The 239,595-nt window shown below is 39.5% G+C and overlaps 5 protein-coding genes and 1 pseudogene across 10 annotated transcripts; 5 read left to right on the forward strand and 1 right to left on the reverse strand.

Moving 5' to 3' along the window:
- The first annotated feature begins 21,583 nt into the window (after window positions 1-21,583).
- Window positions 21,584-191,518, forward strand: DLG1 (discs large MAGUK scaffold protein 1). Of its 5 annotated transcripts, none has more exons than XM_080622304.1 (25): window positions 21,584-21,947; window positions 22,229-22,360; window positions 36,224-36,390; window positions 85,595-85,759; window positions 125,188-125,286; window positions 129,097-129,150; window positions 131,543-131,593; window positions 132,593-132,717; window positions 133,920-134,089; window positions 134,752-134,888; window positions 137,575-137,719; window positions 143,593-143,719; window positions 145,887-146,043; window positions 147,170-147,272; window positions 162,060-162,174; window positions 168,676-168,852; window positions 169,653-169,722; window positions 174,917-175,016; window positions 178,389-178,430; window positions 181,463-181,513; window positions 184,108-184,209; window positions 184,468-184,640; window positions 188,192-188,301; window positions 188,683-188,774; window positions 191,187-191,518. In XM_080622304.1, exons 1-25 carry the CDS (start codon window positions 21,929-21,931, stop codon window positions 191,291-191,293), a joined length of 2,790 nt encoding a protein of 929 aa, XP_080478430.1. In that variant the 5' UTR covers window positions 21,584-21,928; the 3' UTR covers window positions 191,294-191,518. The 5 variants fall into 5 exon arrangements, with proteins under 5 accessions (XP_080478430.1, XP_080478431.1, XP_080478434.1 ...); XM_080622305.1 differs by having other exon boundaries at window positions 174,920-175,016; XM_080622308.1 differs by lacking the exon at window positions 174,917-175,016 and adding an exon at window positions 175,719-175,752.
- Window positions 69,475-69,972, forward strand: LOC308223411 (histone H2A.Z pseudogene; annotated as a pseudogene). Its single transcript has one exon. The product of its transcript is annotated as a histone H2A.Z pseudogene (transcript).
- A 5,607-nt stretch (window positions 191,519-197,125) lies between the features above and the next one.
- MELTF (melanotransferrin) lies at window positions 197,126-213,311 on the forward strand (the record flags this gene model as incomplete). Its single annotated transcript, XM_080624021.1, has 16 exons — window positions 197,126-197,264; window positions 198,119-198,273; window positions 198,708-198,809; window positions 201,946-202,045; window positions 202,953-203,135; window positions 203,440-203,596; window positions 204,456-204,523; window positions 205,342-205,529; window positions 205,730-205,910; window positions 206,822-206,973; window positions 207,380-207,476; window positions 208,324-208,518; window positions 209,621-209,777; window positions 210,898-210,965; window positions 211,070-211,257; window positions 212,012-213,311. 16 exons carry the CDS (start codon window positions 197,126-197,128, stop codon window positions 212,288-212,290), a joined length of 2,409 nt encoding a protein of 802 aa, XP_080480147.1. The 3' UTR covers window positions 212,291-213,311.
- Window positions 213,312-213,750: 439 nt separating this feature from the next.
- Window positions 213,751-215,977, forward strand: PIGZ (phosphatidylinositol glycan anchor biosynthesis class Z; the record flags this gene model as incomplete). Its single annotated transcript, XM_080623650.1, has 2 exons — window positions 213,751-213,868; window positions 214,416-215,977. The coding sequence occupies 2 exons, from the start codon at window positions 213,751-213,753 to the stop codon at window positions 215,975-215,977; spliced, it is 1,680 nt and encodes a 559-aa protein (XP_080479776.1).
- A 2,489-nt stretch (window positions 215,978-218,466) lies between these two features.
- Window positions 218,467-219,375, reverse strand: NCBP2AS2 (NCBP2 antisense 2 (head to head)). The gene has a single exon (XM_080624295.1). It carries the CDS (start codon window positions 219,235-219,237, stop codon window positions 218,962-218,964), a length of 276 nt encoding a protein of 91 aa, XP_080480421.1. The 5' UTR covers window positions 219,238-219,375; the 3' UTR covers window positions 218,467-218,961.
- NCBP2 (nuclear cap binding protein subunit 2) lies at window positions 219,286-223,274 on the forward strand. Its single transcript, XM_080624294.1, has 4 exons — window positions 219,286-219,473; window positions 219,587-219,768; window positions 220,613-220,751; window positions 221,316-223,274. The coding sequence occupies exons 1-4, from the start codon at window positions 219,393-219,395 to the stop codon at window positions 221,385-221,387; spliced, it is 474 nt and encodes a 157-aa protein (XP_080480420.1). The 5' UTR covers window positions 219,286-219,392; the 3' UTR covers window positions 221,388-223,274.
- The last annotated feature ends 16,321 nt before the right edge of the window (window positions 223,275-239,595 follow it).

The raw sequence follows: 239,595 nt of genomic DNA on the forward strand, positions 1-239,595 counted from the left end.
TTCACTGCCCTTGGCTGGTGACTGCTTAACTTCTTCACTCGACTGCCTTCATCAGCCCTGCCCTTTGGGGCTCAGCAGTTCATGGTCCATCAGCTGAGTGTGAAACTTAAATAGGAAAAGGTTTATTCCCATGGATCAGCTGATGGGGCACTCCTGCAAAGCCTGGCCTGGGGAACACAGCATTTTTGGGGCTTGACAAGTTGCCTCTAAGCATGCAAAACCCACCTCCTGTGCAATTCCTTCTCTTAAGGGAAGGGATTCAAACCTCCCCACATAGCCATGGGATGCATACGATTGTGTAGGCACAGTGCAATGTTCATGGCTGCCATGCCCTTGGAGGAACTGGCAGAGGGGATCACGACTAGTTTTAGCTTCCTCCTTATCAGCTTTAGCTAAAAATTAATAGCATACAAGCTCTCCCCATGCTGTCAAATTTGGGCAGCCAAAGCCTTCCCTTGTCATGGTTTGCACGTATTCACGTTCTGGTTAATTATATAATTGAGATGTTTTCCAGTGATTTAAAAGACTTCTGACTAAGCTGTTCGCATAAAGGGGGAAAACCGGAAGCCAGAGTCAGGGGGAATCAAGAATTCAACAGAAGCCTTTGAACCAGCTTTTGATTTACATATGAATAAAGTTGATCTGCAAAGGGAATTGCATCCAGCCATTGCCAACAGAGGCACCAGGCAGGAATTAGCTCCTTGCTGGGAGTGCTCCCTCTGTTCCTACCAGGATTATTTTCTCTACAATGCTTTCATGACCATCTATTTCTGCCTAGTTACATAGGATATCATCCAGATACAATTTCCCTTGATCTCAGAGACATTGAACCACAGAGTGCACATTTGACTGTCGTAGATAGGACAGACGTGTAGTCCTGGAGATCTGGGAGGTATCGCGTGCTGATGTAGAAACAGAAGCAAGGAAGATGTTGAAGTGCCCCAGTGCCTGTGGTGGTGGTGGGACCCTCCTGCAAGGACATTTGCTCTGCTGCACAGGGATGAGGTGATAACTCTGTGCTGGGTGCTGACTGTGTTATGTGTGTCAGCTTCTTGTGCAGCTGGTTGTCAGTTCTGTTGTTCCTGAGAGTGTTGGAGATGAAGGATTTTGTGGGTTTTGACTTAGAGGAGGCACTCAAGCATGATGTATAGCCTATAAACTACTTAGGAGACTCTAAGCTTTACTTACTGTTCCTTCTGGGGTAACCAGCATCATGTGGGTAGTCTGACTAATGCTTTTTAAAATGCAGTAGATTAAAGGTGAATGTGTTGTTTTGGATTCAGCAGTGAACTGACAGCATTTCTCATTGCTGTTCACATACAGTTCATCTGGGAAGATGAACACTTCCTCTTCCTGAAACCTGCCAGTCATTCCTGAACATGACAACAGCAGTTCAGTGATTGCTTTCCTGCCTTCTTCACACATATCCATAAAACACCAGTATGTTGTTGCCTTAGCTTCACCTACATGAGGATATATTAACAAGTCAAAGCTAGAACTTTCATATACAAGCATAAAGATTTTTCTATGATTTTTCTGAATGACAGTAGGTTGGTAGTTTGCATTGTTGCCTGGCTACATGGAAGAGGGAACTGGCCAGAAGTGTTTTGAGCAGTGTACAAGAAAAGAAGACTTGCAAATACTGTCTGTCTCTCTTGGCACAGGCTGGCGATCCATCCCTGCCCAAACCTTTGCTCTCAGTTGCAAAAATGGTAGTATGACTGTAACTGAGATTGAAATTGTACTTTAAATCCTGCATAGTCTGTGCAAGCCTTGTTTGGATCTCAGTGTCACTCCAGATTCCTTAGACAGCATAGGAGATAACAACCGGTGATCACTGCGGCCCCCTGTACTCACTTGGTTTCTTTCCTTTCTGATCGCTGTACCCTGCATTTTGCTGCTTCAAAACTTCTTTTCCATTGCCCCAAACTATTTTTGGTACTGACAGCTTTTAACTGACCTGGGGTTTGATTTGGGTTTTTTTGCTTTGCTTGCAGGGAGAAGTGGGGAGATATTCACAGGCCTTATTTTTACTTACGAGCACTTTGTTCTCTATGCCTGCAGTACACCACAGGACATGTCATTCCTGTCTTGCTGGAGCTGGTTTAGACCAATCCCACATTCACAGCAATTTATATTTAATCTGCTGTCCAGATCTAGTGTTTCTGAGCCACTTCAGTCCACGCGCCTCCTTCTCCTTCCTATTTTGGGCTCCCGGGTGTGCTTTGACGCTTCTGTGTAGCTCAGCTTTGCAAGCTTCAGCTTACGTGAAATCCCCAAGACAGCCAGCTTATGTCACCATCATCCATCAGGGACAGCCACAAAGAAATCTGCAGCTCAGGAGAGCTGCTCTTGCTCCCATTCCTTTGGGAAGGGGCAATATAAGCTTGGTCAGAAGGCAGGCACACTAGAGTTGTGTATGCAACATCATGCCACTTAAATGAAAGAAAATGTAAAACTCAGATTTGTTACAAACCCCATTTTTGAGTATGTGTTACATAAAGCAGTCATGTGCTCCACTTTATTGTGTTAGAATTAAAAAAAAAAGTCAAGCATTGTGTACAGATATGGTGGTTCTTCTCTTAGAATCAGAATAGTTAGGGTTGGAAAGGACCTTAAGATCATCGAGTTCCAACCCCCCTGCCATGGACAGGGACACCTCACACTAAACCATGCCACCCAAGGTTCTGTCCAACCTGGCCTGGAACACTGTCAGGGATGGAGCATTCACAACCTCCCTGGGCAACCCATTCCAGTGCCTCACCACCCTCTCAGTAAAGAATTTCTTCCTTATATCCAATCTAAACTTCCCCTGTTTAAGTTTGAACCTGTTACCCCTTGTCCTGTCACTACAGTCCCTGATGAAGAGTCTCTCCCCAGCATCCTTATAAGCCCCCTTCAGATACTGGAAGGCTGCTATGAGGTCTCCACGCAGCCTTCTCTTCTCCAGGTTGGACAGCCCCAACTTTCTCAGCCTCTCTTCATACGGGAGGTGCTCCAGTCCCTGATCATCCTCGTGGCCCTCCTCTGGACTTGTTCCAACAGTTCCATGTCCTTTTTATGTTGAGGACACCAGAACTGCGCACAATACTCCAAGTGAGGTCTCACGAGAGCAGAGTAGATGGGCAATAGGGAATTACTTTATTCATGAGATGATGTGGAGGTGTCCCATAGAGCTTGTCTGAGCATATGTCTAGGGTACAAGACACAGACAGTGTACGTCTCCTGCTTCTCTTTGGTGGAGCTTGGCCTTATTGCATCTTCTGCCTCCTCCTTGCAGGGCTGATGGAGGCTCTAAGTGAGGAGCGCTCTCTCATTCTGCCACCGTTTCCAAGGCTGTCAGCTGTTTTGCAGGAAGGCTAGCAACTTCTGCATCCAGTGGCAAATGAGCTGTTCCTGCCCTACCGCAAGCTCAGGGCACCATGCCCAGGTCGTGGTCACTCATTTCAATGGAGCCACAAATGCAGCTCTGCTGCTGGTCTGCTGGTGACCTTGGTCAAGTCACTTTGCCTCTCAGGTTGCCTCTTTGCTGCTCCTTGCCCTGCCAGTGACCAGAGGCCAGACTGCTCCTGCAGTACTGATGTGAGAGAGCCCAGAGGTTCAGCTGGCCCCATGGGCTCCTTGGCAGGCATCAACAAAAGCAGAAAGAGAGCACAAGATAAGAGTGTTGTACAGCCACTCTTCTGCATGCACTGCCTAGCACAGCAGGGACCCAATCTTCATAAAAGAGAGCAGCCACTACAAAAGAGGTAATGGAGTGTAACACCTCTTGTTACTAAGCAAGTAGCTATTATCTGCTTCTCAGTCCCTTCTGGCCCTTACCAGATCTACTTGCTATTTGTTTCCTAAACAGCTTTGTACCCATGCTGTTAAGTAGCACAAGAATTTTGTGCTTGACGAGTTGGAGGCAGGGCTGTTCTCTTAAATGGCTGTAGTTCTGTGCTGCAAATTGAGAAGATTGCACTGGGTTTGTAATTAACAACAATTAACTTGCTACAGAGGTTGCAAGAGAAATCTTCAGCCCATATCACAGGGTCTTCTGATCCTTTCCACAGTGCACATAGCTGCCAATGTATTGCATAGCTTATCTTCTGTACAGAAGCAGGGCTTGAGGTGCCTGGAGGGCTCTGTCCCCCAAGCCAAAGTCACCACTTGGAAGTGCAGAAGTGAATAACCTGAAGTTAATGGAGTCCCACAGAAATGTGTTCTGTGCCATGTCACCTTTGCATGCAGACTTGGCTCCCACCACTCCATGCCAGGCTGGCCTTCACAGGATGAGTGGATAACTGGGACCGCTCTCTGTAGCGGTGAGGTACAGGAAAGCCTGAGCTCCCTGCAGATCCCACAGGGATCTATGCTAACCTGGCGTTTCTCTCACTTTTCCTCAGGATGGACAGAGTACCTACAAATATGCCCTGGGCCAGAGCCTCCATCCAGAGACCTACTAAACTTGTGTTGAATTTCCTTTTAAAGAGGTTTAACATCTTTCCCACCCATCCAACCCTGCCTTTCCTGGGCTGTGATGCTCTAGTGAGACCCTCTCCATTGGACTGAGGGGGGGTCTGTACCCCCTGGGAGAGAGGAGCTTATCTGGCTTGTTGCTTAGGGAATGTGCCATCCCTGGAGCAGGGCTCAGTGCTCTGCCCCTCCAATAAAGGCAGGGACCCAGATGACCAGCCAGCTGCTTGTGCAGATAATTGCAGTATCTGAGACATAATTAGATTATGTTTATTTCACGATCAGTTATGTTCAAGCTCTTACAGAGACATCTTTATTATGTTAAATTAAAGTTAATTAATTGAATCACTGATTCTGGGGAGAGATTAGCATATAAAATCTAAGCGAGACTTACAGGGCTTGTCTTTTTAGTAGTGCTTGACTTGTTTGTAAAGGCTTGCTCTTGTGAAGTCAAGACTGGAACATGAAGTGCATCAGCCACAGTCAATTGGATGTAGGACCTGCACAGGAGTTTGCACTCAGTTCACACATTACTGGTAATTGCCTGCTTCAGTTTTGTTGTACCTGTATATAAACTGGCTCAGCTGGTGGATGACTGAGGGCATCTTCAGTGTGCCCGAGAATGGCAGCCAGGAGGCAGTCCATTTTGGGGCAAAGAATTTGTTTTGGTACCTGTGGCAAGGGATGCTTGCACACATGGATGTGGAGGTAGCTCTGGCATCTCTCCCCCACATCAGAAATACTCCTACAGATGAGTACTGCCCTTGTCCCTCCCTGCCCACCACTGGGAGACTGCTTCTCTTCAAGCAGAGCTGGCAGATTTCTGGAAGGTGAGAAAATATTGCCATTTTTAGCTTAATTGTCCTGAAATTTCAAGGTATTCGGGCATCACAGTTGTGTAGGAAGATGAGACTCTCTAATCCATATTGTCTACATCCACTAACTCAAAGATGGAGCAGCACTCTACCCAAAGACTCCAGCTAAAATTGTACTAGCAATACGATTGAAAGCATATAACGTTGCTCCTGCAGTGGCCAACAGGAGATAGTAGGCAAGCACTCTAATCAGTTTCTGAAAATGGAACTCGCTATTCAGTGTCCATGCTTTCCATGCTTTCCAAATGGCTTTGGAAGTTAACTTCAGAGGGTGAACAGTTCTCGTAACCTGCTCCACCTCTGCTGTCTTCCTGCCTGTTCCCATACCAGCATAGATGTTCTGACAGCTCAGAGATGAGTGTTTTATTTCTGTCATTCCAGTTTTTCTCATGTATTGTTAGATCAAGCTGGTTGTCTCTGTCTCTTTTCCTTCATCACATCTGCTATAATCTAAAAGCAGCACTGACAGTAGTGTATTACCCCATCTACAAGTATTTATCAGCAAAATTCTCACCCCAAATGCAGGGTAGCTCCATAGACACTATCTGTGGACGTCTCTGCTGTGGTGAGAAGAGGGGTTTCCATCACTGTGAAAGCCACAGACTACAGGACGTGCCCTAGGTCAAATGTTCCAGATTAATTCTTTAAGTGCAGATCTCAAAAGGAGATTTGCATCCCACTACACAGACTTTTTCCAGGACTTTGATGCTTTCAGGCAAAACAGTGCCCATTTTTGGTGGAAATTTTCTTTGAAAAGGGACTCCAGGTAAAACCCGCACTGTGCTGAGGAAGTGTTACCTAGCTGTGTAGCAGGTCAGGTCTGCTGTGAGCATAGGCAAGATCAGATCAGTCTCATCTCCACACGCCCAGCATCCATGAGATCCAAACCCAAAGCAGAATGCAAGCCTTTGTATACCTTTGGCTGCCAAAATAAACTTGAGTCCATTCTGCTTTCCTTACCTGTTTCCTGCTTCTGTCAGTTTTGAGACTGAAGGGGCAGGAGTAAATGCACCATGTACACCAGAAAGAAGTATATTGCACTGATACTGACTTTTAACTGAAAAAAGAAAAATACTTTTCCTTTGAGTCCCATAACCTGTAACTGCTATTTACCCCCTTCCTTTTCAGTTTCTTTATGGGCTTTGGAAGGAAAGAATGACTTGCTGTAGGAAGAGTTATAGGGGGAAAACCACTCACCTTTCTTTAATGGACTTCCACCTTTCAGGAAATAAATGACAGGCTGCAGATGTGAAATAAGACGGGGCAGTATATATTTATCATGTGTAGTTCCCCTTTGATAAGTGTCTGCCCTAGCTAGTGCTACTCATGTAAAGTCACAAAATCCATGTCTCTGTTTTACCTCCTTGTTTCTTCCCCCTGAGGGAAAACAGCCTTGTAAATTCCTGAGGCTCGGGCAGGGGTTTTGAATTCCCTGATGATATAGCAGCTTTTCAGACTTCCCTCATCCTCAGTGGACAGTGGGTGTGTGCACTGTGCAGTGCCAGGAACTGAAAACTGCAGCATTCCTATTCTTTGACTGGAGAAATTCACCTGAATATTTAATTGCATATTTTGTAGCACACTTAGATGGGGCTGAGCAGGTACAACTCCTTTGGCTCCATGGGGCAGGTGTCTTGCTCTGGGTCCAAACTTGGCTGGTGATTTTTAAACATGATTAGAGTTCAGATGAAATTGCTTCTAGCTGCCTTCCTACAGCCCAAATATTGCCTGGGGTCCCACATGGTGTCCCTCTTCTGCCAGACTGTGGCCTCCTATAGGGAGTTCTTCAAAGGCCAGTTTCAACAAAAGCAAATTATTTTGGAATATAATTGCCTCTCACCCCCTTAAATTTCATTGTGCTCCGAAAAGTTTCCTGTAAATAGATCCCATTCTTTAGAGAAGCCATGCTATTCTGCAGTGCTGATGGAAGCCAGCCCTCGCCAGGCTCTGCTTCATGAGCAATTCTTGGACATGCAGTGCTTAAGTAGCTTGTTATGTGACAAAACGTCACATTTCTTCTCCCCACCACCACTTATGCTGATATTCAGCTCCTGCAGGAAACCATATGGCTTCCAGAAGCCTACCCACATACCTGTATGTGCCTACACAGTCCGTGAGTCACATTTACTGTTTGGATGCCCCCTGAGTCATGCTGAAAATCTGTGAATTTTCCACGTTTATTTTCCATGCAATCTCTTACGAACTTTAGACAGTTATGCATAACCACTTGCATATGTACAGTTTTTCCTTTTCTGCTTTTAGTTTCATGGGTGGTAATACAATGGCAGTTCTTTTGAAGAAAGTAGAGTCTGGATGATTGCAGAGCACTGACTGCAGCTCTCTCAGGCTATGGGATTGCACAGGTAAAGTGAGAGCCTTTTAAAAGTAGGGCTTCAGAAGGAAGTCCAACATAGAAACCCATGGACCTGGCCATTTGCTGTAGCCCTTTCTCACTGCTCTGGCAGAGCCATACCTGCTCACTGTTGGCCCTTGCTGTATTTCTGTGTCCAAAGGTAGCTGCTGCACTGCCTTCAGTGGGATGTGGACACCCCAGATGGAGCCTTTGCTGCTGCTTCACTGCACTAAAGCCTAGTACTGACAGAGCACACAAGCATGTCCTGGGGGACAATGTGAGATAGGCAGAGGAGCAGGTGTCTATCTGCATGCCATTAGCTCCTCAGCTATATGGACTCAAGCCTCAGACAAGTCTATCTGCCCTTTATTGGTCTCATGACATGGTAATTTGGCTTCCTCAGCCCAGCACAGGCAAATTTGTCTGTTGTGGGCTTTTATTTTTGCTGAGGAAAGTGGAGAAAAGGTAGCTCTTCCATCTTCCTCTACAAAAGGCCAGCACTGAAGATGTATTATAGCCCAGATTAAGAACAGCAGCCTAAGGTTTGCTGCAGCAGCTCTGAATGATGCAGCCAGCCTGCCAGAAACAGCTATTTTTGCAGCTGTACCCCAAATACTAACAGTGTTAAGTGTTATGCAGAAAAATCTCACAACCAGTCTAAGGGGAAGGAATATATAGACACGCTGTTCTGCTGTGGAGCACGTGAGTTGGCTGTTTGCATTAAAAACAGCTATGTCCCCTTACAAGCGTTCTCCACCCTAATAATAATTCTGTGGCCTTACAGAGCTAGAAGAAGGGTCGGAGGTTACACGTGTTTTGTGTAGCTGGAAGAAGCAATGTGAGATTATAGAGAATTTCTTGCTGTAATTTAACGTAGTAAAATTGCCAGAAATATTCATTAGGGCAAAAAATCTAGCCACCTCCCTCACTGTGAGAGAATGTTACTTTACTCATCTGCCCAGAAATGTTGCTCAGTGGAGGCAGGGACTTTTCCTAGAGTTACTGTACTGCTGTGAAGTGTCTGACCTGGAAAGCTGAAAATCGGCACACAAAACCATCGTTAATTTAGCCTCCTCTCACCCTCCTTTCACATTGGTAAAATTTCGAAATTTTCACTCTGTAGGATTAAAAAAAAAACAAACCCAGCCAAAACCAAACCAAAAAACAACCCCTCAGACATTTTGAAAGAATGTGCTAGTAAACCTGGACAACTTGCTATATAGTATTCAATCAAACAATATTGAAAACTGGTAGTGACTGAAAGGATTTAGAGTCTGACGGCTGCTCTGGAATAAGTTTGTTTCAGCCCATTTCCAAGAGGGCAGGTGTAACAAGCATAGGCAGTTTTGGTATTTCTCATTAGCAGTCTTATTTGAGACACCATAGCGGATATGTTTGCATTCTTCCATGCAACGAAGAGCACCTGAATGCTGAAGCGTGTTGGAGAGAGCTTGAAGAAAGCTTTCCTTTGGCTGCCTGCACAGCATCTGTCCTGGAAAATTACTGAGTTCAAGAATGGGAATACAGAGCCCTTCGAAAACATTAAAAGCATTTTTAATTTATAATAAAAAGTCAGTTTTAATATTATTTCAGTGAACTTCAAGGTATACTATATACAAATAGGACATGAAAGAAGAGAGCAGAATTGAAGGATCATGGGTACATGGAGAGATTTAAGAGAGAACTTCACTGAAAGCTCCTTTGATGCAGAGGGCGCAGAGGTGCTGGTGTGCCAAACCACTGATAGAGCACTGCCAGAGGAACTGTTCTGCCTACAAAGGCTACATCACCACTGAATAGATAGCTGCTTGAAATACCGACAATAACATGTTAGCTAACCAGAAGAGGAGTAAGAAGAAGAAGCGTAAGTAGAGATGAAATATCCTATCTGAATGTATGATTTTGCATAAGCATCAGAAATTAGCTGGGTGGCTGCTTTTAGGAAGACTTGTTCCACAAGTGCTGCTGGAGGGTTTGGTGTAACAGATCTGAGCCCACATAATGTAGCTCTTTAGGAAGAAGAAAGTTTACAGGTTGTTTCTGGAAGACTCTATGATCGCTTAGAGCAGAATAAATGCTGCAGTGGAGTGTCTGTGTCTCAGGAAGCTTTCTGGTGATCCCTGAGAGCCCTTGCTGCCTTGTCAGCCCCGGAGGCCAGCTCTGTAAAAGAGCACATCACACCAGGCAGCCCTCTCCCCTGCACCAGGGTTGTTCTTATTCCTGAGGGGCATTTTTGAAGCTGTCTCTGCTTCAAGCAGAGAGATCTTAGGTGATCTCAGCTGTTCAGAGGAGCTCAGTCCCCAGCTGAGCCTCCCAAAAACTCCTAGGGAAAGGTGGTGTTCCTCTGTAGCTTTCCAGGATGAAGAGAGCCCCAGGAGTAGGAGCAGCAAGCCTGATACATGCATGATAAGGCTGGGCCCCCCTGACCCCTGCTAGCTTGTGCTACTCCATCAACACAAACTATCAGGGACTCTTGTTTTGCACTTCCCACACATTACTTCATCTCTCCTTCTAGCTGAGTGGTTTTCCTCAAATGGTCTGTGGACCTCTGTAGGATGGGCTGCTTTTAAGGGTATTCTAAAAGTGAACCGAGAAATTTAAGCCTATTGTTTTATGAGTCTACAAGTGATTCCCCAGGTCTGCACAGACATTGAAAAGTTTTTAAGGGTCTGTAAAATGAAAACCTGTGTTCTGCTTTCAATATATATCATTGCTGTGACTGTTGTGGTATGAGGCCAATGATTTCATTGTGACTGTGGGGTGATTTCCCCAGCTTTAACAGTGATACTGTTGTGAGGATTGGACTCAAGCTGCCTGAGCCTGCAGGCTGCTTTCCACTGCAAGCAGCAGCAATGAAATGGAGTTGGTCCATGTGTGGGCTGTTAAAATCTGCAGGGTATTTGGAGGAGTTTTATATGTTTTCCACATTTTCAAAAGTACTTTCCATCCATCCGAAGAGTTTACAGAAATAACTTGCTGCAAAAATATAAAAAGCAGCAACTGTTTGTATTATGTGGAAATGTTAATTTAAACTTACTGGGGCTAGACCACATAGTTTACTTCCTAGCAGTTAGTGCATAGCAGTAAGCATACTGTGTGCTTTCTGAAGCACCATGAATCAATAAGGACTGATAGTCAGCCAAGGTTCCTTATGACTGCAGCCAGCAAGATGACATGGCCTGACATGGAGAGCATGGTGCTATGTACGCTGAGGAAGTGTGGAGAAGGGTAGCAGCAGAATGGAATGCATCTTGACTAAGTGCAGAAAATTGTATGAAGTCCACATAAGGAACTCAGCAAGTGACATTTGAGGGGGCTGCTTTATTCGGATGCACTATCAATTTGATGCTTGCAGTTCTGTGGGCCTATATAAAAAGACAGACATGATGGTTATCTAGCAGCTAATTCCAGCCACAGATAGAAATTAGCACACTTCGGTTGCTAATTCCTTGAAGATACGAGCTGCTTCTGATATAAATATTAGCATGTGGCTCACTGTGCAGTGACTACCCACAAGATTATCAGTTTTAGTTGCATTAAGCCAAAGCAGAGAAAAATGAAATCTACAAAGGCAAAGATGCATCAGAAATTCACTGGAACTACACCAAAGATGTACCCTGCATAAATAGCCCTAACAAACAATAATTAACACAGCCAGCATGCTTCATCATACTGTTAAGGAGAATAGAAACAAAGTTAGTTAATCCCATCTGAATTGTAATGTAACACCATACATAATGATACAGTCTTCTTTCTTTGGACTTGGTTTTGTTTTAAGTGATGGAATGTCTTCAGAGAGTCTAAATTTATTCTTCACAATGAAACTGGATGCTTCCTCCAGCATGTCACAGAATCATAACTGAGATTTTAATTAATAATTGAGTAAATCCTTAGTGAGTTTCTGAAATGTTAGGCATGCTCTACATCTGCATGATGCCAGGAGATCTATGAGGACTATGAGCTGTTTCTGATTAGGAAAGTAAGTAGGAGTCCTTGAATCTGGACCAGTGATGACTGACTGAGCTCTCATCTCAAGTCTACCGTTAGTGCACAGATCTGGAATTTCAAAGCAATCCTAGAGCAGAAATGTAAATTCAATACAGCTTTGAGAGGAATACCGCTTTTCCTCATTAGCTGATTTTTGTTCCTTCCTTGATATGTTTAAATATAAAGCAGTAAAAAAAGCAAACCCAAAACTAGCAGAGCTTTTACTCTGTCCCTTTGTCACCTCCCATTCACCACAGGAGCATATCTATTGTTTTATTACACTAGAGATGTCCTCAGCGCTCAGAATAGTCCTCAGGACTCCTGGCTTTCAGTAATCTTGAAGCTGCTGCACCCTACCAACACTGTCCAGATCACCTACCAGAGGGCCTGAGAAAAGTCAAGTATGAAGGCACAAGAGAAACTGTGTGTGAGAGAGAATTTACTGGAATAAAGTAAAACCAAAATCTGCATCTTTGTTTCCCCTCAATATAGAGCAATTTCAATGCAGGTACAGCTCAAATATGCTTTTCTATTTAAATACACAGCACAGTCTGTGAGTATCTGAGGACCCAAGGCATCCAAGCCTCTAGGACATGAAATAGAAAAGCCACTGTGTGCACTATAGAGAGCAACACTTTTACTATGTTCAGTCTACTGTGATATGTAGCTTCATCAAGTCTCACCTTGAGAACAGCTAAGTGACTTGTCTGTACTCTTCTATTTAAGAAGCAGCTTCAAAGCTCACTGCTCTTATCCCAGGAAGCTTTCTGGGGGAACCTTGGTCTTTTTCCTCAATAGTCTCACAGACCTGAGAGTATCCTCTGTGGCTGTGCATTCCAATCGTTGTCCCAGAAGCCCTACTCTGCCTTCTTCTAGTGCAAATTCACTTTTGTTGAACACAGATGGTCATGGTTATGTATTCTAAGTGAGACTGTATTCTAAGTGAGATTCTAAGTGAAGTCTCACTAGTGTTTTGTACAGGACTATTAGGATAACTACCTGCTGAAAATTTCTGTCCTGAAGCCCACATCAATCACGTTCTCTTTTCATGGCCATGTCTCCATAAGAGCTCCCAGTCATTCTGTGTTGAATACCCACATTTCTTGCCTCTCCCTCCTGCCTGGTATGACTTTGATCTCTATGCTACTCAAATTCACAGCATTTCTTTTGCTGTAGCTTTTCACATCACCCCACGCTTCAACTATAAGTCTGCCTCTGCAGAGTGTAAAATATTTACTGATGAAAGAAAAAGAAAAATATTTTACCTTTAAGTCCTAGTCCATATGGTCTCTTCAACCAAAAATAAATAAAGGAACTTTGCTGCTTTCAGCATTAAGCAAATCCATAAATGTAAACTATCCCAGAAGAGGGGCCTGCATGTCAACAAATTAAAGTTTTCTTCTGACACTCTTTGGTAAGACAAGGGGTAATGGGTACAAACTGGAACACAAGAGGTTCCACTTAAACTTGAGAAGAAACTTCTTCTCAGTGAGGGTGACGGAACACTGGAACAGGCTGCCCAGGGGGGTTGTGGAGTCTCCTTCTCTGGAGACATTCAAAACCTGCCTGGACGCCTTCCTGTGTAACCTCATCTAGGTGTTCCTGCTCCAGCAGGGGGATTGGACTAGATGATCTTTTGAGGTCCCTTCCAATTCCTAATGTTCTGTGATTCTGTGTGACACGTTTCTAAATTCTCAGGGAAATGGGACAAGAACCGTAAGCATACACCTGTCTTCCAAATTTTCTTGTCCTTATGAGTCAGTCTTGGTATCGGACCAACCAGTTACTCAATGTGCTCTGCTGTTGCGATAGTGTAAATCTGAGAAGGAATGTGGTACAGCCTCTGGTGATATCACATTCTACCTTGCCAAAACCACAGTTGTGGTTAGTGGAAGATTCTGCTCCCACCCACCCCCAGCAACCCCTCCATAATAAAAATCTGAAAATAAGTTTGATAGTGTATCTGGAAATAATCTTTTTTTTGAGAATAAAAAGCAAATGGAAGGAATTAGGATCATTGGAATATCAGTAGTAAATAGCCTTACAGTACTTGTCTCTGAGTGTGCATGTTTGATTACTGTGGCCAGCTACCCTGTAGCTTTCTGGAGCATATAGCTAGGTCCTTGGACACAGCTGGAGAAGTTAGCTCTCCATGCAAGCCTTTGCCAACAGCAGTAAAATGCTTAGGTCAGTGTGTTCAGAAGTAGCTCTGATTCTGAGAGTCTAATTTAAACTCCTTGGGAACTTACCATCAGAAACTGTTAAGATGCCCACTGCCCTCAACTTGCAAAAGTATTTGATCAGGGAACTGGAGCAAGATAAGTGATATGCAAGCTGCAAAACTTAAATGAGCTTTCACAGAGGATTTACTGAAAGGACAAACTGGAATCTGCATGTGAATCAGTAGCACGTTCTTTGGACCCTGATAAACTCTTTCATATTCAGTAAGAGTAGACACAATACCCCTAGGATTTAAAGGGTGGTTTTCACAAAATCCACCATGGCTCTCTGAAAAGTCCTGTCTTGAGAACACAGCAGGTTTACAAGGACTTTCTGCACCTGAACACATTATCAAAATACAATAGAAAAGCTATGTGGCACTGCAGGATGCTCACTGTTAATGGGGGCTCAGCACTACTGAATGCTCACTGCATCTGGAATCAAGGGCATGATGTGGGCAATTTCTGCAGCCCTTAGGTTCTCTTCAACAGTAGATCCCTGCATAGCTGGACACAGTTTTCCAGGTTTCCTCAGTGCTCATCCAGAGTTGATCCAGCTCTGCAGTTGTTTCATGGGACACTTGGGGACTCACCCCTCAGCTTCAATCACTGGCAGTCTCCCCCCTCCTATAATGTAAATTATTCATAAAATTCCAAACAAGACAAAACTTTTGTTGAATTCTGTATCTGTGCTCCTTTTTAACGCTGCTCCTTTCCTTCACATAGCTGCAGAACATACCTTTATTCTCTCAAAGCTTCTACACGAACAAGGAGGAAAAAACCCATTAAAGGAAAGGTGTGCCTGATAATTCAATTGCCTGCTCATCACCAGTAGCCCTGAGGAGCAGCTGATGGTGCTAGCTCCAGTAACTCCTCATCTCAATTGATCTCTTTGCAGAAATTTTTTACAACCTTGAACAGCAGGGCGTGAGGAGGGGATACTAGAGGGGAAGCATGGGACTTGGGTACCTATAGCACAGCCTGTAGCTAGTAGCAGGCAGAATGCTACAGATGGAGCTGAGGTTTGTGAAGGGCAAGTGAGCAGTCTGCTGTCTGTGCTCTTGTTAATAGCTCTCAAATACGTATTTCTTAAATTATCCGGTGCTCTCAAAAGATAGGTGTTGGCATAGGAAGAGGGGATTTTAAACAAGCTGTCTGTCATCTCAGGTAAGAGAGAGGGGTTACTATAGGAGCTCCACATGATCAGTGTTTTCCTGCAGTGTCTGGAAATACTCAGTGTTTGGTGTGAATTAATACCTTGCAAGAAAACTGTTTGCTTGGAGAGTGATTCTTAGCTTTTAAAAGAAGGTACTTTCTGACAAGTATGATTTTGATTCCTATAAAAATCACTGCACACTTCCTTTTTAGTTTTCCCACTCACCTAATGTAGCTACATGTGTCTGTAATCCCAAAATACAGGGACTGTTTCTTCAGGTGCATGTGGCAGGCAATGTGGTGGCAGCAGATGTATGTAGATCTCAGCCTTGTGTAAGAGGCACAAAGCTGGGCACAATCCTATGCTCTCTGCTACAAATACTACATTGTTCGGGTTGGGAAAACAAAGGTATCTTGATGTGATATGCTGTGATGTCATTTTGCTGTGTGCTACTGGATCGCGTGGTTCAGGCACATCACCTTCTATACTGTGGGGTTGGGGTCAGGCTTGTACTCAGACACTGTAGTGTCTGAGCTGACACTAGGACAGTGCAAGGACTCTGGCTGAGGTGGATTCTCCAGAGAGCAGCTGTCTGGAAATTATCAGAGAATAAACAGAGTGATGGGTAGTGGTTCCACTTCAAGGCATGCTGTGGAGTGTGCTGCAGAAGTAAGGAAAAAGCATTAGAGTATAAGTGGCTTCTGCACTTCCTGGGAGAAGCTGCTACTTTGCATAGTCTGTATCTGAATCCCATGGTGAGGTTTAATAGCACTTTCTTGTATTTTGCCTGAATTGGATAACCTTGCTATTTTGGGGGGATTTGTTACATGCTCATATGATGTGAAAAGTTATATTTATTTTGAATAGATTTTAATTGGGTAACACTTAAAAAAAATCCCAAATTAACTGTTTAAACACAGCTGTTCAGCATTTGATCCAGCAAAACTCAAAGCAACTGCTGCACTCCTCCCAGGAAAACACTGCTGAAGAGCACCTAGCCTGCTCTTTGAGGGTTTATTTCTTGGGCCAGGTTTTCACACAGACACACTCATTCCACACAATACACCAACCTCTCTGCTTAATTTGACTGAGAAAGTTAAAATAGTCAGGTTATGTAATGATGTTTATCTTTACATCAGGAAGTCAACTAAGAAGCTGTTAAGCTGATATTATATAACACAGCCCTGGTTATAGAAAGTGTGGAGGAAGATGATCTAGGTTGATGCATGTCATATTGGTGGTAACTGTTAATGGTTATAATTAATATTGTTTTGTATGCTTCTGTTTTGGATGTTTGGCAGCCTTCCAGAAGATGTTTGAGCATTAGCAGTCAGGCACTGAACTCTAATAGTTCATGGGCATTCCAGTTATACTATTCTATACATTAGTTAAATACACTTAAATATTCAAATGAAATAGAAGTTGCGTATCATTTCCAATAAAGCTCTAGTTTCTGAGGTCACTGGAATAATAAAATTCACTCTCTTGTAGGATTGTGAGCTGTCTCAAACTGAACAGATTTAATTATTATAGCAGCAAAAGAAAGATGAGATGACTTTATACACATGGCATACAACACCTAATTAAATGAGCTCAAACAACTTTAGAGCACACAAACTGCACAATGACAGGGAAAAAAAGAATTAATTTTTTTTTTTTTAATTAAAAGAACAAAGACCAGTTCTCTCTTACTCTCCCTGTAAAGAGGAACATGTTCATTTACTAATCATACTCAGCTGGGCTCTCTAACCCTAAGAATAAAGGCATCCTTTATTCTGATTAAGGTCGAATTAACCTAAGGCAAGTTTCAGTTATGAGGACAAACACTAGATATATGGTTCACAAATTAAAAATAAAAAGCTTGCATTACTGGGGAAACAGTCTTCTCTGTGTGAAAAAGATTAAAATCAAACAGATGCGTAAGATGATTCCATAAAAATTCTACTGAGTAGGCTTCATTAAGCTAAACCATAATTTTTAATACAACTTTGAATTTAACAACTGGAATAAAATTGGATTCTTCTGTGTGTGATAGGCAGCAACTTATTTTACCCACAAGAATGACGATGATAGGAAAGAGTGAGCTTGTATTTTGGCTGTTAACAGTATATATAGCAGGCACGTGACTCATTGGTTGTGTGACAGCAGCTGCACAATACAATGAGAAGAGTAACTTTAATCTTTAGTAGCCTCATGAAAATTAGCTGTATGTAGTAGCTCTTGCAGAAAAAGACATGCTACCATGCCAAGCTCTCATTCAAGCAGAATGCTTCTTATAAGAAGTTGTTTGCGTCTCTTAACCCACAACATTACAGATAATATAGAAAAGGCATTCCCCTGAAAAGACAGCTCCTGGAAAGTAAGGCTGTGGCACATGATCCAACCTTATCTGACATTAGAGAATCCAGATGAGCGGAGGCATAATGAACAAGCTAACTTCACTCAGACTTCATTCTTTATTAGCCAGGGGAAATTAGGCTTGATTAGTTTCATTGCTTCCACAGTTAGCTGTGAAGCATTGCACTCAGTTTGCAGGGGAAGTGAAGTGAAAGCTTTTCTGCAGCTGTCAGAGATCCTTTCATGAGTAACAATTCCCAATTTTGTATGAAAAATGGAAATAATCTGCTCTGTATACTATGTAGTGACTGCTATACTATATGGTAACTTTGGGCATTAAACAGATGACAAATACAAGATAAAAAGATCCAATTTTCTTGTTCTTGTGTTTTCTTATATTAATAAGCCCAATATAAAAAAAACCTCTTCAGTTTTACTCTTTACTGTTCAACTGGCAGCAATTATTTTGACTAAAGTTAATATTATCAATGCAAGCAATATGCCCATATACACCAGTGTCCAACTTGAAATGAACATGAATACATGTACCAGTATTTATTGAGTTAGTCTACCCCACCTTCTGAGTTTGTCTGAACTTATCAGTATGGCCCAAAAAATACAATAGTAATAACTGTAAGCTCTTGCAATGTAGCCATGTCTGCTGTGCTTTTTGACTTGGTTTTCAAATGGTTATTGTTGTGTTGATAGGTGTGTTATGTGTGGATCTTGTGAATGTTTCTTGAAGACTCTTTTTGAAGTTCTGAGTTCATCAGACCTCTCCAGTTACTATGTGAGGTGCCAGCTGCAACATTCAGAAAGAACACAGTTTTCAAAGTGGCATCTGGCAGCTGGCCTGCCTTGAGAAGAAAGGAGCTGGTGTACGATCAGGTACAAATTCCTAGCAGAGATCACTATTGTGATTTTTCAGAGCAGGCAACTACTAACAAGCTCTGGCATAGTTTCTCAAAATGGGAAAGCACTGTCTCTGTTTCACTGTGTGTTTGTAAACTGGTTTTACTAGCCTCTGTCACAGGGTCTGCTTTTCTCATGTGCACAAATGGCATGGACTAGGAGCAGGCAGCTGTTATGGAAAGTGTCTTCACATCTGGGTAACATGTTTGTGTTGTGCTTGCCTCCTTGCTGCCAAAAGCCTCCTGCTCCCATATCACACACCTCCTTAAACACCATGTCTTCAAATTGGTAGAGCAATACACTCATTGAAGTAAGCTGCTTGCTTGTCCCAGACAGAGCATCCCACGCAGGCTTACTGACAGTGGTTGCCAAAGAAGGGATTTTATCTGTGAAATATGAAGGCAGGGAGAGAGGGCTTTGGGTCAGACCCTCAGCCACTTCTGGGGCCAAAAGGGCTGCAGGGGTGACAGGCTGCTGCTTTGTGTAATTGTTCTGGAGTTCCTACACCATGGGTCATGCTGGAGCACAGCCAGGATGTGTTTAGCACAGCATAGCATAATGCTGACTTGTATGCTGACCACACCAGTCACAATTTAAGTACAAGCCTTAATCTATGCTGCCTATAAGAGTATGATTAAGTGATATTGCTTAAGCCATAGCACAAACGATGCTCTGGTTCATACTCAGTTTTCCCCTCCTCCAAGGGAACTACACAATTTCCTGAAAACTGAAGCCTGAAAAAAGCAATGTGTAATACAGGGCAGTTTTGCAACACTGGCTCTTACTGTAGTGTGCTAGTAAAAATGCCATTTTCCATTCATAAGGTTTTCTATATGCACTGGAATTTCAAGACCACTTTATATATTGAAGTTTAGTACTGTGCTTTCTGGTTCAACCACTTTCAATCGACAAATACACTCCTTGAACTGAAACAGAAGTGCTGGGAACCAACACAGCTCTCTGAGGTACAATAAGGCTCACCTAATTGCTTCCTGGCTTGCTGATCTGTCATCCTGACCCCTTCTTTGATGTCTTTTTTTTTTTCTTTTCTTTTTTTTTTTTTTTTTTTTTTCCTGGAGCATTAGTAACAAGTGAGAAATGCTGTCTCAGGGTGCTATATATGGGATTACTTCTCTGCCCCCAGCACAATGACTGTATGTAATGGGATTACCTCTTATTTTAAATAAAAAAGCCTTGGAAACATCAAATACTGTTTATGAAAAAGTAGTTTCTTTATTGAAAAAAAATATTCTTTGTAATAATACATTTTTGTCAGTCAGCAAAAGCAGCCTAACTGCTGCAGATGTCTTCTTTCTGATAGCTAAATTTAGGCTGTTCTTCCTCCCCTTCTGTATACATATTCCTCTGACATCAAGAGGACTGTGGCCCCTTTAGAGTGTATTTATTGCTGTTGTAAACAGGGAAAACTGATGAGGCCAGATGATGGAGTCTTCTGCTAATGTCCCTTCTTAGCACGCTTTAATTTCAAAACACATAAACTGGTACCGTTAGTGCCGAAATTCCTAAAGTATGAAAATACAACTGGAAATGAGGAAAATGGGAAATGTGTGTCAGCACTAAATGCATATTCTCTTTTCTTCAATGAGAAATGAACAATTTTACAGGACATAGCTGTGGGAGGAGAAGAAACTCCTGGTGCAAACCTACAAAACATGGGACTATTGAGGAGAAGGGGAGAAGAGAGAAAGAGGTCTTTTCTCGATCTGCGTTAGGCCTTTTGCATTGTAAGTTGTCTGTAAAATTAGGACTTTGCTACAGCCAAATCTAGTCTTGATTTTTAGACTTCAAATTTGCAAGAGTTGCCCAGGAGATTTGTTTTTTTAGGTACCTGGAATAAGGTCTTGTACATTTTTAGTTGTGCCTAAATCAAAAATGTGTAAATGAAAATGCAAACTTCAAAAAAATCACATCAGCAGCATTTGCTTTGAACTTTCAGTTCTCTCTGCCTCTCATATGCACATCCACACAGGGTCTGAAGTGTTTCAGATCTGAGGTTCTGTTTGATTGTCCACCTGATTGAGAAATAAGTAACATTCCCCCTCAGTACAAGCATTTGACTACCCCTAAATTCACCAATTTTAATATATATTTTCCCTTTAATAGGCTTCTAGAACGTGCCACAAAGATCATCATGTTTCTATCCAAGTCACCCATTTCTATGCCCTGTTTCCTCCTTGCTGTCATGCATAAAAGCAAGCTGTTTGTATTGCTTTTGAAGGCACTCCATTACTATTTCTGTGCCAGTTTTTAGAAAGCAGCTTTCATGATTCTGATCGGTCCATGCTGTCAGCCTACACAACCCACTTCTTAAACTTCCAGATAAGCACGGCTTTTCATGCTTTCTCCCATGATGTCCTTACATTAACCTTATGTCCCCTGTTACTCTCAGCAAAGTTATTTCTTTATCCTCCTTCAAATAAGCCCTTTTTCTCTTTGCCAGGATGACTGAAGGAAAAAACCCAGCAACAGGTGGATGCAGCTGCTCTATGTATTGCTCCATAAGGTCTGTAAGGTTTCTGTATTCGCCCATGACTTCCTGTCGTGTAATTGGGCTGTCAACTTCTTGGAGCAAGGAACATCTAAGCTATTTGTACGGCAGGTAGCACAACAGGAGCTGACCCGTACCTGGGAATTTTACAGTATCACTGTCAGCACAGTTATTTAGTCCATTTTTGCCCATTAACCGCTGCCAGCCACGTACACGTTCGGTAACGCGGTCTAAGGGGGATAACCGATACTGTCAAGTAACCAGGTGGCACAGTTGTATCTGTCCCGCCCCCCTACAGCACACACCGCCCATCACCGCCGGTGCGCCCGGGAGAGCGGCCCCATCGCCGGGCACGCTCGAGGGCGGGGTTCGCCGAGCGGATCAGCCCGAGCCCGGCCGCGCCGGCGGGAGGAAGGGACAGAAGCAGGGAGTACGCCGCCGGCCGCAGAGGGCTGGGCGCAGTGGGAAGCCGGACCCGCGGGAGCCCTGCGCGTGTACCGGATCCAGCCTCCCTTTCTGGCGGCGGGCGGGCCCGCCAGCTCTTGGCGGCAGCTGCCAGACGCCCTGGGGGCCCGGGGGGCGGGACGGCCCCCGTGCACCACCACCCCCTCGCGCGGGCCTGGGCGGGGCTGTGCCGCCGGGCGCCGGCCCCTTTAAGGCGGGCGGCGAGCGCTCACCTTGCCTCCTCTCCCCCCGCTCCTCCTACTAGGTATCGGCCCCGAGCCGAGCCCTGATTGGGCGGCCTCTGGGCCCGGTCACGTGGGGGGGGGGCGCGTTCCCCACAGCCTCTAGGCCGCCATTTTGGCTGGAAAGTTTGGAATTTCTGAGCAGTGCGAGCGGGAGGCGGCGGGACCGCCTCAGGCGTACCCTGCCGGTCCTGGCCCGCCGCGACCCGGCTCCCGCGGAGGTGCCACGGCGGAAGGAGCCCCGAGCGGAGCTGCTCGGTTTCTTTGCCAGCCGGCCGGCGGGCGTGCGGTTGGGTCGGTCGGCGGGTCGGTCAGGCGGCGCGGCCGCTGTGCCCCTCCCGCGCCCGGCCGGCAGGGGGAGCCGCGCCGCCGCCCCCGCCGCCTCGGGTCGGGCTCAAAGTTTGTGAGGTGGAGTCCTGGTCAGCGGCGGAGCACCATGCCTGTTAGGAAGCAAGGTGAGCGCTAGGTGCTGAGCCGCTGCCGGAGCTAATGCCTGACAACAGCTGCGCCGGGCAGCTGCGGGACGGGCGAGGAGGGGCGGCCGCTGGTCCGCGGGCGGTACGAGTCCGCCGAGGGGCATGGTCCCGCCCGCGCTTTCTTAGCTGCGAACAAAGAAGCGGCTGGGCTGGGGCGGTCACGGCCGCGGAGGCTTGTTGCGTTCTCTGCGAGCGCATGCATCCCCGGTCCTCTTACCTGGTGTGTCGGGGTCAGCCGCGTCTCTGGTCTCTGCTTGCAGATACCCAGCGAGCCCTGCGCCTCCTGGAGGAGTACCGTTCCAAGCTGAGCCAAGCGGAGGATCGGCAGCTGCGAAACTCCATAGAGCGTGTCATCAGTATCTTTCAAAGTAACCTTTTCCAGGCTTTGATAGGTAAAGGCTGACTTCTTTCCGTTTGTTTTTAAGCCGATCGTTTCTTGTTTATGCTATCACTTGCAGAGCTAAGGAAAAAGAAAAGGTATTTTGCCCTTATGTTAGAAGCCACGTGCTTTTTGTCGTGTTTTTGTTTAGCATAGTAACACACGTGCTGTTACAGAGCACTTGTTATATACCGACTTTATTCGAGTTTTTTTGACTAGCCCAAACTGCTTGAAACTGGTGCAGTTTTTTCTTCTGTGACTTTTTATTGTCGATTACTTTAAAGCGGTTTTCCACGTACCTGTTTGCCTGAAAATTTTCTAAGGAGTATTTTTTTTTCTTTTTTTTTTTTTTCCAGCCCGTATGTAACAGATTAATTAATGAGTTGAAATGGTTTTAATGTAAAGTTGGATTCAGGCAAATGTTCCTGATGGAAAAACTCTAGAAACGCCATAAAGCATGTATCTGAAGTGCAAAGTTAACTTTAAGAAGAAACTTCTAATGCCTCAGGGTATACTACAATGATTTTTTTCCATCTTCATATTAAAGTGTAGTGAAAACACTATTAATTGTAGAGAATTCGTAGTGCTTCACTTAAAATTTTCCCACAAGTCTTGCTGTACTACTTATATGTAGCTTTTAATTTCATGCATGAATGTCTGGGGGGGAAGCATAAATACAACTTTATTTGGAAACTTCTGCAGGAAAGCACTGAGCTGTATTTTCTCCTTGATTTTGATTGTTACTATCTTTATGACAGCTGATGGATGAAAGGGCTTTGTTAGTTTACCTTGGAGTAAAATCTGTAAATTTCTGCATCCTTGTTTTCTAACAAAGTAACCTGTGTCTGAATTGTACCATTAACAAACATTGTAGCTACATTTGTTACTTGGCTTACTGTGTGGTTAGTGTCATACAAGTGTGTATCTTGTTTCATAGAACCACAGCCTAGAATCATAGAATAGTTAAGGTTGGAAAGGACCCTAAGATCATCTAGGTCCATGGACAGGGGTGCCTTGCACTAGACCATGTCACCTATGGCTCTGTCCAGCCTGGACTTGAAATATCTTTTTGTGTTGTGATAGAAACACAGAACAGGCAAGACATAAACATGCCTCCCTGCATGAGAGTGTTTTCTTCTGGAACATTTATTTATCTTAAGTAGGTTTTCAGAAGATGGTAATCTTGCTGTGTCTTTCTTATCGTGTATGTTTATGAAAGGTAGCTGTGAAACTAGGTCAGTTACAGGAATCTTTTACTTAGAGGAGCTTTGTGAATTTCTCTTCAGTACTCAGTTGTCGTTAACCAACTCCGTGATGAAACGCTAGACAATCTTTGTGCGATACATATGAAGAGGATTCACCTATTGGTGATCACAATGTTGAAGTCTTGTACCAGAAGCTTAATGTACTGCAGTTGTGCTTTTTATTTTCACCTGGCAAACTTCAGTGTTGACTACCATTTTTCTTGTTCTGGGTGTGTACATGTGTGGTGTGGAGTTTTTTTTTAATTTTTGTTATTATTTAAAAAACCTCTCTTGAAGATACATGCAGTAATCTGTTTTTTACCTTCATTGAATAAGATACCCATCTATTAGCTTTTGATATTCTAACCTGCAAGACAGTTTCTTCTCATCCACATACAGATCATTGTTTTACTAGTAGCACTAAACTTAAAATGGCAGGCAGCCTCATGTCTGTTGACTTCATTCTGCAAGAGCGTAAAACAAGCATGTGTTGTTCCCTGAGTGGGCTACATGGCCTATTTTCTGGCCTTGTTAGATGTTGCACATTGCAATCATAAGACCCTAGTTTTTGTGCATGTGCAATGGGTGTCATGCTTTTTGGAAATATTGCATTAACTTTGCATTTACTGGTTCAGTGTATAATTGTTACACAGTGTATGCATATGTTCCCAAACTGCTTTTCTGAAAGGTGGTAACACAGAAGGTTACTACTTTCCAAGCAATTTGTGCTGACAGCTTGAGTCTTTCTCCTTTCCATGGAAATATGTCAGGGAAATTCTTGTTTATGGAAGGGTGCTCCTGGCTATGGTTTTCCTATAAACATCTTTTTATGTTGTGACTATTGCATGATGGGGGTAAAGAATTGGGGGACTCCATGGAACAGATGCAGTCTGGAGGATGGATGCAGTTACTGGAAAGACCTTGAGCCTGTTCCTGCCTGTTGTCTTTCTGTGAGATCTGGGTGCAGCCTGAATGAAATATTTTGTTTTGCTTCAGGATAGCCTTACCTTGAATACTGCATTTCATGTTACTTTGTGGCTGATTAAGTGTGCCTTATAGAGAAGTTGTGATCTGTTCCCAACTTAAATACCTGATGCTGTTCTGACAGAAAGTTTCAGGTTCAACTACCAAGTTATTTCTCCTATAGATACTTTTTCCAGAAAGTGTGCTACTTATAGTTGTGGGTTGGTGTGTGTGTGTTTTCTTTTTTGTTTGTTTTTGTTTGTGTTTTTTTGTTTTGTTTTATTTTAAATAAAATGATACTGACAGAGAATCCATTTATTTTCTTGTTTTTTTTTTTTTTTTTGTTTTTAGTTTTTTTGTTTTGTTTTGGTTTTTTGGTGTTTGTGGTTGTTTTTTTTTTTTTTTTTTTTTTTTTTTTTTCCCAAGTTACTGCACTATCTCCAAGACCTGCCTGTCATTGATAGGTGAGAATGTTTGTGAAGGCTGCGGTCAGGATCTGCTGTCAACTTCATGTTATCTTTATCTTTTGAGTATAGTTTTTAACTTGGAAATCAAATGCTGTTCTTTCAAGCAATAAATAGACATTACTTTATGCACAGAAATATATCTTTTGTTTTATAATGGGGGAAATGAAATATTTCTGAAAACTACAGATTTTTTCAATATTTCATGTATCTAGGTACACATAAAGTAATTAAAGGTTACTTCTCCCTGAATTTGCATTTGGATGCTGAAAAATAAATTGTAACCTTTTTTTATTTGAGCCCTTTCTTTTATATTGTCCTCTCTTTTTAATTCTATCAATTAAATTTTAGCTCAACAATCTACAAATTTGACCTGGTTCTTAAATATGTAATTATGGCTTTAAATGGTTTGAATTGGACCATTAGCCAGTCAGTGTGAACAACCACTGTTCTGAAATTGACATCACTGCTGTGATGTCAATCTTAAGTGAAATAACTGTAAGAACTTTATATTAATAACAAAATTGATAACCAAATGTGGCTTCTTAAAACAGTTTGTGAAAAAGCCCATGGTATTTACCATTGCCATTGCTTCAACCAAACAAGTGTAATGATGTCTAAGACTTTAATTAAGTGAATACCAAGGGCCTGTAATTAAAATTAGCTTGAAAATAGTGTCAGTTTTAAGTAAATTTCCCATTGCACAGGCTGAGAATTGTATGGTATCTTTTCTAGCTTATAATTTCTTGGTTGTAGTTCAAATAGCTTGTTACTGATATTCTGATGATAAGAGAGGTGAGTCAGTTGTTAAGACACCAAAGTAAGATATCCACATATGGAAGCATGAGATACTTAATTTCACTTTGATGAAGAATTTCAAATTTGTCTTCAAATAGTGAGGTAGTAATTCTGCAGGGAAGTTCTGCTTCTAATTTAGGCGCTTTTACCTTCTTGAGAAGGTACAGGTTGTTGTGAAGGTATAGATATGATGTATTTACCTTTTTGAAAATATAAGAGGAGCATGTGCGTGCTCTAGTCTAGCCTTTCTGAGGGAAAGAACAGGCTTCTGTTTACACACAATCTTTTTTGTGTACTTCAAGTCTGTTTTTATTGGGTTGAGTGCTCCAGTTGACCATATTAAAATAGCCTTCTAAAATTATCACTAGTTACAGCTGGAAACATAAGGTAGTTTACTACTTCAAAAATATTCCTTTTCCTGACAATAAACCTCCATTTACACAGGTATCAGAACAAAGGAATTCTGAAAGAGTCTCTACATTCACTGGCAGTGAAGTTGGCTGTGTTAATCTTTCTTGCCTTGTCTTAAGTGGTGGGACTATTTGCAGTATTGGAGTGCTGCAATGGATGGCTACAGGCTCTTCAGAAAGGATAGGCAAGCAAGGAAAGAGAGGCAGTGGGGTTGCATTGTATGTCAGAGTGCATTGACTGCCTGGAACTTAATATTGTGAGAAGGTTGAATGTTTGTGGGTGAAGGGGGAAGGCCAACCAAGCAGATATCCTGGCTTCCCAGGGAGGTGAGGGAATTGCTGTCCCTGTGCTCAAAAACCATGCAGATGAGGCCCACAGTGACATGGTTTAATGGTGTACTTGGCAGTTCTGGGGTAAAGGTTGGACTTGATGGTCTTAGAGGTCTTTGCCAACCTAGTTGAATCTATGATTCTATTTTTTTTTTCCTATTTATAATTTTACAGCTATGCATATAGAGGCTTTTTGGTGTAAATTGACAGATTTGACTAGGGGAGCTTGAATGTGTTGAATTTCATATATGTAAGCAATCTGATTTATTTCACTTGGGAGTCCTTTTGCATAAAGATCTGCCTTGAAAATTGTGCTTACACACTGGCTATTCCTAATGCTAAATATCCAGTGTGGGAATTTTGAAGAAAAAAATGGAGTGGTTTCAGTAATCCTGACTGAACCAAAGAACAGCTCCCCCCTGGTAACCATTAAGGTTTTTTAACCGTAGTTTGGATTCATGAGCTTTATGAATCGGACAGAATATTTAAAAAATGCTGTTAAGATGTTTTTACACACCAGAAAAAGAGGTTTGGTCTCTGAAATTTATGTAAAGTTGATGGTTGCATTAAAGTAAATTCTTTGTTCAGATTTATCAACAGTTTGACTGGGCTGAAACATCTAAGAATGTGAAACATACTCTTCAGCTTCCTCAGTGCTGTTAACACTGACTTTCTGAACTGAATTCAGAAAACAACCATAGATTTCAGGCTGTGTCAGCACTTCTTAAAGGTGGTACCCCTCAAAATGGACTGACCACATTCCTGCTATAGGTGACAAGGGGCCCCATTTGTCTGAGCAGTGTGTGGCACCTCTGTAGATGTTCTTGTTCTTTTAGCTCTCTGTCAATTAGCTGGCACGGGACTACTTTCTGTGCTTGCTGGCTAAATTGAAATCAAACATGGTTAAAGCAAAAGCTTTTCATAACTGAAACCAAAAGTACTTGCTCTTGGTGAAACTTCAGTATCAGCTTTTCTTGCAGTGACACAGTTAGTTAATAGAGCATATGGCATGATGACACAGTTAACTTGTCAAATCAGCCTAGGCCTTGTAGAGAATTTTAGTTGTGGGTATGTGTCATTGTGTAAGGCTGCTCTTCAGTTAACGCAAGGAAGACTACTGTGTGAACTGCTTCCCATTTCTAAGTGTCACTGAGGCCCCACTACAAGTTCCTTCATACTCAGTTGAAAAATATTTACATTAAGAATCTAAAAATTCTTGGTATTGTTGGGTGGGGTTTTTTTATTACTACTTTTTTTGTTTTATTATTAAAGGTTAGAGAGAGTTGCGTCTTCTGTTACATTGGATATTACTGGAACTATTGCAGATGCTAGACAGGGTATTTTCACTTTGAAATCCTACCCTTACTGCATTTTTGTGTATTCTTCTCCAGACTGCATCTTCTGTAATACAACATCTTTGCTCGTTTGAGACTAACACATCCATAGAATATAATTCTTGCAACTTCGAGGTGTTTGCTTTTCAGACAAGTTTTCTAATGATAGACTGTGGTTATGCTTACTGTGGTCTCTTGAAACTTGTGCAAAGGTGGGTCAGTTTCAGAAAGACTTGACCTAGGGTTGTATTGTCAAAGTTAGTTGAGTACTTCATGTATTTTCCTTTATCCGGATGGAGGAAGGATAAAATTTTTTGTTTAGTGTCCAGATGACTGGAGTGTTAACTCAGTCTTTGTTAGCATGCTTCTGTTGTGCAGTTTGTCACTGCTTCAAAATGTCCCAGTTTTTGCAAGAACTTTACGTCTTCCCCTTCTCATTGCTCCTCCTGTTTAAAGAACTACCTGTTGTTTTGTATGCAAGTAGTGCAATTCCGTAGTGTGGGGAGTTTTGGGGTTGTTGTGTACTTGCTCTTTAAGGTGTTTTTCATGCTGTATTACATCTGTGTGTGACAGTGCTATGTACTGAATTTTTGGGATTAGGTGCTGCTTCTGGTAGCCTAAAATAGCAAGTAAGTCCAGTGTAAGTTGAGTAGCTACTGGTATGCAGATAAATAGTATTGTGGCAAAAGATTATCCTTGTGGTCATTATCCTGACTGTGTATCCAGTGTTGAATAGCTGCATTGTAGAATTTATCAGTTGCAGTATTCTCTTCACAGAGTCACCATTAAAAAGGACTACTGACAAGAAAACTTTGTCAATAAATCTGCTGTTCACCAGGGGCTGAAAAGAAAGTTGAAATTGGAATAATTGGTATAGTTTCCAGGTTCTGCGGAAAGTTTATCTTCTATCCTGTTCTTGCTTCACTTTATTTCCTATGTTCTTTTACCTGTGTTTTTCCCTAGTTCTGATGTCTCTCTCCTCCCATGCTGGGTATCTGGCTTTTCTCCTCATTTCCTTCAACGTTTACTTCAGTACCTGGGTACAGTATAAAGGAAAGGGGGAAAGCATGAGACGGGATATTTGGCCTTAATCTTAGGCCTGCTTCCATGGTGACCCCAGCAGCAAGGGCAGAACATCTTGTTTAGCTCTGCAGCTGAAATGCCATGTGCCTCCTGTGCATCTGGTTGCCTGTATTTTGCAGGATGGTGCTTGTCTTAGTGCAGGTGGTGTGACTCTTAAGAGAAACTGAACTCTAGCAGCTGACTAGTCTCCTTGCACAGATGGCTTCCTGAGTTATAACTAGGCCAAATTTGCAAGAGTGTTAAGAGACCACAAGAGGTGTAGAACTGACACTAGAATAACCTCCTTAGCTTCATGTTCGTTCTTCAAATTAGGGGCAGCTCTAGAGCTCTTTGGTAAAGCTTTCATAGAAATCTTGTGTGTGAATTATCTTCCCAGCCAAGTCCTCATAAAAGCTGAGTTATTTTGGCTTGAAATTAAAAGGTTGGCCTAAGACAGAGGTGCAGTAAGGAAAACATGTAGAGAAACTGTGACAGCATTGCAAATTTAAGTCCTGTTTTCAGAAACATGTTTAGAATTGAGATGCAGGAAATGTGCAAGTGTTGCTACTAGTGGAGATGTGGTGCTACCCATCCTTGTATTGCTAACAATGTCAGATAATTACCTTGGAGCCTTGGAGCTTATTGTTGGTAGAGGACACAGCACAAGCATTAGTTTCTTCTAAGCAGAGCTTAGAAGCAGCACACAGTACCTGTGTGAAAGCTCTCCTTGGAATTTTGAGTGAACTCATCCCAAAAATAGTTTCTTTGTTATTATTAGGTCCTGTATGGACACTATTTAGGGCACATCCTACAAATAAGACTTAACAGTAAAATTTCACTTGTTCCTGACAGGTTTTTTTTGATCCAACTAAATGCAATAGTAAATACACCCTTTGAAGAAAAATAGTATGTTATGCTAGTGGCTAATATGCAACTGGGGTTGAGGTATTTGTAGGGAGTGAGATAACTGAGAATTCATTTGTAGTTTCAGTGAGGTTTTTTGTTTGTTTTTAGGCTTAGGTTGATGACTAAGAGAGCATGAGGTGGTATTAAACTGAAAAGAGTCTGGACAAGCGGAAGATTACTATGTCAGTTTTTGGCTGTGTGATGACAACTTTGATTGATTGATTGATTGATTTATTTTGTTCCCTACCTTAGTTCTGAATGTAAACAAGACCCTGTAGGTTTCTGGAGGAAAACTGGAAAGAGGCAATGTGAAGATAAGGCAAGATGATTAGTAAGCAATCAGGAAAATATGAATGAACAGTTTGGAAAGCATAAGTGGACAAACTGGCAAGGAGTTGAACGTCTGACTGCAGAAAGCAGCTATAGGAATAAAACCAAGCAACTAGATCTGAGGTTAGATGAGGGCAGTTTCAGTTGAGTGCAAACTAAGGAGTGTTTGTGTTAGAAGTGGAAAATAGTATCTCCTGGAATTTGAGTTTAACGAAGCGTATGCTGAAGGGAGGTTCAAAGTGTGGGACACAGGTTGCTGAAGAAAGTGGAAGGGCTGAAGATGAGTAATTGGATGCTGTAGCTTGTAGCTAAGGGTCTCATAGAATAGAACTTACATGGTGAGAAAGCTGCGCTGCAACTTGTAACTTTCATTTATAAGAAGTCTTTATTGTACACAGCAGTAGTCTGTTTTTAAAGAAGAAAAAAAGCCTTAAACAACAAAACCCCAAACCAAAATAAGACAACAAACCTTGAAAGGGGCTTTACATGGGTTGTGATGAGGTTGGTTTTCACTTTTCATAGTATGAACACAAACATCTATTTTTGTCCAGATGCACAAACCATGACACAAGGCAACCGATGAATACACAGAGAGAATACTTTGTTGACTCTGGTCGTTGTTTGGTAAATAGATATGAAGCTTTTCTTTGTGTATTTTTTGTTGATCATATTATGATTGATCATATACTTTAAATTTTGGTTTACTAGTGTTAAATGGATATGGAGAAGAAATTTTTCTTAATGTCCAATCTAAACCTCCCTTGGCACAACTTGAGGCAATTTCCTTGTCCTGTCACTTGTTACTTGGGAGACTGACACCCCTTTGCTACAACCTCCTTCCACGAGATAAGTAGTAAATTCCCATGAAATTTTAGTGATTTCTTCTATACCATAATATTAAAAGTCCAGCATCAGCTACCTAAATAACAATATCACATAAAAAAATGCAGTGAGTTGCTTAATAACTGTTAGAAAGCCAGAGCATACTAAAATATGGGCAGAGAAGAACAGGGAATGGAAGACTGAGTAATACAGGGGATGCTTCCCATGGAGTTGTATGGTATTGATCGTTTCTTCTCACTGTTGTGTTTTCTTGAGGTTATTTTTGACTGCTAATATGCTCTGTGCTTTGTTCTTTCTTCAGTACTGTCGTGGTTTAAGCCCAGGCTGTAAATCAGAACCACGAAGTCCACTTCCCCCCCCCACCTTTCTTCTCTCCGCTTCTGGAGGGACGGGGAGGAGAATCAAAAGAATGCAACTCCCACGGGTTGAGATAAGAACAGTTTAATAACTAAGGTATAACACAAATCACTACTGCTACCACTAATAGTAATAATGATAAAGGAAATAACAAGGAAGAGAATACAACCGCTCACCAACCGGTACCTCACCCCCACCCCGCAGCATTCTAGCCCTTCCGGGAACTCTCAGTTCTACCTCCTGGGCATGATGTGCTGTGGTATGGAATACCTCTTTGGTTAGTTTGGGTCAGGTGTCCTGTCCCTGCTTCCTCCCGGCTTCTTCTCCTCCTCAGTCGGTAGAGCATGAGACTCACAAAGTCCTTGGTCAGTCTAAACATCTGTGTTATCAGCTCTGTTCCCAGGCTGCAAGTCAAAAACACAGTGCTGCAACAGCTACTAAGAAGGAGGAAAAATGACTGCTGCTGCTGAACCCAGGACAAGTACTTTGCAGTTCCATATTACATTTGAATTTCTTACATATACAATCTGTTTTACATATGCTGGATGCTTGTTCTTTATTCTGTTATCCCTTAAACTGTTCTTGCCAAGTTCACAAGGTTGATCTCTTTTGACCAGTAATTAGCAGTTGGGGAGTTGCTTTTAGCCTTGAGGTCTCCGATATCAACCTGTGCCTTTATTTTCAAGGCCTCTGCTGTCATTTTATGCTTGGGCTCCTCTGTGCAGCTTTTTGTTCTGGGGTCAGAGGTAACTCTTTCTCTACAGATTAACTACTTGTTATGATGCCTATTAGCTACAGAAATACACGCATACTCTTATTTTTATGTATAATCTGTGTGTGTGCGTATACCTAAGTATAGCTTTTCACTTGGCTTTGGACAATTGAGTGACATAAACCCTATTGGTTTTACATACAAGTATATGTGGAATATAGAGAACATTTATATGCAAATTTATGTACTTAAATATTTAAGTATTATTTACTAATGTGTAAGTTGTGTGTATTTTATATATATTTATTAAAATACGTGTTATATCACACAATCATCTGAAGCTAAGTGAAAGCTATTCAGATTAGATAAGTCACCTGGTCTTTAGATAATTGTTGTTAAAGTTGGACAAGCTAAAACAAAGCTCCAGGTAGGCCAGAACAAGTCCATATGCCTGGTTATTATCTTAGCGTGGGGCTTGTGGTCTGTTATAAGCAATGGCAACACCTTGTTCACAGGTTTACACAATTCCCTTAAGAAAATGCAAATATAGGTATGTGATCTTTGACTTGCAAAGTTACTATCATCAAAAGGTTCCTGCGTAAGTGAATACAGAGAAGAATTCTGCTCAGCTTTATATTACTGGCTGATTATACTAAAATTTCATATTCCTGTCTATAAGAAAGGTGCATGTAGAGAGCTTGCCTTGACAGTGAGATTTTTTTTAGAACATGCTGATGTTAAGTTACCCTTGATTACAAGTGCACTTTACGAATACATAGCAAAAAGTATCAGGCACTCCACATACAAGTAGAAATGGCAAGCAGAGGCCTTGTGTCTGATTATTAAGGAGCAGGCAAGAAATCTATCTGAAGGAATGGTGTCATGTTGCAGTTGGAATCCTTGTCCTCAGAGACAGATCCTCTAGACAGAATTGTTGTGGGCTCTTGAAGTGCCATCAAATACTTTTAATTTACGAGATGTTGTAAGAATTTGTTTGCTTCTGCAGTTCTGCTGATCTTTCAATTACTGTGTTTTACTTCCCTGGTGAAGTCGATTTGGGTTTGAAATTATATTTCGTAGGTAACTTTATTGTTTGCTTTAATAGTGAGCAGTTCTAGCTTCTAGTGTATATCACATTACTGGTGAATGAACCTATTCAAAAAACAAAACTAAGATGAGTGGAGAATATGAGGCGGGAAGGAGCAGGGAGTACACCAGCAAACTGCTTTCAGTTGGTCAACTTCTACTGTAAGGAATACTGGAAAAAAAAGTACCGTGTTTGTCACCACTGCTTAGCTTTTCACATTACTAATAAGTTAAGAAGAAAATTTTCCTGTTTCATAAGAGTTCTCCTTTTCAGAACTGGTGGCCTGTCACTTGCTTCGTATAGACTTTTATTCTTGTTGCCATCACACATATTGCTGATTTGGTCGCTTAATGTAGTTTTACTTGTAAGCTGATATAATTCCAGGATGATTTTCTGTGTTGCCTGTCATAAATCACTTTTTGTCAATTTGGTTTTCCTGAAACTTTTCCCCTATTTTTTACAGTGTCAGTCAGCTGTTCTAGTGTTTCCCCTCTAGTCAGAAATGTTCCCCATCTGTGTTTTCTTTTACTCTTGTGTGATGTCTGATTTGAATTATTTTTCTGTAACTTAGTTTGAGATGTAATATGTCTTGGAATTAATGTGGGAGGAAGGGGCTGGAACGTTTAAAAAAACAACAAGAACAAAAAAAGCACATCTAGCTTTAAGAGGGAATCTAACCACAAGTATAACTAAAAAAACCCAACAAAAAACCCTAGTATTTTACTACCTGCTACTTGTAAGAATTAGGAAAATATTAGAACTTTTCATATGCTAATAATGCATCCACTGATTAATATGACTTAAGTAGATATTTAAGTTTGCTCATGTGATTAAATATTTTTGTGAGCTGATACATAGCAGTAGACTAGAAGAAGAAATATTTTAGGTTGAATGAGGTATGGCCTGAATTCCTGTCTTTAAAAAAATCCGAAGTGTCTAGCACTCATTCTCTGTGGGCCTAATGCACAGGGTGCATAGAGTGCTTGCCTACACTCCTAAGTACTTAATGTTTGCATTCTGAATAGCAAAAATATAGATAAAGGTTAAAACAAAAAAAGTACGTATTATTATATTGACACTAAGTTCCTGGAAACTTAAGGGATTTTGGAGCAAGTTCAGGATAAACAGAAACTAATCCCCATAATAAGTAGCGTATATATTTCTGACATCTTTCAGTAATAAGCCTATTGTGGTGTTTTTCATAGAGAAGTGGAGAAGATGTTTGGGAAATAATGTGCTTTTTGAAACAAGTCATTCTGCAGTATGAATAAATGGCTACCTCCGCTGGCAGGGACTTAAAAGAACAGTAGCAGAATTGAGAATTCGTGCCCTAGATTTCTGTTGCAAAACAGTTGCACAAATAGCCCCTTCCCATAAATAATGTAGTGATCTTCCTGGCGTGGTTGCTGGGGATTGCAGCTATAGAATCAACTTAAACCACTGCATATTTTAATATACAAAGTACTCTTATTGGGGGGGGAGGAAGGACCTTAGTGTGCTTGATTGATGTATTACTGTTAATGCAGCTACAAGACAAATTTGCAACTGAGGGAGCTTATGTGAAAGATGGGTTTAAACACAATTTGTATCTCTTAGGCTGCTTTGCTCCTGTATATCTAGGTCACTTAACATCTTCAGCAACCCACACTGCTACTTCTTCCAATCAGCAGTGCTAAGAGCAAGCATAACTTTAAAAATTAATGTAAGCAGTTGATAGGAATTTGACTCTTGCTCAGATAAAAGATACAAATGGAATTTGAGAATTGCAGTTTTCTGGACTAGTAGAGAACAGGAGTGCAATGTGTGTGTGTGTGTGTGTGTATATATATATATATATATATATAAAAAATCTAAGACTGGACTACCAGCAACAGTAAGGCTTCTTTTATGTGCATTGTCTATCTTTTGTGGTGCAGGTCTATAAGGTTAATTGCTGTGTCTCTGCTAGCGACCCCGAACAGCTGTTGAAAACTACAAGATTCTGCAGATCAGCATCCTTCTTATTTGTGCCTGGATCCTATTTACTTCTTGGAGCAACTGTATCTGTATATTTGTCTTCTGTGAAGTTGGTGTAATTTACAACTCTTCTTTAGCAGATTTATACCTCATGGAAGAGATTAAAATCTTTACCAGACAGCTTCTTCTTTGTCTGCTCTTTCCTTAGCCTGTAACTTTTCAGATGTCTTAATTTTATCTTTTTTAATTTGAGCATTGATGGATGTGTTTATAGTTGTAGTAGCAAATTTCATATTTTATACTTCATAGAAATACTTTGATGCTGCTTTAGATTGTGTTATTTTTATTGGTGCTTCATGTAGTGGATAGGATGTCAGTAAAAAACCCTAATGCAGCCAGATATTTATTCTATTAAAGTTTCCAGTTGAGTCTTCAGGGTTTTAAAAAAAAGAAAATAAAAGTGTTTATTGATTCATAAGTGTGACTTATAATTCATACTGTTGAAAGTTTCATCCAAGTTATGTTACTTAGACTGAAAAAGCAGATGATGATACGTCCTGATCACTCTCCCTTTTCCTAATTTCTTGCAACTTCTGTCTTGCTGATGTCATCAGTATATGCATATAAAATGATCACTTTTATTTCTGTGGTCATTTAATTAAAACATATACTGAAAAAAAGACCTTCTTATACTGCCCTTGAACAGTAGATTTCAGATAACCAAAAGCTACATTAAATGAAATTACACATACCATAACTTGAAGTATAGACAACCCATCCTTTCCAGTGTTCTACTGCAGTTACTCCATATGCTTCTGCTGTTCCTGCTGCAGATCATGCTATTTGGGTCGGTAGCAGAAGCCCAAAGTAAGTGGGGACATACTGGCTCTGAGATACAGGGCATAAAGAATGAGTTGTGTATCCTGTAAGGAAGTTCAAATGATCTTGGTGATACAGCTTCATCTGTAATAGGTAGATAAAGTGTTAGGTATCTAATTTGTTTTGTAGGGGGAAGATATCGTTAAAATCAGAATGTTACAGTAACTATGAAGCCTAACTTCTTTTTTTGGACATCCTTAGATATTCAAGAATTTTATGAAGTGACCTTATTGGACAATCCAAAATGTATTGATCACTCTCAGCCGTCTGAACCAATACAGCCTGTGAATACCTGGGACTTCTCCAGCCTTCCAAGCACAACAGTGACATCAGAAACATTGCAGAGCAGCCTTAGCCCAAGTGTAGAGGTATGATAAAGAAATCTTTGGTTTATTTTTCCTTTTGTGACTATTAGCTCGACATTGTTCTCTACACTTCCTTCATTTTATAAAATATTTATTTCCATAGAAAACTTGAATTATTAAGATCGATAGTAATAGGGGATTTAATTATTGGAATGTTTAATAACAGATGTGTGCATTTTGCTTAGTCAAAAATTTATAAACTTGGTTGTCAAATGTACCCTTAAGTGACCATTAAATTGGATTTATGTTCTGAATTTGGAACTTTGATGACAGGTTTAGTATGCTTATACTCATCCATACTGACAACTCTTCAGTCATTACTTCATTAGCAGTTTGGGAAATCTGAAGTTAAATCTTTCTGATAGTAAACTTCTCAGTCTCTTCATAAGAAATTCTCTGCTACTTAAGCAGCTGTGTTCTGGAAGGAAAATATAAAAATACATTTATGTATATTTTTTTAACATGAATCCAGTTGTTACTAGAGAGTGGTGAAAAAATTGAGCAGGGAAATGCATGTTAATGTGTACTAAGTTGTAATCTCCCTGCTCAAGTTAGTTACACCATTGCTTGAATTTTTTTGCATTAGACCTGTGATTTGTCCCCAAGGGGGTGAACTTTCTTTCAAGTGTGCCCTCAGTCCTGAGCATTGGAAGAAGTGTGTGTTTCTCAGTCATAAATGAAAGTAGTGTGCTGTGATGACCCATTTTTAAGAAATGGCAGTAGAGCTCAGGAAGACCACTGTGGAAGACCAGCCAAAGAATTAGTGCTGCAGCCTGTAGGGAAGTGTGGGAGCTCGTACTACCCAGCAATGTGAGGTTGTTAGGATGCTTTATTGAGTAACCTCTGTTAGATGCTGTTTGGACTGTGTAAGAAAGTTAGCTTAGCTGCAGGACATAAGCAAGTGTGTGATATGCTAGTGAGTTTGTGCAGGTAAAACAAAAAAGTGCTTGTGCTTATTCTAGTTTTTTTGACATTTGTCATACTGAAGCTAATATAAAATGCATCAGAAATGCTTTAAAGGAAACTGTAGAGGAAATCCAAGAGTCATGTTGTGTTCTCTCAAAGTAGAAAATGAGCAGATAAGAGATTAACCTAGCTAGGGACAAGTTGCGTATTGCCAAGAACAGTCACTAAAATCTCTTTACATGAAGAAAATGAGCAGGTAGGTATACTGTATTTTTCAGGTTTGTAAGTAATTGAACACTGAGACATTAAAAGTCTAGTTGAACTTACGGTGTAGGAATGGATTATTTTCCTTTTTTTTTTTGTGAATCTTGATTATACACTGGATAACTTAAATGATATTTCTTTTTGGAAACTTAATTACCTGAAATTGCATAGAAAAGGCCACTGTCATCATAGTCACCTTAATGAAAATTCTCTCTAAGAACTGTCATCTTTGAAGAAAGTGGAATAATGCTAGGTTATATGAGAAATAGTAGGGAAAACACCATTGTGCTATTTCTATGATTCTGTTTATTGTATGACATCAACTAAATCTTAGGCTTAGAGCCGTAGAACAACTATGGTGGATATGGTGGAAATGGAGTCTCTTAGAAGCCAGGAGCAAAATGAACTGCAGGCAAGGATAGGCAAAGATCATGTTGTCTTCTGAGGTGTCTTGAAATAAGCTGATTCTAATGCATTTTATGTTTTCATGTGCAAAGACCTTAGTTAAGGCAATTGAAGAGTCATTACAGTTGCCCTTTTGAAGTTTCAGATAATTGCAGATGGGTAAACACTATCTTTTAAAAGTGGCATATGTATGAGCAAGGCAGGAAAGGAGGATCCAGGTTTAACAATTACAGGGAAGGATTGTACGATCTTTTTGTAGCTCCTTGAAAGTGATAAAGAAACCAAATAATAGCCGTCATAGTTGTTAACAGTTTTGTCAAAAAGCTTCTTTCTAAAGTGCTGATGGTTCTTGTGGTAGGAAAAAGTAGTAAACGTGATAAATTCTGACATCAGTAAAACTTCTGGCATGGTTTAACTGGCTATCTTTTGAGATAATATATCATTTTCTAAAAAGATGCATCCTACTTCGAGTTATTAGTGAAAATATTCTGATTAAATTATAAATTAAATCATGGGAGAAGAATGGTGTGTTGCTGCTTCAGAAGCTAAGACTAAAATGAAACCTTGAGCACCTGAAGTAATTAATGGGAAGGCTGTAGTTCAGCAGGACCAAGTACAGTGTTGGTTTGCGTTGCACTTTGGCTGTATTAAAGTAGCACCTGTAGAAGTTGAAGAGTTAGTAAGTTCTTTCTTGGGAAAGATCTGGGTCACTTGAATCTCAAGGTGAGTCAACCATGTCATGTTAATACATGAAAAGAAATGCCTCATTGACATCAGTGTGGTTCAAAACTGTTCTATTTGGTCTGCATAAGAATTTGCTGGAAATGCTGTCAAATTTAAGGTACTGTGGTGCAAAAAATCTTAGAAGAATCTGAATGCTTCAAAGAGATTTACAAGGAAGATCTAAAGCTTAAAAAGAAATGAAGGGTGATGAAAAGATTTGCTGCTGCTTAAAATAATAGAACCGCTTATTTGGGAAACTGAATTTTTCTGTGTTTGTGGGGAAATGTGAAAAAGGAAGATAACATTTTGTGCCTATACACGATGTAAGCGGCTTTGCAAAAATGTTTTAAATGTTTTCCTAAGCACCAGAACAGCTGTACATGGGCAGTTTCCCTTACTGAAGGTCTTGAAAAGCAGTATAACCGTGTTAAGTGTTGCTTATTTCCTTTTTGTCCTCTAATACACATAGGAACAGTGTAATGGACTTATATTCCTATCAAACCATTTTGTTACTGTTAAACATGCTTCTAATTCCAGCAGCTAGGATTGTGAAGCAGGTATCTCCTACTATGAGTTTTGTGTTATGCTGTTCCAACTGTAGCACATTTTGTGCTTCCCCCACAGGGGAGACCTGTTGAAATCTGAAGTGCGGAATAGTGCATACTGTTAAATCCAGGCTTTGTGATTATTTTTCTCCTGACCCTCCTCCAGAAACTAGAAAACTAGTCCTATAAAAGTTTGCTTATTTTGTGACTGAGATGCCCACAACAAGAAAGACTAACTTATCAGATACAGAGTAGTGGTGTCCCTTTATCTTTCTAAATTTTACATAAAGATGAGTATGAAGGTGTAACTTAATCATGAAGGTGCATCTTTAGTTTTTATTCTCATGTGCTAATAGACTGCCAGGAATACAAATGCTTGTCCATGACACTGCAGCAATGACAACAGGCACAATATCATGCCAAGATGACTTGAGTTGAAAGGAAGAATGGCCTTACTTGGGAAGTCTCACCATAGACAAAAGTGTATGTTCCCAGCTGAACTGTTTGCTAAATAATACAGCTATTTCTCCAGTATGGTCTGGTAGCCATGGTATATAGTGTTACTGAACAGAACCTGATACAGTGTGAATTGCTTTTTTATTTCTAAGTGGCACGGATTTGAGCATTGTGACAAAGCCACCTGTCTTCCTTCAGACTTCTTCTCCCAAGTATCATGTGAAAGTCAAACAGTTGCTTGACCTTCTGTATATGAAGGTCAGAGTTTACATTTACTGGAGTATTTAAAAGCATAGTTGCCTATATTGGTGTTGATCCTAGTTTATGTGCAACTGAAACCAAACTCTTCTCACAGTCTGTCACCTATAGTAAATGTCACCTTGTGCATTTCATTAGGTAGAATACTGCTTCCACTTCGTAGTGGTAAATGTGGACATTTTTTGAAGAGTAGTAATTCAGTATTGGTTTCTTTTGCTTTCTCTAGTATATGTGGATGTCATAGTTTAGCTTAGCTTTCATATATATATATATATATCTGAAAATTCCTACAGGAAGCATATAATCTTTTACATTTTATTTGCCTTAATTCTTTTCCTTAATTCTTTTTTCTTCAGTGACTGGTTTTTATTTTTTGTGTTTTTTTTTTTTTTTTTTCCTTTGTACACCTTTAAGGCAATACCTTTCTCTCAATACTTTGAAATTTCATAAAATTATGAGGAGAAATTCCAATATATTGACAGCTTATATTCCATATACTTGCTGTGTGTAGTACCTGAAAATTAATCCTTTTATCCTGTAAAACTTAATGCATTTTGGTTTCAATAATATGCTTCTTTTTTAGGTCCCTAGTTGAGATTTGTTTTATATATTAGGTTTTAATCAGCCTAAGCCTATAACAATTCTGGTATAGTATGTGTTCAATGATCTGTTTTGCTTGCTGAAATTTACTAGAGATTGGAGGGAACCTGAGTGTAGTAGGTCAGATTTTGTTCATAGCTATTTTTTTGTTTGTTTGTTTGTTTGTTTGTTTGCTTAACAAAACCTGTTAGTTTTAGACTTGCAAGGCTGCTGCCCCAATTCAATGTTAGTTCATTAATCAGATACAACCAGAGCCACTTCTTAAGCTCTATTCTATTGCTTGCCAGGCTGGTAGGACTGTAGGTGGTAAGAATTGGACAAGTTTTAATTGTTTGCAAATTACTGGCCTTGGAAGTAATACCTTTCAATGCTGTTTCTTTTACCTTAATGATATATATGTTGTTGTAGTTACTGTGAGGCAAATAAGTGTTCTTCCAGTTGATACATTGATTGTATATCTGAGAGTTGCTTGAGTGGGAATATAATGCTCCCCTAAAGTGATTAAGGATTGTATTACAAGAACTTTCTACACAGCTGACTTTGGGAATGACTTTTTAGCAATGTGTGCTTGTGTATATACATAGCATAGTGGTATACAAGCTTAGGTTGCCTGAGGACTTTTAATGGGACGTAGCCTAGTTCTGCTTTTGCCTTCCTACTCCTGGATCAAAAGACTGGAGTTTGTAATCCCCATAGGTACTGCATTAGAGAAAGAGCTACATATTGCAGTTTTCCTGTTCACTACAATCTGTTTTCCATGTTTTATGTTTCCTGGAGCCTTATTTGATAGTTTTATTTGTTTTGATCTGCAGTAGAGAAAGATGATGAGGCAAAAAAACCCAAACCAAACCAAAACAACCCACCCAGAAAAAAAAAAAAAGGTTCAAGACAGTGATAAGCAGGAAAGGAATGTTAATCCTTTCAGTACTAGGAATTAGCAAAAGAAAAAAGAGTATAGATTCAATTTGGAAAGGATGAAACGTGCATACAGTTTTCTCATTAAAAATTAAATAATGAGTTTTAGGTATACATTGGCAAAGCAGCTAACAAATCTAAAGCAAGATCGCTTAACGCTGGTAATCGTGTGAGAGAAGTGTGTGTATGGGAGAGAGCAGTCTGTTAAGCTGTTTGCTGTGATCTGTAGTGCCATCTGTAGGTGGGATAATTTGGCTTTGAGAAATATGTGGTATAACTTGAATCACTGGTAGAAATCTCTTTGGACTTAGTTGCGTGTGTTGCTAGGGAAATAGTAGTTTTGTGACATTCTTTTTTTCTTCTGTAATCTTAGCGTATGTCTTAATATTGTGATAATTTTAAATCTGAGAAGTTAAAAAGTGTTTGCTGTTCAGCTTAAATTAAAAGTAGCCACAGTAATTTCATTTTAGATGGATGTTGGAAAAAAATGCAAAACACTGAACACTGACTCAAAAGAAATGTTTTGTCTCAGGAGGTGGAACTGGATCTGGAGTGGCTTGGGCTAACAGATCTCTGTAGCAAGTAATGGTGGCTGAAGTACTTTGGTCTGATCTGTGGTTTCCCCATTTATCTGCACATGCCCTTGTGTTTAGTGTCTGGCACGTAGAGAGACCATCTGGCTCACTGTCTTCTAAGGCCTTTTGCCAATTTCTGTTAATAAAAAGAAAGCAAAAGAGGAAGTAAGGAAAATAGCTGAAACTGTAGACGTGTCAGCTGATTTTGATGCCAAAGCAGTGTGGAAATGAAACTCTAAACATCTTGGAATCATAAAATAATTCAGCCTTACCTGTGAGGTTGATCAGAGTGCATAGGGTTTCAACCAGCTGAGCATTGACAACCTCCAAGTATGGCAACTGCAAAACTTTTCTATCTGATCTGTTCCAATGCTTGACTATCCTCATGCTGAAAACGCTTTTCCTTATTTGTGGTAGAAAGCTGTTTCCATTTAATCGTGGTTTCTCATGTCTTTCCATAGTGCAGTAGGCACTTGGCTTTTGTCCCCTGAGCAGTCCCACTGTAGGTACTGGAAGGCTGCTTGTAGGTTCCCCTGAATTTTTTTCTTGAGACTAAAAGAAGTACTGTGTCCTGATCCTTTCTTTAAGGGGCAAATCTTCCAGGCCTTTCACCATCTAAGTGGCCCTCTGCAGAACTTGCTTCAGGTTATCAATGTCCATGTTGTATTGAGGGGCCCAAAACTGAATGCAACATTCCATATGCCATATTAAAAGTGCCAGGTGAAGAGGAATAATAGTTTTGCTTGATACTACTGACTGTGTTTCTGCTAATGCAGCTCCTTTAGCCCTCTTCAGTATTAAGGCATACTGCAGGCTCATGCTCAGTTTGCTCAGTATTTGTAAAATACAGTAGTAAATGTCGAGTATTTTAAAAAGGAATAAAGTTAAACTGTCCTAATATTCACCTACAATATGGGAGTTGGGTGGTGATGTCTTATTAACAGCTGTAAAGTTTTGATAGTTTTGTGTGAATTCTTAATAAGATGAGCTGAGATAGTCTAGAGGAAAGAACTTCGGGTGTATGGCTTCTAGTGGAGTGAAAAAATCTGTATTTAATCAGTAGCAGTTTGTATTCAAAATGGAATGTTGCATCAAGCAGTTAATTGGGATCTTGGAGGAAATCTCAGAAAGCGGTATCTGTATGTGAAGAGCACATTATTAATGCTTGAGGATACTCTAGTTCTGTTTTTCTGTTTCTGAATTTTTAACTGCAATATTCTCACCTGGTGTTTCCAAATGCAGTCAAATTGTACCTGTTGTAATAACAAGCTGTTCCTGGGAAAGCCCCAGATGCATTGTGCTGTCTTCAAAACCTTGTTTGCCTTAATATGTGTGAAGACTCAGTGTCCCTGCCTATGGCAGGGGGGTTGGAACTAGATAATCTTAAGGTCCTTTCCAACCCTAACTATTCTATGATTCTATGATGATACATTATATCTGATTGTCATGCTGTTAGCATCTTGGTCCTTTATGCTTGTATCTGCATGTGGGTTTTTGCCCATTATTTCTATCAATTTTCTGCAGAAATAGTGTGTCTGTTTTATTAGAGCATATTGTACATAGTCTTTGGTCACTCAGGATCTTCATTGCTTTCTCTGTGTTAACTTTCCAGTGGGGAAATGATATTTGGCTTGCTATGTACTTTGCCTTCAGTTCTTGAAACCCAGGCTGTTTGTGCAAATGAAAGAATGTGAATTTTGAACCAAACTTAAAAAAGCTTTCTAGGGGCAGGCTTCTTGTCAAACTGAATGCAAAAGCTAACAAAACAATGCCAAGTCCCATTTTCAGTTCAGAATACATATACAAGCAATAAAATCTGCTATAAAAATCTGCTATTTGTAAAAAACCTTACCTTTCTCAATTCAAAAGTCGAGAATTTACAAGAATAGATGGTTGAATTCAGTATCTAATTACGTTAGGGTTTTTTATGTGTGGGGTGGTGGTTTTTTTTTTTTTTTTTTTTTTTTTTTTAAAACCTTATCATACTGCATCTTGCAGCCGGGTTCAAAGGTAGCTGAATAAATTTGGTTACAGTGTCTTAAAATTTTAATATTTTCTTTAGTAAAGGAGCTGAGAAAATGCTTGCAGTGGTGATAGTGCTTGATCTTTACTGAGTCTTTGAAACGTCTCCTCAAATATGCTGAGGTTGGGCAGTTGACATACCTGAGTGGAGCAGGCTTCTCTGGTTACACCTGTGATAGCTGTGTGTTATGCAGATTTTCTTATAGAATCTGAGGGTGAATTAGTATGTAAGTAACCACAAGTACTCTTAAATTTGTGGATAGATGAAGAAATTCTTTATCTGCAAAATCAGTATCTTCCAAAGCATTGTTTTCACTTGTGTGATTTATTTCTATGCATGGTTTATCTGTGCATGAATTTTCCTTTATTTAGTTACCTGGTGACTTTGTAGGTAGAATCTCTCACACTAGGAAAAGAATAAGCCTGTGAAGACACAAAAAGCGACTGTCAAACATAACCCAAAAGAATCTGTAGGTTCTGCAAGGCAAGAAAAAAAACCTTCCGTTTGTTTCTCACATGAGAATTGCCCTTTGTCGATGTTAATGCCACAACTCGTGGTGAATGGAAATGCTGTTCTTCCTTCTGGCCAAATTGCCTAAAATAGTTGTTGCTGATTGTCACTGAGATCACTTGGAGCTGACAGGACAGAAAGATTTATTTTCAGTAAATACAAATGACATGAGCAGATGGCAATGCTTCTTACAAATTCAGGAGAATAATAGTGATTTGAATGGCTGACAATACTATGTGTCAATGCCTTACTCTTCAGTGCATTAAAAATGGGGAATTTCAAGATTTTGATTCAAGTTTTGGTGTGCACTTTGACATCTTCCTGTTGCTCCTCACAGTACAATTTAAAGAAGGTTCTAACTTATTTCATTAAACTGCTTAATACCAGTAGTTTTAGTTCTGGTTTCCTTACCTAGTTCTTATTTTCAAAAAAACCCTCTTTATTCCAAGGTTCAAATTGTAACATGTGCTTGACCAGCCAAGGAGTTTTAAAGCTTGCCTTCAAGAAACTGTGTTACAATGCTTGTTTGTATCTTGGTCAATCTATTTTGAATATTTATTTATTCTATGCATAGTATTTCTAATGAAAAGTCTGCAAAAACTGCTTTTGAGCTAGAAAATACTTTTTTACATACAGTGCCCTCTGAGTGTTTATCCGTCTGTGTACTACACTCATGAAAATTTGTACCGGTGTTTGCTACAGAATTTTTTGTTCTACCACTATGGTGTGTGTGATTGTCTTTTTTTTTTTTTTTTTTCCCCTCCCTCCATGTGGACATTCTATTGTTTGTGCTTAGCTAAAGATGGGGCTTCAGAGAACTGTGCAGACATACCAGAATGGCTTTTAATCCATCGCAGTGGTGCAGTGGTAGGTAAAGGGCTGTAATGTCAGTTGGCTGGACGTGTTACTCTGGTGCAATGGATGTGCTATTGTCAGGCATGCTTGTTATGAGATGACTTTCCCTGTATCCTCTGCTCTGAAGTGCTTAGCAGTCATGATGAGCAGTCAGATCCACAAATCCTCAGCAAAGAAATGCCTTTTCCCCACCTCTCTGGATAGTTCTGTTTCCCCATCATATTGTTTTCATCAGCAACCTGAGAGAAGTTTTGTGCTTTTTCTGACAAGACTAACAGGCCTCAGGGTCTTGTCAAAAGAAAGGTGGGAGGGGAAGAAAATGGCCTGATGACGATCCTTAGTTCTCAAAGACTGCCAAAGAAGGCAAGAGAATAAAAAATTGAGGGGAAAAAAAGAGAGTGACCCTGAATGTAAGCTGGTTGTAGCCAAGATTAGTCTGCAAAAGCTTAATCTTGAACCAAGGTGGCTGAGAGAGATTTGGGTGATGAGAGAGTATCATTGATCTTTGCCTTTCATGGGCAGAGCATGATGGATGAGTAGAGTTTTTGTGTGCTATTGGGGTTCTTAAAGCAAAGACTGTGCAAGAAACAGATGTGGACTGACTGCATGCCTTGGACTAGTCACTGGAGGTGTTTCTGAGCAAGACACTGGACATGTGCTAAGTTACCTTAAAATGCATTTCCTCAGTTTTTTGTACCTTTTTGAATGCTTACTTTCTGTTAATTTTTCTGATCTTTGCAGTCTTCCTAACAGAAGACTTGAGAAATGCAAGGACAATTTGTATGTGGGGTGCTGCATGTGCTGTGAGAGTAATTTACCCCTTGTCCCCCACCTTTTCTGACAAAGAGGAAAGCTCCATCAGCTTAACTGGTGCTTTTCTGCTTTCTGAAGTCAGTATTGAGAGTTCTGTCAGAGTTGAGCCTTATCAATCTGAAAGATGTGTATTTTTTCCAGTGATGCTCTGTAGCAGCGAAAATTTCACCTAGATGTTCATAGTAGAAATTCTTCACAGACTTTATAGACAATGTAAAAAAATAAAAACTATCTCTGGATTGACTTGGACACACAAGGTAAAAATCCTGGTCTTGGTGACCGAATGGTATAAGATTTCCCTTGAAATTCCATTCAAGCTGAATGGGCTTCTCTTTCTAGCATGCAGTCAAGCTTTTCTTCTTTAATGGTTTGGGTTTTTTTGATGTGTGGTTTGTTTTGAGAGTTACTTTGTTTGTTTTTAAGTCTGAGACATTACATCTGTAATGTCCTCCTCTTCTTCTTTGTCCTATAAAAGTATTACCTGCCTGCAAAATAAAATGTTTAATTTTAGGAAGAATAGTTTCCTTGTTTGATAAAGTTTCTGGTCTCCACCTTCCCACCCCTGCACTGTATATACGGCTGAGTCAAGAAATCAAGTGCGAATGCTCTAGATATATACATAGTTTATTCTGATTTTGCTGATTAGAAATATAATCAGTTTGGGTAGTTGTACATCTTGGGCTAAAAGCAAAATGATGCAGATGAGATCTAATATTTTGAAATTATTTACTAAATTTTTTCAATATACTTCATTGTGTTTGCAGCAAAGGTATTAGTGGGAGACCTAACAGGGCGAGGTAGCAGAAACTGAGTTAACTAGTTGCTTTCAATGCCACTTGTAGGAAATTAATGTAATAAGGTTCTTACTAATGTGTGAAACTGTTAATTTAGTGTTTCATAGTATGTAGCAGGTTTTATTGCGCCCAAGTGTTTGAGTTTTCCCAGCTGTGCTTATTAGACTGAGAAGACAATGTATGCCTGTGCATACAAACTTTGCCTTGTCACTGCATTACAGTCTTACAAAAGAAAATGAAATTCTAGGTTAATTCAGGGCTCAAAATAGCATTTCTCTTGCAATATGCATTACTGTTTCCTTGCCACTTTCTTCTCTCCCTCTTCTACATGGAATATTCCATTCATTACTGGCTAAGAAATCAGTTATTTTGCAGTCTTCAAATGCTGAAATGACGTTAGGGGAGAAATACTTGCTTGCAACCAAAACTATTTTTGAACAAATGCTTCATTTTAGAAATTGTAACCAGCTAAGAAAAGCTGAATTGAGATTTTTTTTCTTTTTTTTGCTGTAAAATAATTTTGTATTGCATTGCATCAAATGATTCCCTGTGATGCTCATGTGTTAGGTAATCCCGAAAGAGGAGTATTTGAAATAGAATACGAGGTGGTACTTAACTGGTATGGAATAGGATTTGACATCTGTTGTAGGATATTTTCAAGGGTAAATTTAAGTTTTTCAGCTGTAGATAATCAAAATAGGCTAAGAATCTTCATGAAACTTAAAGCACTTGTATTTTAGCCTGCTGCTTTTTCTCCACGGTGTTTCTACCTCTGAATGAATTCAAAGGGAAACCTGGCACACATTCTACTGTTTTGACTATTAAATAAGTGTGCTCTTTCTCATTCTGTTGAGATGGTGTTTAGCTGTGATTGAACATAAACCTTTTAAATGTTTGGGAAGAGACCTGCTATGCTGAAAGGATGGATTGCTTATGCATTGTAACAACAAAGGTAAGATGATACAGCTTTTGATTAAAGCCTGCAATCTTGAAAGTTCTTGTTGAATCGTTTGTCCAGTTTTTGTCCACCTGTAATGAAAATGTCTTGAAGGTTTTTTAGTGTAGGGTTGGGTTTTTTTTTGTTTCTTTTTTTTTTTTTTTTTTTTTTTACTTAAGCTGCATGGACTGCCAAAATTGATTCTTTAGTTGTTGCTAAGAAAAATCATAGATGTTAATTCTTGTAAGAGGTAATTATGCACATGTTAAAAAACTAAAGTGTAGTAGAATGATTTTGTGGTTTTTTTTTTTTGTGTGTGTGTGGTTTTTTTTTTTTTTTTTTTTTGTTTGTGGTGTTGTCATTCTGCAGTACGGCTCTCTTCTATAAAAATTCACTCTCTATATGGGCTAGAATAGTGGCTTGCTTCTTATTACAGAGTAAGGAATTCCAAACGCTGTTCTACATCATCTTTATCAAGAAATGTTTAAAAATAATTATCAAAGAAAAGACGATTAATCTGGGTAGTCCTGTTATAGATGGATATATTTCAAGATGCTTTGTTATTTTGACATCTTGTGATTGAAATAAAGACACCCAGACATCTTAGTGTCATTACTTTGTGCTAGGATGAAGTTTTAGCATGTTACATGTGCTAGGATGATTGTTTTTAACACAGTCCACTTATAACTGTTAAAGGTAATCTGATGCAGAAATAGTATCAATAGTGTGTTGTCTGGCTTTTTGGAAGTTTTTATTTTACTGCAGGTGGTAAACTGTTGTTCTGTATAACTTTTTTTTTCTGGATGTTTAAATAGCTACAGGTTTAATGTTTTTTTTTTTTAACAAGCTACTTTGACTTCTAGCATTCTTCAGATAATATGAAATCATAAAACTTGCTCATACAAATGTCCTTCTCAAGAAGTATAATAAAATCGAACATCTTTAGAATATTATGTGGGTTCAGTGGTAGCTTGTAGAAGAGAAAAGGTCAAGATGTTTGACATAAGGAAGCGCAGGCTGATCGGAATGAAGTTACCTTGTCTCTAACCAGCAAAAGAGACTTTCTGGTGTCTGAACGGTTGGGGTTTTATTTGGAAGTGAAACATACCCTTTGAAAATCGTGCTTGATTAATAACATTCATTTGGGTCATTTCTGCTTTATTTCTTTTAGAATAGTCTCTTTGTACAGTGAGATTAGAGTTGGATATTAGTTTGGTTATATCAGCATGTACCTTAGTTTTGTCGTGCTCATTTTAAAAAAGGGACAGGCAGTGCTGTCATTTTTGTAATTGAACTGCTCAACTTTAGTTTTATGTTGTGCATTTGTTTACCTTCCTGTATCTATTTGTTTAAGATAATAAAGGTAACTTATATGGAAAGTTAAGCCAGCAGAAAATGTGTTCTGGGAAAAAAAAATACTGGTTTTTGGTATGATTAGCCTAGCTCTATGTTTGCTAACCAAGTAAGACTACTCATGGAAATGCTGCATGGGACAGGAAGAGATCATTCTCTCTGCACAGCATAGTCTTACATGGGCTTAGACTGATCATGCATCTCCACCTGGAGTTATCAGCACTTAATACTTCCTGACTCTTTCCTGTGAAATTTTGGCCTCATTTAACTGAATATTGCTGTAGTAGCTTGATGCTTCAACTGAAGTTTTTTATTTAAAGTGGAGTTTACAAAAAAACTGTTTACTTCCCTGTGAACATGTGTGCATCTGATGACTTGAAAGTTGTAGTCTAATGCAAAATACATTCCTTGGTTATTTGTCCTCAAAAAAAGGAAAATGAATGCATATAAGGCAGGCAGTTTTGAAATCAGCATTAAAGAAATGTATTATAGGATTAGTAATAGTGTTAAATGCTTCCCCTTTATCTAGCTTGAGTGGAGGAGTATTTGAAATAACTTATTGTTAATCTTTATTTCTGACTAGGGAAGAGAAGAATTTGGTCAGTGAGATGAATTTTCTAATTAACTGGAGAAGTCTTTTATAATTTTATTTTTGATAATTCTGTTTTGCTTAATTCAGTATTAAGATCTAGTCATGATGGGTGAGCAGTTTCTTAGACCGCTTTTTGTTCTGTCTTGTAAGGTCTAATTGGTTTACTTTGTCCTAATCTAGTACAAAGAATACTGATTAATATAATGTTTTTTTTCTCCTTATGTGGGCACATTTGGTTTGATGTAGGTAGGCAAATTTGCATCACTGCAACCATGGATACTATTAAGAGCAGGCACGTGGGCTGAGCTTACAGTAATGATTTTTATTTAAGTAACAGTTTTAAATGAGTTCATGGTACTTAAAAGTACAAAATACAAAATTTTTTCTACAGAAAACCCCCCAATTTTAGAGCTTTCTTAGCTTGTTTGTTCACTACTGTACTTCAGTACAACACCTGAATTTAAAGCAATGGAAACTGTCTTTGATTAGTATTCCTAGTAAGACTAATGCAGGAGAATTATTTGTTTGTACAATTTTAATTTTGAAATACTAAGAAGCATGCTGCTTGGACTACACCACAGCAGCATCAGTCTAGTCCAGTACCTTGTTTCTGAGAGTAGCCAAAAGATGGTATCTTGGGAGTGGGGAAGCATGTATGATGCATCAGCCTGTTACCAAGGGAGAAAGATGAAGGGTCACCAAGATGTTAAAACTTAGTCATGAGTTCTGGGTGAGCACAGTGATGTGGCTGTGCAGGGTGGGAGGCTGCATGGTGCCTGAACAGAGGCACAGCTACAGCCAGGGTGGCTAAGTTGGAAAGATGACAGTGTGTGTGATTCCTGCAGGTTTCCTCACTTGGTTGTGCAGTGTACTGTAATTCAGAGTCCCATTGTTATTACTGTTAGTTTCAGGAATTTCCCTCAAGTGAAATCTGCTGCCCTACCTACTAGTTGCAAGTGAAAAGGGATTGACAGGATCTCTTGCACAGGGAAGTGATCTAGTTCAACTACCTGCTTAAAACAGGGTCAGCATCACCTTCAGACCAGGTTACATAGGGCTTTGATTAGGTTTTGTAGCCCTCCTCTCAGTTTAAGGTTGTCTTTCCTCCTCCTGTGCATAGCAAGGGCCAGACTTTTTCTTGGTAACCTTCTCTTGTGTATTAGAAGGGTGCTGCTAAGCTCCTGCGAAGCCTTCATTTCTCCAGGTTGAACAAACCCAGTTCCCAGTTCTTAGTTGTGCTTCAGCCACTTGATGGTCTTAGTGGCTCTCCACTGTACTTATTACTGTATTCTAGCTATGATCTACCAAGTGTTTGAAAAAGTGTAAAGAGAGGCTACAATGCAAGTTTTAACATTCTGAGCTACTGTGTACATAAAAACTAAAAACTGATGTTGGTAGGAAATAAAATATGATAGAGGCAATTGTGTGAAAACGGAAGCTATTAAAATCTAAGCTTTTACATATAAACTTGATGCAGGAATTACTTGGTGGGCCAAAGGAGGATGCTTTCTCAAAGTGGAGGAACAAAATATAGAATTTTGTGAATTTAAAATTGTAAATGGATGGAAATGCAGTTATATGGGAAATTCTTACACTAAAAGCTTAAGAAGTACCTTGAGTGCTAAATAGTCCTCAACAGCCCTTCCAAGTTGGCACATGTAGATGATGTGTCGTGATGGGTTTTGGCAAGGAACTTCATTTTGCCAACATCCCATGTCCTCATGAAAAAGCAATTTGCTTTCCAAACATACTTGATTGGATTGTGTATAAATAATAGTTATCTGGTGAGCCAATTGAGTGGTGCTAATAATACACCACTTGGCTTTGATATGCCATCTGGTTGTAACACTGAGGAAATGTGTGCAGAATTAGCTGTCATAAGAACTTTGGGAAGTGAAAAAAATCGTGCATCGCTAATGCTGGCAGTGTCAGCAGATAGTATGAAATTACTCTTGCATGTAATCTTGAAGTATGCAATGCCAAGAAAACAGCTGCCTACTAGATAGTTGGTAAGTATGAAAATCAAGGATAGCAGTCTGCAGACTAAAGGATTGGCTAACTTTGATTTGGAATAGGAGACGTAGTGTGTGAGTAATGTATGCCATAGGTAGGTTTAAAGGGTATTTGACAAAAAAAAGGAAGAATACAAGCAGAGACTACTGATCTTGTGGTCATGCCAGGAGGAATGATATTCAAACTGCATGTGTTTATGGTCATGAATAAGCCTTTAAAAAGTTTGAAGCTTTAATACACAAAATGGACTTTGGCAGGGGGTCACGATTCTAACCCCTACATGTCAAATAAAAAAGCCCAATGCAGCACATAATGGCAGGAGATTAGTTAAATCCAGAGGTTGAAGCTAAAGAACTTAAGAAATACTTCACTTCTGATTCCATGGATGGAACTGAAGGTGGCTTGTCTGAGTTTTGAAGATGAGTAGGTTTGAAGGTGGTGAGTGAGGAAACCAAGAGTGATGAAGTTGAAGGTGGCAGAGACTAAAAGTAGTGGAAATGATAAAAGGAACCTGATATGCAAAATCTGAAAAGCTGTACTAAGAAGGCATGAGAAAACAGACTTAAAGCAAATAATTAATAAAAGTTTGTTCTTACTGTGTAACAATTAAAAGGATATAATAAGCTTCCTGCATTTAAGTTCTTTTTAAGGGCATTCTCTTAAATTCAGAGTTCTCTTTCACGTTGCACCAGAAACAACTGGCAGTTGCGCCAGTAAAGAAGATCACTACTGGTGCTGCCAGGAAAAAGAGACAGGTCATAGTGGTAGGGGACTCTACTTTGAAAGGGACAGAGGCACTCATCTGTCGGCCTGACCAGGTCTCGAGGGAGGTGTGTTGCCTACCTGGGGCATGGATCAGGGATGTTGCAGAGAGGCTGCCTGCTCTAGTGAGACCAACGGACTATTACCCACTTCTGGTGATCCATGTGGGTGCTAGCGATGTTGATAGCAGTAGGCTGGAGAACATGAAGAAGGAGTACAGAGCCCTGGGAGAGGTGGTTAGGGGCTCTGGAGCTCAGATTGTCTTTTCATCAATTCTCCAGGATACAGGGGGAGACCTTAAAAAAGCTCGGAGGATTGGCCAAGTTAATAAATGGTTAAAAGGATGGTGCCATAGTCAGGGGTTTGGGTGTTTTGAATACGGAACCCAAGTTAGTAGGCCAGGTCTATTGGGGGCTGGTAGAGCTGATCTGACAAAGAAGAGGAAGAGTGGTTTTGGTAGGAGGCTTGCCAGGCTGGTCAAGGTTTCTTTAAACTAGATGTGTTGGGGGACGGGGGTATCGTTCCATCCCAACACACCCAGTCAGTTGCCAGCACCTACAATAAATGCTTGGAGCGATGCAGAGATATTCCAGCCACTCCAGCCAATGAGCCGGCTTCATTTGGAGCTCGGCTCAGATGCCTCTATACAAACGCTCGTAGCATGGGAAACAAACAAGAGGAATTAGAGATGTGTGCACGACTACGGGAGTATGATATAGTAGGCATCACAGAAACATGGTAGGATGGCTCCTACGACTGGAGTGTTGGAATGGAAGGTTACAGGCTCTTTAGAAAAGACAGGCCTGGCAAGTGGGGAGGAGGAGTTGCTATTTATGTTAGGGATAGGCTGGAGGGTATGGAACTCTGTCTGGGGACAGGTGAGCAGTTGACAGAGAGTTTGTGGATCAAGGTTAAAGGAGGAGCAGCGATGGGGGACATTACTGTGGGGATCTGTTACAGACCACCTGATCAAGAGGAATCTGTGGATGAAGTGCTCTGTAGGCAGATAGGAACAGCCTCACGCTCACAGGCCCTTGTTCTCATGGGAGACTTCAACCACCCTGACATCTGTTGGAGTGAAGGTACAGCCCGGCACAAGCAATCCAGGAGGTTCCTCGATTGTGTGGAAGACAACTTCCTTCTGCAAGTAATAGAGGAGCCGACAAGGAGAGGTGCCATGCTTGACCTCGTGCTCACCAACAGGGAAGGGCTGGTTGGAAATGTGATGCTCCAGGGCAGCCTTGGTTGCAATGACCACGAGATGGTCGAATTCGAGATCCTTGGGACAGTGAGAAGAGCGTGCATCAAGCTCACTGCCCTGGACTTCAAGAGAGCAGACTTTGGCCTCTTCAGGAGCCTGCTTAGTAAGGTTCCATGGGATAGAGCCCTAGAGGGCAGGGGGGCCCAAGACTGTTGGTTGTTATTCAAGGATCACCTGCTCCAAGCTCAGGAGTGTTGCATCCCAACTAGAAGGAAGTGCAGCAAGAGGGCCAGGAGACCTCCTTGGATGGATAAGGAGCTGCTCAGGAAAATTCAAAGGAAAAAAGAGGCTTATAGAAGGTGGAAGCAGGGACAGGTGGCCTGGGAAGAATACAGGGATGCTGTCCGGGAAGCTAGGGACCAGGTGAGGAAGGCTAAGGCCCAGTTAGAATTAAACTTGGCTAGGGATGTTAAGGACAATAGGAAGGGATTCTATAGGTACGTAGCGAGTAAAAGACAGACTAGGGACAACGTAGGCCCCCTCTGGAAGATATCGGGAGAACTGGCTACCCTGGATTTGGAGAAGGCTGAGGTTCTTAATGACTTCTTTGCCTCGGTCTTCACTGGCAAAAGCTCTGACTGCACCACCCAAGTCTTGGAAGGCAGGCGCAGGGACTGTGAGAATGAAGACCCTAGGCCCACTGTAGGAGAGGATCTGGTTCGAGACCATCTTAAAAACCTAAACGTACACAAGTCCATGAGACCTGACAAAATCCATCTGTGGGTCCTGAAGGAGCTGGCGAATGAAGTTGCTAAGCCACTGTCCATCATATTTGAAAAGTCATGGCAGTCAGATGAAGTTCCCTATGACTGGAAAAAGGGAAATATAACCCCCATTTTCAAGAAGGGGAAAATGGATGACCCGGGGAATTACAGACCAGTCAGTCTCACCTCTGTGCCTGGCAAAATCTTGGAGCAGATTCTCCTGGAAGGCATGCTAAGGCACATGAAAAACAAGGAGGTGGTTGGTGACAGCCAGCATGGCTTCACTAAGGAGAAATCCTGCCTGACCAATTTGGTGGCCTTCTATGATGGGGCTACGAAACTGATGGACAGGGGCAGAGCAGTTGACGTCATCTACCTGGATTTGTGCAAAGCGTTTGACACTGTCCCACACGACATCCTTGTCTCTAAATTGGAGAGACATCAATTTGATGGGTGGACCACTCGGTGGATAAAGAACTGGCTGGATGGCCGCACGCAAAGAGTTGTGGTCAATGGCTCGATGTCCGGCTGGAGACCAGTAATGAGTGGTGTCCCTCAGGGATCGGTGTTGGGACCGGTCTTGTTCAACACCTTTGTCGGTGACATGGACAGTGGGATTGAGTGCGCCCTCAGCAAGTTTGCCGATGACACCAAGCTGTGTGGTTCGGTTGATACGCCGGAGGGAAGGGATGCCATCCAGAGGGACCTCAACACACTTGTGGGGTGGGCTGATGCCAACCTTATGAAGTTTAACCATGCCAAGTGCAAGGTCCTACACCTGGGTGGGAGCAATCCCAGGCACGGCTACAGGTTGGGCAGAGAAGAGATTCAGAGCAGCCCTGCAGAGAAGGACTTGGGGGTGTTGGTCAATCAGAAAATGAACATGAGGCGACAGTGTGAGCTCACAGCCCAGAAAAAGCCAACTGTATGCTGGGCTGCATCAAAAGGAGCGTGACCAGCAGGTTGAAGGAGGTGATCCTGCCCCTCTACTCTGCTCTTGTGAGACCTCACTTGGAGTATTGTGTGCAGTTCTGGTGTCCTCAACATAAAAAGGACATGGAACTGTTGGAACAAGTCCAGAGGAGGGCCACGAGGATGATCCGGGGGCTGGAGCACCTCCTGTATGAAGGCAAGCTGAGAAAGTTGGGGCTGTTCAGCCTGGAGAAGAGAAGGCTGCAGCCTTCCAGTATCTGAAGGGGGCTTATAAGGATGCTGGGGAGGGACTCTTCATTAGGGACTGTAGTGACAGGACAAGGGGTAACAGGTTCAAACTTAAAGAGGGGAAGTTTAGATTGGATATAAGGAAGAAATTCTTTACTGTGACGGTGGTGAGGCACTGGAATGGGTTGCCCAGGGAGGTTGTGAGTGCTCCATCCTTGGTGGTGTTCAAGGCCAGGTTGGATGAGGCCTTGAGTGGCATGGTTTAGTGTGAGTTGTTTCTGCCCATGGCAGGGGGGTTGGAACTAGATGATCTTAAGGTCCTTTCCAACCCTAACTATTCTATGATTCTATATGTTATTTGGTATTCTCCCAACCACAAACAGTTCAGGATTCAAGGGCCTTCTGGGCAAGAGGCAGTTGCTGTATAGCAATCTTGTCTCTTACTTGGTTGTCTAGTCTCGCCAAAATGCACATAAAATACAAAAGTATAAATCTGTGGCATGTGCTTTGTATACAGAGCATCTCCAGAGGTAATCTTTGTTTATATGTGCTTGCTTCTAGGTGACTGCAAGTATGCAGGGTCATTTCATTGATAAACCAAAAATTATTAGAATTGTGTATTTTTTCAGGCAGGCACATCAGTGGAGTTTGTACTTTTTTGAGTTTGTGTGCTCAAAGAAACTGGATGCCACATACCTGAGGTGTTTGCATGAGGCTGATCAATCTTACATGAAGCTCTTGAGTTGTGTTTAAGTTATTGCATATTTCCCCTCCTGTATTAAAAGAAAAGCTGCTAATTAATACTACAGATAAGTGACAACTGGGTTATTTTTTTTGTATAAATAAGACCCCTTCAAAGCATATTCACAACTCCATTTGCTTGCCTGAAACAGTGTGGGTTTGTTTCGGAGGGGCTGATGATCATAACCTGAGTCATCTTCCAGGTTGTTTTAATTCTAGGTAGGATTCATTAATGGTAGTTTTTGCTTTGCTATCCCTGTTTCCTATGGGAGCAGAATTCCATCCATGGCTTCCTGTCTGTTAGACAGAATCTTGGGCAACATGGTCTAGTGTGAGGCGCCCCGCCATGGGCAGAGGCGTTGGAACTAGATGATTTTAAGGTCCTTTCCAACCCTAACCATTCTATGATTCATAAGTGACAGTGAACTGATCTATTGGGTTGCTAACTGAGAGTGCTTCTGCCTTCTTCACTGGTCATCTGTTAGGAACCTAGTAGAACTTGGTATGCTTTTCTCCTGGCTAGTGAGTGAAAGCAGCTCATGGGAAAGTATAATGAACACTAGAGTAATTCAAAGATAGCTGCTGGAATGGTGAGTTAAGAAGTATTGAGGAGTTAAAATGACTCAGCTGCTTGCGAAAAGACAGGTAAAATCAGCCTTAACAGCTTAACACTTTTGAAAGGAGATGGGGAAGACAGCAGTGATTCTCTTGGCAGCAGGATCAAAATGTCTGTCCTGTTTGACTGCTGGTCATGAAACTGGACCCTCAGAGTGAACAGCTTTGGCATAGTTTCCTGTTGTAATGAAAACAGTGCGAGAGAACAGTGGGTGAGTAAGTGTAGGGTTGTTCGTAGTTGGACATATGGTCTCCAACACGATTCCTCCAGTAGGCAGAGGTATTTAGATTTCTTGATGGCAGAAAACCAGAAGGCTTTCTCTCTTACTTGAAGAGAGATTTCAGGATGGCTGAACTCACTGGCTGATCATCTGGTATGTTACTAGTCAGTTTTATTTTATTGCTGACACTATGCTTGATCACTTTTCTTTTGTGAATGCAGAAATTTGCACCAGGGGTTTGTTAGCATGAGGTGTGTTTTTATGCTTTACTTGAGGCTTAATCATAGCCTGATTTATTGTCAGTGAGTATTACTCATACTTGCATAAGTGGTAATAACATTTCTTGAATCTTATTCCTAGGACTGGTATTTACGAGACAAAAAAAAAAAGGAAAACATTGAAGACTTAGGTGAAGACTGCCACTGTTTAAGTGATTCAGCCTTGTGAGGTTTTGATTTTTGTTGGGTTTTTGTGTTCGGTGTTTGACGTTTTGTGTTGGTGTGGTCTTTTTTTCTTTTTCTTCTTTTTTTTTTTTTTTTTCTTTCCCTGGAAGAGATGGTTCTTTGAAGACCACACACTGCTACATCTTGGATCTGGAGGAGGGAAGGACACAGTTTAATGAAATTCTAATACACACTGAAAGTGTAACTACGGGCTGCTGTCTTAAAGGCCAACATGGGTGGAAAACATTAGCATTTCATGAACTCATCTAAATGCCTAAGAGAGAATGAACAGTCCTTCATGTGTTTCAGTGACAAACCCATATTGCCTGGAGGAATGATTCCTTCCCCTCCATTGTGTGAAAACATGAGAACAATAATTACTTCCTTCTTTCGGTCTTTGTGTATACTTTAACGTGGGTTTACTTGCACCCACATATAATATATGTTGAGGACATTCTTTTTCCTTCCTTATCGTGACGGGGCTGAGTGTGCCAGCCACCATCCAAGTTTCTCTCAAATGTGCCATTGAGGTGGAGCACCCCATTGCAGTGACTTTTCGCTCCTCTCTGGCCTCTTCTTTCTTTCCTTTTGAAAAAATTGTGTGATAGTTGCATTTTAGCCAGCTGCCTTTGGGGTGGCTTTATTACCTGGTGAAGACATCGCCACTGAGTGCTTTGTTTGCTCACTGTGTGTGTGACAGATGATCTGCAAGTGGTGTGGCTCAAGCACCAGAGCTCTTTTCTCAAGCAGACCATAATGGCTCTTCTGACTTGGGCCTTTGCAACTGCTGGGGTGGTGCATTGGCCAAAAGTAGAAGCAGTAAATCCAGAACTGAGCAATCACACTTCTTGCATTCTTGCACTTAGTGTTTATTTATCTTTGTAATAACTCTCTTGAAGTTCTTGGTATGTTACAATGATGAACTTGGTCCATTTCTCTTCTGTAACTGAACTATGGCCTTTCACTCTTGTACACACATTATTTCTTTGAAAATGCATAGTAGTTCAAAACCGTGCATGTTTGACTCCTAGTTTATTCCTGTATCTTTTTGTAACTGTTTTACTTAGAAGGAGACTCCTTATTCTTCTGTTTGCTATGTTGCTATTTGGGGAAAAGAACCCAAATAAAATTAATTCACATATGGAAAAACATAACGATTTATTGCATAACTGAGCCTGAAAAATCTACTTTGATTCTTCAGCTTTAGCTCAGAAAAGTGCAACAGTTGTGCAATCGGGTAGCTTTCCTCAAAACCCCTCACCCCTCAAATCAAAATGAAGAAATGTTATAATCCTACAGTCCAGAGTGATAATACTGTTGCAGTTTATTTTGAAAAGTAAAACCAAACCCAACAAACCCACCCCCCCAACCAAACCACCTTTCTGCTGCTACTTGTAATTAAGTTTGATAGTAACTCTGACTCAAAAAGGTAAAAGTTGGCTGTTTTATTACACAAAACTTTTTTTACATGCTGCTTTAATTTTCCTTCAGTCTAAGAAAATGGCAAGGGAATACTTCAGCTGGCCACTGCTTTTTATTTATTTTCATTGAGATTTAACTCTTTATATGCTATAAAAATTCCAGTTAAGGTGAGGAGTGGTTAACTTAGTGACCATTGTTAATAAGTGCATCTTACAAGCTCTTTGTAGAAAATTTTCTGGAGATAAGCATCACCTCTTGTATGGTGAGAAATGCATCCATTTTCCAATTTCCTCACTTCCTAATAAGTTGTATGCAGGATCTGATGTACACAGCTGGTTTTATGCAAGTCACTGGAATTCATGTGACTAGAGAAGTCTGACATTGGGCTTGAAGCAGCATGGTCTTTAGAGCTGTCTTCCTGATCTTATTTTGATTGATTGTGAAATACTTTTTGGAGGCCGTCATGGTATTTTGAGGAGATAGAAAGGTACTGTTTCATACAGTGTTATATAAGCACCCCTCCAAATTGTACATACAGAGCTGGAAGTACTGCTGGAGGCGGTGAGGGAAGTGCTGTCTTGGAAGGAGGGAATAAAAAAATTGCTGGAGGAGCTTGTCTTGATGACATAGGGAATATGTTTCCAAATCAAGATGGCAATGGCTTTTCAAATGAAAAGATGTTGAAATGGGAGCAGTAAGTTAAGCCCAAATAAATTAAATCTGGAAATCAAAATGTTCTTTGTTGCTAAAGTTACTAATTTAATAAAAACCTTTTATAACAATAATGTAGATAACACAAGCTCATTATGATCTAGCTAAATGATTTTAAAGATCACATTATGCTGTTTATTAACAATTTAGGTTGGTTGAGAGACCTAGCAGAAAAGGTCTGTCTCACTTTGCATAATTTTGAAGGAAAAGCATCAGATTGGGCTGGATCCAGAAATGAGGATTGTTAGTCATCTAAAATCACATAAGCACAGTTTGTAGCTTACTCTAATGTAACTCTCCCATCCAAAGGATTGCAAAAGTAGCTATCTGATAATGTTAAACAGGAAAGTTAATTACAAAACAGTAGTCACTGGGAGTCTAAAAACTTTTACTTTTTCTTCAGTTAATTAAAATGTTTCTTCATATATTCATTCAGAGAATAAAATCGAAACAAGTTTTTGTGCATCACTTCACCAGTGCACTGCAATTTATGACCAGCATGTTTGAAAAACTTTGGTAGCAGATTAGGACTATCATGAAGGAAATGAAAAGCTTTCTGGCAGAATCAGCTTGTATTTTCTCTGGATTGTTTTTTTTTTTTTGTTTGACTTGGTAGGCTGTGAAGTGTATTTCTGTAATATGAAGACTTTGGAAAAAGAAATATAATTTACTATGGACTCCTGTGGTTTACATCCTTTTCTTTAAATGCTGTCCGTAGCAAGCAGAGAAACGCTTTCGAGTGGAAATGGAGAAATGCTGCCCTCTACTGTTTATAGGGAGCTTTTATCACATTAATAAAAGGAGGACTGTGCGGGTATCTGCACTTTGGAGAATTCGTAAGGCCTTTTCAGCCTTTTCAGATTTAAAATATGTGAGGACATCCGTCTGCAAGGTAGAGGATCACAGAACTGTAGTATTATCTTCCATGTTACATAGCTAGACTTGTTGGTTTGGTGATCATGAAGCTGTAAAATTTTGGTTGAAATTACTGTATATTTTTTAATTTCTATATTACTTTGGGAATTCCTTTGTACAGTTAATGTTCTTCTACATCCACTAGAAACAAATAGGCATGTGGTAATTTGTTAGAATTGGATTATTCCAGCCTCATTGGCCTAGGTAATGATTTCCTGGCATATGAGAACTGGCAACATGAAACCGTTTTTGTTTTGGTGATTTCTGTTTTTTCTATGAAATGTTTTTGAGAACTTTGACAAGTATTGTTTGTATACTTTTCCTTTCTGAGTTTAAACTCATGTTCTCAGCAACCCAAATACTGTGAAAGTGTCCTCAACTCTGAATGATGACTTCCCTTATAGCATCAAATAAAAATACTAGAAATGTGAAAACTTTGACTTGCATTTTGTATTCTATGGCTTGTGTAGGCTCTACAGTGCACAAGTGTGTTAAACTTTTTGTAATTTTCTTTCCTTTTTTGTTGTTGCTGTTTGTCATTGTATGAGCATCTCTTTAACCAATAGTCAAGATGCCCAGTGGAAGCCTTGATTTGATTTAATTCTCTGATGTTCTGCCAGTAGTAGGTGATAGAAATCGAATCCTTGAGAGCACAAATACTCTTTGAAAATGAAGCCCTGTTAAATTCTGTAAAGGAAAGAACAAAGTGAGAGTTCAGTTGGCAAGGGGCTCTCCCATCTTGAGCTTTCTATTTTCCAGCTCATCTGGTGTTGCTGAAGGGGCTGACTGTGCTGTTGCCCATGTGTGTAGCAGTAATTATTCCTTGGTTAACCCTTTCTGCTTTCTTTCTGCTGAACTGTTCTCTAGAAACCATTGATACATCCCATCTCTTTTGTGTGCAGCAACACTTTTTCTCTTCTTTACTGCTTCCTGTTGGTTGCAGTTTGTGTTAGTTTCAGACAATGTGTAACAGAATTTGCAGAAGTGATGTCTTAATTCATCTCACAACAGATAACTTGTACAGGTTTAAAATATGCTTCAAACAAGCTACTTTTTTTTTTTTTTTTTTTTTTTTTTTTTGTTTTGTTACCAAGAGTACTACTCTTTTAGGACTGCTTTAGGTGACAGAACTAATTCTCATGTCTTGGCTTTAATGCTTTCACTCAAGTGCCAAACATTAATAAGACAACTTTTGACTGGAGTTGGAAATATAGCTTGAAAATAAAATGACAAGACTCTCCTGGGCATGAATTTTCCAAATTCAAAGCTGTGTTTCTTTTTTGTTTTGTTTTTGTTTGTTAAACCTCTTACTGGAAAAGAGGGTAGTATTCCTTGATTGCCTCACACAGCCTGTTTTCAATGGAGGAAGTGGCATAGCAACTGAAGTTTGCTTTGTCGCATCCTGACTGCTTTCTTTTATGAATCAGGCTATGATGCATTGGAGGGAGAGCAAGATAAGTGCTCTTCTGCTGCCTGAGTAGTTTAGAGTACCTATACTAATATCAAAACTATGTTCACTGTTAGGTTACTGTGAGATATGATTCTTACGTGCTACCTGAAGTTACCTTCAGATACATACAACCTCTGGTTAATGACTAAAAAGAAATTCTTCTAACAAAATAACACTAATGCAACATTCTTCATTTCTTCAAAAGAGTTGGCTCACAGAAACCGAGGAGAGTATAATGTACGGAAAGACATGTATAGGATGATATTGGGTCAGTTGCTGAGGTGAGTAGCTCCAGAGAGGACGCCTTCAGCACCCGAACGGGGGGAAGCTCAGCGTCCAGGAGCCTCAATTCAGAGCGGCTCAAGCCACTGAGGGAGCCTCAAGTCCTTAGCAGGACTTGCCCAGGACCCGGCAGCTCAGCTGACGCGAGCAGCTGACTCACAGGGGGCGGAGCCAGGAGGAGCGGCACCAGCCCTGGGTGGGTAAAAACCTGCCACAGGGCGCGGAAGCGCGACCAGGGCATGGCGCTTCAGTGTGCGCGGCAGTTTGGCTGCCCCGGCAGTGGCAGCGTCGGCACCAGACAGAGCCGATGAGAGGGGAGGCTGCAGTGCAGAGCTCGGAGTGTAGAGAATGCCTGCACTGGTCTCTTGAGGCGAGGGTGCACAATGGGCAGGGCTGCACTCGTTGCTCCCTGGTGGAGGTCCTCCTGCAGCAGAGGCTGAGCTACCGGACTCTGTCAATAGGCTGAAACATGTCAGGGGAGCTGAGGAGAAGCAGGACTGCTTGCTCCAGGCCCAAACTCTGCAGAGGCCTCAAGCATCCACTGTAGCTCATGGAGGAAAGGAGGGCATTCACCCAGGAAGCTGGGAACTAGTAAAAAAAAATACCAACTGAAAAAGGAGGACGAGGACAATTAAAAGCAAGGGGCTTCCTCCTAAATCTGGTGTCCCCACCCAGAAAAGCTTTGCAGTTCTGCAGGGGACTAACAAGGAAACACACACCTTACCACATGAACAACAGGCTGACACACTGGTAAAGAAGATCACTACTGGTGCCACCAGGAAAGGGAGGTGAGTCATACTAGTAGGGGACTCTACTTTAAAAGGCACAGAGCCTGACCCTCAAGGGAGGTGTGTTGCTTACCAGGGACTCTGGTCAGGGATGTTGCAGAGGGGCTTCCTGCTCTAGTAAGTCCCACTGACTATTACCCACTTCTAGTTTTCCATGTTGGTGCTACTGATGTAGATAGCATTAGCCTGGAGAACATAAAGGAGTACAGAGCCCTGGGAGAGGTGGTTAGGGGCTCTGGAGCTCAGATAGTCTTTTCATCAATTCTCCAGGATACAGGGGAGGACCCTAAAAAGTCTAGGAGGATTGGCCAGGTTAATAAATGGTTAGAACAGTGGTGCCATAGTCAGGGGGTTGGGTATTTAGAACATGGGACTCGATTTGAGAGGCCAGGCCTACTAGAAGCTGGTGGAGCCAGTCTAACAACGAAGAGGAAGAGCTGTTTTGGTAGGAGGCTTGCCATACTGGTCAAGAAAGCTTTAATCTAGGTATGCTGGGGGAAGGGGGCATCATTCCATTCCAACACACCCAGTCAGTTGCCAGCACCTATAATAAATACTTGGAGCAATGTAGAGATATTTCAGCTGCTCCAGCCAATGAGCAGGCTTCATTTGAAGCTTGGCTTAGATGTCTGTACAAATGCCTGTAGTACAGGGAAGAAACAGGAGGAATTAGAGAGGTGTGCATGTCTACAGGGAAGAGAAAGTTGGGGCTGTCCAACCTGGAGAAGGGAAGGCTGCGTGGAGACCTCATAGCAGCCTTCCAGTATCTGAAGGGGGCTTATAAGGATGCTGGGGAGGGACTCTTCATTAGGGACTGTAGTGACAGGACAAGGGGTAATGGGTTAAAACTTAAAGAGGGGAAGTTTAGATTGGATATAAGGAGGAAGTTTTTTACTGTGAAGGTGGTGATGCATTGGAATGGGTTGCCCAGGGAGGTTGTGAGTGCTCCATCCTTGGTGGTGTTCAAGGCCAGGTTGGACAGGGTCTTGAGCAACCTGGTCAAGTGTGAGTTGTCCCTGCCCATGGCAGGGGGGTTGGAACTAGATGATCTTAAGGTCCTTTCCAACCCTTACTATTCTATGATTCTAGGATAAGACCAAAAATTTCATGTAGCCTAGGACTGTTTCTGAGTGTAACTGGTAATTCATCTTAAGAAAAACTTAAAGGACAAGTGCCTACTTCAATTGCTGTCCCAATCCAGCAGGCAGCGTTGTAAAAGATTTTCTGACATAGTGATTACACTTGCACGTTCTTATTAGGCCTTGGTCTACATTTGATTTACTATTTTGTAGTTCCTTTGTGAACGTTTGATTTCCTGGACAGTGAGTTCTACAGTAGGTTTTTTTGTTTGCTTTAAAACATCTGCTGGGTAACTTAATTGTTTGCTAATTCCTGTGTTAAATAGTAATTGCTTTTAATATACCTTTTCTATGCCATTCACTTTTTAAATAATCTCGTATCATGTTCCCCTGCTCAGCTTTTTGCTTTATAAGGTGAAGAGCTTTGTTACTTTAATATTTTCTAATGGAAGCCACTGGATGTCTTAATCCTTGTTGTTATTCTCTGTACTTTCTCAGTTTTTGTTGCTACTTTTCTTAGATGAGATGGTCAGAAATTTGTTTAGTAGGCAAGATTTATGAACATCTCAAAATTGTTCAAAGAATGATGTTTTCTGCAAGTTTCTTTTTTTCCAAATTTCTTTTTTGAAAATTGGAACTATAATCTTCTGAGCTAGATTGGTGGTTTAAAACCGCTATCTTTTACTTAAGGTACTATTTTCTAGGTGTTTTAGAGGCAACAGAGGGGAGAAGAAAGGGGAGAGTGACCTACATTTGTTATAACATGCTGTCACACTCAGGTATTTGGGTACTAATTCTTGGAATAATTTCAAAGCTGAAGTAGGGCACTATTTTCTGTAGCAAGGTATTGTATCTTTTAAAACACACTAAAAAGAAATACTCAGTTTTGAAGAGTTGTGCAATTAGTTTTCTGGTAGCTGCTGGTGTTTCTTAAGGACTGATGTGTGTGTGTGTGTGTATGTGTGTGTGTTGTCCTACATTCCTGCTGAAGTACTGTGGTTTAGAAACATGCCTTAATATGCAGAGGCTCCAGGGCTGGTAAGTAGGTTTGAAAATCTGGTTCAAAAACTGTGGATTCAAACCTAAACCAGAGTTAAGTTTGATTTAAGCTGCTAATATGGCAAATGTTTTACTAAGCTTAAACACTATGATTTAGTATTTGTATGCTTTAACAGTTGTGAGTTAATAGTAGGCAAACATTTGTCACCTGTTTCTGAAGATTGCTTTCAACAGGTTCAGATCTTGCTGCCAGTCAAAGTGCTTAATATTATGCTTTTGTTATAATAAGGTGTGTTCCTTGTGCCTTCTCTTGTGATGAAGTTTGGAGGAGGGGAGAAGCAGGACTTGAAAGTATCAGTAAGTGAAGTATAACCAAGCTAAACTGGAGTAAGCTTTTGGTCAGGGTAATGGCACTTAGTAATAATAAAATATGTAATGCATCACTGTTTGAATTCTTGGCAAAGTTTGGCTTTAATTTGGCAGTGATTTTTACTGTTGAGCTTAAGTGTTTTAATTTGTGTTAGTTAGGGTTAACATAGTTCAACCTGCTGTAAGAAAATGTAACTTCCAATTCCTTTGTGGTGCTCAAATTCAGTCCAAGTTAGCAGAGCATATACTTGTCACTTAAACTGTTCTGTCATGATGGTTAAGTTGTAACTTGTCTTTTCAGTTTTTGGAAGGCATAACACCACCACTCCCCCCAGCTCTTCTTTTTTTTTTTTTCTTTCTAATTTTTTTCTTTCTATTTTTTTTTTCCTCAGCTTGTTACTTACTGATTTCCTCCTTACTTGCAAGCTCTGAGAGTGTTGCTGCATTGGCTACCATAGTGAAGAGCACTGCATAGAAGAATAAATCTGCTAACAGCAGCACAAATACTTGGAAAAACACTTTTTTAAACCTGGAGAAAATTGATACTCACTTTTCAGTAGGATTGGCTCTACCCTAAACTTGCTTATAGTTTGCTCTGTCTCTTACTCAGCCAGAACTATTAGATGCTTCTTGGTACAGCTGTTAGTCCTAGTACCAGTGCGTGTATTTGTCTTACCCTTGCTGCAGAACTTGGCACACCTCTCTGTAGAGCTACATGTACTGCCTTCTGACCCGGTCTTCCGGGTCAAAGATCTGTCCGAAGGTCCTGCAATTTCTTGTGTTAGCCACTTTAGGTAGCAGAGTGTCACCTGTCATTTTCCTTGGGTGTCATCATGCCAGCAACTAGTGAAAATGTTTAGCAATATGGGTCCCAGTACCTATCCTTGAGGTGTGTTGCTTGTTACAGCTATGAGCCAAGTGTCATGCTATCAGTCACCTTCTGAGACTGGTAGACCAGAATATTTTCAATCCTTTTAACAGTCTATGTGGCCTGCCTGTCAGTCCTTGATTTCTAGATGAGAAAGCTTCAAGAGGCTCTGTTAGAAGCCTTTCAAAGCCTTGCTTTCTGCCTGTCCTGTGCCTTCTTGCAACTCTTCCTTTTATGTTTTAGTGCCCCAGAAAATGGCAGGAGGGTTGTAACGGGCTGTAACAGATTTCCTTAGTCTATTCTGTGTTAATAACAAAGTGTAAACCACCAGTATCTTTCCCATCTGGATTGAGATGGCAGACTAAATCCTTCCCTGTAAGGATTTGCATCTTAAAAGATGGGGAAAGCGATGGAGTTGGAATAAACTGAAACTGTAGGCTAGCAAATTCTTTGACCTACTGAAATTCAATAGTAGTATTACAGATCTTTTCCCTTTTAGAAGAAGGAGTCATCTTTGTTTTTTAAATGTTCAAATCTGTTAGAATGACATACGAAATATACTATGGGAATTTCCCCTTTAAGCATTTGTATGAAAAAAGCCTTTTTGGAAACAGTTGTTCCTTACAGAACCTAGTGACAGTCATCTCCTCAGAAATGTATGGCAGATACTTGAGCGTCAACAGAACAGTATTGATGCCTCAATTCTGTCCGGCTCTCAGTAAATGATTTTGTAATTCACATGTGATTTGTTTCTAAAGCAGCAGGACTGGAGGGCTGATACGTGTTTGTCTCTGGGAACAACCTTCTCGCTGTCTGCAGTGGAGAAAAGAAGCACAGTTATTAGTATTGTGCAAGCACTTCCTCTTCACTGGCTATGAGAGGTTCTTAGCCTCTACTCTGTTGGTACTATCTCAAAGCAGTAGAGCAGAAACATGACAAATTGCAGTCTTCTCTTGATGTTAAGGAAGTATGAATGGCTATTGAAATGAATCTAGAGTAGTATGATGCTTCACCAGATAAAAGGCGTTTATTATTTGTGTATATCATCTTCCTTATTTTCACTTTTTTCACCTGTGTGCCCTTATTTTTCCAGGGGAGGCACAAATGCTTCATTAATACTTTGAGAGTTATTTAGCAGCAGAGCTATTTTCTTGGCTACATTGCACGGACCATTTAAAAGGTATTCCACTATTGTACTGAAAAGTGCTGCTACAAAAGGAACTCTTTCAAAAAGATAGAATGGGATGACTCAGATTCTGAGCAACCCTTCAGTAACTGAAGGATCTTCATACATTATCTATTCTGAAATAAACTTCAGAGATGTCTTCTGTTCTTCCTTCCATTACCAAGAATTCCTGCATGACAGTCTGACTCTAACTTTATGCCTTGGTGCTTAATGAAAATGTTTTGGAGGATATGCTTAGCCTAGTCAGCTTGAGTCCTACAGGGAAAAATCCAGAGTAATAAATTAGATCCTTGCTCCAGCCTGAGCTTTGTACTGGGAAGAGCAGTCCCAGCTAATCCACACCCTGCTAGATTCAGTCTTTCTCAGTGGGTATAGCCTTGAAAGTGTAACCTTGCTTCGCGAGCAGTCTTTATCACTTGAGTTTAGAGTCTGTCCATTTCAAATACAAACTGGGTAGAAGCTTCACTGAGGGTATGGGGAAGGGATGAGATAAGGGTGTAAAGCTTTCTCTCAGAAGGTCTGTTACTTATTAGGCTTTTACAGTTTATCAGTTTTTATTTTGGGATTCAGTGTCTGTTTTTCACTAGAAATCTTTCTGAGAGTTGGATGGAACTATCTAGGGCTAAATGTGTATAATTTTTCTCCTGCATGGACAGATGGGAGCAACACTTGAAAGACAACTTTAGAATAATCACATACTTTTATTCTAAGTGATTCTAGCAATGTTTTTTGAATGCAAAGATCTCACAGTTCGTAATTTTAAAGGACTTTTCATGTCAGATTGGTGCTGGGTTTGTCTGGGACAGTTAATTTTCTTCACAGCAGCCCATATGGGGCTGTGTTTTAGGTTCTGACAAACTATTGATAAACACACCAATGTTTTGGCTTTGCTGAACACTGCTCAAACAGTGTCAAGGCCTTTTCTGTTTCTCACTCTAGTGCCCTAGAAATAGGCTGGGGGTGTGCAAAAGGTTGTGAGGGGACACAGCTGGAGCATCTGACCCAACTGACCAAAAAGACACACTGTATTTTTTAACATTGTGTTCAGAAATAAAACTGGGGGGAAATATTTCCGAAGTAGCTCTTGCTCAGATTGGCCATTGGTCTGCTGGCGGGAAGTGGTTGGTAATTTGTCCTTGCCTCACTTGCGTGCATGCCTGGGGTTTTTTTTCCACTGATTTGTCCCAGCCTATGAGTTTTCTCCTCTCACTTTTGCCTTTCTGATTCTCTTACTCATTCTACAGTGTATATGTGTGTCTGTGAGTGAGTGACTGGTGGGAACTTCCCTGCCATCCAGGGTCAACCTATGACAGACTGTTTCCAGACATGTTAAATATGTTTGAAACACTTTTTGGTTTTTAGGGATGTCCTAGTTGAGTTGTATTCTAGTCACAGTATAGTCTATTCAGAATACAGTCACCCTTTTCTCTTTTTTCCTTACAGGCATATTACCAATATAATAAAATTAATCTTATGCAGTGAATTTAACAGAGGAGGTCAGGTAGGACTCAGTTTATCTGCCACATTTAGTTTGTCAGATCAAACTTTGTGTTGCAAAAGGAAACATGGCGCAGTTTGAATCACGGCGGGTTGGGGTAGGTCACTGTTGTCGCTCGGGCTCCGTCAGTGCGGGACGCTCTCGTCTTCCGTCAGCCCCTGTGTGGCACTGCCCTCTGGTTCGCGATGGCTGGTGGTAAAGCTGGGAAGGACTCTGGAAAGACCAAGACCAAAGCAGTGTCCCGTTCTCAGCGGGCTGGACTGCAGTTCCCTGTTGGCCGCATCCATAGGCATCTGAAGTCTAGGACTACCAGCCATGGACGTGTAGGAGCCACAGCTGCTGTGTGTAGTGCTGCAGTCCTGGAGTACTTGACAGCTGAGGTTCTGGAGCTGGCAGGAAATGCATCCAAAGACTTGAAGGTAAAACGTATCACTCCCCGCCACTTGCAGCTTGCAATTAGAGGAGATGAGGAATTGGATTCTGTCATTAGAGGCAAGAATTGCTGCTGGTGGTGTAATACCGCATATCCATAAGTCTCTCATTGGAAAGAAAGGACAACAGAAAACTGTGTAAAGCATACCAGGATTCCTTGTTATCTCAGGACTCTTAAGTACTTAATTGTCCAGTGTTGGTGATTCCAGTGGACTGTATCTGTGAGACACAATTTTGCCTTTTTGTAACTTTCAAAACTGAAGCTCCCTTGAGCTCTCTAACAAACCAAATTTCTGCCTTGAAGTCTTAACCGTATTTAAGTGTTACCATGGCTTCAAAGAAGCTATTGTATTTGTAGTGAGTTCTGATTGAGCTGACTGGTTATAGATTGGTTTAAGTAAAGGAAATGTTGTTTGGTTTTGTACAGACTTTTCATCCACTAGAGTGGAAATATTTTTTTTTTTGAGACTGCATCTGGAATATTGTGTCCAGTTCTGGGCCCCTCAGTTCAAGAAGGACAGGGACCTGCTGGAGAGAGTCCAGCGCAGGGCAACTAAGATGATTAAGGGAGTGGAGCATCTCCCTTATGAGGAAAGGCTGAGGGAGCTGGGTCTCTTTAGTTTGGAAAAGAGGAGACTGAGGGGTGATCTTATTAGTGTATATAAATATATAAAGGGGGAGTGTCACGAGGATGGAGCCAGGCTCTTCTCAGTAGCAAACAATGATAGGACAAGGGGTAGTGGGTACAAACTGGAACACAAGAGGTTCCACTTAAACTTGAGAAGAAACTTCTTCTCAGTGGGGGTGACGGAACACTGGAACAGGCTGCCCAGGGGGGTTGTGGAGTCTCCTTCTCTGGAGACATTCAAAACCCACCTGGACACATTCCTGTGTAACCTTATCTAGGTATTCCTGCTCCAGCAGGGGGATTGAACTAGATGATCTTTTGAGGTCCCTTCCAATCTCTAACATACTGTGATACTGTGATTTATTTTCAGTCCTTTCCTAGTCTGTTTTGAAATTCTTATTTTGGTGGTTTCTGGCTAGGAAAAAGTAACTTTGGATTTTGGATTTCATGGTAGTCACACCAGCCAATTCTTTAACTTCTCTAATTCTCAGGAGCTTCCTGTGTGGAAGCTAAAGATTTAAAGGCATGTTCCAGTAGTGCTAAAATACTTTCAAAATATTGGAAGAAGTGGAAGAGATTCCACTCTGGGCCTTTTTAATTACAGAACATGACATGGCCTCATACCTGCCTTACAAAGCATGACTTCCTATAACTTCTCTGTCAAGGTGTGTTACCATTTTAATATATGCTGCTGTATAGCATTTTACTGTACTTTTCCCCCCTTTGATAGTATCTTTCTCATTACACACATTCTGCCTGTTGTTGCCTAGGCAACTTTACCCCCTCCCTGCTCCCCCTTCCTTTGATGGGGATTTCTTAATATTTATCCCCTTGCCTTCTACCTACTTCTGAGAAACTTGCAAATATCATCAAAGACTTCTATCCTTCCAGTCAATTTGGCTGAAATTAATCTATAGTGTTAGAACAACTAAGAGGCAGGGGCTGACAGATGAATGCTGATATCTTTGAAATATCTTTGAAATCACAGAACACAGAGGACCTCTATCCAGTGGTAATTGTCAGGAAGCTCTGTTTTTTTTTTGTTGAAGTTTTGCTTCTGAAAGCTCTTCAGTCTGTCATTATTTTGCAGCTGGTATTCTGAAGCATGATTATTTTTGCATATAGTGGGCATCATAACACAGACACCTCTGGGTTTGTTCTCTTGATTCTTTCTCTGTTTTGGACTGAAGGGAACTCCAAAAGCAAGTTTATAAAAATGCCCATAATGATGGTCACTCTGGGGAGGAGAGTATTCTTACCTGTTTTTTGGCTTGACGTAGCAAGGCGCATGAAGGACCTTGTCGGAGTCGTGTCCCAGATCTGTCTTATACTTACCAATGTAAGACTTGGTATAAACTGGGAGAAAAATCACAAACACCCACTGAAAAGTTTCTATTCGTAGGACTTGTTCTGGGATTAAATGCCATTGTGGGGCAATTTTTAGAAAACACAACTATTAATCAAATTCCTCTTCACTTCTTCTTAACACTTTGCCTTCCAACGTTAATGGGGTCGTGGTGTTCTTCAGGACTTTGGAAACTAAATACGTGGACAGCTGTATTTTTTGAGAGGTCGGTGATGATTATTTTCAGCACAGATGGATCAGGTTGGGCAGTGTAAATTTTGTTTGAGACCATTAGCTCCTTAAGAAGGGCAGATGCACATGAGCATTCTGAACTGGAAGTGCAACAGTGGCTGCTGGTTTAACTTCTGCAAACATACTCACTTGCCAGGCTGACAAAAAGGTGCTTCTAAGGAATGGATACATGGTAAAGATAGCCTTTAGAAGGGGAATTTTCAGCTCATGGTGTTTTCGGTAAATAAACCTGTTTGCCTGAAAGTACTGTGCAAACGATTTATCTGGCAATTTAGAAACATGCAGGAACAAGCAGTACATTTTTTGGCTGCTTTCTCAAAATTGGCTTTGGATGGTCATCTGATACTTCAGGGAGCAAGAACTGCGAAGCCAAAGAGAGCTAGCTACATGGGTGCTGATGGATGTAGTTTGCACCAGACATTGGTTGTTATGAAATGAGGGTTCAAATTTAATTTACTTTATAGAAAATGCTTATAAAATTACTAGTCCTTGAGTAAGGAATTCTTAACAGTCATTACATTACTGTTCTCTGCTAGAATGAGGTAATCCTAAACCAGTATCTAAGCTGATTTTCAGAGTTGAATTTTGGAATTCTCTGGTGTGCTCTTTCAGGACCATTCAGGCTAAGTTTCTGTGGAGCAGAGGTTAAAGTAAGTTTATTAGATTATGCTTTTCAGCATCCAAATTTTTTTATTTTTATTTTTTTATTGGGTTGTATTATGTATCCTGGAAGGATACCAGTTGGCTTCTGGGATAGGGGGACCTACGTTAGAGTCCCACCAGCTTGATGGGTGCCTGAGGTGACACTTAAGGGGATGTTGTTCTGTCTAAATAAATTTGAAGGTATAGCCTTTTCCCCTTCAGTTTGGCAGTCTGAACAGCTGGTACATTTGTCAAGTTAGACCTTCAGTTACTTATTTCATTAAAAGCTCTATGTCTTATTGCTTATGCGATTGCTGTTTCCTAACCTGTGTTGTATTAAGGATATGGATGGAACACATGTCAATGAAACTGGTACTATGTGTGTTTAGTAAAAAATAGCTGGCAAATGCCTAACAGAAGCATTAAGTTTCTGAAAGTGTTGTAGTGTGGTTTTCTGATGCCATATAGCTCTTGATTCTATCTTGATGCTTTGTACTGCGCGGGGAGACTTCAAGTCAGGAGCTTTCTTATTTTATGATAATAACAAAATTAGACTTGCTTATTGATTAAAGATCTTAACAATGTTGATATTTTTATTGTGCGTATGGGATCCATGCATAAAGATGGGTTCTTGCCAAGTAAACATTCAAGCCAAACTTGAAAAAAAGGTAATTCATCTCTTGTAGTGTTTTCATAAGGATGAAAACAGTCACTTTAACTGGCAACACATTTGAGTAAACATGAATTTTTAAACATTTTGACTTTGTTTCTTTAGATTGTTCTAGTTAAAACTGTCATGTTAACATTTGTATTATATCAGGTGCAAGAAGAAAATCTAGGTTGGTTATTTTTTTTTTTTTTTTTTTCCTATATTCAGTGAATACTGGTGTGTTCCTGACTGTACAGCAGCACTGGATAAAGCCTTGGCTCTGTGTTTATCTTGCAATCTCCCAATTTAAAAATTGTTGCCTTGTATAATCAGCATGGAAACCATGGGCTCTGACTTTAGGAGCTCAAGCTTGTATGTGGTAACACAAGATACAGACTGATAAATTGGAGGGAGTATCGATAGATAGTTAAGGAGTTAAAGCTGTATTCTTCTCATCAGAGACTTATTTTTTTTGTGGTAATAAATTAGTTTTTGGTTTTGAAATGTTAATCCAACCTTCAATTTGAATCAGAGCAGTAGTTAAATAAGTGGAAATGTCTCTTCAGAGCTCAAAAGGAGATTTCTAAATAATCTGTTGCTTATGTTTCTTTATATGTAACATACTATATTTTCATATTCCAGAAAGTTTTATGTTCACAACTGTGTATTTAAAGAGGCTTTGAGCACAAGTAATTGTTTTGAACAAGTGAAACCTTGGTTACAGTTGAATCTCTGAATTTAGTCAACAAAATATGTAAGAATATATTTTAATTTTACAATCTTAAATATTTGTATTTTTAATCTTGTGGACAGCAAGATATGTAAAAATTTCCATCTTCGTATAAAGATCAAGACAGTTATACAGTGTAACAAACTTATTTGTTTACAGTTGCAAGTATATGGCTGAAAGGTTCGGATGCTTTATCTAGTCTTCATCAACAATGTAGATGTAATTGCCTGAAGTTACTTAAGCTTTCTCTTCTTCATTGTATCTTACTGATGGAATCCTTTGTGGATATGTAGACTATATCTTCCTCTTATTGATTCTTCTGTGCCCATGGCACATTAGAGCTTATATTTTCTGCATTGCAAAAAGCCATTTCTGCAACATTCAAGAACTGCTTTTGGCTCTTTGACTTTATCTGTAGTCATGAAATTGCCGTGCATTTGTGCATTATTTTAGTGAGAAACAGTGAGTATTACAATGTGATTAGAGATATGGAAGCAAGATGGATTGTTGATCTGTGGTGCACTGAAAAGGTTGTTTTTGTGGGATGGGAACATTCTTGTGTTTGAGAAGAGGCAGTGATTTTTCACTGTGACTTTTCTTTCCCCTTGTGCATTTTTTTTCGTTTTTCCTGTGTGGTGGTAAGTTGTGCTCTGCCCTATTTCTTCAGGCAAGAGGCTGTCTACGGTGATGCCGAGTCAGCTCTAGGAAAATAAAGAAGTTCTAGGTTCTTCATCATTCTGTTCTACTTAGGGTTACCCTTGGATTTCAATATTCTTGCAAGAAAAACTTCACCTAATTTAGCTAAACAAAGAAGGAGTATTCTTTGTTGGTGGTGGTTTTTTATAGTCTTTGTTTCTTTTTCTGTGGTGTTGAAGCAGTGTTAAGAGATTTTTTTTTTTCCTTTGGTCCTGCCCCTATTGCTGTACTTGCATGCAGAAGATGACCTGCTGTGGGAAATGAGGTCTAAGACTATTTGGTGACAAACTGTAGGTCACAGCACACAGTGGAAAGAAAACTCTTCTTATTAGTATGGAAATGCTGTCCTCAGATATTCTACCAAGAAAGAGGTCCTCATGCAAATGAAGTTTATTTTGAGGTTTACTGTGGGCTGAGTTACACATTTTTCTCCAGACATCTTGCCTTAGTTTTGATTTTCATCAGTCTGCACATTTATATAAAGATGACTGTCTCAGTATAATTCATGAAGTTAATCATTTCTGAGCTGTAAGTGCGGATGCCAATTTTATACTACATTAAACTTTCTACCTCAAGGGGTGCTTATCAGGTAAACCAAATCAAGTAAAAGGGAGATGACAGAAGGCTGCTACAGATGTAAACTTAGGTGAACAGTCATGTCCTAAAGAGAGGGGGATCTAACAAGGATTCTCTGGAATTTTTTACAATACGATACAATTAAAAATAGAAGTGGTGGCTGCTATCATAGAATTATAGAATCAGCTAGGTTGGAAAAGACCTTTAAGATCATCGAGCCCAACCTTTACGCCAGAACTGCGTGGAAGCTTTTTGCAGAGGTTTATTAGGTCATGGTATAAGAGCAAAGAAATCACAGAGGATGTGGCTTTGATCACATTCTGTAATGTGATTTGTTAAAATACATAAATCCTGTGGGGACCCCTATATTTTTAAAAAAGGAAATGAAGTTTGAATCCTTACAGGGCTTGATTAAAAAAACCAAACCAAAACATTTAAAAAAGAATTTTATGTCTTAAACTTGCTACACACAACAAAGAACAAGGAATCTTAAGGAGGCCATGACCATATTTACCTCAGTTCTAAGGAAGAAAGCTTTTTTTCTTCAAACTTTTAAGTGCTCACATGTACACTGTGCTTGAGGTGCTATAGAAAGAACTCCTTATAATCAAATTGATGCCTGGTCCAGATTATGCATGATTTCTTAGAGATAACTGGGGAAAAAATAGCAGCTTCTGATTTCACTGTGTGGTGCAGTTGGGGAATATTCATGTATTTCTGTACCTGTTTCTTTATTGCTTTTGGTGTAGACCGTTAGGAGTTTTACTAGGCAGTTAAGAACATTTTTTTGACATGTGTCAAATAACCTTGAATTTTTAGTGTTTGCAATGAGGACTAAATATCCCATAGCCATTCACTTTGTGATCTGCTGACTCTTCCTTGAAAAAGCTATTGTAAACTGCAGATCAGCAAATTCCCTGCTGTTATGCTTACAACTTCGCTGGGTTTATCATTACCCACAGCTGATTTTTAAGGCGAGGTTTCACATGCTCATTGGTGCAGTGCGAAAGCACCTTGCAGGAAGCGTTGGGTTTCTCTCTCTCGGGCCGTGCAATGAGTCCCCTGCTGCAACATCTCGCCCCTCCCCTCAGCAGCCAGCACACACTGAGCATAGTGGCTCTGCTGGAGTCGCGCCTGTTTTCATGGAGGAGATAGCAGTCCTCGCACTGCAGCAGGTGGAGCTGCCTTGGATCTAACCCGGTGTGCTGGCTGAGCTGATCCCGGTGTTACTTTGGGCCGTGAGACAGTTGTCCCTTCAAGCTGGCGCTAATGTAATTAAATACAAAGCTGACTCGGGAATTTTAAACATGGACACGGGATTTTTTCTTTGCCTTTTTTTTAAGATCTGGTTTCTAACGTGAAGCAACATTTTTCCTGAAGGTTTCAACCTATTTCTGTAAAGGCTTATTTTTGAACACTATGGACCTAGATTAAATGTCAAAGACAGGGAGCAAGCAGCGCTTACAGAGGCATTTTTCTGGAATCTCAGTCACGGATCGATTGAAGTGCACAGGGTCTGAAAAAATGTCTCCTAGCATAAAAAACTTGGATTGTTTTTCTCCGATGCTATGCCACTGTAAAGTAGCATGTACCAACAACACAATATCTTTAATGTTTGGATGTAAGGTGGGTCTATAAAAGGACTTTCCTGAAAGTATGAGCTGCATTTAATGAATGATTGCCATTATGTCTAATGTAACTGTGCCTTAAATTTCTGGTTAAATAGTGTCTGTTTTGTGCCATGCCTTACTCGATTATCAGAGCTCTTGGTGGTTGTGACAGAAGTAGTGAATTATCATGCCTACTGCTTAAAGATCCCTTTGAACAACATTCTGAATTTACTGAATGCCGCATGTAAAATGTCGTCATTCTCCATTAATCAGCATTATTCATCATGTAATCAGTTTATTGCAGTTGTTTTCATGTTCTTCAGCTGTAGAGAATTAAATACACAGGAGACTTGCACTGAGATGCAGGGCTGGAAATGCCTCCTGACATCATATTGATGGAAGCAATTGTTAGTGGCAGGTTTGGGTTTAACAGTGCCCTTGGGAATGTAGTCGTTTTAGGACTACGTCAACTGTTTAGGGTTCAGAGTAATAAAACATATATAATTTGGTAATTCTCAGAATAGTAAACAGAATATATTCAGTATTATGACAAAAATGCATTTTTGTTTTTTTCCACCAGTAAAATTAACACGCAATGTGAAGGATGTGACAAGAAGGCCAAGTACTGGAAAGCCCCTGTGGAATTAAAGGGATATGTGTGTGAAGTTACTTGTGAGACAGTCAGAAATGTTTCTCTCTAAAACTTACTTTGGATATTCAGTGTTTCTAAGTAGTTGCTTGTTGTTTTTAACAAAAAATAATTGATCTAGATTTTATGAATTGGGAACAGTTGTGTGTGTGTGTGTACATGTATACATCCATGCGTACTTGTGGTGCATTTCTAGATAGATGTGTCTGTATTGCAAAATGTTGAATAAATGTCACCGAGGTGGGGAGGGAGGAGCCTAAATTTCTATGGATCTTTTGACAGTGTGAATGATTTATTATGAAACTTGAAGTTGAATGCTTTATTTCCCAGAGGGAAGAATTTACCTTGTCTGAATCTACTTATCTTTTATCTGTCTGAAGCATTTTTTCTGTTGCAAGTATGTATATATTTATTGATGCAATTTGGAAACTAATTGCTATAAAATTAAATTTCTTTCCTTCCTTTTATAGAACTGCATATCCCTTTTTTACTTGTAAGATATTCTCATGCTTAAATAATGAACTTGGGAAGAAAAGCAGAGAATGAAAGTGCTATCTTGGTTTTAATTTTGCCAGTTGAACTGCAGAAGAGTGATGCTGATCGCTTTAAGACCAAACTAAAAATATCCAGCAAATAATCCGGAATCCACTTTGGGCGTTTTATGTCGGATCTCAGCGATGGCGCCGTTTTTCTGCTGAACTCGCGCGGCAGCGGCTCTGTCTGTCCGAACGCGTTAGTGACTCCTTACCTTGCCCTGACCGGGCACGCCCGGCCCTGCGAAGTGGGCAGCCTGCGCGGGAAGTGCGCGGAGCTGCGCGGGGCTGCCCGCCGGAGGGCGCGCGGCCTGTGTCGGGGCGGGAGGAAGGGGGGGGTGTTAAGCACCTCGTACAAAACGCGGTCGGCAGAGTTATTAGTGTCTTTATTAGTGTCGTTTGGCTAAATGCTGGTAATACGTGTATCTTGAAAACCAACATAGCAGCTTTCCTGTACCTAAAGGCTCCGACGAGAAAACTGGAGAGGGACTTTTTCACAAGGGCATGTAGGGACAGGACAACAGGGAATGGCTTTAAACTGACAGGAGATTTAGGTTAGACATTCGGAAAAAATTCTTCACTGTGAAGGTGATGAGGCACTAGAACAGGCTGCCAAGAGCCCTGGCAGTGTTCAAGGCCAGGTTTGAAGGGGCTTTGAGAAACCTGGTCTTAGTGGAGGGTGTCTCTGCCCTTGACAGGGGGGTTGGAACTGGATTGTTTTTAAGGTCCCTTCCAGTCCAAACCATTCCATGGTTCTTGAGCACAGTTAATCTAGCAGTAATGTGTTTTAAGATACCTTAATTTATATATGCACAGGCTTTAATTTTCTTCAAATAGGCATATCCTCCTGTTAGTACAGGGTAGGCATTCTCTACTGTCTGAATCCCCAATGAACTGAAGGATTTATGTTCAAATAGTTGTGACTGCCAGTAGTGCAGAGAGATTTTTGCACTGGGCACTTGGTGATTTTTGAAGAAAAGTTGCAGGGTTGTATTGCACTAAAAATTTAATATCCTTATTCTCTGAGAAGATGGCTTTGAATACTGGAAGAGTCAGTATTTAAATGACAGTGTGAAACAGTAATACAGGTTTACCTGTTCAGTCCTTTAAAGACATCTCAAACAAGGAATCCTGTGAAGAACAGTGTTTTCTTTACTGTTTTTTTGACCACGTATGAAAAGAACATTTGAAATCTGACTGTTCCTTCTTTGGACTCTATTCTGGAACAGGTAAACTTCTTCATTGTAAATATTTCTGGTATTTTTGTAAATGTATATACATATCTTGAATTCTTGTGTTGTTTCTGGGTATCTGTGTGACATGAAGCATTACATAAACACATTTAACACTGTGCATTTTGACATAGGGTGGAACATTATGACCTAAATAAACACATTATGAGCAGTTTTGTTCTAGATACAGTGTCAGACTGAAGCTGTCCAAAGTGGGCTGAAATGCCTTATATTTTTGACTTGGTCCTGATTATTAAAAGACAACTCTGTGCTTTTATTTGAGGATGAAGCAGTTAGCTACTCTAAGTACCAAACTTGTGTTTAAAAAAATAAATCCCAAAAGAAAAAAAAATTCAGTTTATCATAACGTTGAGGCCTAAATTGAAAATTATACTGTAAGTCCTTTTCTGTGATCAGTGAAGTAGTTCAGAAAATACAGAAACATGTATCCTCATTTCTTTTGTTAGCCACAGACTTCCAGTTTTTCAGTGTGAGTTTTTCTTCACCTGCAAAGAGACTTCCTTTGATTTTCATAATTTTCCTGGTGTTTACAAAGCTTTTGAGTTAAGATCAGTTCTGGAGTAGTAAAGGTCAGTGCTTGGGAGGTATGGGGAGAACTGTGAGTGTTTAGATTTTGTTTATCTGCTTTGACATGCTGCATCCGAGTACTTTTTATGCTGAAGGTCATACTGTTTCCCAACTTCAGTTGCTGGAATGATCTTTTGAAGGGTCCTTTCAGATTTATTTTCACTTCTAGAGTGGAGCAGTGACTAAACAGGGAAAACAATGTAAACCTGGGGAGTCAGGTGTAAATAGTCTAAAGCCACTTTGGTTTTCATGCTACCTGTTAATATTACATCAGAGGGGGTCTGCCCCTATGAGCTTCTGTGTATTTATCAAATTCAAAAGATCATATTTACTTGTTGAAGTCCTCACTTAATCTCGTTCTAAACATGGGTTGGCCTTCTACAGGGAAAATCAAAACTTACCTGGGGACAGGCTATATAAATCAGGCTGCATGTTTTCCTGGGTTTTGTTTGTAGGTTTTGTAGTTTGAAGTATGCAGTAACTTATGAGTTGTATCATTGTGTAGGTAGGGTGGGTTAGAATCTGGAAGGTCAACTTGGTTTTAAGTTTAAAATTTTTTTTAGCATCCTTTTGCTCTTACATTAAAGCTGGTTTAGCACTGATTTTTTTATTTTGTGTGTGGAGATTATACATTACTGTGCTTTCAAATTTGTTTTCACTTAAGAACAGTAGATTGATATGTGTATCTAATATGAATTGGATTTTGATACACATCCCATTTTAAAGAGAACTCTAGTTACTGCTGCCTTGCGTTTTGTCTTTTAAGTTATCTGGTAGTTAAGACATTTTTCTGTAATAAATTTTGTGTGCTTGAACATGGCCTTCTGTATGGCTCGAATCTCTGGAATAGCAGCATTGCGTGCTGTTGTGGATATGGGTCACTAGCATGGGGCATAGGATTGTTTAAGTGTTCTGTAAATAATCTCCTTTCACTTCTGTTTCAGTGAGATTTCTCATTAGAGGATCTTAAAAAACCAACCAAACAAACCAACACCACCCCCTCAGTAACCCAGCCACAATTTAGTTATCTTTAGGGGGCAGATTATGTATGAATGTTTGAAATACCTTCCTTTTAAAATATAGGTAAGAGATGAGGCAGACTAAAGTGAACCTTTTCTTGAATGTTTTCTAAAGCTTTTCTGCACTTTTTCAGTGATCAAGTGATCTGTATTCTGAAAAGCAGTGCTATAAAATCTATGTAATCTGTAAAGTCTATAAAATCCTTGATCATCCTGCATTTTGCAGCTACTTTGTTCATCCTTATTTTTGTGTAACTCTTCTAGGCCTGTGAATTGAAGCAGGCAGGCTGTGGGTCTGATCAGTTAAAACAGTGAGTGATTTCACTCTTCTGAGTTTGACCCATCTTCTCCTCTCATGTAAACTAGCCCTGGTTTATTAAAGTAAATGAATTTTTTTTTTTTTTTGTAATTTTCACCAGTAACTAATTCAGTCCATAGTGTTTGGTGGCAGTTCAAAACTCATTGAAAGTATAATGTAGTGTTAAGAAATCTTTGTAACTATTTTCCATCAGAAGAGAAATGGTTTAAATTACTTTTGGCACGCCTGTATACCTGCAACTGAGTCCTTTAGGGCAGTATCTCTATCAGAAGTATGTGTTAAATGTTTAACACTTGATTACTTAGGACTTTAAAATATGATTATAAATTATACAGCAGTCCATAAAGCTTCTTCAAAATTAGTTAAGTTGCTTGGCTACCACCTGATTGAGTGCTGGTGAGCAGCCAAGGCAGTGTGTCTGCAAGTTCAGAGCTGCTTTGCCACACCTGGGAAGAAAAAAATACTTTCCCTTTAATCCGTTGCTTGTCTGGCTCTTCTAAACTGGTGTCTCTTTAGAGCCTGGATAGTGTGGATATTTGTGTTTTCATGCACTTTGTGTCCATGTCTTCTGTTTGCACTTTGAAACATTACCTGTAAGTATTTCAGCGTATTTTAAACATGAATTTTGGGTTTAGTAGTTTCAAGTAGGGAAATACTTTGCAAATAATAGGAAAATCAATCTTGAATATTACATCAAAATCCAGTTAGTTCACATTTATGATGTTTACTTGAAACACTTGTAGCCTTTGTTAGTGTCTAGTATGGGAGAGAATCCTTTACCACAGCATTTTTTAATTTTTGTCTAAATGTTGTACTGTTCTATTAAAGCTTTATACACACTATGTTGATATAGGCCCTGACACATTTTATAATGTAAACTTAGGTTTCCTTTTGAAATCTTAGTGAAATCTAGAGTCTTATTTACAGTCAGGCATGTCCAAATACCTGGACAAGGTAATCCTGTGCTGTTCTGTAAAGGAAGTTGATTTTGATTGACCTGTGACTTTGTTTTTGTTTGTTTGTTTGTTTTTCCTTAATAAAACTGGAATGATCCACATCTAGCTTTCCACATGGTCTTGTCTGAGATGATCTGGGAACTTAATCCACCCATGTTGCTGTATTTCATAGTCAAATCAAAGCTTGAGATCTGGCAGGGACATCTTGGCTCAGAAATCCAGCAAACTACTTCCTTCACCAGTGGAGCAGGCTCCTTTAGGCTAGCAAAATCCCTACTTCCTCTGGAGTTTCAAGGCATTTTCTGTGCTTCTTGAAGCTCTAATATTTTTACCTAATTTCCAATGTAATCTTACTTATGTTCCGATAATGTTCACTTGTATTTTTGGCCAACACTATTCTTTAAATGATAATTCTTCCCTGTTTCTGATGTTTAACATGGCTGTTCTAGGAGAGTTAATGTCAACTCCTTTTGGGGTTTTGTTTTGATTAGTTAAAAACAAGTCAGTCTCAGAAGACAGATGAATGGCTGAGGCTCAGTCTGAGGCTGAGTAATCTAGCATCTCACTGCTGCAGGGAAAGGAAAGAACTTTTACCTTCTGCTAGTAGTGAGCTATTAAGTTGGCTAAGTCATCTCATGAAACTCTGCTAAATATGTGAATAGTTAGGGCTTTTTGAGTAACTATTGCGATTTTCTGCAACTATTAGCATTCAGCTTTGGCATCCATGTAAGTGGAAGGTATGGAAGTGTTTGGAGGTAGGTTGGCTGTAATAACATAAGTCTTTAATGTTCTTGCTTTCCTCTTTGGGATTATTTCTTTTGCCTTGTCCTTCTCTGCTGATCATTGGTATTTTTAGAGAAAATATACTTGTATTCCTTCTGCTGCACAATTTCTAGTATTTCAAAAGCATAATTTCTCTCATATAGTAGAACTTAATCTCATATGGTCTCACCAGTGAAGGGTGAATTGAGTAGGGTGTGGATCAAGATTTTCTCAATTTTATTTTTTAAGTACAAAAATAAATCAGGATTACTGATTTACTTCAAAGATCTCTGACATCTCATCAGTTACTGTCTATAAGAAGCTGCGTCTTTAGGGTCTGAATGTGTGGCTGAGTGCAGGTTTGTGCTGCTGTTTTGGGGTTTGGAGACAGAGGTGTGCTGTAAGGCAGGCTGTGACTCGATAGAGTGCCATGGGTGATAGAAATGTAAACCTGCAAGTTGTTCCTTCTAAGTTAGTAAGGGAGCTTAGCTTATCTCCCAAGTAATCTTAGCGTTGGCAGAACAACGTGGTACAGGGAAGAAAAGAACAAAGAAATCCTTCCTCTTTCAGCACAAGTCACTTTATGACCACTTTAACACACCTGATCCATTGAACCACTTCTTTACTGGCAAAATTCCACAATATTGCTATACAATGGGTATAGCATATATACAATGAGACAGACTAGACTGATCCATATATAGCTCACTTCCAAAAGAGAGAAATCCCATCCTGGTTTCATCCCTCCTTTTGTGCTGCCTCTGGTGTGCTTTGAGTCCTGAATGAATTAGGGTCAGTAATCCAGTACAAGTCTAGCCCGTCAAAGGATGAGAAAACAGTAGGCACTTTTCTGCTGATGTGAGTGCTGGAACAAAAGAAAGGGAATGGGTATAGTGCTTTCCGCAGAGTTTGGGAGACCAGGAGGAATAAGATACTCCTGTTAGGAGTTTAGCTGTGCTGTTTGACCATGCTTAGAGATGGTTTTTTGCTAGGTAGACAAAAAATTAAGTCTTACTGTAAGACAAGCGCACAGACGTGGGTGAGCAGGAAATAAGCACAGGTTAAGCCTTACAGGAGCTGATAAATGATGAGTCACTTTAGACAGTTTCTTTGTAGTTTATCCTGTAGACTTTATGACACTGTAATATTGCAGAACTTTTCTGTGAAGAGCATGGATCTTTGTGGTAGCCTGAAATCGTACTTGCATGTAACTGTTAAAAGGGTTAGTTATTATACACTGTTTGTCAGGTACTGCCTTGGTGTAGTGTTCACATAATTATAGACAAATGGGTTACTTGCAATGATCCACTGGGTTATGGTGTAGAATTGGATTGCCAAGATGATGACTATTTCTGACTTAAACTGTAGTACATAGATCTCAGAATTGTGTTTAAAAAAAAAAAAAAAAAAAAAAAAAAAAAAAGCAACAAGGAAATGTCTTTTATCCTAAATATACTTTAATAATAGAATAGTTTTTTTCAGGTTTGAAACTACCACATCTTTAGAAGTTTTTTTAATGATGTGACATGCTTTCTCTGTAAGCTAGTAACAACCATGTATGTACTCCAGAGTCTAGTAGTATTGTGTGAAAGTCAGTGTGGTTATGTCGGGATGTATTTTAGGGACACAGTAAACTCTGCTGGAAAAAAAGTTCTAGGACTTCAGTTTTCAGCTTTGGTTTTAACTAGCAATAAAATGTGTGGACTGCTTGAAGTGCTTCAGAATTGGCAGAGACCACAAAGATGAACCTGGGGTGAAGTTTATGTTAAGTATGTTTGGAATTTGTGCCCTGTCAGCTCTGGAATTTGAGGATGCAGGATGAACAGTTAACTGCAGTCCAGAGAACAATTTAATGTTATGTATCCTCCTCATTTCATTATTACCCTTTTAGTAGGGATCTGCAGGTGTGGATATAGCACAGTCTGACTAGAACCCGTCCTTGGTAGTTAAGTAATAGGTTCTTTTGTATCTGTTTACATTTTGAAATTGAATGCAAATTACTAAGACTGCATAATGCTTTGTGGTTCTGTTTGAAGACTTGAGAGAGCTCAATCCGTCTAGTGGCAAACCCACATTTTATGTTTCATCATAAAGTTAGCAGTAATGAATTGCTGTATTGATACCTCAGTATAAAAGCTGAAACTCTTCAGCTGGGAGACAGTGCTTTTGGCAGATGTACTAAATTGGAAATATGGAAAGAGCTTTTGAGGCTGATAGTTTTTAAAAGCAGAAGAAGACAACGAATCCAGTTGGTAGTGAGAGTTTCTGCTATTAGTGAATAATCTAGTGTTAAAGAGTCTGTACAAAAAAACTTATAAAGGCAAAACTTCTTTGTAAAAAGCTTTGGGGACATGTTACTGTATGCAAATAGGCAAAAGACAATTAGGTAGCTTTATAGCTTGGTAGGTGAGACTAAAAAGGCTGGAATATTTTTGAACAAGATGAGTCTTTAAACTGAAAATACTAATTACACTTCTAAACAATAAAAAAGAACTATTTCTGACCTAGGTTTTCTGGATAATTTTTTCACATTTCTGTGGTGGACTGATCTTTTTTTTTATCCTTTTTTTTCTTCAGAAATACCGCTATCAGGATGAAGATACACCTCCACAGGAGCACAGCTCTCCACATATTACCAATGAGGTGACGGGTCCAGAGCTGGTTCATGTATCAGAGAAGAATCTGTCACAGATTGAGAATGTCCATGGGTTTGTTTCCCATTCTCATATTTCACCAGTAAAGGTAGGCATTTTTAAAGTTTAAGGGTGAACTCTTTTCATTCACTCTCCAGGAATATAATTTTGTAGGGAAGAACATGCATGAGATACACACCTCATTCTCTTACGGAACTGCTCTTCTGTAAAATTCACTGTGTAGACAATTAAAGCGTTTACTTAGTTGCACATGTCCTGACTAAACATGACTGATAGTAAAATGCCCAGATGACAATGTAAGTAACTTAAGGTCTTGGATGTAGTTTAGAGGGACAGTAGTTACTGCTGTAAGTTATGTTTTGGGTTTTCTGTCAGGATCCTGTAGAATCAATTCTGAGTTTTCTTCTTGTAAACATTTTAATTGAGGACCTGAGTGGAAAACGTAGTAAGCCAAGGATAATACATATCTCTGGAGATTTTCAGAATACAGCATCATTATACTCAAGACAGCTCTAGTAACTTCAAGATGGATTTAAAAAGAGCAAACTGCATGTAAGATTTTGAAGGGGGTTGTAGGAGGCAATTTTATTTACTGTCTTAATCACTTTCTGAATAGCGTAGTATTTTAGTGTGCCAGAAAATGCTGTTTTCTATAACACCTCTGAGTCTTTATGGCTTGTTTTCAAGAAAAAGTGGGGAAATGGTTTGATACCAGTGAGCATTTGGGCTTTAGAATGGTGAGATGGGCTTACTCTGTATTAAGCTTATAGCTTGGTGGTTTTATTCTTATGAATTGTTGGGGTGTGGTAGAATCCTTTGTGACTGAAATGGGCAGTGTGCTGCAACAAGTGCCACTATAATTTAAGAAAAATGTCATTTTGAACCTAGTTACATTCCAGATGTATTAATTTTTTTATTGTGAAGAGAAATCTGCTGAATGTATTAGCTCTGTAATTCACTTGTAAGGATTCCATAAAGGAACCAACTGCAGCAGGCGAGTGTGTTTAGCAGTTGTGATCCAGCTTTTCTAAGATTTTAAAAATGTATATGTTGGTATTGAACAGTTATTTATTTTTACTTTTAACTCCATAATGAACTCTTTGTGTTTCTATAGTCTTCAGGAGCTAAAATAGCTGGATTGTTTAAGTCCTAATGAAAAATCCTTCTGAAGTGAGCTCTGTTAACCTCTGAAGAGCCTTCTAAGAATGAGAGTTCTTAGAATTCTTCTAAGGATAAGGCAAACCTTTGATTTTTGAGAACAACTGGGATCTCAATCTTCTGTTGCCTATTAAAGTAGACACACAGTAACACACTTTTGTGTGTCTAGTTTCCTGAATTTATTGATATTCAGAAAGTAATACAACACATTTTGTGTGCAGCCATTAGAAATAAAAAAAAAAACCCTCTTGCCTCTGGGGGCTTAAGGTCAGCTCTGTTTATTCGTGAGCTCTTCCTAATTCATAGCACAGTTAGTGTTGTGTTTCAGAAAGCATAAAGTGATCAAAAGGGCAAAGAGGCAAACTGTCTGTAATAATCGATCACATATAACACACTTCACAATCTAGAAACTCATAGAAATAAAAAATAAAATTCTAGAATGGGCTTCTGAGACTGAAAATCAGTTTCTTGGAACTGACAAGGTATTACTTCATTGGACTTGTACAAAAAAATTGTACTTTTAATCATGTTTAAAGGGCTGCAATTACCTTGATTTCTTTCTGGCTGACTGGATCTCAGGGAAACCAAACTACTCAGAATAGTTCCTATGTTTTGACTTCGGATTATTTTTGCAAATAGACAACTACAGAAGTACAAAAGTAAGGATTTGATATTGGCAGTATTAATATTCCATGGAAGATTACTTAATTTCTTACTGTCTGTGATGTGAATGATCTGTACCTTACAGAGATCCTACCAGGGGTCTCCAAAAACAAGTGAGGCTTGTGTTTAAAGTGTTACATGAAACCCTGAATTACCTGTTCTAGTTGAGCTTCTTTCTCTAACTGTTGTAACTTTCTGTAAAGACACTGATGTAAAACCCAGACCAGTTTTACAGAAATCAGCATGGATGACTGTACTCTGCCTTACTCTGCTCAGATGTGATCTAAGTGGAATTTGTTTCTATTTTCTTGGGATATGTTGAATATACAACTCTGCTGCACTGTTCTAGAAGAAAGAAACCACCTCTCATTTAAACTGTTGTGGAAATAATGTTAAGCAGTGTGTAAATATAATTACAAAGTATGGCGAGGTCTTTTCAAAATACTGTGTATCTAAGGTCTCTGAGGAGGATTACTATTATCTTTCCGAAATGCGTAAGTGCTGGGAAATACCACTGGATAGGAAAGAATGTGTGTATGAGAAATACCACCGTGCAACTGATACTACCGTTTATTCCATACATCTGATTATTTTCAGGTGACTCCTCTTTTTATTATTTTTATTTTTATTTTATTAATTTCAAAGCAATCTGGTAGGACTGAAATTTCCCAGAGCTTTGCTCATCTGAAAACTGGGGTGGTGCTCCAGGCTTCAGTTGTTCACCAGCTTTTTGTGGAACTCTGAATTCTGATACAAAGTTGGCTGCTGGCTTGCTTCTCTTCTGAGGTCAGCTGCTTTTTATAAATCACTTAGAGTCTGAGATCATAGTGCATCCATAGTTTCATAGGCCCTGGGAATCTTCATGGGACCTTTTAGAGTAAAATGCCTTTTTGCTCACAAAATTTCTTTTTGTTTAGCAAATGGTTTGCTGAAGTTATTGAAATAAAGGCTGTTAAAACTTGAGTATGTCAGAAAAAAAACCAAGATTGCTGTTGTATCATTAACTTAGCTGGTCCTCTTTTTTTGGCTTGATGATCTGCAAGATTTTCATAGTTTTGGCAGAGCTCGTGCTGAAGATGGGTTTAGTAACAACAGTTCTGTAATTCAGTTGTGTAATTCTTTTGGTAGGTTGGCTTGGTGTGCTGTGTAGGGATCAGGTCTTGGCTAATACACAAGATCTTGATTAGCTTTATTCAATAGTATATTTGCTCAAGGAAACCAAATGTTGATAGAGGATGTTGTATTTATTACACCTGTGAGATAATGAGAAGATTTTTCTAAAAAATATTGTTGTTAAATACATTTGGAATTTGAATTTGGAGAACAAATTGTAGACTGTGGTTTTATGATCTTATGCTGCTTTTTAAGAAATGCTGCAGAGGGCAGTAGAATCAGATTTTGAGGAATACCTTTTATAGCAAGCCCTCTGCAGTCTAGAGGAGAAAGACAGAATGTGAATAGAATGTAATGAAGAAGGGAAATGCTTTAAGTAATTCACATTTTGTTCTTGAGAGGTTTTCAAATTTTCTAGGGCTTAAAGCAGCTTTTAGGGCTTGCTTGGACAAAGGGGATCATTATCAAAGAGCAGCTTGCAGTGACCAGAAAGACAAATGTGTATCCCAAATTTTTAGAGGATGAGCATGTGACTAATATTTATCAAATATCCCACTTTAAGTACTGTAGTAACTCAGGGTGGTTTACCTTATTGACAGAGGGCTGGGCTACCTCAGATTCAGGTTAAGATACTGCATACTTGCAGTTACCATGAAATAATGGGTACTAGCTGTACTGATTTAAAGGTTAAACATGAAGCAGGGCTTATAGCTTTTATTTTGTTAGGATGGAGCTTTGTCGGTTCATACTTCATACATTTCGAGCACCAAAGAAGTAGACTTGACCCAGGAGATTGTGTCCTCTGTTCCCCATTTAATACTGTGTGAAGTGGAACTGTATTTCTGTAACAGTGAAAATGGTCACTTCAAATCCTTCGCAAATACTGTCCTAAACAAAATGTTTGGAAGAATTCTTCAGGTTTTTTTGTTGTTGTTTCTTGTTTGGTTGTTTTTTTTTTTTTTTTTTTAGGGGGGGGGTTGTTTGTTTGTTTGAAATACTATTTCTTCAGTTTGAGGTTTCCAAATTCTGGAAAAAAAAACATGGGGTCAAGTTGAATTCTCTCTGATTCTGTGAATTTTTGAGGTAATTGAAGCTATACGTTGCTGCCAAGATTGACCACTAGATGGTGATACTACAAAAGGATTTATTTCAATTATAAAACTGAATTTAGTTTTCTCTCAGACCTTCAGATTGACGTTTTTTACTTTAACATTTGTTTTTGTTAAATAGGTGTGATACACTGCCAAACAAGTTTTTAAATTGTGGAGTGGAAGTTCGAGTTTTCTATTGAGGAAATTGAGTAATAGATTATTACAAGGCTTTAAAATAGTGGGTCATGATGTAATAGTAAGAATTATTACTCTTAAGATCTATTTAAGATATATTTTTAAAAAACCCCTATCTTAAATCTCAGTATTTATTTTAAGAAACCTGTGCATGAAAAGGAAAATGTTTTATTTATGGCTGTACATTTATGATGTAATGTGGCAATTCAGTATTTAAGTGTAAGCCCTGATTGGATTGTTATTTATGTTGTTATTGTGTTTGTGTATTCTGTTGGTGTCTGGAGTGTTAGTACAGCAGCTTCAAAGAAAATGTGCAATTATTTTTAAACTACTAAATATATCTTGTACTAAATATGTCTTCATCTTGATGCTGGGCTGTAATATATTCATAATATTACAGTATTCACTGCAGTTCCATTATATCCCCAATTCCCATTGCCCAATTTGTACAAGGTTGTTTTTAGAGAATTTTCCAGCTATTTGCTAAATTTATAAATGGTACTATGCTATGGCTGCCTGCAGTAACAGGAAGCTAGACTTTCTGATTCAGGAAGGTCTCTTCAGTTCTTTTTTAACCAAGTATTTTTTGCTGATCTCTCTCTGAAGATTTTCACCGTAACACCAAAGGGTGTGAGAAAAACGCTTGCACTTGGTTTGTTCCTTACACGCATAGCACGCATTGACAGCTGACATAAATGTTTTAGTTGGAACACTACTAGCTTTCTTAGTCTAGTAAGATATCTAAAATTGCTTATTCATGCTATGCAGTAAAATTTTAATTACTGACTAATGTAGCACAGCCATAAAGGACTAAAGGTATTCTACTGGTTGAATATTTGGCATCGTCAGAATAGCTTTGTGCAGTCATCGGTGAAGTAGCAAGACAATCCAGGAATTGTGAGAAATAGGTTTGAGGTGGGGAAATGTGTTAATCTTGGACTTCTGGTTATGTAATTATGGACTCTTGTACATATTTCAAGCAACATAGTTGGGTACTTTACTGTTCTTGTGTGCTCACAGAAATAATGATCTCTGTACAAGTGATGCTGGGAAAAGGCAATAATGAGCAGATTGGGCAGTGCAGTGATTGACCATATTCATTACCGGCTGCAAAGACCTGTTATTCCAGCTGAGTGCTGTGATACTCTGCTAGAGTGCTTGAGCTTCAGATAATGCAGTAAAAATCCCTACTTCCTATACCAAAGATCTTTGTAAGTATTGTTTTAGGCATGTGGATTAATGCTGCTTGCCCATTTCAAGCACAGGGGTGGAGTCTCTTGTGGTTATATAAGCAGTGAATAAAACTATGACTTTGTAATATTATGACGTCAAATGCACATTAGTTACTGGGTTTCTACATTTGAACAATGAAGTATTTCAAACTAAGGTGAAGTACTGTTCTGCATTGAAAAAGGATGAAAGTTTTCCCCTTAAATTTTAACCACAAGTATCTTTTTGCCCAGGTGAAGCATCTGGTACTCGTGTGCAAAGCTAATCTCATAATGTGTTGAATACCTTTAAACCACTAGCTTTGCTCATGTCAGTGCCTCTCTGCTTTATCTGTGTATACCTAGCCGTGTATTAAACTTACTTGGGCTCAGAGTAAGTACAGAGAAAGCAGCCCTTTATTAGAGTAAAAGTGTTAAACAGTTCTGCTCTGTCAATCTCTGAACTGTTGCAGTTTGGGATGGTGTAGTGAGAAGGGAAGGATTACTCTCTGCTTACACTTTTAGCTACTGAGACAGGCAGTAGGTTAGCTGGGCATTTCATTTGAGCTAGTGCTGGGATTATGTCCTTGCTGGGCTCTTCAGCCTTACCTTTTCCTCTTGCTTAGAAAAGTCACGCCCCCTGTTTTGTGCCAGATACCCCTACTTAGTGTAATGTACACACCGTTTCTAAAAGGTTTCTAATAATATGTATCAGCAGTACCCAAGCCATCTACATGACAGGCTTTGTAATTCTAGTACAGCAGTGTGGTTTACTACATGCACTGTAGTTTTATTCTAGGAAATAAATGTCTTGTGTCCATTTAGTGTGTGTCTGCTTTTTTTCACGTTTAGACATCTTTGGAAAATTATTTCCAGGACCTGATGGTATTTAGGCTTAATGGTTTTAAATTAACTCTAGTATGAAACTGCTTATCTATTAGTGCTGCAGCGCTGTGTAACAGTCTACTTAAAATGACTGTGGTATCACAGGAATGAAATATGGTAAGGTGGTACTTGTTCTTAAAATAGCATACAGAATGGAGAGGAGAAATGAGAACTTGCTTTCATTTCTCTACTGGCAAAATATGGTGAAGCTATTTTGAAGAGCAGAATCAGTGATTATGTGGAGAAATTACAGATGAGAAAGCAGTGAAAGCATTGTAAAGGGAAGTTCTGCTGCGCAAATCACTTGCAGCATGTACATAAAGGTAATTTTCTTAATGTAGGTTTCTAGGATTTTTTAGGTCCACACAACAGAATTCTTCAAAAAAGCTTACAGAGAAATCTAAGCTGTCACAGAATAAGAAAAAATAAAATATCTTGGTATTTAATTGTAAACCCCCCCCAAAACAATAGCAACAACAACAAAATCCTCAAATCAGCAAACCAGCAACAAAAGGAAAGGATAAGAAAGAAGATGAGTAATCATGATGGATTGAGGTTACCAGAAGGATCTCGGAAGAACCTGCATTCTCATCGCATTATCTCAATGGAATGAGAGCTCAGGGTTATAACAGATTAATGGAATAATTATGTCAGTACTCAAGTTACAGTCAAAAAGCCAAATGCAATACAAGAAATATCTGCAGAAGCAAATGGGAATGAAACTGCATTAAACTGCACTGTTCCTTATCTTGATGAAGGCAGCCAGTCAATCTAGAAATGGTTCATAGAAGAGGAATAAGTAGTCAGAGGCAGAGGGCAGCTGCTGTGCCATGAAAGATGAATCTGTTTCAGTCCTCAGTTTGTGGAAAAACTAAGTCAGGAGATAGGGATATAACTACTGTCAGTAAAGCTGAGCCACTAAAATTATGAAAATGACTAGGGAATTGTTATTTCAGAAATGTATAATTCTATTCAGAAATATAAATTAGCAAGTGACAGTTATCTTACAGCCCCTAAGCACAGTGATCTGCTGTCAGTATCTGACTTCAGAATAATCTTTTAGCTGCTAATAGTGTTTCAGTTTGTGGTTATGTCAGTAAAGGTATTGCAGCATACACTGCTTGTCTCTTCTGCCCTTTTTCTTCAACTGGAAGTAACCACTTTTATTAATTCTTTCCCATTAATCTATATGGGAAACAACTGCTTATATAAATGTGAATATACACTCATGCTGCTTTTAATGCAGGACAACTTCCTTTCCCTGTGAACCTGAACCTTGTACTGATAAACCTGATAGGTTCCATTCTCTTTATCATCTAGTTTATCTTCCTTCCAATTCCACCCATATCCTCAAGTGCTTGCTCAAAAGTCTTTCAGAACCTGTGGAGCTTCTGTTAAAATAGATGTCTCTGTACATTAGGAGAGTTTTTCTGCTCTCAGAAAAAACTGATTGTTGTTACAATTTGAACTATGCACGTTCCAGGTTAGCCATCAGTTCAAGTAATTGTAACTTCCTGCTTGCTCTAGTGTGTTTTCTTGTTTGTATGGTTTCCTGAATCCTGCTCTTGCCTGAGCAGGAAGGTGAGATCACCCTGAAGATGAAGATGCTGTTTTCATTTAGAAATTCAAGATAAGTTGGCATGTAATTTTCAAGATTAGTTACGACTGTGAGAAGGTTGCTGTTACCTTTTTCCTAATGGAGACCTTTCTAAAGCTTTTTGATATCTTGAGCAGGAAGACAGTACTTCTGGAATTAGGAACATACCTAGAATACTGGAAATTGTAGAGAGACTTGAATGTCCTCTCACAAATGCTCATTTTTAGACTATCATATTACTTTGGTGGTCACTCTTGAGAGGAGGTTCTCTACAATCTTTAATTAAAATGCCCAGCCCAAGTTCTTGATAGGATGCTACTTATGAACTTGCTGTAATTGAAGAATATACAAATATGTGCAAAAGTATCAGTTTGTGTCTTATAGTAAGAAGCAGTTGACCAAATCTGCGCTTTCTCTCTATGGATCTGCTCCACAAATACTTGACAACAGAAACAAGAAAGAAAAACTGTAACAGATGGACCATGGATTAATCCAAACATTAGAACAACCTAAGATACAGTAATCACCATAAAGTCATTTTAATAACTGATTGTACTCTTTTTGTCTTGGATTCCCCCTGAGCTGTCAGTGCTTTTGGGCTCATTCTGATGACTAAAGAAAGCCTAAAGAAACAGAAACTTGCATTAAACACAGGATGTTTTTTATTAGTCTGGCATGCCAGAAGGATGGGCAGGATATTCATGAACAGGGTACAGAAGGCTAGGCAGTTCAATCTGCACAGATTGGTAGGTTGTCTGAGGTGTAGCATGAGTGATAATGTAGTAATCTTTGATATTCAATATTTATACTAAAATGTATCATTATAGAATAATCATGCTGAGGTGTTTACTTATAAAGTAGTTTCAGCAGTAAAAGATTTAGTTTTTCTGATGTAAATCACACTTGATCGAGGGCTATCCTTTCAGTCCCATCTCTCAACTAAAACCTAAGATAAGCTTTCTAATGTATCTTAGTAGAAAGAGTTAACTGTTCCTTTTTCCACAGTATCAATTTTGAGTAGTGTACTCCTGGGCTTTGGCTTAGAATATTGTGTATGCTTGTTAATGAGACTTAAATTTGTTTTGCCAGTAAAATTTAATTACACATAGAATTCTGAAAAGTGTAAAAAGTAAACACTGTATTTTGTATTATGTCTGTATTTTCAATGGTGTGTTTTTGTTTCCCTGTCTGGAGAGTTAAAAGTTGCATAATCTATATTTGGGTATTTAAATAGAGTTCTGCACATTCCTTTTGTCTCTATTTTTTCTAATAAAACCCTAAGTGATACCGAAAATAAAGTAAGTCCCTACCATTGTTTTATGTGGTTCTTGAATTTTCCTTCTTAAGTATATCACTTGATTCCTTTAAGGTCCGTGCTTATTTTAGCCAACATTCTGTTTAGCAGGATGGCAGTAAAACTGGGATAATATACTTTTCAAATGCTTCAGGGTTTTGTTGGTTTTGTTTAAAAAGGGTAATTGAGATAACTGCAGTTTGCATATACAGGTTTTTTGTTAGTGGGGGTTTTTTTGTGGGTTTTTTGGTTGTGGTTTGTTTTGTTGGTTTTTTTTGTCCCTGGGGGATTGCTTGTTTAAATTTTATCCCCATCAGTTCAATATCCAGAATATAGAAAAAGGGACGACAGAAGCTCTCACCTCTCTTTAGGACTTCCTGAGATTCCCTGGTGAGCTTCTCTCTTCTACCTTCTGGCTCTGGAGTCAGTCATTCACAGATGAAATTTCAGCTACCGCTTCTGTGCTGATGATTCCTAGATTGTCTCCTTTCTCTGGCTACTTATTTTTCTGTCCAAATAGTGTTTTCTCTGATTTCTACATGTAGGTGTTTGACCCTCTGTTGAAATACTCTTTGACTGAAACAAGCCCTTGTTTTTTTTACTCCCACCCATCCTTTCTTCAACTGTACAAGTGACCATTCTTCTAGTCTGGACTCCTCTGTGTTATCCTGATGCTGTACCATCTCTAGAATTATGCCTTACCTTTATCTCTGGTTGCTTTATAACTTTTAAAAATCAGTATGTGTCTCATTACTGCAGTACAGGCTCCTTCTACAAATAACTGCAACTTTATCTTCTTAGGCATCAGCGAATCTTGCTCAGTATCGTTACCATCCATATGGAGTGTAGGTGACACAGATTGCTGTCTTATGTCACCAGTGAGATTGCATAACCTTCTCCCGAAATACTTTTCTGGATTTCTGTCTCCATTGAAATTAAATCATCATAGCTTTGCTTTTAGGATTTATTTTTTTTTTCCCCCTCTCCCCATATGAGCCTTTTCTGAAGTGCCGGTTTCTGGAGTCTCTTTTTCAGTGTTGCCACTGTTAATTGTTGGCTGGGTAGGAATCAGCCTTGAAAGAAACTGCATTAAACCACAGCAAACCTGTCTCATCTTAGACTGATAAAACAGCAAGAAAAATAGGCACTTGGTGCGTTGCTTGCCCATGTATTGTGGTGTTCCCTTTCAGAATTTTAAACAATACTCTACCATGTGACTCAGTTTGGAGCCTGTAGGGAGAGCTAAATATAGATATATAAATGATTTCTTAAAAGCACTTTTTAACTTTTTTTTTAAAGCTATACTAATACTCTAGTGCTTTCTGATATTTTAAAAATGCCTATCAGTGTCAACATTTAAGGCCATATGGAGAAAAACATGAAAAATATTTTCACTTTAACTGTTTATGAAAGATTCAGAATTTGAAGCATGTAACTTGCAGTGTGTTTCAAACATCTTTAGTCATAGCCAGGGATTAAGAAATATCTCCAGTAAGAAGTTCATAGGCATTTTTCAGACTAGGTATTTTCTGTGGGTCTGGAAAAGGTAGGCTTGGATAGGGCTGCGGTCTTCCTGTGAAAAGAATTCACGTTATAAAAAGCTTGTCCATTTAAAAGGATCATTGAATCTATTATGTCTCAGGCATTGCTCTACCTCCATTATCTATCTTATTAACAAAGCTTCGAAGACACTGAACAAGTCAGACCAGGTTTCATATGATTTACCCTGATAAGCCATTGTATTTTTTATGGATATTAATAAAGTGCCTGAAAGATGTACTCAGAATATTTGTATATGATATGTTATTGAGCTGTACTAGTGACTAGAAGTAAATGGTACATTGATCTTATTACCACAGCTTTAAATTAATGTACTTATTATTTCTGTTTGTAATGTAAGCTGTCAGGAAAAATTTGTCACAGGGAATAGGATAGCTGTCAGTAAGAATTTGTTAAGCAGAAGAGTATATTGCACAAAAAAAAAAGTATATGGGGGGATTTGGTAATCCCCACTAACATGTACATCATGAGCCAGTGGCTTTGTAGAATCATGTGATAAGTTGAGGCATTGTAAGGAATTTCTCTGCCTTTGTTTGTCAGATGGAGAGTTTTCTTCTCTTTGGAAATGTTTGTCCTGGTGTTATGATTGTGACTGTCAGAGCATTTTATATAGAAATATACCATAAACAGTTCTGATAACTTGGCACTGGATTTCAGAAGGCACGCTTGTACTGAAAGCTTTGCCACTTAGCTGATTTCCTGAGTAATCTCATTGATGAGAGCTGGTGTGTTGTTTTATTTTTTTTAATAGTTGACTATAAAAATGTGACTGGTGAGTTCTGTAGGGTGACTTGAATTACATCTAATCTTTTAGATACTTACTGTGTGAATTCTTTTTACTGTGAAGAGAGAAGAGAAAATACACCCTGTAGCACTAATACTCTTGTGATTTGCATTGGAAAGTAATTGTTACTGAAAATTGATTAGTGCATAATAAGAATTCTTTTTTTTTTTTTTTTTTTTTTTTTTTACCAATTCTCCTGAGAAATAATGTTGGATCACAAATACATTCATTTATTGCTTTCATATTATGCTTACAGTAGGCAGAATTTTAGAAACCGGTGTTATGATCATGACACATTAATCATAGAATAAGAACAAGAGTGTTGGACTTACTGTTTAACCTTAATATCCTTTATCTTAATGATTAAGAAAACGGGCAAAACATATTGAAATAACCCCATTAGACATCCACTGGTACACAACACAAGATTACTGTTTTCTTGATTTCTTCCCCTATAGTTGTTTTATGCAATAAAGAAGGGGGGAAAAAATATGAAAGAACTGTTTGCTGGTTTCTTCAGTATTCTTTTCTGAATATGGTGTTAAGGTCTTTTTGCTCTGTGGAACATTTTCAGAAAGACAGAATCAGGGAAGAAGTGCAGTTCCGCTGCATGCTCCCTGTTTTGTTCGGTTCAGGTTTATAATTTATGCAAGCAAGGAAGTGAAAAGATGCTATTGGATCTTACTACAGGCAGTGATTGAAACTTGGTTATTTTTGATCTATGCTTTCTCCACCCAGTAGCTCTTATCATCCACCACCATCCTCATAGCTGTGAATTGGTAACTTGTATTGTACCTGCTACCCAGATTCTCTTGAAATATCTGTTGTCAGCTGGGAAGAGAAAACAAGCTTTCAATCCTGTGGGTTCTGAAAGAGGAAAAATAAGCAAAACGCTTGCTTGCCTTTTTATTTTATTTTTTTTTTTAATTGCTCGAGATTGTGTTAGTCATTGTAATCACAGGTGGAGAAGGGATGTAGGGGGTGGAAAGGCTTGGAAGAAAAATAGCATCAGCTATCAAGAATTTTGTTTTCCCGGTTTGTAAACGATGCTGCTGTAATTCTATCTGCATTTTTTTTCCCCTGCTCATTCACCACTCAGCAGCTGGTAGGGAAGTAAGACTGCCTGGCAACCACCTGCAGAGCTGCAGAGATGAATTACATTTTCGGAAATAACACACTCCTCTATTCTCGGGCCAATCGAGGCAACACTAGCTCAAGCCACAGTTCTGTAGGCCCAAAGCACAAGCAGTGGGCAAAGAAAGGCTCAACAGATGAGTTACGGAATGAGCCTTCCCGTTGGCAGCAGATAGTTGCATTTTTCACTCGGAGACATGGTTTCATTGACTGCATTTCTGTTGCTGCCAGCTCCACCCAGGTAATATGCCACTTGTTGAAATTATTGTGTCTGCATGTTTTCTGGTTACTTGCTAGTTAGAAATAGCAATTATTTAAATATGCATGCTGTCATTTAATCTCTTGATTTATGAATGCTGTTTTCTGTCTGCTTTCATTTTCCTGTTTTGCAGGGCTCTGTACAGTTTTTAACATTAAAGCATGAAAATGGAAACACTAGATAAGGTCTGATTTTTATTTAAGTTATTTTACCAAGTGATGAGCCTCCAACGAGTTTAAATATGAGATATTTTAATGAAATAGTTAAATACTGAAAAATGCATTTTGCATTCTACTGCCTAGCTCTGGAAGGGAGTAATGTACTTAAGAAATAACAATTCCATAGCTGCGGTAAGATGACAAGTCAAATAAAGGCTACATATTTCCTGATTAAAGGAATTTCATTTAAAGGATAAATAATTGAAAGTCTTAATTATACACAGCACAAGAAATTCTAGTCTGTATCAGTTTTCTGGGTTTTTGGGGGCTGCTAATAAACAAGATGACAGAATGCCTTCCTTACAGAATATGCATTTAGTAGTGCAGAAAACATGACATCTTTCAGCTTCACTGTCAGTCTGCTCTGATGTTTTTATTAATTATCATTGAAAGTCATGTAAGAAGAGACAAGCCAAATTTTACATGTGTGGATTTGGGGTGAGTTCTTAAGGTTGATACTGAGAGAAGTTTAAACTTATTGGCTCTAGCAAATTAGTATCTCTTTTGCTAATATGACAGAGAAGGATCTATGGAACAATGCTGAGATGTCAGCATTGTTTGAAAATGTGAGATTAGATTTGTTTTGCTTACTGTCAAGCTAAATTCAGCTTTAGTCAAGGTATCATTTGACCTGAAGTACTACAAAACTTGTAAAAAAAAAAAAAAAAAAGATTTGTTACCCTCAGACACAGCAATACTATCAAGATAATTTGTATTTGTTAGTAATCCTTTCGAAAGTGATAAACTGGAATTTCTTCTGAAGTCTGGTTATTGATACCTGTTTTCTGCTTGTGAATTTAGGGTAAACAATGAATAGGAGACCTTAGAGGGAGATTTTCACTTTTTTGTTGCAAACATATGTGAAACATGAAGGTCTAAGAGGAATCCTGTAGTTTCTGTAATGGGTCATTATACAACTCTTAAATGAATCATTAGGTAGACATAATAGCTTTTAAGAGCTGGTTGGTTTTTTTAGTTTGTGGCTTGGTTTTTTTGTTGTTTTATTTTTTGGGGGGTGAGGTTTAAAGCTGAAATACACAGTATTAGCCTTTTGAATTAATATTATGGTTGCTCTTATTTAATGCATGAACAAGTAATGTTAGAATGCATGAAACTTGCAGTTGGTCTGGCTTGTCAGGACTATAAACTTGCTGATAAATAAAATACTGAATCGCCTCTGCTTTGAGTGTGGGCTGAACCAGATAAAGATCCTGAGATCACTTCAAACCAAAGCTGTGATTCTGTGAATATCCCAGTGTTTGTTCTATTTTTCTGCTACGAAAAAGATAGCTTACCTCTGTGAAAGCCTGCCAGTTTTTTTTCAGAAGTCTTACAATTCTTCTGTTAAAAAGAACTGCTTATACATGTTCATGGCCAGAAGGAAGGAAAAAAGACCTTAAAATATTTTGAAGTGGTTGTGAAAAAGAAACAAAACACCTTAATGAGCATATTGAGAAGTGATGCACTGAAAACATAACAGCCTGTTGCAGCCTCTTCCTGTGGAAAGATGCTGTGCTATACTGTACTCATACCTTATCCACCCGTTGCAGCTGTTCTAGCCTCAGGGAGGAAAAAAGACATTTGGAGATTTCTCATTGTGATGCAATTCTGTTTTTCAGTTGTCTTCATTTTTTTTTCTGTGATGTATTATTCTGAAAATTCTTGATGACTTTTATTCATTTAAGATACTTGAATATAATCATATTTGCAGAGTCCAAATAAATAATTAGATGTGATATACTTGTCTAACCTTATCTGTTGAAATTCTACTTGTGGCGCTGGCCTTTATACTCTTACTGTTGTGACATCATGATTTTTAACATACACAAAATCAGACTGATGGTTTTAAAGTACTGCTGTCAAGCTTTCTGTGTGCATCTGCATGGCACCTATTTGTAGCTGTCCCTTCCTTTACTTGGCTTTCTTGGATGGGATGGGGTGAGATGATGTGAAATGGTGATACTTGCTTAGTACCTTCCATTACTAGTGAAAGGGAAACTACTACTGGAGATTGGGCTGCATGCCTCTGTCCTCCTCTGGGGCTTGCAAAAGGTCACCAGCAATGGTCACCCATTGCCAAAATGGTCACCCCAGCAAGGCAGTAAGAGGACTTATGCTAAAGAAGGGACTTTGGATTTTGGAGTAGGGTATTCTTTGAGTAGAAGCAAAGAAATTGGTGGTGATGGATACAGTAGCACTGCTTTTTGCTGTGGTTATTGTTAGGTATATGCCCAAAAGAATGCATGTTTGCACAAATTCATTGTGGCATGGAGGGCTAGTCAGGAGTGAAAGGCTACTGTAAAAAGCTGGAGCACCCTGAAGACTTCCAGTCCATTTTCAAATATTAAGGGTGCCTTACTTCCTTTTAAATGGTATTAGAAGATTCAAATCCCCCACCTCTCATAGGAAAAAGGAGCAGTGGAAACAGATGGTGTGAACAGATACAAATGAAGACAGTATAGTGGTCATCTGACTCTCTGCTTGTATCCTAGCCACAGTCTCCAGGGTGCTTTGCATGCAACCTTTAACGGTTGTAGTGATTTGTAGACCTTGCATTACTGTACTAACAAGGAGCTCAGTGGTCGGACATTGCAGTCTATCTGTAGAGCAGCAGTACTTCCTACTGGCTTAATATCTCTTCCATTTACAGTGGTGAACCCCTGCCCTGCTAACCACACCAGTCTCCTTCATGAGTCCAAGGAAGCTGATTAACATGTTTGGGCATTTGAGGCCTTTGTTGAGTCTTCCAGCTGCATCCTCTGTGATGAGGAGTTAGTTACTCAATTAGAAGAATTAGGGAATTTGATTAGAAGCTGGTCTTCCAGTTTTTGTCAGTAAATTTTTTCAATTTCTTTAATAAAAAGCCAAATCTGTGGCATAAAATGGAAGATAAAAATAAACACAGAACAAATTTATGCTGTCACAAGAGTGAATAACTACGCTCACAGATTAATAAATACATGGTTATGCAAATGAAAAATACTGGGTGATTTGGAGTGCTCCCCTAATGCATATTGCATCAACAACAATAACTGTATCTAGGACATGTCTTTCTCCAAAGTCTTTCCAGAGCTCTGAGAAGTACCTATTCCTGACAGTAAATACAGCTATTGTATCTCAGAATGCATATTAACTGTCAGTAATGTCTGGCCCATGTTGTGCTACAAATTCAGAAACTGTGATTTGTCTGAAATTCACATGGCATTAACCTGCAATGCTGTTAGGCTATTCTTAGCATATGACATCGTATAATATGCTTCTGGCCTTTGATACTGAAAAATTGTTTAGCTTGTTGAATATGCTGTGCTAATTGTTTGGTGGGGTTTTTTTTTCAGGTAACAGAGGAGAAAAAAGAGGGGGGTGGGGAACAGAAGCCCCCTCCTGATTCCACTTACCCATTTCAAAAAACTTAACTTTACATTTCAGAGCTTATCAACTGCTTCTGTGGGTTGTTTGAGCCCAGTCATTCCTTGTCCTTGTTTGTATTCATTTTAAGATCTTGATAAAACTTTTACTGTATGTCATTATTCATAGAATATCCCTTTCAAATTCACTGAAATATTATGAGCTTAGTTATAACATATATGAAATGGTGTGTGTAATCAGGCAACATAGAGTTGTTGTAGAGTTGGTGCATTTAAAAATTAATGATTAAAAAAACCCCAGGTCTCTACCCTAATCCCTTTTAAATGGTACTTCCTACAGTTCAGGGATTGAAAAAAAATTATTCCTTACAGTGGTATTTACCATATCTCCTATAATTTTGATATATTTAAGTATTTATATCTTTTTTTAACATTCAGATCATAACATCATGTTAAAAAATATGTGAGATTAGAGAAGATAAAGTAGTTCTGATGTATGTGGAGGTTTAATCAGAAGTTGAAAGGTAAAAAAAAAAGGGGGGGGGGGGCGTTGAGGGCCTTAATGTTAAGATATGGAATTAAGTCTAGAACTTGCAGCAGGAAGATGCTGCAACTAGAAGTTCAGAGAATTTGATAGCAGTTTTAATGACTAAATATCTTGAGCATGTCAGGATGTGTCACAGTGGTGATATGTTTTATGAACAATATTAAACTGTAGTGTGGGTGTGTGACTGTTTTAGCATCCCCTCAAGTTTACTAGTGAAACTGGGACTTCATTATGCCAGCCATTGCATAACGTGCAATTCTTTTTTTCACAGGGTTGGTTTTATTGAATACAATTTTTATTTATTTTTATTATTATATTTTTTATTATTGAAATTTATTTCAGTTTTAAAGCGGTGATAGAGTAAAGAAGAAAGGAGTTACAGGAATAACTGTAGCGGAAATGTATATGAATACATAGAACTGTCGCCATTGTTAGATTTTTAATGCAGACTTTTCAGTGAGCTTTAATTTTAAGTATATATTGCCTGGAAGTTGTTGCTGCTGATATTGTGATGAACATGTAAGAAATCAACTTTAAGTATTATTTGTGTTGGATTATTTTAACTATAAGAAAGCACCTCTTGAAACCTAAACATGAGTTTTACTGTGGTGTTCCCTTCTTATTCTTGCTTTTTAGCTATGTTATAGCGCACATTTGTAACAGTATTAATTTATCTTGCAAATTTTCTTCTGCCATTAGAGGACATTATAGCAGAGATAAAAATGGTATGAATTATTCTGTCAGAGGAATGCATTAATACACGTGTTCTTATCAATAGACTAAAACCCAGAAAATTCTTGACAGTTTAAACTGAAGTATTAAAGGACTGTCTCTGAAACCCTTGGTTGATTTTGCGAACACTTCCAAACTGTACAGATAGAAACTTCTCAATAATGTGAAGTTCACTTGACATTTCAAAAAGAGATGCAGTTTTAAAAACATATTAGAATGAACAACAACTAAGAATGTAGATCATGAATTATGTAATGTCATGTAGATTGTGTTAGCATCGTGCTGATTCCCTCCGTAGCCAATTCTCTCTCCTCTTATGGAGTCAACCAGTAGGCCCATGGAGTAATGGGGGTGTGCTGCTTCCTGCCCAGACCCGTGTAGGTAACTGTAATATTGGCATGTGCAGTGTGTTCCTTCCGTTCATTTCTTGCAACATGGCAGTGATGATAAGAACTGAACCAGTGCTTTGGCTACTTGCAGGTGCTGCTTACTGCCAGAGAGTTTTAGCTTCCACTTTCTCTCACCTGTTCTCTCACAGTTGTTGCTCTGTCTCAGAGGTGATAACAGAATTTCTTTGTATCTCTGTTCCATTACATCTCAAGAAAATTACTTTTTTCTAGAATGAGCCAGAAATCTGGTAAGCAGGGGAGAAGGGGACACAGAATGTTTTGCTTATGGAGTACTACTGCTACTGCGGAAGCTTACTGTCTACATTGTGCCCAAGACTGAACCTTCAGGCAAAGCAGGCACTAGATCTCCTCTTAATCCATTATCTTCGACTAATAACTCAGGTGGATTTAGCAGGGTCTTACTGCATGAAGCTGAGTACATGACAGCCTGTGAAAGAGGTAGGACTCTTCAGGTCTTTTATATAATTTTGTTAGTTTATTTTATATTGTGATAGTTACCGTCTCAGTTGAGGCTTGTATTGATTGACAAAGTGTTTTGAAAGTCAAATACAGGCCAGTCTGCCTTTCACCAGCTGTCAGTTTACTGAACAGCTCTAGCATAGTTGTTGTGGTATAGCATTTCTGTTTTGCTGCCAAAGCTGCTGTATATGTTTCAGTTAATACAATTACTAAGTAAATGACTGTCTGACAGAACCACTGGATCTAAAGTGAATACCCCATCCTTTTCCTGTTCCTCTGTTTTGGTCTACAACGTTAAGAGCACTCTCAATTATGATCAGGGATGTGCAGGATGTTTCTTCTAGTTTGAAGAAGCTAATGCAACAGAAACATCTTAGATGATTTTTAGAAAACATGACTGTCTTTTAGAACGATCTGCATGTTTGAGAGCTGATATGGTATTGTATGTTGTGCAACCTAAGAGACTTTTAGTTTATACCCAGCTCAGAGTCGTGGTAAACTTCGTGTCCGGAGTCTTTCTGGGCTTTGTAGTGACTCGAGAGGAACGGTTGTCTTGTTAGACAAGACAAATTGAAATCTCTATGTGCCCATGAGCTATGCAGTTTCATTTAAGAAGAGTTTGATTCTTCTTTGTAGAACCTCTGCTGGGGCCAGTGCTTTCTCCTGTACTCCAAAACAGAGGAGGTACTTGAATTTGTCTTTATGAATAGCAATTATTTACTAAAATTTTCAGTGGAGCAGGAGCCTCTTGAGTGCTGTTGGTTTGGATTTTTTTTCATTTTTTCTCCCCCTGAAAAGCATTTTCTACAGTTCAGTTTTCTGTGTGAATGTTTTAATCATTTTATCTTTGTCAGAATTTGATTTTTGTTTTTTTCCCCCTAGTTCTCAGAAGTGTTCGTACACTGTGTATACTACTTGGTGTTTAGTAAAGTTCTAGTCCCAGATACTTAATTCCTATTTCTCTATCCCTTACTTATCCTCATCTGAGTTTCATAGTGTGATTTTTATTGTCAAATAATAACCAGTGATTCCTGTTTCGTATATATGATGCTGCTATCTCTTGAGACCAGTTTTATTTATTCTACTGGTACATTTTGAGACCAGCATAGCACTGTGTATTGTTGTGTGCCCCTTGACACTGAGTCAGCTTTCCAGGTATTTCAGTGCACAGAAAGCATGCAGAACAGTGCTGTTGTAAAATACCAGAGGTGCCTATCTGTAGATCTTTTCATGCCTTGCAAAGACATCTTTTATAAACTCTTTTTGAGTAAGCCTCCCTGTATGGGCTATGCACGCAACTTTTGCCATCAGAGAGTTCTGAGTATTGTTCTTTCACTGCTGTCTCTGGGAGTGAGTTCAGACTAGTGCTTGACATGCTACTGTTGCTGAACTTCAAGCACAAACATATTGTGAAGCATTTCGAGTACAGTTAATTTCTTATATTACTTTGACAGAGCCATCAAAAAAGAAAATGTCAGGAAAACATCCGCCTCTTCATGTGATGCATCTCATGTGCAATTGAAGTGCCTCATCCTTGTTTATTAATATAACCACATCATTCACACTTCCTTAGCATGTAATGGCTCTGTAACAGAAGGGTCTCAGTGATGCTTTCTTCCCTTGAGGAAGGATACTTCCTTTAATGCTGTTTCTAATCTCAAATTAGAATTTAATTCAAGTGAAGATTCCATACTTTTATATATGATTTCAGGAATGCTTAAAGGTTTCTCCAGTTAGAAGGTGAGAGAAACCCTTCTGATCAGTTGGGACTCTTTCTGTAACAGATGCTTTGCTGTTATGAAATTCTGACAGGCATGAGCCTTAAAGAGCACTGTGGTTGCAGTGCTGGCCTCAAGGACGTAGGCAACAACAACAGTATCAAATACATCAGTAGCCTTTGAGAAGGACATAACCACTCTGTCAGATGTCATGTTCATGTTAAGCCAGCACTCTCAGTCCCCCCAGTTGATTCCTTACAAAACATGTAGGCGCATTCCTTTTTTACAGCAAAGACTGATAACCTTATGCCATCTGTTAAGAAAGGTCAGAAAACTGTAATTCGGAGGCCAAATTCAGTACTAAGACCTGACTTTTTGTTAATACCACCACCATCTAGCAAGTCTTCCCTGAATCTCGAATATACATTTGAGGACCAGCGTTTTTTGATGTTGCCTGAAGTAGCACTAGCAACAGATTATTAGTACAAATACAAACTATTTGCATACCAGTCAAAATCAATTAGGTCAATAGTCTCCCTGAAAGTAGTCCATCATCACAAAAAAAAAAAAAAAGAAGTCTACTTTTTGATACACTCAGAAAGTTGTGGTGTCTTTTAAACTACTTTTGTATAATTGGGATTGTCACTGGCCACTTGCCGCTGTCACCTTGCTTGGACTCCTTCTGAGCAATATGCCCAGTATGGCTTCCTTTGACCCTCCTGAGCTGTGTATGTTCTCTGTGCCCTCATCATGGTTTACAAATGTTACCTATAGGAAGCAGCTCCACTTGACCAAGTTGGATGGTCTTCTGGTGGTTAGAAGCCACCTTTTCCGCACTGACATGCATTTAAGAAAAACTGTCACAGGTTTTACAATGAGGAGGTGGGGTAGGAGGAGGCACTTGTTTCAGTGGACTGTGGTCCTTTTTTGTTGCCTGTTTTTCAGGCCTTATAATGACTAATATGGTGACCTTATTCACAGTATCACAGTATCACAGTATGCTAGAGATTGGAAGGGACCTCGAAAGATCATCTAGTCCAATCCCCCTGCCAGAGCAGGAACACCTAGATGAGGTTACACAGGAAGGCGTCCAGGCGGGTTTTGAATGTCTCCAGAGAAGGGGACTCCACAACCCCCCTGGGCAGCCTGTTCCAGTGTTCCGTCACCCTCACTGAGAAGAAGTTTCTTCTCAAGTTTAAGTGGAACCTCTTGTGTTCCAGTTTGTACCCATTACCCCTTGTCCTATCATTGTTTGCCACTGAGAAGAGCCTGGCTCCATCCTCGTGACAAAGGCACTTTGAAGGACTGCAGTCAGTGAAAGATTCCTTTCTGAGTTTATCTTTTATAATTGTAAAAACATCTTTGCCACCAACCAAAGCACTTTTAGAGTTGTTTTCCAGTTTGATGTTCCTCAGAGTGTCTCTGTGCTGTTTATCGCTATTCCATGTGACTTTACTTGTCGGTATTGAATTTCATCTCGCTGCCTGTAATACACTTCTCTAATACATCATGTTTGCTCTGCAGCTTGTTTCTGTTGTGCATTTGCTGCTCTTTTCTTTTTTTCCTTTTTTTTTTTTTTTTTCCTTTCTCTGTGTGTGTGTTTAGCTGCACATTAGGGTTAGTTGAGCTGGCATGTTCTTCAGACAGATAACAGATATTTATGACTCATTTTGTCTCTCTTGTAAGCTGATCTTGGCATTTGTGATTTTTCAGCCTTTTGCTCCATTAAACTGTTCACAATGCATATTCTAGTCCCTTGCAATAGTCTCTTTTGTGAAATGATACAACATCTATGCAATGATTTAAATAAATCCAGATCACCAGCTCCATATTTTTTATAGAAAAAAAGAAAGGGTCAGGATACATAGTTTAAATTTTACTAGGACACTGATAAAATAGAAGTGATGTTTAATTTTTTCTCATGACCTTGTAGTCAGCTTAGGAGTATTAGTATATTTTTTAAGTTACCATTTGTTTTATACTGTGTGGAAGCTAGTATTACTGTTATTGGAGACTACTGTCTGTGTAGTTGTGTCAGCCTTTTAAAAGGATTTAAGATATTTTATGAGATGCAGGTATAGTACTGGATTTTTCTTTGACCATGGAATTATGCAGTATCTTCCCACTGCTTTGTGTAGTGTTTACTGGAAACTGCCACACAGTGGGAATGTTTTGAATGAGTCTTCTAGACTCTCCTCCTTTATTCTCTTTATCAGTGTTGCCTCACAGTGTGTATGCTTACTTATTTAAAATCGTTTCTCTAAGACTGATGCCTATAGAAATTAGTTGAGCAACTTGTATTATGTGCCTCTCAGGTAATAGCATTTGGTTTTCATAGCGGAGTGGAGAGCAAAGATTGCTTGTGCTTCAGGTGTACGGTTCTTCTTTAGAGCAAATTTAACTTAGTAAGTAAACTGAATTTGTTTTTCTTAGGTAATTAACTGTGTCTGACTGCACAGTGTGAGGTAGCAGGTGAGAATGGAATCAGCTTTCCCTTTGGAGAAGTAAAGAGAGGGAACTCTGGATTCTGTCTGTAGACTGTGCTCAGGAAGACGTGCTTTAAAATGCAAAATTAAGAACCACTGCTTAGTTCATCCAAAGGAAAAGGAGGAGATTTTTTGGTCTATAAATAGATTATAAATAGATAGGGATAGATTTTTGACAGTAGAAAGCTACAGAAAGGCATCTGTACTCCCACGTCAGGGAACTGAAGCTGGACTGAAGCTCATTTTTAAAAGCTTATTACAACCCTTTACTGCTGCTTTTAGTTTTTTTTTTAACTCTATAGGTTTTGATACTTCTTTTAAAAGATGGAGACCATGGGGGAAAAAATTCTGTGTACAGCGTTTTAGAATTTGAGCACGTTAATCCTCATTACAGAGCAGCACTTCAGTAGTTAGACCTTAAATCAAGTGTTATGCAAATCGACTGTGAAATACTGCTGATGAAGATGGTGATAGTACAGACCTGAGACTGGTGATTCATGCTTATCTGGAACTATACAGTGGATGCCTATCTCCAAGCAAAAAAACCCCAAACAGCTAGGGCTGTTCCACCTTTGAGCTTGGAGTAGTTGTAGGACTCATTTTACTGTATTAAGAAGATTCAGGTGCCAATAGAAAAGAATTTAAATTATTGTGTTAAGAGGCACAGGTGATCAATAGCAGATGACATTTATTCAGGATTTCTTAAAGAACTCGTGTTTAATATGGCTGAACTGTCTGTTATGTTGTGTGTGACCTTTTAGTTTAAACTGTGTGGGTATTCCTAGAATAAAAAATTTAAAAAAGCGAATATGATGCCCTTTTCAAAAAGAGCTGAGCTGTACTCTCTTAAGACTACAGCTGAGCAGATCTGATTTCCTTATTGTATAAACTTTGAGAAATTCTTTATTACCAAAAAAGAACTAACAAGTAGATGAATAAACAGATATTTTAAAGAGAAGTCAGCTTGGCTTTGTAGAAGGAAAACACAGACTCACAGATTCTCTAGACTCTTTGAAACCAGGGAACATGTAGATAAAAATCTACATGGGAACATGTGGTCATCAGAAGGTCATTATAATTACCGAAGTCTTTGAAAATATTATTTCTTGAATTGAAGGCTGTTAAAATTAATGGTGCCATGAGATAAAGGGAAATAATGTTTTGTAGATTTTTCAATTGATTAAAACAGGCCCCTTCAACTGGGGCTGGATTCCCAGAAGTTTGTATTCGTGAATGTTTGAGGGTGGGGGGAGGCTGGAGAGGGGAAGCTGTGAGGCAGTTGTGATTGGTGGGTTTGTTTGTGGTTTTTATTATTATTATTAACTTTTATTTTCAGGTTAACTGAAGTAGGTGTGTGGAGTATAGCAGACAAAACTGAATGAGCACAAAAATAGCTGCTGACATTCATTGTACAGTAATGAATGAGGGACAGATTTAGAAAGCTAATCCTGTGTGCATGCATATAGTGATAGGCTACAAATGAAGTATTTCTATTCTAGAAGGAGGCTTTGGAGTTGTCACTGATGGTTCTCTGAAAGTGTCATTCGTAGTACTCTACAGTAGTGAAAAGGGTAGATGAAATGTCAGGTATTACTAGAAAAGAAGTAGAGAAGAACACAGAACATGACACTGAGTAAATTTCTTGTGTTATCTGAATTTTGAATTTTGTGTGGGGTTCTGTTTGCCTTGTATTAGAAAGGACATAGTGTAAGTAAAAAAGAAAGGGTAGTAAAGGGTCAAGAAGAATACTCTTGTTATCTGTAGGGACTGTTAACTTAAAAATAAACCATATTTTAAAAGTAAATAAAATTCATAACGTTGTCAATTAGAAATTATTTAGTAGTTCTCTAATTCTAAAAGCGTCACAACTGTCATGTGAAGTCGCTGCCACAAATTGCTGTGGAGAAGGTTCAAAAAGAGAATGATTTTAAAATGGAGTTAAATGGATTGCCAGGGGCAGGTGGCAGGTAGCTGTTATAGACAGTGGTTCAGGAAGACCTTGACTGTCAGGCTCTGAGATAGCTTTGTGGGAAAATTACTGGGCATATGTCTAACTCCTACTTGCCCATCTGTCAGTTTTTGCTGTTTGTGAGATTCTTGACCAGTTGGGCTTTTGCTCTCACCCACTATGGCAGGTTGTTCGTGCATTATTTTTTAATGGAGAGGGATGTTAACTATCAGAATAATTTATCTGTGTCTGTAGTGTGTTGTATTGTTTGATGTTTCTGAATAAATAACACTAAGAAAAAAACCTGGATAAATCTTTAGAAATGTTCTGAAGCTTGGCAGTAAAGTGAGTTAAATGCATGGAAATGGATCTCACCTTCTGGCTTTTGTGTGTCACTCAGCTATCATGATCCTTTGACCTAGAAATCTGCCAAAATCCTGAGAAAATGCCATCTGATAGATTCATCCTGAGTGATGCATCAGTCATGAGATGATCAGATTGGCAGGAATTAAACTTTAAATGTGTCTGGGAAGGACTAGTGGTTAGATTAATAGTTTCAGAGAATGTTATTTAGGAAACAAGTAGCAGGTGAATTCTTTACTGTTGTCCTTAGGCATGTCTAAATTAGAAACATTCTTACTGTGTCTCACTATGCCTTCTTCCAAGTACAGTACGTGTATTCCTGTGCATCTTATAAAACTATAAAATCTGCTTGTATTCTAATGTAATTGAGAAATGGCAGGAGTGCTGGCGGGTTGCTTTTCGTGGTTTTTTATGCCATCCGTTGTTACTTTCACCTAATTTCATGAAATGCGGGACTTGGAAGATTTATTTGGCAGCTGCTAATTTGAGTTTGAGCCCCACTAACCAGCATAAAGAGATACATTTTGATTTCTAGTTCTTCAAATTTAAAATAATTCTGTAGTTTTCTGTTTATAGCATTATCACTTAATAATTTGGTTTTACATATCCATTAGTCCACTTTCTTCTTTTACATGTTTTAAGAACAGCTTCTGCTTGTGTGTAGCCTAATGAGAGGAGGAGAGTCAGGGTTACAGGACCTCTTTTCAGGCATTTTGTTCAAAGATTCTTAACGCAAAACAGCATTGGAAACAGAATTCAGGTTGTTTTTAAGGAAATAACCTCCCTTGGGCTGGAGAGTGAGATTAATCTTTTCTGCTGCTGGCCCTATTTGGTTTTAGTTTGTGTCTTCATAAGGGCAGGTAGGGATTAGGCCAGGGGGCCACTGGAGTGGTCTGTGCAAGTTGCAGCTTGAGCATGGGCCTGAGAAATCAAGGTAAGTCTGAAACCTAGAATTTCACCCATGGCCTGACCACTGTTAGAAGGGTGTGGCTAAAGGTACATTTAGCTCAGTTTCTTCTTGTTCTGAGGATGAATAGAACTTAGAATGAAGAAAGTGTTTTTTTGAATAATAGTTGTAGGGAGGTAAATAAATGCAGGCTGTGACCTCAGGTCTTTTTTACTTTAAACTGTTAAGTGTACAAAAATTTTATTAATTAATTATTAATTTTATTGTAGGTTAGGTGTTTCAGTCATCTGAACTAAAAGGAAATCGACAAAAATGATTTTCTAAACTAGTATTCTGTCAATATTATACAAAAAACATTAATGACATTAGTCATAACTCAATAAAAGCTTACATTGCTTCATGTGTTTTAAGGTATTCTGAGAAATGTAAGCTACTTCTTGTAAGAGTTATTGTTACCTGCTTTTTTTGTATCAGTGTAATAAATATTTCTTTTATATAGAGTAAATGAGGTAAGGATATGCTACAGAGAACATCTGATAGGCGTTTTGGTCAGTGTGATACCAACAGAAAATACTGGCTTTACGTGATCTCAGGTTTTCCCTAGCACTGACACAGAAGGGCAAATCTTGCACATCAGACCTGACTTCTGCAGAGCCATGTGGTTGTCAGTGCAGTGTTGTCTTCCCAGATGAACTTTACCACCTGATCTCTGGGCTGAACCTCATCCTCTAGCTCCTGTGTCTTTTTCCTTAACAGATGGGTCCTTATGGAAACAGGGGGGAACTGGTTAAATTACTTCTGCACTCAGTTTGGATACACAAGTGCTTAGCTCCGTTTTAGTTCCAGTTTTATCTGACTTGGCCTAGTTCCAGTTCATGAGATGGAGAGGTGTTTTTGTGTGGAACCCATAATGGCTCAGGCTTCTTGTTCTGCTCGAGAGGTTAAGCAGCTTCTGTGCTAGCTTGGGCATGGGTACATGGTTGCACCAGAGCTGTGGTTGTCCAGCATTCATCATAAACTGATCAAATCTGACTTGGGTTTCTACGGTGCAGTTAACCTGAGACCCGGATAAAATGTGTATGGATAATCACAGACCAAAAGTCAGCTAATCTGTAAACTTTGTTTTTAAAACCATATTGATTTAGTCAAAGTTGTAAGCTTAAAATTATACATAAATGTTTGTTTTCCATTGTAAGGTTGCATAAGGCCTTCTTTTCCTCAGTTATACTGAAAAATGCTAGAATCCAGAAATCTTCAGCAATCAGCATTGAAAGAAAAAAAAAATCAGTCTTGGGGAGTGAGTTTGCTCAGGTAATGCCAGGCATTAACTGTTAACTTTGATAGTATTTTAATTTGCTGAAAACAATGAGGGTTTGACACGGCATAAAAGCTGCCTGTTTTGCTGAAATGTTTCAGGACTCCTATGACTCATTCTAAAGCCTGGATGTGTTGTATAACAGGACTTATTTTGAGATTGTATTATAACTGCATGTTGTCATGGAAGCAAGTCTGAGGAGCTTCCAGAGTTTCCATGGTGTAAGAATGAATAAAATAATCTTGATGAGATACCTCACTAGTAATTGCATGGTAAAGATTTTAGCCGTAGCTCTGAGCAATGAAAAGGCAAAGCATCTGGATAGCAATATAAAGCAATCAGAACTGCAGTGAAAGTAATAGTGTATATTTGGGAAGAATTCAGCACGTGTAAAGATAAAATGCGAATGCCACTTATGTGTACAAAGCTTTTTGTAAATAAACTGGAGTGGCTGTAGTACAAAGCCACTTTATGTGTAAATCAAGTAATTAATTTTCCAAAATGTTCTGACATTTATGTCCTGGAAAAGCTAATGCATTTTAATTAATGGGTTGTTATAGATGGCTTTTCTTGTATGGTTTTCTGTTTGCTGTTTATTGACATGAGGCAAATGACTGCTCATGCTCAGTGTTTTAGTGTGAATTTGTTTATTTTAATAAAGAGATTTTTGAACAGATACAAGACTGTATCTTTAAGTATTTTGAGGGCAGTGGGGTGTTCTGAGTAAGTGAACATGAATGTTTCTTATCCTAAAGAAAAAACTGATCATGCTTTAGATGAGGTTCACATGAATGTTTATTTTATGAATAATGTCTTATACATTTTTTTCAACTAAATCTCCAACAAAAAACTTTTGTAGAAATGTAGTGGGCTAGTTTTGAGAGTTAACTGATGCATTTCAACTGTGGAGAGAAATAACTTCATTGTATCAGAGCCAGATAGATTTAGGATATCTTTGCTATTTTAATGACTTATAAAGAACAAAATAAGCATGCTGTCTAGGAAGGTTTAATTATTCCCTGAATAATTTAGGAGTGATTGGAGAGTTCATAAGAAGTGTCATATCTGTTAAAGCACGTAAACAGTGCCCAACTTCTATTGCTGTGTTTTGATTTAACAGTGTTCTCAGGAGTGAACAGAGTCTATCACATCTGTTTCCTACCACAGCATACCCTTTCTGCTGTGAATTTCAAAAACTAAGATATTGACACCATAGAGCTGCCATTATTTTTTCTATAATAAAGTCATTTAATAATAAATAATAATAATATTAATATTATATAATATTAATACTAAATGTCTATAATAAAGCACATTTTCTCTGTGCCTGGTTTCTTCCTTATGCTGAAACCCTGCTTGGACTTCTTTGTGAACTCTTTAGCATTATAATGAAAGCTACTATTCTTAAGGCTTTTTTTAACTTTTTTTTTAAGTTACTTTAAATGGAGTTTTCTAGGCCTCACGTTAAGTTGCAAATTAAATGCATTAAATTAATTCACAGTAGCACTTATGAACCTAAATGAGGAGCCTCCTAATTCTGTTTTTAGCTTGGAGTGCTGGGTTGCTTAATGAATACAGATGACTAAGCTGCTGCATAGGTTTCTGTGCTAGATGTTTAGTATTGGAAAAACAGAAGTCACAAATTACCTTTATTAAAACCAATATCAACTGTGTACATTTTGTGTATTACGGATTTGGAATATAACTGAGATTTCAGCAGTCTCTGAGGAATTTTGCAGGACAAACTAGTTTGAACTAAGTAATTCTGAACAGCAGATGTAAGAAGTGGACAGTGGTGGTCTCCTTTATATGAAACCTTGACCGTTGTGCCCGTGAGGGTCCATTTTTAGATCCTGATAGAGAGGGGAGAGGTTAGTTGCTGCTGTTCAGCAATTTTTGTAGATGAAGATTGCAATAGAGAGTTGACAGTAAAAAAATTGCTAGATTGTCTGCAAGTTCAGGTCATCGTTGCCATCTGTGGTTTTAAAGATACTCTGCTGGCACTGTTTTTCCCCTTCAGAGCTATTTATTTAAGTTCATTTGAGTTCAATGTAAAATGCTGTGGGGTTTGAGAAGGAAACTAGGTTAGAGAATCAATTTGTTGACTGAGTCAAAACAACCCAACAAACTAAACACAACAAAACCAAACCAACCAACCAGATAACCCCTACAGTTCAGACCTGTTTAGCATGCTAGCTGTGCGTCTTTAGAATAGAGTGCTAACACACATAAGATTTTCAAGAGCCATAGTGTACTCTGAAAAAAGTGATGTCTAAAGTCAAGTCACAGGCATTAAGACTGGTCCTTTGAATCTACAAGGGCTGGGTAGGTTAACATTTTCGTTTCTGGGATCCAGAAAAACTTTACAGTACTTACCTGGACTGATGTTACAGCTCAAAGATGGCTTGCTTGGCCTCAAAATCTCTTAGTAAAACGGTTATGTACTAACCTACGCATCTTCATGTAGGCATACCCTGACAGGCTTCAGGCTCAGCTTTTTAATTTCTGTGCTTTCTGTCCAAAACCTGTAGCGTAAAGGTGGAAAATGAGGTATTGTTATTCCTTCATCCTTGGGAGACCATAATAATCAGTCTTTGCTCCATCATAGCAAGGAACAGGGAGAGCCCTTGAGGGGGTAGGAGGGTCAGAAACAGAAATCTGAAGCCAGAAAGCTTTGTACCCTTATTGTCAGTGCAGAATGATAAGCAAGCTTAATTGTAACCACCCATGGGTTGAGGCTATCTAAATTAAGCTTCTAATATACCCTGGCCAGTCTTTCTTAAGGTTTTGTTTATGTTAAATTAATGTACTGTCAAAAACCAATATGGAGTATGCCGACTTGGATAGGAGAGTCTCAACGACACCTTCACCTCTGTGAAATACTCCTGATAGAAATTTGTGACACCATTTGTACGCGATAGGTTAGAGGCTGAAAACGTGCGTGCATTTCAACTAATTTTAGCTACTGTGTATGAAATAGATATGGCATCCATATCAAAACTGTAGAGTTTACTGTACTAACATTCTGAGCAAGGTGGACAGGTGAGTTCAGTTGCTGGGAAGTGCATTTTTAAAGCAAAGTAATGGTCTGTTGATAAGAGAACCTTTCTCACATGGAAGAAATAACAAGCCTGTAGAGAGGGAAAATCTTCAGTCATACTTATATTAATGGTATTCTTTTTTTGGGAGTTCTGCTTCCAATTCTCTGTATTAGATGTGCTTTACCCTCTAGACTAGTTTATCAGCAACGGCAGTACTAATGCCTGAGTATTAGTACTTCTTCAGAAAGTACTTTTTTTTCACACTTTTCAGAATTCAGATACATGCAGCATATTAGCATGTCTGATTGTGTTATATGCTGCTTTGATATATGAGCATTGTTTGGAATTTCAAGTCAATACTTAAATGGTTGGTTATGTTTAGATAGTTTACAGGTTTTTTTAGCTCTTGTGAAACTTGTTAATTTTTTATTTTATTCTATTCTATTCCTGTGAAATTTTGTTTTGGCAGTAGGGAAATCTTGTGGTGTGTTTTGTTTCCAAATACCCTTGACGAAACATTTTTATTTTATTTTAAAGTCCTGGAGAAATACACTAAGGAAAAATATGCATGTCTTAAATTTATTGCTTAAACAACACAAGTCACTGACATGCGGTACTAAAGACCTGCCCACGTCACAAGATAGCACTGACTTAAGGAGGAATATGGCAGAGATGGTGCATCAGTGTTCATGCTAGCTATGTGCTTGGATTGAGGTGCTCTGGGCAGCATACAGCTAGCAAGTTTTCTAAATGAGGATGGGTGTCAGTTGTGCTTTATTCTTATGACTGTTGGACCCCACCAAAGAGCCTGTAAATCACTGAAGGTATGTTTAGATAAGTATTGACTTTTGTGATTTTGAGGAAGATGGATGCAGAGTTCTTAAAATAGCAGGCTTCACTAGTGGAATGTCCTTTGGCATTCTAGGATGTAGTTGAGAGAAAAGATACAAAACTACACTGCCAAACCTTAAATTATATATCTCTAGAAAGGAAATACGCCTATTATATTTAGCTTTGTCATTGGATATTGAATCAAAATTGTTTCTTCCTACCACTTTTAAAGTTTTGTTCACTTTGGAAGCTATTCTATTTCCTGCTTTCAAGAAGAGGCAATGAATATGGGCTTGTTTCCATCAGTCAAGTCATATTAACAGATGTTGCTGATTTTTGTGATAGCTGCTTGAAGGCAAGGGAAGGGATGAAGTACAAAGTTATTTTTGGAGGATTCTCCCAGCTATTATAATTGCTTTTTGAAGTAGTGATTGTTGGTCATTGATGTTTTCAAAAAACACCTTTGCAGTCAACGTTGCTGGTCAAATACTGGTAATATTTTCCTTTTCAATGGAAAAGGAAATTTTGTCATATGGATATTATTGTCACCCAGCTATTGAGTGGGTGTTGTACAGAATATGGAAAAGAAATGGTACTTGACCTAAAACTACTTGTAAAAGGTTACTGGTGCTATTAGCAGGTTGCTGCAAAGAAGCACTGTACATTTGATGTAGTAATTTGAAAGACTGAAATACTGATGATTCAGCTTTGTGTTAGCAACAAATTATTCCGACTTAGTATGTAATATGAAAGCACAGCCTAATCGTGAACCCCCTCTGGTTATGAAAAATCGCTTAGCGCTTGATATTAGAGTAGAGCAGTTCATGGCGGTAATGAATACAGTCTGCAGAGAACACTTGCAAATTCAGGCTTTCTGCAGTCAGAAGATGAGCTGCCAAACCTGTGCAGTTTTAGTTACGTAACTGCTTTTTCTCGCTTTGAATTATGCATACGGCCCACTGCCTTGCCAGAGACTTTATTATTTTTATTCCTACCAGTGCGACTGCAGGGCAGGCTCTGCCTTACCTCATGTGTGAATGTAATTGGGCAGAATGATCACCATGACTCTCAAATATCTAACTAACGTCTTTGAGTATCTTTTGCGTTCTCTACTCTCTTTTTTCCTTGTGGTTTTCTTTTTTTTTGCTGTAGTCTGTTTTCATTTTGTTTTCACAGTGATCATTCTAGATCAGCCTTACTATGCATTGATTATGTATTCCTTTCCTCTTCTCCCCATCTTTTTTTGGACCAAAGCACTATATTTGCTTTCTGTACTTGCATAACACTGAATTTCAGTGTGGTGTAAGCTTTTTCACTGGAAGTTGCCCTGGCACACCATGCAGCTGTGGATGAGTTAGGTATTCTGCCTGTACCCTGTGTTCTTTGGCTGTGTTCTAGGGCTTGGACTGTTGCTCTTGGAACTGCAAGTGCTTTCAAGTTTTTGTTTTGTTTTAATTATTGATATCTTACTGATACCATCTCAGGGACCAAAGGCATGAGGGCTTCCAGAAAAAAATCTTGTGCTGTTGTCAGCTATCTGCTACATTATCTTCATTCTTTTGCCACTGAAGCCAGCATGTCTGAGATCACTCTGGAGAGCTGTGAATTCCTTTGTCTTGTCTTCTGTATTGTGTCTTTCCTGTTCCTGTTTGGAGGAGAATATAGGAAGTCAGACAACAAGATTTCCAAGAATTATGGTATCCAGCATCTCCTTCCTTGCCCTCACTTTCTTACTTAGTACGTTTCAGAGCTGATTTTCTTTTTAATCAAGAGGTTACTTGGTCTGTGTGTTTTCAACAAAGTTGATGCCTCCAGGAATAAGATGTTCCTTTTGTATGTGGAACATCAGTAATTTTGGGATTTATTATGTACACAAGAGAAAAGCCTTATACACAAACCCCCTTTCTTCTTCCTTTCTACATTTTAATAACTAGACAATGTCATGATGGGTAGAAAATAGAGAGTACTGATATGCAAGTAAAATGGGTGGTATGCATGCAGCGTGCTAAACCTCAAGCAATCTTGATAACATCAGAAAAAAAAACCAAACCAGAAGTTTGATGTTTGTGGCCTACAAAAGCAGCTATTTGGCACACTGTTGCCAAAGAGGATACTGATATAGAGGCTTTGATACAAGATAACAAGGCTCATCCAAATAATCTCTGCAGCCTGGAGAATATGCCTCAAAGTTGCTCAGTATTAATGCCTCTGTGGAAATTTCTCAAAGGAGAAAGAGTTAGTTGTGATGTACTATTTTTGAACTGTTTATGCAGCTTCACAACAAGCATCCTTTCTGCCTTTGCTTTTCAATTACAAAGTCTAGAGATCACTGTTATCTAGAATAGAACAACCTGGGTGGATGTGCCCATGTGTATTAGTGGGACACAGTCCTCCAGCTCCCTAATAGTTCAAAAGAAGTACCTACCATGTGCATGCACAGTCTGCGAATGTTTGTATGACCAACATGTTTCCAGCTTCCTGTCACTGGCCAGAAACCTTTCTGTCTCTGCATTTATGAATATTGCATTAATGATATGTTATGCAGTACTTGATAACATCCATTCTGGGTAGATGATGAGACGTGGCAGCTCTTGTTGATTAGGGCAGCATCTGTCAGTTCCTATTTATCTCTTAATATCTATGCTAAAAATAACTGCAAATCTTTGTATTTAGGTCTGTATTTCTAGGTTTTTTTTCTGTAAAAATTATGCTAACTCATTATTTAAATATTCAGATGTGCTGTAGGAAGATGTAGAGGGAGAGGAAGGATGACCATGTTTTAATCCTATGAACTGATGAAATATCTCCATTTTGTCTAAATACAGTACTGCTGACCAAATCAAGCTTTGTTTCCGATGGGCTAGTGTCTTTCATTCTTACGATATCCAGCACCAGATACTCAGGTTCACAGCACATTCCTAGCACAGACCAATGGTGCAAGAACCAGATGGTGTTTGCTTGTGTCTGCCCTACCAGTGCAAAAAGTGGTGGTGTGTCTGATGTTGAGAAGACTTCATGACCACTGCCTTGAGCCTCATTCTTCCTTCTGTAAGGCTAGGAATATAGGTGGCACTGTTTAGCTGTCAGTTTTCACCTGGACTCTGGGAAATTAACTCTTGATCCTTACCTCTTTTCAGAATGATGAAATTAAAAAAAAAAGTCTGGTAAATATAATATTCAGCAACATGATTAAATCAAGCTAGCTCCTCATTTTATGCTTTAGTTCAGAGTGTGGGTAGGAGTTGTTTTGAAGCTCTTTTGTTTTGAAAATTGGGGTAAAAATGTAATGTAGAGATCATGCATCCTTGGCGTTAAAACCTAAATGAGTAAAATAAAGAACTTGTATTTGTTTAAATTTCTAATCAACGTGCACCTTAAAATTGTGGTCTCACGGTGCTGCTGTATTTCATGAAAATGCAACTCTTAACAATAACAAGAATTACTTTTTGTTAATAATTTAATGGCCTGAACAAATACGTTTTCTTTAGAAGTTTAATGTTAAAATCTTGTACAACCTATCAACCCATTCACACAGAATCACAGAATCCCAAGGGTTGGAAGGGACCTCAAAAGATCATCTAGTCCAACCCCCTGCAAGAGCAGGGTAACCTAGAGTACGTCACACCAGAACTTGTCCAGCCGGGCCTTGAATATCTCCAATGTAGGAGACTCCACAACCCCCCTGGGCAACCTGTTCCAGTGCTCTGTCACTCTCACAGTAAAGAAGTTTTTCCTGATGTTCACATGGAACCTCTTATGCTCCAGTTTACACCCATTACCCCTTGTCCTGTCACTGGACATCACTGAGAAAAGCCTAGCTCCATCATCCTGACACTCACCCTTTACATATTTGTAAATATTGATGAGGTCACCCCTCAGTCTCCTCTTCTCCAAGCTAAAGAGACCCAGCTCCCTCAGCCTCTCCTCATAAGGGAGATGTTCCACTCCCCTAATCATCTTTGTGGCTCTGCGCTGGACTCTTTCAAGCAATTCCCTGTCCTTCTTGAACTGAGGGGCCCAGAACTGGACACAATATTCCAGATGCGGCCTCACCAAGGCAGAGTAGAGGGGGAGGAGAACCTCTCTTGACCTACTAACCACACCCTTTCTAATACACCCCAGGATGCCATTGTCCTTCCTGGCCACAAGGGCACAGTGCTGGCTCATGGTCATCCTCCCATCCACCAGGACCCCCAGGTCCCTTTCCCCTTCACTACTTTCCAGCATCAAAATTCATATACTTTTCATCATAAGCTTCTTTAAATTCCTTAGTTTGCAGCTGGCCCAAAGTGTTCAGAAAAATTCAGAAATTCGTTATTTCAAAAGGAATTTGAAAATAGATGTAAACCTTGGACAAGTTTTGAGGTGGTAAAATACAACAGATGTTAGGGACAGTAAGAGTTTATGGGAGAAAGAAAATAACTAGAACCTTTCATAGCTTTTTAATAAAGTCAGATGACTTTTGCCATCTGTTCAATAATTTCTGCATTGCATTGATTATTTATGCCCAGCAAATTTACTGTGGTGTGGTGGTTCAATGGTGCTCTTTAAATAGAGTAGGAGAGTACACAACCCGCAGTGCTAGCTAAAACAGCATTTAGTCTTTCTTTCTATGACTATAATCCAGAAAACAATCATATTTTTACCTTTCTGGGCTTTGGTTTATTTTACTTCCATTTTTTTTTTTTGCAAAAGGACTATTTGTGGTGTTAGTTTCATGACTGCTCATGATGGTGAAATGGGAACACTCAAGCTCACTGATTTAACAAGAAGCTCAAGAATGGAAATACGTCAGAATCTTCATATGCAGCCAAAGCAGCCTTCCTGGCATCAGCAGCGGGCACTGAGCGTTTGTCCATCTTTTAGTTCATCCACACTGCCAGGGCCTTCCAAACACAGAGGAAAATTTACAAACCTACGCGATAGTGTAAAAAAGAGTCCTACAAAAAGCACAGCAAAAGTAAAAGCTGCTAGTGGTTGGGTGTCTGATGGCTCATGTTCTAATTGTTCTTTAGAAAAGGTATGTATTGCACAGGTATTTATAGATGCATATTTTTAATGCCAAATGTAGGAAGTATGGCACGCTTTTTTCTGTCTGTAGTTTTATCCCTGCTATTCTAGAGACTTTGTATTGCTTGATTATCTTTCGTATTGTATTGCTAGAAATCAAAGTAGCAATAATTGAAATTTGTCTGGCAAAGAAATATTTCTGCTCAATGTTCTCCCATTTAAGATTGTTGCTTTGTGGTACAGTATGGGCTTTTTACAGTAATTTCTTGAAGGGGAGGAAAATCTGGCTTGCTTGATTTTTGTTCTCCAAAGTGTATCTTTTACGACATTACAAAAAGCAGCATTATGGAGTTTGCTGGTTTAGTTGATCTGCTTCAGGATGTGTATGGTGCTCTGATTTAATTTCAGGTTAGTCGGTGTTTCCTCACAGAAGGAGTTACTCTGTGTTGGTTAAACATGAGAAAATGGGTGTGTTCTTCCTTTTCACAACATCTGGACTTAGTGTTAGATTTGGAGGCATGCATTTAAATTGATGACTTAAAGGCATTATTATCTTAGCTTTTTTAGACATATCATTTTGTTGTAGGTGTTGGCACATTTATTTGGACTGACAGGCTCTGTTAACACGAGTTATTGTTCGAGTCATGCATTCCTGTATATAGTAGTGTATCATATTTGTTTGCTATAGTTCACATATATTTAAAACATGTTTTTTAACTGGTCTGCTACCTTCTTTCTAATTTGTGTCCATTTAAACCAGGATCATTAAATGTTTCAGTCAGATATGTTTGTTTAAAGTTATTTTGAGGATAAGCTTTTGGTTTTTTCAGAATTCCTTAGTGTATTTTGGAGAATTCCTAAAAATTACAAATGTTTCTTGAAAATTCTTGGGAAGAGAAGCATTGAAAGTGATAATCTGGGCTGTTGGAGCTTATTCAGCTGCTCTCAGATACCTGTATGATATAATCATTTTCAGACTGATTATGTGCTATACTAAAATAAAATTAGTGGTGTTCTTTTACAAGGAAGTTCCAGGTCTTCTTTTGCTGACAATTAAAAATACTTCAGTTTCTTGCATTGTGGTAGCCATAGTGCCTGCATCAGTTCACTGTTCCCATGAAATGTCCAAGTGAAGACAGTCTTACCTTCATTTGGAGTTGAACATCCTGTGAAAGTGATTGCCAGTGTTGTCTCCTCTTTCCTCACCCACATGGTAGTGAAGGAGACTCAAGAGGAACATAGCCAGGATGCTTGGAGAAGCGGGGAGCAGCTTTTTAAGCTAAATCAACAGCATAAAGGAGAAATATGACAACAGTACTAACAGCTTAGGAGACTGGAACCAGAAAGAATTAAAGGACTTTGAACAATGTCAGTTTTGAAATAATGATAGAAATTGGAACTGATTGTAAGGATTCTTGAAGCATTTGGGAATGACAGGCCCAGAGAGATGTGGGACTTAAGAATTGAGAAAAGAGAGAAAGCAGGGAAATAAAGCTGCCATTGGGGTGCAGATTGTTTGGCCCATAAGGAAATCAGCTGTGATTTGGTCAGTTCTTTTGCCAGGCAGAAGGGCAGGGAGGTGTATGGTCAGTATCTAAGAATAATTTCAGTTTGTTTTTAACCTTCTCGTATTGCAGGAGTTGTAACTGTAAAGCTGGAATTTTTCTGTCCTGCTAGTGTTTAGGTTTTCAGCACTAATGAGGTGTAATGTTTTGATATGTAATATGTGTGTATCTGAAATTGTGGTTAACAGGATTTTTACTATGTATGTACATGGGAAGCTGCTTACTTTGGAACAGGGCGGACTTGAAACAGTGGCTTGATTTTTGCATGTGTAGAGCGGAATGATTGCTCAAGCTGTTTAATTTGATCTCTAAAGGTTGCATTGTTCTTCTAGTAACTGGAGGGTTTGTTGCCCTGAATATTTTCCTGCATCCTTTGCAAAATGTGTAGTATCACTTTTCTAGGCCAAATTAGATGTTTCCTCACCCTTCTTTTTTGTAACACTTGAAAGACTATGCTGTTGTCTATAGATGTAATGATGCCTAAATTACATTGGTAGTAAACTTTCAAGATACCAAATCTTGCTTTTACATCTTTCAATAAGTGCAACTTTCTTCACCAGCTGTTCATTTTGGGTAGATGGAGTTGAAAAAACCCTTTGTAGAAATACCATATGTACATTTATTAAGGGTTGCTGCTGTTCGGCTGTGTCAGGTTTCTTTAATATTTGCTTTTACTCTTTAATTTAGTGTATGCTATTGTTGTATGTTGCTTTGTGTTTTAAAAGATCTGATCTTAAAATATGCTTAATACTATTATGTTCTGGTATTCTGGTTCATTTTCAGGATTTAGTATTTTCTATGTCATTATGCTTTGTTTATATTTAGAGATCACAAGAATGTCTTGTAACAACTAAGTTGCAAGGACTTTGATGTGCTGTTCAGCTTGTAATTTCAGTAATAGTTGCCGGTGGTTCATGTTGCTGACAGCTTGTTGACAACCAGTATGTTAACATCTCAAAATGATTCGAGTCAATGTTTTGCTAAAAATGCTATTGGTAATCTTGTTCCATTGCAGGTAAAGTGTCAGTAGGTTTCGTGATTATTATTTTAACGATAATTCCTAGACTAAAATTCTTTTGGTCTGAAGGTGTGTTGTAAACCTGTATGAAGATCTTTGAAACACAGATTGAGTCTATTTTAGGAGCTTCTGTACATTTGACTAAAAAAATTTCTTTGGGTTTTTGCCCATTTCAGAAACCTTAATGTACTTCTGATTATACCCCTTTATCAAAAAGTAATGCTAACTTTGTTCAGTGCTATCAACTTTAGCCGCTGTTCCCTTGCTTTTGCACACTGCTGTATATTGGTGAGGGGCTTCTGTTGTGAAACCGGTCCACAAAAAGCTTGAGTGTGTCTGTTGACATGAACAGGTTTTCTGTTGGACCCCAAAGTCTTATCACTCCGTACTGCAAGGTGAGTAGCTTGGTATAAATGAGCAATCTGGATATGTCTTACTACTTTGAGTTCTTTGACATTAGCATGTTACTGAAAATGCACTGCCATACACTGCATGGTGAAAGGTGGCTGTTTCTCTTCAGTTGTAGGTATAGTCTAAATCCATATGCTATTTCAGAATTTTTTTTTAAGCTGTTAAGTTTGAATTTTGTTGAAAATGTTTTCTGGTTTTTGTTATTTTTGACTTTTTGTTGGTGATTTTTAGCCCACAGAAGCTGTTCCTTCCTCTTCTCCCATTGTCCCTGTGATCCCTGTCCCACCAGTCCCTGCTGAGACCACTGTCATCCCATCCACCATACCACAGGTTTTTATTACTTTTTTTTTGTTTTCTTTTCATGTGTGTGTAAATTTGCTCAACTTCTATTTATGCAATTTATTTCATTTTTGTGTTTAAATTCACCTTTTGGTACTCTCACACAGGTTTGAGATGAACTGTAAAATAGCCAAATTAATAGCCAAATTAGTAATACAGTAGTTTCATCCTAATTTTTGTTTGTTTTTATAGCAGATTTCAGTCAATTTAAAATACCTAGATTTTCATATGGGAGTATATTAATAAGCTGTGAAATAACTAAAGAAAAAAAGCAACCAAAAGAATGGAAAGAAGTAATAGGACATTGTGTGTTCACATAAAAATTTTAGAGCCATTTCATCCTTGCTGAAATGTTATTGCTTGATTTATTTATTTATGAGAAAACAATTCTCTTGTCTCATATACAAATACTTAATGCATGTCTTTCACTGATTGCACTTGCATGAAGTTTCCAGTGTTCTCCAGGCATTTGTGTTGGTGTGCTTAGGGGCACTGTTGTGCCCCTTGAGGGTTCAGTTCCCAGTGTATTTAACTTATAAAATGTGCTTCCCTTCTGGACTTTCATCCTTTAGGTCACATAATGTCAACATCCACAAACCCCAAGCAAACGGTGGAGGGGAGAAACAAAAAACCCTCAAACCCTGTCAAAAGAAATGAAAGCAGTAAACATTAGTTAACATTAATATCCTGCATATAACTTGGAATATGTGACGACAGCATGGCAAACTATGGAATAATTTAGGATAGGTAGCAGTGACATTTATAGAATCGCGTTCTGCTTTGATTTTTTTTTTTTTTTTTTGGTAACTTTTCTGTCACTTTCAGTGCAAGTGTCTCAAATGATGAAAAGATTTGGAATTTTTGGAATTATGTGGTAGCAGATGCTTACTGACTTTAAAAAGGAATGAAGCTGTGAAGAACATTACTGGAATATTTTTGTAGTAATTATGTCAGTATCTTTTTTCTGAAGGTGTGCTTTCAAGCCGCATGGCTAAACTTGCAGCAGGTGCTGATCTTTTTTTTTTTAAAAATCTCTTCTACATCATTAAATTTTGCATAATCTAATAATTATCAAAAGTTTTACAGTCGGCTGTTTTATATTGCAAGTTCTGGTGGATGTGTGTCTAAACAAATTTTTCACCCGTGCTTTTCCCAACAGACAGACCAGAGATTTGATTAGTTTCAGAAATACTTCTTTCTTATACAGGAATTATGCCCACATCAGGATTTGAAGCACACTGACTAGTGCAGCCGGTGGACTTCTGCTGTCAGCCCTGATGGATAAAGATAACTTAGTCTCCAGTGGCTTATACTTCAGAGAATCACCACTAGGCTAAAGTTAATCTAAAGTAAAATAATTAGTTCTGTATGTATTTATACTGTCTTTGGCTGCCGTTGCTGTGACATCAGTGTGTCCACTGATGATGCTGAATTACAGGCAGAAAAGTAAGAATTGCGTGATCTGTGCCTTTGTCTTTGAGTGCATAGAAATGTCTGCAGGAGTTAGCTGTATAATTCTGCATCATTGCTGATTCTAAGCAATTAGAAAATACCACAGAAAATTATAATCAACTTTGGATTTGGCAGATGCATTTTTGAGGAATAGATATGTGTCTGTGTTTTGTTAATCACTTTTACCCCTTAGGCAAACCCTTAGTCTGCTTGTAAACAAACTTGTCAAATGGCTTTTAAATATTTGAACAAGCCCTGGCACAGAAGCTTGAAAGTGTTAGGTAACTTGGAGAGCTGTTGCAAAACAGACTGAGATACTAGGTCATCCTTCCAGAAACCTTTGATGTTTTGATTTGTATGTTGTCTTGTGTCTTTGCAGTGTCCAGGCACGCATTTGGAATGCCTGACACAAAACTATTCTCCTTTCTGCTTGGAAATGATGGTAATTTACTGCTTCTTGATGGAGGATTTGGATAAATGCAGGAGGAGTGTTAAGAACAGTCTCTTAAGTTACAGAAGGTGTTTTACATCAGTTAACTAGTTTGTGCCTCAAACATACACTGTTCATATAGAATCCTCACCTAGTAGTAGCAATTTGCATTTATTTAGACTTCCTCTTTCTTTAAGACATTAAAACACTTGTCAGCCTTGAGAACAGATTCATGGGAAGGCAGCTGACACTGGCACTGCTTTTGTTAAATATCCTTGGATAGTGCATTAAATTAATAATATTAAATTATTTAAAAATCAAAAATTGAGTGAAATATAAAGAATGTGACTGAACTTTCAAAATGAATCTTTGTTTTCTATTTCTAAATTAAAAACCTTTTCATAGTTGCTGGACAAATATAAAATAAATACATGTACACTGGTCTCTTGTAGATTCAGTGGAGATGAGAAACCTAATGCCTCATATTTCGTCGGGTTCTCTTTAATACAGTGCATTGTTTTGTTTAGGTTTTCTTAAAATAGTGTTAATTTTAAAACTCTTACTGGGATAGTGATGAATAATTTAATTGATTGGTATTTTTAATACAGGATCTTTTAATCTTATTTTAATAGAATTTGCACTTGAATAAGAAATTAGAATGTAACTTAATGGCAGAAAATGTGAGGGATAGCATAGTTTTGACAGATTTTCATTGGAATACTAGTAACTAATAGTTGATTTCTGTACATGCTTCTACTAAGAGAATTGCTGGGTGAGACAGGTTTTTGATAGCATCTTTACAGACTTTAAGCTTTAGGAATGATGAATTCTTCAGAAGTATGCTGTCATGGTATTGAAATTAAAATGCAGTTGAATAGTGTAGGTCTGTGAGTTTAATGCTAACTTCTATTGCAGCCTCTTAAGCTGTCCTGAAATTTATTTCCACACATGTGCGCACACATAAGTGATTAAACAAATAAATAATGTCTTAATTTTAAAATTATGGATCTGTATATATATAAAAAAATCTTCGCTTTATGGAAGCAGTAAGGACATTAACTGTCATATATCTGCACGTTTGGTTGGTTGGTTCTTAGAGAAGGTTAGATGCTGCTTGTTTCAAAGGCAGATACTTGGTGTAAAAATAGGAAATCTGTTTAGCTGGATGCATTGCACATACAAATCCCATGAGTCTGTATGGAGATTCCCCCCCTGGCCCCCCCCCCCAGTTGAAACCACATTTTTTGCTGAAGAAAAATCTCATTAACATCAGAGAGTAAAAGTGCTAGCTTACTCTACCATTTCCTGCCTAGCAGGAATGGTATACTACTTCATATGTGTAGCAGTAATATCTGACTACTTACTGCTTGTGAATCCATTACAATTTTCTGATGGAAGCACATGCTGCTGTGGTAGATGAAGGTCTGCTGTGGATTTGCTTTCACAAGTCAGTTTTGCAGATCCTTTCTCCCAAAGTCTGGATTTCTGTAAGTTTCCACTTTGCAGGTTGAAGAGGAAAGGGGGGTGGGGGTGGGGGAAAGGTGTTCCTGGTACGAAGAAAGAGGAACAGTGGTTGATAAAGCAAGTTCTGAATGTCATACCACAAGTGCTACAGTAACTGACGTATCAGAAGATAGCATGACTTAGTTTTTGTTTTGTTTTTGGAAAACAATATCATAAATGACAGAACTTGTGTATTAAATACGAGCTCGGAGTTTTGAAAAGCTTTCCTTTGTGGGAAAAAAAAAGGCATTTCAGGGTAGAAAGTGTTTCAGTAGGTGAATTCTGGAGGTTCTTAAGCTGAGGCTACCTTTTAATAGAACTTTGAGAAACACAGCAAATTAAATATTTATAATCAGCATTAGTGTTGCTTTCTCTTATGCTATATAATTTTTTTTTTTTTTTTTCTTTTGTTAAAGGCAAACCCCCCTCCCGTGCTGGTGAATACAGATTCTTTGGAGACACCAACATATGTAAGTCCTTTCAGTTATAACTTAAGATAATGCTTTATGTGTGTTGTTGTGTAGGCCTGTTGTTACTGTTTAATAAAACTGACTTTACCTCTGTGATGCTTGATTTCGCCAGCTGTCCTGATGGTCATTTGAAGTCCTTACATACCTGTTTCATGCAGTTAAAAAAAAAATAAAAAAGAAAAGAAACAAAAGCAAACAAAAAAAACCCCACAGTTGTTTGAGGTTCCAGAGTTTATGTTCAGAGAACAGTCTGTTTCTTCAACTGTGCAGGCAGATGCTTTAATATTTAATGTGCCATTTCTGTTCTCATAAAAACACTTCTTCGTGCAGTGGCTATGCTTAAGATTTTAATGTCCTAAATATTCATAACAATGACTTGGTTGTGTTTGAAGGGAAAGTCCCTGCAAATAAAGCCTGGCTTAGTGTATGTGAGAGCGTTGCAAAAGGTAGGATTGGCAGTGATTTTTATCATTTGATGTATTGTTGCTCCTGTCTCTGCTAATGTTTGTTAGATAAATGCAAAAGTAAATTTTTTTTAAAAAAGACTACAGAACTGAGCTAAACTGGAAGATAAAAATGGTGGAGATTCCTGTTTGCTTCTGTTTATCTAGATGATATTTCAAAATTGGGTTGTAGCTTTGTACATAGAAAGAAACAACACTGCAAAAAATTGGCTTTGTTTTGCCTAATGGTAATGACAAGGGAAATGAATATCTGTCCTCGTTTATTTATAAAAAAAAGCACAAAACAAAACAAAAAAAAAAACCCAAACCAAAAAACTCACATACTGATCAGTCATCATGAGCCATTTCCCAGGTACTGTGATGCTGGATGACTGGTTCAGTTAATACATGTTGTCATCTTTGTAGGTAAATAGCTCAAGGACTAAGCTAACATACAAACTTCCAGATCACAGTGGCTCCTTTTGTGTCAGTGTAGCAATAGATACAGTTTCATGTATTCATAAGGTCAAGACCGCTTCCCTTTTTAATCAACAAATACACATGTTGAAACCACAGTATCTTTTCCATTAAACGAACCACTAAGGACATGATAATTTTTGAGGTACTGCACAAAGAAGATGATAATAGTCTGTTATGTCTGGAATGGACATGGCTGGTATTTGTGTTAAGGGGAGAATAATTCTAGATTGAGGAAAGACTGTAGTGAGGGGTAAATGAGTTTAACAGTATGTAACCCGTGAAGGTTCATGTCCAGTTTCTGGAGCTTTTAATTATGTTATATAAAGATACAAGGAATCAAGCAGATGTGATTTTAACTTTCTTTGGGTTGTATTCAAGTCCCCTTTTTTATTCTCTGCTAGAAAACTGTACAGATCTTTTAAAATGCCTTCTTGTGTGCATGTTTTGTGTCCCTAAAATCTTGAATAGTATATTAAAAAGTACAGAAGGCTACCAGGTATCTTAAGAATAGACAAGATGCTTTGTAAAGTAGTAGTATAAATGCTGTTTCTTACTTTGTTAAATATTTCATCCTAAAAGGCTTGAAATAGGGAATTTCCTGTACCCACATGGTGTATATGGTGCTCTAGGTAACTGTGGAGGAATGAATTTGAGTTCCAAGATATCTTAGTAATTTAAATTTTTTTTTTTATATAATTACCTAGTAATCATAAAAATGTTTATAATGTTTTTATATTAAATATTGTTAAGAATTTGATGTTTCATTGGTTTTGCTTAATTTAGATATTTATTACCTCTGTTATTTGATTTTGTTCCAGTTCTGTAGGTGCCAAAGAATGTCTTTTCTAGCTTAGGGATGACAAGGCTTACTTCTAGTATTGAGATTTTTCATCTAGCTTTATGAAATAATCTTCTAAACTTCTCTTTTTGGTTCTGTTTTAATTGGTTGATCTCTAGTATATATATAACATGATAAATACTAATGGAATAATATAAACAGTTGCTAAACATTGCTTTGTAAGGGTCTTGCCCATTTCTAGTGAGAAGTGGCATAAAGCATCAGTCTTTGATTTTCCTCTGCTCTGTGAGAAGCAAGTTTGAAAATACTGCTCTGTTGTATGCAATTTCTTTTGTAGCCCGCAACCTCTTCTTTCTTTCTCAACTTGCCTTATGGCCTGAGGAACATCTGAGGATCTCAAGAGCATTGTGATTGGTTTGATTGTGTTTCCTGGCAATCAGAAGAAGAGAGCCCCTGCTCTAGGTTATCTGTATAGAGCAGCCTGCTCTCTGAAATCTTGACCTTTAAGCTCACAGAAATTCATGTACAGAGCAGTGTGAAAATCCCATGTCCCCTCTGAGCTCAATGGTCACTGAATCAGCTGAGATTTGGTGGGAGTGAACTGCCAGCAAAGCAAACTGTTGTGTATAGTGTAAAATTCTTTGTAAGTCTCAGTTTTGTTTCTTTATAGGTCAATGGCACGGATGCAGATTATGAGTATGAAGAAATTACTCTTGAAAGGGTAATGTGATAACTGTCTTTCTGTATAATACTTTAATACTAAGAATTAGCCTCTTGATACTGCTAAATGACAATACAAAACAAACCAATCGTTACTGTTTGATTCCTCCTCTCCCACCTCCTCCGCCTTTTTTTCCTTTAGGTAGATTATTTAAATAAAATAAAAATACACCCAGTTGCTGGAGCAGGAATAGAATTTTTTATTAATACCCTTGGCCATTAAGAGTAAAATGGGGGAAGGATCTTCCTGAGACATACTGCCTTCAATGTTATTATCTAGGCTTGTAGAGATCAACAGTACAAATTATGATTTCATTTCCTTTATTGCCATTTCTGGTAGGTGTTTACTTATACCACTAAGTTTTATATTGAGATTCAGGCTTTCAGTTGAGATTACAAATGATACATGCATTGCTTTGTTACATTTACAATTTTGAGATCCATCTCAGTTCCCTTTTACTGAGCTGCACTGTTAAAGGAAGAAATGGTTATATTTGATACCTGTGCAGTTCTGGTGGTTACTGAGAACGTGAAGAGGTCTTGCAGTAAGGGAGGGCAACCTTCAAAGAGAAATGTCTGTCTGAATCTCTGCATCTGCGAGGGTATATTACATACATGACACAAATTACTCGGGGCTTCTCCGAGAAAAATAATTCTTTACTAATAATGAGAAGCAAATATTTGTATGAATAATCTCAAAGATCTAGCTCAGTAGACAGGGAAGGTTTTTATCTAGCTCACTTCAAGGAGAAAGCTGCGGAGTTGGGACTGTATCTCTTAGGGTTACATAATGATTTAAGTTCTCATTACTTCTATGAAAATAAGCATATCTTACAAATGGTTATATGTAGTATACTGCTTGAAGTGTCCGTTAACATTTTTTATCACTGAAAATTATACAGATGTGGTTCTATATTGAATCAAATGGATATGCTAGAGTATGTTTTTCCCCAAAAAAGAAATGTGTAATTAATTTTTTTTTCCCCTCCTCTGCCTTTAGGGAAATTCAGGACTTGGCTTTAGCATTGCAGGTGGTACAGACAATCCACATATTGGGGATGATTCAAGTATTTTTATTACAAAAATTATAGCTGGGGGTGCAGCTGCACAGGATGGAAGATTACGGTATGATGATTTTCTGTGTTGGGTTGCTAAATGTTTATTATTATATTTTCAAACAATAGATAAAACACTTTCTGTTACTTCCAGTAGTTTTATCATGCTATATTACATTCAGTAAGTTTTTCATACAAAAGTGATTTGTAAGCAATAAAAAATGCTTGAGTGGACCAATTTCCACCCTCCCCCCCCACCCTCCAATAAAATCTGCATTTAAGTGAAGTTAAGCATAATTATCACCTTGTCTATTTGGTGGTATAAATTGATTATGCTGTATATTTTATAGTCCTTAATTCAGTATGCAAAGGAAAAGCTTAGATTGCATAGGTAGGTCCATGTGCAGATTTTCTGCGAGGTAGTTGAGCTTAATAACAACCCTGTTTTATGCTTGGTATGCTGTGTCTTCATTTTTCAAAGATACTGCACATCTTCAGAAGCAATATTTTTTATTTAAATTGGGTACTCCTTCTCCAGTATACCCCATTTTCTTATTTGTGGACTTATACTACTACTTAACTCCTAGTGAGGAAATGTTGGCACATTACTAGATGGTAGCCAGTGATACTTACAACTTCCCTTGAAAACTACTGTTAGAAGTTAATAACAAATTGTGTTAATTATTTTTTTTCTAACCCAGAACATTCTTTAAGTATATTCCTGTATTACTGTGTGGAAAAAAAACCACATCTAATTGTAGGACCAGCTTTTTTCCCTTGTGTTGTCACAAACTTGCGCTGTCATTTTTGGTGCAAATGCCTGATGCATTAGGGTTTTTAGTCCTAGTAAGCTTATTCCAAGGCTTCATTTTAGCCATTGCCCGTTGTCAGAGGTACATCTGGCAGAACATGGTGACAGGTGGGTTAGGCATTGTTCTTGGTGTAATGAGAGCTCAGTGTTATTATAGCAACATGTTAAATAGAGTGAAAGGTCAGCCCCTAAAATAGCTTGTGAAAATCAGGAATGGAAGTTGACTTGTTCCTTTCATGGCTTAAAACTAGTGTGTTCTCATTATGTGTCTTCTACATTCTGATTTTTTTTTTTATTCTTTCTTATAGCCTTAAACAAAAGGTAGTTTGTACAAACCTCAGCTCAAAATACTGTCTAAAATAATAACTATCACGTTAGTGTTCTGTAGATAAAATATTAGGCTCCTAATTTGTCTGCTCTGCTGTAACACAACAGCTGAACATGAAAGTTTCTGTCTCTAGGGTTAACGATTGTATTCTACGAGTAAATGAGGTGGATGTTCGTGATGTGACACACAGTAAAGCAGTTGAAGCATTGAAAGAAGCGGGATCAATTGTACGATTGTATGTCAAAAGAAGAAAACCAGTCACAGAAAAAATAGTGGAAATCAAACTTGTAAAAGGGCCTAAAGGTACGTAGGAAATACAAAACTTCTGTTTCACAAGAAGGGTAAAATTGATGATAGGTTTCTGCATTTATTTTCCAAAATAAAATAGTACCTTGCATATAAAATTATAGAAAATGCAGAATAATGAAAGATAAAACAATGGCATCTCAGATGCTTCTGGATTTTCATCCATGTGTCTTGAAACTTTTTTTGTAGAATGCATATTTTTCTTTCAAGTGATAAATTTTTTTTTTTTTTTAAACATTTTTTAATTTTAAAACACATTACAAATGGGAGTAAAATATTTAGTTGAATTATCTGGAAAGGGTCTTGAAGAGTTCAAAAATATATAAAGTATTGCTTTGTTTCTGTATGTGTAGATGTTGGACAGTGGTTCTTTAAATGTCAGTGGTGATGATTTAGCTCTGCTGTGAGCATCTTTCACAAAGTCTGAAATAAATTATTTATCTTTTGATTTTCAGAATTTTTATAAATGTTAAATATTTTCCAGAAGTTTCTGGAAAATTATGGAGTTCACTTGGAAAGGCATCCAGTATTGCTTCAGCTAGAGCCTGATATTTTTTTGTATGTGTAGGTGTGATACAAACAGCTTTATTAGGAATATAATAATGTGAAGCTGATGAATGCTAAAAGGTTTCTTGAGTAATGGCTTTATCTTCAAGCAGGTCTCGGTTTCAGTATTGCTGGTGGTGTGGGAAATCAGCATATACCTGGAGACAACAGCATCTATGTAACCAAAATCATTGAAGGCGGGGCAGCACATAAAGATGGCAAGCTTCAGATTGGAGACAAACTTTTAGCTGTAAGAAAGAGCTGCTTGCTTGGTTGTTTTTTTTTTTTTAATTTATTTTAATGGTCATTTTTAAGCACAGTAAGGGCATGATTCACTTTGTGGTTAAGCAGCCTGCTGGTAAGAGTGTTATTTCATAGAAATGGGTAAAAAAATTGGTATTGCCAGAAAATCACTGGTAAGTGTTAAATCTGCAGCATTCAACACCCTTTCATCAGGAAATCTGTTCCTCAGCGCAGTGTTTCATGCAAAATTTGTATGTCTGTTTCTGATGCCTGCATTTATTTTTCTGGGATCTGAGTGACAGGCTTGTAAACCAGCTTACAATGGGATTGTTTCTCTTTTCAAAGCATAAGAATCAAAAGGAGCTCCTTGTACTGGTGGCTGGCCAGCTTGCAGTGGAACTGCTGCTTACATTGGATTTCAGTGCTTGTAATGCTTTCAGTGTGGTAGATTTTTTTTTTTTTCTTTTTTGGGGGGGGGTGGGGTAAAGGGGGTTAAGCTTAAAATACTTCGAAGTTGAATTTTCTATGCACAAAGTAAAAGTAACTTTGAACTTTCTTAAATTCTATCTGCAAATGTAGTTGACCAGCTAGGAAAACAACAGCCAGAGGCAGGCTCTGAATGAATTTCTGAACTGTACACTAAACTCTTGTAAGGTGTAACTGCTTCACCCTCCTACCTCTAGCGGGCAGTACCTACATCTGTAGGAGCTCTGAGTACATCTTCACTCAGAGTAGATGACAGCAGAATATGTGCTCTATTGCTCTTTGATCAGTAAGAAACTGACTCTCAATGTTTATTGCAGTTTCCCATTTGTAAAAAGACTTTTTGGATAAGTTTGTCGCATACAAATACAGAGCTGGGAAAACTGAAGCCACTTACAGATACAGGATCCTGCTTTCTTTTTCTTTTTTTTTTTTTTTTTTTAGTATTAGGAATGAGATCTTCGTGTTACAATGTAGTTCTGTGAAATTGGTTCAAGACATGAGAGCTTAATATGAGAATTGGGACGAAAACCAGATTGTTTACTATATATTTTTGTATCTATATACATATATCCACCATGTTACATTTACTATTAACTGCACAATAGACACTTTCCTATGCCATGCAAATTCACAAACCCAGTACCCAGCTGCTTGATGATAATGCTGTTAGTATGTTAGGGTTTAAAATCTGCATCATAGGAAGTTTTTTGATTATAGGACTTCCCTGCAATGCAAGGGCACTGGAAAGCTTGCTTTTAATGACAAACTGCTTTCCAGTGTTATGATTTGTCACCTGTGCAAGAAAAAAAATCTTGCTAACTTGCTTGTATTGTAAAATACATGGAAGGTTTTAAGGAATAAAACTTTTTATTGTAACTTATTTAACTCTTTATTTTAAGGAATAAGGAATTGTTGCAAATATCAGAATTTTGTGTCAAATTAGTTTGCCCAGTATAACTTTAGCCATTAAAAAAAATTGCCTGACAAAATAAAAGTAGCTTTACAGTAATATGAAATACTGTTTTGGGGATGTAAGGAGCATATGCAATGTGGAGTTTGATATAGTGAACATGATGTCCTAATTTTTTGTAACTGTAATTATTCCCTGAATTCATTAAATTAGGAAAGAAGTGAGAAAAATGTCATCTATAGTATCTTCTGGTTAGTTGAATTTCACCTAGTCAAAGCTTTGCCCACTAATGTAGAGATAAGCTGCCTCATTTGGCAGAATGTAACTTTCTGTGTGTGTTTAAGTTGTACTGCATTGTCAATGCACTGCAAAATGTCTTTTCAGTCATCAAGAGTGGTTGGAATTTAAAGCTGTTCAAAAATAAAAATAAACCAGTAAGAGGATTTTAGAAACTTTTTTAGGAAACTTTTAGAAAGTACGAATAAAATATATTTAAGCAGTAGAGTTTTCCTCTTACAAATAACAGCTGACAATACCCATTTGTTTTTACACAGTATATAAAGTGAAGTCATCTAGGGAAAGTGTCTTTGGTCCTTCAGATTCAGTAAAGGACAAGCCCTGTTTCTCATATTGTCTGGAATGAGCTGCAAAAGTTACTTCGCTCTTCAAAATATGGAGAAGAGGGCAGCAACTCAATTACTAAAGCTATATATGATACAGAAATTGTTAAAGGATTTTTTGTTTGCTCGTTTGTTTTAACTGAAGGGATAGAGTTTCCATTGTAAAAGTAAACTAGTTCTTGTTACTTGGAAACCAGTCACTTTGGGATCTTCTCCTGTTTTGAACTCTACTTTTGACCTCTTGCAAGAATATGTTGTCCCATTGTAATGTCTAGAAATTAATTATGTCATGACAAAGAATATGTGGGTTTATTCGTACTAGAATAACTTTTTTCTGTTTAATGCTTGCAATAGCATATTGTGTCAGTGCTGTGGTTGTGCATACTTACGGCATTTTGAGTGTCATTTTGTCCCATTAGTTTTCCAAAGACATACTGCCTTTACAGTGTTACAGTCAATACAGTTTATTATAATTTCTCAAGGAAACACTTGCCTGTCTTGTATTTTAGAGCACTATGAAGCATCTCTTATGTAACTTTTATATAAACAATTGTCTGTGGCACATGAATCCTTGTAAAGACCAGAGCCAGACTACAGTGCTCAACAGTTTTCAGTGAGTGTCCTATGAAAACGTACATTTTTCCATGTTGAGAATTGGTTTATGTTTTTCTCTTTAGGTGAACAGTGTTTGCTTAGAAGAAGTTACTCATGAAGAAGCAGTGACTGCCTTAAAAAACACATCTGACTTTGTTTATCTGAAAGTTGCAAAACCCACCAGCATGTTCATGAATGACAGTTATGCCCCTCCTGACATCACGAACTGTAAGTCAAGCTTATCCTTGTGTTTTAATTATTTTTTCCTTGAAGGCTTTAACATACCCATTTTTAGTATTTTAACAGTTTAAAACTTTTTAAAATTATACAGTGAAAAAATCTGATACAAGAAAGTTGATTAGTCAGGAGAATTATATCCTGAACAGAATAACGTAATTTATGTACTGAAAAGACAGCAGCAGTGGGGCTAAATGTGTTTCCATGACTAGTGGCCTAGTCCCAGTGACTCTATGTTTCTGATCACTTGCTGATTAGTACAAGGAGAACATGTGTCTCATTATCCCAGAGGCTGTGAAGGGTAACAAACAACGCACTGCATAGATGTTCAGTGTCCTGTGTACTGAGCAAAAGACAATACTGTTTCAAGTAGAGGTTAGTGATGTATCTGACTTCCCCCCCCTCCTTCCCCGTTTTCTTGCTTTCTCATGAGCTGCACTTATTTGAATAAACTGGACGGGGAGGAAGGGAGAGGTCTTGACCTCTGATGCCTGTCTGCAGGTCATAGAATCATGGAATAGTTAACTTAAAATCTTACTTCAGTTTTGACATATGTGTTGATAATTTGAAGGGAAAACCAGTGAATGCTGTATTGAAAATAGTTCCGAGGATTTCCTGTCTACATAAGGGTACTACTTACCGGAATCTTTTTGAAGTCAGATGTCTGAATCTGGAAAATTAAGGGTCTAACTACAGTGTAAAGAAAAAAATTGAATTTAATGTACTGTTTCTTCAAGAGGCATATTACCCTTTCGTGTTTGGAGAAAGGGATGAGAATCATGTAAGACTGAAAAGGTGGACTTTTCTGAATGACCACATTTACTCATCACTTAAAATGGGATTATTTTGTTTGTTTGTTTCTTGCTGTTAGATATGGGTAATTGGTGTGTAGCACTGATCTGTTCCAAGTATTACTTAATTTGAACAAAGTAACACTTTTGGACTAAAAAGCCAGTGATATAATCTGAACCAGTATGTAAACAACCAAAAGTGTTGGATAATCATAGCTCTCAGTCTTCTGTAGTAAGTCTTATGTCAGTAGGGAATGTAAATTGCATCAGTAATACATATAAAAATGTTGGCCATTCAGTGGATCTTGGGAAAAAATTTCCAGTAGCTTGTTAGTATAAATGCTTTTAAAGTTATTCAGCTGAAATATTACTAAAAAGGTCTAGAACTTGCTATTTTAAAAACCCCACTACCTGTATAGTGCAGTATAGTGCATACTGTAAAATATCAGTCAGAAAAGCATCTACACAGTTTCAAGAGGCAGAGGATTTGCTTCATATACAGGCCTCCTTTGAAGACATTATTAATGATACAAGTTCAACTCCTAGGCAGTTTCAAAGTATTTTTCTTTTGTGTCTGTGTGCATTGGTACAGTATATCCATTCTGCATTGGGAAATAAAATACTGCAAGGTAGGGAATAATCAGTTTCCTCACTAGAGACATAAATGTCTTATTCTTTAAATGGCATAAATACAGGAAGAGAAGAATATGTAGTAACAGTAAATGACAATAAAGTTTTAATTATATTTCCCATTTTTGAGATTACAGGTGTGATGAGTGTTCTCAGTTTGCAGATAATAGGGAAATAATAGGAGATTTTCCTTCTTTCTGTGTGGAGCTGTTATGGCAAGGGAGTGGGGGTGGATTTGGAAATACAATTTCTCCATGAGAGTCTTTGACTTTTCCTGTCAAAGCAAGTTCATTTTATGCATGTAATTTTCTGTTCATTCCAAACACAGTTCCTGTATCAGTTATATCAGTAATAATATTTACTTGGAAGTATAAGTTTAGATCTGATTTAGTATTCAGAAAGTGATGGCTTGCCTTTTATTTCTGTCACATTCCTCAAGAATATTTTTTGGGTATAATTTCCAACTAAAATAGTTTGGAAAGGCACAGGAGCTTTTTTTTTTTTTTTTTTCTTTTTTTTTTTTTTCTCCAGAAACTCCATACAGAGCCTTTTTATGCCTTGTAGGTTTGTAGGTTTGCTTTGATAGTGCTGAGAATATCAGCCTTCAGAAAGGACCTGACTTTCCTAAGCAAGCAGCATATATGGAACTTTATAAGTGATGGTAGCCAGTGCTGACATGGAGCAGTCCACTGGTCTGAAATAATAAACTGTTATATTGCTTGATAGCAGAGTTTTAGTTACATGGGGAAAAGATATAAAATATGTATATAAAATATGTGTGACGGGATAAGGCGGTATGTGTTTTCTAAACATGAACCAGTGAAAAGCTTTAGGAACCTTAAAAACAATCAGATAAGTACTAAGTGAGTGAACATAGAACGTTATAAAAAATCGAATTACTTCCTATAAAATATGCATCATTATAGCTGCCACTGATTTGTTAAAAGCAATTGGAAATTCATTTTGTGAAATAAGATGATGTAGTGCATAAACAGAATGTGAAGGGCTGTTATACTGTGCTACAGTTGTTTAGGTTTTTAAAATCAAACCCCATTTTTCTCTGATTGAAAAAGAGTTCATGAAGTCTACATTCCATTTTTTGTGCTTTAGCTGTAAAATTTTCTGAGGAAAAATTAAATACATCTACAGTAGTAATTTTTAAGTATCACATGCTTTTAGCAAAATGTAGGTAGAATGACATAGAAATATACTATTGTATTAAAATACATATTTTTTAATTGAAAAATTTTAACTGCCATATGATTTGGTAACTGCCGTGAAAATCTGTTGCCCAAACTCCAGTGTGGCTAAAAAACCAAGCTTTGAAATTGACTTTAAACTATTCAAATCTGTTACATTTGTGAATAGAAACTACATGTTGTGCTGTGGCAGCCAGAAATAATTAAGTAGTAGGATCTATATTCTTTGAATCCTTGCAGGGAGCAGAAGAATGAAGATGCAGTGTACGTGTGTTGCATCTGTTCTAACAAAATGGTTTTAGGAGTCATCTGTCTTGAACATCTCCTAATAATTAGGGACTTGTCAAATATTAATGCTTTTGTTGATCATTTGGTTTTAGCAAAAGCAGTGCTAAAACTGCTAAAAAGGCTGCCAAGGGTCCAGAGAAGGGCCACAGAGATGATCCAAGGACTGGAAAGTCTGTCGTATGAGGAGGGGCTGAGAGAACTGGGTTTGTTCAGCCTTGAGACATGAAGGCTCAGGGGAGACCATATAACCATGTTTTAGTAAAAGGTGGCTACAAAAAGATACAAGGAGTCACATGGAAAAGAGGAGAGGTAATGGGCACATGACTACTGGGGACATTCCAACTGGACACAGGAGGAAGAATTTTCACAATGAGAACAATCCGTCATTGGAATAATCTCCCCAGGGAAGTGTTGGATTCCCTGACACTGGACCTTTTAAGATTTGGCTGACAGGTTGTTGGGACATCTAGTCTAGGACATGCTTTGCATGGAAAGGTTGGACCAGATGATCCTTGATATCCCTTCCAGTCTGGTATTCTGTGATTCTATGAATCATTGTTCTTTGCTGTAGACCTCATGAAGCTGACTTGAGGAAGCTTCCTTTTGTCTGTGTTGTAGAAGGGGACAAGACCACCTCTTGCACTCAGATTCTGAATTTTGCAGAAACCACATGTGAATTCAGAGTAGCAATTTCAAAAAAGCTCTGCACAGTCCCAGACCAGAGTATGCAACTTGCTGAGGGCTGATGTATTTGAATAGAACACTTAATTACTTTATTGTCTAGTGCTTTTAAACTACCTAAGCTGTTAGTAGAGGATTTTAATGCATGATGAAACAGAGTCTAGAAAGCTGAAGGAACTCAAATACTGTGACAAAGCTTTAAAGAATGAGAAGCAATCTGGCTAATCAGATGTGATACCAGATATTATATGCCAGGCATTAAGTTGCTATAGGTGGTTCCCTATCTGGCTCTGACCTCTTGCATTAGACTGTTGCTCAAGGGTAAGACTGTGTTGATGTAATACTCCATGTATGGAATTTACTGCACACAGATTTACAGTTTGGGTGTTTTCAAAGTAAGAAGGACATGGAACAGTTGGAGGAAGTCCAGAGGAGAACCATGAGGATAATAAGGGGGCTGGAGCACCTCATGTATGAAGACAGGCTGAGAAAGTTGGGGCTGTTCAGCCTGGAGAAGGGAAGGCTGTGTGGAGACCTCATAGCAGCCTTCCAGTATGTGAAGGGGGCTGTAAGGATACTGGAGAGGAACTCTTCATTAGGGACTGCAGTGATAGAACAAGGGGTAACGGGTTAAAACTTAAACAGGGGAAGTTTAGATTGGTTAGAAGGAGGAAGTTCTTTACTGTGAGGGTGGTGAGGCACTGGAACAGGTTGCCGAAAGAAGTGGTAAATGTTCCATCCCTGGCAGTGTTCAGGGCCAGGTTGGGCAGGGTCTTCAACAACCTGGTCAAGTGTGAGGTGTCCCTGCCCATGGCAGGGGGTTTGGAACTAGATGATCTTTAAGGTCCTCTCCAACCCAGACAAGTCCATGATTCTGTGATTTACTAGAAATTTAGAATAATAACAGAATCAATTCAGTGCAGATTGGATGGTTTAAAAACTTGCTATTTAGCAAATCTATCATATAAAAATACTCTTGATGAAATGTGTACATGATCCAGATGTGTTCTGTCAGTGATCTAAAAAGAAAGGGAAATACACAATCGCTTTTGCAGTCTGCGTCATGTCTGTTCAGTTAAAATGCTTTGGGTTTAGTGTAAATCCTCAAAGGTCCATCACCGTATCAGATACAGCAAGTGAATAAGAGAAAAGAGACTGACAACTTTAATGATGTTCAGTCTGTGAAGTGTCCCCTCCCTCCATGTTTAAGCTGCACAGCTTGAAGCACCTACACCAGGAGAAAGATTTTTCAATTGTAGAATATCCTGCATAATAGGAGACAGTGGGTATGACTATGCCTGGTAAATGGACACTTAAAATTGATGTATCCAACTTGAAAATGTAATACACCCTCTTAATTATTTACTAGAACAACTGTTCTGGAACTGTAGAATATTTTCCATCAATTGAAATCATGAAGATGCTTAAACTTTCTAGTATGTGTTGTGTGGTTCAAATAAACATACACACTTCATGCACTAGATTTGTCCCCTGTTGTGCAAGAAGTTAGACTAAATCCTTTCAATACTCCTTTCTAGTTTTAATCAATGAATCTGTAAGTAATGCAAGTGACCCTTGCAGTAGCTGAAATTTTTTGCACTATGTGGTTTATTCCTTTCAGTGAATTGATGCCTCTTACCTTGAGGAGTAGGAGGTGGAATAATCCTAACTTGGTTTCCTGATGTGTGCTGTTGGCTGAGCACATGCTAGCATCACAATCAGCACCTGTGCTATTAAAGATGGTTTTGTTTAATGTCTGAGAAATGTAACATCCCTCCCTGTTCATACCTGTTAATGAGAATGACGTAGAGAATTATGGAGATGCCAGTATGCTCCACATTAAGGAATGAAGTAGGTAGATAGCTTGACAATTTGAAAGACGTATAACATTAAAATGTTGGGGTTTTTCACTGGTGGTCCAACATAGTTGTTTCAAGAAACCAAAATTCTTAATTGACTTCAACCAAGTTAAAGGCAACTTTAAAAACAGATAAATCTCCAGACTGTCCTCATGGACTTCAGCTATCCAATGTCTTATCCTACGAAAAGTTTTTTGAGACATGGACTGACAAATTTGTTTACTGGCATAGGGTGAGGAGACCGGGAAATATGTAGATGTGAGACAGTGTTTTAGAACTGTATGTATACTGTGTCATTTGGACTGTTGTATTTTGGTTTTAGGAGAGGTCACTCCTTATAATACCTTGTTTCAGTTCCTCCAGAACCTCTTCCTCGTTGTTTTAATGCTTACTTTATTTTTTACCTGTCTTGGAAGCTTATTCTCAGCCAGTGGATAACCATATCACTCCATCTGCCTACTTGGGACAGTCTCTGCCCCCAGCATCACCAGGGCGATACTCACCGATTCCCAAGGGAATGCTTGGAGATGATGAGATTACCAGGTAATGAATAACCAAAGCTACATGTCAAATTAGTTTACTTTGGAAACTTGTAAGATGTGTTTGTTGGCAAAATACTAATGAATACTATATTTCAAGACATTAACGTTAGTTTCTTAACACTTGTAAATATTCTTGTAAGGAGAAAACTAGATATATTTATATGTGTATAAACATACACATGATTTGTCAATCTAGGAATAGTATTAACATCAGAATGCCCTACCAAAGTGCTCTGTGAGTTGACTGAGCATTTTAGGATGGTAGTATGAGCAGACTAGAGGTTATTTCTTATTTTAAATGCAGCAATGTTTTTTTTCTTTTCTCTTGTGCCCCCACCCCAAGTTGTTTTGATGGATTAGTTAATCCAGAAAGGCTAGAGAGCTCTTAATCCTTTCCCATTAACAGCCCCATTCATTCCTTCACTGATTTAGTAGATTGCATTAATCCTTTGTTCATCATCCCTGATAAAGGGAAGCTCTTCTATTATCGTTCTGTTCTGCAAGTATATAGGGATGTTACACTGCATTTTCAGTATGTTGTTGCTGAATTCTGTGTCACATTGTCATCTGATAGGAATAATGTCACACAGTTTCCGAGGCAGACTCTACTCAGAATTGAAACCTAAGCGTATAAGTTGGAGAATGAATTTTAGTATATTGGAAAGTAGGGTAGGTCTTTGTGGTTATTTTTAGGCTTAGGGTGGATATATAAACCAAAGTGATTCTGTCCTGCTGGCAGCATTGCTGAACTTGCAGTTTTACAGCTTTTGTTTAAACTTACTGTAAGAGAAAGTTTTTAGATTTCTACTGAAATGCAAGAGCTATTCAGAGAAGGCCTTAGGTGATTTTCTTTGTTACCTTTCCCTCTTCCACCCCCTCCATTCTCAAAAGAGGGTTAGAAATTTAGAGTAATATTTTAAAAGATGCAGCATATTTATGTTCTCCAACTGCAGCGTTTTTTTTTAATGTGTTAGTGTGATCCAGAGCAATATACAGAAGTTTTCAGTGTTGTTTATTTGTAATGTAATAGTACTCTGAAAAATAAATGTAATAGTTAATAGGGGGTGAAATTTAAGAATTTGAAAGTTGATTTAAGAGCTAGTGCATAAATGGAGTGATTTTTAAAGATTGGATTAGGTGATGGTTGGTTTGGAAAAATGCAGCTACTTAGTTTATGCTATAAATTAATAATTAACATCTCCAAATACTTAAGAATGTCCATTAATTGCTCGTTAGTGCTCTCTAGTGATTTTTCAAATGCAGTGCGCGGTTGCTCTGCTTTATTAGAGATGTCTGCTTCTGAAATCATTTATTTATGCTTTTCTTGTATTGGGTCAAGTAGCAGGTTAGTAGATTTTTGGAAGGAGTGTTTCTGCATTAGAAGTTGACTGGCCTTATCTGAACTGGATCAGTATATCTTCTCTCCTCATCCTAGTCAGGAGAGGATCCTATGAAAAGAATGCAACACTTTGGTTTAGATTTAACTTTCATTTGCAATTTATGCAAATAAATTGCAAATATATTTCAGAATGCCATAAATCCTGCTTTTTCCCTCTCCCCTTCGCCCTTCCTGCCCCCACTCCCCCCCCCCCCGAAGGGCTTATGCATACTTCTTGTATTGGTCTTTGCTATTTATTGGTTGACCAGCTGGAGTCAAATTTAAGCTGTAAAGATGTATTTTTCATTATTGGTGTTTCCATTAGAATTCGTTCTTTGAGTTACAGAAAGGGAAAATAGTATTTTGTTGCATGCCGTTACCATTAGAGTAAGACTGTGAGCTATATTGAGGCTCTTGAACAATATGAAAAGTGTTGGGTAGTGACATTTGGTGCTGAATAGGATCGTAGCATAACAGGAATTTAAGACTACATACATACTTATGGGTTGTTCAGTTCGCCTAACAACAGGGAGGGGGTTTTGTGTTGCATCTAGAAACAGAATTGAAAGCGTACAAGTAATAGAACCTATTATTTGAGAATCTAAGCTTTGGTGGGCAGGACTGGGTAAGGAGGTGTGGGACACATGACATTGTTGCCTTAAGAAATGTGTAATTTTTGACACCTAAATTTTCAAAACTACTTATCTCAAAACACTTGTATTTTCTATTTGTTTATTTTACTTCTATTCATGCCTAGTGACCAAGATCTCATATCCTTTCTTTCATTCAGGGAGCCTAGAAAGGTTGTCCTGCATCGAGGATCAACAGGTCTTGGTTTCAACATCGTTGGAGGAGAAGATGGAGAAGGAATTTTCATTTCTTTCATCCTTGCAGGAGGGCCAGCTGACCTGAGTGGAGAGCTTAGGAAAGGAGATCGTATAATTTCTGTAGGATTCCTTCTTCTTTTATTTAAACAACGAAAGTTTTCCCCTCCCTGGTTATTAATGCCGTTTAATTATTTGTATTCAAAGAATACCGTTAACTGAGCTAAATTTGAGACAATGGAACAGATGCCAATATACTTCCAAAGTATCTGAGGACTTTAGACTGCCTCAGTTTCTCATCTGTAACCTGATTAAAATAGCACTTTTATAGATACTCAGTGATGCTATTCAGCGAAGACATTAACGTATCTGTATGTCTGTAGCTGAGGGGTGTGTGTATCTAAATTGAAATAATGTAGGCTTCAGAAATAAGCCTTCTACTGAAATTGGAGACACTTTGCAGTAGTGTCTAAAATTGGGTGCTTCTTGGAGTAACTGCCAGACTTCCCATTAATCTTAAATAGATCCATTTCATACCTGCCTAAGGGCTTTTTCTGTATTGGTACTGAAGGCTGTAAAGATTGCCGGTGTGTTTGTGAAATCACTTAATTTACGGAGAATAATTTCTTTGGACAACTGCATTGTAATTTGGTAGTTATTTAGGAGGATTTTTTTTTTTTTCCTCTTAAGTTTTGGCTCTGCTGTCACTAAAATGCTGATATTTTAGTTTGAACTATGAAAAATGCTTTTGGTCTAAAGTGTGACACACATTTCTGCTTCACTTTTTTCTGATGCTATTTTTAAATGAGCTGCATTGAAAATAAGGCTAGACCTCCACACCATGGAGGGCGTAGTCTGCCACTTGATGTTAAACACAGTGGTCTGTAGGCACACTTTCTGACTGAAGAGATCACTGAAGCCCTGTTGTTCACCTCACCTTTTTGCCATCACAGAAAGTAACATTCGCTGCGTCTCCTTTAAAAGAGAGAAAAGGGTCTTAAACAAGAAGAAAATTGACCTAGCAAATACAATTGCATTAAGTTATATGCTATGTCAGTTACAGTATTTCTTAACAGATGGGTATATGTGAGAATGGATTATATTGGAAACAGGGAAGACTTGCATGGCATGAAACTAGTTTGCATCCAATTGCTTTTTGTTTGTTTGTTTGTTTTTTTCCATGAGTCTGTTCTGTGATGATAAACAGAAATAATTACTTTGATAAAGAGCTTTATTGTGTTACTTGTAGGTAAATGGAGTAGATCTAAAAGCAGCAACACATGAACAGGCAGCAGCAGCCCTGAAGAATGCAGGCCAAGCAGTAACAATTGTAGCTCAGTACCGTCCAGAAGGTAAGTGTTGCCTTATGTTCAAGTTCATGTCTGCAATTTGAAACTCAAAAGATAATCTGTCTAAAAGATAAGCTGTCCTCTCACCCCACCTAAAGCCTCTGCACGGAAAGAAGAAACAAATAATGCAAGAGATGGACACATTCTTGTTAGCATAATTGCAAGCAACCATATAGGAACATGTGCAAGTGTTAGCACAACAGGATGATACATTTCTTGCTCTAATCCTTTTCGGAATTTTGATTTCTTCAGTAAATGCTAACACTGTCATAACATGAAAATTAAACCAGTAAATCCAGACCTTAGTAGAAATAACACGTCGTTACTTCTGTATTTCACAGTTGCCTTCAACCTTTATTTTCCTTAGTGTTAGAAGGATAAAAGACTTAATTCCTTCTCTGTTGAGTTGAATTAGATGATCTAAGGAGACTGTCAGGTTTTCATTCCTCTGTTTAATATTGAGCTCGTATTTCTGTTTATCCAGCGATTTCTTCTGGTCCAGATTAGACTGCAGCTGATGCTGGTTAACTATACTTGTGTGTTCTACAGAAGCTAAGTAATACTACATCATCACAATACACCTATTTATCCTCTTGTATTTCTACAGCACATTTCAAATTTTAAAAATTCAGTAGTCTAAAATCATATACCCATCTTGAGTCTGTAAACCAATATATTATTGTTTATATAATAAGACATTTTTGATGTCTTCTTATGAACTGGGATGATCAACAGCTTCACTGATTTTGCTAAAATGAACGGCCCATGACTAAATCTTTCTTGCAGTGACGTGTCTGCTTAAACCTTTTGTTTAACAGTACTGGTAAGGAGTAAACGTAAGTGTTTATCAGGATTGGACACTGAGCAAGACTGCTACATTTAATTGAAATTGTTAGATAGTTGACTGCAGTGCCATTGTTCTTCATTTTTTATTTCTTCTCTTCTGTTTCTTCTATCCTTTCCTCTCCAAGTCTTCGAAACATCAACTTGCACATTTCCCTCTTCTCCCTACCCACCTGCATCAATATAGTACATCTTCACTGACTTAAGAACTCTAGATCAGTTAGCCTTACTAGTCAGTAATAAGGCCAGCTGATTCATTTGTGTCTGGTTCATGGTCAGATCCCTGCAGCCAAGCCATGTTGCTTGATATCTGTATTGTCCTGAGGGTGTGCATCCTGTTCACATGTTGAATCTGTAGATTGCTCTTGTTCCAGGATTCGTTTTCTAGGAGTGCTCACTCTGAGACTTCCTTTTAGAAAGAATAGTAAGATCAGCATTGTTTCTGGAGTATTTGCTTTGGCTTTGTATCAGAATTGTCAAATATTTCTGTTGATACACTTGGCCTATCCTCTGCTTAGCTCTTCAGTGTTGTAACATGTAGGTCAAATCGTTACATCTTGTTTCTTGCACAGTGATTCCTCATCTTAGTGAGAAGTAAAACTTTGCCCATGACTTGGCCTTCTGAACATCTGGCCACTTTTTTGTTCAGGGAGGGCATTCTTGGTCACTGTTTCTTCTGCCAGGAATGTCCATTGAGACATGGCTCCTGGTAGCAGAACAGATGTTTCTGTGGTAGAATATATCTGAGAATACAAACGGGGTGGTTTTTTTGTTTGTTTGTTGTTTGGCTTTTTTTTTCTTTTCTGGGGTTTTGTTTGTTTGTTTGTTTGTTTTTTTTCTTGCCAAAAAATGTATCCAGAATTCATGAAAAAGCAGCAGTTTTTCAGCTCGTCCTTTCTGGGACTCAGAAAATTCTTTAAAAAGAAAAGAACCCCTTCATGCTCTGAAAGAATATTTTTTTCCTCTCAGAATAAGAGAACTAAGGATTTTGGATGGTTCCTTTTCTTTCTGCATTGGAAATAACAGCTTTCTTCATTACCGCTTGTCCAAGTAGATAACTTATTTTCTTAAAACATATATTGAGGTGCTTGACTTACTGATGAGATTTTGAGTCATTGCACAGAGATTTGCCCAGAGCAGCATACGCTGCCTGTTAGCAATTTCTCAATGACTTGTCATTTATGGACTTCAAACCTAAAGCTGTACTCATCCCTTCATGATTACTGAAGCCTTCAGAACAAGACTATATGCATTTGAGCTGTGTTGGGAATGCAGTTCTCAAAGAATTATAGGGCCCATTTGGGAGGATGCATGAGGGAGATGTTACATGAATTATCCTAGATTATGGGCAGACATCTGACATAGTAAACAAAGAAAGAATTTTTGATTATTTTCTTTTTTTCCTTTTTTTTTTTTTAAGATGCTTGGTCTGCATGACTGTCTGAAATAGTGCTTCAGATCTCCATTCACAGGTATTGGAAGCATGCTAGGGCTTATTCTACACTTTTGAAGTATGCTGTGAAGCAAAGGTATAACTAAAAGATGGAGATTCATTCTAGTTTTGAAGCAAAGTATGAACTGACAGATGGCCAGCCTACCTCAGGGAGGTCTAGTTACTGATATCTGACTTTGACATCTCTGCTTGCCTTTTTCTTACTGCTCGTAAAAAGACAATGAATGGAATTCCAGCTGCAACCTTCTTTCAGGACTACAACAAAGCTGGAGAGGGATTTTCTTACAAGGGCATGTAGGGATAGGACAGTTCTGTTTAAATGCCTTTAAACAGAAAAAGGGGAGATTTAGATTTTAGAATCAGGAAAAAGTTCTTCATCGTGAAAGCGGTAAGACATTGGAACAGGTTGACCAGAGAAGCTGTGGATGCCCCATCCCTGGAAGTGTTCAAGGCCAGGTTGGATGGGGCTTTGAGCAACCTGTTCTGGTGGAAGGTGTCCCTGTCTGTGGCAGGGGGGTGGAAACTGGGGTATCTCTAAGGTTCCTTCCAACCCAAACCATTCTGTGATTCTATGTGATTGAGTGTACTTCATGAAAGTGCATGTGCTTTCTGATCATCTTTGTATTTACTGAATTATAGCTGCAGATGGACTTTTTTTCCTCTCACTTGAATCATTTAAGTTGGGAAATTATACACACACACATATATAAAATTACCTCCACTTTTTGTGTATGGTGTTCAAAAAAGCATCAACAACTATTAAAATGAAGAGTTCATAACATCGTTGTTCATCATTGGTGTTTCTCAAATGTCTTTGTAAAGATAGATAGCATTAGTTACAACTGCTTGTATTATATGCATATTTTATTTACATTTATAAATCCAGCAGGATTTTGTAACAGATGCTGACAGCTAGGACAGACCAAGTAGATTCTAGACATCCATCAGAGTTCATTATAACCATGTGAATAGATTCTGTATGATAGGAGCATTTGGAAGACACTTGGGACCAACTCACTTCACTCCCTTTAATTGTATATGATGGTTTGTATGTTCATGGATGTGGTGAGGAATGTTTTATGTTTTATGTTTTCATATCCTACCACATTAGCTCTATTAGAAATTACTCATTTGTCTTTCTCCTCAGATTTTTGGGAAAAGAGGATTTTTGCAAGCATTTCTGTCATAGAAAAGTCTGAGTAGGCTGTAGAAAAATTAATCTTGGCAAAACTACTGTCATGGAAAGCGTTGACTTTTCTGTATCTGTCTCTTCAAATCCATGGTTTATGAAACACTGGTTACTGGATTTGGGATAGGCTAATATGGTTGAATGATACTGCTTGTATTATATCCCAGCTCAAATTACATAACCGCTGACTTTTTCCCTTAAATCTCAAAAATGTTCCTTAGTTACAGAACTGGGTAAAAACAGATGTAATCTCATTTCTAAAAATACCTATTTGGGCATTCATTTAGTTTCCAGCACTGTTCAGTAAATTTGAGAGATGTCTTACAAAATTTTCCTACTGTACTGAATCAAATTACAGCAATTTACCAGCACCCTTTGGGATAGCTAAAAGCCAACTAGGGAATGTGAAGGTATTTTCCTGTTTACAAAAGTGACTCATGCATCAGGTACCACTTTGGTATGGTAGTGCCACAGCTGTAGTCAACTGACTGTGCTTTCTTCTTGTAGATTCCATGCTTGATCTTGCAGCTCACCTAGGAGGTACTTTTATAAACTGTTGAGTCACCAATTGAGTTGTACTTGTACATCCTTTTATGTTACATATGCACACATGTGTGTATATAAAATCTCCCTAGTTGCACAGATCAGTGGGTTTGAACCTGCTAGGGCTGGGTGCTGCAGAAGAGGGGTCTGTGGTATGTGAAGAGCAGAAGTTTGGGAAGTCTCGGAGTTATTCTGTAGAAGTGTAGTGGGGTAGTCAAGATATTGTTCTAATTCTCTTCTTCATTTGGAAGCTTTTCCTTATTCCCCCGCTTGTACTACAAATTTCTATCTCCTTTGAAGACAACATTCATTAATAAAAACAGATTTTGCTTTATTATGAGTTCCACTGGAAACGAAGTACCATGACCTGTAGCAGTTTTAAAGAAAGTGATGTTGCTTCAGTATACAAAAGCATTTTGATGAGCCATTTTCATTTGTAGAAGTTCCTGACCTATTTAATTTTCTTGTTGCAGAAACACCTCAGTGCCACACTGCTGTCTTCCTTCTTTGAGTTTTCTACAGGTGTAGAGTAGCAAGGAAAATTTGTGTATGAGTGTGGAAGAATGAGAGGAAGCTCTAGGCAATTTGGGTATATGTGTATCTCCTGGGAGTGGGGATTCAGAGATGGTTAGAATTATGATCATGCTACATAGCAGAGGTAGAGGAACGTGGGAGTCTCAGTGCTTGAAGAGGCTGTAGTGAGGAGAGAAGCAGCAAGGGGGAAGTATAGGGCTATCTAGAGGTGTACAGCACTTAGAGGGCCCTCCCTTCATTTCACATTGCCATTTCCATTGTTATGTCCACTACAGAGGTCATCTGAAACTTTCTTATGTGTTTTGAGGATGACATAGTAAGATTGTTACCTCAAAATTCAGAATTCCTTGAAAGTTAGGTTTTGCTGTTCTGAAAAGGTTTGTGGTGCCAGTAAGCTACATAACTGTATTATAGCTTGAGTGCATTTAAGTGTTAAAAATAAGAAAAATAGCCAAATAAATACATTATAAATATAAAACCATGTTTGGTTGAGTTTGGATAGAAAATGATTTTGTATATTGAACTTTTTTTTCCCCCTTACTTATAATCTACAAGATCAGAATGGGATAATTAATGTGTTTGTAATTGCAGTTGATGTTATACTTAATTGGGACACCTGCTCTTGGAGGGGCTTGAAAAATTAAGCAGACTGATGATGTGTATCAGCAGTCATTCATTGGTCACCATGCCCTTCCCCCAAAGCAGGGTCAAAATTCAGAAAAGTAGCAGCACTTTTTTCTCAAGGATCCACTTGATATATAAAAAATAAAATTATAATTTTAACTAGTGCAGCAGTCGCTTTTCCTGAATTATTAGCTGCCTGTGATTTAGAGTTTAGAATCTATACTGATACTCTCTTTGTAATTCAGCTCAAATCCATCTCTATATATCCATTTCATTTCTAAAAGAGTAATAAGACAGTTAAGTGATGAGATTAGCTCCAAGTTCTTAGGTGATTGGGTGGATCAGTGTGGATCTTTCCAAGAGAAGATTTCAAGGTATTTTTGGTAAAACCTCTGCTTCTGAACTTACATTGTTCATATCGGTAGTTAACACACATTTTTTCTTTTGGTTTCATTAAAGGAAGTAAGGGGTTTCTGTTGCAAAATGTATTCAAGATTTATAGGTCAATCAAAACTACTCATATGTTGTTAGATTTTTAGGTGGATTTTCATGTATTTTTTGTTTTTAAGGAATGTATCCATTTACTGAAAATAAGATCCAAGTATGACAGCTTTGTAATTGTTTTTTGTTTTTTTTTTCTCTTTTGTCTTTAAAACAAATGAGTCAAAGGGGAAAAAATAAAAAAAGCAACGCTTTGTTAGAGCTCACCTTTCAGTGGCCAGTATTTGGCCAATTTTTCTGTTACTGACACTTCATCTATGCAATGTTTTCTGTTGGAATTTAAAGCGGAGGTAACTAAGCCCTGGGAAATAGTATTACTTTCATGTGTATAAGCTAAGATTATTTTCTGAGCATTTGTCTTGAAATACATTGTAAATCTTCTATTGGTAGAAGTCCAGCTGGAGTAGCACAAAGCCAATAATGCTTTTGCAATACTTAGTTTTCAGTATTTGTTTTGTATCAAGAGGGTAGCTGAGAAACAAAGGTGGTTTAAAAGATAAATATATCCCAATTTCATAAAATGGAAATTTATTACAAAAAATAAAAGTTTATCCTGCTTTGGAATATGTGGTCTTTAGTCTTCCAAACTTTTGTTCTTGTGTGTTTGTACTTGGTTCTACTAATTTGCAAGTAATCCAGATTAGTCAGTTAAAGTATCTTTAAAATCAGGCCCATTAAGATTAGAAGAAGGGTTCTGCTATATATATAGTCCTGATAGACACTATAAGGCGGCTTATACATATTTTAATCCTTTAAAACCTCACTTCTGCTCTCTAACATAATGAATAAAATTGTTTGTCTTTGAATAGTGCAGCCTTTTACAAGCTGTGAATGTGTGGTAAATCTTCAACAATATTTTTGGTAAATTCACTTCAGCAGTGACTGAATCCAGCCTCTTTCTGATTTTTGCAGGCTCTGCAGGAAGTGTTCTTAACTAAGTACAAATGCAGTTTTTCTAATCTGTTTTGAAATACGATTGGCCTAGTCTTTCAGGTGATTAATGGGGTACAAGCCCATTACACATTAAGAGTGCATGAAAGCCACCAATAGCATGTGGAATACATTGTGGTCTCTCTTGGGTCTTGTTAATATAAAATGACAAGCATTGAAGCCAGATATCTCCTCAAAAATAATTTATGATGTTTTTATTGTGGTCCATGCATTTTAATAGATAACCTCTTTGCTTGTGTCTTTGAGTGGTAGCACTAAATATGCTATACTCCACAGCCTCTTCTGCTAACCTAAGTTTATAGTACAGCCTGTAACAAGGAAAAGTGTGCAAAACAAATGGTGCTTACGAATTTATCAAATACCGGGTAGTGGTACATGATTAGACTCATAAATACAACTTCAGTCATCTACATGCTGTCGTAGTCCTGCCTCAGAAGCTTAGAACTGAAAACCACTGTAAGGTTAATACAAGATCAGTGTGGTGGTGGCCATCCTAACTCACTGCCAGGCTCTGTTTCTCACTTTCTTGGCACCATGAAAAGGAAAATTGCATATTCTGAGTGTGGAGAAAAGACTATAAATCTGTAGTTACATAAAACTTATCATAGGAATCCTGCTTTGCAGATCCAGTGTGCCTTGCTAAAGAAGGGCTTTCCACAGACAGATGGGAAGAGGGAAGCAAGGGGCATACTTTTTTAATTAAAGTGAACTTTTTCAGCTCTTCGTGGGTTCAATATATGTAAGATTCTCAGATTCTCAGTACTGTGCTGCCATCTGTTCCCTGTACACACATCTATGCTTCCTTGGGTTGCTTTTCCTTCTGTGCTGTTAGCTGAATTTTCCATTCCTTATCGTTGTCTTCTATTCTTTTACCCCATTTTCTAGAATGTGTTCCAGACCAAAATAATTTTCATTGCAATCTCTTTTTCTCTTCTCCTGCATGTACAGACTACTCACAATGTAGCTTTGAGTGTCACTGTCCTCTTCTTGCCCACCAGATATACAGTCCAGGAATGTTTCACTGGTTGGACCCTTTCTCTGAAGGTTTGATTTCTGCCAAATGTTGACATTGAAAACACTACTGTTTTCTAGGTAAAATCACTTTAGGACTTTGGGAGCAGAGTAATCTTCCAGGATTTCCTAATTCCCACCCCACCTACCCCCCCCTTTTTTTTTTTTTTCTTTTTTCCTTTTTTCTTTTATTTTTGCTGTGCAATATGTGCAGACATGAAATTGAGCGAATTTAGTCTAGTTTTGCACCATCTGCTTATCCAGTATAATTCTAAAGTTTAAACTTGATCCCAGATGTATGCATCCAATGTTCTTAAAAACTGATTATATGTAAACCTGAGTAGGCTTTTTCTTTTTTCTTTCCCTTTGGCAATGGTGGGGCACTGTTGGGTAAGTGCCATGAATTGAAGCAGCAGATGCTTGTGCTTCCTTAAGCTCTGTGTTGTGATAGCAAGTACCACTCCCTCCCTGCTCCTAAACTTACTGGAAACTTTGAGGAAATTCTAGCCAAGAAGAAAGGCTGTTATTCTTATGTTATTACTTCATTGCATTTCATGTTAGTCTTGCTGCATATTACCCTTTATTCGATGTATAGCATTAGCGGCTTCCCTAAAATTCAGGACATTAGAAGAGATCATGAGTTAAGTCCTGTTCACTGCTGTTGCATATACATCAGGTTTCATAGCCTGGTTAAATTATTACATGAAAGGATTGAGGGTTTGGATTGTGTGGTTCAGTTTTGGTTTTAATTTCATGGGGCGTATGGGGGAATGTTTCTTGTGCCACCGTTGTTTTTATTAAAATACTATTTCAGAATCTCAGTGTTTTGAGTGGCTGTGGAAATTGGAGGCATATTTGTACCAGCCTAGTCCATTTGGGTTAAAGTCAGTTTCGCTTTTTCATTTAAATAGCTTTTGTCCTTTGTTTGGTTACCCTAATGATATTATACCAGAGATCAGTCATTTTTCTTCTCAGCCAAGGTCTTCATTAGCTCTTAGCAAAGAAAGAGTGCCGTTTTTATCTTTCTCGCCGTGCCTCTTCCAGCTCTGAATTTCTGGAATGTTGAAGGTTTTATATTTATATGTACATTGTATGGTTTTGTCACGCTTAGCCATGTTGGGAGTTTATTGTGCTGTTCACTGTATTTTAGGGGGGAAAAATAAAATCAATTTTGTCATACACATATATATGTAATATTACAAGGATGCTGGAGAGGGACTCTTCATTAGGGACTGTAGCGGTAGGACAAAGGGTAATGGGTTAAAGCTTAAAGAGGGGAAGTTTAGATTGGATATAAGGAAGAAATACTTTACTGTAAGGGTGGTGAGGCACTGGAATGGGTTGTCCAGGAAAGTTGTGAATGCTCCATCCCTAGTGGTGTTCAAGGCCAGGTTGGACAGAGTCTTGAGTGACATGGTTTAGTGTGGGGTGTCCCTGCCTATGGCAGGGGGGTTGGAACTTGATGATCTTAAGGTCCTTTCCAACCCTTACTATTCTATGATTCTGTGATTATGCATTTCCCATGAGAAAGAAAGGAATTATAAAGAAAACCATTCTCCAGGATTTGGAAGAATGTTGTGGTAATAAGCTGAATGAAATAGGTAATTTAGGCATACAGTGAAATTCTGTAAACATTGAAAATATTGGAGAATGTGAGAGTACATGAAGGTGAGGTATCACTCTGTGCTTGCCTAGTTCTCATCCCTGAATCCCTAAATACTTGCTTTTTGGTCAGAGGCAAGTGTTAAGCTGTCGTGGTTTAAGCCCAGGCCGTAAATCAGAACCACGAAGTCCACTTCTCCCCCCACCTTTCTTCCCTCCGCTCTTGGAGGGACGGGGAGGAGAATCAAAAGAATGCAGCTCCCACGGGTTGAGATAAGAACAGTTTAATAACTAAGGTATAACACAAATCACTACTGCTACCACCAATAATAATAATGATAAAGGAAATAACAAGGAAGAGAATACAACCGCTCACCAACCGGTACCTCACCCCCACCCTGCCATGATCCAGCCCTTCCGGGAACTCTCCGTTCTACCTCCTGGGCATGACGTGCTGTGGTATGGAATACCTCTTTGGCTAGTTTGGGTCAGGTGTCCTGTCCCTGCTTCCTCCCGGCTTCTCCTCCCCCCTGGCAGAGCATGAGACTCACAAAGTCCTTGGTCAGGGTAAACATTCTGACCCCCAACTGAAAACATCGGCTTTATCAGTATTATTCCCAGGCCAAAAGTCAAAACACAGCACTGCACCCGTAGAAAAAATGACTGCTACTGCTAAACCAGGACAGTATCCACCCCTTATTCCATACCATTCACGTCATGCTCAGATCCCACATTTTCCATATACCCTCGCTCTCATCTCAGTGCACTCTTATCTTAGTGCACAGACCAATCCCTATAAAGCTGCTGAGTCCATTCGGTCCATGATGGTGGGCTCCATCTCTTGTAACAGTCTTTCAGAGCAGGAGAGGCCCATTGCAAAGTCCACCCCTCGATCATGAGTCCATCTCTATGTTGCATCTCTGCCCTGATGGCCTGAAGTGCCATGGCCCATCAGGCTCAAAATAATTCACCCTCCCCTGCAGCAGTCTCTGCAACTTGTCGTCAGGGACTCCACACAGCTGCCTTCCATCTCCGATGCTTCCAAAGCACTGGAGGGGCCCAGTGGATTAGATACTCGCCCATACTGTCCCACACACTGTGACACTCATGACTGTCCAGCCTTGGGGAAAACCTCTCGGTCCCCCTGTATTGTCTAAACCCAGACAAGACCCAAACCTGACTTTGCTTAACTCTCGAGATCAGACAAAATGGCCGTGGGTAAAACACACTCTGTGTGTGTGCCAACATGGTGATCCCCATCACAATCAGCAGGCAGGTTCCAAGGGTACCCAGAGGCCATTCAAACCCTTCAGAACTCTCAAATGATGTTGCTGTGCTTGAAGGCTCTCTCACCACCAGCTTCTCTTTTTCTGAGTCCAGATCTTCTTCCTCTGCCTTGCTGGAAAGTGCTGTGGGGTCTCCTGCATCCTCCTGCGGCTCAGGCTCACGGGGCTCGGTGGGCTGCTGGGGGATGCTCTCGGCCGCCGCGGGGCTGGGCTCGGCCGTGGGGCTCGGCTCCTCCGCCGCCTCCTCCCGCTGCTCGGCAGCCGCCTCCTTCCCTTCCTCGGCAGCCGCCTCCTTCCCGGCCTCCGGCCCCGCTCCCGCCGCCGCTTGGTCCCCGGGGCCCCTCTCCCGGGCCGCTTCGGCCGCCGCCGACTCCCGGGGCCGCTCCCCCTCGGCTCCTCGCAGCCTCACGAAGACGGAGGCAAGGACGAGGGCCAGGACGGGGAAGAGCAGCGGGACGGGCAGGTACAAGTCCGCAGCCTCGTCCATCCTGCCCTGCTGCCGGAGCCCCGCCGTATTACAAGCCATTACCATAAAGTACAATGAAACAAGAACCTTAGCCCAAGGCCCACACTTGATAAACACTAACACAGCAAATACCGGCTCTGAGTAAGCTACAGCACACTGAAACTGTGACATCAAGAGAAACAACTTTGAGAGCCAATAAATCAGCATTGTGCCTTGGTCAGATCTGTTGGTATCTCAACCCTTCAAGCCCCACGTTGGGCGCCAAAAAGAACTGTCGTGGTTTAAGCCCAGGCTGTAAATCAGAACCACGAAGTCCACTTCTCCCCCCACCTTTCTTCCCTCCGCTCCTGGAGGGACGGGGAGGAGAATCAAAAGAATGCAGCTCCCACGGGTTGAGATAAGAACAGTTTAATAACTAAGGTATAACACAAATCACTACTGCTACCACCAATAATAATAATGATAAAGGAAATAACAAGCAAGAGAATACAACCGCTCACCAACCGGTACCTCACCCCCACCCTGCCATGATCCAGCCCTTCCGGGAACTCTCAGTTCTACATCCTGGGCATGACGTGCTGTGGTATGGAATACCTCTTTGGCTAGTTTGGGTCAGGTGTCCTGTCCCTGCTTCCTCCCGGCTTCTCCTCCCCCCTGGCAGAGCATGAGACTCACAAAGTCCTTGGTCAGGGTAAACATTCTGACCCCCAACTGAAAACATCGGCTTTATCAGTATTATTCCCAGGCCAAAAGTCAAAACACAGCACTGCACCCGTAGAAAAAATGACTGCTACTGCTAAACCAGGACATAAGCTAAGATCATGCTTTTGTTTTTATCCAGTACTTCCACTTTTATGTTAATTTTAGCTAAGGGGGTTTCCTACAGAGTCATCTCTGTCTGTTATATCTGTTTATATAAAGTCTTCCATTAGTGTAAACTTGATGCTACTTCTTTGCAGTTTGTTGCCTCTTTTTTTTTTGGTGGGGTTTGTTTATTTGTGGGGGGTTTTTTTGTTTGTTTTTTGTTTAACAAGTGGTAAGGTATCACTGCAGGGATTGGTTAAAAACAAGTGTGTAGGTAGTTATAAATTTGCATTTTGTTTGGATTTCATTTGATACACACAGCTCAGATACAAGCCTGCAGTCTTGCCACAAGCTGTTGCCTATTGACGGTCCCCTCTTATAGAGCATGTAAGAGGGAGCAGCTGTGGATCATCTTCTGACTGCTATCTTGCATCTACTTTTCTACATCTCATAAACTGCCAGATGGCATCAATTTAATAAGAGATTGAAGGTGCTGAAGACAGTTCTGAATTACAGAGATAGAAATGTAAGCTCTCCTAGACAGATTAGCAGAGCTCAAAACCCAAAAATCCCAACTGTTTTTCAGCCCCAAACCCAGTGATTTTGAGATTTCTGTCCATGCTGTTCCTCCCAGAACCTTCTGTAAGAGGAATATAACTCAAATTTTTAGCTTGCTGTACACCAAAGGATTTCATATTCCATCTGCACAGAGTGTTTAAGCTTTTCCTAAATATGACATTTCTTGGCACCCCTTCTTTTTGAACATAGAGCCTTCTCAACCCCAGCCCATTAGTTTCCTTTTTTGCTTTATTGGTGTGGCAGGAGCCTCTATGTGGAAATTATTCTCCTTTTTACTTCTGCAGAAGTCCCTGTCACTCATTCAGCACTCACTTTCCAGGAGTTCTGATGTGAAAAATTAAATTACTCCAGGAGACTGCAAGACCAGCAACGCAAAGAGGATGTATAGGATAGAGTTAAGCGATAGTAAGGAATAGCCTCACCTGTTAACTCTCTTATGTACTACATGCTACATAGGGGGGAATCGATTCTTTCAACATTTGACACATGATACTTTCTTAACAGAAATTTGTGGTCTTTTCCAGTATCTGTTGCAAAGAACTGCAGGTATTTTCAGTACCGAACAGGCTGTAGCACAAGAAAAACCTTGGGTTATCTGGTGTTTTCAATACTTAGTTTCCTTTCGGGGGGGGGGGGGGAGGGTGTGTATAGAGGAGGGGGAATCACTTATGTCAGAAATCTCAGCTACCATTCGTGTAGTATGTTTGAATTTGACAGCTTCAGTCTTCCAAAATACCCAAGAAACAGGTGGGAGGCTTAAGAGATAGTTTCTCAGGTGTAATGAGTAAAATTAAGTGACTTGGCTAAGGCGATGCAGAACAGCAGTAGCACAGCAGGAGTATACTTCTCTCTCTGCATCTGGGTCCTTTCCCTAAAGTATATTGTTTTCTAAAAGATGTAATTTTTTCATATTCCTCTTAGATTACCATCCTGTTATCTTAAATTCTTTTGCTATTAGTGGTAGCACTGATCCTGGTGGAAATAGTTTTTGTTTCTCTTGTTAACCAACCTTATCAGTCTGATTTAGTGCTGGTAAATTACTTGATCTGGACTTCGTTAACATGCACTCAATTCTGTTTTTAAAACTGAGATACTGTCTTAAGAACTAACAGCGTTTGGGTTTAAAGGACAAAACTCAAGGTTATTTAAGAGACTGTGCATATTGTCATGTTCTGGACAGGGTTAATAATAGTTGCTATTGCTTGAGCATCAGATTTATTAGTAACCTTGATGAAGTGATACACCAGAAACTGGTTCACAGAATATTCTTCTGTAACTTTTTTTTTCTTTTTTTCTTCTCTGGTTAGCTTATGCTCACTGTTTGAGTTTGTGGGGAGAAAATGCTACAGAATGCAATACGATAAATCAGTCATAGTATTTAGATAAGTGTTGAAGGAATCTTTAGTGATTTTTTTTTGCATTTTAAAGCCCTGTCTTGCATTTCCTGTGTAAATTATTGTAGACAGGGAATAAGGGTGCAGCTAGGAAGAGCAGCAGAGTACCCAGTTCAGCAGCTGCCTGCTGCACTCACCCTGGCTCTCCTAGTGTTGACTTGTTCTAATCTTGCATCACGTGGTCTACTGATGAAGGTGGTGGCTGCAGAACGTGTCTTTTAACTAGGAAGGTTTTACAAGTGGATCTGTTGATCCTGAAGTCCAAACTATTCAACTGAAGGAAAAACTAACTTGTTCTGAGTTCATATTTTATGCTGACAGCATGTAAGTACCTCACTTCAGGAAATGTTTGTCCTGAAGAAGCTATTATTATTTTGCTTGCCTGTCTTTGTAGCTAAAATCAAATACATTTAGCTTAGTTGTAATGGTACACAGTGCTGTTTCAGAGCACAATCCGTTTTTCCAGGATTAACATTGTACATAATTCTTGAGGGGAGTTAGAATCGCTAGTGCTGTTTAGAAGTGGATTGAAATTCATGCAAGAATTCTGGATTTTTTTTTTTTGCCTTTGCTCAGCTCCAATGGAAACATTGTATTATTCAGAAGATGTTCTGCGTATTTCCCACCTTGTAGCGCTAAGTTCTTTATCTAATTCAAGTCCGGTAATTTTAGAGTACAGACACTTTTCATTCCCATTTCTTTAAAATTTAAAATATATAGTTCTTTATTTATAAGCTTATGCATTTCCCATGTATGTTTTGAAGTTTTCTTTTTGTTAGGGGTTAAAGTTTAGCTGTATCGGTCTTTATTACTATAAAAATGATATTGATAGAAATGGTTGTCTTAATTAGAAAGAAGTAGTTACTGTAACCTATAGATTAAACCCACAGAATTTTGAAGTGTAGTTTGCTTGTTTATTTGCTTTGTCTAATCATAATTATTTCAAATTTTATCTCGGTTAATTGCTGAAGTTCAAGGAAAATTAATTTCAATGCCCTCCTTTCTTGCAGAATACAGTCGTTTTGAAGCTAAAATACATGATTTACGGGAACAGATGATGAACAGTAGCATTAGTTCAGGATCAGGATCTTTGCGAACCAGCCAGAAGAGATCCCTCTATGTCAGGTAATCACCTTTCTCATAGTATTGCTAGTGTGTTTTTTCTGCAGACTTTTATATTTCTGTATTTGCATTTTTAGACAATTATTCATTTTTGAACTTAACAAATATATATTTATATGTAAAATATATTAAAAATAAAACCTATTTTAGATCAGTTAATATAATGGTTTAAAAAAAAGTAGTAGCCATGAGAACCCTGTATGAGTGCTGTTATTTGCTTTTTGTCTTACTTCAGAGATAATCTTCTAGTAAGAGTGTTCTGAAAGTCAGTGTATGTGTGGAATCTTAATATATTGCTTAATTAATGTTTTTTTGACAGTAGTCTTCATATTTTTCCTTGTTCAGTTCTTGAATTCAGATTTGTCTCCCTTTACTTAGGCTTTGACATACTTCCATTTTACTTCCTTTAGCTTTATTTGTATTCTCAGCTTGTATTAAGAAAACTTAATTCTAGATCCAGTGGCATTTTGTTATAGAATATTTTCCATGGTAGCCAAGAGAGCAAATGCATCAAATTAAATGAACTGATTATTCTTCAATAATTTATTCATATAGAATTAAACATAAAGTACGTTAAAAAGAAGTGGAAATATAAAAGAACGTGAAGCAGTTAAGAAAATGGGTGGTTTCACTGGGAAATTGTGGCAAGGTGCATCTTATTAATGTGCCAGCTAACTCCTGCATCAATTATCGGACACTGATACAGCATAATATTTCAAATAAGGAGTGTGGGGAAAAGGGTTGCATTTTTAAGAATAAATTTATTGAATTCCCCAAACCAGCTCATCCCTGCATTAAATAAGGGCCAGCAGTAGCATCTTGGCAGGGTCCAGACCGTTTTAGTAGAGCAGACAAAACTTCAGTAGTGCTGGTTCGCAGGTTAAACTTGTTTCAAAATGTTGTACGACCTCACTGGCATACGGGCTGAAATCCTTGGCCCAGGGGCTATTGACTTTTCCCATCCAAAGCCGATACATATAACATCATGAACAAAATAGTATTGAGCTATGGGACAGGAAGCAAGTCTTACCTGAATCATGGCGTCTATGCTCAGGAAAGTCTTAGTCTTTACAACCTATTTTTGAGAGCTTTGAAACAAATGTCCTCATACAGGACTTCTGTTTAGATTGACTATAGCGTATAGTTCTTAAGTTTTGACCTATCATTTTAGTAGCATTATATGTGGGGTTTTTTTGTTTTTTTGATTTGGTTGGATTTGGGTTTTTTCAGGTGGTTTTTTTTGTGTGTGTGTTGTTTTGGTTTTTTTTTCTTTTTTTGTGTCTTTTTGGGGGGGCTGGTTTTTTTTTTTACTTTACTGTAAATATTTTCGGGGGTCAGAATTTAAAACTGTAAGGATAAATGGGTTAAATACTAAGCATAAGTGCTTGATTCCAGTTATCCATGTTTTAGAATTTCTACAGGTAGGTGTACATATGGATATTGTGCTGAGACCTTCCTCCTTTCTATAATCACAAGCTTTATTGCTTTAGCCCTCATCATGTAACTAAGCCTAAAAAATTCTAAATACTTTTCTTTTGCTTGGTTACCTATAGCCTGATTAGGTTCTAAACCGCTTATGCTCATGTTCACACATTGGTCTGGTATTTTAAGCCGCTGGCAAGCATTTTGTGTTTATGTAGGTATTATTCCACTGAGGGAAGTCTTTGAGCTTTTGACTTTGCCAGCTGCAGAAGAAAATGCAGCCTTCCCCAGGTTGTTGGCAGAAAAGCTTTTAAGACTCTGTAATCAGCCTTATTAAAAGTCAGAACAAAATTCTAAAATGCAAAAATTCCTCAGGAAAAGTACTTTCCCACCCACATCTCCAAACAGAGGGTGCTGCTGGAGCTTTTGAGATCTACTCTTGTCATCACACCAAAAGATGCCAAAGATTGGTAGGCAACTTAGTATACACAGGATGGTTTCACATCTGTTCTGTCTGATTTCTGATGTAATTTTGACCTCACTGAAGTAAGTTTTATGAATCTTTTCACATATTGCCAGATACTGGCAGAACATGTTAGTTATCCAGCCTCTTCCTTATGTAAGTCACTCTGGTATGAGCATCCTGTACTCTTAATTGTACCAATTCAAAGCCTATTTTAGTAACTGAAGTTACCTTTTTTCTATAATATTTGGTTTTGGATTTTCCATAAAGGATTCCAGTTATGTAACATAATGCTGAATTGAATGGTAAATCCAACAGTAAAATGTTTATAGGCATTCAACCACAATTGCAGAAAACCTATCAAATACAAACACTCCAAAAATAATACTCTGGTGATTTCTCAAAATCATGGTAACAAAATAGCAAATAATATCAGATACATCATTGTGTCCCTATAACTGAAACTTGGTATCTTTATGAATATTCTGCCTCTAAAGAGTGTTTTGGAGGCGTTATATAATATTAAGGAAAAGATTATTGTGTTTCCCTGAAGATACAATTTGAAGTAAAATGGCAGATTTTTGTTCTTAATTGTATGTGTATCAGTATATGGTGAGTAGCAATTTAACAAACACTGCTTGGAAGGAAATACAAATAATAGCAATTCAGCAGCAGCTAACTCTTCATTTGTATATGTAATACTACCCACCTCGTCTCCATCTCCCCCTCCATCTCCCCCTCCCCCCCCCCGGACTAATTAAGATGTACTGATTTAAAGGCCTTCCCTTATTTTTGCTTCATATTTATTTTAATATTTAAGAGGAGAGAGATTCCTATACAGTATTTTGATTTCGCATCTGAATTACATCTATATGCTGTCCTCCTTCACCTGCAGATTCAAAAAGCAAATGTGAAAAGATGAGATAGCTCAATGGTATCAAGCTTCTATGATAATATGTTGATAGGGAGTAAATGTGATCCATATTTTATCTCATCTTGCATGCCAAATCTCAGTCTGTGCAATGTGCATAGAATTCAAAATTGAAAATTACTTTTCCCTTTGTGCATTTTTCTGGCATGATACATTTTAAATGCAAGCAATGGTGCTGATTTCTGCTTGAGTCAGAGCAGAAAATGGTTATGTGTCAAAGTGGAGTAAGCTTTACAGTTTTAAAATCATTATGAAATCCTAACTAAGTCAATTGAAAAAAATAAGATCTGGCATTAACACTAGGCCTGAAAAGTGTATTTGCCTGCAGGAGGAGCTTAGTTGGGCATTCCTATGTTATTCTGCTAGTTAAAACATCTAGTTTCAAGCAGCTTTCCTAAAAAACTCAGAACGAAAAAAAGAACCTCCTTTATAACCTGAACTTCATTCTTTCTGAAGTGGTAAGATTAATTCATGTTTCATGAAGTAATACACGGAGATGCTTTTGCTGCAGGAATTGCTTTGTTCAGCAAAAATACCCTAAAAGATGATATGCTTAAGAAAAACTTGATCAGCAGCCTGTGGTACTGAAAGTAATTAGTATAGCCCGGTAAAAAGATGTTTTGGAAAATTTGGCACTGTTAACACAGCTATTAAATTTTTGGCTTTGAAACATAAGCACTCATGAAACACACAACTTCAGTTTCTGTAGACTTGTAAATGGAGGAACCAAGTTACCTTTTTTAGTGCTGAGTAGTGGCTGAGTAACACAAGGTAAAATAAAAGGGAGGATGTGGTGCTTTCTCTGTAAAGTAATTTTAGGAGTAGTTGATCAGAAATGCCAAGTTTATTTTTAAGTAACTTTGTGTTTATAACTTACACTAAATAAATGTAATGGTATTAACAATACCATGTATTAACAAGTAATAGAAGTCTCCATACAGGGAGTAAATAAAGGAAACTTTTTATATACCAGTCTGTAGAAAAAATATGTGATCTTGACTGTGAAATGAGTTCTCATTTGGTGACTTGCCAAGCATACAGGAAAAGCCATGTTAATCAGTTGGAATCCAAAGAGATTTTTGTTAATTCTGTTTACTTTTTGTCACATTTATTTTATCATTCCCAGTGTTCCTCTAAATTTTAGTGCAGAAGTTGTCACTACTGTGTGGTACTTTAATTCATCTTATAATAAAACTATCAGCTTTGACTTCATTCTCCAATAAAATTATTTTTCTTGAAGTGCCCTCACCAGAGGAGAGGTATTTAATGAAACAGCCTTTCATTGTGCAAAAGAACTATTCTGTGTAACCATTTATCTAGTTTGAAGAGCACATACTGATAGTATGTTTTTATCCATTTGTGCTTCTATTTAACTCTTACAAATTTTTTTTGTCATGCAGTCAACACAACTGTTAATGCTGTTAGGCCCAGTTCACTGCTCATATTTTACATTCAAACTGAAAGTTAGAAGTAGTGCTGGTAGAAATCGTTGCTTGAATGCTAAGAAGAATTCTCAGGAAGTAAATTTCATGATGCATTTAATTAAGTCAGTGAAAATGTATACAACTTGAATATGCATTAAAAATATGGAGTATGTGCAGTTTATTTTGAGACACAGAATGATGCTTGTCCAGAGTCCTTTCTGAACAAATATGTGCAAAAAGAATCTGGAGGAATAATCAGTAGGGTATAATTTTCTTACCTGCAGTATTCAGGCTATTTCAAAGAAGAAAAGGGTTCTAATTTTTTAAAAATAATTGGGACATTTCTAGTATGTTATGGGATTAAACTAAAACATCTTATAGTAGAAGTTGCACTGCTGAAGGAAGGTTGTATTTCAACCTCCAAGCTGTTCCAAAATTGAAAGCCTAAATTTTTAATAAATTCAACAAACTAAAATTATTGCATGTTTAAATATAGGGCTTTGTGTATTATGAGAGTATATATTTCTAAGCTATTTTAAAATTTCTGTCTTGTTCTAGAAATTTTAGAAAATATTTGTTAAAACTTTTAGCCCTTTCTGAAAAGTTTGTGATGCTTTTTAGGGCCCAAGAAAGGCATAGGGTCTCAGAGAACTCTGATTTTGCGGTAGACCTCATGCTAAAGATAAATTGATCTGACAGAAAATTTTAAACTTCTTCTCTGTAAGCGATTTGTCATAAACAAATGTAGTTCAAATCCAAAGATATGCACTCAGTTCCGTAGAAAGGCAAAATTTGCAAAGCTAAAATAAGTTATGGAGCAAACAGTTCCAAACAAGTACTTACATGGGTTATAAAAAAAAAAAAAATGAATCAGGCATTAAAAATCTAGCAGAAAAAGGTACATAAGATCAGTGTTCAGCATGAAGAAACAAACTGAATTTGGACAAGGACACCATTTTAAAATCATTACATTGCAATCTATTGATGCTACTTTGTGATGGACTTGGAATCAAGTCTCTAAATAGAGACAGGATATCGTTTAGAAGGTTCATCACTGACAAACATCTGGCCTTACAGATGAAATCAAGTTGAGGTTTTTTTGGCCTGGGTCATACAGGCACTTCTTGCTTTAAATGATAGAGGTTCATACACTTATTTCAAATGTAAAATAGGAGTCCTTCATAAGGCATAATCTTAGGATTATTTTAGGATTTCTAAGGTGTAATCTTAGAGTTTGGTAAGAGGGTCCTATTACCATTCATTTTCACATCCTCACAAAATGCTCAATTGTGCTGGGAGAAAAATACTGTGGGTCTCTTCAGTTCCTCAGGAAACTGATCGAGACATAAAATGAACCAACAGGGAGAAAAGAAATTGGTTTTAACCCTGATCAGTTCTACAGTATGGTGGACCATGTGCTTTTCTGGATAATTGTGCTTTCATAAGCAAAACTGGGGGTGGGAGGTAAGGGGGAAGGAGTCCGTGCAAAGCAGGCAAAGATGGGTTTGGATAGTAGCAGACTTGCATAAACCAACCTTGCTGGCAAAAGGAGCATTAATAAAACTGTAGTCACACAGCTGGTGTTCAGGTATTGCTGGTGCCTATTATTTGAAAATAGGCATTTAGAAAATCCTTAGAAGAAAGGCTGAGATTACCTTGGAATAGTTGGGAATTTTCCAAAAGAATGCACATACGGTTCTTTGTGTTCAGGCACAATAACAAAGTTGTTGGGGTTTGGTTTTTCAGTTTTTTGTTTGGCTGTTGGTTTGTTTTTTTTTTCTCTGTGAGCAGGATACTGACTTTCATTTTAAAGAAAGAGTTAATTTTTATTTACTAAAATAATTCCAATTTAAAATTTTACATAAAGCAAGGTACATTACAGAACTTTGAATAGTGCTGTATGCTTCAAATGCTTGCTTGCCTTTTTTATCCTGGGCTGACTTGTAACTTGCTCTGTGCTAAGTACATAATTGAATTGCAGGAGGCATCTGCTTGTAGACATGTTGTAAAGAACTAGTTTTGCTCTGGATTAAGTTTGTTCTCATGCATTAAAACCTAGAAGTGTGTATGAATACTATCCTACATATTGTCTCTCTGCGTGTGTGTATATGAGAGAGTGCATTCAGCCTTCTTGTTTTAAGCAGTTGACAGAATGAGGCAATCATTGGTGAACACAGCCAGCTTTCTTCATGCTTTGTGCTTTTCATACTCCCCTGTGTTTTTTCTTTGCTTTATCAATGTCTTATTTTTTATTCTCATTGTAGAGCTCTTTTTGATTATGACAAGAGTAAAGACAGCGGCCTTCCCAGTCAAGGACTGAATTTCAAATTTGGCGATATTCTCCATGTCATTAATGCTTCTGATGATGAATGGTGGCAAGCACGGCAGGTAACTCCAGATGGAGAAAGTGATGAAATTGGAGTTATCCCTAGCAAACGCAGGTGCGTCATATTTCATTGCTTTGGGTTATCTACTATTAAACGTCTGATATGATTAATGCATATATTGCGTATACTTTGCTCTTCATTGTAAATTCTGTACACATAAGCCAAGCGCTAGTTTGTTGGATTTACTTGGTTTTAAATAATGTGTAGTGGGATTCTGACTAACTTAACAAGAAGTTTGTTAAAATCCCGTTTAGTTTTAGAAGTTGCATTCTGAAGTTAATAAAGGTGTTCAAAGTCCATTTCTCTGTTCTCCCTGTAAGCAAGGTATGGGCTTAATGACATTACATATGGGTTTAATAGCATTACACCATTTATGTATGAAAAGGTGCAAAGTTAATTTTATTCAAATCATGACACTTATCACGAATTCTTTCTACACAGAACCCAGGAAACTGTTAAATCTTTCTTTGTTGTCAGCATAAATGGGATGAGGTGTTTGTTGGCATGATAGAAACCCAAATAGGAGATTAGGTGCTCTGAATCTTAATATCTGCTGTTGACTCTAAATTGAGATTCTTCATTTACTGTGTCATGTTTTCTCTTTGCACCCTCTGGATTTATTGAATCTATATAACCACAAAATACTCCAATACCCTCACAGCTCATTACTTGAGAAATAATATCTTACTTTTCCAATGCAGTTTGCCATTTGCATGCTTCCATTTTCTGCTGTCGTCAGCATAAAAATCTGTCCTACAAAAGGTACACCTATATGCTTACATTGTAACAAGTAGTAACTTGAAGTTCAGGAATGTTGCTGATTTTACCATTTTTGTGTATGTTTTTTGTGGTAGAGTTGAGAAAAAAGAACGAGCCCGTTTAAAGACAGTGAAATTCAATTCCAAAACAAGAGGAGATAAAGGGGTGAGTTAATGAAGCCCTATTTACACCTGGCATTGTGAATGGTAACCTTTTTCAGTGGATTATCTATGCAGGCTGAGTTTCAGATTTTAGTGAAAAGATGAAATTCCGTCAAATAGAAAAATAAAACAATTCTGAGCACCAAAGCTAACTTTAATTGCCAGACAGTGCGAATTGTTTAAAGACTTAGCTTATAAATATATATTCTCATAAATACTATAAGGTAATAGGAATTGTAGATACTAATCATGTATTGAATAGTGCCATTTCTAACAGCTCTGCAAGTGCTGTTTATAAAGCAGTTTAGTCCTTTAGTATGGTAGTATGGATTGTATTGCAGGACTCCCTTTTTGTGGGAAGGAGCTTACTACCAATTTTCAGGAAGGGTTTTTTCATTAAGGTATTTATTCTTAATGCATCTAGAATGCAAGGAAGTAAAGCTGAACAGGGTCCCCTATGACGAAATGAGGTTTTACAATGTACACAGTAGGGAGACAGCATAAATTAACTTCTTTTTTACTATCATGGATGTAGAGGCTTTAAAGAATTCCATGCAGGGGCATAGGCCAACAAAAACTCAATGCTAGTGCCATTGCTGCCCAGAACCAGTCCCCGTCTCACAGCTGTTTTTTCTCACCACTGCTCTCTATTGGTGTGAATACGTATGTGGTTGGGCTTGAATCATATAAAGTTGCCAATGTAGATGAAAAATAACCCAATCCAAAAGAAATCCTGGGTTTCAGTTTAGTCAGTCCCTTGGTGCAGTTCGCTGCGCAATATGCAATCCCTGTCCCAGTACACATGATGGGAATGAGTGGTGAGAAAGCAGTGTAGCTACTTAAGTGCTAATAGGAATGTTTATAGCCAAAATTATAGCAATTTCATAATGGTACAGCAGCCAAATTTTTTTTTTATTATTTTGAAGGTGAGGCTTTTCTGCAATGTTTTGGTTGTTTTGACATGCGAGAAACAATTTCACAACCTCACAATTTCTACCAATAGTGTATAACTAGTAATTTCAGGACTTAGGTATATGCATTTTAGATGTAAGAGCTTTCTAAAATAATAATATACTGTAATTTTTAAAAATCTGAAACATGCTCTAAGCTTCTGAGGAAGCTATTTCTTAAGTAGTTATTATTGTTCTAATAGCATTAATGCTGTAACATAAGTCAGTCATTATTGTAAATCCCAAAGATTCCTTTTAGTCATTTATTTCAGTTGCAACATTTTCTTTACTTCAAAAATCACATATATAAAATACTAAAGCTTCAGTACTTCATCCTGATAGCGTAGGACTTTAAAGACTGTCCAATCCATATGTATGTCCCTCTGCTAAATGGCAAAGGTTTCAGTTTAGTTTATTCATGAAGTAAATGTCATGCTGTTTTCTGTAAGTATTTGTTTAAAAGGAAATCAACATCTAGTTATTTTCTGATGAACAATTACAGTACTGCTTTGAGGGTTCAGTGAATTATTTGCAGGTTTTTTCTGTTTTGGTACACTTATATTTTGGTATTTGGATAGTGTTATCACCTTGTGATTTTTAGCGCGATCATTTTTATAATTTGAGTTCACTTTTTAGAGGTAAAAAAAAAGCTTAAATATTTCAGATTATTTTAATTACATGAAGTAATTTTTCAAGTGTTACCATGTTCTTTGAAAGATAATTGCATGGTTTTGTGTCTACAAATAAACTGGAAACAATTAGCTTAATTAACAATGTATTTGAAGCACCATTTTGACAATTTCAGAGTTAGTGCACAGCCGCTGTGTACTAGCGTAGCACCAAAGATATGCATGGAATACTGAGTGGAAAAGCAACTACGCTTGCCATTGATAGAGAACTGCAGTTCCCTTTCTTTAGTAACATTTCATTTTGCAAACATGCTTACACTGCTCACAATCTTTTGCTTCAGCTGTAAATGTTTTAGCATCATGGTTTCTTCTTATGGTATTCTTTCTGTATTTGTCATTATGATATTTTTTCCAGTAAGTTGTCTGTACCATACATGTCATTATGGACTGTGTCCTTTCCTGTGTCTGTATATGGTAATACTTCATGGGCAGGATGAAGTACCAACTTCGTACAATTACTCCAAATTTCTACATTAAAACGTTAAAGAATAACCGTAGTGATGGCAAACATAAAATCCATGTTCCTTTCATTCTGAGGAAAGCTAAAAAATCTGGAGCAGAAATGGTTAAATTTTTCATGTTTGTTTCTTTCACATACACGTTTATCTCACTTTCTATGCTGCTTCTGTTTTAATATATTGTTGCTTATGATGCCTCTTTATGATTTGCAGTGGGCTTATGAAAAATTTAATACGATTACTATGCATTTTCAGCTAATAAGCAATTCTCTCTAGGTTTTTATAATCATAGTATCTTTTAAAAATAATCTTTTGGCTAATCTTTTATGCAAAATCAGTATAATATTAGTTTTATTTTCTCTTTTTTTTGGCAATGGAACTGACTCTGGCCATTATACATGCAGTATATAAAATTTAATATTAGTTCAGTAAGATTTACTGAATACTGAACAAACTTAAAATAATTGTGGTTATGAAATATTTTCAAAACTAAAATGAAGAGCATGATTATGTTTTATGAAGTACAATAAATCAGCCACTCCTTTTATTTTACCTATACAAATTGCAGAGTCTTACCACCTCAGTTAAATTGCACCATTTTAGCTTTGTTACATTTATTTCCCCTATTCTTTTGCTCAAACTGAGGGACTTGTCCGAGTGGAACAATTATACAGCTGTGGGACTTCCACTTTTTTAAATTCATGTTACAGTATTTTGCAGTATACTCAACAAAGATCTCCTCTGGGCACATATTTCTTTATTGCCCTTGTTCTGTAGATCATATTAACCTTTCTGGTTGTGAGAAGTCAATTGCAATGACTTGTTGACTTCAGATTAAGAAGGTCAGAAGGACTATAACCTAAAATCTCATCCATGCCAACTGTGGTTCCTGCAAGCATATGATTGGCTCGAATCCAATTCTTTTGTCCATATGTCAGGTTGATAATTTACCAATTCTTACAGTGGAATGAGAGTTCTAGTTGAACACAGATGCCAACCAATTAAAGGTTTTACGGATTTCCTATTTAACACAATATTGCTATTTCCAGAGCTCAGTGTCACTGTGCTCCCATGGTACCATGTCCCTCTTTAACACCTGGTAATCTTAAGTAATAAAAAAGAAACACACCCCATCCCCCCCAAAAAAACAAAACAAAACAAAACAAAAAACAAAACCAACCAAAAAAAACCCACGGTGGTAATGAAGATATTCCTGGATGTTTCAGTATCTGTTACTGCCAAGCAAGTCTGTATTAAAACAGATGGCGAGAAGGATTTTCAATACTGTAGCAGGATGTAGCTTTTGTGTTCCACTTTAGGCCTTCTCTTTAGGAAGGCTGAATACTGGTTTTGTAACTGCACCAAAGAAGGTGGCCAACTGTTTGTCCTATTTGACCCCTAGTTATTACTATATTTCATTCCATACTTAGTGCTGGTAGAAAAGATAATGTACCTTTTGCAACTGTATTGCATATAATAGAGGAAGATAAGCTCACACTGGCTGAAGGCAGACGGTTACTTGGAAGTTAACGTGCCCCAAATTATAGAAATAGCTGTGAATAGTCTTTAACGTATGAATTAAAAATGCACATTTTTTTAAAGCAGCTTTTTAAAAATTCGTTCTGTGGAAGTTTTATTACTTCCTGCTGCACATGGGCTCTTCTTGGCTTAGAAATCAGCAGCCGCCTCTGCAGCAGTAGGGTCCCAACATCAAGTTTTGGGCATTTTCTTACTTTTTTCTGTTACTTCCCCTAATAGAGTTTCTGCAAACCGAATGACAAAAACATGGTAAATTTTCATGTCTTGGCAAAACTGGTCAGATGATTCATGCCTAAAGATGAAAACAAATTTCAGCTGGCTTCAAGTTAGCTGTATTAGTTCTAGTGCAGGGCATAACTGCAATAAAAGTTTTACTGATTTATTTGTAGATGGAGCTTCTCTGTTGTTGTAGAACAGGAAATTAAAGGTGCTGTAGTCACATAATGTCTTGAGCAGAAGGTATGGCAAATGCTACTAAATTCTGTTTTAATTATACCTGCAAATGTATTTGTACGTGAATGAAAATACATTAATGCTCTCCATCACTTATACACAAGGAGCACAGTAATAGTTTATATGTTCAGATGAGTGGGTATGTGTATGTATATGTAGGTAACTAGAAATTATTGTAGCAACTGAGATACAGAAATTCTTCAACAACACAAGCAGCTAATGTCAGAAGTTGCTGAACATAAGCCTTGGATATACAGTTTTTCATGTGGTATTTCTCTATAAATGCTATAATTGCCACAGGGAAAAAAAAAAAAGGAAATCAGTTTATATCTTTTGGAAGTTAATCTTGGTATTGGGATGCAGACTTATGTAGAGCAAAATAATTTCTTTCATTGAACTTGTAATGAATCACAATTGTGAAAGATTGAAACAAATACAGGTTTGTTTTGGTTGTTCCAGTTGGTTTTTTTCCTTATTGTTTGGATACTTTAGCTAGACACATTTCTATTTTTCCTGTTTTTCTATTTTACTGTTATTTAGTTTTATCATAGGAACATTCAGTAAAATGCCAGCTTTTAGCTTCCATTGTCCTTTGTCATTTAGCAGTTGCCACCAGTTTTACTTTTGCAAATGGGTAACACTGGCAGATGCTTCTGGTGTGCTATTACGATGTCAGCTGTTTGCAAAAGCTTGTTTAAAGCCTCAGCATTTATTTTTTTCTTTTAAAATACTGTAATCTCTATAGTAGATAGTATCAGTGATTTCATTGACTTTGAATTCATTATGGTTTGGCCATCTTCTAGCAGTCTAGTTTTTTCACATCTTTTTACACTCCCAGGAAGCCTTAATTTGTGAAATACGGGTCAGGCCATAGAGGATGAACCAGCCTGCCAGTTCTCTCAATACACGTGAAGCATGTTAAGTAGGGAGGGTGTGAGCAAAGCTATGATCCCAATCTCTATTTTTAATGAGCTGAGAAGATAGTGTTAAACTAAATATGCACTGCATAATGTGGTTATAGGAGTCAGCTTCCACAAAGCTGCTGGTCTGGGCCTTTGTTCACACAGACATTAGACATCCTTTGTTTTGCCCCTCCTTCTCTTCTTCAGCAGTCATTCAATGACAAGCGTAAAAAGAACCTCTTTTCCCGAAAATTTCCCTTCTACAAGAACAAGGACCAGAGTGAGCAGGAAACCAGTGATATTGACCGTAAGTATGTGGCATCCGATGGAGAGTGAAGCACACGTAGAAGGGCCTGCTAGCTTGCAGTAGGGTGTTACCATGGAGACAGTTTCATGAGCTGCAACAGGCTAACAGAGCTTGAGGTGCCAATGACAAACCAGTACAAAATCAATACACTGCTTGTTTGTTGTTTAAGTAAAATTTAACCCAGGAGCATCCTAATCTGGAATAAACTGGGTAATACCACTAAGTGACAGTATGTACCTAACTGGAGGACATAGCAGCCTTCCAGCGCTGTCAGTGATGGTTCCTCATTCTGACTTGGAGGAGAGGGCACAGCAGTGATGAAAGTATAATGGAGCTTACCAGCTTCTTGAATCAGTCCCTTTAGACTGGTTTCTTCAAAGTCATTAATTCTAATTTGGTTTTCCTAATGAAGAGAGTTTACTTTGATTTTCGTCACAGTTGCCAGCACTAAAAAGTGTCTTCTCCAAAAGCAGTTGCATAAGTTTGCTAATGCAGACCAGGTCTGCTGCAAACTGTGTTTCTGTGCCATTTGCATCACTGATTAATCTTTACGTGCCAGTCAGGTCAAATCCTAGAGGCTTATCTTCCCCTGTGATGTTCTTGGAACTGTCTCCTGTCGTAGCGCCAATTTTATATATTACTGACAATTATTTTCTTTGTGATTGTCTTTTTATTGCTTGCCCTCTGGGGACTACTCTGCAGGAGGTCCCTGACGACATGGGATCAAAAGGCCTGAGTAAGTGATCAAAATACTCCCAAGTTATTTTAACCTCCATCTGAAAAATTACTACTATTTTTTTTTAACAGATCTCTCTGAGACTGGTGCTCTACTGGCATAAGGAGGCTGACTTTAGAAATGTTGCATAAACTTTTTCTAATTTGTAATGGTTTGGGTTTTTTTGCTTTCAGGAACATATTACTTTATGTCACATTGTATTTTTTTTGTTGTTGTTCAGAAGCTTATCAGCACGCGTTTGTCCTTAACAGTACTGGTTTTAAACTTGATGATTATTTTCTTTGTCACATTTACCTTGTCTTTGCGTTTTTATTTATTTAAAAGTAACTTACAGATTTTTACAGTAGTAGTACGATTGCTGTAATACTTCAACTAGTTACAGTTTTCAGTCTTCTCTCTAGGTGACTGATGTCTACATCAGCTACTTAAACAAAAAAACTTCGCTTAACAAATGCCATGAGAGATTTTCTGTCCTATTTGACCCCTTATGATGCTTTTGGACCAGGTAGAGGGGTAGCTGATAGAGGAGACACAGAAGTATTTGTTGCATTTCTTGCAGAAACATTAACTACTTGAACAGTAAGATTCAAGGCTTGAGGAATACTCCTAACAGATATGTTGGTGTACACAGATACCACCACTTTACATGACAAATAATGACAAATAAAAAGACAAAATGACAAATAAAAAAAGTCAAAAGCTTGCTTTCAACACATACGTTGTGATACATTTATAGAATAGCAAAATTAGTCACTAAAGATCTGTGACTGAAGGTCATTGAGAAGAACACCTCTTCCCAGGGCATAACTGTTATGCATAGTGTTCCTGAAATTACATGCGAGAAGCGGTGTACTTCTATACTTTGTCTTAATCATTAAGTAAAAGTTCTAGTAGCTATAATACTAATTTTCCATTTCTGAAATGGCTACTTTCAAGGAAATTCTCAGTCTAGAGTGGAACACCTTAGCAACCTTTATGGCCTTATTGTTTACAGCAGATCATGAGCAGCTTTTATGGCTGTGTGATAATGCCTAGTTTAAACTGTGTAATATGCTACAGGAATGTCAGTAGGTGATTTTGTTATAAAAACAAATGGCTTCTAGTCTGTTTTCAGCACAGTCAGACTTTTTGAAACTGCCTTAACCACACTTAATGCAAGCTGTGTTACATGGGCTCTGCAAGACTGCTGTTCTTGCAGGCATTTTAAGCTTTATATTTTTACCAGTTATGACCATTATCAGATTATCGCAACACTTGTATTCTCAATTGACAATGTTCAATCAAGAGGCTTTTAAACATCACAGTTTACCTCTTCCATGCCAATGTGGACATTCTTTTTTCAAGACAAGAAAATTAAATGGAGGTAGATCCAAATTGTTAGTACTCACAAACAGGTCAACTGGTTGACCAGTCAGAAAAACTGACTGGTTTTTCTGCACAGAAATGAAATGAGGGAGTTCCATCTAGCCAGAGATTTGTGGTTTAAGGAAATCAGTTTATTTGATCCAAAAACATTTCAAAAGGTTAAATAATTTACATATGATGACTAAATTTTAAAAATGTTTATTAATCATTAGAAGCATACTTGCTTCATTAACTGTATTCCTACCTCCTGAGTCCCCTTGCTTCCTTCTCTTAAGTCTTGTAGGGGAGGAACCACACTGAATTTAATGTATTATAAAGGCTCCTCATGACAACAGTATGTATTATCACATGCAGACAAGTACATAATTTCAGATTAATTGTATTTAATTTGTATAGGTCAAACACAAGCTTCTTTATGCAGTCTTAACCTGTGAATGTTACTTGTTTTCCCTCCAAATAGGCACTCATTGGGTGGCATGAAAAAGGATTCTTTATGATAAAGTTCAGCAATGTCGAAGTTCATGTTTGTTCACCCAGTTTATAGAATTTTCAAGTAAAAGAATAGATTGATACCTGAAATTCTTCAGTAGCATTAATTTTTATCATAAACATATTTAATGCAGTTACATAGCTGAAAAAAGTAAATCTGAACATCTTGTAGCTACTGAAATGTTTTGATTGCTACACAAAAGGCATGAAATTAATGTAGAGTCCAGAATAAAAGTTGGGAGCTTTTGAAAACTACAGCATTGGTGGAGGGAAAAAGGAAATCTTAATTTTGCATTGCACTTCAAGCAAGATATTTAATATAGCATAGAAAAGTATCTGTTATTGAAGGTGCTACACTGTGTTTACTGCAATACAGTATTTTCTGCTATAAGACTCTTAATGTGATCAGTAAATTACCTGCATAAAAGTTGAAATGCATAACCCCATAATTCACAACAGAATTCATCTTGAGGTGAAAACCTAAAAATGGCAGGGTTAGGTAGGAGCTATGCATTAGTGTACTTTCTGTAATCTTATTTTTATGTGCTATTTAATGTTTCTCTTTTTACTAACATCAGTTCCTTTTGTATGAAATTAAGCTTGATCCTGAGAACTATGAGAAGTACCTTAAAACTTGTATATGCGATATGTATTGATTTCAGCATTTTGATATCAGTATTGTCTTTCATCTGGATTATTTTGTGTCAGTTTGCTTTCTTTTGGACCCATGCCATTAGTGTATGTTCCTTATTTTTTTTTTTTCCATTGTGTTGCAATTTCAGAGCATGTAACCTCTAATGCCAGCGATAGTGAAAGTAGTTACCGTAAGTGTTTTTAAGTTTTTTATTTATTTAGACCTTTTGTTTAGTACTTCTTTCTTTGGTTTTGTTTGTTTGTCTTTTCTGGGTATTTACATGTTATATAGAACTTCCAAGTCACCTTCAGGGGAAATCCACATTCATGTATTTGGTGGAGAGCTGCAAATTGTGCTGTGTCTTTGTTTTCAAAAAACTGGCTAGAAAGTGTCACTGCAAACCTCCTTTATGGGTACTTTTATTGTGATCTATGATTTTCTTAATCATGTGAGCTATCTAGACCTGTTAAAACCTAAATGTAAATTTAACGCTAACAATCATATGTAGTTGAGCTTAATACTGGAAGTGTAACTAAAATGTGATCTGCTAAATAGAGCAATAACTACACTTTTTCACAACAGTTCTAATATATTTATGCTTCTAATGAAAGTAAAGATAAGCAAACATGTATTTACCCTTGCTTTCAGCTTTCACTTAACTATTTTGTCAAGTGTGGGTGCTTAGTATGAACTGTCTTCAAAGCATATGATAAACATTCAGTGCTGGAGTCAGTTATGATAAATCAGTATGCTAGGCACACATGCATATTCTCTCAAGACATCATATATTTCAAATACTAGACTGAGTTAGCTTTTTTATTAGCCCAAGCTACAGCAGAACTATGTGTTAACAGTTGGTAATGATGCATCATGGTGCTGCTCTACAGTGAATGTCTTAAACCAGAGCCAGAACTTCAGTCCCACTGGTTGTTTCCTTAGTAAGGCGCACTGTCCAGACCTGGAACCCAGGATAGAGCAGAGCAGGAAGATGACAAAGTTGAGGATTTGAAGAGGAATATGAAAAAAAGGAACAGGAGAAGTCTCGCAGTGTGACACTGAGTGGCTCACTGAGCAGCTCCTAGTTGCCTATAGTAACTGTGTGAATGCTTCAGAAGCATATGGTTTATGTTAGGGTGATAAGGAAGAGCATTCATTAACAGATATATTTGTTTGCAAGCTGTGGGTCTTCTTAGAGGTGATGATCCACATTTTTTGTTCCTGATGATGGCCTTCAAGGGAAGAATTGATATATGTATATAAAATGCTAACAGTGCTGGAGACTGTAATAGAAAAACCAGTTGGGGGAGGCATTTGTGTTCCCCAAGAATAACACAAAACTGAACATGTATAGAAGTTGCCTTTGATAAACTTACACATTTTAACCATTTTTAATGACATGCCATTAAAACTATCTAACCATGGCTCGCTCTTCCTAAATTTGCTGCTTTCCTCTCTTCCCTTCTTTTTCTCTGAGCTTGCTTTATTTTTGTCTAAAGCTCATGGTTGATACTACTAGTTAGGTTTTTCAATCCCTTGTTCTTTGGGAAGCCCTGATTTTATTATGAATGTCATGGATTTGCTTATTTATGTGTGTAATTGCAAGCACTTTTCATTAAAATATTTTTTTTTAATTTCTTCTTACTGCTGTCTAATACGAAAGTTATCTTGATTACAGATGAGTACGGTTGTTCAAAAGGTTCATTCTGTTAATACTCATTTTTTCCAAAGTATTAAAAAGCAGTGACAATATATACTTTTTGCCCTCAATCAGGGGATGCTTTTTACTTGTTATTATCTCTTTAGTAGTTTGCCTAATTAATTTTTGACTGTGTAACAGTGTGACTTCTCCAAAGAAATATCTAATTATGTGTGAGCTGGATCTTTCATAGTTGACTTTATAGTTGGTGATTCCCTGTTTCTCTCCCTAGCCTAAAAGGGGTCTTGAAAGTATATACTGTCCTAAAATCCATTTGCATGAGTTACTTTTTGAGATACTAAAATATACAGGTTGCATGTTTTTGTGTCTGTCTTAAGGTATTCCTCACTTGCAATAATTTCAAAAATGTTCATTCATATATTGCTGTAGTACAGTTTGAATGCAAACTTACTGCAAATAAGAGAAATATTTGTCTTACTGAAATGGTATTTTTTTGATTTAAAAGATCAATGATACTTGCTATGAAATAAAGACTAGATATATAGAAGCAATATATGAATTTATAAAAGCCTTCATCTGCCATCTGTTTCTATACAACTGTGGTATAGCATTGGTATGTTCCTTGGCCTGTTACGAGAACGGCTTATAAACTTCAAAGAATGTTCCAAAATTACACGAGTGAGTTATCAAAGGACTGTATTTTGATTAAAGTTCATAGTAATGCCATGTAATTTGAGCTTCTATTTTCAGAATTATAAATTCTCCACTGTCATTGAGTTTTAGTAATTTCACTGCATGAAATCTTACTCGGACATATCTGTTAGACTAGAAATAATCTTTTAGAGAGATGGCAACTGCGGTATATTTTAGATGCTTTCACTAACATTTTAAAAGCCTACAGCTGTTGAAGGTCAAAATTCAGATACTTTAGTTTCATTCACTGCTGATGTGCTTTCTGGAGCTGAGAACAGCACAAAGCATTCTTTGTTTTCAACTTTGTCTTTAAAACTTCATTAATAAAATAATATTTAGTATATACAGTCATAATTTTTGGTAGAATTAGAGTGGTTGAGGATGTTTATATAAATGCCACGTCATGAGAAAGTTAATGGAAGATACGTACACTGTGACGAATATGGTCATCAGCCCTATATAAATACAAGAAAAATATTATTTTAAATGGTGGCTTCAAAGTGTGGAGACTGTTGATGATGAAGGTGGCATTGCCTATAGCAGTGAATGCATGCATGCATTTCATTCAGGGGAGCGTGTATACGAGCGTTGCAATAATGCTTTCAGATTCTTTTTGTGCTTGATGTCAGTTCACCATGCTAACAGAAACCAGGCAATTATTTATACTGTATGTGTCTTATGCTTTAAAATTTTGTGTTGGCTTATCTTTGTGATTTTTATAAATCATTGCTCTTGAAAATGTGCTTCATCAATATCATTGTAATGCATATTACTAAGGAATGTCTGTATCATTATAGTTCATTGAATGACTCAATTTAAATGTGTTGGTTTAGAAAAAAATAGATAGATATGTCTTTCCATTTACATTTTAGGTGGCCAAGAGGAATATGTCTTGTCATATGAACCAGTCAATCAACAAGAAGGTTTGTAGATCTTACTCATTGTAAAATATCATCTGAATTATCAGAGCACTTCATGTGCCCTTATGTTCTGAGCACCATGGCAAACCTCATTGTTTAGAGCTTGTTACCATTATTCACATGAATGAAGTACAAAGGCATAAATTATTAGATGCAATTGCTAAATTGTTTAGCACAAAATACACAGGTCTGCTACTTAAAATAACTTATGCATGGTTTACATTGCAAGGCAAATATGGTGCGTTTAACAATTCTGTTAGTGTGAACCTCAGAAAGCATAGAATCAACCAGGTTGGAAAAGACCTTTAAGATCATCAAGTCCAACCCTGACCCCAGCACTGCCAAGGCCACCACTAAGCCATGTCACTGAGGGCCTCATCTACAATATGTGTGAACACTTCCAGGGACGGTGACTTCAGCACTGCCCTGGGCAGCCTGTTCCAATGCCTGAGCACCCTTTGGAGAATGAGTTGTTCCTCATCTCCATGTAAACCTCCACGGCGCAGCTTGAAGCCGTTTCCTGTTGTCCTGTCTCTTGTTCTTTGGGAGCAGAGACCAGCCCCCTCCTGGCTCCATCCTCCTGTCAGGCATTTGTAAGGAGCGATAAGGTACCCCCTGAGCCTTCTCTTCTCCAAATTGTAGTTTTCTTATGTTTCTCACACTTGCATTTAAAACAAAATGCTTTTCATTGATTTCCACTGGGATGCTATCATTCCTTTGTTCTTGATCTTGCTTCACTGTGTATAATAGATACAGAATTTTTAATGTTCTCTTTCACCACAGGTACTAACAGTTGATTTACATTCTCTGATACATATCTCATGTATTTGTAAATTAATCTGTAAAAGGGATGTTCTTGGGAATACTTGATATCTATTAGCTAGCAAATAAGGTGGCAGTCAAACAAAATATACATAATGTATTTACATGACTTTTGAGTGTCAAGATTTCACTTTTGGTTTTGTGCAGGGAGTGGCACAGCCCAGTTGCTTCTAGTAGCATTATGGAACATGCATGCCTGCGTAGACTTTCCACTCCAACTTGTTAATCCTGGTATATGGGTTCCATTTCATCAGTAAGCTTCCAAGAGTAGCAAAATTTGTTATACAAGACTAACACAAATGGCATTATTTCTATCATATAGTTTGTAATAATCGTAGGCTCCAAATAAAACCATGGATGAGAAATGCATGAATTAAGACCTTGCTAGAAATGGGGAAATGGTAGGCTCTCTTTGATGTGCTAAATAAGCTCTGCCTCAGTTAGGGAACCAGAGGTCTGTTGCCCCCAGATGAGCAGCTGCTGGATCTGTGTATGTGCGTATACCCGGGGGGCTCACAAAATAAGAAACATCTTTTTAGCTGGCATTAACTTCCCAGATTTGGATAGATTATTTATTTAGTGAGAACAATAGAAATATCAAGTGAGTTAATGTTAAGGTTAAAGAGACAGGATGTGAATGAGACTTTGCACAAGCTGATGCTTTAGTAACTGTCATATTGTAAAACTAAAGGTTTTAGAGGGTGAGCTGCTTTGGCATTTACATACATGACTGTAATTCCCTTTGAGTGTAACACATTGTATGGGAAGGCCATAAAGGAGCTAGCACCTCATTCCTCTGCTTAGGAGCAGTAATACATTCCCTATATACGTTATCTGCATTTGTCTAATAATTCAGTTGCACAGTAATTTATTTTGGTTTTTTCTCCAAGAAGCCCAAAGGAATAAAGAACTGTAATAACCAAAATGGATTTTAAGGTGCTTGGACTTGAGATACTTCTGGGCTGCCCTTAACCTTTAAGTAAAGATTTTTGTTGTTAAATGAATAGTTTGACAGTTACTGGATTCAGGACATTCCTTTAATGATTAATACCCTGGAAAGGAAATAGTTATCAGAGTTAAATTAAAATGTATTTTATAGGTTAGACTATTTAATTTGGATTTATCTATGTAGTAAAGACATATTGAACCTAAAAGTAAAATTTATAAAGTGGCAATTAATATGCTAATACTAAGATACTCAGACATTATTTTCTTCATGGTTCTTGAAGTGTAATTGAGCTTTTTCTGCTTAAGCTTAATTTACAAAAGCCCTGTATAACTTTATAAAAAATTAAGCTGCTTTAAAAAAATGCTACACTTCACTTTATAGGGATGTTAATATAGTTAGTAAAGCCTTTTCATATATGAGTATATAATTGTGGTCTTAGAGGAAAAGAAGCTTCTCCCAACACAGAACTAGAATTTCATGAACTCTGCTTCTGCTTAAGTGCCTCTTTAAATTGAAGAGATTTTCAAACTTCCCCCTTTTTCTTTTTTCTTTAGAATGAGGGATTCTACCTTTTTTTTTAAACCACAACTTCATAATGTAAGATTTCAGTCACCCACGATAGTTGTTTGAGAGTGAAGATGTAACATCTTACTGTGACTACAGTATTAGTTGGTTTACATTCTTCAATATGTTTTTCCTCTCTTTAAGAGTACATATTCTTTTAGGTATTACAATCATTAATATGTGATAAAGATTATTTTTCTGAACTCTAAAAGTTAAAAAATGTACTGAAATATAACTAATGTTATTCCTTTATGTTTAATAGTCAGTTACACTCGACCTGTGATTGTTTTGGGACCCATGAAAGACAGAATAAATGATGATCTGATCTCAGAATTTCCGGACAAATTTGGCTCATGTGTTCCACGTAAGTCTCAGCAAATACTAAAGCAATTCTAAATTATTTTTTTTCCTGTTAATTTTCTTAAAAGGCATCATCTGTATGTTGAGTTTAAAAAGAGTTAATATATTGTCTAAACTTCACAAACCTATTGTGATTGTCAGTCATCTCTTCGCTTGTGAAAATTTTGTGATATAAATGGGAGACTATTTTTGGTTATTGTATGGAGGAAAAAAAGTAACTGGTTTTTGTTTTGCTTTAAAAATTACTGGTTTGTATTTAAAGATACTACTAGACCAAAACGAGATTATGAAGTGGATGGACGTGATTACCATTTTGTCACTTCTCGAGAGCAAATGGAGAAAGATATTCAGGATCACAAATTCATTGAAGCTGGCCAGTACAATAATCATCTTTATGGAACAAGTGTCCAATCAGTGCGAGAAGTAGCAGAAAAGGTAAATCAGTGCCAGTTACTTTCATATACGGAGGTGGTTATCTGACTGTGCTGATAGGGGAAAAGAGAAGAATGGCAAGAAGCCATTAGGAGCATCCTGACTTTAAAAGGAATTTGTACAAAACTAGAAATAAAGCACATTTTCAGTAATGCATTTTGCGAAGTAATGAGGCTTTGGAATAATGAAAGCACCATGATTAAATTATGGAGAAAGAGCAAACATAGTTTGTGCCCTCTTAATAAAAAGAGAATAGAGAAGAAATAATTTGAATTACAAGCTAATTAGCTTAGCTCACATACATAGATCATTAAATAATTAATAATAGTGGTGCTGGTTTCAATTAATATGATGATCCATTTGATGCAGGCTTGTGCAAAAAAAAAAACCAGCTTGTAAAAATACTGTTCTTTGTGCTATTCATGGATTTAGTTGGTAAAGGGAAAAGAGTAAATGAAATAAACTCAATTGGATTTTTTACATAACTGCCACTACATTATGGAGACTGAGCTTATTGTCTTTATCCTGAACAGATTTTACTCAACTGTTTACTGAAAAATCCAAATATTTCTAAATTCAAAATGAAGTTTACTTGAGTGCTCTGAAAAATGTGGGAAGAGGGAAGTATATTTCTTTGGGTAAGATGCCTGTTTTAAGGAAAATTTTTGGTGAAAATTCTTTGCAGATGTTCCATGTTAGGTTGATGAGTTGTCCACAGATATGGTGTATATACAGTAGACAGTGTTATCTGATCTGTATGAGAGAAGAAATAGCTATTTTCTAGGTGGGAACTCACAAGTGTGAGCACTTTCAGTATGGTCATGCAGGGGGTAAGTGTGGTTAACCTGTGAGAAACAGGAGTGTAGTTAGTCCTCTGGAAAACAGTTTAGGCCATTCTGGGCAAATGGGCTGAGTATTGTTATTTCTGTCAATTTAATTTACTGGAATTGAAAACAGGGCAAATATGGTGAGACTGTAGTTCATGTGATGAAGTTTTCTTCTGCTGTCTTTCTCACTCTGTGGAATAGAACCTGGCCCCATGGTATATAGCAAGAAAAGTAAATAAAATAAATTACAAAATTATTTAAGTAAATGAACAGTACTCTGTATGGGAGGCTGAACAAAGTTGTGAAACTATCCTATGGGGTTCAGTGATGAAACTATTTCTTGAACAGCTTAAACATTCTAAACTTGTCAGCAGTTGCTTTACCTGCTAGCACAAATACAGTCCTTCAGTTCCATCCCAGACCTGAAACTGACTCTGTTCTTCTGCTCATCTAGTGGGATTAGAAAGGTACAAAATGGATTTCAATGTTTTGTAAACTTAACATGAAGAATTAAGTACTACCAGATGTCTCCATGCTGTTAAATCTCTTGCACAGGCACCATGGGACTTTGGGTAGATGCAGCAATTTCTCTGTTCCAGCTAACATTATTTTTCTGGAAAACAATAGCCTATTCTGCAGAACTTGACTTCAAAATCTTGACAGGGCTGCAAACTGGTCCATCTGGGGCTACTCCCTCCTTGTATTCCTCTCTGTCGTGCTTAAGACATCAGTCTCTTCAGTGGGTCTTACTACTGGGATACAAAGGGCCATTTCCAAGTTTTCTATGATGTATTTAAGGGAAGACGCAACAGAAGTGACTGCTACTACCCCAAAAGTAGCAGAAGCAGTATTCTTGCAATAGTTATAAATTGCTTTCATTTGCCCATGCTTTCAGCTGATCGCTCTCTCTAATTTTCATGCCTATACGGAATACAGCTAAAGATGCCTTCTGATGATGTTCAGTTACTGTAAAGAGTATTGAGGTGCTGTGCTGTGTTTTTCAATGAGATGCAGTGCAAGTAAGGAACTAAAAAAAAAAAGAAATCTAAAAAATTGTTACAATATACTGTTCAAAGAGCAAAATAGCTTCCCTCGATGAAAACTAGGTAACTGCATCACAAATTACTTGCTTTTCTTTTCCTTGTCCTCCAATCTTCACATGAATGGAATTCTCATAGTCTCTTCTTTGGAATTGCTAGCAGCTTGCAGATCTCTGTATCTGAGGCCACTGTTAATGCATGTTCAATATTGATTTGGAATAAACTGTCACAGTTATATTCTGTAAGGTCCAGCACAGGTATTGTGCTCACACGCTTTAGCCCAAAATTCTTTGGCACCTGGCATAAATTGTTGGGCCAAACACAGCAAATACTGTCTTATTCCAAAAAGGAAAATGGACCAGATAATGCTCTTAATTCTCAGTTCCCAGAGCTTGTGCCATATTTAAAGAGAAACCATCTGAAAAATGTGGACAGGCCAGCACATGCAGTAAAATACTCTGCTAGAACATACAAACACCTTTCTTAAATGACACCAGTCAGCGTCCAGATCAGTGATGTGAGCAGTATTTATGTGGAAATAATACTTCTATCCTCTTCAAAAATTCCTGAAATAAAATTCTGTGGTTTTGTTGTGCAAGGGATCAAATGCAGACGATCCTAGTGATGTCTTCTGCCAGGAAGCAGAAACATGTCAGTAATTTTAGACTGCAGTCACTTCCTTGCTCTTCAACGTGCTCTCCAGGAATGATCTCCCAGGAGTTCAGGAAGTGTGTTGCATGCTATAAGTAACCTTTGGGTTTATGGTGCTTGTCAGTCTCTTTCCTGGCTCACAGAATTCTGCCATTCATTTTTCTCCTGCTAAAGAAAAAGCTTTGCTGCTTTATTTGACTGACAGGCGTTTTCTGTTCCTCTCTCCACATCCCTTTCTAAAATGATAATGTGCTAAATTACTCATGCTATTCAGAAAGGAAAGAAATAAAAATGCATGAGGTGGAAATGAGTATATCAGGCATGAGGGGAGCTGAGGAAAAGGGAGAGCCTTTGAGATTAGATGTCCCAAAGAGCTGGAAAAGTACTTATATGGGAGAGTAGAGGTGGAGAGAAAAGCAGCCCTGCTACATTGTCTTCCAACAGCCCAAGAAATGGTTAAGTTATATATGTTTCTCAGAAGGTGAAGGAATAATCAGCCCAGATAAATTGCATTCACCATCTCAAACCTGGTATTGTACTGTGTGGTACCTGGGGGGAGGAGCGTGCTTGTAATCATTTCCATCTAACAATTCTGATGATGGCATATTTCCTTGCCATCAGGAGTGGTTACTGCTTTAGGTATGCCAGTTAAGTCATCTGGGTTCTCTCTAAACTGCATCTGTGACATGGCCACCTCCCTAAAGGATCCTCAAATTATTTAAAAAAAAATAATAATAATAATTTTGCTGGTGTGGTTGAAGTACAACTGTTCCTCCAGATGATTCTGGATTGCTGATTGGGCTGATTCTCCAGCCTCTGGTGGGGAAAGGAAGGAAGGATGGTCAGGAACATCTCAAATGATGTATGATCTCAACAGAGAAGCATTGTAGGACTTTGTGTCATAGTGGTGAAATCATATTGATGCAGATGCTCTAATTCTTTTGGCTTCAGTGGAGACGTGTTTTCTTAATTATTACAGTGCATATCCATGACCTAAACTGCTTAGTATAATTTTCCCTTCTCTCTCACTTTTTAGGGTAAACATTGCATTCTTGATGTTTCTGGTAATGCGATCAAAAGGTTGCAGATTGCCCAGCTATACCCAATCTCCATTTTTATTAAACCCAAAACAGTGGAAAATATCATGTGAGTAAAAGTGAAGTACCCTGGGCTAAATTGTTTGAGACTGTCATTGTATTTAAAAAGCCAACTGCAAATTACATGAAGATAAATGTAATACTTGCATTTTAAACAATTTTTAATTTCTTGAGTTGCATTTTTAAAGCCTTTTAGAGGGGGTTTCTAATCCAAATTTAAGTACTTGAGAACAAATGCCATCATACTAAATTCCATCCAACATAGTATCAGAACAACTCATTCCTACTACAGTCTTTGCTTAGGTATGTCATTTAACAGACTGCCTCTTTTTGGGGATAATAGTCTGACAACAGTTTAAAATGTTATTTTAAAAGGCTCCAAGTATTTAAATGTATAATGTTTTTATATCTATAATGTTTTAAATTTCAGGGAAATGAATAAACGCTTAACAGAAGAGCAAGCCAGGAAGACATTTGAGAGAGCCATGAAACTGGAGCAAGAATTTACTGAACACTTCACAGGTGTGTTTTCCTTGGGACTGTTCCCCTTGCCAGAGTTGAGATTTTACTGCTTGGTGTAAAATAGTAATTGCCTCACTGCTGAGATAAGGCTGTACTTTGTTTTGCGCATGATCTGTAATAGTTTTGAGGCACAGAGCCATCTTAGTACCTCTACACTGATTTCAGTTTGATAAATTAGTTCAATATATACAAAAATTTACTGGGAACTTAATTTATATTGTTAAAAACTCTGAGACTTTCTACTGTTTCCCTAGGTTACTGTAGTGCAGATATTTGCTTTGTTGGTATACTATATGCTTAAAGCTTTTTATTTGCAGAGCTGAGATTGCCCAGCAAAGCTCCCTGTAGGAAAGGATGAATTTCCCTCCTCCCCTTTTATTTTAATCAGGAAGATGATCAAGAATTATGGCAATTAATTAAGCCTCTGGAAATTGGGCAGTACAGTATTAATGGTACTTGGCAAATCAAATTAGTGTATCATGTGTACGTAACTGTAACAGCTGCAAGCACTCAAGCATGCTAGTTGTTTACATTGTGGCTTGCAGTAGGGGAAGACAGATCAAGTCAGAATCTTCAGGAGGACAGAAATGAGCCTTCCCTATTCCTGTCCTAGAGACACTTGCTCATTTCCTTCTCTTTATGATCTATTGCAGGGTTTCAGTTTTTGCTGCCCCATTCACCTCCTTTCTGTGACATAGCACCTCTGTCCCGTTCCTTCTTCCACAGCTTGTGTGGGCAGAGCTGCAAATGCTGCAGTCTGCTTCACTTGGGCAGAGACACAGGGAAGGAGTGGTGGCTTAACATGGGAGGAAGATAATGGAACCAGTAGACTCCCTGCTGCCTTATTCTCTCTGTTGTGCGCTACTCACACAGTGAAAAACTTGAGTCTATCCCTTTGTCTACCTCCATCTTTCTCTGCTGCCTTGCAGCTGTGAGTTTATCCCAGTACTGCATCTAGCTCTCCTACTCTTCCTGTACCGCGCTGTCTGCCTGCACCCAGAAATTTATGTGAGTCTCAACATATATTGCAAATTTTTCCTATTATAGAGTCCCTTTCAAAATGACTGGCAAATATGTCAGGTTTTGTTGTTCAGGAAATGAGTTTATTTTCATAGCTATTACTTAGTAGCTGGTGTTCTCCCAGGCAGTCTCAAGGCATTATATAGGACACTTTCAGGAAATTTTCAAGGACATAATTTCAGGTGTTTAAAAAACCTGTAGGCATTTTTTAAGTGCTGTAGTGCTCAGGATCATAAGTACAAGGCTTGTTGACAAAGGAAGATACCAACGGTCAGACTTGTGTATCCTTGATAATCCACTTCAGGGCAGAAATCCTTTTCTGAATCTGTTTGGGATACTTGAAGACATTACACATCCTACTTTCTACTTAGTTTGAAGGCTGCCAACCATATAAGTCAGGTGGTAAAACAGAATATGTGAGCATTCCCTAACCTGCTATAAAAACCCACATTGTGTGGGGCAACTGAAATTAACTTCATCAGCAGGTTAAGTTTAAACAGACTTAAACTTTGTACTGAAGCACATAAAGAGCGCATCCATCTTCTGTTTGGAGAGTACTGAGCTTTGGAAGAGGTGGTGATCCTAAAGTTACTATCTCATACTGGTTGCTTTTTCAGACTGAGGTATGGTAAGAACAGCTCAAACTTCATCCTCGTTTTCACCAGATGGTACTATACTCTGATATATCAGAATACATCCACATTGGCTTATTTCTAATTATTTTATATCCTTGGATAAAATACCTAACTTACACCATCTGAATATAAATTGCATGTTTAACTGTGTGAGGAAGCTTATTGTCTATAAAATTTAACTCTTTTTAGCTGGGCAACAAACTCTGTGAGTTCCTCCTCTTTTTGGACAAAAGCAAAGGTAGTGCTAGCAGGTAGAAATCCTAAGGTCAGCCAGCTTTGCTGTGAAGCTTCAGGATGCAGCTGGGAAGCTCACCAGTCTCATCACACCAAGCCTGCCTCAGACTGACTGCATGAGGACGTAGCCCTGTACTGTCTTGCCTTGTCATGTTGGAAACACACATGGAAGTTAGACCAAAAAGAATACGGGAGGATGCAGACTGACTCAGGCAAACAGTAACGTGTGGTTAGGAAAAGAAAAAGAACTCCTCAGTTGTACGTGTATGTTTGTAGCAATGTGAAAACCACTTCCTAACCCGAAGCCTCTGAGTGGGTGAGATGGTACTTTGTGTGTCCTGCAATGCCATCAATAATGTGCTTCACTCCAGCACAGAAACCAGAAATCTCAGTGTGTGTCTGTTCCTTTGGCAATCTAAAGTCGTCTTGCCACTCAGAGAAAAGAGAAGCTTGGCTTGGAACATCGTGGTTTCTGTATGGTGCTAGGAAGAATGGTTGCTGATTGCCACATTATGTTTTGCAGCTATTGTCCAAGGAGACACACTGGAAGAAATCTACAACCAAGTGAAACAGATCATAGAGGAACAGTCTGGGCCTTACATCTGGGTTCCAGCAAAGGAAAAATTATGAAAACAGATTTTTATTTTCCATTTTCTAACTGACATCACCTACTACATCTGACAACTCTTAAGCCCTTCCAATGGAGCCTGCCTCTAGTTCTTTCCAGCGTGGTTCATACCCTAACCATCACATTCTGCAGTTCCCATAATGCTTTACATTTGATGTCTCTCTTAGTTTAAATAATTTGTATTATTGTGCTCTGTTGGTTTGCCATTTTTCAAACATGACAATGGAATGGCCTGACCAGCTATTAGTTTGGGGTGGGGGTGGGAGGGAATTGCTTGGTAAAATTCCTTAATGTTTAAGGGAAAGTAACTTTCAAAGATTTTTCAAAAAAGCTTTATAGACATTCTTTTAAAATTTCATAACAATTGAAGGAAAAGTTGTATTCAAGGAAGTTGTAAATCATTAGTAACTTTGCACGCTTAACTTTAATAGCATGGTTTGGTCAGGGCAATCAATTTCAGGTTTTATTTTCTGAGTTTAAAAATTCTATTGTCACAGTAATTTTCTTTTTTTTTCCCAGGCAGTTAGAGAGAAACTTTCAAATTTTGAGTTAACATTTTCATTAAGTCCCTCAAGGGATATTCATTTTCATAATTTCATATGGATATTCTTAAAATCTATTTTTTCATTTTTTGCCAATAAAATTGCTAGGGACAAAGATGTGTAATGTTTTTAATCTTCCTTGTGAAACACTATTTATAGTGTCTTACGGAAATTGTTTATAGATAAGGGTCATCACACTTTTTCAGCCTAAAATATGTTTAGGTGCTAGGAAACCTTGTATTTTTCAGAGGACTGCCAAATTTCCGTTGGCAGTAATACAGAAAACACCTGCAGAGATGGTCATTAGGGCAATGAGAGAATGATTCATAGCTTAAAAATGTGTGTGTTCTTAGGGGTCAGATTTTAATGAATATTTTACCCACAATAACTGCCTATTTTGTTATAATAAATATATATATATTAAACTTTCTTTAACTAAACTCTGTAACTATGGGAATTATTTTCTTTACATAGTTGCACACACGTATAAATATATATATAAAATATATATTTTTCTTTTACCACCTACTCCTAGTTTTTTGTTTTGAATAAAATTACAAATTAGAATTTACCTTCCTTAATAATGAGAAATCAAACGGGCTATGGTGGCTGGGCATAAAGCCTAGGGAGTATTAGTTACAAGAAAAAAATACTTGCAAGTTCTCCTCTTTTCTACGGAATTTCAGGTGTTTGTGTTCACCACCCCTCACAACTCCCCTCTAATATGCATGTCTTAACCAAAGGGAGAATTTGGAGTCAACAATACATTTTATTTTTTCTGTACATGTTCATCTCTGATTGCACAGGCACAAGATCTTCCTTTTACAATGCACAAACTTCTGTGCTGAATGTTATAAATACGTTGTACCAAAACACAGAATACCTTCTGTAATGAAATTCTCTAATTCCCATCTTATTTGGTACCTGCCATTGCTTGTTTGCAACTGATGGTTTATAAGAGGAATGTACTTATGGCAGTCATGGGACAGTCACACAACCAAATTAGCTTTGGCTTGTAACGAATTATCAACACTATCCATTCCATTTGTTGGAAAGAGGAGAACAGCTAATAAACTTTATTGTACAATGCATTTGTCAAGTGTGTTTTTAATCAAAGGAAATACAGGTGTTGTAGCATTTAAAATAATTGACTCGCACTGTAAGTGAAAATAATGTGTTAAAGAAACACTGGTGACCAGACTGGGGCTAATGAAGTTACTACATTAAAAGCTGATTTGAACTTGTGACACAAATATTGCTGGTGTTATGTCAAATGCTTATATGATTTACAGTGAGTGTAAGCTGCTGGCAAATAATTATTGGGTTTCTAGGTTTGTGAAGTAAGGTGTGTTATCTTTCGAAGACTGCTGTTGATGGAAGCGCAGGTGTGTAAGATTGGTGCAACTTTTGATAAATAATGTCATAAATTTTTAAAGGAGTTAAAAGTGGACTGTAGTCTGCCTCTTTGAAAGTGGCTGATTATATGAGGTGTAGAGTGAGACACCTTAAAACATATCAACTTTAGAGTAAATAGAAGGAGCTAAATCTCAGCTATCAAATCGGCAAACCATAAATCTCAGATCTCTATACTGTATACCGGGGAGAAGTTACCTTTCACCCCTTCCCCCCACCTTTTTAAACCCAGCAGAGTCCTGTTCATCTGAGTAGGTAAGTGAGGAATTACTTTTTCCTACATGGGGAGTGTCTGAATAACTTTCACAGAACTTTTCTCCCAGGTTGTCACATGCTAGCCAGGTGTCATCAAATACTACACCGAGACTGGAGTCCACAGTACTTGTCTTGCACTGTTACCATGCTGGCATGAGAACAAGTCTTGAATCAAGAAAGCCCAAAGAACTGGGGTATCTTCTTCACATTTTTGGTTTTCTTTCTTTCAGATGTTGCTTTTGAGCCCTGGCAGAAAAGTTGATACTGACAGCACTGATGCTCCTAGTTGACTTGTTTTATCTTGTAATTTTTAGGATTTTGTGTTACTTAGTGTTTCTCTGGATCTCTTTTCCAGTATTGGGTGCTGATATGTCTTCCAATTTAACAACTAGAATGATTAGGAAATCCAAATGGTATCATATTGATGCATTATGATCCTACTTTTGCTGGCCCAGTGAAGACACCGTGGGTTTTCTTCCCTGCCTGTTAACCCAGCTATTTGTGACTGCTATACAGAAGCATGCTTGATGAAGTGTTTGTTGCTCTTTAAGTTATATTAATAATCTCTCTTGTGGGCATTTTTGCTAAATTGCACTGAAAATTAGGTTAAGAAATTTAATATCTCCTTAAAGCACAGAGTTATGAATAAAATAGGCAAATGAGCTAAATTATTATGAACTGTGCTTGTGTTCGTCATAGACGGGACTGCATTCAGAATAGGCCTCCTGTACAAAAAGGCTGCTCCTCCATCTTCTGAACCTTTCCCGAAGAGGGTCAGAACCACCACAGGAGAGGCCTAGCACTGAATGCATTTCTTATTAATCATGCCCTTGCAGTGTTAAGCAATTGGTTGTAGGACTACATATCAGTCTTCTCATCTGTATGTGTGTGTAGGCCACACTGCAAGCATCAGAGGAGATTAACATGGAGAGGTTAATCTAGCCAGTGGGAAGGGCACAGGAAGGATCCAAATAATAGATCCTTCTAGAAATTTGGAAGGACTTCAGAGGTGCCAGGTTATTTTTTAACACTTCAGACAACAAAGGGATGACCAATTCCAGATTGTCTGGACAGCCAAGAATCAAAGTAAAGCCATAAGGTTTTGTTTGAGAAGAAGGTCTAGGGAGGTCATTATCCTTTTTTTTTAAGTTCCAAACCTGAAATAGCAATTAATTGACTTAAACTCAGCTGTTGTCTTACAGGTGCTAGTAGGTGTTAAAGCTAACAGTTTGGCCAAAGTGCAGTCAAGTAGCTGTGTAACTAAGTCCTGAAAGCACTTCTGCTGGATGCACAGGCTGTCTGGAGGATGCACACAGTTGTGTATTTCGTACATGTTCTCAATACAAGACGGTGAAGATGTGTGTGCATAGTGATTCATGGCAACACAGAGCTGTTGTTCTGATAGCTGGGTGCTGAGCTGAGAAATGGCAGTCAGTAGAGCAAGGCAGCATTAAATGGCTTTTATCTAAACAAAGTGTTACTGGCTGCTGCAGTTCATTGACTAATGGGAAATGACAAGAGCTGCACAAATGAGTGTTGCTCTGTAAAAGCTACTCTAAAAGTCACGGCACCTTTTACTGGAGCTATTGTCAACAGTTTGTTCTCTTTCTGAGGGACAGAAGCCTTCCCAGGCCTTCTCTAAAACCTTAAAAAAAAAAAAAAATCAAACTACTTCAGCTATGTCATAGTGTTTGCTATTAGATTTCAGGAGATGCATGCACTGAACTACCTGTAGAATGTATGGGCTTCAGTGTTCCGAAAGCCTGGATTTCTTGTTTTGGCTTTATTCATTGACAGTTCATGACAATACTTGGTATGTGGTGTAAAAAAAAACCAACAAAGTGACCATCAGCTCTGTCAGATGAAGTCAGATTGAATCTACTTTTGCTTCCTGAGCCCAAACACGTAGGGAGTACACAGAAATCAAAATGAGGATTTCTTTACACAGCCTTACCTTACCCCTAGAACTGGGGTATAGCTGTTTATCTAAGTCTGTAAGTGGTGCTTAAGCAGTAACAGCCTCTCACTGGTGCCTCAGATATTTTGCAATTTCCTAGTCTGAATGTTTTTGCAAGTGTAGGGCAATGTGAAGAGAATCAGGCTTTTTTTTCCCCCGTGGTCATTACCAGGTGACGTGTGCCAAGGTAAGCAAGATAAATTGTTGAACAAAGGGCACCTGCAATTGAATGCTGCTGATTTTCACTGAAGAGCAGAGTGGGGAGAGCACGCTTGCAGAAGCCTTGGTCTCGGGGGATTCTGAAGTCTCGAAAAAAGCACAAATCCCAAAATTTTCACCATGAAGTGCTCTAGAAGTGTCTTTTGTCTTCTCTTCTTTCATGCTGGTAAGTGCCTTCCAAAAACTATTGCTGTCTTTGGGGTTGCCTTCTATGTGATGTGAGAGACCAGAGGGAAACTGGAGCTGTTTAAGAACCAATCTCATATGGCCAGGAAAAGAAATGGAAAGAGTGAATAGTAAAAATAGAAAAGGAGTAGAAAAAGTTTATTGGATACCATATACATGTCTTGACTTGTTGCTATTAAATGTTGCATTTCCTCAGCACTTAAACTACTTCTTTTGGTTCAGTGGTGTCTGTTTCTCACAATTGTGAACAGTTCTATGACACGTGTTTTGTAAAAATAGAAATAATTACCTTATTCCACTTGTGCGATGTGTTGGCTTTCTCCTGTCACTCCCAAATTCTAATGGTGAATGCTTTTATTGTCACTGGTGGTGAGATGGCATTTCTGAAGCACTCAGAAGTTCTCCAAAAAGAAGTTTTCCTAGTTCATGCTTTCCACACACACACCACACCTCCCCCCCCCCCCCATGGTTTCTCTTGACATTCCTTCCCAGTGTATTTATTAGTGGCCATTTGATGTTAGGCAATTTGTACCATTACTTTCAGCAATGGAGTTAATTGGATGTTTGCCACTGTTAAAGTTGTGTGTGTGTTTAGGACCTTCAGTGTATTTCAGAAGGAAGTTGCCAGCTCCTGTCATTTCATGCTGTATGTACATCTACACATATACAGAAGGGTAGGTGGGTTCAGAGCTGGCAATAGGAAGAGAAGCTGACTAGAGACCTTGTCTATGCTCAAACCCATTTCAATTGGGTTGACTTTTAAGGAAGGACACAGGAAATTGCCCAGGATCTAAACAACAGTACAGCATTTTAGGAAGGGACAAATTAATTGCCTCTTTCAGAGGAGTGAGGAAAAATGCAACGGATTCATGCTGTTTCACTATTTTGGCTGAAATGCGGAGCTTTGTTTCATGTTTCAGGTGTACATGGATAATGATTTCTTCATACAATTCATGCAGTATCTTGTATGTTTATATCTAAAACCAGAATGCTGAAGCCAAAGAATGGCTCTTACTTACTGGGATACTGAGACCCCAATTGCCATTTGCCTTGTGTTTAGAAGGAAAATCCAAGGTTCTTCCTCCTGCCCCAAGAAATTAGTGGTGAAAATTTCACCAAGGTGGATGAGGCAGATGTTTATTTTCTGTGAGGTGCCCTTTTGCCATGACCCTGTTGTACCTTTCTTCTAACCATCTTGGTTGTCAGATTTCCTGTAACTCAGAGGCGGGCAGTTGTTTCTCCCTCTACTGGCACATGCTGCCATGAAAACTTCCTGTAAGCTTTCCAAGTCTGACCTGATGTTTGTTGACAGCAATAGAGTTGGCTCTGAGTTGCAGTGGAACAGCAAGCCAAAGCTTCTGTTCCAGTATCGGGTGCAAAACAAGTACATGACAACTCACAGTAGGCTCCAAATTGAAACTGTAGAAAAGCAATGGAATGTGCTGCCCTCTGCTTACAAAAATGATCTGTTGCCTGTTTGTCAGCATAAACCATACTTTCATATGCATTTTATGTACAGCTGCACTGTTTGTGCGTATCCTTAAAAAACCAACCAGGTATTTGTAGCTTTGGCACATGAAAGGATAGTGTTTGGGCCTGCTGAAAGCCACCTTTCCACTGATTAATGGAGTCTCCACTACTAAACTTGAGTCTTTCATGGAACCACCCTTCCATTTTGTGACTGTGAAAATGGCCTCTTTTAAAAGAGTGTTTTGAAGGGACAAGTTTACTTTTCTGTGTTTTGTAATAGGCCTAGTGGCAAGACTCTTGAGCACCTAAGATGGCTTTCTTTATTCAGACCAGAAAGGGCTGGGGCAGGATGCCAGGTACTAACTAGTAGTGCTTGAAACAGTTCGACCAGTCTCTTTGTTTTTGTAGCGTACCATTTTAAATAATCATTTCAAATACTTTTGACTCAAGAAAAGATGATGAATTCTGCAAGGTTTTAAGAAAGGTCTGAACACCCTGACCTATTCCACAGTACTCATATTTCTTATGTCAGAAAAAAATGTCATCGGGTTTCAGTATCTGAGTAGAAGACTATTCTGTTTCTAGTCCAAAAAACTTCATGTTAATCTGGATGAAAGTGGGAATTGTCTCTAAAGACTTAGTGTTGAAAGAGCCCTGCTTCTTTTGTGTTTTGAATGGAGGAGTGGAATGAAAGGTTGGCTGTTCAGGAACCATTAAAAGGTAAGCTCTGTAATGAAGGCACTGATGTGTTTTTGTAATGTTTTCTCTTTATGTTGTCTTTGCAGCTCTCAGCCTGGAACATATCCGGTGGTGCACTGTTTCTAAGCAAGAACTTTCCAAGTGTAATGACATGAGTAAGGCCTTTGGCAGGGCTGGCATCCTTCCGCCTCTAGAGTGTACAGAGGGGGGGTCAGCTGCTAACTGTATCCAAATGATCAAGGTGAGTTGTGAGTGACAGCAGTGTTACTGATTTAATTCCTCATGTGTCTCACAATAATTGATGATGTACACAGCTCTGCAGTAAGTGTCTCGTGATCCAGGCAGCTCACCATATGCTTCCTGGCATTCATGTCTGTGAAAATTCAAACTATAGGTTTTTAAAAAGTCATAAAGGTGCACATATGAACCTGAATGTCAGAATGGCCCCATTTTGTCTCTCTGGCTAGTGGCATATGGCCAGTTGTTAGGAGCACAGCAAAAGTCTTAAATATTTCCTCCCAAATGCTAATCTTTAGTTTAGGAATTGTGTCAGATTTATTTAGCAGATATTTAGAAAGGGATGAAGCTATAAGGTGCAGACAGTGGTCAAAGCTGTGCTGCTGAGCTGTATGTAGATTGTATTTTGATAAACTCTGTATCAAACTCCCATTTCAGGGTCCCATCATGGAAATTCCTTTATATACAGATGAGATGAGTTTAAGGCCAAATCAAACCTCCCAATACCAGAGTACAAGAGAAGACAAAGCAACAATTAGGGTGAGCAGAGAGCACGGAAACCCAGCTGTATTAATTCAGCTGCCCAGAGCATGCTCAGCTTCCAAAAGGAGCACAGCTCTGGGGAAGGTTTTAAAGACTGTAAATGCGTGGCTTTGCAAAATGATGTATGGAAAATAATTCCCTGAGAGGCAACAGGTGGATATTGGAGGAAACATGGAGGCAGTCATGGCTGTCTTCACTGGCAGAGTGTGGGAGCAGAGGAGGATGGCTGGCTGTGCTAATAAATAATATTCTTTGTGTATTCTGTGTACAAATGTCCCAGAATCAGGGTTTTGTGGAAAAGATGCAGCCTGTCAAGGACGAGAGGTTCAGAGCCAGAAATGAAGTCCAGCAGAGTAGTTTGAAGGGAGATGAGACAAGTGGTTTTGTGGCCAGAAAAAGGAACGAATTCCTGAAATTGGAATCTTGTAAATTTTTGTCAACAGAAGCAGAAGGGTTGTCTGACTACTAAAGCTACCTCACTGCCTTTTGACAAATACTGTTCTTGGGTGAGGGAATCAAGACTGTATTGAAGAATGTTAGGAGCGGATATCAATACATGTATGGGTCTTGCCTCAGGATTAGACAGGAAATAATTTCTAATGTCGAATCTCCCTAAAGCTGCTGATGGCCGCATTCCATAGGAGGACCTGTTAGACTCTGCAGAGAGGTTGTTAAAAGGGGCTGATGAGTGTCTGCTTCTGACATTCAGTGCATGCAGAACTGCATTTCTAAGTCACTGCAAGCAGCAGGCATGTATCTGAAACCTTGGATTCCTGTAAAACTTGATTAGCTGAACTCAGAAACCTGCAGGCAGATAGCGTAAGTAGCTTTCTGATAAAATGAATCTTCACTGTAAGGCTTCAGATGAGGCTTTGTCCTTGTGACCTCTTTTTTTCTTGTGCTAATAATCTGCTAAATGTTTAAGCTGGCCTACTCTGCGTAGGACTGTGAGGAACCCCTGAGTCCGCGTCCACACTGAACTCTGCTCCTTGAGGCCAAAAAGGGAGTGCAACGCAGTGGCTGAAGAGGCAGAAATACGCTGTTTTATAACTGCATAACTTGGACTTGGTCCTGTGAATGTGTTAGCACATGGATAAAGTAAAAAAAACTTTTTATTTGAAGGTGTTTAAAAATTGAGAAATGTCTAAATATTAACCTAGGGAGCATGGCAATTTTTAATGTGACCAGAGCTGTTCTTCTGCAGGTCTGTCAGTGCTTCTGTAGGTAATTCTCAAATGTTGTGAGACAGAAATGAAATCCCTCTGAAAATAATTAACAGGATATTACCATGGCACATAAACTTACAAAAACCCCACCAAATTGTATGTGGAATAATCCTGTGCTTTTCTGAAATGTATTGGCAAATGCTTGCTACAAGGAAAAAATAAAATACCCACACTGTTGCTGATACGCAACCTCAGCAGTGATTGTATGCATCTGGAAGAGAAGTCTGTAGCCTCTTCACATTAAATACAACAGGCATTGTTTCTTTCTTGTCCTGTTGTTTATGCACAAGCTATTGATAGGAGGCTCTTCTGCTAAACAGAGTTCAAGGGCTCAGCCTTTCAATCTGACATTGAAAATATGTCCACATAACAGTCCTTGTCTTCTGTGTCCAGCTTTTCCCATTTTATCTGCTCTGTTTCCTATCCACCACCAGTTCTAGAAGCCCATTTTATTCTGGGGTAAAGTCCTTTTAACTCCCACCTCCTCTTCTTCTTCTTCCTGTCAGGTGTGTCTTCCAAATAACTGGCCATATTTGATCCCTAAAATTTTGTCCTGTGCTCTGATTCTCACTGATGGAATATCAGACCTGGTTATTCCAGAAGGATTGTGAATGCTCTTTAAGATGAAAATATCTCCCAACACAACTCCTCTCCAGGTTCCTTTGGAGCTTTGTTCAGCTCTCATGAAAGAGAAGCAACTCTAAGGAAATCTGTTGTTTCAGCTAATTAATATATTTTTATTTCTCCTTTGAACCAAATAAGCAAAATATTTCAAATTACATGGGAACTTCAAATCTGATTTAGGTGCCAACATCAATGGATTACCTATGCTCTCACATGATCCCTTAGGAAAATTTCAAGCTTTTTATGTGGCTGAACCTGTGGGAAATTGCTGTGTTATACTGGGCAGCATAGTCTTAGCCCTACCCTAACCAAGGCTCAGAAAACTGCCAAGGTATGGGTAAACTAATTACCCCTCCAGTGCTGAACCAGAGGTTAAGCAAACTGATAAGAAACTTGAGATTAGCTTAGAAATGCAAAATGACAAGCTGCTGATTATTTTCTCGGCCGTATCTTGTCTCTGTGCAAGTTGCCCTCTCCTGACTTCCACTGGTTCAGTACACAGAGTGAGTCAGGCTCAGCTGGTCAGAGCTGTGTTCTAGCAGTTATCTAGTCCTTGATGGCCGTGGGAAGTTCCATCTTGTGCTATCCAGAACAATCTTGCATCTGTAGCAGGATTCCAGCCAGCTTGGTGTTACAGTCAGCTGAAAAGATGCAGTATTGTTGGACACCTTCCCAGCAGTGAGTGCCCCAGGTTTGTACTTCCCTACTTTGAGGAGTTTTTTAGATGATGTCCTCCAAAATGCACTGCCGTCTGCTCCCTCTCTCCCAGATGTGTGGCTGTTTGTCTGCTGAGGTACAAGCCAGCATGCTTTAGGGTTGCTTTTGCGTTGAGTATACTTTGGCATTCAGATTTTGCAGCCCCAGAAGACATTACTTCAGACTATCTGTATATGACTTCAAAAATGTATTTATTTAAGTCTTCAAGCTTTGGGGTACTAGCTGTAGAAATGAATGAAACTCTAAACTAATGGTCTTTAAGATTCAACACCGAGTTGCAGGATCCATTTCTAATACTCCTTTGGACTATGAAGACTAGTGAGGCCATCACAGTCCAGGGCTGGTTTCTGCATTATTTTTGAAGGAAGGTGGCTTTGAAGTTCTAAAATCCCTCATGGTGATTGTTCTTCAGAAATTTGAGTGCCCTTAAAAGAACTTTTTGGAGAAAACTCAGAAGTGCAGATTAAGGGGTGACTTCTTCTGAATTCACAGGTATCCTGCCTCTGGCTGTTGAAAAATACAGATAGGTAAGCTTCAGCATGCGTTCTGCCCTTGTGTCTGCACAGGATCATTTGGCAGACGCAGTGACACTGGATGGTCGTTTGATTTACCAGGCTGGAAAGGAGCATGGTTTGAAACCTGTGGTTGGGGAAGTATATGATCAAGGTATATTCTAAATATTTTTTAGACTACTTAATATGAGCTTTTATCCATTTTTACTGTTTCCATTTTATTTTGGGGTCCTCCTTTTGAAGACTTTAAACAGTAGGTAATGGTCAGGTTCCCTGTTGGATGTTCCTGCCCATAACAGAATGTGTGGGGAAAACAAGAGACGCAAGGCTGTGGCAGCATCTGTCCTGAAATAGTTACATCAAAGTAACCATTCCTATAATAGGTTTGTTGGGTTGTCCTTTGTCTTGGCTTTTTTTTGGTATTGTCTTGCTGCTTACTGCCTTCTCTGTTCCGTACTTTGCAGATAAATTAATGAATTGCAAAGCATAAATTGTTATTAGGTTTATCTTGCAGTTCCATAAATTAGAATTACTACATTTTATTTTTAGTAGTGTATATGATTATCTGCTGGAAGAAAGGAAGCGATCAGTTCTGCCCTTTATCTGGGTGTCCTTAAGCTTTGAACTCATTTCAAGACAGAGACAGTAATTAAGTGGTGACTTGTCATCCTAACTAAGGACTCAGTACCATCAACCTGTTGGTGTAGTTCAGAGCTGGAAGATGTTCCCCATAACTTTCAGAGACCCAAGGCAAGGAACAGCTCTGGAAGCAGTCTGCAGGCAGTGGTGTCCCACCACTGTTGTGAGATGGAGCTGGATTTGATTTGCAGCTCAGTCTCACTGTCATCTGGCCAGGGCATCCTCAGCAGAGCCTGTTGGTTCTGCAGCAGCTGTTAACCACATCATGACCCTGGTGAGGGAACCGCAGTTCCGTTCCTGAAAACCAAACAGGTCTCAAGATCCAGAAGCTGGGTATCTCCATTAGTCAGGTTGTGAGCTAACTATATCTCACTGAAATGCTGCTGTGAGGCTAATGCATTCTTCTGTTTCTTCCTATGCAGAGATTGGAACTTCCTATTATGCTGTGGCTGTGGTAAGGAAGAGCTCCAACATCACTATCAACAGCTTGAAGGGTGTCAGATCATGTCACACAGGCATCAACAGAACTGCAGGCTGGGATGTGCCAGTGGGTTATCTAATTGACAGTGGGCGTCTGGCAGCAATGGGATGTGACCTTCCAACAGGTAGGAATTACAGGGCAAGGACGTGTTCTTCAGCAATACCTTTCTATATGGTGGACAGAAATGTGTGGTTGTAGCTGCTGTTTGTTCCTTAGCTTTGATGCTCCTTGTGAAATGGAATAGGCCTAATGTCATTCTGATGAAGTCTGCGGGTTCTTTTCTTTTAGACTTGGAAACCATCTTTTAAGAACAAAATGGCTCACCCCTTCTAAATGTTTTTACAGATGTACTGAGTAGTTGTGTTAAAATGAGATAATAGGATCTTGGTTTTCATTGCTAAAAATTTCCATTTTAATTTCCCATTTAGCTGTAAGTGACTATTTCAGTGCAAGCTGTGTTCCTGGAGCAAATGGTGCAAGCTATCCCACATCCCTCTGTCAGCTCTGCAAAGGGGACTTGACTGGGCAGAACAAATGTGAACAAAATTCCCAAGAGCAGTACTACAACTACAGTGGGGCTTTCAGGTAAAAATCATGGCTCTGTCAAAATTTTTATCACTATGCTCTATCTATTGCCATCATGTCCAGGCCTCACTGACACGGAATTGAAACCAGAGAGCTTCCAGCTGATCTTGTTAGAAAATCTGCTATTGCATTAGGACAACCATGCTTTAAACCTAGAGACTGAACAAATGTAATTCTAAACCCACTATTCCAGGTATTAATACCTGAGTATTAAGACCAAATTGATATTTAGCACCTATAGTGGGCAGGCAAATCCCCTTGCTGTTTGCTTTGGCCAGCAGCTGGGGACACAAGTCTGAGCATTGGGGTTTTTTTCAGCAGGCCGTATCTTTCCCAATAAAACCTGATGACCCTTTGAGTGCTGAATTGCCACCCTACTCAGCTATTTCAGTCATCCCACCTCAGTTGCACTGAATTATCGAGTTGCTCTGCCATCTGTTTTTGCACACTAATCTTTCCCTTATGTCTCTGTGCTGTGTTGCAGCTCCCACTCTCTAAGTAATAGCATTAACTGAGCAAGGACAGAATTTGCTGATGTGAAACACTTGCTCCTCTCTGCATATTTCCCAAAGGATAGTGTGCCTGCCTTAGACAGACAACTGTCCTGGACAAAGAAGGTCATAGTGTTTGTTGCAGGCAGCACTGAACATGTTGTCCATGTTCACCAAATGACAGTGATAGTTTACTTCATGCTCTGACAGCCACCGGTCTCTGCCTTGAGCAAAACTCTCAGCACAGGGAAGTAGGTCAGTGTCTGATGCTGTGCAGCATCAGGCCCTCTGGCTGTTAGCCAGCAGTGTCCAGTGCACGGGAACTGTGCTTTGAAATGCATCTTTGTGGTTGGATTTCTACCTATTAGGTGTTTGGCTGAAGGTGCTGGAGAAGTTGCTTTTGTGAAGCACAGCACAGTGCCTGAAAATACAGATGGTGAGTAATCCAGAAGCTTGCTAAATAATGGCTTCAAGGTCTGAAGTACAGTGCCTGTAATGACAGTATAATGTCAAATGACTGATTTATTTGAATTGAGGAATCAGCAAAAAATGCTTTAATAGCGAAAACAGATGTAGCTACAGATTTGTGTACAAAGAGACAGAGGAGTCCATGTGATTTTACTTATTTTAAATTCTTGATAGTTTTAGTAAAGGTTAGAGGTGGAATCTTAAGCTTCTTTTGGAAAGAGCTTACTGCACTAAACTCTTGCTTTTATGCAGACCTTGGGTCTGTTACACTGCTCCTGCCTACCCAGGGATTTCAGCAGAGACTAGCAGAAAGTTAACAAGGTGTGGCCTGCCCTATGCCTGCCCTATCTGGCAATTTGTGATATCTACCTTGAGCATAACAGCGCTTTAATATCATAGAACAGTTAGGGTTGGAAAGGACCTTAAGATCATCTAGTTCCAAGGCTCTGTCCATCATGGGCCTGTCTGACCATTGTTTACAGGAGGGAGGGGAACAACCAGAAATATGTTACATGCAATCCTAGGCTTAGGGATGCTCTTGATACTGCTGCAGACCCATACAGTGCGGTCTCACGAGTGTTACGCTGTTTATTGTCTTATCACAGATACAATACTAAAGGACTATGTAGGTGTATGGGATATATTTTGCAGTCGGCAGTAGTTCAGGGACACTCAGAGATGTGTATTCTGCTCCACATGTGCGTGTGGTGCTTAGAGCAGACATGGGGCCAAAAGCATCAGCCGCACCTCATGTCTGTTCCATAACCATGTTATATCTGATTTCAGGAAGATGTCTGTCTTCATGGGCACAGCGGCTTCGCTCCCAGGACTTCCAGCTTCTGTGCCGCAATGGCAACACAGCCGATGTGACAGAGTGGAGGACCTGCCACTTGGCCCGAGTCCCAGCTCGTGCCGTGGTTGTGCGGCCTGACACGGATGAGACAGTCATTTTCCATCTCCTGAACCAGGGACAAGTAGGACACCATTTTTTCAGCAGTGCATTGCATTTTAGAGGGGTTCTCCCACCCATCCAGCTGTGAATTGAGGACAGGATTGTCTGGGCACCTTCAGCTCTGTGGGGTTTGAAGGGGGATGCAAGTGTCACATGTCCTATGCAGAGGGATGTGTGACAGGTCTTTTTTTTTTTTTTCTTTCTTTTATTATTTCATTACAGCAAAGATTTAATGGGGTAGGCACCCAGTTTCAGATGTTTGACTCCACAGCCTACGATGCGCAGAATCTTCTGTTCAAAGACTCCACCACAGAGCTCGTTGCAATCACAGATCAGAATTACCAGGCCTGGCTGGGTGATGACTATCTTCATGCCATGCAAGCTCTGAGCTGCGACCCCAACAGTAGGTTGTCTTTAGATTCCTATTCATAACCAAGAATAAAGGTAGCTGATAACAGAGACTATCTTTATTCTGCTTTATTTTCTTCTGACTCTTGGGATGTTATGGCAAGATGCCAGTCTAATCTTTGAGCTTGGAGAAAGGACATCTTTTGACCTAGAAACATCGTCACATTGCAGAATATTTTCCTGTGCAAATTGGCCCACTTTGCGTTATAAGAGGCAGGCATTTTCTGCCCTTCCTGGTGTATGAGAGACATTAATCTGGTAAGATGCTACTGCTACCTGGTACTCTGTTTCCTAGCTGCAAACAAGGGGAAATAGTAATATGTTGCTGTGTAAATCCTCATTTGGTCTATAAAGAATGTATGAATGGGAGATAATTTCCTCCAGAAGATGAAGAAGTCCTCAGTTGCTCTTTACTGAAGTGTTACGGTCTTTTATACTAGCAGAAGAATGTAGAAATTACTTGGTGTGCGTTCTGGCAAAGTCAGAAACACAGGTTGTAAGAATCTGTGCCTTGAAAAGCTTAGTAATCCTGACAGCTGAGCTTCCCAGACTGCTCTGCTATGGCAAAGCCCCTCCTCTCCTGACATGTCTCTTCTGGGCATTGCTCCATGACTGTCAGGTAGGAGCAAGCCTGTGTTCAGGGTGGGGTTTTGCTGCACTCAACTAACACATTCTGGCTGCACTTAAATGAGTATAGAAGTTCTAGTTCCTTTGCTATGGACAGGTTTGCAGTGTGGACATACCACTAATTTGGAGAGCTCTGTGGTTCCTAATCAGACGTGTGAGCTGGAGAGAAACAGAAGTAAACATTTTTAATAACATATAAGGTGTATATGCAACAGTGGGCAGTATCCTTGTGTGTCTGATACAAAGAAAGTGAACTGTAGTATTTGCTTCTCTGTGCAGCACTGCCAGAAAGCCTGAACTGGTGTGTTGTATCCACTGAGGAGATTTGGAAATGTGGTGAAATGGCTGTTGCCTTTAAGAAAAAGAATTTGAAACCAGCAATTCAGTGTATTTCAGCCAACACTAAGGAAGAGTGCATGGAGCTGATCCAGGTAGGCTGCTACAGTCCTTGTGGAGTAAACCAGATTAATGCAAGGTGCTCTCTGCTGGGTGGGTAGGATCACAAATATGTGCGCTTAGGTGACCAGTAGAAATACTGGATTTCAAGGAGGTGATCTGTACTTCACATGATATGGGTGGGCCTGGACCTTGGTGATCTTCAGTTGTGAGGGCACTGTTGCCAATCTAGCTAAAGCCTGTGTGTATTAAATCTCCTGTCCGCATTTCACTCATGATGGTTTATGCAGGTTTTAGGGGGGTTCTTTATCAGTGTATTGGCTTTTTGTTGGCAGACTTGTCCTTTGAGATGCAGTGGGTGTGATGCTAGAGGTGTTACTGTAGCAGGGAAGGTATCTCCTGTTTTTTCACAGAAATCCTAAATTCTACTTTATTTTTCAGAAAAAGGAAAGCGATGCTGTAGTTCTCAGTGGAGCTGATATTTACACAGCTGGGAAGATACACGGCCTTGTACCAGCTGCCGGAGAAAGTTACTCTGGTAAGAAGGTCAGGAAATAAAAATATAGACTGTATTTTTCCAGGTTGTTTGAAAACAGCTCTAAAAGCACAGCCTCTGTTCCCAGGCCCTGCTGGAAAAGCTGTTTTCAAAGGAAATGAGAATTATTATCCTCACATCATGGGTAGAGGAGGAAGTAAATATGGGAGAGGTTCCTACAGTGAGTTTGTGACATCTTTTATCTCTCCTGCTGCAGGACCAAGTTGAATCTTTGGCAGTTTTGAGTCTTAAACCTCTTTATATTTGTCTTTTCAGTTCTGAAGAAAAGCCCTTACAATGGGAAAAAACAGTATTCACAAAATCAAAATATTTTTAGCAGAATCAGAAATACGTAATTTACACAATAGATTCTAGTTAGAAACACATTCTTCCTGTCAATGTGCCTACTTTAAAGTCACCAATGACAAAAGAGCTTGTGTTACTAAGGCAGAATATCAATATGCTGCAAAACTCGTGGAAATCGTAATGCAAGCTTGAAGTTTTCACGTAAAAATAACTTCTTCAAGCAGTTTTGCTAAGTCACTAATGAGCCAAATGTTTTTCAGAGGGACGTATTTGTAAGAGCTGGTATTAACATTAACACTTCCATGTTTGTCTCTAGATTATTCAGTTCAAGTGCACAGCAGTACTAGTATATAGGCTATAAGTGAATGCAACACTCTGAAGTAGTAGAAATGAAAAGTAATTACATGTACATTCATACTTCCTGACTAGCTGATTGTTGGTGCAATTGAAGTTGGCACAGATAAGTGTAATGGGTCTGTAGATGATCATTAAGCATTGGGAATGGTTAGGGGAAGCTGTAATGTGTTTTGTTTTCTTCTGCAAGCTGATGACAACAGCAATGCATACTATGCTGTGGCATTAGTGAAACGAAATCTGACCAATGCATTCACCATCAGTGACCTGAAAGGGAAGAAGTCCTGCCATACAGGACTGGGGAGAACTGCTGGGTGGAATATTCCCATTGGTATACTAATTAAGAGGGGTATTATTAAGACCAGAGACTGCAGTATTCCTCAAGGTAAGACAACAGTACTATCTATCAAAAATACACTAACAGTCTAATGATAAACTGGCATTAGGGAAGTAATTTTGATATTTCATAGCCCTGTATTAAGCTTATCTGTTTGTGAAGGAATGTTGTGTTTTTAACATAACCATTTGAAGTTTTAAGTTTGCCACTGGAGTAGACTCATGGAGGGGTCATTCTGAGGATGTTGTATGTAAGGATTCCTTCCCTTTATCACAAAATCATTGGCTAATTTAGGTTGGAAGGGACCTTTGGAGGTCATCTAGTCAAGTCAACTTCTCAGAGCAGGTCCAGTTAGATCAGATTGCTCATGCCCATGCCAGGGCAGGTTCTAAGTAACAACTAGAATGGAGATTACACACAACCTCTCTGGACCCCTCTCTCAGTGTTCAACTGTCCTTGGTACGCAGGAATTCTTTCTTTTAACTTACCAGAATTTTCCTTCTTGTAACATTGGTCTGTTGCCTTTCACCCTTTTGTTTTGCAACTCTGAGAAGCATCTGGCTCTGTCTTCTTGAAAAACCCACTATGTAAATTATGACAGCAATACACTATTAGTTGTCTTATCTCAAGGCTGACCAAACCCAGCTCTCAGCCTGGTAACTGCTGAGTTGTGTGCTCCAGCTCTCTGAGCATCCTACTGTCCTTCCACCGTACTTGCTCTAGAATGTCAGTGTCTTTCTAACACCCTCTAGGTCGTACTTCCAGCTCTGAGATATCATTGCAGTATAGGATGTATTCCTGTCCTGAATATTATTGTGTTTATTTTCAACCTCATTTTATTAATGGAGCAGTGTAGCTCAACATGAAAAAGATCTACAACCACAGATCATAGATGTGAATTTTTGTTGCCTATTTCCTATCTCCCAGGAAGTTCTTTGGTTTCATTACATAATCAGCTAAACAGTGCTTTAAAAATATTTTAGAAGCTGTAGTTTGTGTAGGCAAACTGGAAACAAATGCTGCTGTAACTCATGTTTATAGTGTTTTACTGAAACATGCATTGGTTATAACTTCATGGCATTGTAACTAGCTTTCTGGTGAAGAGCTCATGCTTTTCACTCATTATACTGGTTTGGCTTTCTTTCCCCAGCTGTGAGTGAGTTTTTCTCTGCCAGCTGTGTGCCTTCAGCTGAGCAGGACAATTACCCATCAACACTCTGTCAATTATGTGTTGGAGATGGTAGCGGAAACAATAAATGCAGTGCAAGTAGCCAAGAGCGTTACTACAGCTACAGTGGAGCCTTCAGGTAATTAATACGTACGGTTGTTATTTAGTCTGTCAGCTTGTCAAAATGCAAGGAGGATCTGTTTTCAATCCCAGTCAGCAAAAAGTGGTTATCATTGCTACGGTGGGTTGCATGTCCTGTAAATCAAGTGGGACATGTGTCCCCAAATGTCTTTAGCAATACAGGTATGTCATAAGGCATTAGATCATGTTAAAGCCTTTAGTCAGCTTCCTGGCCCACAGCCAACCAGATGACCAACAACCAAATCCATATGTCTGTATACAAAGCAGCAGGCACCCACCTAGTGAGGACCAAGCGGATTGTCATGAGTCTCCAGTCTTGCTTTAATCTAGTGTGACAGACAGTCTGCTACTCTGAGTGGTCAGGTCAGGTCATAAAGAGCTTTAGCAGGGAAGCTGGCAAATAGAAACCAGAATCTGAGTGCTTTAAGTCAATGATGAGAGTGGTAGGCTAGTGACGGGGAGCCAGGAGCTGGGTCTTCCCTACCCCTTACTCGTTAGTGTCTCTATGTGAAGGCAAGTTTTTTGCACAAGCAGCTGTGGCCAGTGTTCGAATATCAAATCCTCTTCAAAATAGTATGTGTTAAAGGTACAGGGGGAAATAGTATAAAATGAAATAAATGCTTTGTGTAACAGTTGGACATGTGTATATGGGCCATACCTAAGGACTTTTAAACTCTTAAGATATGGAAGAAGCACTTCCTTTTCCTGACCTACACCTCTGAAGGTCACGGTGCATGTAACAGCTGGCAGTAAGCCATCTTCTTTCTGCAGGGTAAGAGACTTCAGCAGCAGCTGCCTGGCAAATATGGAAGTGCTAGACATAGATGACTACTTTTTACATACCTATTTAGTTGTATCCAGCTGCTCTGCTGGGGCACATGCTTTGCAGGCAAACTCCAGATACCTTGCTGTACTTCACAGATTAACAGAGCTAGCTACCAGTCACCAAATCAAAAGGCAACAAATGCTGGTTTTGCTTATTAACTTACGGTCCTGCATTTGTTTGCAGGAATGTATGTAGAAAAAATTTGAATTCTAAACCTGTCAGTTACTAGGAAACAAAAATACAGTTCACATGAAAACACTTTGAATTACATTTTTCATCTCATTTCCTACAGGTGCTTGGCACAGGACTCTGGGGATGTGGCCTTTGTGAAGCACTCGACAGTGTTTGAGAACACAGATGGTACCTAGTTCTACCTATCTCTTTATTATAATTCCATTATTTTTATTGAATTTCTTTGCTCTAAAGCATTCAGTGAGTGACAGTGGCCAATTTCTTTTTCTCAGGTAAAAACACCGATAGTTGGGCCCAAAACTTGAAGTCCACTGATTTCCAGTTACTGTGTCCAAATGGTGCCCGTGCTGAAGTCACCCAGTTTGCTGAGTGTCACCTGGCTCAGGTGCCAGCTCAGGCCATTATGGTTCACCCAGACACCAGCGTTTTTGCCCTATATGGACTACTGGACAAAGCCCAGGTATTAATAAACCATTTACTCTATGGGGAGTTATATATGGTCTAAGACAGACCAAGGGTAAAGACAACAGGACTATACTGCCATATTACGACTCCTGCATCATGGCACTGGCAGCATCTGCACTGCACAGAGCCCTTTTGTTTGAGTGGGATGGAGAAGGTAAAATACAGCCCATGTAATTCTTGTAGTAAAACCACCCTGCTGCACAAGGGATTTATTTCAACTTTTTGCCCAGCCACTGATTTCAGTAGTAATTTTCCTGGAGCTGGACATGTTTTCCCAAACTGCATTACTTTGAAATCTACAAGAAATTGAGTACATGCTAATATTTCTTCCATCCTGGAATTTTCCTAGGACTGCAACAGAACGTTGCTGGGTATGCTTAAGCTGCAGCCATGTAGTAATGTCATGCCTGGCTGCCACAGCTGTTATGCTCCAGTAATTTCTGTGACTCCTGTGCAGCCAAACCCTCTATTACACAGTACTTAGACAGATTTTTATTTTTTTAATACAGCCCCTTCCAGATACTAACTGAAAAAAACCCAAAATCACAAATGCTGTTCTTGTCATTGCCAGTGGCAGAATTCTGTATTAATCTACTGGAGCGTCTAAAAGCAAACACATAAGAGAGATCCTGCAATTGTGCATGAATATTTCACCTACAGAACAGTTCCTGTCATCTTTCATGTTGTCTGAGGGGAATGTGGCCCCTTGTCTTGCTTGCAAAATACTGAAATTTTTGTTTTGTTTTCAGGTCTACTTTGGAAATAGCAGCAATGGAAATGGATTCAAAATGTTTGATTCTTCAGCTTTTCAAGGAAAAAACTTGATCTTTATGGATTCTGCTGTTGCGATCGTGCCAGTAGGAGAGAGGAGGACATATGCAGAATGGCTGGGGAGTGAATATATTGAGTCTCTTGAAGGGATGCAAACACCACAGTGCTCTGGAGCAAGTAATATGATAAGACAATACCTACTCATGGCTACTGTCATTCCCCTACTTATTTTATGTCAGACACAATGCTCAGACTAGGGTGATCCAAATAGCAACACCCCGACCACCTCTGCCCTACCACCTTTTGTTCATAGCAGCTGTTTGGATAATATCTTGTGTTGACATTCAAATGCCTCTTCCTGCCTCTTTGCAGGGCATGTGCTAACAGCACCTGCTCGTCAGGGGGGTGGGCTGCGGCTGGAAGCTGCCCCTGTCTGTGTGGATGGTGTGGGATTTGGCGCAGAGGCCAGCAATGCAGTGTCAGCGTGGTTTACAAGACCAGTCAAAAATAGGCATCTCTGCCCTTTTTGCATATGTTGAACCACCCCTGGCTGGAGGATTCCCAGGTGGTGTTAGATCAATACCGAGTTTCTGACCTGTAGAAGAATTTCTGCATCTTGGATGGCTTTATCAAAAATCTTGTCTAGTGACTTCTCTCTGGTCTCTTGGCTGGTTATGTCAGACTCCTACATCCCTGCTTCTCCTATCCTACCCTACCCTTGCTGGGGGCAGCAGTTCCTCCTGAGCTCTGCTGCCAGAAGAGGTGAGTGCAGAGGACAGGCTCTGGACAGAGACAACCTGCAGTCCAGAATACAGCTTCAGCCACAGGCAAGGCCCCCCACCTTCCAGCAGAAGAATGCAGGGGGAATCTCCAGAGTCATTGGATGACAAAGAAGGCCACAGATTCTTGGAGGGGACTACCTGTTGGCAGAGAAAAAAACCAAGGCCAAATGTGTGCATCCACTGAGCTTGCTGACTTTCCTCAACCAGTACTCACTGCTTGGGAGAGATGCCTGTGACCTTCAGTTTGATGCAGTCTCCGTGAAGAAACTTGTATTTGTCCTCCTCCTGTCCACGTGGGGTTACCTTTAGTGCCTGTGCATGAAACTGTTTCACTGCGAGTGAAAACAGTTCACGTTCTGATTAATCGTTTCTGTATCCACTGGCTTGTAGCATTCAGTTTTTATCCCTAGCTGCAACAACAGCTGTTGCTGTGTTGCTGGCAGGCAGCATCCTCCTGACTACAGCTACCACCCCATGATCCTGGGATCAAAAGACATTCAGTGTAATAAAAAAACTTATAGAACCAGATAATGTAAATAAGCGAAATTAACAAATAAACATGAGAATTACAGGTTATCCGGACTTCAGCCTGATCGCTAAACTTCTCTTTTTCCTCACTTTTCTGGGAAATCACCAGTTGCCCATTGCTTCCCTGCCCTCGGCTGATGCAGGGCAGAGCTCGGCCGCGCCGGGGGTCGGTTTGGATGCGGGGCTGTGCCGCAGCCCCCGCCCCCGGTTACTGGCAGATTCTCACCCAGATGTGACTGCTGCCGTTTCCCGTCTCATGTTTTCGGCCGTTTCAAGGCGCACTGCACCGTCGCTGCGCCTGCGGGGCAGAGTGCTGCGCATGCGCGGGGGTTCCGCTGCGGCGCCTCGGCCAGCGCGCGCCCCCTGGCGGCGGCGGCGGCTCCGTCTCGGTGTCGACGCAGCCCGGCATGGGGGCCAAGGAGCTGTGGGCGCTTCTGGCCGCGCTGCGGGCGGGCTGGTGCCTGCTGCCGCAGGCCGGCTACCTGCACCCTGACGAGTTCTTCCAGTCGCCCGAGGTGATGGCAGGTAAGGTGGCGGGCGGGGCGCCGGGCCGCGGCCCCTCAACGGGCGGCGGCGGCAGGGACGGTTCCGCCCGCTCCGCTCCGGTCGGCCGTGGCGCGGGGTGGCGACGGCCCCCGGGTGCGGGTGCGTGTCCCCCGGCAGCCCCACAGCGGGGGCTCCGCGGAACAGCGGAACGCACGGGTGCGTACCCGGCTTATACCGGTGCTAGGACACGGCCCTTCCCCTGCGGCAAACTGCCCTCCGCCGCTACAGCGCGGCTCCTGCGGCAGGGCAGCGGCGGGTTTGCCGTCTTGGGGTGCTGCTTCTGCCGTGCGCTGCCCACGGCAAGCGGAGCCTGGAACCCTTTCACCCCAACGGGCTTATCTTCTCTTCTTGAAAAACTGTAAAAAGCAGTTGTACCCTCCTAAACGTTTCAAGGTTGACTCCTGTCCCAGAAGTTCAGGGACTGCTCTGCATCATGATGCCTCTCATATTAAGTTGTATCCATAATGCTGAATTAATAAATAAAATATATTATGTATCTATGTATTTTTTTTTTCTTCCTTTATAGGGGATATTTTAAACCTACAAGTCTATTACCCTTGGGAGTTCCTTTCCAGCTCTCCCTGCAGGACAGTTGTTTTCCCGCTAATGACTTCTGGCATTACCTACTGGGTGATCAAGTCTTTGCAGCAGCTGGACATATGTTCAAGTTGCATCAACAGCTACACCCTTCTTGTATCACCTCGCCTTCTCTTTACAATCTTTTCTTTCATACTTGACTACAGTGTTTATCGATTAGCTCCTTCCTGGGAAGTGGACAGGTGGAAAGCACTGGTGCTTCTTGCTGGATCATACGTCACTCTGGTGTTTTATACAAGAACCTTTACCAACACACTTGAAGGACTTCTCTTTGCTCTTCTGATGGTATTGGTTTCCTCAAGAAAGCCTGACAGCAGCTTAGCGGAGCCTACAAGCAGCCCTCTCATAGGTATTGTAACAACTGCTGGGTTTTTCAACAGGCCAACCTTTTTGGCATTTGCTTTAATGCCCCTGCTTTACTGGGCAGGTTTCATTGTTGACTCTCAAAGGAGCATTAAAACTGTCATAAACCACTTTTTGAAGCTTGTCCTATGTGCATGTTTTACTGCTGTTGTTTTCATAACAGCTGACACCTTCTATTTCACTACCGTGGGCTTAGACAACCTCTACAACATTAAAAACAACAGTCTATTTGATGTAATAGGTCAATTAAATGAGAAAATTATAATAACCCCTTTCAATTTTCTCAGTTATAATCTTAATCCTCATAATCTTGCACTGCATGGAAGTCACCCACGAGTTACACATTTTACAGTCAATGGAATGATGCTCTTTGGAATCTTGCATGTTCTGGCCATTGGTGCTGGTTGTAAAATGTTAAAGCAATATATCTGTCAGTTAATACGGGTCAAATCATATTATCATGGGTCATCTGGGCTCTTAGTGCATTCCAAGGGCAAGCCAACGTTACTGCTGTTTTATTTTGTTCCTCTGGCATTTCTCTCTCTATTCAGTCACCAAGAACCTCGGTTTCTCATTCCTCTCATCTTGCCATTAGTCCTGTTCAGCACGTCACAGAACAGAGCTATGAAGTGGAAATATGTCATTGTTATTTTCAATATGCTCGGGGCTTTGCTGTTTGGGTGCTTACACCAGGGAGGACTGATACCATGTTTGTTTCGCTTGGAGCAACTCGTGCATTCTCCAGAGTCCTCAAGCCATCCAAGGCACTACACTCTACTTTTTGCTCACACCTACATGCCTCCTCGATCTCTGCTTAATATCAAGAAGAGAGACACACATATAGAAGTCATTGATATGGCTGGGTCTGAAGAAGAAACCCTCTGCCAAATAGTAGAGCAGCAAGCAAATGATTTTATGTGCAATGACTGTCATGTTTTTGTTGTAATCCCTGGTACAATCAGAGCTACAATTACAAAATGTGGCGTCTCATTCTTGAATGAGACTTTGATATTTCCACACTTATCAATGGAAGACCCACCACACATACCCTTCCTATTAAGCAGAAATTGGAGAAGTCAGTTAGGACTATACATCCTTCAGCTAGGCAGGAATCAGCAGAGCCTTTAGATTTTAGGAAAACAAGGTTTTAGTTTATCACTTCACTTGGGTGCTCCCCAAAGGTGCTGTGAGACCTTACTCTTTATGGACCCACTTTCAGCATGAGTAGTGGCATTGGGAGCCCCACCTTGGGTCTCTTTATTCATGCCCTTACCCTTACCAGTAGAGCTAGTTCTTGATAGAACCTGCTAAAAATTTGAGTTATTCAGCCTCTGTGGTATTTCATGTGAACTTGTGTAATTTTCCTGATAGGAAGGAATGAAATCAGAACCCACCAAAACTGTGACTCAACCTTAGCACTTTCCATGTGAGATTCTTGAAAGTTCTTATAATCTGACAGGAGGTTTGTGAACTGTGTGGTTTTTACTGATAGCAGGTATTAACTTAGCTGCCAGAGGTCACAGGACTAGAGAAACACCAGTCTGTCTCACAAAGGTTTTATTTTTAGGCTCTTAAGAGTCCCCACGCAGTCATTAGATCAGGCTGCAGTGACAGTGTAAGCACTTAATACTGGCGTGGGTGGTTCTGTCTTGAAAAATCCCCAGCACTGATCTGAGAGAATCTGATTTAGAACATGGAAGGTGCTTCAGCCTAAGTACTTGTGCTAAATCCTAAAATCCAAGCTTTGCCTGTTTAATGTTTCTTGCTGCACTTCTCTTCTTGTAGATACTCTACACATGTACTGCAAGGAGCAGCTTGAGAGTGCTGCTTAAGCCCATCTGTTGTTTAGCTACTGCAAACAGGGCAGTCCTCCCCATGTGTGCTCCTGCTGCACATCCTGCAGCTTTCCTTCCTCCATCATGGCTCCAACACCATGAACAGTGCAGGGCAGGCCCTAGAGTGAGTTGGTTCAAGTTGCTGCTCGGACAGAAAACAGGCCACTCGGAGGGATTTGATCCTTTGTATGCATTTGACCAGATGGATCTCCAAACTGGCTCACTGCAGGGCTAGAGATCCCCCAGTTCTGCTGCAGGGCAGCATGTGAGGATCCAAGGGAGGCGCCACAATCCCTGTGCCCCCCTCCTTTTTAGAAACTGCTCCCCATTAAATCAGCTTATGACAGATGACTTCCTGGCTCTCTGCTGGAGAGCAGTCTGATTTTGAAGTGTGATACAAATAACTCAGCTTCTGCTGGGAATGATGTGTATGTTTAATAGTATAGTACTACTAACAATGTTCAGGTTTACCTGTGTGAACTTCTGGATCAAAAATACCCCAACACAGAGGGAAATGCTAATTTGGCATGTACTTTGTAGGTGAAGCCTCTCTCTGTGAACGAACCTTACGCTGGAATTCTCTCTGCTCACACAGGTAGTAATGCTTGTTGCAGTTCTTCATCCACACAGCTTTACATAAGGGCTTATGAGCCAGTTTTTCAACAGACAATAGTAATACAGGTTGACCCCAGGCTCTAAAGGGAAGCAAGGAAAAATCCCCTTGAAGGATTTACCTTTAAAAGTACACATACCTCTAGGTTTTTAAGGAAGGTAACTCTCTTTCTCCCTCTTGTAAAGCGTTTTGTGTTGTCTCCCCTACATGTTTCATCCCACATCCTTCATCCCTCATCACTGGCAGGCCTGTAAATGAAAGGTGCGTGTTTCTGAGGGTGGGGGGTAACAGGGGTGAACCTATCTTTGTACTGGTGACTCCTGAAGTAGTAAAAGTAGTTGTGAAAACATTGTGACATCAAATGTATTTTTCAAGTTAATTTCCTTTTTGCTCTTGTACACCGGGATGACAGCCATGTGCCACAGCTGGTACTCCATTTCCTGCCTACTGTTTTCAGGTTTCTTTAACAGCTTAAGTCTTTAAAATTATAAGACTTATGACCTCTGGCCATCTCAGTGGGGTAGATCTTGAAACTGTTCAGGGATGTGATGGAGCACCTTCCACAGCACGTTGACTTCTCCATCACTGCACTGATGCAGCCAGGAAGAAAGCCTGGAGTAAGAATACTAACTCAGACGGAAAACACACCGGTTTTGTCTCACCAACTAGATGGAGGCTTTCCATCTGTGCACACCCAAGTCTTTGCTGGTGGGAAGTTTAATTTTACCAGCAATGCTGGAAACTGCATCTCAGATGATTTACAAGATTCTTTCCACCTGGGGTGATACAAATAATGGAAATCACCCCCTCAGTTTTTAGTCAGGTGGACTAAATACTGAAACGTGCAATGAAAGAATGTTAGCTACTTTAGTCTTGTAGATGTTGTTAGATACAGCAACTCAAGTAAATCAGACCGGTGCATCAAATATGCTGGATATATTCTTTTCCATATTTATATTTAGGATGGCTCTGTTGGCCTTTTATTCCCTGTAAACCCTTCTTGCTACCACAGACTTGAGGTGTGCTATAACTACTGAATCTCTTTTACCTATCTGTAAAATGGGCGATTGTCCTATCCATCACCATCGACACTTAGACCTCTTTTTGTATCAAAGCTGTATGAAATGTAGAGTATTTCTGATGTGTTGACAGAAACTGTTAAAAGGAACTCCTGTGAGAAATACGGGTTTATTTCGAGTTTCTTATCGAGCACTTGGTGACAATCCTGACAGTATTCTGGACAACTTTTAATGCGAATCTGCCTTCTCCCCGTTACCGAGTATCGCGGAGGGCCCACGCTGACACTGAGATGAGAGCCCATCGAACCGGTGAGCGCCGCGCTTCCCGTTCTTCACGCTCAGACGCGGGGACGTCTCCTGGCGACGCGCGGTGTGTGCAGCAGCAGCAGCCGCAGTCCACAGTCCGCAGCCCGCAGGCCGGGGTCACGCCGGGTCCCCCGCGACTGCCGCAGCGCGCCCGAAAGCAGACCTGTCCCGGAAAGGCTGCGGGGCCCTGCCACCGCCGGAAGCCCGTCACCCAGCCGCCGGGGCCCGTCCGCTGCCGGCTCCGCCGCGCTCCTCCTCCAGCGCCCGGCGCTTTCTTTCTCCTCGTGGAGAGGTCCTGTGCCGGCTGCTGCCCCGTAGCTGCTCCCAGCTCGACAGCGCTCAGGGCGCAGCTCCGGGGCGGCCACCCTGACCCGACCCACGCCTTGGGGGCCATGGCCAGCCCCGCGCGCTGCCCTTCAGCTCCGCGAGGACGGCGTCGCGCAAGCGCAGCAAGCAAGGGGTCAGACTCCGCGCCGCCTGGCGGGCGCTGAGCTGCCCGCGGGTGATGGCGGCGGCGGTGAGGCGGGCGGCGGCGCGGATGGGCCGGGACTCGGAGAGCCGCTCCACCACCCGCGGGCTGCTCAGCAGCGCCAGCAGCACCCGCCGCAGCACCATCCCGCTCCCGCGAGACACAGCCCCTCTCGCGAGAGCCGACGCCTGCGCCCTGCCCCGCCTGCTCTCGCGAGGGCCGTGGCCCGCCTCGCTATTGGCTGCCCGCTTAGTGGCCGCCGGCGGCGCGTGCAGGGGTCGCGCTGAGGGGAGGCAGCGCCATGTGTTCCGCGGACACGCTGAGCGTCTTGCGCAGCGACTCCTACGTTGACCTCAGCCAGTACCGGGACCAGCACTTCCGGGTGAGCGGGGCACCGCCGCCGCCGCTGCTGCTGACGCCGCGGGGGGTGGGGGCCGCGCGGGACGCCTGGGCCGGGCCCGGTTGTCGTCGGGTAACGCTGTCGTTGCGGCTCAGGGGACGCGGTATGACCAGGAGCGGCTGCTGAGGAAGAGCTGCACGCTGTACGTGGGGAACCTCTCCTTCTACACCACAGAGGAGCAGATCCATGAGCTCTTCGGTAAGAGCGGCGACATCAAGAAGGTCATCATGGGGCTGGACAAAGTGAAGAAAACTCCCTGCGGCTTCTGCTTCGTGGAGTATCCTTCTGCGGGCCCGGCCCCGCGGCCGCTGATGGGACCGGCCCGGTGGGTGCTGCGGTGGGGGGCGGGAGCGACTGGGCCGCTGGCGAGCAGAAATGCGGGCTCCGGTTCATGGGGGCGTGACCCGAGGGTAGAGCTACTCGGTTGCCAAAGTGTGCGAGGGAGTTCTGGGCGAGAGGGGGCAGCGCGAAGTTATTTATTGTCTTAAAGGCCTTTTGCAACCTGAACGAGTCTGCGGTTCTAACCTCCCCGCACGTCGAGTGGGGGTTATTGGGTTGCTTTCACTCTGATGTTTTCAGCCGGACACTTGCTAGACAGCTGACCTCTGTAGAAAAAGCATATTCTCAGTGCTCAAGTAAAGAGGTCTTTTATTTCATACAATCTCACCCATAGTTTCTGTTGGTATGTGGCATCCCTGTAATGTGTTGGCTTCGTTACGTGCAAGTCTCCTTGAAGATTGTTCTGTTACTGGTTCCAGCAGAGTCACCAAAATGGTGAAAGATTGCCATGTCAACTGAGCATGCGCTTTGCCATGCAAAGAACGCGTGGCGCTTTGCATTCTTGCTTTGCTAATAGAGCTTTGTGCTTTTACAGGTGAGTGTGGTTGAAGAAATTGATCCAAGATATGCGTTTTTAGTATTCTTGAGCTCCTGCACATTGCTGTTTCACTAGCAGTTTTCTTAGCTTATATAGCTTCATCAAAGCAGTTGCTTTTAAAGCTAACCAAGCAAGAACCTGATTCAAGCAAATACTTGGTTTTGTGGCCCATTCAATGTGGATTTTCTGTATGTTGAAAATAGAAGCCCCCCCCCTTTTTTTTTTCCGTTAACTTATTCCTAAGGTATTACGCAAGAGGAGATGCTGAAAATGCAATGCGATACATCAATGGAACCAGACTTGATGACAGGATCATAAGGACAGACTGGGATGCAGGATTTAAAGAGGGTAGACAGTATGGTCGTGGAAGATCAGGGGGCCAGGTAGGTTGTTGTACAGTCTAGATTTTAATTTGACATTACCAAATTACTGGGTTTTGAATGAACACACTCGGAACAACTTAAAAAATAGTATCTTGAAAGTCATTGTTTAAGACATCTTCTCAATGATGATGTTATCCACCAAAAATAAATAACTTTTTCATGTATTTAATTGAAAGCACTTTCAGAAACTTCGTGGCTGCTTGGGGAGACAACGCTTAAAATAAGCCCAGAAAATATAAGGCTGTCAGGAGCACAGAGAACAGCACCTAGCTTACCTGAAGTTGAGCAGGTAGCAGATGCTTTCACTCCTGAAGCATGAGGCTGGCCATCTTCCCTTGGGTTGTTGTAATTAAAGAGTCTCCCTGGGCATCGTTAGAAAGGAAGTTAATTTATGCTGTGTTCTGGCCTTCTGCATTATGTGCTTTGCCTTCTCTTTTGTCAATCAGCTCCTTGTGGGCACTTACATGTTGTGAACTCGTTTGGACTGTTCTGATGTTGTAAAAGTTTCTGAGATGTTGTTTTAATTTGTTTTTACTGGAATTCCCTTTTTCCCTCCTTTGTAAGGTCCGAGATGAATATCGGCAAGACTATGATGCTGGAAGAGGTGGTTATGGCAAAAATGTTCAGTGCCAGTGAATAGCGAATTGACTCATCAGCCTCACAGGAGAACTAGATCTGTATTGTAAATGTCACCAAGCACAAAGTAGGCCTGCTTGCACACCAATTTGTGTAGCTAGAAATTCACAGAAACTGCTACCCGTGATCCTGTGACTGCGTATGTTCAATATCTCTTTTGTTTTGATATCGGGATCCAAAGCATTGCAGAGTATGTTAATCCAGAGGACCTGGGAGTGAGGTTTTAAGCAATAATATGGGTGAGGCTTTGGTGTTTAAATGCTGCTGTAACTTTACTAAAGGAACAAAGTCTTAATGGTATGGTGCTTTTTTTCTTTTTCACTGTCAAACCTTAATTATTCTGTCACTGGGATTTGTGTACATTGGTATCGCAGGGTGGAGAATGGCAATAAAGGAGGGTTGGGTCAGAGATGAAAGAAAAAGGCAGAAAGCCCAGAAAAACAAGTGGAACTTCTAGGGAAACTTTCAATTTCTAGGGAAGACTTAAAGTTGCAGATTTTCTGGTGTTACTGGATTAGAATCCTTTCACACTGATGCTGTTCCTAGCACACCTACATGAATCGCCACAGTAAGCCAAGTCAAATTGTGAGCCCAGGAATCATAAAGTAAGAAGCAAACCTAGCAGGAAACAGCCATGCACTCTTCTACAGAGTGTCATGTAATTGCATGAAACTGCGTGATACAGAACCATTTTGCTTTGTTGGTTGTGGAGAGAGTAAGAATTACAGTTGCAGTTATTTTCTGCAACTGTTGGGGTAGTAATATTTTGTAGTAGTATTATTTTGTAGTAGTAATATTTTGCTCCTGTCTGGTAGCTCCCTCCAGCCTTAATATCTGAGGAACGGTGTCTTTCCTTTGCCTAAAAAGGTGGCATGAAGCCACATTGTACGGTTGCCCCCAAAATGGGATGTTTGATTATACTGTATGTATAATGAGAAAGTTTGTTCTCAAAATAGATTTTCTAGTTGCGAAACTGCAGTACAAACAAAGGTAAAAATAAAAAAAGATGAGTTTGGGGAAGAGCATTACTTTCTACTGAGCATGTGGTAAGAATGGTGAAAGAATGCAGGACTGCACAGATTTCTTTTGGTTTTTCCTTCTTTTTCCTGTGGGTCCTTTTCATACTGCTACTTTATATGATGGGATTTTGAGGTACTGCAGGTCCAGGAATAAAAATAACTGGTGATCCCATGATCTGTGAAATTGACTTGCTAAAACAAAATAGTTTAAAAGGAACTGTTACAGGGCTTGGGATTATTGGTTCGATTTGGTTTGTTTGGTTATTTTATGGACTTCCGAGTTCTTTGGAAATTGCAATTTACAGAGTTTTGTCCACATGTATTGTTCATGACTCCTTAAAAAACTTCAAAATACCAGATATGTAAAAGTTGATCCTTACTCACTGAAGATATTGTTGGTCATCTTGATCAGTTTTGTGTGAACAGTTAGTCACAACTGCTCCTCTAAATTCAAAATACAGTGAGGAAGAACAACTGCAATGAGACTTCGCTTTCTTAGGAGGCAAGGGTTGTGGGTGGGCTTTGGGCTTGTTTGGCACATGGATTAAAACCACATTTTCAGGATCACTTGGTGCTGGTCTGCAAACAAGACTTTGAATAAAGTTACCTTTTTCTATATAGTACATTTGATCATGAGTTTACAGCTTACAATCTGCTCTAGGAAACCTCTGAAGTTTATTTTTCGTTATATCGATTTTGTATAAAAAATACTGTCTTACCAAAACTTCAAAGTCACTGCCAAATAAAGCTGCAAATTTAAAATGGATTACTTTTATATTTTCTTCACAAAATCAGTGGGAGAAAGAAGCTATATTGAGACTCTTGTCCACAGCCTTTATTGTAGTGTCTTTTAAGATGGAGAGAATGAATATTGCTTCCCTCTGACTGGATTTTCAGTGTTGTTTAGTTCTTAGCTGGATGCTGACAGTTGTTTGGTTAATGCTGTTCTTTCTGATACTTCTTGGATTATGGAATAGAAATGAAACTGATGATCCTGAACTGGATGTGAAAGTCCTTGTTGTGTAACAAGTAGCTTTGAAGGTGCACTTCCTTATAAAAATGAGGCTTTAAATTATTTTTTATTCTAAGTGCTGCAAGGCAGTCATTCTCAAATGAAATGGAGGTGATAGTAAGATTTCCCCTCAAAACCATCTCTGTCTTTCGCTGCATATGTGCAACGTGTATGGAAAGATTTTGTCTTAAAGTGAGATTTTCTGGTTTGAGAGAAATTTCAGTCCAAATGGTATTTAAAAGCACAAGATGCATCATGTAGAGTGATAGTATCTCAAAGGCTTGTACATAGGAAATTGGTTTGATTTTTGCCTTCCCTAATTGAAACTGGATATGGCTCTGCTGAAGCTAGTGTTTAACACAAGTAACTGAATTAAGTCTTTAAAACTTCATTGAGGGGCTTCTTTCGCTTTCTTATGTGCCAGTTTGTTGTGATTCAGTTCTCTTGGAAGTACAGGATCTCCTGTGATTTTTGGCATGCCAGTCCATTATGATTATATACACTTTCCTAGAAGTTTAAGCTCTATATTAGCTTTTCTAAATACTTGTTCATTATAATTAGGTACTTCTATGGAATTGTATCCATAAAGAAATACGTCACCTAAGAATAGGGGTGGGAGCTTAGTCATGCCTTGAGGGAAGAGAGGCTGTTACAAATCAAGGCAGCAAGAGCTTCAGTCTCCCACAGACTGTGGTGCAGCCTCATGGTGGATTGATTTACATGCCTCTCTTTGGTACCAATAGCTGCAAATAAGATTTGTATTCACAGCATTTGAGTCTTTGTATTGCAGTGTAAATTGGAGCATTAAAAGCCTTCATTTTCAATGGCTGACAAAATAATCCCTGTTACCAGCGTAGCCCTGCAGGCTGGTTCCAAGGTGGTCTTTGTATCAGTCAGATTACTTACTACCCCGTGCAGCAGCAAAGTTTGTGCTCAGGTTGGTGCCAGTGCAGCCACCATTGGTGTTAAGATTCTTTCTACACAGGCAATTCTGAAAGACAAAATGATTGAAGTATTTAAGTTAATATCCAGTATTTCATCTTCCACAGCTTGTCAGATCAGGTTTCTTGTGAAGGTAAAAAACTCTACTAAAATCAAGTGGTTTATACAAAGGCTTTGATCTTTAGAGTGAAAGAAAATGCTAGTCAAAAATGAAAGCAGTCCACAGGGACTCAACATCTAATAAACTGTTGTCCATTTATTAGATGTTCAGTCCGTCTGAGTTTCTAAAGGACAGCATATAAATGAAGAAGAATTAGACTGGGTACGTTTCTTTGCAGTTGCTGGGATTTCTGCTCCTAATTGACTGTGTTTGGTACTTTAAGGTAAGTGTAGGGCCTGATCCAACTACAGATAAAGCACAAAAAAATTGTCAGAGACTGCAGAGAGAAGTGTCCTGGTCTTCGAAACGTCTGTCATGTTTGGGAAATAATGGCCTGATTTATTAATTGCCTGCTTTCATGTGTCTCCTGCCTGCTCCTGTCCAAATAAGCTTTTGCACAAGGGATTGGATATACTCAGAGCTGCTCTACAGTAACACACAACTCCTCTGCTGTCCCTTTAGGGTAACTAGATGGTGTAAATGTTTCTTGTGGCTTGGGGAAGTTTCTCGTGTCAGAGTTCCATAGTTTGTGAAGGTTACCTTCCTGCCGCTCTGCTTCCCAGCCTGCTTTCAAAGGCAAAGATGTACTTCAGTGAGGTAATATTCTTCAAAATTATTTTAGCTTCTACCCGAACGCTATTTGACTGTCTGTTAGGGTTCCTTACAGGTAAAAAAAGGGGGGGGGGGGCGCGGGGAGGAAATGTGTAGACAAACTCTACTTTGCACCACTTACTGGTTGGTATGTTTATATCTGACACAATCTTTCCCTTTAGCAGAGGCATGATATTTGGAGTTTCAAACCCTTGAGGAGCAGCCCGAGTCAAATGCCAGATGGCTCCCTCTAGTGACTTAGTGAATTAGTGTGCTTTTAAGTTCCGATATGGCCAAGAGGGTTGCTGAAAGCTCTGTGCAGTGTCCTGTGTGTCGTCCGGTCTCAAGATTTTGCTTTTGTGTCGTAAAAATGAGAGCAAAAACGTAATCTTCATCTGTAGACCGTTTTTCAGAGCGGTGGCAACTAGAGATCAGGGATCCATGAGTTTGTAGCCCATCGTCGTTTCTCTAGTAGCAGCTCAGTTGTCTTTTATACTGGATATTGCAATATGCTGTGTCTGTGGTGATCTCCTTCCCTGCCCCTAGCAACCTCTTCAGATGTTGCAAAGGCACATCTGTGATACTGAAGGAGGGCTTGACTCTTAGATGCCAAATCCGTGCTTCACAACCTCCCATTAATTATGTTGTGTAGCCGTGCCAGAAGATCTCCTTGTGCCAACCATCTGTTTTTCAATCTCTAGCGGGTTATGAAATGAAGTTCTGTGTCACACACAACAAAGTAAATGTATGCAGCTTGGCAAGACAGTAGACAGGGTCTTAAATGTGTAATTTGTTTCTGTGGAGTTGCAGTAGTCCTTCAGGCTCTTTGCAGACTTCAGTGTCTTGCTTCAGAATATCTCTGCGAGGAAAGTGCCCTTTTGTATCTTACAGATTTTTGATCTGAGACATAAGAGGGTCTATGCTGTGTGACAAACCCGTGGTGGGTGAGGAGCTGAGCTCCCAGTCTCCTCCATCCTAGCTCTGGCAAGTCTTTCTTACTTGTGCTAATGTACTTTGTGACACAGTGAGTGTAAGAAAGACACGCAAGTACCCTTCTCACACGTGGCTTAGGAAGATATGAGGGGTGTGTGCAGGTTATAGATCAGGTCTTTTAAACCATTCTTACAAACCAATCATAAATACCTTAAGAACACAGTAGGGGTCTAGTGGAATGACTCCTCTCCATGCAGGACTGATGTGATTTACTTCATATTAATACCTTCCAAAGCAGTTGTAGACATCTTTGCTTAAGTCTTTCACTAGTCTGATGGAAGTGCTGTACCATTTTACAACTAGGGAACAGTTGAGTAAAGACTATGTTTAAAACTTCCCTTTCCTTCCCAGGAGCACCTTTGCCTGAATTCCAGAGGGTGCTTCTCAGTGGTAACAGGACTGCGTGGAATGGCTTTTCATGTAAATCCCTTTGCAGAATGGAGGGTCTTGGTTGTTCATTGCGCCTTTGTGCTGTGGCTAAATTGGGCAGAAACAGTAATTCGAGAGTGTGTAACCTGGGTTAAATGTAGGGGAAGGAGGATTTATTTATTTGTTTTTCACAATTGAAGGCCAAGTATTAATTATTCCTGGTGTAGGATTTTATTGCTTTGAAGGTGCTACAGCAGACACTTGCTTTTGGAAAACCTTTCTTGACTGTTCAGCAAGAGCAGCCATTCTGGCTGAGTGTACCTCTCAGACGCTTTCTCTTTGTTCTCCAGTGCTCATCTCTGACTACATAAAACCTGTCTTTATTTTGTTCTGTTACTCTCCAACAAAGTCTGTACAAAGCCAGTTGCTTCTGCGCTGACAGGAAAATCCACCACTGTTTCAGAATCATAAAACTGACTAGGTTGGAAAGGACCTTTAAGATCATCAAGTCCAACCCAGGACTGCCAAGCCCACCACTAAACCATATCACGGAGGGCCTCATCTGCACAGTTTTTAAACACTTCCAGGGGTGGTGATTCCACCACTTCCCCGTGAAGCCTGTTCCAATACCTGATTACCTCTCTGTGAAGAAATTTTTCCTGATACCCAATCTAAACCTTCCCTGGCGCAGCTTGAGTCCATTACCTCTTGTCCTATTGCTTGTTACTTGGCAGAAGAGACTGACCCCCTCCTCACTAGAACCTCCTTTCAGGTAGCTGTAGAAAGCGATAGAGAGCACTTCAGCACCTCAGTGTCTTTCCTGTAGTAGGGGCACAGAGCTGAACGCTGAATGAGGGGCTGAGTCAGGATTTCAGATGCCAAGTTGCACAGGGAGAAACTGAAATACCTTCCATCAGAAAATAGTGTGAATTGAGCATTGCTGAGTTAATGACCTGGAAAGCATCTTTCTCAAGTGCCTTGAGGATAAGTATGTTTCTGAAGAAAAGACTGTATGTTAAGTAATTTGGTTGAATTTTATTTAATTAGAGCTACCTCTGATTTCCTTTTCAAGGTGCGCCATTTATTGATCCTTCTGAGACTGGTATTTTTCAAGTAGGACAGTATTGAACCACAACTTGTGTTATTTCAGGTACAATTAAAAGACTTTTTTTTTCCTGGAACACAATTTGAAAACAAATGGCAGTTTGCTATTTTGATATTTCTCCTGTTACATGCAACATAAATATCAGCATAAATTAGCCTAATTGGGTCAGCTTGTAATTAAATTTCTGGACAATAAAGCTTTTCCTTTCTGTACCAATCTCTCCCTGCAAGCCACAATTTAAAAAGGAGATTATGATTTTCTAGTTAGGGTGAGTAAGAATATATTAAATATTAATAACACATACTTTAGGTCTGTAGCTCACATGCCGTTTGAATTGCTTCAGACTGAACTAGTTCGGTTTTTCTTGACTTTATTACTTTAAAATAATGTTCTTATTTCATCCTTTGTATTTTTAAATACTCTACAGGGAATTTTTCTGACTTAAAAAGGTGTTGCTAGTCTGTTCAGCAGGGTTTGAGTATGAGTTGGTGGGTTTTGTTTTGTGTTTGGTTTTCTGTAATGTCACTGTTTTGCAACATCTTAGATTACTTTTTGTGAAAACAGCACCCCGTCAGCTTCTCATGCAGCCACAAGATGTCATGAGAAGCCGTGCCTCGCTGCAGGAGGAGTGAGTGTGCTCTGCAAGTGCTTTGAGAGCCCTCATAGGGGGCCAAGTCGAGCAGTAGTTCTGGAACGAGGTGTTCTGAAAACATCTCAGTTCTCCGTACAACTATTGCAGTGTCTCAACTTCTTCAGTGAACCCTTTCATATTAGGGTTATGCTTGAAACAAGTGACTAGTAACTGCTTGAACTGTCTTCTAACATGCCCTGAAGCAGCAGATGTAGGAGTGCCTTAAGGTTCCCAAGATGTAGCATGCCCTGTAACATTAAGCACTGCAGAACTGAAAGGTTCTCTGTGTAGTAACCATGATTGTGCATGCTGGAAGAGGGCTGGTTTGTGGTTTGTGTTTTGCAGGGGGTTGGTTGGTTGGGGTTTTTTTTTTCCCCTCTGAATTTACTCCAATAAGAGGAGAAATGTGTTTCCAGGAACTGGAAAGGATTTTCTCCCATTAAATCCAGGAATGTCCCAGAGTCTGCACTTTTGCTTCTGCTTTTAAATTTCCAGCTGAATTTCCTCTTTGAAATCTACATATGAGCTTGAAAAAGCTATCAAGCAGCAACTTTGCATAAACTAAGCATTTAATATGCTAGTGTGCCCGAAGAGTTCTTGAAAGGTCTCATGGGAGCAGTATTGACTCCTGGGTTGCATCTTGGCGTGAGTCAGGGAAGCTGAGCAAAACAGTGTCACAAAAAGAAACCACAGCTTTCTGGTAGGAGGGATTGAAAATCCCTCAGGGTAAGTGTCCAAAATCAGTTGCCAGACAGTATTTTTCTGAGAATCCAAGGCTGTGAGGGCCAACAAATACCACTTGGTCTACAGAGTTGGACAGAGAAAGACCTTGGTTCAGGAGAGCACAGAAAGTTGGCAGGATGTGAAAAGTGAGGGAAAGATTCCGGCTAATTTGTGCTAATCCAGTAATTCGGATTCTAGACACAAAATGGGTCACCAAAGCAAAGTTAATAAAACATTAGAAGAGGCCCATCAGCCTGAATAAACACATGGTGTTCATCAGCAGTCCCTGGATATGGTGTTGATTCTGTGTTTGATCATGTATTTTCCCCTAAAGATACTTAATTGAACTGAAACTGGTGTGAGACTGAGTTTGTTATGATTGATTCAGTCCCTATCAGAAAACAAAATCACTTTGATGTACGTGAACGAGCGCTGCTGTTTCTCGTTGTGCTCTGCGAATTGTCTTCCCCGTCGAGCAAAGTACTTCACAGGCTGGAGCACTCTGAGCAGCGCACGCCTCAGCAGGCACAACACGTTTGTTGTTGTCAATATGGAGATGAATAGAATAGAGAACTAAATAATTTTAATCTCTTTATAGGAAAGAATGATTCAGGGCTCCAAGTTCAGACAAATCTGAAAGCAATTAACTATCCCCAGACCTACAGCTGTCCTGAGAGGCAAGAAAACATCATACAAAGCTGTGTGCTTGAAGTACCAAAGCTTTAAGGTGCTCAGGATTGTGGTGGACTCTTGGACTGTAGAGTTGGATGTGCAGCCCTGGAGAGAGCCTGTTTTCACTGCATATTTGCAGGGTGTGTGTATCCCACCTGTTGGAGGATGATGGGTTTTATAGCTGGCAAAGGTTTCAGAGCATATGTAGAGCTGTACTGCAACTGCCTTCTGTTCAGAGGGTCAGGGCACTTTTCCCTACGTATGTGGCACTAGAACGAAGCTCATGATTTTCCTTTTTTAATGGTTGTGGCAGGTGGCTCCTCTTCAGGAAGAGACTTTCATTGCAGCTGTAAAGTCTAGGGGAATTTAATGTGTTCCACAGATATACAGATACAACAAACACAGGTTGTATCTGTGTATGGATTGAAGTACGTGAGGTTACTGGAGTATTTTTTTTCAGCTTTTAGTATTTTAGGTTTTAATAATTTGAAGTGAATATTTTAGTGCACATAAAATGCAGAATTGCCTCTCAATAATTATTTTTTCACTGTTAGCCAGAAGTTTGCTAAGCTATGCAGTTTAACAGTGCAGTTCTCCTCTTAGCTGCGTATCACTACAGGCCTAGGAAATCAGTTTCTTCATGAGTTCCAAAATTCACAGATATGTGAACAAAGTTCAGCATATGTATAGTGTAATAGGGCTTCTTTAAAAGCAGTTTTAATTTCTTCTCCTTTTTTTTCCCCTCAGTGAAATGGATTTTCTAATGTAGGAAGCATATAATACAAATTCATTTTGTGTAATAACCTTTTAAGATTATTCATTATTTCTAGACTTTTTTTATTGCTAAATATGTTGTTGCCACAACTTCTGTCAGTGACAGTATAACTTACAGTAGGGATGTGAGAGACTAAAACTACAGAGGAATAGTGGTGACAAAAGGTAGAAATCAAGCATCATTTTCTCTTTGGCCTTCCTTTTAAAGGGAGAGAAGGTATTCCACATTTACAAAGATTATATTGTTGCTTCTCAGACATGATTCAAAGATACATATTGAAAGACGGGAAAGTATAAAACATCGTTGTATCATTAGGAATTCTAGTTCCATCCAAATAGGAAATGTTCGATTTATGATCCTTAAAGAAAGCTCATGAACAGCTTTTCCACTTGAGGAGAAAAGCGTAAGAATAGTTTTTTAAAAGTCTGTATAAAATTAACATTCCCCTTTGAGCCCTTTATTCGTTCAATTTCTGGGCATATTTAAAAAATAATTGAAGAATTAATAGAAGCTATATGAAAAATAATATTAAAACCCCTCAGTGAAATGCCAGTGGTTTGGTTTTTTTTTTTTCAGTATTCATGGTTTAGTTTTTGAGTAAAATAAATGTTGATTTCAGTAGGCCTGAACTCATCAGTTGAACACCACTTGAGGACCTGCTTTCCTTTCGTTTACTCCGGAGTGGATGAAAAGAGAATTCACAGACCTTGGTGGCATTACTGTGCGCAGGCCTAAGGGTGAACAGAGTATCTGCTGTCATTTGCAAGGCCTATTTATTTAAGAGAAAAGGATCTCAGTTTCTGGATTGAATGTGCTATAAACCTTGGCATTGGAATATTTCTGTTAAGTGCGTTGAACACTTAACTCCTGAAATTTGTCTACGTGGGGTTATTATCTTTATGCACACACATCTTATGAGCAGGGATGTGAAAATATCAGTGAAAAGCAGGCTTTTTGCACCTACTGCTGTATTTACAGTCTCATAATCTGAGAATGTTGCATCTTTGCAGTGGCGGAAAAAGGTACCATGCTGAGGAATGATGATGATCATAGAATAATAGAATGGTTTGTGCTGGAAGGTACCTTCAAGATCATCCAGTTCCAAGGCCCTGCCATGGTCAGGGACACCTTCCACTAGAGCAGGTTGCTCCAAGCCCCTTCCAACCTGGCCTTGAACACTGCCAGGGATGGAGCAGCTACAGCTTCTCTGGGCACCCTGTGCCAGCGCCTCAGCACCCTCCTACTAACGTCTAGTCTAAATCTGTTTTCTTCGAATCTTATTTACAGAATCACAGAATAGTTAGGGTTGGGAAGGAGCTTAAGATCATCTGGTTCCAACCCCTTTTCCATGGGCAGGGCCAGACCTTTTACGGCACGGCTCGGCTTGGCTTCGCACGGGGGAGGGCCGAGGAACCGGAGCGCCGAGGGGGTCTGGGGCAGCCCGGCAGCGGGAGCAGGAGGAGTCGTGGCGGTCCGGGGCTGCTGTCCCAGGATGCAGCGGGGACCGTGTCCCCCTTCCCATCTCTCCCGCCGGAGGCATTCGTGTTCCCCGCAGACGCTCAGTGTCACGGTCTCCAACGGCAAGAGGAGCCCATGCCCTGGCTACTGTGTCCCAGCAGCCAGCAGAGCTGGGCGGTGCTCTCAGCAAGTCCCAGAACCATGGGGCAGCACTCCTGGGAGAGGATTTTCTATTTAATGGAATTCAGGCTTTGGATGATGGGGGGCTCTTTAACTTTGGAATTGCTGAACAAGAGAACCGTTCTGACAAATGTGAGTTTCAAAGAATATTCTCCTGCCATCTGGGGAGCCTTCTGCTTACAACCCCATCTCCTATTCTCCCCCCACCCTGAGCCAAAATACAGCCATTCATCCCAACAGGATTCCCACCTTTGGAATGATCCCTCAAAACCCTCTGATTTAAACTATGATCTGCCTGGAAAGCAAGAAGAAGAAAACCCAGTTTAGCCCAGCCAAGCCCAGCACTGCTTATCCCAGTTCAGACCAGTCAAGCCTGGTTTAGCCCAGTTAGGTCTGGTTTAGCCCAGTTCAGACCAATGTAGCCCAACTCAGCACACAGTTTGGACCAGTATAGCCCAGTTTAGATCAGCCCAGTTTAGCCCAGTGCACACCAGTCCAGCCCAGTTTATCTCAGTTCAGTCACTTTACCCCAGTTCAGCCCAGCCCAGTTTAGCCCTGTCCAGCCCATTCCAGCTCATCCCAGCCCGTTTAGCCCAGCGCAGCCAACTTTAGCACAGTCCATTCCAGTTTAGCCCAGCCCAATTCAGCCCAGTTTAGCCCAGTTCAGACCCAGCCCAGCCTAACCCCGTTCAGCCCAGTTTAGCCCAATTCAGACCTGTCCAGACCAATTTAGCACAGTTCAGCAGGGTTTAGCCCAATTCAGACCAGTCCAGCACAACTTAGCCCTGTTGAGCCCAGTTTAGCCCAGTCCAGCTCAGTTTAGGCCAACGCAGCCTACCCCAGTTCAGCCCTTCCCAGCCCAGCGTAGCACTGTTTAGCCCAGTCCAGCTTATCCCAGCCCAATTTAACCCAGGTTAGCCCAGTTTACAGCCGAGCCCAGTCCAGCTCAGCCCAGACAAGTTTAGTCAATTCAAGCCCAGTTCAGCCCAACCCAACCCGGTTTAGCCCAGTTCAGCCCAGCCCAGCAAAATTTAGTCCTATTCAGCCCAGTCCAGCCCCATTTAGGCAAGTTCAGATCTGTCCAACCCAGTTCAGCCCAGTTCAGCCCAGTTCAGCCCAGTTTAGCCCTTCCCAATCCAACCCATGACATTTTAGCCCAGACCAGTCCATCTTAGCCCAGCCAAGTTTAGCCCAATTCAAACCAGTTTAGATCAGCTAAGACAAGTTTTAGTCCAATTCAGCCCAGTTTAACCCAGTCCAGTCCAGTTTAGCCTAGTTCAGTCCCATTTAGACCAGTTTAGCCCAATCCAACCCAGCCCAGTTTAGCCCACCCAAGCAAAGCCCAGCTCAGTTTAACCCAGTTCAGCCCAGTTTAGCCCTTTTCAGCCCAGCCCCATTTAGCACAGCTCAGCACAGTTTAGCCTTGTCCAGCCCAGTTCAGCCCAGTATAGCCCAGCCCAGCCTCCTTTAGCCCAGTGAAGTCTTGTTTGGCCCAATTCAGACCAGTCCGGAGCAATTAAGCCCAGCCAAGAACAGTTTAGCCCAGTCCAGCCCATTTTAGCCCAGTTCAGACCTGTCCGGCCCAGCCAAGCCCAGCCAAGAACAATTCAGCCCACTTTAGCCCATCTGAGCTCAGTCCAGCCTAGCACAGCTCAGTTTAGCACAGATTAGCCCAGGTCAGCCCAGTTTAGCCCACTTAAGGCCAGTCCATTTTGCCCAGTCCAGACAAGTTTAGCCCAGTTCAGCTCATTTTAGAATTGTCCAGCCAGGCTCAGACAGGTCCAGCCCACTTCAGCCCAATGTAGCCAAGGCCAACCCAGTTCAGTCCAGCCCAGTTTAATCCAGCTCAGTTTAGCTTAGTCCAGCCCAGCTCAGAACAGTCCAGGTCATTTTACCCCTGCCCAGCCTAGTTTAGCCCAGCCCAGCCCATCTTAGCCCAGCCCAGTTAAGTACGGTTTAGCCCAGTTCAGACCAATGTAGCCCAACCCAGCACAGTTTGGACAAGTTTAGACCTGTTCAGCCCAGTTTAGACCGGTTCAGACACTTTACCTCAGTTCAGCCCAGCCCAGTATAGCCCTGTCCACCCCATTCCAGCTCATCCCAGCCTGTTTAGCCCAGTGCAGCCAACTTTAGCACACTGCATTCTAGTTTAGCCCAGTGCAGCCCAATTTAGCCCAATTCAGGCCAGTTTAGCCCTGTCCAAACCAATTTAGCCCACCCCAGCCCAGTTTATCCCAGTTCTGCCCAGTTTAGCCCAGCCCAGCCCAGCCCAGTTCAGATCTGTCCAGACCAATTTAGCACAGAATAATTTGACAGAAATATGTCAACAATGATGTCAGTGCTTCATCACAGCACATTTGGCTTCAGAGTTCTGTTTGTCATGTTTTAAATTTATGAGCATCTCTTGCCTTTTGTAGCGGGTTGATTAGATTATGGACTGACTCTGGTAGGAACAGAGATGCTCTGAGCTGCATCACTTGTGGACATGAACTGGCTGATCTTTGTGACAGTGAGCTGTACTCCTTGTCCTGCTGTCAGCAGCAGCACAGGGGTCTGCAGGGATGTCAGCCGTTACTGCTGAGCTGGTTTTTTGCTTTTTCCTTCATTACAGTCTTTATGCTGGTTCTTACGGCCTCGTGTATTATACAGAAACATCAGTATTTTGTTCCCCATGAAGCCAGGAAACTGGGAGTTAATTTTATATGAAAGCAATGTGATTCATACTTCCACCGAGTCATTTGCCGAGGTGAGTATCTCCAGAGAGGAGCCTTCAGCACCGGAGCGAGGGGAAGCACCGCGCGCCGGAGCCTCAGTTCTGAGCAGCACGCGCCACCGAGGGAGCCTCCAGCCCTCTCCGGGCCTTGCCCAGGCGCCGGCAGCTCCGCTGAGGCGAGCAGGGACTCGCAGGAGGGACGGCACCGCCCTGAGCGGGTAAAACGCGCCCCAAGGAGCGCGGTGACGAGCGCGCGGCGCGGCAGTGAGTGAAGGCAGCGTGAGTGGGGAGCGAGCGGGATGGTGAGCACTCGCGTCAGGACCAGGATTCGCTCTGGCAGCTCTGCGCTGGCGGCCCCGGCGGTGGGCAGAAAAGTGCCCGCACCGGTCTCTTGAGGAGAGGGTGCACAACGGGCAGGGCTGCACTTGGTGCGCCCTGGTGGAGGGCATTAATCCAGGAAACTGGGAGCTAGTAACAACAGAAAAACTAAAGGAGGAAGAAGACAGTTAAAAGCAAGGGGCTTCCTCCAGTATGATGTCCCCACCCAGAACAGCTTCATAGTTCTGCAAGGGGGGTTGCACGGAAAGGCCCACGGCACCGCCCGGAAGCACTAGTAATAATCCTTGTCACTGGTGCATGAGGTGGTTGTTCATTTGGTGCGGTGGGCAGTTGGTTTTTTGTGGTTTTCTGTTACTAGCTTCCTGCATTAACACTCTCCTCCTTTTCTGTATGCACTATTGATACAGGGGGCTTGATATAAGAAATGCTAGTGCCTGGAAAATATAGAGTTCAAGTACTTTTTAGCTTAACTTAAGTTGTAGAAAGAAAACTATGTTATAAGTCTGTGGAATTTAGGGGCCTCACTAAACATGAGTTAATTGTTTCACACTAGCCTTCTAAAGTATAACATTTCACACCATCCTTCTACTTATCAGTTAGTTCAAAGACAGAGCCTCCCAAACATCTGCTAGCTTGGGATACTCCTTGCCTGCCCATCCTGCAATAAATTTTGCAGGAAGGTCACCCTGTTCTAAATCTTTGCTAGTTAACAGAAGAATTACCGATATGGTTGGTATCATAGAATCATAGAATCATAGAATAGTTAGGGTTAGAAAGGACCTTAAGATCATCTAGTTCCAATCCCCCTGCCATGGGCAGGGACACCTCACACTAAACCATGTCACCCAAGGCTCTGTCCAACCTGGCCTTGAACACCACCAGGGATGGAGCATTCAGCTAATTGTGTAACCACTGGGGCGTCCAACTGTGCCAAAGGTGAAAAGTTTAAGAAGAGGAAGACTCGTTTACTTAATCTTGAAGACCCCTACTCACAAGAGGAAGACTCATTTACTTCATCCTGAGACCCTCGCCCATGACCACGGGGAGGCACTGCGCATGTGCAAAGGACCTTTTAGCTCGTTATAATACGAAGCAGGGATAGATCATGAATATGTATAGGCGTGTAACTTTAGAGGATAAATGTAGCGGGAAACGACACTGAGGTGTGCATACTTTGGAGGAGCTATCCCCATGCACCTCAGCGCTGAATAAAAGCATACCTACTTTACAACTTCAACGAGTTGTGGAGTCAAACCGTGTATCACTATGGTGGACACTTGAGGCCCCTGCACAGTTTGGGCCTGGAGCAAGCAGTCCTGCTCCCTCTCAGCTCCCCTGACATGTTTCAGCCTATTGACAGAGTCCGGTAGCTCAGCCTCTGCTGCAGGAGGACCTCCACCAGGGAGCAACGAGTGCAGCCCTGCCCATTGTGCACCCTCGCCTCAAGAGACCAGTGCAGGTGCTCTCTGGACTCCGAGCTCTGCGCTGCAGCCTTCCCCCTCATCGGCTCTGTCTGGTGCCAACACTGCCACCGTCGGGACAGCCAGAGCAGAGCTCCCAAACCGGGCCCTAGCCCTGATGTGAGTGCCCACCACCCGCTCCGGTGCTGAAGGCTCCTCTCTGGATCTCCACTTCAGCAAATCATCTTTCCCTGAAGAACTCCAGAGTTAAGCATTTTAGGTCATCTGTTACGTGCAGAAAGAAAACACATGGCCAAGAAAATGGGGTGCTCTGTTTAAAAAGATGTGACAGAAAAGGTTCAGGTGTTTTGCAATATTTCACTATTCCTTGGCTAAGCTGTATATGTTCATTTATTGATAGCAAACTCCCTGTTTTCTGTAGTTGCAAACTTGACTGCAAGTAGACTAGCATCCTTCCTGTAAAGGACAGGAGCACAATCCCATTGTTGAAAGGGGCATTAGGCTGTTTCCTCTCTTGGGGTAAAAGACTCTGTAGCTGTAATGCAGCTGTTCTGAGTGCAGTGGGGAGCACAGAGGCACCCTGCTTCAATGCACAGCCCACATCTGTCCTTGGGAGAATTGAAAGTGACAGGACGCATGCTGAGGCTGTGTGTCAGCCGAGCAGAGTTCAGAACAGGCTGCATCTCAAGCTTCGGTTTAATTTCTAGCACAGTTTTTGAGGCACTTGAGCCCGGATCATTAGGAACAAAAGTCTCCTTTTCTGAATTACCACTGTGTGTCAGCAGCTGCTTGGGAACTTTGAGCAAACTTGGAACTATCTTCCACAGAAGCACGTGTTTAACTCTTACACAACTGTTGGGACTTAGTCTGTTTAGTTTTGTGTGTGAGTTACCTGCTTTATGTGTTAAAGAATCAACAATTTGAACGTGCTGCCTTTGTTGGGCCTTTGCAAGTGTGATCTGTACTGAAGGGACATTTTCTCCAAGAGTGGTCTGGTATCTCCAATATCACTCCTGTGAGACCTGGCACGTGGACAGCACATTGTCTTTAAAACACTTCATCAGTTGTTACTTCCTTCTGTGTTTTGGAGGACTGAAATGAATTGACTGTTTCAATCTGTTTAGCTAAACAATAGCTTAATATGAGAAAGATGGCAGCTTTTTGATGTGATTCTTAACCAAGAAAACACAGTGCTCCTCTTTTATTTATCTAATTAAAGGAGCACTGTAAATCAAACAGAAAAACCTGAAATTGTTCTTCTCAGTCCTCGGTTGACCTGCATCAGGCAGAGATTAATTTCACAGGGTCACAGAATAGCTGGGGCAGGATGGGACCACTCAGGACTATCCAGTTCAAACCCCTGCTCAAAACAGGTCACCTAAAGCAGGTGGCCCAGGGCCATGTTCAGTCAAGTTTTGAACGTCTCCAAGGGTGGAGACTCCAGAACAACTATGGGCAACATGTTCCAGTGTTTGAGCATCCACACAGTAAAAAAATTCTCTTCTTCTGTTCATATGGAATTTTGTGTGCTTTAACTTGTGCTCCTTACTCCTCTTGTCCTATTGCTGAGCACCACAAAGAAGTCTGGCTCTGTCTTCTTTACACCCTCACATCAGGTATTTAATGCATACAGGTAGGATCTCCCTGATCTTATCCTTCACTTCTCCAGGGTGAACAGTCCCAGCTCCCTCAGCCTCTCTTTGTATGAACGATGCTCCAGTCCCTCAATCATCATTATGGCCCTTCACAGGACTCACTCCAGTGTGTCCCTGTCTCTTGTACTGGGAAGCCCAGCACTGGACCCAGCACTCCAGATCTGGCCTCACCAGGGCTGAGAGGAGGGATCACCTCCCTTGACCCACTGGCACCACTGTGCCTCATGCAGCCCAGGACACTGCTGGCCTTCCTTCTGGTGAGTGAACATGGCTGATATTTCTTCGCTAGAGACTTCCATTCTTGACAAAATTCCAACGTATGTCAGGGCTGCAGAGTTATTCCCCTGTTTTTTTCATGGCTTTTTTTTTTTTTTTTTTTATGCAAACATGATAATGATTAAAAATATTGCTATATGCCACAACACTGCAGAGCAGGCCCATAGTGTGGACAGTAAAGACTCAGCTTAAACTGTGCAGTTAAAGAAAATTCAAAACCACAAATTGTTTGTGATGTGATTCTATTTATTTTTTAACATTGATAAAATATTTACTGTTCCTTTATGGTTTTACTTGGTTTTAGAAAGCAAGAAAAAGATCCATTTTGGAGAATACTGGAAATTCTTTCATTAGAACTGTTGAAAAAGCCTAACTTTTACGAATGTCAAAATGCACCTGAGTCAACCATATAATACGTTTTTATTTCTTTTCCTGTGTTTCTTCTGGTTTTCTGTAAGAGCTATTTCTTAACTGAAGGATTGGTTCCCGAGACCTACAATGGTGTCTTTGCAAATATGTTATCAACTGGTTTTGCATATGGATTTTCTATGTTTTTGAAAGCAATGCTGAAATTTGAAGCATTGACACTTGTTGCTGAGCCTTTGCTTCCTCTCTGTGTTTTCTTTCAGTGCCTCTGCCCTATCAGCTTATCTGCTTGCACAATGTCCTTTCCTGCTTAAATTTCTCTCCTATATTCTTTGGTTTATGTTCCAAGCTGCATGGATGATCTGCCACGTTCAACTGCTCTTCTTCTTTGCGGCTGTGTAATTTGACCAGAGGTGCTACTGCGTGCCTTCTATAGAGAAGGCACAGGAAAGCTGCGTATCACTGCCTTGCTGGGATTTGACTCTGTGATTGTCAGAGCTACCAAATGTGTGCACCATATTCTGCCTTGGAGTAACAGTTTTAAGTTAACTGGGGTAACCCTAACATCATTGGAGCTGCTGGGTGCTGTGACCTACCACTCTACTGTATTTGTAACTGTGTTTGGTTGCCCGCAGTGTTACAAAGAGCCTTCCTAGTAGTCAATGGTGCTGAGGATAAAGAATTCACCTTGCAGTCGATGTGAGGCCTGTGATATCTTCCCAAATAATACAGTCAGGATAGTCCCCGGGTGGTGTTGAGTACTTGGTTAAAATTAGCCAAAATATTTTACATTCCAAGTAATTTATTT

Source organism: Psittacula echo, assembly GCF_963264785.1.
Source record: "Psittacula echo genome assembly, chromosome: 7".
NCBI classification, from domain to species: domain Eukaryota; kingdom Metazoa; phylum Chordata; class Aves; order Psittaciformes; family Psittacidae; genus Psittacula; species Psittacula echo.

Coding starts and splice junctions, on each gene's coding strand:
- DLG1 (XM_080622304.1), top strand. Junction 147,273..162,059: donor AGCTCAGTACCGTCCAGAAG/GTAAGTGTTGCC, acceptor CCTTTCTTGCAG/AATACAGTCGTTTTGAAGCT. Junction 175,017..178,388: donor GGAAACCAGTGATATTGACC/GTAAGTATGTGG, acceptor TTGCAATTTCAG/AGCATGTAACCTCTAATGCC.
- NCBP2AS2 (XM_080624295.1), bottom strand. CDS start 219,237: ATGGTGCTGCGGCGGGTGCTGCTGGCGCTGCTGAGCAGCCCGCGGGTG.
- NCBP2 (XM_080624294.1), top strand. CDS start 219,393: ATGTGTTCCGCGGACACGCTGAGCGTCTTGCGCAGCGACTCCTACGTT. Junction 219,474..219,586: donor ACCGGGACCAGCACTTCCGG/GTGAGCGGGGCA, acceptor GTTGCGGCTCAG/GGGACGCGGTATGACCAGGA. Junction 219,769..220,612: donor TGCGGCTTCTGCTTCGTGGA/GTATCCTTCTGC, acceptor CTTATTCCTAAG/GTATTACGCAAGAGGAGATG.